The sequence below is a fragment of the Antedon bifida genome, chromosome 10 (assembly GCF_963402885.1).
Source record: "Antedon bifida chromosome 10, ecAntBifi1.1, whole genome shotgun sequence".
NCBI lineage: Eukaryota > Metazoa > Echinodermata > Crinoidea > Comatulida > Antedonidae > Antedon > Antedon bifida.
The window spans coordinates 16,374,536-16,579,135 of record NC_136235.1 but is presented as its reverse complement, the minus strand read 5'-3'; the positions used below and the strand labels follow the sequence as shown (position 1 = coordinate 16,579,135).

Below are 204,600 nucleotides of genomic sequence, written 5' to 3'. Positions count from 1 at the left end.
TATAGATAGACTTTGACTATAACAAAAATAAGAAATATAAAAAAAATAATTTATAGCCAAAAATAAGATATACCTGAAACTCTATGTTTTCATGAAATCATATTCAGTTGTGTTTCTTTTTTGTAAATAGTTTTTGAATAATAAGTAGGCCTACTGTGAAATGATAACTTTTGTAAATAGTTTTATAAAAAGTAACGGCCTGGTGATTCAAATGTTTATGTTATTTAGAACATAAACAGACGGTCTGAAATATTTTGTTATTTTTTGACCTAATGTTTCTAAAACAGACAATAGAAACATTATGAAAACGTGCACAGTAGTTTGTCGTGAAACAATGGCGGTAAATTACTAATCTGTATAACCACATCAGACAGTTTTCCATTATTGCATCTTCCTTTCATGATTATTATCTGTCTATTGGTTCAAATACATCCGATGTCAGTAAGTTCATGCAAGGCAATCTAACAACAGGACACTGAGCTCGCATTGCCAAGATAGAAACTCGTAACAGTCCTGATCTTATGTCTGCCTTTAATTAAAAAAAAAATATATATATATAGGGTTCTAGGACACCTACCCCCTAGACAGTTACCCCCCGGATGTTTACCACCCGGACAACTACCCCCTAAGGGGGTAGTTGTCCGGGGGGTATTTGTCCGGGGGGTATTTGTCCGGGGGGTAGTTGTCCTAAAGGGGTAGTTGTCCTAAGGGGGTAGTTGTCCAGGTGGTGGTTGTCCGGGGGGTAGTTTTCCGGGGGGTAAATGTCCAGGGGGTGAATATCCGGATACGATATATAGGCATACACATTATAAATTAGGCAATTTCACTGATTGTTATTTGTTTATGCACTACTGCATGTGATCACTAGAACCTATTTATTCACTGTGATGAAGAAGTGTTTCTAAAGTTAGGTATTAATTTCTCTATCGCTGTACAAATATGTGTAAATAATATAAAAAAGGTTCAGTTGATTTGTAATAAAATAGGCCTAAAAACATTTGGCCTAAAATAAAAAAAATAAAATAGTAGAGTCCCTCCGGTACCTAAACAATTCCAAATAATTTAAACGCAAATTATTATTCCAAAGCACACAAATATGATTAATTTGTACTTTCTATAAAGATAACATTACATTTTAAATGTTAATTCGTATTAAATCTTAATTTTACAGTCATATTCTACTTAACTGTATATAGCCTATTTACTATAGAATAACTGTACGTTTCCCTACTCGACGTGCGAGGCGCCCTTGAAATTGAGTAAATGATGCCGCGCCCATAATGTCTCGCGTTTATTTGCATTGATCGAAAAAGAAGTGTGATATCTTTACTATATATCTTTGTACAGTTCACAAACATCGTTTATTAAATAGTCATTTTTTGAAATTATGACACGTCTAGATGGTCGGAAATGGCACTCTCACGTTATTATAAATGTATTAACAATTGATATTTTATATGAAAACTGAGGTACTAGCCTATTAAAAGGTGACATATTCCCCCATAGGCCTATTTGAGTAAAGCGTCACAACAGGGCGCGTCGCGCAAGAAGTCAGCGTTTGCACATGGCGGAAAAGAGTGCTTGTCCAGGGCCGTCGACAGGACCGTGGCGAAGCGAATTTTTTTTAATGACGCCCCAGATGGCCGGAAATGGTAGGAGGGCCTACTCTCGCACATAAAATTCATGATAAATAGCACTTCTAATTTGCAGGAAAAGGCACTCCCTCATATTATGTAGCATGCTACTCTACCAATGTGCAAAACGATCATACTTTTTTCCCTCCGGTAAACACACGTGAAAATAATAACAATATAACAGATATTTATTTTTATTTTGTTGATAAAAACAAAATATAGGCCTAATGATATTTTGTTGCCGATATCATCACTCAATATTTTATTTTGATTGCGTTCAAGTTCAATGCGAACGTACGTCTAGCCCCGAAAAAAGCGCAAAATTCAATGCTTAATTGTAGCTCAATATTTATTTACATCAATTTGTTGAGAAAATTAAATATATCAATAGGTATTGATACAGTTGAGTACGTATCGGGTGGTGGCATCCTTTGCTACTCTCATATTTATTTTTTCCATTGTATTTGGCCTAGCTAGGCCTAGGCTAGATAATCAATTAGCCTATCCTTAATAATCTGAATTGTTTACACTCTCCTCTCCGCATAAAAAGTAAACAAAAGTCAATTTAAGGAATAAGCCAATTACAGTACTGTATTTCTACTACGCGCTAGTCATTACGTGGCGTATCCTTGAAAACGGATTTCTGTTTAAAAATCACGTCAGGGAAGCTTTTTACCTCCTCTCTCTCTACTACACGTCGTACCAAAGATTGTATAGCGCCGCATATGAATATGGCTTATGAATATTTATATTTTCAGATTCTACCATGTTTTTAAAGGTAGCTAATACAAATATTTTCATAAACTGCACAGTTTTCTAACAGTGTTTCACGCACTATATTTCATTTTTTGCAACAAAATGAAATCAAGACAAAAAAGGTACTCATTAAAATAACTTATTTACCCCTTTTATAAACTTAATTCACACAAAATGAAACTTGATCTTGATTGTTGAATGGTTGTAGATTCCAAAAAAAGAAAACCCTATTTTCACCAAGGTAGTGATTTTTAACGTAAATAGTACTTCTATATGTCATTACACTGAATAAAGATCAGCGAATTTATGTTTCAGTATGCTAGAGCAGGTCACATATTGTTCAAGGAAATTAACATTCTTTTTAACACCAATATTTTTCGGATAGAATTAACATGTAGCATAATAATAAATGTTAACACATTGGTTCTTAGGCACAAGACAAAATGACACACCAACAACATTGTTCAATTTGTTACGATCGGCTGCTTACAGCAACTGATCGATGGAAATGTAATCAATGTACGTTAGTTGCTCATAAGACTTGCATTGCGCGATGGTGTCAAACCTCGCAAACGTGCCCGCAATGTAGATTACCTATCACAACCCTTCACTCGTGTGGAGACGAAGCGAACTTGTTTACAGAATCGGACAGAATGTGGATCCGAACATTTGATTTCTATGTCTAAGAAAAAGTAGTAAGAGTTACTTTTTTCCGAAAATGTATCGATATCACTATTGAGCAAAATCTTTTCTTTAGCATCTATGCGTAAGGAAATCATATGTTCCTCAGTATTCCTTTCAATTTTGTTTCGTAGGCCTCACATTACATTCACATTACACATCTAGTCACATACCATGTCTATAAAACTGTTAATGACCGAAAATAATTCTTTTGTCTAGTGTGGGCTCGTCCCACTTTTATTATAATTCTCTGTTTTATATGGATATAATATGGTACATTTGTGACAATTACATTTTTGTAAGCATATTTTTTCTTTCGATTGTGTATTACAAAGATTCTTCTAAGTAGAAAATACATGCATATTACATAATAAGATTATTGATTTCAATATAAAATCATATTTGCTTATTTCATTTACAATTTAAAAAAAAGATGTTAATCAAAATTTAATAAAACATAATAACAGTGATTAAAATCGTACTTGATAGCTTGGAATGACATTATTTTAATGAAACCCGTAAGGTTAGAGTCCAAGATGCCATGTTGGCTCTAGTGTGTGAGACGCTTCATACCCATTGTCATGTCATCTTATTATAATACTAGGCCTACTACGGTACTGTATACAATTTGTATTTGAGAGATAAACAAATATTGTAATTAGAAAATATGAAAAAAAAAACCACTTCATACAATTATATTTTCATGCTATCAATTGTAGCAGAGTTTTCTTTTTTTGCACCTCAATTACGTTGTGTCTTAATTAAGTTACACATGTTCATTAACTATTATATTTCTAACTTCAGCAGTGAAAAGATTCCACTCTTTTTTTTTCTTCCAGCATTGGATATTATGTGCACCTTATATACAGAATAAGAGGGAAATCAATTCATTAACAATATTGTTTTTTGTTCCTATAAATTTTAAACCAAGTAATATTATCTTCAGCTGGAAAGCAATTAGCCAACACATCTTTAAATGTATGCCATGTCCATTGAATGACATTGCACGTAAATAATTCTTAACAATCCCATTACAATTAGGCCTATTTTATATAGTTTGTTTATATGAAAAGTCAAACATTGTTTATTAAGGCAGGTGACAGACGTACTATTGATCACAGTCACAACAACATTATGCTGTAGCATAAAGGAAAACACAATGTTAAAGGCCAGGTGCGGGCAAAACATTTCTATTGATCATACATTCCAATAATTATCGATCTATAGTTTCCCCTATGTTTCATAATTTTTGGGATTTTATTTGTGTTACACGAGCTTGTTGAAAATAAGCACTTTCTTATCAGTGGGGGGATAGATAGTTCAAATTACAGAGTAAAATCTCTATTCTTTTGTACACAAATTTTGTAAATAGAGAGGCATTTTAAAAAGCTATGAAAAATAAACGGTGTGGTAAAAAATGTTATCAGATGACTAAATATAGGTAATATAACTTGAATATTACATTTCTGGTATTTTTATTCAACTTCAGATTTTTATTTTCATGCTATAGCAAAAATTATCCACCGTATATCCACCATCTTTTTTCACCTTCTATGGAGTCACCAGACATGTTATTACATTAGGTTAACTACCTAACTACTGAAAAAAAGTCTTCCTGGTTTTTATGGAAGAATTTTGCCAAATTTTGTATTTGACCATATTAAGGAAAATTCATGTTTTTTCATCTTGATTTCTGTTACAAATATTTGATTTATGTACAATTCATGCCTGTACCTGAGCTTTAATGTATTAGCGCATTCCACAAACAATGTCATCTCAATGCGCTGTGCTAATACACAAGTCGCTAGAAAATTGTGAATAGAGCAGTAATAATTACGTGCTATACTTATCCATTGCAATGCGTTAAGCTCTGTCTACACTATCAAACTAGTTTGACAAACAACGTGTGATGTGCCAAAATATGGTAGTGATATGCTCAAATATGGCAGAGATATGACATCATCATGTCCATATATGAGCACATCACATTTTTTTTGTAACATAAAGTTTGATAGTGTAGACATAGCTTTAATAATTTTTGCACTTTGGCATCTTCTTTCTTGTGTTGTTTTATCTTTTCCGTTAAAAAAGTACTTCCTTTATTTAATGATTAAATGCTGTGGGCCCAAAAATTATGTAATAAATGTGTGAAACATCTTTCAAGAAAATGTGTTAAAAAAGTCAGAATTTGTCAAAATGCCAAATGAGGTTAAATTATTCACTTTTGATGTGACAGAAGGCGGCAACCCGGCCGCGGGTGGCAAAATGACTACGGTGTCAAGAGGCATCCCCTATAATTGGATAGCGATAACTGTAAATAGATAGTGATAATGTAGGCCTATGCAAATTTATGACAGTCTTACCTATTTCCTTATTTAACTTAACCCTCTAAATATCTCTCTTTCAAAATAAAACAAAACAATATTCTATTTACAAAAAACCCGTAGAGATTCGAATTCGAACCCAAGCTATATATGATACAAAAACAGCATTACCCGGTTTGAACGCCATAAAGTGTTAAAGCTATGCGAGCTACTGTGTTTGGGGTTCACAGAATTATACGTCCCCCTTTCCACACACATCATGAGGCAGCAACATCAATTCATCTGGTGATGTCTTAGAAATGACCCAAGGGCTGTGGCAGGGTCTTAGTGCTGAGGCAGGGTCCAGGAGAGCACACCATAACATCTTTTTTTTCCCTGTAGCTTCGCCACCTGTATTCGATCTCTTAAATTTTATGTTTAGCGCCCCCTCAATTTTAAGAACCTGTTGTAACGTTTTGAAATTCACGAATGATAGGTGATATCTTAGTGAATCGACATTTAACAACAAATAAATAAAAAAATAATCGTATTTCTGAAAAATTGCAATATATTATTAGTATGTCACGTTGAGATAGCTTCGTTTTAAAACTTTCTGCGTTAAGTACGAACTTTGCTCAGAACGCCCTCTATGTAACAAAAGTAGTTTATTTACGATTGTGCTGTCAGACGACTACCACCAGAGACCACCACACCACCAGTTTGGAGCTTCAGCGGCGCGTACGATCTGTGTGGGAGTCTTGGGTTTTGTGACTACCAGCCTACCCCTCTCTCTTAAGTTCTAACCGATTTTCCGATTACTGTCATTTATGCAATCTTCAACTACCTGGTAGACACGACTGTGTGGCTGGTTAGTGGAAGTAAAAGAAGCCGAAGTTATGGATTTTAAGCTCTTAGTTTTGTTTGTTGGTGCTGTTTTCCCAAGTGTATGTCTAGGCGTAATATGCCCAAGCCGTTGTCTGTGCTTTCGGACCACGGTTCGGTGTATGCATCTGGACCTCAGACTGATTCCCCAGGTTTCGTCTTCAACTACCATTCTGTGAGTATTATGTTTAATTATCAAGCTTTGTTTACTTTATTATACATGTCAGTTGATGTACTATTATTTACAACGAAGTAAGCACATTCTTAGAATACATTTATACTGCACAGCACAGCTTTCTTTTCCAGACAGCAACTTTGTTGGTGTTGATAAAATGTAAATATTGAAATAGAAAATAACAGATAGTCATTTACCTCATATGAACTCTGTTGGTAAAGTAAATTTATACTGTTGTATTGGGGAAAACAATGTAATTCCAAAGTCTAAATAAAATCATTACATTTTAAAGTATATAACTATTTTAACATTGAATGTCATTTGTATTTCTATAACTTTGTAATTACTTCCTAATTTAAAAAAATGTGCTAATATAATAATAATTCTTATAGGTTATAATAATATTATAGTAATTTTATATATAATATATTTTCATTCTGAAATTATTCATCTTCTTATAACCATGGACTTTATAAGTCCATGGTTATACAGTATCTGCTAGTTTAAAAAAGAAATAATTAAAACTTATCTTTCAATTTAACATTCATTTTCATTTCTGAATTCCCTGGTCGAAATTTTATGAACTTTATTGTGAACTCAAAATGCTTGAATGTTATTAGTCAAATACATCTTTGTTTACTGTGTTATATGTTCAAACACTACAACACATTGGTTGGTATTGTACTTTGTCTCAAGTATGATACACTATTGTTAACATTCAGACACACATGAAACAATAACTAGAAATCCTATCTTATAGTATCATAAGAAAAGTGTGATGTTTTAACGCCAAGTGTTTTGTTATCATTGTTTTCTGTAATATTATACCTTAATTGATTATAGTTCAAAGTGACTGATAAAATCTTGAAAAAAGTGATTAAAACAGTCCATTGAAAATGTCATTGGCTTTTAATGTAAAGATAATGGTTGGATTTTGACCTTGCTGTTCACTTCCCTTCACACTTTTTGTTTTGATGTTTTAGATTGTTCTGTGATCTAGTTTCAGTTCAAGGTAAATTGCAATATACTGTTTGTGAAAGTAATAACTACTCTGTACTTTATTGCCCAAAAAATATAAATGTAAGTGGCGTGATTAGAAAAATGTATGACAAAACCCAAACATCTATTTTTTACTTTCGATGTAAACTTATATTTATGTGTATCTAATTGGGTTTATGATGAAGTACAGTAAGAGTTTGGGCTCATGTCTAACTTATAGTAATAACACAGTTTACTGTATGCTTACCGGTAAAACCCTCATTATTATGGATTCAATATATTGATTTTTATTATATCTGTGTATGTCAGCTGAGTATAAGAAGTGACATGATCAGAGTATTGCTAAAATCTGCAAACAACCGTAAACCTAGAAAAATCATAGCAAAGTATTACCCATTGAAACAACTAAATATGTAGTAATAGTATAAGATCAACTCACTTGGTATATCAATTTTTTTAAAGTATAATTTTTTGGTGGTAAAACGTGTTGGCATTAAGAAGTACATATTACACTGTAAACAGATGATACTCAACTTATTTTTTATTGTAATGAAAAGCACAAAATACAAATTAAAGTTAGTTATTTTGAATTCTATTTTTAGATATAATGTACTGTTTTTAAAAAAAGAATATATTTTTAAATAACTTTGTTTTGATATATTTCATCAGCTTTAAAATGTAAAACATAATTGATTATCAGCAATAATTTCCTTCATTTCCCATGGCTATATAATTAGTATCTAAGTATAGCTTTTTGCTATGTTTCATTTCCATAGTTGATAAGGTCGTAGGTTAATACGCTATTGGGAATATAAATGTTGTAACTTGTTGATAGCATTCTCATTGTTATATGTTGGTTACCATAGCAATAATTTAATTCAGTTTTAAGAATTAGGTCCCAAGTTAATGTGAATTAAGAACTCGCTTGAGTATTTAAGTGTGAGCCTTTGGCTTGTGATAGTTTTTAATTATCAGTTTCCAATGACGAACCGACCTACGGAAGGAGTGGAAATTATCGTTAGTTGAGGATAATTTGCCTGCTGCCTAATAAAGGAGTTTAGTTCACCCGTTACTTGTCAGCAGGGCAGGTCTGTTACTACTGGATCTGATAAGTTCATTGTTGATTATAGCTAGGCTGTTTTCAGAGTATTAGCAGATAGCAAAACACTGTCAAGCAGTCTACAGCATGCGAACTCGGCTCTTCCTTATTTTCTTCATTACAATAGCTGGAGTGTCCTTTGCGAAGGAATGTCCGTATCAATGTATTTGTATGAATAGATCAGTTCGATGCGTATATTCAAGCTATAAGACAATTCCTAGAGTGCCAGACAATACGATCAGTCTGTAAGTAAAAAGTTTTTTAAAAAACCTTTTGTTTTGATTTGCTAGTTTCATATCATGTCTAATGTATGTATTTGAAGTTATTTTTTTAATCTTTGTCATTATCTTGGCAAATTTTCAGACAATTTTGATATCTTAGAGCAAAATTTATAATAAAATTCTTAGGTTTTATGTAGTAATCCGTGTGTGTTTCAATTGTCTTTCACTTTGATTTGTCTGAGAGATATTTTATTTTGTTATGATTTAAATGATACAGAGGCGTAACAAAGAAAATGTATTTTTGATAAACACACCTACTGTAGACTGTTGTCATGATGTGTGGGAGGCAACAGGCTGTGAGGCAAGGTTTAAAACTTTTAGAAACATATGTATCTTTATTACTGATTAAGCCATATTGAGCAATTTATGAGGATTCCTATAAAGTTGTACATCTTTACAAATAATTAAAGAACATCCTTATTTCCATATGGATAAAGAAGACTATAACTTGTAAGCTACTGTAACATCCTAAACGTAAATGAATTGTGAACAGAGGGATTAGTGAGGCTTAGCAGCATTATCACCATGGGATGATCATCAGCCAGCCTATACTGGGATGGGTTATAGTACATATGACCCCTTATTACTATCATAATGAAATGAGATTTCCCTTTTCAAGGTGTCCTATTGAACTGTACAGTATTAACAGTATTGCTTACACTTATTCAGATTATTTGCTATATAGTCAATCAGTGAATAATGATAACAATGATCATTGCTCACAGCACTGTCAAAAAGAAAAATCTGAAAAAGTGAGTTTTTAGAAGAGACTAAAGCTCTGTCTACACTATCAAACTTTATGTGACAAAAGAATGTGATGTGCCCATTATGAACATGATGACTTCATATCACTACCATACTGTATTTGGGATATCACCACAGGACACTCATAAAGTAACCCCTTGCTTCATTGGGTATATGATGACCTCAATCATGACCTAATGATGCAGAATAATATCTATAATTGTTTTAATATGTTATACTGTACCGGTCAAACTCATCTTTTGTAGAGGGCGCATCTTTCTAAAAAAAACATTTATAATTTGATTAACAATTGGTAGGGATATTTTACTTTTTGAGAAAGTTGTACTGTACAACATGAGCCTTCTATAAATCGAAAGTCATAGTATTATAGTAAACATTTGTAACGTTAGCAGATATTAAATCAAGTGTACCAAGTCTACAGAATATCCATGTGCATTTAATTTTATTCTTATCTAATAATATCAAGAATTGTCAAATGAATTAATAATTTTGCATTTGAACTAAAGAAATGTAATAATTGTCTGCTATGAGTTAAATAAACAAGTTTAGTGAAAGTAAATGATTGTTTGCAGAAGTCACACAGTAGACAGCAGTAAAGATACATTCCTAATTACTGTAAGTGACTCATTTGGCTATATAAGTTCATTGATCTTAAGTCACACATTTTCTTTAATAAAGAACAATAATTAACAATTAACTATATAATTATATTAATATACTTACCCACATAGGTAGATTTATAATTTGAAGTGACTTATTTTTATATTACATTTAACTGAAATAAAGGTCACATTATCAAATATAATATTTTGATTTCACTACTGACCGTACCCGTTCCGCGCAATGCTTTAGTGACTCGTTTTACAATTGTATATAATTGCGATTGAGTCATAATTGACCATGTCAGCTGTCACATTCAAGCTGGGACTTTTTCCTGTTGCTAGTAGTTACCAAATCAAATCATACGCTTCAGTGAGTTTCAAAGTAAATTTAGAAAAAAAATCTGGAGAAACTGAAGTTCTTGTTAAATTGTTTGTCCTACTTTGATTGATTGTGTTGTAAAGTTAAACATTTATATATTATGCCCATTTAAAAGATAGCATTTGATTTGAGTGAATTTAACAGTGGTTGTCCACACCTTGTCAGTTACAAATTAATAATCCTGTTTAGGATTAAGGTAATTGTGTCACAAACATGTTTGTTTCTTAGGGCCTGTTTATACTGCAAAAATAAATTGATAACCAATAAATAACTACCCCCAGTTTCTTGGCAGCAGAAACAGGCCAAATTAAAAATAACCAGTTAGATTGCGTTCTAAAAATAACGCTTCTTGATTGACCGCCATTGAACTTAAGTCAACTTCTGTAGTGTCTTGAACATTTGACCACCTGATTTTTTGGGTATGTTAATTTTTGTATTGATTTTTACAAACTTAGCAAAAAGGCGATTGATAAAAAATATTGTTTTCAGATAAACGAATGTTCTTCAGTGTTATGCAGTTATCATCAGGTTTTTTTTCTTTCATTTTTAAAAGTGTAAACAAAACTTTATTTGAACTTTCAATTTGTTTCTATTTTTATTTTATACTGTATAATCAAAATTAAAAATATTTATTTTCATGTTTTCCTATATATTTAAGATAGATATGTTTAATTTATGAGTTTGAATATTGGCTGTGTTTCAATATTGAGAGTGTTTGTTATGGTTTACTGAGGAGAGTTTCCTACTCTAGGTGATGTTATGCATTAAGTCAACAACTTTTTCAATTTGTGCTGCGATATTAATCTCATAAGTAAGACTTACTTGTGCACAGATTTAAAATTAATTTCATTAGAATATGTTAGGCACACATTTTTCCAGAGTGTTTACATTAAATTATTTCCCAGTATAAATAATAACAAATAATGTGCAATTTTTTGTTTGTTTTTTTAGTATACCCTGTATATAGCTTTCCTAAATTAGATGAGAAGTTCAAAAAACAACAATACAGTTAACTTTCTGTTAGAACCCATGCGCATGTAATCTGAACTCTAAACTGAACCTGAAACAATTATTAAGTGATGCGGCACGTATTTGATGATATGGTACACTCAGACATTGTATCAATTATAACAATGATTATAACACTAGACGACTCTTGTTGTTATGAAGGTATTAACCAGTATTATAAAGGGCCCACTATCAGTTACAGTTCAATAGTATATTTAAACTAGAACAATATTCCTAGTGTTTCTCTCGGTGATATTGATAACCTCTTTGAATAAAGAAGTTTGTATTCATTGTGTTTTGAACATACATTATTGATATCCTTCTAAAGTACTAATGTTTTTTGTTTATATGATGACAAACCTTGTAAGCTCAATCTTTTTTGTTTGGTTTTATTTGTTGCATCAATGGTAGGGATTTGGCCTTGGCAGTATTAAGCTCTGTCTACACTATAAACTTTATGTGATGTGCCCATATATGGACATGATGATGTCATATTGCTACCATATTTGGGCATATCACTACTACCGTATTTGGGCACATCACACTTTTTTGTCACATAAAGTTTGAAAGTGTAGACAGAGCTTTATTACTGACTCTGCTGTTGAACGTACAATAATATCCATTGAATTGAACAAATACAGAAACTCAGTTTAACCAGAGTGTCTACAGTACTATAAAATACAAGAACAAGATAAAAGTCTACTTTATTGTCAAAATTGTTTTTACAATTTTGAGATGTTTTGTACCATAGTAGATCATTAAATAATACAAAGTGATAAATATATTAATAAAATGAATACACATTACTAAATCTTTTAAAGTTTTGATTAAAAAAATTGCATATGATACCATATCAAACGGTTTGTCGAAATTGTTTTCTGTGTTAGTCTAAGTTTAATAATATAATGCCATCTCTGAAAATAGTGAGGCAAGCAATAATGATTCAATATTTAAAATTGTATTCGTTTAATTTATACACATTTTGATATTTAAATTACAGCATTTGTTGGTTTGTTTTATGTTTTTAAGGGTTTGTCATTCAGTTTTATACCTGATAAAACTGAATGAAACTGACTTACAAACAACAGTAAGAGCATCTGAGTCTGGGAAATTATTTGTTCTTGTACAGTAATAAATATGGATTGTTACCAGGATGATTTGTATAAGATAAGATAACGTTATTTATCCACAAGTGGAAATTATGATGCTCATCTCATACACAAATTATAAAACAGAAACAATAATATCTAGAAAGAAAACAAAAAAAATCTTCCAAAAATGTCATACAGTAAATGTAAGAACATTTATTAATGTTATTAACATCAGTTATTCTAATGTACAGTATTTGCCAAATGGTTACTTCTTAAGCCTCTAATTAAAGATAATTTACCTGTACAGTATAGTTCATAGTTCACAGGTGAAGACCTGTGGATAGTCATACCTAGTGAAATTCCAAAAGAAGGTTATTAACTTAAAGGTAGTTCTTAGTTTATTGATGTTTTGGCTTTCAAAACAAGACTTGAGTAGAGTTAACTTACAGGTACAGTAATTGGAACCTACATACCTTGTTACTGAATGACCAATACTATTTAGACCAACTCAAACACAATGTGTTCAGTCTAAATACAGACACCCACACCTACTGTAGGGGGCCTGACGTAGGTGTAGGCCTGATTAAAATAAACTAATAAAAAAACGTAAAGATGTTCCAATTTGGGAAAATGATTGTGTTTACTTTGGTCCTTTATTTAGTAGTGTTTAAGTAGCCCCCTCTCCATTTGAGTTAAAATCTTTTTGATGTATTTTTGTTAGACTTGATAATATAATGTTATTGTTAGCGCTTCCCTGATTTATACAGTATATTATCCCATGTCTGTTTATTATCCCCCGTTTATTAATTTACCAAGAGGAATAATGTAGGTTACATTTTTCTTATATATAAACTTCTTGGAACTGCGATGGATTTAACCCTTCCCTTTGCACCATGCTGATAACTATTTAAGTATTTATAATTAGTAGTTTAATGAGTTTACCTCAAAAGCCAAAAGCAAACATGGCATTCTAATGTCAAGGTAACAAGATAGATGTTTACTTCTGAGAAGGCCTACTGTATTTTACATTATCCTCTCCAGGTCAGCTTTTAATGGCCAGATACTGTATTATTACATCTCCCTGGTATGACTGTCCACTGTATAGCAGCATATTTGATTATATCCCAAAGTCCTACTATCATTAGTAAATATATTGTACGGTACATAGTACATATAGTAATAATAGTAAAGCAAAGAAAATAAAGTAGGCCTGTGAAACATGATGTTGTGAGTACTGTATCTTGATTGGGACAATAACATAAACAAAATACTTAGGAAAACTAATGTACAGTCATTTCTTAATTTACCAACTACATGTTTAGATTATCCTCCTTTAGAAATGCTGCTTAATTTACTGTATCAAAGTTTATATGTGATTGTTACCAAGTTATAGTTTTAAAAGTCCAAGTTAATTTGATTAAATCTGGGAGTACATATGGGTCCCATATGTAGCCAGTTCAAAAGTTGAAATATGAGAATCAACAAAAGACTCATTTTATAATTGATTAATAATGATATTAAGTCACTACTAAATCTTTTTCTGTCCTTTTTTTATTCTGAACAATTATTAACAAATGTGGAGGGAGGTTTATGCAAAACACATGTGACCCCACATTGACCCAATATGACCTCCTACTTAGAAGATATGAAATTGCTTAGCAACAACAGCCAGATATATTTTAAACTCCTACTAACTAAATTAATTTTATACATGTTTTGTACAAATGTTGTAGATATAGTTTTGAGGTGTTTTAATGTTTATTTTAGCCTGAAAATGACAGTTCAAGACACCAAATTGATTGGGTGTTAGAACGCCATTTTACTGGTTATCGCTGTGCAACTTTCGTCTGAAACGTAAAATAATAGAGTATTTGATTGACTGCCATTGACCTTAAGTCAACTACTGTAGCATCTTCAACATTTGAATGCTTGAGCGCATTGAATGTTTTCGGCGATGACCACCCACTGATTTCAAAAGTTTTTTGAGAGCACAAATTTTTCGCAGAAATATAAGTTTTCTTAATTATTCAGTGCAAAACTTTATGCAGCAAAACAAGCCCTGATTTAGATTCATTGTATTATTTGCATATCAATTGTTAATTCATTAAAGTTGTACTAGGTTGCTAGATAAGATACAGTACTGTCTGCAGTAATATGTAAATATTTAATGTTATCAACTAAATTCAGTTGGGAGGATGTAGATAGGATCAAAAGTCTAGGTCAGAACTAGCAATATGTTGCCACTCCATTCAGAAGTATGTAGTATTAGTATGACTAAAGTCCTCTCAGAGGAACACCACAGATATTCCTAAATCTAGAATGTCGTATTCATGATTTAAATTGAAACCAAAATCATTGGTTGGTCGTGACAAAATGTTAATAACATAATGTATATTTTGGAAAGTGTTAAAAAGTATAAATAGTATAATGCTTTTTTTAAATGTCTCATTTAGTCATACACTGTACAGTAAAGCAGTTTGCCAACATTAAGTTCATGCTAAGTTTTAAATGCTGATACTGGCAAGGAAATTAATTTAAATATAATATTATCAAGGGATGACATTTGCTAATGTGTTGGCAACAGATATGTATGCCCCTCACCTGCTTCTTAAAACAACATGTTGATTTTAAGTATATACTTAATGTAATGTTAATTCTCAAGTAGATACTAAGTTTAGATTTCATATATAAAACATTTAAACACAAACAAAAAGAAACATCAAAAGAGAAAGAATAAACTATTTCACAATTTTTTCTTATAGACAAGATAGAATTATTTACATTGCATAATAATATTGTATTACGAACTGTTACATGTATAACATTTGTCTAGTATTATTTGTATGAAAACATCCTCTTGATATTCCTATTTACTAATACTATCATTTCGTATTCTATTACTATTACTACAGTAGAGCCACTGTTAAGGGGACACCTCCAGGAACCAAGAAGGTGTCCCCTTAACAGTGGCTCTACTTAGTAATCTCCTGAACAGGTATTGGCCATACAATATATATTGCCCCTCATTCATGTCGCATGAAAGTGTCCCTTATTTTATTTTAATTACACCTTATTTATAGAGGGTGAAAACAGCGTATGCTGACAATGAAGGGGCCCTCTTGATGAGTGACAGTGGCTGTGTGTACACCGGGGTAACCCCCTACTCGTCCCGAGAGATGTACGGTTCTTTAAAGTGCACATGAGCCAGATGTGTACACTGGACCTATGGTTTATAGTCCTTATCCGAGAAGTTCTACCACCAGAACTAGTGAGTGTCCACTGAAAAGGGTTGTCTAATGGAGGAGTTCTACATATTATTTCCATCTATTTGGTAAATAAGCATCGTAATACTCACTGCATAAAGTATGTTATAGTATTAGTAAAAAGAAAGTTCTTAAAAAGAAATTGACAACGTCATGTGAAAGCTAACAATATGCAAGAAATAAGTTTACAATCCCTTACCAATTTATGTTTTGGCCAATAGCTTGACATTGATTGTAAGCAGTACAATAGAGATGCTCAAAGAGAAACACACAAGAGATACTGTGCTGTCATGTTTAGCATCAATAAATATACTTTATCTAGGATTTGTTGCATATATTGTGTTAGCAATTTTATCCCTCAACCAGAGCCAACAAAAATGAACTTGTGTAAAATAAGTAGTACCCAACTCCAAACTAAACAAACATTAATTGATTAAAAAAAAACCCATTTTTTCAGCCGTAGTAAACTATAAGCTACTGCATGTTAACTGTTTCCTAATGCTTCCATTCTCTTGAATATAACTGCCATAAAAAGGAACAGCACGAAACAAGGAAAAAATAGCTGCTGTAAACTCATAACTTTAACACTACGGCCATACTGCGTTGAAACACCGGTTCTCGTCAGATCACCGAAGTTAAGCAACGTTGGGCCCGGTTGCGTTCTGGATGGGAGACCGTCTAGAAATCGCGGCGGGTGCTGTATATACTGGAGAGTGATGGTGTAATGGTAATATCGGACTAGCATGTGATAGGCATGGGTTCGAGGTTATCTGTACCATACTAATTGCATCCTTAGGCAAGATGCTTTACTCTCATTGCCTCATCCTTCGGATGGGATGTAAAGCCGTTGGTCCCGTGTACTTAACAGTGCACGTTAAAGAACTTGGTACACTATTCGAAAAGAGTAGGGGATCGTCTCCCGGTGTGCTGATCTGGTAGGCGCTGCACTGCTGGCTGCCGTGGGTCCGTGGAGGGCCTAATCCGAATTTCCTCAGTTTCCAGTTAAGCTTGAGGACAAATATAAATACCTTTACCTTTACTATTTAACATATTTTTGAGAAACTTTGTGATTTTAGTCTTTATTTTGTGTTTTTTTTTTGTATTTGAAATTACTTCAGTAGATTTGCCTTTCAAAAAATATTCTTTCACTTTTATATTTACGTGGTTGCATTGCAGAAAGACAACTCGAGAATTCAGTTATATCCATTGTTTTGGTATTATTTTGTGGATCTTTTGATTATTCCATTATGCCTCCATTGGACTGACACTTTGATAATAGGTACAAGGTTGTATACCTCCATGCACTCATCTTATGGTTGAAGGTATGGAATGCAGTTTGACCTAATTATTTGGAAGTGGCCATGATCAATAATAAAAGTCTGTCACTGTCTTTTCTTCTAAAGATAATAAATGACAGGGGATTTAGTCAATGGATTAGATATAGTAGTCAATGGATTAATATTTAGTGCAGACATGGAGATTATCTACTGTATGCACAGGACATAACCTATGCTGTGATGCTGTACTTACTACTGTATGGTAGGCTTTACTACTGTATGATTGAACTATATTTTTATTTATTAAAAATTATTCCAAAAAACATGAATGTACTGTATTCTTATATAGTAGTCTATTTCATGCCTCTTGCCTGGATCAACTGGCATTGGCTTACTTTTCGCCTAGAAAAGCGCTAAAAATTGAATACATAAATAATTTATTAAACAGACAATGGTACATTCCATGAACCCTGCCCCCAAGTGCGAGCAACCCAACACAACTTTCGAGACATTGTAACAGTAACAGTAACATGTTTTCATGTATACAAAGTAAAAGTATAGCATCCTGTCTGTAACATTTTTCATTGTGTGCCACCTGCCTTGTCGTGTATTCTGTATCATCCAGTGTAACCATTACCATCAATGCATTTTTGCATTTATTATTTGAAATATAAAATTGAATTTGACATTTTGTCAGAACTTATAGAATTCCAAAACAAATCAAATTATGAATGTTCATTGGGGGTTATGGCATCAAGAAGGAATACCACCCATTATAACATATTTATAACATTTTGTAGATCACATAAACTGTAAAAACTTTAATAATACAATCAGTTTTAATATAAACAATTGTATCTAAGAAACACTTATTATGGCTTTGGCTATGCATTTATATGCTGCTTTGAGGTATAATACTGTATATAGCTGAAATTAGCTGTGATAGGATATAGAGAATAGATTTAGATTAAAGTCTGTACATTCTGAAAACGAAAATTTGACATTTTAAGCTGCCAGCCAAAGGGTGTTCAGTTATGATAGTTGACTGCAGGGTTTAATGTTTTGTTAGTTAAAGTTAAACAAAGTTAATAAGTTTTTTTTCCCATGGATTTACCATATATTATTAATTATTAGCTTATGGGTTGGTGATGCACTTTTTTAATACAAACACACTCTTTATAAAAACTTCCGGTCTGAGATTTTTATATTGAACAAAAAGAGAACATGTTGAGGCTTAAATGAGACCATCCGAATATGAGAAAACATTTGAAACAAAAGTACAGGGGACAGACACCCCTATTAAGGGGATGCTTTTCTTCAAAATGAATGGAGGGTGCAATATATGTTGTATACTATAATAGCCACTTACTAAAAAGACAGCCCTATACAGTCAACTCGAACCAAAACATTTACTGTACTTCAACTGATTGATTTTCTGGAGACCCAATCTTCAGAATACAGAATACTTGTTTGTGTCTTTTTGGAATGCCTTTTTCTGATGAGTTGATTGTACTGTGGTTTCCTTGCTTTAGTTATTTTTGGTAAGCGGAAGCAAATATTGAAAAGGTATTCTGTCAAAATTATATTCGACTGAATATTTCACAGCACTGTACTAAAATAACTGACCAAATATTGAGCTGCCAAATATTATCTTTATCTTTATTAATAGGAAGTGCTTCTAAGATTTTCCTTTAACCTAATTTAGGTCATCAGTATAAGCTAAACAAAAACATAGGAAATATCACTCTAAACTGTCATTGCTTCTCCAGAGCTAAAGCGTCCTTAGTTATAGAATTTTGACTGATAACTTTCTTCAAACAAGGGAAGTTGAAATGAAAACTAATAATATCAGAAAACAAACAAGAATAAAATTAATTTCCCAATGCCTAAAATTATATCAAAGCATTTTGAGCTATATAGAAGAAAGTAATGGTAAAAATGTCTGACTTTTTGCTCACTTTGACATGTATATATTTAAATACACCATGGGAAATGGATCACCACTCTGTGTGCATTTTATGAACCTCCTTAAATTTTAAGTTCAAGATCATATAATAAAGGAACAGTATCTTGTAACCTTATAACCTTAACTTATAACCTCATAGTCTCTTTAGATGACTCTACTGAATTGGTTCTGACATGAATGAGGGACAACCAATACTTGTACTGTATCATGTCTAGCGATAATAAACATCCTGTAGTATCGTGTCTGCTGACTGCAACAGCCCCATACCATAGCATCTACAGTAGGGACAAAGATTGATGTCAAAAGATGCAATACTGCTGCAGGATGTTTATTGTCGCTATGATAGGATATCGCTCATGTAGGCCTACAGTATGTGTTAACAATGTGGGGTAAGGAAAATATGTACAGTATGTCCTTATTCATTGAACATACAGTAGTTCCAATGTTGTAAGGTAGTAGTTGATGAGTGAGGGGTTCTGTTTACCTCAGGCTGTCCACTACAAAACAACAGCATCCTTTCTCATATGGCATGTTTCCATTGCAAAATCCCAAATTTATGAAAAAGCATACAAGTTAAAACCTATAACATACTGTACTTCAAACTCATCATAAATTTTGTATTTTTAACATTAGCTCATTTGCTTTTAAAATGTGGTCATAATTTACTAGATAAACATACAGCAATAAAATGATAAGATCAATCATGGCTGTGAACCCCAAGGGTGCTGGAAAGAAATTTGAGAAATCTTTGCTAATGATGATAATTTTATCAGGGGACCAATGCAGTGGTAGATTGATGTATAGTGAACTGCTTATCCTATAGCATGTGCTACATTAATATAATCATCATCATTAATGTTTTATTGCAAATCAACTGATAAGCAATTGAATTTTATGACACAGGCCTAGTTTCTGGTACAACATAATACACTACTGTATGTGTTTTTATGCACTAGATTTAACTCCATTCTGTGCACACTTAGGCTGATCCGAATCATATCCAACCAAGTTATATTGACGGAAAGTGCTTGTGTGATCAGTCTTTTTACTATCGTTATTATTCATTAATAAAGTATGTATCCATCTGCCGCATGTTTGGAAAAACCTAGAACCTATAGTGTACTCTAGCTATACACCATGCTAATATTCCGAGCGCTGTTGTAAGTCGTACTGTGCTTAAGACGCACACCTTTCAATGGTAGGTGCATTATACTGTTGAACATAAATAATTCAATTACAGTATTATTAAACCTGGCTCAGCCTCATTCAATAGATCAGTCCAGCTTTCATGAAAATATTCTCTCCATTCCACTCATAAATATTCATGTATAATACAATAAATACTGTAGGCTCTAGAAATTTTGTCAAGACCACAGAACCATTTGTAGGATAGATGTTGTTGAACATGACATCCTACCTTGTGCTCACATCTGCTATTCACATCCGTTAGTTGGTGTGTGGTGATTTCAAAATGTCATAAACAGGAACACTTCATAATTACGTTCTTTATATGGTTTTCCAACAATGATCTCAGGTAGAAAACCAGTGTGTTTAGGCCAAAAGTCAGGTTTTTTTCTCTTGTTTATTAGAATACCGTCTGTTTTCTAACAAAGCAATATTCTGAGTATTAAATACTTAAATCATTTTCAAATAATTTAACAGATTTTGTTTGGCAGTTCGGACAAAAGAAGGTGCCTCTCAGTTAAGTTTTTTGATCACGGGTATGAACCTTTTGAATCTAAATAATTTTCTGTTGAGTGAAGTAAAGTACAGTTATACATACGTGTATAAACAAAGTACAGGCATATTCTATTGTTTACTTGTAAGCAGGTAGTAGTGGTATGAGAATGTCTCCACCATCCCCAGTGGCGAATCTAGGATTTTGAAATAGAGGCCCAAGGCCTAAAAATGGTGAAATGAAGGGCTTAGTTTAATTTGATGTCATATCATATCTTTTGCATTAAAATTTGCAAAATTGAGGTGGCCTGGGCCAGCTGCCCACTGCCCCCCACCCCCCTCTTCCAAGCACACACTAAATACTGTAGTAATACTATGTTTTCATATTTTTAAACTCATAATTTAATTAATCAGATTTTATAAAGGGTTGACTTGATATTACTTTGTATATTTAATCAGTATCAGTATTGATGATTTAGCTAAGACGTTCATGATATAATTTGTGACTTCAATAAAACTGACACTTATAAACTTATGTTTCAGCTTTCCTTGCAATAATAAAATGTATATATTACTAAGGCAAAATTATTTATAAAGATTATCCACGATATCATCATTTCATATTGGAAATAAAGGTGTTAACCAAATATATAATTTTAGGTGATCTATTCAATTATAGCATATCAGGTGTTGATATCAGGTGTGTTTAACCAAATACAGAAATTTGATCCTATTTAAAATATATCAATGGAAATTGTTACTTGTTGAATAATTATAGAATTTGTAACAAGATATGCTCCAGATGACTTTATATTTGGTCCTCTAGGGTGATTTATTTGTAACTTTAGTGTGTATTGTATTAGCATGCCTATTGAGACAACCCTGGGAAGATACTTGGCTATTAACTGGACAGGTTTGTTCATTTTTAGGTCATGATATTCAACAATACTGTACTATACTATATTATTGGTTTGATGTGTCTGAACTTTTCAAGGGAATGTTAAACACTGTACTGTACAGTACTGTATGACATATTCTGTATATTCACAAGCTTTTATTACGTTCATGGAATTCAATGAGAATGATGTAGATTTTCTCTCTTTTGTGAAGTAAACTTTATTTTAGGCTTGTTTCGTGTCTTTATAATGATAATTAAGAGCTAAACATCAATGAATACTGTATTATTGTTTAACCTTGCGTTATTTATTGCACGTAATTAGCTTCTTTTATTTGGTTTTATAGTAAATCTTGAAGAGTACTTTACTGTATATTCACATTCTCCATAGTCTGTATAAAGCAGGGAGATGTATTTTACATCTCCCTGATATGACCTTGCATTATGCTTTCTAAACTACAAGATAGGTTATGATGATTGTTGAAAGGGTTACGGTACATTGTTGTGTTTACTTTCCAATCAAGAAAAGAGTGATCAAATCAGGGAGGGAGAATTCTTTGCAATTGCGTGCAGGGATTTTGTAGAAAATGATTAGGGGATCGTTTCTCGATGCATTGATTTGGTAGGCACTGCACTGCTGGCCGCCATGTGTCCATAGAGGGCCCATAGTTCCTGATCCGAATTTCCTCAGTTTCCAGTTAATCTTGGATGATAATAAATACCTTTATTTAGACATGAGGTGTTGACAATGAACTTTTCACAAGGTTGGATTAACATTTAGGTATTATAATTTGTATAAAAACGGACTCTGTATTTTAGTTCAATTTAGTGCTATTGTACTCTAGACCTTGAGCTGTCCATTTGAAATACTTTTATTCTTTATATTTTTACCACACTATTTTTGCATAGACTACTATAGTACCTTTTGCATTTTGTTTGTAGTATTTTTAGGTGGTTTTGGTGATTAGAATCAAAATTTTCATTTTTTCAATTCTTTAAATTGTACATATATAGACAGTCAATTTAATTAACACAATTTCTGTTTAATTTGTAAATTCTACATACCATTATTTTAAGGACAACTTGATGCACTGAAAGTCGAGGTTATTACTTGGTTATTGTCAAGGTGGGTTAACTAATGAAGCCTGACAAGGCACTAATTACAATATAACAAGGGAGGGCAACTCATCTGCTAGCCTAAACTACTGCTAACCTACTAACCCCAACCAGTGGAAGATCAGCATGTATAAACAACATGTGGATGCAGCTGTCCGTAAAAATGACATTGTATAGTTAGTTTGTTACATCAGGAAAGGCTATAAATGAACTTAATGAATTAATGTTACTTTTTATATTAGTGGGTGGTGGGTGTACAGCAGTATGACAAAATACCAATTTTGATTTATGATTATGCGTATTAGGGAATTGCATAGTACAGAATCAAGTTTAGTTAGATAACTTCAATTGATTATAAAAGTGAAATTGAAATGAAGCAATGTAATGTAAAGTAATGTAAGAATCTGAATACAGTACAACATAAATGTAAGTTTTGTATTTACGAGCAACATAGTCTAGAAGAAGAAAGACTGTCAATATGTAGCTAGGTGTAGCAGACGCCAGCTGGACTTCATTTCTAAGTAATTTCCATCTTGAACTGATCTTAATTATCAAAATAAGTCTATGCTTAAAGATAAGTGGCGGAATCGGGCTTCCTTTGTACCCGTTCTGATGGTATTGTTGAGTTCTAATGGTTCCTGTATTGAATAGATTCTTGTTTATCAAATCTTATTCTAATCCCAATGAAAATAGATGAGCGGAAGTAGCTTGTCAATTTTGAAAAGGTTAAAAGGTTGTATCTTTCAGCTTTAGTGTGTAAGGTAGATGAACTATATGTATATAGTGACCCACCACAACCCTCCTAATAAATCTGATTTTTATTATTTTTCTTCTGATTTTATATTCTCCCAGTTTTTTACTTGTTATGAAATAATAAACAAATGTACTTGGTTCATTTTGGTTCATATGTAAAGATAATTTATTTTTCTGTAAAGCCCATATATGGACATGATGATGTCATATAACTACCATATTTGGGCATATCACTACCATATTTGGGCACATCACACTTTTTTTGTTTGATAGTTTGATAGTGTAGACAGAGCTTAAAAGTTTTAGTTAACATCAATGTTGTGTCATGCAATTATTAAAAGTTTCTTTTAAACTTGTACAATGATCCAATAGAAAGTAATTGAATTTTGAAGGTTAAAATTAATGAGAAATTAAAATCATCATCCAAAATAATGTGTTATTCTTGATATTCAATGTCCATGGCCCATATTTTGTAGAATTTGCATTATTCATCATAACACAGTAACCTTATCTTTCAAACTGTACTAGTCAATCCTTTATCTTTAGACTAATATCAAAAATGTATCTAGACCATCAGTCCTTTTGGAACTATAGTTGTTGAAATGAAAAAGTTAGAAGTTTAGCCTACAGTAGAAATGTAGTGGGTTTTAAACATTGTTTCCTTTTGCATACAAAGTGCACTTCATTTCTTCAATATAAAAGACTTGTTAACACAAATTGTGTATATAAAGATGTATAGGAAATTGTGTTAAATGTAGCATAGAAAAACATTGTCCATCTACTGTTGATCTCAAACAGTTATTCGTTAAGAGTTACTAAGCTCGGATAAACTTTTAACGCCACTTGATTTTTCGTTATTCAACCACGTCAGGACTCTACAATATACTATTCTTACTTGATCAAACACTTTTATCAATGTTATACCAACTAAAAATATTCAATAATATTGTAATTAATTTAGTGTTTCTTTATCGTTGAGCATATCCTTATATTTTATATTCTTGATTGTTTTGAAATTGTTGTTAAAGTATTTTGGTTGAGTTGTCAGGCATATTTGGAAATGCAAACTGTAGGTGTCCAGGAAGTTTGAATGAATGGGATCTGTTTTCGTTTTGAGACAATTTACTATACTCTAGGCCCAATACAAGATTACTATGTGATAGAATGCAGGATATTAGTTAAGCATGTGAAGTAGAATTTGTTATAAAATTGTGCTTAAGTTTATTAATGAATTGAAGATAACAAGTCTATTTCATGCTTTATATAACCAAGAATAGCCATTTCCCCCTTCTGTACCATAGAAAGGATTATGAAACTTCATTGTAGACAAAACTATTTGAAGTCTAATGTTGTGTACAAAAACAGTAATTTTTGTATTTTTATAACTTTCAACCTACAAAAAAACTTGGCACTTGAAAGAGAAGGAAATGGGAATAAAATATATGCATTGAGGAATAGAGAGCCATGAGTTGATGCAAGGCAGTGACCAAAATGGACCTCTAATCTGTCAGTTGTCTCATGATACATTAAGAAAATTAAAAATTCTAAATGTTGTCATTATATTTTATCTTTCATATCTACCTGTTGTTGCTGATTGTATTTAATATTTCTAATCTGATGTGGTTTACTTCTGTTCTACCAGGTAAGTTATTTTACATTCATTTATAAATTAAATTAAAATGGTTTTCTATTACACAATTATAGTACAGTGCTGTAGCCAATGCATAGTAAACGGGTAATTCTCTGGAAGCATCTTGACCAATGATATTGGCGACACTGTTGAGTGGTGGCCAAAGGGTTAAGGCATACAATGTATTTATGGTGGTAAAAGTCTTTTTAGATAAATGACTTAAAACTGTACAGATCTTGCTTTAATGCAGATTAAAGAACCCACTGCATCTTTTGGATGGTTACTCTGGTGTACTGGTCTATCTTAATCCTTGCCATTGTAGATGACAAATGAGCGCTATTTGGTGACATGAAGGAACATTTTAACAAAGATAAAGGTTGTTGATTGGTAGCATCTAGTCCACTGCACTTTGAGACAATGTTACTGTAAAAAAGCACATGATATAAATAATTATACAAATCTCTCTAGCACTTTCCTGTTAACATGTAACCATTGTTCTCAGAACGTGGTATGATTTGATACCTTTCTTTATGAACAGTGGTTTACAGACTACAGTTGTTTTAGTGTCACTAAAGTTAACTAGGTAGCTGACAGACAATGACAAAGTAAATTTATGTATATCCCAAGTCCCCATTCACTTAAAACTGGTAATTTATTTACCCCATGTCTTATGGCCTCATCAATTTCTGACAAAGAGTTGAATGTGTAGTGTATACAGTGGTTCCATTTACTGAATATAAGTGGCCGAAACAGGTAAATCTATCAGACCTGCTGGAGAAATAGTTTCAAGTATTGTACCCCAGGAAACAAAAACAATCAATGTGCTTGTAAACAAAAAAGTGTGGTAGATGACATCATCAGATGGCAATGTAACAAACAGCTATTAATTTTACAAACTGGTTGTTAAAGCTGTATTATCAACACACTTAAATTTGATTTATGAATACATTTAAAAACATTATTTAATTGAGTTTACACCTGTCAGGGTGATTTAACAAAGCATGATAATGGAAGTACAGTAGATGAAATAATTTCTAATACCTGGTGGGAACAAAGAACAAGAAAGTAAGAAATTGATTAAATTAAAATAAACAATAAAAAAAAATCAAACATTTTAATCCAATTAAATTATATGCACATTCATATGGTTATTCAATTTTATTTGGTTTTCCCCTTTACTTTTCTTTATTTTTGTCAGCCAATTGGTTTTTCTGCATTATCTTTGATTTCATAGTTTATTTTAGGATATTTCAATAAAGGACTTATTATTATTTTTTTTGTTTAAGCGTTTAGAGACATTTGTATTAGCTAATCTATAATAAGACTTTTAATAATAAGACCATTAATATTATAATATTTTATTGATCCATTTTGCACATAAATGTTAATCCTTTTTTTGTATTGAAGATCAGCCCTTTATTTGAACCGATCTTTGTTTATATAGAGTAGGTAAGAGTTCATTAAAATATTCATATTGAATATCCATTAAAACATTAGTTGGAAGTCACATAGATTAAATAATTATTTTTATGACTTATTCAGGTATAAATATTTAGATTCTAATACATAAACTAGGTGGTTGAGAAGTTCAAGTGTTGTTGCATGTGTATTTATAAACTAAAAGAAGTAAAGGTTAGTGGTTCTTGTATTGCTTTTTAAAGTTTTGTCCACACAGTTCTCAAGAGGTGGTTGGCTCGACAATGAGGACAAATTCAGGACTCCCAATGAAAACAAGGCCAACAGCCATAAGTCACGTGCTAAAACGCATAGTGATACCAGACCGACCGACATAGTGAACTATAGAGTCGCGTCCACACGACTAAAAAGTATTCAGCAGACATCTGAAAGTACCTAATCTAAAAAATGTCTTCTACCAAGACATCTATTCATTACAGTGTAAAAAAGTCTGTTATTTCTTGTTACTGCTTTTTTCCCCTTGTTTCTCTTCTTTCTTTTTGGTTCTATTCTTGTTGGTTTCCTTCTTTCTTGTTGGTTCCCTTTTCCTTGTTTCTCTCCGTCTTGTTACTCTCCTTGTTTCCTCCTTCTTTCTTGTTGGTTTCCTTCTTTCCTGTTGCTCTCCTTCTTGTTTTCCCCTTCTTTCTTGTTTTCCCCTTCTTTCTTGTTGTTTCCCTTCTTTCTTGTTTCTATCCGTCTTGTTTTTCTACTTCTTGTTGGTTCCCTTATATTTCTTGTTGCTTTCCTTCTTTCTTGTTGCTCCCTTCTTTCTTGTTGCTTTCCTTCTCTCTTGTTGGTTCTCTTCCTGTTTCTTGTTAGTTCCCTTAGATTTCTTGTTGCTTTCCCTTTTCCTTGTTGTTTTTCCTTTCTTGTTGATTCCCTTCTTTCTTGTTGCTCTCCTTGTTTCTCTACGTATTTCTTATTTGGTTCCCTTAGATTTCTTGTTGCTTTCCTTCTTCATTGTTGCTCCCTTCTTTCCTGTTGCTTTACTTCTTTCTTGTTGGTTCCCGTCTTTCTTGTTGGTTTCCTTCTTCCTTGTTGCTTTCTTTCTTGTTGGTTCCCTTCTTTCTTGTTGCTTTCCTTCTTCATTGTTGCTCCCTTCTTTCCTGTTGCTTTACTTCTTTCTTGTTGGTTCCCGTCTTTCTTGTTGGTTTCCTTCTTCCTTGTTGCTTTCTTTCTTGTTGGTTCCCTTCTTTCTTGTTAATATTGGTTCCCTTCTTGTTGCTCTCCTTCTTTCTTTTTGGTTCCATTCTTGTTGGTTTCCTTCTTTCTTGTTGTTTCCCTTTTTCCTTGTTTCTCTCCTTCTTGTTACTCTCCTTGTCTCCTCCTTCTTTCTTGTTGGTTCCCTTCTTTCTTGTTGGTTTCCTTCTTCATTGTTGCTCCCTTCTTTTTTGTTTGTTCCCTTCTTTCTTGTTGGTTCCCTTCTTTCTTGTTGGTTTCCTTCTTCCTTGTTGCTTTCTTTCTTGTTGGTTCCCTTCTTGTTAATATTGTTTCCCTTCTTGTTGCTCTCCTTCTTTCTTTTTGGTTCCATTCTTGTTGGTTTCCTTCTTTCTTGTTGTTTCCCTTTTTCCTTGTTGTTACTCTCCTTCTTGTTACTCTCCTTGTCTCCTCCTTCTTTCTTGTTGGTTCCCTTCTTTCCTGTTGCTCTCCTTCTTGTTTTCCCCTTCTTTCTTGTTGGTTCCCTTCTTTCTTGTTTCTCTCCTACTTGTGTCCCCCTTCTTTCTTGTTCCTCTCCTTCTTTCTTATTGGTTCTTCTCTTCTTTCTTGTTGTAACAACAATGAATATTATAGGGTACTTGAGATAGAATTATATACTCTGAACACTTATTTCCAAGGTGAGACATATTACAATAAACACCAACGTATCTCTGGATTCTGTTTCACACAGGCGTCAACTATTAAATTCAATATATTATACAGACAATAAAAGAATTGAAAACATAGATTGTTAAGTAAATACCGTGACCAGTCAACCAAGGATGTAAAACCACTAAGGCAAATTTATTAAAAAGATAGATGTCTCCTTTATAAACCACATGTTAATCTGTACTTATTACTCACTAAATTTTAAGTGCACTTTACAAAGGAAAGAGTTTTAAACCTTATTTTTGAAAACAGTATTTTCTTGGCATAGAAATGGGAACTTCATTCCGGTCTTGATTGGCAAAACCATTTTAAACTGGTTTTACGTGGAATAATTTTTACTGTATTGCACAATCGCGATCTCAATTTGTACTTCAAATGTCCAAATATTTTAAAGGCTGGTTGTATGTCAAATTGGATAAACAATTTGCAAATACCCATTTGCATTTCCTTATAACTGTATTTTATTTTGGTAAAACATATGGGTGCAATTTAGGAGGCAGAACTAACAAGTTGTTGGTTGCTAATATGCATATTAAATTTACATATCACATTGAAGCAGGTTCACACAGAAAGTATATATCATGTGACCAAGTTAATTATGTTCAAAATAATATTAGTGTTGACTGGGAAAACAACCTTTTACAACCTTTGACAAAAAAGCCATGAAACCCAATAGTTTAATGTTCTCTCTGGACGCTAATAGATTTGTTCACCTGACGTTTATGATTCTCTATGAGGTTAAATTTCAAGAAAATATATTGTAGGATGGAATTTCATTTCAATTTTTTTCCTTTGGGATATTCTTGATTGAAATTCCTCTACTAGAATTTGGTAGTTTAGACATATTCTGATGTGTAGTCAGCAATAATAATGTTTCAAACTATTTATTGACATTTTATGTTCAGTATATCATACAGTTTTTAATGGCTAAACTTGGTTTGGAACTGGAATGTGAAAAAAAAAATGATTTGTACAGACTAAAAGTTTTTAACTAAACATGACAGTATTCCTACCATTCATAGGCAAACCCACATTTTGAAAATTACAATGGACAAACATTAAGTTAAGTTACCTTCTTTTTCTTAGGCAAACATAGGAGAATATACTATACATTTTGCAAATAAATGGTGTACTGTACTTCAACACAAACAACGTTCGGTATCAGACAACATAGCTTCACAACAAAGAACAATGTGTACCCAAACAATCTTCCAAATCCTGTTCATTTGTAAATGTTTGTTGTTTGTCTCACTTTTGGTGATGATGGCCTTCCATAGTTTCTACCTTTATCTGCTACAGGGTAATATCCTTAATTGATAAAGATTGCTATAGGCTGATTAGATAATGATAATAATATTTATTTAGTCACCAATAATAAATAAATATAGGAGTGAGATTGGGCTGAAATCAGAATATGTAGGTACCCATACCATGATGTTGTATGGAATACAATATCATACCATTTGTTCTAAAGAATAATATTTCAGGATTTTTTTTTTCAAAGAGTATAAATGTACAACAAAACAATCACATCTATTGTGTGTTTGAAAGTCTTTATGGCAGAAAATTTTCATAGCATTATATTTAGTAGGATATATATGGAATATTAGTAACTGTATAGCATTCAATGCAAAAATAGTTTATTAAGGTTATGTAAAACAAAAAAATTAATATAATTGGTCAAAGATGCTAGTTGTCATTACCTATTTAAATACTTTGCTGGCTATGGGTTATTTATCAAGTGTATTTTCTTACTTTATATCATCTGATCTTTGTTTGTTTAAATCAGCAGTTTAGGGTTTTCTATTCAACCCAACTTTACTGAGTGAGAATACATCAATGCCTGTCTGTCAAAGGGTGAACAATTTACCTGATAGTAAATACTAAACTGTAAGATATTGTATGATGAAGGTAAATAATTCAATGATAATCTGCTGTTCCTAGTGTGTAAAGGATAATTAAGATTCATAATAGTTGAAAAGAATTTTGGATTTGTTGATTGAAGGAGATGAGATACTATAGATGATTGACGTTGTTGATTGACACTTTCTAATCCTTGTTAATATTGCCTCTATTCTTATAGACAAGCACATATTTTGTGGTATTTTTGTTAAAAGTATTTTGTGACTTACTGTAATTGAAATTAATAACAAACAATTCTCAGTAATAATAACATGGAGGGTATTATGATTATACAGTAGTATTCATTCATTCACTATCCTTAAAGATGGCAATCCTGTTCGTATACAAGATGCTCTACAAAGTCTTTAATTACAAGTCTTTGGGAGTGGAGTTGTTCTGTCATTAGACAAACTCCTGACATATGACAGGATTTGAACCCAGGACCCTTGGATTGGTAGCCGAGCATCATAACCACCAAGCAGTGTGGCCAGTAACCAGGGTTCATCTCTCAACCAAGACCACTTGGGATTTCTCATGTGTAATAAAGTATTGAATTTGGTGCAATGTATACCTAGATTCTTAGAATTTGATAGAGATATTCATTGATTGAACTCCACCAATCGATATAAAAACCTGTGACTGTGAGTCACTGTATTTCCATTAGCCTAGTGTGAATGTTGAATATGGCCACTGAACTATACATATGAATCAATATTTCAATCATGATTTATTGATACAAGTTTTATGACTAGTTACTTGTTTTTATTCCATTGTCTTTGGTAGCTACAATATACAGGTATCTGCCAATGTTGTTAGTTGAAATAAATTCCTGTATCCTTAGCAATAACTCAGTAATCTCATATTGTAAGGTATCTCACACAACAGGTGGCAGAAGTGAGTCAGGAACTGTGGGCTACCACTATGCGGGTTGCCTAGCAACAGTACCCCAAGTGTGACCTATGTATCTTGTTGTTTATTTGTTTTGTGGTTTTGGGATACAATGATTAGGGCAAATAAATTAATTAGCTATTTAATTGACTGTCCAAGGTTTCAGAAACATTGATCTGATCTTTGAAGCCACTCCAATGTTGGATGCTGTTTTCAAAGTGCTTTGCTGTTTGACAGTAAACTATCTGTGATCATGTTTCTTTTTCCTCTTCTACTGAAGGCATTCGTGGACCCATTTTGTTTCTCTACAGTACTATAGTGCTTTTGTTTCTTAAATGCTGTTTTTATATCAGCAGCCTAAAGATCTGTGGCCAAAAATTAGGTGGTCTATTTTGTGCCTAGCTTACCTGGATAGACCGGCATAGGCACAAAATTACGTTGTCTATTTTGTGCCTAGATTACGTTGTCTATTTTGTGCCTAGGTTACCTATAACCAACATACTGTAAGCACAAAAATTAGGTGGTCTATTTTGTGCCAGCTTACCTGGATCGACCAACATTCAAAATAAAACTGCTTATTTGCCGCTGTGCATCAGAAACAGACCCACGTACATGACTACTGGTGTAAGGTTTTAGTTAAAGCTCTAGGCCAGATACTGTAAATGTAACCTCCATGGTGTAACACTGGTAGAAAACAATAATAAACTAGATATGACCGTTGGGCTATAAGATTAATAAGTTGGAGCAGGGTTACTGGCTGAAATATTAAATAGATATGACCTATAGGCATATGCATTCATATTATGGTTGTAGAAAATTAACAATATTGGACAACAATCAGGTATTAAATTTGGGCATTACATTGTGATCCTATTCAATTTCAGTCTTATAAATTGATTTAATATCAAGTTTGTTTTTATTAAATTATCTTGCTAATAATATTGTATACTACTTTTCTATGTTAATACAATCAGCAAAGTAGGCCAACTTTACATTTATTTTGTATTTCATGTCCCTTTTCAAACTCGGTGGGGTTATTCAAAATATTCTTTAATTTGTCAAACACAATTGCCCTATGCAACAGTTACAACATATGACACCTAGTTTAGGTTATTCTTTGTTGTTTTTGGTAAATTTTTTTGCTTCTGGCTAAATATTTTCTTTCCTGTATCAACTCAGCTGTGTATTCAGTCATTGAACAATTTTACATACAGCTAGTTTGCCGAAATATTATCTGCAGGAAATTGTTTTAATGAAATAAATCCGTGTGTGCGGTGGTATGTTACATATCTTTTCCTGTCCTCAAACTTGAATCATTTTAATCAATTTTCTTAGTGGAAAGCTCGCAATTTCAGTGATATTTGAAAAATATTTTGAAAACCATCCAGGGCCATAGCCAGCATGAGGCAAACAAGGTGCTTGCCTAGTCTAAAATTTTCAATTTTCACCACCCACCCCAATTCCCTAGCACAGATTGTCATATTTTATATTAATAATTATATTTAAAGCATCTTTGCCTCGTCTACGGCCCTGCCAACTGTAAAATCCCATACTAAACCATGACAAGTTGAAAATGTAATGTACATACTTTAGTATATAATATATTATATATAAATATATTTAATAACGAATAACGAAGTGTTTTTCCCAGATCATACTGTACGTTCGTTTTGATGATGCACCCATCAACTACAACACTGTCATAGTCGGAAAATCATTCTGCACATGCTCAGAAACATGTGCGCATGTGCAGAAAGACTGTTTGACAAGATGCACAAATACTACTGCAATTTTCTATTTACTACAGAAATTAATTTATACCAAGCTGAGGACTAGACTGTAATTACCACCTTAGTGTTCACAACTTTCATTCATACATGCTGAAAAGATAAGTGAATGTGGCAAACCTCTTCACCCCTGCAAACAATCGGATCGTGTTCTTGATCATATATTCTAATAATTCGCAATAATTTGAATTAATAATTTCCGGCTGTAGTACTTGAATAACAGTGCCGAAGGGTGTAAGGACCCTGGGTGGTCCTGTAGGGCATTGAATTATGTCATTATTCCAGGGGAAGTTAAGATTATGAACAAATGTGGAATAGACACATTGTTACTAGTGTTATAGTTTAAAGCAATATGCTAACAATTATTTTTATATCTAATTAGCTTCAGACAAATTACATTGTAATTATTTGTTCTTAGTTTTTTATCCATTTATATCCAGAATTATATTTAAACTAAAAAACATGAAAAATTACATGAGTCGACATACAAAATTGCACCATACAATACAATTACAAACTTTTGAAGTACAAATTTTCCATCACTAAAATTTGAAATTATATTTATTAACAAAAGTGTCCAAGGAAGATCCTTCTAGGACATGTTTTCTTTGATCTTATTTTTTTATTAACCCTAGTTTCCATCCAACATACAAATACCTTTCACTCTTTCAAACATTCTCACAGTACACGCTACCTTGTAGTAGACAAATTGTACTACATATTGTATCTGCCAAAACATGATATCAATTTAGTTTGTCTAACAGTGTCACTCCTAAGATCTAGTCCATAAAACTATGATATGATATGATATTACTATATTAGTATCAGTTCTTGTAATAGATGTAATGATGAGGTAACAAAGTGGAGTAACAAGGTGTTGGATGAAAGATGAGACAAAAATAAAATTGTCATAATCAGCTTTACAGGTGGTCATATGATCAACATAACAGGTGCATGTTATTTTTGTCTGTGGTTTCTTGTTGACTGTGGTTTGTACCTTACTGCCTGAATCATATTCTCAAAATAACTTTCTTCCTTTGTTATGAACAGGACAATTGTTATTTGATCTAAATTATGTCCAATCCGAACACTGTGCTCAATTCTCAATGACCGCTCCCTACCTGGATAGAACTTACTGTGCTAACCATGCCATTAAAAGATTTAATGCCCCAGCGTTAAATTTTGATAAAACTAACAGCGCGAATAATCCAAGTGTGAACAGTCAAAATGGTAAAATTAATGGGGTGAAATTTACCATTTTTAAAACTCCAATGTGAACAAGGCTTAGATTAAGACTTCCAAAGTATGTTCAATTATGTATACAGTTCAGGTTTTGGAAAACTGAAAATGGTGATATCTAAACATCATTCTCATTTGTTAGTGTTTGATGAGGGAATGAAACTGGAGATTCTTTTATTTGCCTAATGATCCAATACATTGTTATAAGAATATAACTGAAGTGTTACAGTACCTACCTGTACAACACTTCATGCACTACTTCAAAAGTTTTTCAGGATCAAGTAACTGTAATTGAAGTAGATATTCCCCAGGGAAGCTTTAGGTGCCTACAAGCATTCTAATCTTTGACACAATGTAAGTTTATTGAATAGGTTGTTAATATTAAATATATATGACCTGTTATTCACTTGGATTTATTTGTATCAACACAGACATGCTTCCTTTAGGCAAGAGTTAACAATTAAACACAATGTAGCAATCTGTTGTATGCTTTGCCTATATTCAAGGCCGAGTCTACAGACATTTTGTTTTTTGATACCTGCAATTATGAGTTTTCTGTAATATAGCTCTAGGGAACAGATAATAATTTGGCAAGAATGAGTTAAGGTGATCCATATGTTTGCATACTGAATAGGGAATTGTATTTTGTGTTTAAATCAAGTTTATTATTTTAATAGACTAGGCCTACTTGCAACTTCAAAACCGTAACAGTGAGAAATACTGTTAAAACGCAAGATTCTCGACTGTATTTAACTCTGATAGAGAAATGAGTGTATAAACATAGCTATATACATTGTATACACACATTGTATATGACATTTGTTTCATATACCTCTGTAATTTGCATACTGACAAATGCATGAATGATGTATATTGAAATATGGATGACAGATGTGTTTGGCTTCAAGATCTAGGTCACATATTTCAATGCTATTAATTTTAAACTTTGGATTTTGTCTTAATTTGTGATGCATTGTTTTATCAGTTCTAGTAATTAAGGATATACTGTTTTAATTTCCCTTTATTGAGAAAAGTATTAACAGGTACCAAGTACTACTCTATTAATACAATTAGATAAATCTATTGATTAATCAACTGAAATTACATTGAAATATTAAATATTGTTGCCATACAATCTTTCTTAATCCGTCCATACTAGAATTATATGGAAGGTAGAATAAGAATAAATCTTGTACAGTGTACCATCTGTGTGTTTTTTTTAACAGACATTCTAAAGCTCTGTCTACACTTTCAAATTTTATGTGACAACAAAATGTTGCCAATATATAAGCATATCAGTACCATATTTGGGTATACTTTTTATTGTCAAACTAGTTTAATAGTCCAGACAGAGCTTTAGACATGTAATTTTAAACCAAAAATAATGTTCCTATTTAGGTAAAACAGTGGTGGCGCTATTTACATTTTCCCCATATTTTGTGTGAGGACACAACTATTACTTTGTTATATAAAAAGTTCATTTCTTTAGTCAATTTAATTCCATGTAATTATGTTTTATATTAATATATTTTTTTTGTTTTTTTCAGTGATTTACGTTTTAATAGAATAGATGCAATTCCACCAGGATCGTTCAGTAATCTACGAGATCTCAACACACTTTTACTAAGTAATAATGACATTCGTAAAATAAAAAATGGGGCATTTGACGGGTTGCACCAGTTACGTTACCTGTAAGTTATGTTACGATTTCTTTTATGATCTATAAAACTATAAATTTTTTTAATGACTTATATTTTATTTATTTGATTTATAATTTACAACTTATAATTAATTCAAACATACTGTTATTTAGATAGCCTACTAATAAATGAAAAAAAAACAGGGCCAGCTAGAAAGTTACATTTTTATCCTAGCAAAATTAGCAACTTACCGTAATTTGCAAGCAAATGTTTTCTTAAATTAATGTTACACAAATTGGCACATCAAACCTTAAGTACCTTTGCTACACTAAAACTTTTTTTTTTCAAAAATTACAACCAGTAGACATAAGCTAGTTTTGACATTTTCAACTATCCATTATGAAAAAGCTAATAGCAAAATGTTTGTGTGAATTTCAAGCCTTGTACAATATTCTCTTGTACATATGAACCTGTTATCCTCTGTATATATCCATGTTTCATATAATTACAATATTGATATTATTGATTATTAAACCAAAAAACATATTTCTTTAAATATTTTGCACTTAGTTATTTATATAAGAATCGAATCTCGGAGGTGGAGAGTAAAGCATTTTCTGGTCTGCGGAACCTGGAGCAGCTTTATCTTTATTCTAACATGTTGGCCACAATGCATACAAATACGTTCAATGATTTACCCGCTCTTGAAAGATTGTAAGTATATTTTTTATTTAGATTTTCTAACCATAATTAAAGCCCATATTTGAACTGGAAAACCTCGGCCACCACAGGGGTCGGGTTTACTTCAGTACAGTATGTTCTTTTTTCCAAATAAATTGAAGACAATTGAAATATTTGTTTTTAAATTTAATTGTTTCTACTTGGCAACCAAAAAATAAAGTTATTAGAAACAAATAAATCACATCAAAAAGTCGAGCAGCGTTTTTTTAAAGAATTATTTCTTGTTTAATCTCAAATTCAAATCCATATTTTACTAGAAAATTGAAATAGGAACCGTCAGTATGCTCTTTTTTTTTTCAAACAAATTAAAGAAAATTGTATGGAAAAAAAACAGTACTGTTGCTAAAAGTAAATATATTTCAATGTAATTTTTCTACTTGGTGACCAAAAAAATTGGAAACAAAAAAATCAATAATGGTAATTATAAAATATTGAATAATAGTTAAATGATTATCTTTAAATTGTGTTTTCTGATGAATTAATTTTTCATTACATTTTCTTAATGTTTAACTTAACATAATTAATTTTCATTTATAGTTTTTAGCTTTCCCAGTTTGTTCCCAGTTTGTTGTGTATAATAACATTTGCTTGGGTGCTTAAAATTTGTTTTTTTATTTGGTTTAAGAAATGCTTTTATAATTTGCTATTAAATCTCACCAAAATCCATAGAGTTAGTTGTATATCTTAAATCCACAAACAACACATAGAGCTAATCTTGCTGATTCTCTAGAGAGTTTGAAGAAACTTTTTTGTTCATTGCTGAAAATCCTCAGCAACAAACAAATTAAACTATGGAACATAAAGTTCTTGGTTTCAGAGAAGTTACCATTTTGGTTCTGCAAACTTAACTACTGACATGGAAACCACTATGGCCATAATGCGTTGAAACACTGATTATCGTCAGACCATCGAAGTTAAGAAACGTTGGGTCTGGTTGTGTCCTGGATGGGAGACTGCCTGGGAATTGCGTCGGGTGCTGTATATACCAGAGAGTGATAGTGTAATGATAATATCGGACATGTGATAGTGGGTTTGATCTGTACCATACTGATTGCATCCTTACTGTAGGCAAGATGGATTACTCTCATTGCTTCGTTCTTCGGATGGGATATAAATCCATTTGTCCCATGTATATATAGCGCATGTAGAAGAACTTGGTACACTATTTGAAAAGAGTAGGAGAATGTCTCCAGTGTGCTATCTGGTAGATAAGACGTTGAACTGCTGGCTGGCTGGGGAGGGCCTAATCTAAATTTCCTCAGTTTCCAGTTAAGTTTTTAATCTCACTTCGTCAAGGTGATAGCTTGGTCTAAAATTTCTTTTACCACCGCTACAGTTGATTTCACCACCGCTACAGTTGAGTTCACCATGCCAATAGCATGCTTCACCATGGCAACAGTATTCTCGCTTCACAGCACTTGCTTTACTTGTTTTTATAACAACAATGTATTAGTACCTATACATAGATAAGTTAAACTAACAGAACTTTTTAACACTTTTTTAAGAATAAACTCTACAACTACATAAATTGAAGGTAATGGTTTTGTAGGCCTATACTGTAGTATACACAGAAGTCAACTAATGCAATTAAGTTACGGGAATAGATCTATAGATGTCTACAGCTCCTACTACATTAGGTTTTTAAACTACCGTACAGAAACCTTTATCAAACTATAAGTACATGATCAAAACAAAGAGGCTCTATAACAATGATTTTTGCTAAAAGTGTCAGATTATTGGGTGCTATTTTGTGTCATGGGAAAATGTAAATAATTAGGAAATGGGTACTGTAGATGAATGGAAATTGCACATAAAGTCATAATACATTACCAACAATGGGGTCCGTAATCTTAGAATGTCGTGCCATATTTCCTTTCCGCCGCTGTACACAAAAATATCAATTTAAATCAATTTGATATCTATCCAAAACAAAATTAAGGTTTATGTGAATAGAACGCTCTTCAAGGATTCTTCATGGATGTTTTCCAATGTTTTGGCATTATTGGTGTGATCTTTCTAGAACTATACAGAACGTATACTAGTTCTGCACTTAACATTTAACTAATATTCTCAAATAACCTTTTTGTTTTGTATAATCTACAGTATCTAGTCCTTTGAAGGTATTTCCACATTGTCTTGTGATAAAATCAACCATCCGTGCCAAAAATAAAATTATATTAATAATAATAAATTTATATTTATTATTACAATTGTCTGCTTCAAAAATTCAGTATCAACAATCCATGGCAATATGCCTAAAATAAAATTATATTAATAATAAATAAATGATATTAAGAAATGATGATTATATTCTGACTACAAAACACTAACAACTGTTATCGTGTACAATTTGGTTAACTTGCTAATTATTCTCTTAGTAAAGTTACCAGGGGCAGATTCAGCCTGAGTATTAGAATTACACTGAAGAGTATAATGTAAATTATTGTATTGTAATGTGATTACTCCAAGATTCAGTGGACATTTTAGACTTTTAATTCTATTTTAAGCTCATATAGCATGTCATTCTATTAATCGACTTTGTGACAATAATCTTGGTTATGGATACAGGCATATGGATATTTAGGGCAGCCTAAGTGGACTAATAAATGGTTTACCAATGCTAGAATAATATTTTGGATGGATTTTAGAAACAAATGTTACCTAACTTTATTAAAATTGTCTTATTTTGTTTAACCACTGTTTTTAATGTTTAATTTAATTTCTAATTTTAAAAAAAGCTAAAAATTACAGATAATGGCAAATAATTTGACAGTTGCTAATTATCATAATAATATAATATAATATTTTGAAGAATTCACTTTTGGAAATTGTAATTTGTTGGCATTAATTAACATTAAACAATAAAGAAAACATTTGAAAGCTTTATTTTCTGTTATCATGATCAGGTTAATTTAAACATTATCATCTTATTCATGTCATGATTCTAATTCTATTGTAACCATATAAATCAGTGTTTGGTATCGTGAGTTTGATCTTTTTCTCCTCCTCGCTTTTAAAAAGGTTTCTTAATAACAACAACATTTCCCATATTCCACTTGGTACATTCACGGAACTTCGGAATCTTAAACGATTGTAAGTTTTCATTCATTTTTATTTAAATCATTGTTTATTTCATAATTTCATTTTTCGTTTTTGCCCGATTCATCATGTTTACGCATGTACATCCTCATTTATGCATGTTAAAAATAACATCAACTTTTTGAAGGATTTTAATTTTTGATATTATTTATTATGATAGTGAGTTAATTATGATATAGGCTTATTATGTGATTATGTATATAACTTTAACATTTTCAGTGATATGATATTTTAAAGCAACTCTAGGCAATTTAAGTGTTAAAACACCAACATTGTATTTTATTTTTTATTAAAAGAGTCTAAAGCTCTGTCTACACTATCAAACTTTATGTGACAAAAAATGTGATGTGCCCATGGACATGATGATGTCATATCACTACCATATTTGGGCACATAACACTTTTTTTTGTGTCAACCTTTGAATTTGATAGTGTAGACAGTTAAGAACATATATTTATTTTATCAAATGAAAAGTAATTAATATTATATAATTACCATTTACAGTTAGGCCTACTGTATTTCAGACAATTTTAAAGAAATGTTTATCGATTTTGGGCACAAGTACAGTACCTTCTAGTAACCCACCATATAACCATTACTTGGGCATCTACTGTACATGAATTTTTAGCTGATACCATTTTAGTTTAATTATTTTATGTAATACAAAATAACAAACCTATCTGTGAATAAATCCATTGTTTTGTTTAAAAATGTATACAATAAAAAAACAATATCTTTGAATACCATTAAAGTACTCTTTAGTAAGTACCATTAGTACTTCAAAGCACACTCTATAAAGATTTATTTTATTAAGTACACTCAACAAGTACCATAATTGTGCAATAAGCTCACAATTCTCAATAAAGCACTTTTGTCAATATCACTTTGCTCAAATAGCACTTCTTGCTAAAAGTACTTATTTCAACAAGTTTACTTTAAATAAACTAAAAAAGTACTCACAAAATAACTGTTACTATTTCTGCATACATTATTTAATTTAAAAAAAATGATTTTGTTGCCTTGCCTGCTTGTATTATCTTTTGTCAAATTATGCTTTTAGCCACTTGTTCTAAGTAAATGTATCTAGATAATTATTGCACCTGTTACTCTATGTAGACTATGTGAATTATACAATTATGTTTTTGTTGTTGATGATGCAATTGCATGTTGATAAATTATTATATATTTAAATGAAATGCATCATGTTTTAATTCAGAACCTTTTATAGCTTGTTTTCTGTTTTGTATTTTTCCGTGCTGTTTAAAAATATAAATATAGCATCTTGAAATTAACTATACATATTAAATTATTTGCATATTATTTTAATTTTAATTAAATGTATTCTCTTTTATATGAATGTATAATAAATATAGCTACAGTTTATTACTTTTTTAATTCTATTAAAATTAGCATTAATGTATTATACTGATGTACAATCAGGAATGTAGTGGCATTACTTATGGAAATGGTTGTTATACTGATTTTTACATCCTATAATTTTTGTTTTTAATTATTCAGTGTAAAATATAAATGATATTATAAATGTGTGAACAGGAAGGTATAAAAATATATTATTTTAAGACCTAGTTCCATCATATTATATAAAGATATAGAATTAATTATAGGATATTAGTAGTGACAATGGTTTGGGGGTTTCAAATGGTTTTTAAAAAAATAGATCATTATTTATTTTACAAATTCTTTTTTAATTATTTAATATATTTTATATTACATATTTTTGTTTTGCCATACTCTACCTTAAAGAACCAATTACATCAGAAAGTAAACATTTGACCAACCAACTTAGCTCCCTGATGCAAAGCTACTGCACACATAGTACTATGAGTTACAGTATGAAATTCAAATCTATATCATCCTGTTTATTTTATTCTGTACAGTAACATATACAGTATATCTATCTTTATAATTTATTTTTTCTGTAGGCCTACAAGATATTTCATATATTCTGGAACTCACTTAACCCATTTGCACTTTGTAATTAGTGATTCACTTTTCTTTTTAATTCTATTAGACGTTTGGATTCCAACCGATTAGTTTGCGATTGTAAAATGATGTGGTTAGTTCAGATGTTACAAGAAGCTGGTCGGTATGGGCACACACAATCGGCGGCGGCATGCGAATATCCTAAAGAATTACGAGGCAAAAACCTCATCTCGCTGACTCCGACACAAATGAATTGCCGTAAGTCCTGTTATAACATGTAATCCTTATAGACAAGTGTATACCTAAATATTTAAAGTAGGATAATTTTAGATGATAATTTGATAATCATGTCTGCAAATGGTGGTTTATCGACTTCGACTAAGACTCTTTGACTCCAAACATTGATATTAGTCTAGAAAAGTTCAGTTTAATTTTTATAGCTTTATAAAATGTTGTTGAAAGGTTTGTATGGTAAATGATCAATAGTACAGTTAGGTTTGCTGTGTGATGCCAATAGGAAATAAAGTATGGTTTAAATGTTTTGATTTGGTTTCGATTGTTAAGCTCTGTCTACACTATCAAACAACTGTGATGTTCCCAAATAGTAGTGATATGACATCATCATGTCCATATATGGGCACACCACATTTGTTTGTCACATAAAGTTTGATAGTGTAGACAGAGCTTACTGCTACAACTGTCTTTGAAGAATTCAGTATGTAAAGATGAGTCTAATATAGTAGCACAATCTAGGGTCACACATAGAATAGACTGGTAAGGCGTAAACCAAATGCTTATTAGTTCACACAGAAGCTCTGTCTACACTATCAAACTAGTTTGGCAAAAAAGTGTGCCCAAATATGGTAGTGATATGCCCAAATATGGCAGTGATATGACATCATCATCATGGACACATCAAATTCTTTTGTCACATGAAGTGCGATATTGTAGACAGAGCTTAAAGACAAAGCAAGTACAGCCGAAAAAATGTTCTCAATTCTTTGAGATGTTACTCAAAATAAGCACAGGAAAATCAATGTTTATATTCTAAAAGCCATATTTGTTATTACTTTGTATAATACTTTAAACTCAATAGAAACAGCAAAACAAGTTCTAATTCTTATTTATTTGAAATTGAAAGTTATTTAATGTATAAAGATATGCAACAAGTATTGTTTTAAAACATACATACAGTAGAGTGAGACAGGTTTTAGTTCTTTTGTCTACAAACAAACCTCATGGGTTGTATGTTATTAAATTGAAATATGACAGTGTTCTATTTTCATCAGGTTTCAATTTAATAGCAACACTGGGATTTAATTTGTATTAAAGATTTTATGAGTTGTCAATGAAACACAGCTAATCTTCCCTTTCTTAATTTTAATGTATAATATTATTTTTTCTATTGTTATGAAAATGTCAATATCAAGATATTTGTATTTCTTCAAATACTGTGTCCTGTATTATTCTACCAAAACTTTATTTCACAGTCAGTACTGTATCAAAATTTGTACAATATCGTAGGTAAATTTTGAGATTCAGCATCTCATGTGAACCTTGATTTTTTTTTAATAGCCAGATGCACTACTGAACATATTATCCACACATTTACAATATAGTCGCTATCCCTGTTTTATAAAGTAGACCCCTACAATGTTTCCCATGTAAGTCTACAGATGGGCACAACCTGTGTCCACTCTGGATAGATAAGAGAACTGAACATTGGGTCAACTTACTGGACACTACTTTAGAAAAAACATTGGACATTTTGGTAACATGTGTCATTTAATACACAAGGTCTGGAAACCGAGTTTAAAATACACTTTTATTTTTTTAAGAAAGTAGGACACTTTTTGTATAGTAGGTAGAATTGCTAAATGAAAATAAATGAGAAAGGCATGCTTTGTTGTTAGTGTTACTGCAGTGTAGCTGTTATTCTGTAAACAAAATTAATTGGATACTTGAAAATTATGGAAGAAATCATGCAAAAAAACATACATACTTTGCTGCTTTATTTTGCTGTTTGATTAATATTTTATTTGTATCTTAATTGAGATCCTGCCACTGATACCCACAACATTGTCTTTTTTTCTATCTTTGTATATAGTATATACATACAAAACAATAACATAGTTCGTAAATACGTATTAAAAGAATTTCAGAAAATAAACGAAGAGGGTTTTTTTTTTTGATCAAATGATGCACATGTACAAACAGGAATGAAACTCTTATCATTTTAATCTTTATTTCTAAAGAATAAAGAACAATTTGATTTGAAATCAAATCATAAAAAGCTTCTTTTGAAAAACAACTGGGACATTGTTAGGTCTTAAGTGTATTGACAATTATCTGTACATAACTTCAATCCTCCATGACAATTAGGGTACGTTGGCCGCTTTTCAGATTTCAATCAGCAGTAAATAATGGCACTTTGCAGTGAATAGATTATGGACACAGTACTACTTTTTATACATATGTTAAACATTGCATATAAATGTACTGTTTTAACTTTCATGGAACATACTTTTATGTTTTCTCTCCCAAGATAATGTTAATATGGTGACCTTAAATATAATCATTGATGATATCAACTTATGAGATTAAAAACATTCCTTTTTACCAATGGGAGGATAACATAGTAGTTCAATTTAAGTTTATACTTTGACAGTTAGGCCTAGGCCTATTGATTGCTGAACATTAGAAAGGTGTGAGAGTGAACATTTAACCCTTAGATTAAAAACTCTATGGTGTTGGAATAGTCATCTAGTTTCTTACATCTTTGGACTTTATCCCAACTCTTGTGTCTAAAGTTATGACAGTGTTGCATATAATAGATACAGTATACTGTATCTTCTGACAGTGTCTTGTAGGGCCTGTTTCTACTGTGCAAGAAAGAGAATACAGATTTAAATACCGTATTTTTCCAACAGCAACAGTTCCACATAAAAATAATAATAATCTTCAAATACTGGTTTAAAAGAATCAACAGCAATTTTTAGGAGAACACGATTATACAGATGTGTCTAAAGTTCTGTCTACACTATCAAACTGGTTTTACCAAAAACGTGTGATATGCCCAAATATGATAAGTGATATGTTTAAATATGGCAGTAATATGACATCATCATGTCCATATATGGGCACATTTTTTTGTGACATAAAGTTTTATAGTGTAGACAGGACTTTAAGTTATGACAGTGTCTACTACTATAATGAATAGAATAACTAATAATAATATTGTTGTGATTTTGCTTTTCTTTTCTCTTCCAGAGAGACCTCATTTTGTGTTAGAACCTACGGATGTTGAAGTTTCTCAGGGAAAAAGTGTTTACTTCACTTGTCGTGCTACAGGTGATCCTGAGCCCAGTATTACATGGCTTAGAAACAAGTAAGTAATAATAATATTATGATAATAACTTAAAAAATTTAATAAAAACTAAATTACTTAATTGCAAATATGTTAAGATAAACTATATTATTCTTTAAATAATTTGGTTTAAAATACTTAATAATATGAAATATACTTAAAAAATAATGAATAATATGGTAATTTAATATTACAATTATTCATTTAAAGGATGTTTTATGAAATTAAAAGTTTACATAGAATTTATTTTATATATATTTATTTATTCAACTTCTCACTAAGATCTTCATTATTGAAGGATTGGACCAACAGGTGGTAAACACAGGTCTATAAAACGGTCCAGTCCAAATTTCACAAAAAGCCCAGTTATGAACAGTGGCTGTGTGTGTACTATTTAGTCTATTGAATATTTTTATCAGATACAATTCATGAACTACGGTACAAAAATGAACACCACAATGTTTTATGAATATTCATTAAATTATGTGTTGCTTTTGTAATTGTAGCAACAGTATAAATTGTAAAAACTGTATTTCTATCAAGGGAGATTTACGCACTAGTTTCATTCTATCAATCATCTTTGATAAACCTCTATAATAGTTTGATCTCCCAATCTGAAGCCTGTCTTATAGCAATTATCATATTTAGTCTTTGGTAAGGCTTATAATCTTGCTCTAATACATTGTACTTAGTCTATAATATCTAGTATGTTAAGGACGTTTTAATTGCTACTACACATTCCAAAAAATAGTCTATAATTTAGTCTTCTGTTTCTTGTTTTCATTAACCAAACAAAAATAACCGGCTCAGCTACAGTGATTCAGTTCACTTAGGTTGACCCTGGTCTCCCCAATTTCAGTTTTTTTTTTGTTATGTATATACTCAAATAGACCAAATAAATAATGAAATGAAATGAAATGAAATACAACTATGTTTTTGTTTATTATATTTGGGTAATTTACCTACAATATAGGCCCATTTTTAGAACATTTTAGAATGAAAAAAAAGTGATTTTAACTCTTTGCTGTTTACACATAATTTTAAGATTCATAAACAAATCAACGTGTAATGTAAAAAATTAAAATCCAATTTAGCTGTCGTGTTGTTTTCTGAACTTGCATCCTTTTGGTTCAGTTAACAACTTCAGTTCGAGTAATTTACTGTTAAGTGTTATGTTTACTTTTGTTGTTAAAGAAAACTTATTTACGTTCATTCTTTATAATTAGATTTAAATTTTTTAAATAATTTAACTTTATATCTTTTTAATTCTCATAACAGTCAATTCCTGATTCTGAAAATTAATTTTGTTTTTTAATATTGTGAACAAAATTAGTATTTAAATTAACGTCTATAGAGATAGCAAGCTGAACCGCCTCTTTAAAACACATTCATGTCTCATGCTTGAAATGTTGCACTAAACAACCGTGACCTCTGACGACCTTTACAGCTGTGTCATTTTGTAACACAGGAAATAAAGCCTAATAACTACATTATTTCACAGTTGAGCGAAGGTGCCTTTAGAGTGTCTGCATCCAGATATTTTATTAGAACTGAAACATTCGTGTTAATTTACAAGTTTATTTTCACCGAAAGCAATTGATTTGTTGTTCACTGTCAAGGTTGTACTTCAAATGGTGTCATCTTTAATTTAGCGATCCCTTGAAATTCTATTTTCAATGATATGTTTTCAATGCCTCTTCTTCCATGCCCATGTTAAATCTTACCATTATAACAAATTGGTCTGTGAAGAAGAGTATGATTAAGATTGCCTTTCAGTTAAATGATTTAAAAATAAGTATAACTTTTATTTATTTATTAAAAACACATTGTTGCTTCCTTAAAATATCTAAATTAAAAAATAATAAATCTATCAGTTTTGTGTCGTCAAAAAAGTTATAAGAAGTTAATGCAGCATACTTAAATAAACAAGCTTTAAGCAAATAGCTGTCATTTTGCATTGCCAACATAAAAGTTGTTGAGTGATAATTTGTTAAAATTCACAACGTTATTTTGAAAAATCTTTAACCAGCTGAATCATTCTCGCAGTTGAATCAGCACTAAATTTTGTTTTACCAAATTCTGAAGCTTTGTCTACACTATCAAACTTTATGTGACAAAAAATGCTTTAAAAAAAATTCACATAGAAATTTCTGAAATCATTGTTGTGTTTAAAAACATTTATGTGTTTCCAACTAAAGTAGTTAACCAGCAGTGATTTATTGCAACATTAAAGCTCTCTTTAACAGCTGACATGAAAGAATGTTGTTGCTACTGGTAACATGATCGACGAGACACATTAGGAACATAAGTGCAGAATTAAACTTGATTAAAATGATTAACATTGGACTGATGTATTAAGAAATATTAGTCTAATTTCATTATTTATTTGGTCTTTTTCAATATTTACATAACAAAAAAAAATGAATTGGGGAGACCAGGGTCAACCTAAGTGAACTAAATCACTGTGGCAGAGCCGGTTGACCCAGCCCAAATTCAGTTTACACCTTAAAACAAAACAAACTAATGAAAGTTATTTTAATCAAAAGGAAGAAAATAAATTCTTTTGCTTTGTATAAACCAATGTTATGTTTTAAAATAATTAATTAAATAATGGTTATTTAATTTATCTGTTATAATGTTAAAACAATTTATTAGACTATTGGGTTTATTTATTTTGTTGTGGCGTTGTGACATTCTTGTGTACAAATCCCAAGATCTTTGGTTCAAATCTTGTTAAGCTCTGTCTACACTATCAAACTATCAAAAGTGTGATGTGCACATTTGGGCACATCACACTTTTGATAGTTTGATAGTGTAAACCTCTGAGCTTTACAGCTTCATGACTATCACGGTTTGTTGGGATTAAGTAAACGTTTATATTGTCTTTCTTTTCAATTTTGGGTTTATAAACCATATTATAATAAATTTAAAGTAGTAAAGAAACTGAAAGTAAAATTACATTGTTTTGAAGAGTTGAGATTGAAACGTCAATTGAGCAACAGCCAGATGCCAAGTACACAATCCTGACTGATGGGACGTTGATGATCTTGGATGCATCGGGAGAAGATGAAGGCGATTATGAATGTATGGCACGCAACGCTGTCGGAGAAGCTGTCACAAGAACTGCAAGTCTCAGCTATTTTGGAGAACCAAGTATGTAGGCATAAAAGCTTAAATAAAGGTGTACAATTACTATGTGCCAGTATCAATTGACACTCAGTTTCATAGGCCTTATATGTCCATGACTGTCAGAGAAAATTGCGCCTACCTTTGTCAACATAACAGGAAATATTTCTCTGTAGATTATTTAATGCGCCAGAATTGAATGCCATTTGAAAAAAAATCAATTGATTTTTCTATCAATTTGAGTATCTGTTTTTATGTTATTTTCAGAAGCCCCACAGTTTGTAAAGGAACCAGACAATATCGATATACGAGCTGGAGACAATGTCGAAATACAGTGTGCCGTCAGTGGTCATCCACGGCCAATCATTACATGGACAAAGAACGATAAACAAGTGGTAGAGGATAACCATGTTAGACTCCTGTCATCCGGATCTCTACACATATCAGAAGTTCAATTTGATGACCGTGGCATCTATGAGTGCTCTGCCACTAACCAAGAGGGTATTATTTCAACTACTGCAGTACTCACTGTTTTCGGTAAGGATATGGATAGGAACGATTATTTGATAGGCCTAAAGCTCTGTCTACACTATCAAACTTTATGTGACAAACAAATATGATGTGCCCATGGACATGATGATGTCATATCACTACCATATTTAAGCACATCACGACCATATTTGGGCACATCACACTTTTTTTGTCAAACTAGTTTGATAGTGTGGGCAGATCTTTAGCAACAAAGTCAAATTTAGTGGAGTTATTATGTTCAATATTTACCGTGCATTTTCTATATTTATTTCAGTTCCACCCTCTTTCATTCAACGACCAGAATTTCAAGCAACGATAGAGGGCAGTACAGTAGAGTTTCATTGCACCGCTGAGGGGAATCCATCTCCTGTTATTGCATGGAAGAAGAAAGGTAACCGGTTCAAAACAAATAATTTGAAAATATGTTTTTGATATTAAATATATAAATATTTAAGCTCTGTTTACATTATCAAACTTTATGTGACAAAAAAATCTGATGTGCCCATATGAACATGATGATGTCAAAGCAATTCCATTTTTGGACATATCACTTCCATATTTGGGCACATAACATTTTGTTGTCACATAAAGTTTGATAGTGTAGACAGATCTAGTCAAAGTATACACACATTAAAGAATAAATATATATGATTGTTTAGGATTACAGTTACCTGATGATCGCCGACATGTTGTTCTATCGTCTGGAACTCTAAGGATTGTTCGGGCAACTAGAGCAGATGAGGGCAACTATGAATGCCAAGCATTCAATAGTGCTGGTTCTAGCCAAGCTACGGCTCAACTCGAAGTGAGGCCTAGAAGTGAGTAACTTTATTTTCCTTAAGATCTGTCTACACTATCAAACTTTATGTGACAACAAAATGTTATGTGCCCATATATAGACATGATGATGTTATATTACTACCATATTTGGACACATCACACTATTTTTGTCAAACTAGTTTGATAGTATAGACAAAGCTTTATCCTTGGTGTTTTTCAATACAACATAGTATACAGTACAATTCCTCTTTTGTAACTTACCTATTCACAGTACATTCAACCCTATTAGGGGACACATTCATATAAAATAAAACATGAGAGAGCAATGAACAAATATTTTTGTTGTTGAATGTGCTATTTTGATGTTCCATAATAGTCATTCACCTTTTAGAAAATTAAATTGAAAAAAATGATTTACCTGAAAACTGTAAGTTAAAGCAAACAAATAGTCAAATTGGCTGCCAGCCAATGGGTTTTTGGTTGAATTTAACTGTTTGGTTTGTTTTGGTTTTCTTTTCTTTTCTGCGGAAGTGTTTAACTTTATTTTAAAAAATCATTCCATATGTTTTAAATGCAGGTTATTTTCACTATACAAATTATTTTATCCTTTGTTTAGTCCCACCAACATTTGAGGTAACGCCCTCTGACCTCACAATCGTCACCGGGGGAACTGTTGAATTACTGTGCAGCGCCCAAGGGGAGCCTACCCCAGTGATTACATGGAGTAAAGATGGCGTACAGATCACTCCGTCAGCCAAGTTTTTGATTAGCAACAATCGCAAGCTTGTTATAACCGATGTTGGTAGAGTTGATGAAGGCAGGTATGATTGTGCTGCTAGGAACAGTATTGGGTATGCATCAACGTCAATGGAGCTTAAAGTGGCAGGTAAGGTTGGCGATATCTATGCCTACCAGGCTTTTACCATAAATTTAAATATAAATTTACAAAAGCTGTGTATTTCGGAGTTGAATTAACATGAAATGATAAAATAGAGTGAAATGTTTAAATTTTTATAAAGAATACTGTATGTACTAATTGGCTTCCCAAATATTTTGATCAGATACCATTCATGAACTATGGTACAAAATGCTTTATGAAAACTCATTAAATTATGATGGCTAAAAAAGTTTAAATTCAATTCTTCAGAGTTAATTCTTGTGACTACCAAAATCATGCATTGTGTTATAAGTTATCTATCCTCTCCATATGCATCATGTGCAGACATTTTCAAGTCTTCATTTAGCTGAATAAATAAATTATTTTTAAATGAAAAATTTGTATAGATATCCAAGTCTACTTAACATTGATTCATTACTTGCATTTTTGTTTTTACTTATTTTCACATATAATAATTATATGTTGTGTGTTTAAATCTGCCTATTCATTTTGATTATGTATTGTTCATAGGAGTAAACCATTCAATAAGCTTTGTCTACACTAGTTTGACAAAAAAGGTGTGATGTGCCCAAATATGGAGGTGGTGCCTAAATGTAGCAGTGATATGACATCATTGTGTCTATATATGGGCACATCACATTTGTTGTCACATAAAGTTTGATAGTGTGGACAGAGCTTTAAAGATTTGTTTGCTTTGTAGATTTTGAAGGTCCTCGAGAAGGCAATCAGTATGTTGATCAGTCCATTGACGAAGCGGTTAAAATTGTTGACAAACGTATAAATGAAACGATTAGTATTCTCTTTGATACATCCAAGCCACGTTCTCCAAGCGATCTTTTGACGTTGTTCAGATTTCCTTCTGATGAAGCCGTCAATATTGCGAGGGCAGCAGAGATTTACGAGCAGACACTGCTTCTAATTCATGAGAGTGTTGAACGAGGAATTCTGGTTAATATGACCGGCATTGGTAGGTTTGTTTATTTTTCTCTGTGAAAATGCAATATTGTCTTAATATAAACAGATCTTTAAAGTGAAATTTATTTCTGAATATATTATATTTCTAATAAATAAAATTGTTTTTATTTTCCAGATTACAATTACAATGAGTTGCTTTCTCCATCATTTCTAAATGTAATTGCTAATAAATCTGGTTGTATAATGCATAGAAACAACATAAACTGTTCTGACATGTGCTTTCACAAAAAATACAGAAATTACGATGGTACATGCAATAATCTACGCAATCCTGAATGGGGTGCATCGTTGACACGTTTTAATCGTATTTTAAAACCAATTTATGAAAATGGATTCAATACTCCGGTTGGTTGGAATGTCTCGCACTTATACAATGGTTTTCAAAAACCAAGTGCACGAAAAGTTTCACTGGAAGTTATAAGTACGCACTCGGTTACGCCTAATGAGAAGTACTCGCATATGGTCATGCAATGGGGACAATTTTTAGATCACGACATGGACTTTACCGTAACTAGTTTAAGTAAAGCTCGTTTTACTGATGGAGTTGAATGCAAAGACACTTGTGAAAATGCACCTCCATGCTTTCCGATCCGTATTCCCGAGGGTGATCCACGTATACGAAGGTCACATTGCATGGAATTTACGCGTTCTAGTGCCATATGCGGTAGTGGAATGACTTCGGTATTTTTCGAATCACCAATGCCGCGTGAGCAAATTAACCAGATTACATCTTATATAGATGCATCTAACGTTTATGGTAGCATTCAAGTGGAAGCGGTAAAGTTAAGAGATTTCACAAACGATAGAGGACTTTTAAAGGAAGGACGTCTTGTTGAATCTTCAGGTAAACGATTATTACCCTTCAATCACGATTCACCGATTGATTGCGAACGAGATCTTACCGAAAGCACAATTCCATGCTTTTTGGCGGGTGATTTTAGAGCGAATGAACAACTTGGTTTATTGTCAATGCACACAATATGGATGCGTGAACATAATCGTATTGCACAAGAGCTTCTAAAGATTAACCCGCATTGGTCCGGTGAGCAAATTTATCAGGAAACACGTAAAATAAATGGAGCACAAATGCAGCATATCTCATACAATCACTGGTTACCGAAGGTTCTAGGACCTGAAGGCATGAAACAGTTAGGAGAATACGCAGGATATGATCCATCCATAGATGCTTCTATTATTAATGTGTTTGCGACTGCTGCCTTTAGATTCGGACATAGTTTGATAAACCCATTTATACAAAGGCTAAACTCATCATTCTTAGAAGCGGAACATGGACATATACCTTTGCACAAAGCATTTTTCTCTCCATTTAGGATTGTGGAAGAGGGTGGAATTGATCCAATCCTTCGTGGTTTATATGGCACTCCGGCAAAGGAGATAAACCCAGGAGAATTGGTGAATCGTGAGTTGACAGAGCATCTTTTCCAAATGGCACACTCAATAGCTCTTGATCTAGCTGCGCTTAACATTCAGCGTGGTAGAGATCACGCTATTCCCAGCTACAATGACTGGCGGGTCAAATGTAATCTGTCCGCCGCTGAAACGTTTGATGATATAACAAATGAAATTTCTGATCACCGTTTACGAAGAAAATTGGAAGATTTGTACAAACATCCTGGCAACATTGATTTATGGGTTGCTGGATTAGCGGAAGACCCTCTAGATGGTGGGCTATTAGGACCCACATTTACATGTATTATTGCAGAGCAGTTTAAAAGGACACGACAAGGAGATAGGTAAATATATACTAATGTTTTTATCCCTTCAAGAACGTCAAATCTTTAACTGCACTTAAAGGCTTATGACATCCCAAATATTAGCATCCTATTTGAATAAAAATGATTTAATTTTTATTTAAAAAAATTGTTTTTAATGTGGAAATATGCAATACATACTTTTGCTTTTGCATTACTTGTTACTGTAATACGTGTTAATTAATTACATTTTGCTTAAATTTCAGACTGTGGTATGAGAACCCATCCGTATTTGAGCCAGCACAGCTACAAGAAATCAAACAAACCTCATTGAGTGCTGTTATTTGCAACAATGCAGATGACATCAAAGAAATTCAGAGAGATGCATTCTTGAGGGCAGACTATCCTCATGGATATCTAAAATGTGACTCCATCCCTAAAATTGATTTAAGAATGTGGACTGACTGTGAAGCTGGTAAGTAATCGGCGCAATGATGGTTGTCATGCAATCATCATCATCATCTTAAATGATAATCGTCATTAGACATTGCACATCTCACTTGTGTTCGCCACTCAGTACGTTTTTGAGCAAGCATGTGTATAGGTCCGCATGTTGCTGTTTCCTTTTTTATGTTTGCCTTCCATGTTGTTTTTGGTCTGAGCCTCTCCGAGTGCGATCTTAGCTGGTGTGTTTTCATTTAAACGGTGACCATACCATGTCAGCCTTCTTTTCTTTACGTTCTTTCTCCTGTTTTTTTGTACAAATCTTCATTTTTTATTTTCTCCGGCCACCTTATACCTATTATTCTCTAACATTAGAGACTCTATTCTAACATTACTAAGTGTTTATTTGCTATACAAACCTTAAACCATCATCAGTGTCATTATCACTATCCTTGTGTTCATAACACCATCCACATCATATCCTGTCTATTTTCATCGTCATAACACCAACAGCATCATAAAACAACAAAATATAACGATAATTGTTTTTGTTCTTGACAGATGGACCTGCAACCGTAACAAATATTTTTAGACGAAAACGATCAGCTTCTGAATCAGCCAATAAACAAATTGCAACTGGGAATAAAATAAACAGTGAAATCTCAATGGAAATACGAGGTGCAGAGTTGGCAGAAACAGTTAATGAAATGCAATCAACAATTAAAATATTACAGGAAAATGTAGACTCACTAACACAAGAAGTATGTATAATAGGTGCATGTCAATCAGTGGTAGATCTAGGATTTTTAAATAGAGGTTGGGTGGAAGGAGGGCACTAAAAGTATAAACTAGGCAGAGCCATATATTGAAATAGTTGCGGCATTCCGTTCACGGATTTTAGTCACATGGTATACTTACCGGCCATCTTTGTGTGCAACTATTCCTATGTATGGAGTTGAATCCTTTGTTATAAAATATGTATACCATTCACATCAAATTTATTATCAAAACAATTGATTTGTTTAATAAAGATTTTGGTTAAAATAATTATGAAATAAAAAAAAATTTACTGTGAACATGATTTTAAACAAAATGTAAAAACAATGCATAACTATAGGGTATCGCAATGCGTAGAGCATGTAAGATTTTGAACACATATGAATTATAATCCATTCAATGTTGTAACTCTTTCAATACATGGTCCTGAAACTAGGTTAACCCAGTCTATCTTTTAGATTGTATTCCTAGGTCGGGTTGGTCCTCATACCTCACTCCACTTATGTAATTTGCAATGTCTGTAAATTTGTTTTTACTTACATCCTTTTAAACAGACGAAAATTGAAATTGATAATATATAATTATTGGAATTTGGTTAATTTTAAGTGCTAATGTAAAATGATCGGATTATGGGCCTACTGTACTACACAAACCATTTTGTTTCATTGAAATTGAAATAAGAAAATATTATAAGGTTCTAAATAGACAAACAATAAAGTTCTCTGTTGAAATGTCTTGACTGCATGCTTTCAATATTTGCATTTAAGTCAAATAAAACAATTAAATTTCCTATTAGCAGGTTGATTTATTAGGAAATGTCCCATTAAGTATTAAGAGTAATGCAGACAGAATTGTCAGACACATATTGACTTGTTTAACCTATGTATTCTATAATCTTTGTTTTTTCAGGTTAAAAGACTAAAGAGGAAAAAGCGGCATAACTAAAGCATCTATTTGTTGAAAGATTATTTTCATAAACTATATATTAGGCATTGTGATGTCCAATCGGATGACTGAAATGCTGTTGAAATTGTTTTTATGTATTACATGCGAATCATGTATTGTTAATAGGACCTTTTGATATATCAGTGACAACCTGGACTCGGGTGACATACTGCACTCAGTGACAACCTGGACTCAGGTGACATACTGCACTCAGTGTCAACCTGAACTTGGTGTCAACCTGCACTTGGTGACATTACAACCTGTAATCAGTGACAACCTGGACTTTATAGTGACAACCTGTAATCAGTGACAACCTGGACTCACTGTCTACCTGGACTTGGTGACAACCTGTAATCATTGTCAACCTGGACTTGGTGACAACCTGTATTCAGTGACAACCTGGACTTGGTGACAACCTGCACTTGGTGACAACCTGCACTTGGTGACAACCTGCACTTGATGACCACCTGCACTTGGTGACAACCTGCACTTGGTGACAACCTGCACTTGGTGACAACCTGTAATCATTGTCAACCTGGACTTGGTGACAACCTGGATTCACTGTCAACCTGGACTTGGTGACAACCTATAATCAGTGGCAACCTGTAATCAGTGACAACCTGGACTTGGTGTCAATCTGCACTTGGTGACAACATGTAATCTGTGACAACCTGGATTATATGACAACCTGAACTCACTGGCAACCTGAACTCGGCTACAAACTGGAATCAGTGACGACCTAAATTTGGTGACAAAGTAGACTAGGTGACAATTTAATTGATTTATCCTGGAAATGAATTTTTTTTTGGTTAGGGGTGGGGGGATTGAGTCTGCTACGTCCACTTGACAACTTACAAAGGTATACACTGTGTTGTGGTCGTTTACTGTTATACAAATAGTAGGTAAATAATAGGTGCTAATAGTTAATTACCTCATTTGCATAAGACCTTGGTTTTGGTTGTCATGTGACTGAAAGCACCCTAATAAGTGACTGGTGTTGATTTTAATCAAGATTTTTGATAATCGACTTAAACCTGAAATTCATGTAAATTAATTTTAAAGTTTAGTTTATAAATACATATTGTAACATATTATTTTGCTAACTGCCAATATCACATATATTATTTTCAGTGAATAAGTTTTATGTTCAATAATTTTTAAGGCAACATAATTTTAATATTTCATTGGTGAACTAATTTTCAAAGCTTCATTGATCATTACCCACGATTATTAAATTGATTTGTTGCTTGATTGTGTGATGATCAATTTGTTATCAGATTGATAACTTGTATGTAATATTTCCAATCTATTTCAGAAGCATTCAAACTTCAGGAAAAAATGTCAATTATTGTCATGTGTTTATAGCAATTTAAATAACATGTAGAAAAAGACTTAGAAATTTAGGAAAATAAAACAATTATCAATTTTATTTATGCAAATACTTGTAACTATTGTTTAAGCATGTTGACAAGCAAATTGTGCTATGCAAAAAATAGTGTAGACTGTATTTATAGAATTTTAAAAGAACCTTTAGTGTGGCATTGAAAATCATTTAGAACTTATTTATTTAAATTCAAATATAAACTTTTTTTTTACTCTTTTTATAACAAAATATTTTAATACAGAAAAAAAACTATTCAAAAATCTCAGTATTTACATTTCTATGTAAAATAAATGAATTAAGAGGTACAGTAAGAGGGCAGTGTTTGCAATGTCTTTCAGGGAATTCTATTGGTTCAGATAATTAAAAATAAAAATGTTCTAAGGCGCTGTCTACACTATCAAACTTTATGTGATGTGCCCATATATGGACACGATGATGGCACATCACTACCATATTTGGGCATATCACTACCATATTTTGGCACATCACACTTTTTTGTCCTTTAAGTTTGATTGCAGACAGAGCTTAAGAAGACCTACAGTATCCATATCCAAATATATGGTGACACAAACAATTAATTGGTACGGTAGAACCCCTATTATTGGGACACTTACCATATTAGAACTCCTTCAAGGCCTAACAAAATGTCCCTATATAATAGGAGTTAAGTGTCCCCTGAATAGGCATTGACTCTAGTGTTAAAATGTAATATATTGTCCCCTCATTCACTTCAAATAATAGAGGTGTACGAATAGGGGTGTTTCAAAAGAGGAGTTCTAATGCATTATAGTAAATAAATAATATAGCTACTACCTATCTACCTGTACACAAATATATCTAATTTGTTGTCGCATTGATATTATTCTATGACCATGTTTGGTATAGACAGGCAATATAACAATTATAAAACTGAATGTTATTTAATTAGTTTATTTTGAAGGAAAAAAAACAGTAAAAGTATACATTGCCATTTGCTAACTCTACTCTTTATTGAGTCCTAATTTGAATTTCCTGACGAAAATTACAAGCAATAATACATGTACATATGTGAATTGTACAGTAGTAATAAGATTAATGGTTTTGGCTAAACATTAGGAAAAGAAATGTTTTATGCTTAGTTTACTAAAAAGAAAATGTTTGTGTTAGCATGGATGGCATACAGGAGTGGTGTGTAAGGTGTATGTGTTGATTTTTGTGTATACTTAATTGTGCACCAGAGACCACACACAGGATGTACATGTGCTCATCACAAATGCGTCTATTTGCTGTTTTAAGAACCATTGGTGAACAACTTCAATCATTTTACATTGTGTGAGAGAATAATTTTAAGACAAAGAGCCTTCTCATGTTTACGTTATGTCACTTTATGTTAAGAACATTCTTGCATATTAAAATTTTTATTTCAGAATCAAAGGTTTTTTTTTTGTGTCAAATAAGAAATATTTTAATGGTTTGATGATAATGGCAATTGCCCCAAAGGTTGCCAGCATTTATACTTACTGACTAACTTTATAACTTTTGATTTAATTTGAAAACATTAATATATATTTTTTTTATTTTTTTTAACCATATTTAATGAGGGTGATCCATCCAGCTATTGCTGATCATTAGGGACCCTCAGAGGTTCACAAGACAAACATATACACAAGATGCTCTACATAAACAAAATCTTATTACAAGTCTTTGGGAGTGGAGTAATTTGGTCCTTAGAAAAAATCCTGACATGTGACGGGACTTGAACCCAGGACCCTTGGAGTGGTAGCCAAGCATCATAACCACCAAGCCACAACTCCACTCCATGTGTTTTGTGGTTTGTGTAATGCGCTGTATACAGTAAAATCATTTAAAAGCGTAGATTTCTAAGCAAAAACAGTAAACAAACTTACATGGTGAACGTCACATTGTTTCAGCGTAGAGGAATTAGTATATGCAGCTGAGTAGCCCAACAGATAATAAGGAAAAATAAAAACCTAGAAAGTTTGATGGTGTTGTTGGAAAGGTAGGTTTTTATTTTTTGCTTTGAATAATGCATGTTTCATCTCGCATCGCATACTGTATCAGAGAGAAGTGAATTTTTCAATTAAACATCTTTTGTGGAAACAAAACTTCAGATATGAAATTGCTGGTGCTTAATATAATAAATAGAATTCTAAAGTAAAGCTGAATATTTAAAACAATCTATCCAGAAAAAGGGATAAATAAAGTGAAATTTCTCAGATAAAAGCACAGGTTTACATAATATAATGCATTAAAACTACTATAACCATGGAGGTATAACCTCCATGCTATAACTGTTTTTGTGGATGTAGAGATGGTTAGAAATCAAATGCATTGTGATTGGTACCAAATCGGTTTCACAAAATATAATCATTAATCACATTACAACTCGGATTGGGTACCAATTCTGTACCATAAAGATACCTGCGCGAGTTCACCGTTTACGCCACATGGCGAAATTTGACAGTGGTTTAATCCTAATTTACCCACAGAAATTAGTCTGGTATTGTATTTTAAGTTCTTTTAGTATTATAAATAAATATCAAGCTAGGTTAGTATTCTAGGCTGTGTACTGTGTAAGCTAGGCCTAGCTCTTAGTCTGTACTCTAAACTAAGGAAGGCTAGGCCTAGCTAGTACTAGTAGAGGCCTGCGCTGGCAGGGAATTAGTAAGGGACAGTACCAGTGTAGTAGACCTAGCCTCTATAATAGAGAAGAGGCCTAGTACCTAGCTTGGAGGACAGGTCTTGTTAGACCTTATTGTATAATATACTTGAATTGCATTGCGGCCAAAATTTCTGTATTTATTCAGCAGTGTTTAACTCTCCCTGCTAATACTAATCGGCCCTAGCCTAGCCTAGGGCCTATACTGGGTCTGCCAGGGCCAAGGCAGTGTACAGATACTAGATAGTCTGTAATAGGTCATTTGGTATTCCTTACAATGTGCTAAATCATATAACATCGGTTGCTGGTGGTATCTACAATATCTAAGCTAGGCTAGTTGGGGGAAGGGGGTCTCTAGTCGAACTTTAGAGGGGTCTGCCAGAGCCAAGGCAGTGTACAGATAGTCTGTAATAGGTCATTTGGTATTTCTTACAATGTGCTAAATCATATATAACATTGGTTGCTGGTGGTATCTACAATATCTAATCTAGGCCAGTTGGGGGAAGGGGGTTCTCTAGTCAAACTTTAGGGTGTCATGACTATTTTTTTCTTTAAATTACATTTTTTTTCAGGGTAAATTTTTGGTCAATGTGGATACCTAATGTGACATTCAAATAGCATATTCAACAAAAAATGTTTAAAGAATTATTTTTTCAGGGGGACAATGCATCTTTAACAATTGAATAAGTAGGTTTTATGGTGAATTAATTTTGCAGAATTAAGATGAGAAATCTTCAGTTGCAAACATGTCGTCGAACTTCACAAATTACTGAGCTTATTGGAGTTGTATGCTCGACTGTGGACTGCGACACCGGCAGGTTGTACGGCAGTAATTCAAAATCCGTAGTTGGATTAGACCCAGTTACAAACCAGGTTACTTTTGGGTTTTTTTTCAGTTCACCCCACTCTTACCTTACTAATTGATACATCAGAATAATTATGATGATTTGCTTAAGCTGCCCTAGCTCAGCATACCACTTTTTGAAAACCAAAATTTTGGAAATCAAGTTCCCAAGAACCAGGAACCGAACCAGGAACCATACCAATATCATTACTGTTTTTTCATTAATTTTGTTTTCTAAATTTCTTTTAAGGTGTCGCTGAATGTTTCTCTCTCAACGGAGGGATACATCAAACCAAATAGTACAGATCATGTGATTGGTCTACAGCACATACCTGACCAACAGTCAGTGTGTGCTGCCACCAATAAAGGCGATGTACTACTTATAAACACCATCACAAATGAGGTGAGTACTTGTGTGTGCTGTACCATCAATTTTGTTATAGATTCTATGTCTAAAGTGATATTTTTTACGAAAACAGTTGTAGGCTTCCTGAAATTATTATCCAAAGGAGCTGTTGTTAAATCATACAGATAACCATTTTGTCTGCCTAAAAAAAAGGCTTTCAATAGAAGAGGGTACTCCTTAAGTTATTATAATGTAAGTTTATTAAATAGGAATAAATTATGTTTATAATCAATGTTGTTTTGTAGATTGAATGCATTGGTAGTGTTGATCAAGGTTTGAAAGCAGTATCATGGAGCCCAGATCAAGAACTAGTAGTCCTTGCCACAGGTGAATGTACAGTACTTTCCCATCCAATGTCTAGTACAAACCACTACTGGTTAACAAACACCTCCTTAGTACCTTGTAGGCTAGGTAGAATTAGTACTAGTTTCACACCACATAGGGCAATTTCACACAAGCAAATCGACAGATCACAGTTTTGCGTAGAGTAATAGATGAGTAATCAGTAGGCACTCATAGCATTAGGCTGTGGATGGCCTTTTCAGGAATTTGAACTTCACTACCCCTGATCAGCTCCGGGATCCCCTGACCTGAGGGGAGAGTACCCATCAGGGTTACTGGCAGCTTGATTATCTGTACATACATAAATATTTTGATAAATAACGTAGCTCTTATTCTCAATGTTTTCTAAAAAAAATTAAAATAAAGTGTATAGCATGGTATAAACGTAGATCTCGAGTACACCAGCAGTGAACTTAACTGATATTAAGTATCCATCAATGATGGCCATGTGTCTTCAGAAAAAGATGGCTACAAGAACATTATATTAACAGTAACTCAAGAAATGTTCTAGATATTTTATTAGTGTATATGGACAGAAAACATATAGCTACTTAAGCCACTGAACTAGTAAAATAAGGAAAGATGAGGAATATATAACTTATTGAATAAAATAATATAAAACTGATTATAAAGATAAGAATGTTTTTATTTAATGAAAGGTCAAGATACTCTAATTCTAATGACGAAAGACTTTGACCCCATCACGGAGACATCCTTGCATCCAGAAGAATTTGGAGAAGGTAATCAACTCTTGGAGATATTACATTTTCTCCCTGATCCTTTATTAACATTTTTTTCTATGCTATGTTTATCTTCTAAAGCTCTGTCTACACCATCAAACTTTATGTGACAAATATATGTGATGTGCACATATATGGCCATGATGATGTCATATCACTACCATATTTGGGCATATCACTAACATATTTAGGCATATCACTACAATATTTGGGCACAGCCGCACTTCACACTTTTTTGTCAAACTACTTTGATAGTGTAAACAGAGTTCTACCTGAGATTACAGCGCAATGCAATGCATTCTTGACAAATCATTTATTTACAATGCTGCTATGCTCTTAGTGATGTTTTTTTAACTGTATATTGTTCATTACATACTGGTTGTTTTACAGGTAAACCAGTAACAGTAGGCTGGGGTAAGAAAGAGACCCAATTTCACGGCTCCATTGGCAAGCAAGCTGCTACATTAAAACCCGAAACTGTCACTGAGTCTACAGAATTGGATGATGCCAAAATAAGAATAAGCTGGAGAGGAGATGGTCAGTTCTTTGTGGTCAGTTGTATAAGTCCAGTTACTGGTAAGTGGAAATCTGAAGGATTTTAAATGTTCTATAATGATGTGCAATATATTTTCAATGTTGTATTTAAATATTTATATTTTTGAGTAATTCTTAACTTTAGCTTTTATTGTATATTATGTTTGATATTTCAAAATCTACTTTCTTAACTTTAGGTGCCCGGAAATTACGTGTATGGAACCGAGAGTGTATTCTACAGTACACTAGTGAAGATGTCAATGGACTGGAACATTCATTATACTGGAAGTGAGTAGCGTAGTGCCATAGTTTTTAATTACAGATTTATTTCTACACATTCAACCAACCTGGTGGTAGAACGAGTCTTCTCAGATAAGGACTATAAACCATAGGTCCAGTGTACACAAAATGCTCATGTTCCAAAGCCACTGTCACATACAGCCACTACTTTAAAAGTAGGCTTTCTTGTAGGCCTCCTAGTTCGGTAATAATCAATTTGTTGATTGTGGAACTTATGAATATGAATCTCTAATTGCAGGATGTAATCTTATGAGGCATGGATAGTAAAACCTCGAAAACAAGCCCATCTTGAAAATCAAGCCTACTGAACTTGTTTTGAAAAATGTATGGTGTTTAGTTATGATAAAATCTTGGTCAGATGACATAATTATGCCAAAATACATTATACATTTTGAGAATTGTTTTTCTTGGTTCTTGTACAGACCTTCTGGCAGCCTAATAACCTCTAGTCAGCGTCTACCACATCGTCATGATATTGTTTTCTTTGAGAAGAATGGTCTACGACACGGTGAATTTACCCTTCCGTTTGGGAAGCAGGAAGTGAAGGTCAGATATCCGATAGTTATTTAGGTTTTCATCTGAGTTTAATATTAATTTCTGTATACGATTCTTTATGATAAACCAGTTAAAAATACATCCAGTCATTGCAAGATGAAGACTTGTTGACAACAAGTTGAAACATCACACACAATTACTGGTTTTTATCGTAAAGAATTGTATACAGATATTTAAGTTGAAGTTTATATTTTATTGTCAACCTGTCATTTGTGCTTTGCAGTGTTGGTTGCAAGAATAAAGAGTATTTTAACAATAGACATTTAACCAACTAATTTTTTGTAATGTTACAGTTATACTTTTAATTAAAAAATTAATCCTTAGGTCATTGAGGTCCAATGGAACTTAGACTCACATGTGCTTGCTGTTTGGCTCGAAGATATACCAACAACAGACAATGTTATCCCTAAATCATATGGTAAGCTTAGCTATCAGATTGCTAAAAACATTACAGCACATTAATTGTACACAATAGATATATATATATATAGTTCACATCCAATAATGTAAACAGTTAGGACCTAGTTAAATATTTTTCAATGAGAAGGAGTTTTTAATCTGTTTCTGTAGGTGTTGTAAGTCAAAGAAAAAATGTTAATGTTTTAAAGTATATGTTGAAAGTTTTCCAGGGTTTTTCACATACCAACTTCTTACATTTAAATTCACTGAAAAACTATGGAGGTTTTTCATATTTTCTTTCTAATTATTTTTTTAAAATTGTTGTAGTGCAATTGTGGACAGTTAACAACTATCATTGGTATTTGAAACAAAGTCTCAACTTCAAGGGAACTTCAACTGATAGAATAGTAACCATGGAATGGGACCCTGAACAAACATATTGTATGCATATCATAACAAATGGTGGAGATTACTATCAATATACATGGTACTGGGCTACGAATCACAGCAGAGGTATGACACAACAGAACCAGGCTCATGTTGCTGTTATTGATGGAAGTAAGTGTTTTTAATAAGGCCTATAATTGAATGGACATTTGAAAAATTGTTTGCTTACGAGATACTTTTTAGAACGCATACTTTACAGCTGATATTTTACTGTGTTATAAGATTGCCTTGTAATTTATTTATATTTCATTAAATTATTTTAATTAAGTTTGATTAAATTATATGCTTGTCACAAACATTGCAGATGTTTGCTTACAAGCGGTAAATTATAAAAAAAAAATCAAAATTCCACTTATGGGTGTGTTGCTTACTAAACATGCCCAGAGTAAAGTGCATACTGGTATTTATTTACATGTTTGTCATGCTATAGCCAATCTTGCGCCTTAGTGGAGTCATACCCAATGCACTGATTCAGTAGGAATTATACCAAACATTCTTTTGGATGAGTGTCTCTGTGAGGTGTCCATTATGGGAACACTCTGCACAGGAGGTTCAACTATATAGTAGAAGTGATACAACTACATCTTTATTTGAATTAACTGAATTATATAAATAAATTGCTTTGCCTTCAGATCAAGTGTTAGTGACTCCATTTAAGACAATGGTTGTACCACCCCCAATGTCTGCATATACACTCAAGCTACCATCATCTGTCAATCAAATTGTGTTTGCTCCGCCTCCAATGTGCAACCAGGTAGCCTTTGTTCTATCAGATGGTAGACTTGCATTTTATGCAATTGGTAAGGAGATTCATAAAATTGATCTTGCATGTAGGGAATGTTCAGATATAATTCTTAAATTGAAGGTCATTGTAGAAAAGATAAAGGAAAGGGTGTGGTGGAGGCAACAATTTTGCGTTAATAAACATGACATAAGTTTGTACAATCATAGAGATATTATAGTGTAATATCTCTATGGTGCAATTATTAAAACAGCGATAACTTTCTAAATACTTTGATCCACTTTATATATATATTTGATATATATAAAATTGTGTTTGGACATAGATGGTTTAAATGTCTTAATATGCACCAAAAAAATACTACGGTTTAACATAAATAATGGTCATGGCCTTCTAATTGTTTGTATTTGATTGTAGATGCTGATGCATTAGAAGATGAGAAGGTTGATGCTAGTGGGGGAACTGGTTTCAAAGGGATGGCAAGACCACATGTGTTAAAGAATATCCTAAGGTTAGAATTGTATGGTTAGATGATCTTGGATTACATTGCTGGCCATGTCAATTAAAATACAAAATATGGTTGTGGGTAAGGCTAACCTAAACAAAGTGGTTTTAGCATTAAAAGCATTTCTAGATTTGGACATTCGGCTAGGCCTGGTGAGGCAGAACGGAGTTGTAGAGTAGATAAAAACGAAATTTATAGTTCGTGCATTTTTGAAATAATATTTTGCATATAGAGTTTCTTCAAATTAATGTGAATGTTTTCTTCTTCTTCTCCCATCATTGTTTCCACTTATTATATAGTATTAAAAACATAAAATATATGTTAATTATGTTATTGTTTAATTACTAGTATCGAAGATGAAAATGGTGAACCAATACTCGGCAAACATCCTATCAGTTTCAGTCATTTCCATTGGCTAAACCAAGACACGATTCTTGCAGTAACTAAGTCGGATGAAAGCAATGACACGACCTGTGTTGTTCATCTTGGCATAAGTGGTATTGGTACCGAACAATCTTCACTTAAAATCAAGTAAGCAGAGTTTATGTTAAAAAATTTGCATTGTGAATAAACACTAGCAAAGTTAGAGTTGCAATACATTGTTTGTTTCCGTAAGGGAATATAGTAAAGTTGAGAATATCTATTTTGTGCTGTTGTGGTACAAGAAGATCTCTGTCTACACTATCAAACTAGTTTGACAAAAAAAGCGTGATGTGCCTAAATATGGTAGTGATACACCCAAATACGGTAGTGGTATGATGTCATGATGTCCATATATGGGCACATCACATTTTTTTGTCACATTAAGTTTGATAATTATTGTTTTATAGTTATAATGACCAGAGAATTTCATATTAACCACCTGTTCTCATTGGTTTCTTTTCAACAGGTCCAGATCGACCATATTTGGAGATGTATATCACATGACCAGCAACCCTTGCACAGGTACCATAGCTGTGCAGTTATCAGATGGTCAGGTGACTAATCTGGAGAATGATTTCATCACTAAATTACCACAACCTTGTACACAGATGGAACTGTGCAAAATAAATGAGGAAGTAAGTTACTACTGGTATAGTGTGTTTTATCGCATATCGCATCCATCGCTTGTGATCATCAATTAATCACAATCACATGCCTTTATTGTTTGCCTTTAATGTTTGCATGGTACACCACGAGTATATAGTTATAGTGAAAAGAACTGTGGAGTTTCCCGATGTATCGATCAATATACTTCGTCCTAATTCTCGGTCCTGAGGATGATCGCAGTTTATTTGATCGAAACGTTGAGAAACTCAACAGTTCTTTTTAGAACTATATGGTGTACTGCAAACTTTATATCCTCACATGCCTTTGTTGCCGATTGCGTATCATGCCTAACTGTGTTTTCAATAGACCAAAGGATTTTTAATAAACCACCAGTGGTATATTATGATACATGTAACTATGAATGAATCGCTTTTATTTTTTATCGTTGTTTAGGTTAATTTCTGTTATAATAAATCATAATAATAATAATATTTCTACAGGAAGTTGTTCTTGGGCTTACAGAGCGTTACCGTTTTTACATTAATGAACAAGACGTCGCTAATAACTGCACATCCTTCGCCGTTCATGATGAATTTCTCTTGCTAACCACTCACAGTCACACCTGTCGTTGTATTAGTCTACAAAACTCTATCAAAGGTATATTTTGTCAAAAAATAATAATAATTATTTTATGTATAACTAGTATTATTATTTTACGTTTCATTCCTAGACCCCATGATCTAGGACATTTATTCGTAATTTAGACATTTGGCTCCTTTACATAACAAAATAACATTTAGCAAAATATTATTATTTAAAAGAAAATATATTTAAAATTAAATTCAGCTAATACATAAAGCATTTGTTAGGAAGAGCCAAAGTTGAACTCTTTTTTCCCCCTAAAATTATATATAAAGCTTACTTCTCACTTGGATGCAACGCAATGATATAGGCGCAATACAAGTGAGGAATGTTTTTTCCCGAAGAAATCTTATGTAGGAGAATTTTACAGTAGGCGGAGGTATGCACTCTCGGAGTGGCTTTCTAGTTAGTTAAACCTATTATGCTTTTGTTTTTTTTAATGTAGATCTAGCTTTATCGGCAAACTCAAGTCAGTTGGATGAAAATATTCGTCGTGTTGAACGAGGATCCAGGATTGTTGTAGCTGTGCCTGGAGAAACAAAACTTGTTCTTCAGATGCCTCGTGGTAATCTAGAGACAATTCATCCGAGGGCGTTGATCTTATCGACAATTAAGAAGTACCTGGATACGTTGGATTACAAAAAAGCATTTGATGTTGCTCGCAAGCATCGCATTAACTTGAACATACTTTTTGATCATAATGCAAAGGTATCATTGTTTCCTTCATGTATACTTGACTGATGTACTAAATGTATTTTGATCTTTAAATATTGCTGCAGTAAACATAATGGTTAACTAGGAAATATACCCATCCCATAAACCCAATTTAACCACCCCAACATTTTCCCAGTGCAATTTTGGTAATTTTTTTTACCACTTATTTATTATAATATTATTTATACTGGGTGGTCTCTTCGCTGGACTCCCAGAGGGCCCAGTTATGATCAGTGGCTGTGTGCGACAGTGGCTTTGTTTGTACTAGTACACTGGGGTAACCTCCTACTCATCTCGAAAGATGTACTAGGTTCTTCAAAATGCACATGAACTAGGTGTGTACACTGGACCTTTAGAATTTAGACACAAAGGGTGCAGTTATATGGACTATTTAAACAAGTTAAAAAACAGATTGTTACAAACTTGATCAATTTAATTTCTGTTCTGTAAATTCATCATAATATAAAATTAATGCATTATTATTTTTCAGGTTTTTTATGAAAATACAGATGTGTTTGTGAAGAAAATTGAGAATGTAACGCACCTGAACTTATTCCTAACAGAATTAAAGGACGAAGATGTAACAGAGACAATGTACTCCTGGGCTTACAGGTCAAAGGTCAAAGATACTAATAAACCCGGAAGCAAGATTGATGCTGTCTGTGATGTAATACGTGAAAGCTGTATGCGAATTAATCCAGAAAAGTAGGTTTTTATTTTGCCAAATGTTTCTTATATTGCGATGTCTTTCAGTTGTTGCTAAATATTTTATAACCACAAACTTATTCAACTATAGGCAGCAGACAGGTATTTTACACTAAAAGAATAAAAAAAAATGTTATAATATTATATATTTTATAACAATTTCAAAACCTGTGTATACCCCCACATATGAACTGAAACAATCTTTGACGTCCAAATGTTATTACTTTCTGGGTTTTGCCTATTAATTATTTATATTTAAATTGTTATTTTGTTTACTTTGAAAAATAAATAAATAAATAATAAATAAAATAAATGTTATTATGAATGAATGAATAAACGTTTAGGTAGACACACTTTTTTAACATTCTAACAATACTACAACATTTTTTTACTTTAGGTACTTATTGTCCATACTAACAACGCATATAAAAAAGACAACTCCAGAGTTAGAGACTGCCCTCAGATGTGTTCTTGATTTGAGGAGTAATCGATCATCCAACCACGAACAACCAACTCCTGATCAAGCCCTCAAGTACATTTTGTATCTTGTTGACGTAAACAAACTTTTTGATGTCGCTCTTGGAACATATGATTTTGATCTTGTTTTAATGGTAGCTGCAAAATCTCAGAAGGTAAAATTGAGTTTTTAGGAGATTTGTTCAAGCGTAACATGCTTTTGATCAATGTCCTGTACTGTATATCAATTGAATTATTATTACTATACTCATTACGCTTGGAAAAAGAACCCAAATTTTAAAAATAGAACGGTCTTCCTTGTACCTTTTGTTATAACGTACAAATACTTGGATATAAATAAAACGTCCAAATTCAAAGTACATTGTTTGATATGCTGTGCATAGTGCATGATGCAAAGCAAAATATTTTATATAAGTATTTTAAAAATGTCCTTAATTAAAAATATATGTGTTCATACCATATAAATGAACAATTACTAAAGTAAGCTTTTAAAAAATCATTTAATGAAGAAAGAACAATAATTAAAAAGTCGAGCGGCGTTTTTTTTTGTAAGAAATACTTCATGTTTATTTTTTTATTCAAAACCAACCAATTCGCCAATAACAGGAGGGTTAAAACAAATTCAATGGCCTATATAAAATATTATATAGGCCCGGATATAATAACTATTATATTTATTACATTATTACACTTAAATGTTTTATATTAAGTTTTCTGTTGTTTTGTTATCACAGGATCCAAAAGAATATCTCCCATTCCTAAACAACCTTAAGAATTTGGAAGCAAACTACCGAATGTACAGCATTGATAAACATCTTGGCAGGTTCAGCAAAGCGCTAGGCCACATCAGTAAATGCCCTGAGCACTTTGATGAGTGTCTTGCACTGGTCAAGGAACATAAACTACACAGCCTAGCCCTTTCATTGTTTACCTATAATACAGATAAATACAAGGTATGTTATAATATTTTGTTAGAAAATTACAAAGACATAACATAAACAAAGAGTTTAAAATTCAAATTACTAATAGACTATTTTTTAACTGTATTTATTCAGGCAGTTGCAACTTCTTATGCAGAATATCTGACTGAAAAGAATAGACATGAGGAAGCAGGAACACTGTACACTCTTTCTGAGGAATGGTCAGAGGCCTTAGAGGCCTACGTCAAGTGTGGCAATTGGCGACAAGTGTTCTGCCTAACAGCCAGGCTAGGCTACGGGCAAGATAAGGTTTCTATGCTAGCCAGGAAGCTAGCCGGCTACCTGACCCAGCATCGAAGGCATGCCGAGGCTGCTGTTGTGCTAGAAGAGTATGCAGATGATCATGAGGATGCAATCGCTACTCTTATTTGTGGTGCAGTTTGGGAAGAAGCTCTTCGTTTGGTTAGTTTTCATCTATACCTGAATATTATGTTTTTCTAGTCATTTTATACATTGAAGATGGACTGGAATGAACAGTGGGAACATTTGAAACTCTAAAGCTCTGTCTATCAAACTTGCTTGACAAAAAAAGTGTGATGTGCCTAAATATGGTAGTGATATGACATCATCGTGTCCATATATGGGCACATCACATAAAGTTTTTATAGTGTAGACAGACCTTTATATTGATTTCTCAACTAATTTACTTTTAGATGTACAAGCACAAAAGAACAGATATCATTGAAACTAATCTAAAGCCAGCACTTAAAGAAAGTAAGTATATACTAAAGATGAGTTCTTGCCAGGTATGACAAACCCAATTTTAGAATAATTGAATGGTTGTGTACCTCCTGAGAGGTATGCATTTAAAATGTTAATTAAAACCACACATCTCTAAGAATTTTGTGGTACTATGTTATGATTCTTTTTCGTGGTGATTCAAGTAAAAAAAATATTTTAAAAAAACACATTTTGTTTTTAAATTGCAGGATGCCAAGAACACGTAGAATCCATTGTAAGTGTTAGAGAAGAGTTTGAAAACCACAAGGCGCGTCTTGCAGTTGTACGTGAAAACAAAGAACGTGTACAAAATGATTTACTTGATGATGTAGCAGGCAATAACCCAGACGCAGATTTATACTCGGACACAAGCAGCATAACGGGAAGTACATTTGCCGGGAGTACAGGAACACGATCTACATTTACTGCCTATAGTGAGGCGAACTCTAGAATATCTGGGTATTTTTATTTTCTTTTCTTATATGTATATCTTTCATCAACACAATTAGCCTATTTGTTTGATATATATATGACATATATAAATCAACACATTGCTTTACATTTATATAAGAGGAATAGTTATGAAAATATTCTGAAAATCTACACTGTAAAGATTATAGGAGGAGATGCTGATTTGTAACAAAATAGCACTGTGTGACAATTAGCTAAACTTTTTCTATACCGCTACCAAAAACAGAGTGCCTTCCACCAACTGTTTTACTCACAAAATTGTTACATTACAGGACATATAGTAACTTTACAGAGTATAGTGGTGCCTACCGACATAACTAGGCCAGTAGACACAACAAGTTATCTGTTAACAGTACAGTGGATTTAGGCCTAGACTCACTTGTCCTACTGTAGAATAGGATAAACTAAACCTTGTGCCTAATTCCACCATTTGTAGTGATGCATTATGGGTTTAATAATTGTTTAGAAAGTGGAATACCTAACCTACCTTTAACGTTATTTATAATCTATTTGGATAATTAATTGCATTAATTATTAATTGTTTTTAATGTTATTTGATAACCATCAGGAGATCAGCTAAAAACAAGCGGAAGGCAGCGAGTAAAAGGAGAAGTTTAAGGCAAGGTAGCGAAGAAGAAGACTTGGCGTTATTGGAGGCATTGCAACAAATTTATAAGAATATAGATGGACTGAAAGGTTACATGAAATTAATTTTTTTTTTTTTGATCATTGGGATTTTTGATCTGTCACAAGACTGATTATTATTTGCTATAAAGCATGTTTCCCATTAGCGACGCAACGCAGCGACGTACTGACGCAAAGTGCTGTTTTGCATAATCACAAGTGGGAACAACAGTGCTGCAAACATTGCAGGTTTTATTTCATTCAGGCTGGGGCAAGCACAATTATTGAAAGGGAATTTCCTTACGTTGCGTAGGTTACATTGTGTCGCTAGTGGGAACCAAGCTTTAGAAAACAAATTATGTATCACTATTGTAGAATTATGACAATAAAACTTCTGTATTTTGTGTCCAAATTTCTCTAATACACCTGTATGGTAGCCTAGACTGTAGTAGACAGCTTTTAAATCTGTGACTTGTCTCTTTACTTGGACATACACCATTATTTTTATTCCTTATGAATTCCGTTCTAAAATATATAAAGGTCACCACTAAGATTTATATAAAGCAATAGCTCGAAATACCAACATTACCAAAACTGATCAGAGAAAGTTTTTATTTTTTGCTTGCAAACTTACATTGTGTGACTTTAATAATGATTTAAATATTATTTAAACATTTTAGGTGAGATTGGAAGTCTACTAAAAATGCTAGTTTTATTTCATTTTGAAAAAGATGCACAAATACTACAAAGTAGCCTATATGATATGCTCAAACTTCTAGAGAAATCAACTTGCGAAATTTGGCCAAAAACGGATGAAAACCAATCAACGGTATGTATTAAATTGAAGATTGAGAGGATAGATAGGAATGAAGGTTAACAGTGCAGCATTAAGAAATATGACAGAGTACATTAAAACAAATATAAAGCAATTGCACTGTTTTTAATTAGATTTATTACTTATTATAACATGCCTATTCTTTGGTTGGTTGATTTTGTATCACATGTCGTGCATTATTTCATCCTATTTCAATACAGTATATGCACTCTCAGCATTTTGTAAATGCTTATTGCATGACAGGAAACCCACCTGGTGAGTGTAATAACTATCAATAACTACTCTGCTCCCGCATCCAATATCTCTGTTTAGATAGCCTAGCCTTCTAAATTTTATTTAAATGGCCGTGGATGATTATTTGTTTTAAAGTTTGTTTAGCATGTAAATGTAAGAAAGTTTTTTATTTTGTTAAATGCGGAGAATATTTTTACATAAAATAGTAAAAAAAAATATAAAACACTCTGTACTCCAACTCATGCAAATACTCTCTATATTCAACTCAACTCATTCATTATTTGTATACTATTTATTATTATTTGTTTTTTCAATTTCAGCAAAGCTTTGGTCCACAAGCAACTTCAAATACAATTGCTGCAGCACTAATGCAAGGAACTTCACAGACGTCAATAAAACAATCTGATCTTACTTTATTTGTGCCATCAAAGCTGTCAAAAGATGACAAGTGGCGAGTTCATCAACTGGAAACTAAAATTGACAAATAGACAGATTAAAGTGACAAACATTACAATTGTATGTGGTTTTACTGCAAGCATTTAATCACATATTAACATTCTTATGACAATGATTTATAATATGTCACAAACAATATCGTCACTATAAGTGTGCTGATTTTATACATTGTGGTTACAAATATCAACATCCAAAAATATTCCATACATAATCAGGTCTGAAATATTTGTTTTAAATATGATAAATATCCAGCCATACCTGATCATTTCCTAAGTTCTATTTATGTAGATTATAAAAAGGAATGTCCTGTACAACATTGTACTAATTCTATAGTTTATCATTAAAATTGAGGTAAAAAAAAAATGCATTTTAAATATTGATCAATTTGATAACAATCAATACATGTCCACAAAGGAGAACAAAATCTGTGAAACATGGGAAAATAATAAACAGATCAGAAAAACATGTAAGAAAGATTTTAATATTATTTCATAATAGAATTGAACAGGAAGCACTCAACGAGAATATGAAGTTTAGCCAATTGCTACAATATATATTTAAAGGTTTACAATTATGTAGAATGTCTGCGTAACTAGACCATCAATGTAATTAAACACTTTACTACTGTACTTTAGAAGTGTACACTAATTTTACATTTACGCTAGGCTAATAATCTTTGTTTTTACATTTACTATCTAATCGTGGCAGACCACAGGTGCATGACAGATCGCTAATATACCATGCTTGTTGTTGTATATTCTGGAAAAATTACTTCATAACATCGTTTTCTTCCTTATATCTCATAAATGTTAATACTAAAAATATGTTATTGTTAATAGATACCATCATTTTATTGATAATTAATTACAATCTAAATAATTAACCAACACACATTTTATACTAACAAATAGTATTATTTATATATTATAATCTATTTTAGTGATATGTTCATGTTATCACAAACATAATTAAAATGGTAGGCTACTATTAAAAGACATCGTGTAACTATTCTAAAAACAATGTACAGTCATGTCATAGGACCATTCTATTGTCACCACCACCACTTAATGTTACTTGATCAAACTCAGTACCATTTTGATTTTGCGATCAGGTCTACAAATACGAACTCGCTAATATTTAATATACATTATGGGACCCTCACCTAAAGCCTAATGACAAAAAGAATAGAATTTCACAACATTATTTAATGTACAAACATCAGAATTTTTTCTCTCGAACGGATATGCAAAATAATGAAACATGTTCAAAGATGTATTATCCCCCAAAAACATGAAAAATGAAGATTAATTAAATCAGATTTTGAATAGGTTATTTTGTAGTTTTAATAAAGTTAATCACTTCCGTCAAAAAAAACGGAAAAAATAATGTTTTCACTTATAAAAAGACAAAATAAATGGTTAAATTCAACCAAAAATCCATTGGCTGGCAGCCAATTTGACTATTTTTTGCTTTCAATTACAGTTTTTTCAAGTAAATACATTTTTTTTCAATCTAATTTTTGGTCAGTGGATAACTATTATATGACATTAAAATGGAATATTCGAACAAAAAATTTAAATAATTATTTTTTCAGGGGGACAATACATCTTTAAGCATTTGAACATAACTGCGGCAAAGGGAATATTCAGAGCTTTCACGTTTCATTTTTTGTTTTCTTTCCACCTGAAACTGGCTTGGATCCACCTTGAAGTAGCGCTTCTAAAGTGGTATTATTGTATTCCAAAACATTTGGCGCACGCATATCATCAGTTACATTATTTTGCTTTAAAAGTTCATCCATTCTTTTGGAAACGTCAGAACTTGACCTCAGTGCCATAGCATGGTTTGGGCTTTGCATCAGAGTATGTGTAATTCCTCGCAAACTGGAAAATTTAGAAGTAGCCAATTTAGCATCACTAGCACTGTCATCAAGTAACTTCACATTGTGTTGGTAAGTTGATTCAAGATCTTGTAGTTGGTCTCTCTTATAATCTTCAATTCGTTTTTGTAATTTGTCAGCTTCTTCTTTGATTTTAACTTCACGCTTTATGTAATTTGACATCTCCAATTCCTTTTTTCTTTGAAGCTGTTCTGAAATGTCTTGAAAGCCAACTATTCTCTCATCTGCCTCTTTAATCAAGGTTGTTGAAATGGTGGTGAACGCTTCAAACGCAGTTTTTACTTCTACTATGGTGTGGCCATGTTTAGGATGCTCAACCAGTGTACAACTAACACAAACTGGAATCTTGCACGAGTCGCAGTAGAAATGAAGAGGCATACTATTATGTTTGGAACAGTACACAGATTTAGAAGCCAACCGCTCAGCAGGACTGATTGCTGTGTATTCTTCCATCGTAATAATGCAGTGATGTTGTAACACCTTCATTTTTGTATGGTCATTTCTGTGCAATGTACAATATAGTTCATCACAGTCTTGACAGAAGAAGGATGCCGCAGTACTACAAAGGCTACAGGTTGAAGCAGTCTTCTGTTCCAGTGAAGTAACATACTCTAACAAGCCACTGATAAATATGTTGTTCTTCAGGTTTTGAAGCCCTCCTTCTGGAATCTGGCAGACTTCACGACAGGTTGGGCAGCTGAGTACACCATTGCTTGTCTTCACCCATTCCTCAAGACACTCAAGACAGAATGAATGAACACATGTTAGAATCTTTGGGCTTGTAAAGCGGTTCATACATAACGGACACTCAAGTGCTGCGGCTTCAATTCCTTCAATGACTTCTTCAACAAATTCTGAAAAGTAAGATCTTTATATAATTGTTATATATTGTAAAGTGTCACAATAGTGGCTGGCATCATGCATGTTATGTCCTAAGGTACTCCTCCTTTCCAAGCAAAGAAATAGTAACAGTGGTTTAAGTAAATTATTAGATTAAAGTTAATAATAACAGCAGTACTGTAAAGTACAATATATGTTTATTGATGAATGATATGCCACACAAAAATAAAAAAATAAATATAATAATGAGTGAATAATGAATTTGAGTTTTGGTGGGGTGGAATTCTCCAGTGTGATTACAAATTTTACTTTAGGAAAGAAAAGAAAACACTTGATAACTACTTTTTTTTTCTTAATCTCTGAAGTATACCCAATTTCCAAGTATATACCCAAAACGTTTTTTAAAATTTTGTTAGAAGCAAACAATAATATGCTATAAATGTGCTTTGTGATAAGAAAGGAAGGAATTCTTACTTGTATCTGGTCTGGACATTTTTCCTGATTGATAAATCTCGCCTTCATGGTCTACAGATTCTTCTGTAAATAAATTATTGAATTTTGGTCAATAAATAAACTAGTGATTAATAAGAGTGAACAAAAATGGAAAAATAAAATGAACACCCAGATTGTATTATTTTTTATTATTTATTATTTCTTTATTTCATATAAAACATTAAAAAAGGACAAAAAAACCACAACAATGCAACAAGTTACCACTAGTGGCCAAAGGCCAGATTGTGGGTAACTTTTACATGCATGTACCATCAGATCAATAAAAATATACAAAATTTACAACAAACAATATAATAAATTATACAAGATAATGTAGTTCATGCTAAAGTTTTATTGGATGCAATGATTTACAATTTTGTTAAAATAATAGGACCAGCCAATAGGTTCCGTGACCAACTTTATAGAACAAAGGTTTAAAAGTGTCTTTGATCAATACTGAACAAATTTAGCTTGGGCTCACCTCCCAAGAGAGGGGTCAATTAAGGTCACATAGGGGTCAACATTTAAAAATGCTTTAAATATGTCATGTAATATAGAAGCATACAATAAGTAAGTTGCTATAGAATGTGCCTTATGATAAACAAAAAATAGTTCTTGTATCTGGTTTGGATTCTTGTCCTGTTTGAGAAATGCTTTTTATATGGTCTAAACATTCTTCTAAAATAAATAAATTAAAGTTAATTATTGAAAAGAACTAAAACAAGATAATTAATTGATACTTTCAAAATTTAAAACTAGTATTGAATACACACATTTTTAGAATTAAGGTCACATTGGGGTCAACATTTAAAAATGCTTTAAATATGTCATGTAATATAGAAGCATACAATAAGTAAGTTGCTATAGAATGTGCCTTTTGAAAAAAAAAAAGTTCTTACTTGCATCTAGTTTGGATTCTTGTTCTTGTTTAGAAATAAATTGTCTATGGTCTAAACGTTCTTCTGTAAATAAATAAATTGAAGTTAGTTATTGAAAAAACCTAAAACAAGATAATTAATTGACACTTTCAAAATTCAAAACTAGTATTGAATACACACATTTTTACTCAACTGCATGAAAATGCATTTTTGTTTTCTTTTTGGCATCTACAGTATAGCAAGCATGAAATATTCCATTTTAATTACAAATAATATAGGGTGCAGTTTTCTTGAATTGGTATAATTATAATATGATCTTCAAAATACAGTTTCTATTATTATTGTAAACATAAAAACGCTATTTGTCCACTTGAGAAAACCTCTTTTTGATTTGAATCAAAACCACACGCCCCAATTGTGGCTGCAAAACCAAACATTTATAACATACTATTTTTGTTCTATTTGGAATGATCTGTGTTGTATAACTTAGTAGACTACTCCTAGATAAAATCCTACCAGTTAGTAGTTGTTGCAAGGCTTTTATTCTAGTCTTACTACAAATTCAATATTTTGCAAACCTGTTTTATTCAGCGATTTCTTTTTTCTGTTATTCACTATTTCCCACAAACCTAGGATTAAATAAAAGTGAATGGCGAATGTTGAATCAATAAGAAGTTTAAGTATAGTTGCTATAGAATGTGCCTAAAAAAACAAAATAGTTCTTACTTGTATCTGGTTTGGATTCATTTCCTGATTGAGAAATGCTTTTTATAGGGTCTAAACATTCTTCTGTAAATAAATAAAAGTTAATTATTGAAAAGGACACATTTAGTCTTGACTGTACAAATGTTGACTCGACTGGGGGAAAATGCTGCCAATTTTGTTTTCTTTTTTTTATTTACATCTATAGCAAGCACGAAATTATCTATTTCACTTGACTTGGTACATAATAAAAAATGTAATTCTATTAATGTAAAAATAAAAAAACACAAAAATAATGTATCCACTTACTTGAGAAAACCTTTTTCAGAATTGAATCAAAACCATATCTGCTCAATACAGTTAATAACCTTTGTTTCATGTTTTCAGTATGATTTTGCTGTGCTCTCCATGTTAAAATCATTGCTTTTATTTTAGCAAAATTACTTTTATATTTCATGTCAAAATATAGCACATGTGAAGGTTTGAAATCTAGTGCTGTACGCACAATCTCTACGGGTTTCAGATTGGTTGCAAGTTTGTGGATATCCGCATCCTGCAGATCTATAATTGACAACATACTTTGTTACATGCAATTTGAGATTTGCAATTATGCATTGTGTTTTTTGCATCCCCTAGACCCCTATTATTTTATGATTAATTATGTCGATTTATTGTAGTATTGTACAATATATTAAGTGTTAAATAGGCTACCTGCATTCATACAGTGCCACGTGGCATACAGAAGGTAAATCTCTAATATTCGAAAAAAAACATTTGGGAATTTGTTATATATTTTAATCTAATTAGTACATAGTTTGTTTAAATACATAATAGTATAGAAATTGTATGCATCGTACCACCAATCAAGTGTTTGGCTAGGTCATCATAGCCACAGTTTTTCAGAGCCCTTGCAAGTGTACCAAGATTATCCGTCTCTGAAGGCTGTTGTTTTTTCCATGTCACGAATGCTTGGTATGCCTGTTTGGACTCATCAGAAGATGATTTCTTGATTTCTATTATCTCTAATTCTGTCAGGCCGAGCTGCTTTGCAATATCCTGCCATGATTTTGAAAGTTGAACAGAGAGTTGTTCTAGGAGGTTACTATCAAGTCCTGTAAAATAAACAAGCCGACCAAGAGCATGAGATGTTTAAATTATAACCAACTGAGTAACTGAGAGATCTCTTTGAAAATAGTTTACCTTTAATCAGAAATGTTGACACAGTTATTAAATCAATCTGATCAAGAGCAGATGCAAGAAATGAAACTTTGTCCGATGCATGTGATTGGTTTGTTCTCCAAATCATCAATACTTCTAAGCACATTGCTTCCTGACCACCACCTCTTCTTTTAATCTGTTCAATGTTAGATACATTCAGCTTTTCAGCAAGACTCTCCCAACAGTACTTAGATTCTTGTGCTATGAATCTTAAAATGTCATCATCCAAACCTTTGTAAAATTGTAAAATCAAATCAAATTATAAGAAAAGTATCAGTAGCATACGAACAAAGGCCCTTATAGAATTTTTAAACATTTTTTTTACCTAAGTAGATGACAGACCACAATAAAATATTAAAATTGATCAATAATAATATTTTTTCAGTCACCAAAAAATAATAACCAGGAGTGAGAATAAACATATTTTGCACTCACTCCATATAATACACAGTAAACAAACCATTACAATTAAACCTTATATATACGATAGATAGCCACTATAGATTCTAACAATTAGGATGTTAATTAATGCAAAATCATATGGCCATTAATTTTGCTGTATTCTACATAAATCTAAAAATTAATATAATTAATAAACATAATAAACATATACCTTGGAGTATTTCATTACACAGCTTGTCTTTGCCAAACTCCTTATAAATTCGTGCAAGCACTCCAAGCTTGTCTGTCTCATCCAAATTGTCTTCTTGCCAAATGAGAAGCATATGCCTTGATTTGTCCTTACAAGTGCAAGTCTTTCTACTTAATGTATCAAGTGTCCTTTGGGATATTTTCAGCTTTTTTCCAAACTCTAACCAACTTAGAGACACATTACTTGAAATCTTCAACAACAAATCATCTTCTACCCTTGTGACTGAAAAAAACATTTATAACATACTTTTTTTTAATTTCATATGCATCCAAATGCGAGTAACTTGCCAATTACAGGATCGATAAACTGTTTTATAATTAAAATAAACCAAGTCTCATTTTAGGCTTAGGGAGTAGAGTTGAAAGTGGTCAGGATTGAACCCTAGACCTTTGGATTGGAAGGCAAGCAACTTAACCACCAAGCTACAGCTCCATTACAAGCTTTAAATAACTATTGACAATAACTATTGTTATCGTTAGCTATACTCCACAGACAGGCCCCTGATTTGCTCTCTACGACCAAAGTAAATACAGTAGCAGTATTATTATTACCTGTTTGTGGCTTGGTGATTTTTTTCCCTAATGCTGTAAACATGCTGCTGTTTGTTCCCTTAGATACAACTGCAGATTTTTTCCATCAGGTGCTAAGAAATTATCTATTTCCAACAGTGAATGTTTGATTTTTTTTTTCTGAAACAAAGATAGTTGTATACTTCGGTGGATATGTGCGCTTAACAATTATTATTATAAAAACTGATTTGATATGAACGAATTATATCAATATCATCTAGTTTTGTTCTTAATGGGCAATACATACTGGTAAAAAAACATTGTTTTCTATAAAATATTTTTAAAAATACTTAATTTGGCATTATTTACTATAAGTCTACTCTAGATGTGCTCACTTACCCTGTAGTAAGTGTACACAACAACGCTTTTGTATTTTTATTTACTTTTTTCAATTGATCATTCGGATTTTTTTAATCAATTATGCAATAATAAAAAATGTCTTTAGTAACAGAAAACAGATACACTAGATATTATTTGTGGCTCTGTATTGATTTACTCAATTTTTCTGATTTTTACAATGTCTGAAATAATCTCTGTCTTAAAAGTAACTCACAAAATCAACTGCAGTTTTGATGTGCTATGTGCTTCACCGCGCCTTCTTTCCCTTTATCACCTGTCTCAGTTTATTCCTTGAATTTAGATGCTGCTGTACTTACGAAAAAGGAACCACTACAAACAGATGAAGCTCGATGTATCAACAGAGTTTCGGTCAAAAGAAGTCAAACATGGGTTTTGTATTCTAGTACTATAGTATAGTACCAGTCCAAGCGAAAACATACGAAAGCCATTGCAAATATACTAAGAGCTAAATGTTAAACTTTGGACTCATGATTAGGCCTATTACTTCATCAGTTAGAACAAATACGATTATTGTCTACAATCTACATCATATCATTGTTTCAGAGGTTATCACTATGTTACTTTGATAGACGTGTTTATTTATTCCATGAAAAAACATTTATTTGTTAATGTAGCCTGCAACTGCATTGAGGTCCAAAAGTCTACATATATTAATCTAAGAACCAACATATTGAAAAAGGCAATACTGTACAATGTTTAACAAATATTAAATAAAAGTCGAACTTACGAATATATTATAATTTGAACAATTATGTTCACACATTTTTTTCTTGGAAATAATTCGGTAGACATATTTTTTTCTTAGAAGAAATTCTGTTCACAGAATAATTTAAAAGATAAAATCATGTACATCATCATAATGGAACTAATGGTTTATAAACGAAAAAGATTGAAATATGCAATACAATTCAAGGTTTTATTCAATAAAACGAAAATTTACATTGTAGCCAAAGGCTAAATTGAGTAACATTTTACAAAATATTGCACATATAAAGAACATCTATATTAAAATGGAATTAGATAAAGTACATAATATGAAAATGAGAAAAACATTGAGAAATAAAAAAAATTGTTACGAATCATGGCCTAATAAAATATCTGTATTAAAACTTATGTATTATTTGTTTATTATTTCACATTGGTTGATGACGGCAACGTTGGCTTAAAATTGCAAATTGCTTAATTTTACATTTTAAGGTACCTATACTGACATAAAACACGTACACAAAAACGAAGCAAACCATTCACAAGTTCATTAAATGTACAAACACCTGTATTTATTTTGTTGTCTAACAGATTATAAACGATCCAAAATAATGAAATGTTGCACTGCCTTCTATGTCATGAACATTTCAGCATAATTTATTTAAATGATTTCTTCTAAACAGGTCCATTTTAATCACAAGATAGACGGACAATTGTGTGGCGGACAATATATTATCCTCTTCATTTTCCGACTATAGTTTGTTCTCCTTATCTGTGTTCATTTTTTTCTTTTGCCTTTAGAACATGAGGCCTTGGATTCGTATCAACTCCACCTCTGGCTTTAAAAAGCGCTTCTAATATGGTATTATGGTATTCCAAAACATTTGGCGCACGCATATCATCAGTTGCATTGTTTTGCTTTAAAAGTTCATCCATTCGTTTGGAAACGTCAGAACTTGACCTTAGTGCCATAGCATGGTTTGGACTTTGCATCAAAGTGTATGTAATTTCTCGAATACTTGAAATTTTAGAAGAAGCCAATTTAACATCCTTTACATGGGCGTTAAGTAACTTCAGATTACGTTGGTGAGTTGATTGAAGGTCCTGTAATTGGTCTTTCTTGTAACCGTCAATTAGTTTGTGTAAATTATCGGCTTCTTCTTTTATTTTCACTTCACACTTTTTGCAATTAGACGTCTCCAATGCCTTTTTTCTTTGAAGCTGTTCTGCAATGTCTTGAAAGCTAACTAATCTTTCATCTGCTTTTTTAATCAAGGTTGTTGAAAGGACTGTGAACGCTTCAAAAGCATTTTTTATATTTATTATGTCATGACCATCATTTTTAGGATGCTTAACCTGTATGCAGCTTACACAAACTGGAATCTTGCACGAGTCGCAATAGAAATGAAGTGGCATATTATGTTCTAAGCAATACACAGATTTAGAAGCCAAACGCTCAGCAGGACTGATTGCTGTGTATTCTTCCATCGTAATTATGCAATGATGTTTTGACATCTTCATTTTTGTATGATCATTTCTGTGGAATGTACAATATAGTTCATCACAGTCTTGACAGAAGAAGCATGCCGCAGTACTACAGAGACTACAGGTTGAAGCAGTCTTCTCTTCCAATGAAGTAACACAGTCTAATAAGCCACTGATAAATATGTTTTTCTTCAGGTTTTGAAGCCCTCCTTCTGGAATCTGGCAGACTTCACGACAAGTTGGGCAGCTGAGTAACCCGTTGCTGGTTTTCACCCATTCCTCAAGACATCCAAGACAGAATGAATGAACACACGTTAGAATCTTTGGGCTTGTAAATCGATTCATACATAAAGGACACTCGAGTGCTGAAGCTTCAATTCCATCGATCACTTCTTTAAATGCCATAATAGTAAAACTAAAAAAGGAACGGTAGATATAATTTGTGATTGATACTAATTCTATGTTGACCATTGTTTCAGTAGACTTAGTCTTTCACATCTCAATAAAAAACAAAACAGTTACAATTTGCATTCGATTAATACGCTGATACTTACCGAATGTTGTGCGCAGCCACTATAAGCCAATTTATCTCGAAGCGTTACTACCTTTGTACCTTATAATTTGAATGGATATATTTGAACTGGTTCGTCTTACTTCCTTGCTGTTATCAACTAAGATTATGTTAATAAATAACATAATTAATATGTATTGATATCATTGCATTGGTGGCACACTGCAATCAATGCAATGTGCGTCGAAACATAAAGAGAATTAACAGGGTCGAAGTGATAGGCCTATTGATGTATAATGTGGAACAAAGCAATGAGAATTGTTTTCAAAATGTATATTAAAATTTACTCGGATTAAACAAGACACGTTCGTTTGTCGTAATGTTTTATAAATAATCGTCATAGTTGGTGTTATACATTCCAATAATGGTAAATAAACAATAATGCAAGGTTTTCTAGAATAAAACTATGCTTCGTCGTACTTGTCGTAATACAAATGTGTATGTTGCATTTGTGATAAAATGCTGAGTAGTAAGCTCTTTTTGCTAACAGATTCTTCTCTAATACAGTACCTAATGAGTGTTACAATGTGTAAGGTTATTATCGTCCTCAGGCATAGTGAAAACTGAGGATACTGATGTAACGGACCCACAACAGCCAGTGCTGCACCTAATACGGTACCCATAGTAAATCTCATACTCCGACAGACTTCGACAGATAAATAAAAACGAAAATGAAATGTAGCATTCTAAAGTAAACCTATTAAGCCTATTTATAGAATATTTATATAATGAATCTACACTCTTCTCTTTATATCCATTGTTTGAATATATTTAAACACTTGCTCTGACTGATTATAATAATTGTACAACCACAGTATATCCGGCAGGTTGACATCCAATTGGTTCTGTCTATTATACGGTAGATTTTTATTACACTCATACTGTTTACACTGAACCTTCAAAGAAAATAAAAGACAATACACTTTTTCAAACATTCATCGATCGCTATGATTCGTCATTATTTTGACTATCCCGACACCTGTCATGACATAATGAGTCATAACCACTTTAGACTCGGTTACAGACTGCAAACAAGTCCGGCATTTAAATGATCATTGCTTTGGAATCATTGTGAACATCTGGGAGGATAAGCCTAAGAATTACTTTTTTTTAATCATTCGTTGGTATTTATTCATAAAACAAAAAGATTAAAACATGGCAGCAAAAATGCTGAAATGCGTTTCAATTTACAAAAATATGTATAGGCTAAAATTGGTTAAAAATACTTTAAACATTGTAAAAAATCATAAATAACCAAATGGACATCAAAATACATATATGAAGAAACTGTAAAACTACATAAAAGGGCAGGGTTTTTTTTCGGTCAGAAATGTTTAAAATTGATTATCCAATTGCAGTTTAATTATTTCAATGATTATTAATCTGTTTTATATTTAGCTGGTCTTCATCAATGTATTGATTTATATATTAAAAATATTCTGTTTACACTCTCTTTTAATAAGACAGGTTGATGAGATTGAGAGCTGGTGTACCAGTTACCATCATCATGCCTTAAGCTCTGTCTACACTATCAAACTAGTTTGACAAAAAAAGTGTGATGTGCCCAAATATGGTAGTGATATTCTCAAATATGGTAGTGATATGACATCATCATGTCCATATATGGGCACATCACATGTTTTTGTCACATAAAGTTTGAAAGTGTAGACAAGGCTTTACAGTTTTATACCATTTTCCTTATGGTGTTGTGTTTTGTCTGTATAGTTTTCAATTTAAATTTAAATAAAATACTTCACCGGTTGTCCGATTTATGACACGTCACATTATAAATATCAGTAGGCTAATATTATAAGTTCTTTTGTCGTGTAATTAACCGCAATGATTTTGCGTATGAATCGAGTTTTTGGTAGGTTTTACCATAACAAAGAGTAAAGCTTTGATCGCTGGTTTATTTTATTATTAAGTTTATGCTACAATATTATAGCACTTTTGTTTTGTTGTGGCTTTAATATTCCTGTTTGTATACAGGTGAATGGTACGAAGAGTATGCCTTCAACGTTACGTTAGACATATAACAATAATTGACAACCATTTTTGCTGCTGATTGATTCTAAAACTCTATAAAAAAAATATACCTATATCTAATTTACAACTCTAATTTTCTATATTAGATAATCAAATTAATGTAGTTTGTTTCAAATTTCACATGAGAAAATAACCATAATATAACTTTATAAAAACTGCAAAATAGCCTCATACGAAGTTCGATTTTATGCAACTTTATTTGTTCATTTTTTTGGAGATTTAGATTCTTCCTTCGTGATATAATATATTAATGAGCGTATGGGTCCTAATCTCGTTCTCCATGATATTACGTTATAAAGGTATACGTTCGAATCTGCTCAAGCCGAATAACTTACAGTACCGATCATGGACAAAATATTGTTTCTCCATGGTATTACGTTATAAAGGTATACGTTCGAATCTGCTCAAACAGTACAGTAGACCTAATATAGTCGGATGAGATTAGTACAGTACCACGGACAATTACATTACTTCCCCGTGGTATTACGTAATGGTATACGTACTTAATAATTAACTCTCTATGACCAGGTTGATTGACCCGTAATTTAAAATACCACTATTTCCATAAAGACGTCTTTTCCGTAAAGGTATTCAGCCTTTAGGGCTGTGCCAGTCTCCATTGTTATTCTGTTTGCTCCGTCATTGGTCGGTGATTTTCATGATCGAATGGCTTTGAATAGCTGTCAATGGATTCTATTGTTATTCAATTGCTTATTCATCACTGCTTCGGTGGAACACCCTGTTATTATTCAGTTTTAGTTATCACAAATACATTGCAACTACACACATAGATCACAACTCTGTTCCGTTGGCTTGGTACAACAAAATTGGGATCGTGGCAGAAGCATATATAACTACAAAGTGTTATTCCCGTTACATCAACCCTAATTATTGTGGATTTATTTGTGGGTATGTTAAGGATTTGAGTTTGTATACACCTGCTGTGAAATTCGTGTCATTTGTTATATAATGGATACCGTTAGGAAATACACCTTGTTGTTAACAATTGGAGCTATATTTTTTACTGGAAGGGTGAATTGCTATAGTACAGGTGGTCCGATACAGGCTTGTAGTAATATGCTGCCCGGACATTATAATACACCTGAACAAACTGTGCCATCTCCATACACTGTTACTGCAAGTACGACTATGTTTTCGCCTGGAGATATTATTTCAGGTGAGTATTGTGGCTAAGGGTCGTATTTTTAGTTCGGTTAGTTCTGTATGACCCACTGACAGCTGAGGATTTTTTCGACAAAGAAACCCAACTCAGTACTGGTTACATTTATCCCCACTTCTGCTTACATTTTCCTTTTAAAAAGGGTCTTTTCGTGAAATATAGGTTCGTTTGCAACCCTTCCCTCTTTTATTGATAAAATAATGTTTAGTAACTGGTAATGTATGTCTCAATTTTGTAGTTAAAATAATAGTTTATACTATAAAAGAAAAAAAGCAACGCTATGTTTGGAAAATGTAAGGATTTGCCAATTGATATTATTTCGTTATTAAAAAGGGCACTTTCGTGAAAAATAGGTTCGTTTGCAACCCTTTCCTCTTTTATTGATAAGTTAGTAACTGGTAATTTATGTCTTAATTGTGTAGTTAAAATAATAGTTTATACTATAAAAGAAAAAAAAGCAACACTATGTTGGAAAATGTTTACAGTAAAGGATTTGACATTATTTCGTTATTAATATAATATATTAATTTACAGTACCTTTAAAAGCGTCATACTTTGCGTCATTGACTACTGATGCATGTACAGTACTGTACAGTAATGTTTATGTAACAACTTAATACAGGTACGTCAGTATTGCAATTGTATGATGGAAATGCTTATACTTTTTGTTAATAGTGGAAGCATTTTAATCTGTCATCAGGGATTAGTTTCAGTCGTTTGCTTTGTTTGCACTTATATATAAACTTGTAGAAATTGTCGGAATAATTATACAATTCATCAATACATTCTTTAGTTTTACAATTGTCAAATCATATGGTTTTACCGTTGATTTAGCACTTGTCTGTATGCCCTTTGTTAAAGCCTAGAGTGAAGAATCTGGTTAATAAGGTACAATAGAAAAAACCCTGAACAACACTGGCTGTGGCGTGTGCTGTATGAGTCATTTAAGTACCTCACAATGTTACTCCCACATAAAATGTTACTCCCACCGTGTCTACCTACAGTATACAGGCATTTTATATTGTTTATTTTAAAGTAGAACATGGATAATACAAGTTTTTCTACAGGATTTGTTTTTCAATGATATGCAATCGTTACCCATGTGAATATTTGTAATGAAAATACTGAATAATACTTATGTATTATTGATTTGCATTTTTGTTAAGAATAAATAATAATAAGAGTAAATTATGGTTAATTTTCTATCTTTCCCAGAGCAACCTATTCTGAATTTTTAAACGTTACCGATCAATATACTGTACCGTACATTGCCGCAGTTCGCATGAATATTATGTTTAGTACTTTATTGTGTGTTATTATGTAACCGGTTAACTTTTTTTTGTCACAATACCATACATCCCCATTAGTGAATAAACATTACGTTTATGTGGTATAAGTTTGCAAAACATATTATTTGTAGGCCTATGAATAACTGTAGGGGTGGACGCGTGTGGTAGGCTCATGGAACTAAGACCTTATACTATACGTATGATTTTAATTGGAAAATTTCAAGAAGTATAGGTAAACTCACTCACACTTTACAGAGTAGATCCTAACCTTTATTTGTTACTTTAGCCAAATACATGCAGATAGACCATCTTCCATAGATCTTCCTCAATGAAAATGTTTTTAATTAATTGTAAGTGAAGCAATCATGACGCAACAGTTGATGAGCCTTTTTTTTAATCGAGGAAAATAAAAATACTGTATTGGAATGGGGAGATTAAAACTGTCATGCACTCATTAACATAAAAATCATTGTAATAATAAATGTAATATGTTGATTTCGCTATTGTTGATGTATAGTTTGCGTATATATAGTCCTGGAAAGAACTGTTGAGTTTCTCGACGTTTCGATCAAACATACTTTGATCGACGTCCTCGGGTTTGAGAATGCAGAAAGCCAAGGAATCCACTAGAGTTTGCTATTATTTTGTGAAATATTGTACCGCTGTCTTCTTAACTCTCCCAGTAAAGGAATGAAGAAGCAAGAGGTCCTACCATTTTTCTTGTTTAAGGTTTAATTAGTTTAACATTATTATAGACTGGGCTTTCACTAATACAAGTTTATTTTTCTTCAAAATTCCAGTGACTCTTTCTGCTTCTAGCACTCGCCCATTTAAAGGAATGATGGTACAGGCTAGAGAAATAATGGGTTCAGACGCTATAGGTACATTTCAAAACGTTAATCAAGAGAACGAGTACTTTGTCCATTGTAATGGACATTTCAGCGCACTCAGCCATAATAGTAATACGAATAAATATTCCTTAACATATCAGTGGAAATCTCCTACTGATTCTACAACTGATGTTGAATTCTTGTAAGTACTATTTATCTTGGACTATTTATATATTATTATTATTGATGATTATATAGGATTGGAATATGCCATAAATATCCGACAAAGCTGGTTACTGTACTTCTACCCAGTATTGACCTCTGTACTGTATATAACTAGGGGTTACCGTACGTTAATTCATGGAGGTATAATTGAAAATATTATCTTTTTCATCTTTGACTGTAGGGTGTTTGGTCTTATAGATTGTTAAAAAAATAATTCGAATTATAAGCTTGATTGATTTAGAGCCTAGCGCCTGCACATTACAGTATACTATATTTTCTTTTTACTCAGCTCATACTGTACAGCAGACTACTGTAGTGCCATGTAAAGCTCTATCTACACTGTACCCAAATATGGTAATGATATGACATCATCGTGTCCATATATGCGCAGATCACATTTTTGTAGACACAACTTAACATACAGTACTGTCATTTTTAACAAATTTACATGAAATAATATTTATATTTTCAGAGTTACGTTTGTAGAAGATTTTTCTACATTTTGGGTTAAACAACGATCAGCTACAATCAAAATTGGTAAGCAAATACACTACCGATAACGATTCATTTAGTATTTTGTAAATCAGTTTAAACATCATGCTTCACCTCTTACAAACTGGTACTGTACAGTGTAATGAAATGTTTATATTTAAATACCACTAACATGTCACAGTTTTACCATGCTTGTATTGAGTAAAACCAATACAAAATAATAAAATGATCATATGATGAAAACGGATTTGGCTTTAAAAAAATATGGTTTTGTACTGTAGGCCTATATTGTAATAATATAATAACAACATATATTGTAATACAAATTACTTTTAAAGAGCCGTGTACTTCGAGCCCGTGTCAAAATGGTGGAACATGTTTTAACAGTGCCACCTTTGAACAATATTTCTGTAATTGCGGCAATGGATACACAGGCGCTAACTGTGACCAAGTCATTGTTGCTACGACTCCACAACGTAAGTTATTCACTTATTTAATATGTATACATTATATTTGTCTTTCTTTATACAGTAATTATATAAAATCGATACATTTTCCTTTCAGTTCAATATGCTAAACATTTTTCGTTTTTAGAGAATACGGACGGCATTTAGTAAATCAGAATTGTCGTTTTTATATAATTTAAGTATTTCGATTATTGTCTAAATATTGCAACATACTGTAGTACTCGGTGGCGCGTATGTATGCGCGTGAAGCAAGCATCCATTGGCTGGGTTGGGGTTGGGGGTCGGTATTAGATTTTCCGCTCTCGCTACCACTGCATTACATCTGATATAAATACTATATTTTTTATACTGTTATGTACTTTTTTTCACTACATGCCTTCCTTTCTACCAATATTGCATAGCTGACGCATGCGCTGTGTCGCTTTGTTGGAATGGAGGAAGTTGCATTGATCAGAGTACAGGGGACATTTCCAGTTTTATCTGCATTTGTCCCCCAGGTTTCGAAGGACCTTTATGTAAAACAGAAGGTATTTTAACCTTAACCCAAACATTCACTCCAATTTATAATTTGATTCATTGTTTTATCATTGGTTGTATCTTAGAGGTTGTTTTACATTTATAGCTTGTGTTTGCTTGTTTGTATTCATATACTTAGTGAACATTTTGTCATTTGTAGAAATCATTCAAGGGCGGATCCAGGATTATTTTAATGGGGGAATAGTATGTTTAAAAATAGACAGTAGTTTTTAATGTTACTGTCATAGAGGTGGGGGACCGCGTACCCCAGTGACTTCAGGATCCGCCCTGTCATTGCATTGTATGCTATGACATTACTTAGCTATCATACACATTAGTTATTCTATTTTGCTTACAGTATATAAAATAAAATAAAAATCAATTACATTTCATGAAATAATGCATGCAGTCTTTAACAATACATCTGAACTGGTAAGAAACGAAACAAATAAAATGTGAACTCAAATTATTCAAGCTGGTTGAATTTGTTCACCTACAAATAATATATTATTAGAAGTGATATATGCATAAAAAGATGAAAAAACTGACGGTTGTAAGTCACAAAACTTGTTGCGCAAACTTTAAAAAAAAAATTAATTATATTTATTCATTGGAATGAGTATTTGATTTGATAAGGCATTTTTGGCATCTAATTATTGTTCAAAATATCTTATGTAATGCTTGTTCTTCACGGTATGTCATACATTTTTTAGTGAGGTATATCTTCTTCCTAAACACGAATTTCTCTTCTGATTCCTTCACATTTATTCTGAATATTTTTAATAGCAGTTTTGCTTTGATACTTGTTTTATTAGTACTGATCCTCAAACACACATTGTTGTCATTGTTTGCTATTATTTATCCACCACAAGGCACTCTTTGTTGAATGGTATGTTATTACTTATTCATATATACGGATTAAAGCAAATTGGTCAGAAGGAATAGGAAAGTACAGATTGGGTTTAGTTTCTCTTTCAAAGGTTTATTATGTAGAAAGTAAAGTACACTAAAAGTACTGTACACAGTTTACCTTAGACAATCCAGAGCACTTTGTGAACTTTTTTTTAAACGTACAGTAGTAATAAAATAATTCATTCAGGTGTCTTTAAATAATGGTTTTCTCTCACTTTCATTTAAACTTGATGGAAATTACGGAATTTACTCAACATCTCAATACAGTGTAATTGTGATATACTAGAATTTTTGTTATGTGAATAATAATTATAACCCACAGTACCGATATTGCCATGCGATTCGAACCCATGCTTTAATGGTGGTATTTGTGATCATCTCACTGGAAACGAGGGATATCAGTGTTTCTGCCCTGTGGGTTCTGGTGGCTCTCATTGTGAATTTTATTCAGGTAATTTACATCATTCAGGAGTTTTTTTGATGACAATTGGAACTGGACTCCGACTTAAGTAAATATGTATTGGGAAAAATCACTTTGTTTATTATGAAACAGTTTAAACTTTTGAATACTTACACGGGTAAACGATATAAAAAAGAAATGATTAAAAAACATTTTTAAATATAAAAAAAGAAAACTAAAGCATGATTTAAAATGAAATACAGTATGTGATTTGCATAATTGACAGGTGTCAATGTTTGTTAACTCTCTATACAAACTTGCATTGTTTTGGCATAACAGATTATCAAATCAATGTTTTACTTATATTTTAATGTGAATGCTGCTCTGATTTTGTTGACAGCCCCTTGTGATTCTAGTCCATGTGCGAACGGGGGTTATTGTGAAAATACATCAGGGGGAAGTGGATATCAATGCTTGTGTTCAGGAGGTTACTTTGGCCAACTGTGTGAACTCGAACCAGGTGATTATGAAGAAGGATTATGATAAATGTATAACATAGTACCACAGTAGCTATAAAATAATTCTCGCCACAGTGTTTTCGACCGAATTTGGCCTGCCAAAAGTTAATAGTTAATGGTTTTTTTTATTGGAGAAGACGTAAATTGTAAATATTTGCAAAACAAATATCCGGCGCACATAGTGAGAAAAGTTTCGCCAATCAAATAAATATATTCCTAATCCGAGGCACATATAACTCCAATTTCATTCGAAACTCTTACGTCCACTGTCCCACATCCGCGTTATAGATAATCTCCAAAATTGCAATTTCAGGGTATAGGCCTAGTGATTGATTGATACATTATAATGAATATTTTACCATTGCTGGTATTATTAGATATATATGCAGACCCCTGTGCCTCGTACCCCTGCTACAATAATGGTATTTGTGAGGTAATTTACTACAGTACCAGTACTTTCCAGTGTTCCTGTACTTCTGAACATTTTGGTGTTCGTTGTGAATTTCCACAAGGTAAATATTCGTGAGGTAGCTTATGTACAGTATATTCACGCATTTTCTCATAGTAAACGAGGTTTAATGCATGATCTTTCTTAAGATAATTTTGACTTTGAGAATCGAGCAAGCCAATATTTCATAAGAAGAAGACTGCAGTATGTCTGGTCCACTCACCCTGGTCTTTTTTGCATGTATTATGAATATTAGAAGTGTGTGAAGTTTGACTAGAGAAGACCAATTAGAAGTAGGCCTTACGCAAATATGTCCATATTCTAAGTCAACCATTTTAGTATCAATATCTCAATGGCCTGAGTTTGATAACCTCTTAATAATGACCAATCTGAAAAGGTCCATTTTGATTTAATCTACTCTGATTCTTAACAGCCTCTTGTGAATCCAACCCGTGTCTGAACGGGGGTTACTGTGAAAACACAGCAGGTAACAGTGGATACCAATGCTACTGTATAGGCAGTTTCTTTGGCCAACTATGTGAATTAGAACCAGGTACAGTCCTATTTACATTTCATAGGATATCCGGGGACGCAGCACGTTAACAAATTGGTATCAACTAAACTGCATATTGTACTGTAGGCCTATATAATCCTGTAAAATGTGCGGTAAACTAATTGCTGCCGTAGTGTTGTTGCAACAAAGGCCATATAATACAACAGCTATTATTTGATAGAACGTGAAAGCCTAGAAAACTGCTACTATTATTCATATTCATAAAAGAAAAGTATATCGTACAATTATTATACTCTGCTTGATCGTCCATATTGTAATAACTAACATCCTGGTTTCATTAGATAACTTTGCTATGCCTTGCTCTTCTTCACCTTGTGTGAATGGTGGGCACTGTCAACACCTGTACCAGATTGATGCCACTGCTTTTCAGTGTTTCTGTACAGCAGGTTTTTCTGGTACCTTTTGTGAAATTCCACCAGGTAATTAACCTTCTATTATCTTAACCGGAGAGTTTTTAGAGGCTGGTTTCCAAGCATACGTGTAAACTAAAGACATAGTATTATGACAACATTTATAGCACTGCTCAGCTTAATAAAGTTTTAAAAAAACAATGTAGAATTACATTACTACTAATATACAGATAATATCTGTTTATAAGCCATTAATGTTAAATATTAATGTTGGTAATAACGTAATTAGTTGATCAAGTCTTTCTGTAAACCACCAGATTTTTCTAAAATTTGGCACCAAAGCATCGGTTTTGTTAGTGTTGATTCAATTGTCCTTTTAAAAATATTAATGTATTAATCGGTCACATCAGGGAAGAGTTAAATGGCACTCTTCCCTGGTCACATGCACCATATTTGCTACAGTTTTTAGTGTTTGTTTTAAATGTATTTAATAATGATGTATTGAAACACATTCAGTGGATCCATGCGACTCAAACCCATGCCTTGGTGATGCAAGCTGTCAAATGCAGGTTCTAGGCTACACCGTTGGTTACTTGTGTAATTGTTCTGATGGCTACACAGGCTTGAGATGTGAACAGGGTCCGACAGGTACAAATAGTAAATTTGGTTTATATATAAATCTATGTTTGCCTATGCAAACTGTACAAATATGCCCAAGTTCCATGTGGTTATAAAATTAAAATAAATTAAAGGTTTTTTTTAATGATTTATAGACATGCACTACTATGAATTATTTGAAGCATTACATATTGTGTATTTTCATCATCCAATTTAAATTTATAGGCCATGGTTACAAAATAAGATTATTAATAATAAATTTATGAATATGAATGCCCTTTTAACTTGTTGTAATAAATAAACAACACAATACACTATTTAATTGTTGTAATCAATGAATATACTGATTTATTACTTTGGCATTTAATTCCTTTAATTAACATTCAGTGGCCTAAATAGAATAAGCAATTATGAATAATTAATTTATATAAATAAATGTATTAGCTTAAATTTGAAATAATGCTTGTTCCAAACAATAGAATATTATAATTGTTATTAAATACATTTGCGTTATATAATTATTACGATATTCAATGGACAATCATTTTTTTTTATAAATCTTTATAAAAGTACACAATGACTTTCATAGGCCTATATATGAATAATTTAATTCGCTACTTTTCGTTTGATATGAATTTTGGCACAAAACTTAAAGAAAAAAATTAAGTTCCAAGGATTGTTGAAATGAACTTAATGACGGTTAGACCTTCCTATAACAGAAATACAAATTTATATATAATTTTAAATTAATTAATCAAAGAAAAAAACATTCGAATGAATGAAAAAAAATTTACAATTAATACTTAGTTTAAACAGGACAAAGATTTATTAAAAAAAGACAAATATTCAGTCATATATAGTTTATTATTAAATAACCATAAACAGTAAAAAACACAATATATTATAAACAATATATATTACAAGATATATAAATAGATACACTTTATAAGTAACTTTTAACCTTCAACTACTTGCCTATTTCAATCTCAAAAACAGTTATTGTCCTATAGGATTTTAATAATGTGTTTTCAATATTTTGTTGTTATTGAAAGGCTCAACAACAGAACACAGCTTAACTATTGGTATGTGCCAATTATAACACTTTGGGTACGGTATATCTCTGCACCCCACACCAAAAAATGATTTTTGTTTATATGTTACTGTAGGTGTATTTAGCATGACGTTTGCACATTCTATTTAACCAGTTTACAGTATCTTGGATTGGAACAATTTGTGCAACACTAGATTTACAAGCTTTCCCACCTTTGTTTGCTTGATATTCTCTGGAAAATTCTCTGATTAAACATTACATAAATTTACATATTTTGAAATAGAGATATTAATCACAAGTTACTTTGAAATTTGATTTAAACAAATATTAAATTAAAATTTCTACATCTGTCTATTCTATTCTATTGTTATGCGTGGTATGTATACACTGCATATAATAATACGGCATCCAAGGTTATATATAAATTAATACCCACGCATATGTAATACAAGGTGCTATTACTGTTTTGTTATATATTATTAGTGATCTGTATTACTGTACAATTTAGCCTGGTACTGTATTAGCATCATTTATATATACCAGCAGCATCAGGAATGCATAAATATATTATTAGTTTATCGTCATATTCTGAATTCTGAAAGAGGTGTAGAGGAGCATTATTATTTTATTTAAATCATAAGTCAATATGACTAATAATTCTATGCTGTTTAAGCAACATATACGTTGAATTTTAAATGGTTATCATGACTAAAAAGGTATTTATCCACTGGCAAACTGTTACGTATACATAATATAATTGTAATTAGCAAAATAAGCAAACCAAATTTGTGCTGAAAATTGATTAATCAGATATAGCAAGTTAAATTTACAGTAGTAGGCGTACTGTATACCGTACTGTACCTTTGACAACCTGCAAATGTTAATTACAGCATGGAGCTATAAAAGTTATAGCTCCATATTACAGAACCATTATTAAAAATCTACGAAACAATCTACTAAACAATTTTAATTGCTAGGGTGAATTCTAAGTACTGATTATAGTGTTTTCCTTCATCAACTATAATTATAACAATTTTCGAGAACAAAAATCATGTTCTTGTGCTGTAGCCAATAAATTATTGATTTAGTTATTTGCATACTTTGGTATTATTTGTACAAGCATGATTTGCAAACGCATGTCCCTGTGCTGTACACTGTATTTGTTTCAAATGCATTATCGTATTGCAATTTTTTGAATTATATATTTGAATTATGGTTCATCATGGAAATATTAATATGACTATTCGCACAACATTGTCTATATAGGTTTTAAGATATTTAATAATTGGTATAATAGTACTTTTGTTTGAACGATTAGATTTGCTTTGATTTTGCATTTTTGTAGTTTATTTTTCTGGTTTATGGGTTCTTTTTTTATTCATTTTGTTACAGTTTTTTGGTGATTTTGTTTCTATATTTATTTTGTTATGCACTTACTTTGCGAATAAAAATTAGTGGCGTTGTAGGTTGGTCTTGCGAATACTAGCGAACCTGGTGGCAAATTTTGTAGTAGCCCATGAATCAAGAAAAATTGAGCCATGGATTTTATTATCCTATCAATTTAATCTATAATAGTATTTTATTCAGTTATTGCAAGATACTATTTGTATTCATCAAGGCATAACGATGTACTATACATTTTAACTTTATTGTTTCTGGTTGAACGCAATCTCATAAAATTTGTTTTCCTTTCCTATTATCAATATCTAAAAGAATAATATTGTGATAATTATATCTGTATTAAAACGCTCAGTTGAAGTTATCGACGATGGACCTGTAACTTGTGCCTCTTCCCCCTGTTTAAATAATGGAACGTGCCTGAATGTGACCGACAGTGCTACATATGATCCTGGCCGTCTGTATGTTTGTGTGTGTGAACCACAACATATGGGAGAGCATTGTGAAAACTCGACAGGTACATATATATTATGAATTATATTATTACCATATTTGTTTATGATATTGATTTTTCAGTGATTCTTTTTAACTCACGATGATCATATTGCAATCGAATGAATTATGGCCTGTATATTGAAGCAGTTTCATCCGGTTTTAAAATTGTCCAAATTATGAAATAAAATTATCATTCAAATTTTGTTTAATTCCTTTACTTACAATATTCACTCCAACAAATTTTAAAGAATCCTTCCAGTTGTCCATTAGAAATTGGGAGTGTTCAAAAAAGTCCAACATCAACTGGACTGTTCAAACTATCATTCTCATGTTAGTAGACATCCTAATTATAACCAAAGTCAATCATAAAAAAGATCAAAACTATGAATTTCAAGTGTTTCCTAAAGTGCTGGTGAAAGATGATGATGTGAGTGGTGAGTACAGTGTTTTTAGTGGCAATGAAAGAGGACGATGCAGGTTATGTTGGAGGATATTTGTGATAATTATGATTAATGTCATTGGCAATTAAATAATGGTAATTATATAACACCTAAATAAATTCCTGTCATTTGGTTGGACGATTGTGGGTCACATGGCGTGCAATAGTACGCACTAATAATTAATACATATTAATACATATCATCACCGTTTATAGTGAGTGAATGTTCGTGACTAATTATGTTAATGTCATGCTGATGATGATGGTCACAATAAGAAATATTGAACAAAATACAATGTTATGGAGAGAATAATAGAACTACGTAGGCAGCAATGAGGATGATGAAAAGAAAAAGCAGGAAGTTGACGAGAGTGGTGATGGTGGTGAATGGAGAAAGAAAGTGATGTGGAAGATGATTCTGGTGATATGAATGTATTATACGAGTACAATGGAATATTCTATAACTAGAATATGATTATATATCAAATAACATTGTGAAAAATGATACAGTACAGGATATGACATAAATTATGCTGATGATATCTCAAGAAATTATACTCTGATAAATAGCAGTAATAAAAGTTGATGATATGTAGCTTAATTTACTACTGTAGTTCATAAGCGTTTGTAATCAATAAAATAAACATATATTCCGCTGATTCTTGTTTGATAATGGAACATATAAATTAAAGAACAGTTTGGTTTTCAGGTCGATATTAAAGTAGTGAAGATGGCAAATAATACAATTTGTTTTTAACATCTAGGAGGGGAAAATGATTATGTGAACTGCGCATCAGACCCCTGTTACAATAATGGAACGTGCTACAGTGTACACTCTGAGGCGGTTAAAGACCTGCTTTCAGGTCGTTATTTCCTTTGCGTGTGTGAACGAGAGTATAGTGGTATACAATGTGAGATTGCACCAGGTAGATTTACATTATATCATTAAGTCAACTTATACATTTTTTTTTCTTCTTTTGGTAATTCGGTTGAAATTTATATTTGCGTTTGGTGTCTCAGATGTTATACCATTGCTGCTTTGGCAATTTTTTAAAAATTTCTTTCATTTTGGGTTTTTTTTTTCGTTTTGAAAAATCTATTACCACTACAGTATGCACACCATAATTACATCTATATTGTGTAAGAGTTGGTCTACAGTATTTTATCTATTTGGTTGCCTGTACATTTCTAGATAGATTATACAGTATTTTGTTTTTAGCTTTTATTATTCAGTTTCATTTGAAATTGAATAATTGTATTATTGATTATATTATTATACATAATTTAAATAGTTACTGTATGAATGATAAACTGTGAATGACTTCAAGATGTGTAGAATGGAAAAAATATTGGAACTTTTTTGTATATTTTTGCTTGCTTTTAATTTTATTTATGGATTTACTTGACTTTTATTGTAATTAGGGAAAACAAATCTGAATCTCTATTCTTTTTTGCATCCTTTCATAATTCCTCTGGACCATGTATTCCACTTTATTTTAACCTTTTTTTCGCTGGTTGGTGACTTGGTATTTTTTTACATTGGTAATGTACTCCACATATAATTTTAATGAATTATGTTTGTATCCCAGAACGGGAAAATACAGAAGGCATAAATTGTACATCGAATCCTTGTGAAAATAATGGTAAATGCCACGATTTAGTTACCGAAGAAGAGAAAAATCTCTACCCTGGTCGCTCATATATTTGTGAATGTGAAGCCGGTTTTATTGGAAAAAATTGTGAAAACAAAACAGGTATCGAAATTATGATAGTGTTTTTTTCTTTCCTTATTTTTTTTTAGTTTTGGGTGTGTTTTTTTTATCTATATGTTATTCATTCCTTCAAGTTTATTGTGTCTCTAATTGTGGTCCATGTTCTTACATTCATTTACAATCTCTCATGTATATTTAAGGTTATTTGAGATAAAAAACATATCTGCTAAAAAGAAAAATATCTGTAAAGTATATAAAGTACTAATGTTGTGTAAGACATTCCAGAAAAATGAAAAGTTTATTCCTTTTAATTAAGTACTGTGAAAATATTGAAAAACATTTTATTCTACTGTACATTCAGATGCACACTATTTGAATTTTGTTTTCGTAGGATCGCATGTGTACTAATTAATGTTCAAGCTTTATTTTTCTAACTTTACAAGTGGCACATTTCTTACAGATGTTTCTAGCTGCGAAGAGCAACCATGTAGAAATGGTGGGCATTGTGGGCACACCACAGATGGTTATGTCTGCTATTGTACGGGTGGTTATTCTGGCTCGCATTGTGAGGTTGAGCCAGGTAAATTGTTTACAAAATTGTTAATTAGGATTGTACTGTATGAGGCATTTCTACTTTATATTGATACAGTCTAGCCCCTCCTTCGGGTCACCCTTCATTTGTGACACCCTTCTTTTGTGACACCCTTCTTTTGTGACACCCTTCTTTTGTGACACCCTTCCTTTGGGACACCCTTCCTTTGGGACACCCTTCCTTTGGGACACCCTTCCTTTGGGACACTCTCGTTTGGGACACCCTTCCTTTGGGACACTCTCGTTTGTGACACCCTTCTTTTGTGACACCCTTCCTTTGGGACACCCTTCCTTTGGGACACCCTTCCTTTGGGACACCCTTCCTTTGGGACACTCTCGTTTGGGACACCCTTCCTTTGGGACACTCTCGTTTGTGACACCCTTCTTTTGTGACACCCTTCCTTTGGGACACCCTTCCTTTGGGACACCCTTCCTTTGGGACACTCTCGTTTGGGACACCCTTCCTTTGGGACACTCTCGTTTGTGACACCCTTCTTTGGGACACCCTTCCTTTGGGACACCCTTCCTTTGGGACACCCTTCCTTTGGGACACCCTTCCTTTGGGACACTCTCGTTTGGGACACCCTTCTTTTGTGACACCCTTCCTTTGGGACACTCTCGTTTGGGACACTCTCGTTTGGGACACCCTTCCTTTGGGACACCCTTCCTTTGGGACACCCTTCCTTTGGGACACCCTTCCTTTGGGACACTCTCGTTTGGGACACCCTTCCTTTGGGACACTCTCGTTTGTGACACCCTTCTTTTGTGACACCCTTCCTTTGGGACACCCTTCCTTTGGGACACCCTTCCTTTGGGACACTCTCGTTTGGGACACCCTTCCTTTGGGACACTCTCGTTTGTGACACCCTTCTTTGGGACACCCTTCCTTTGGGACACCCTTCCTTTGGGACACCCTTCCTTTGGGACACCCTTCCTTTGGGACACTCTCGTTTGGGACACCCTTCTTTTGTGACACCCTTCCTTTGGGACACCCTTCCTTTGGGACACCCTTCCTTTGGGACACCCTTCCTTTGGGACACTCTCGTTTGGGACACCCTTCCTTTGTGACACCCTTCCTTTGGGACACTCTCGTTTGGGACACCCTTCCTTTGGGACACCCTTCCTTTGGGACACCCTTCCTTTGGGACACCCTTCCTTTGGGACACTCTCGTTTGGGACACTCTCGTTTGGGACACTCTACTTAGGACACCCTTATTAAGAACACACTCCTATATAATGAAGACACTTGTTTGAAGGTGTCCACTTAAAAAATGTAAAAGCATTGCCATGTAACTAAAAGAAAAAATTAGGATTGAACATATCAAAAGTACCAATTTATCAATTCCCTTCTATATAACAATTTAATCCAAAAGTACTGTACAGCACCTAAATTAATTTAGCTTACAATTATATTTACATATACAACAGATCCTATCCAGGATCCCTGCTTGTCTGACCCTTGTCAAAATGGTGGTCATTGTGATAGCCAGTACTACTATTTCCGATGTGTTTGTCCAATTGGGTATGAAGGCGACTTTTGTCAGACACCAGGTATTGTACAAATGGAATGAATTTATCCGTTTGCACTTTTTTATTCTACACTTTAATGTATAAGTTGGTATTACTTATACTTCCAAGGGACCTAATAGTTTAAATAGGGGTGCATGACATCAAATGGAATGGATTAGATTTCAAACGATCCCTTAGCACTTGCCCTATACTTGCAGATTGTATACTATAAGGAATCTTACAGTACTGTATTGTTTCTAATTCTAATGAACGAGATATTTACAGAAGGATGCATGGCACAAAATGGAATGGTTGGATTTATTTTTAAATCGTTGATACCTCTGCACTTTTTTATCCTACATTTGCAGAGTTGTATCAGTACTGCATTTTTCTATTTTTAGTGAACCAGGTATTTTACAGAGGGGTGTAGACTATGCACCAAATGGAACGGATTCAAACGATTCCTCTGCACTTTTGTTATCATACACTTGTATCCTACTATTTTACAGTAGGCCTACTGTATTGTTTTTAATTATATGAACCAGACATCATAAAATGAAATGGATAGAATGATTTTTAAATCCCTGTAAACTTGCTTTTAAACATGTACTTTGTAGGCCTTACTGTAATTCCAATGAAATGTCAGATACCACTTTAGTAGCAAGAGCACACAATATGGTTTGTAGAGCCTTAGGCCTACATTTGCGTTTCATTTGGAATTTATCAAGGTGGTCAATTGTAATTTCCTGCATCTTCGTGATGGCCCACTCTCCATTAAAAGTGCTTATGAAGGTGGATGCATGGCCTACAATTGAATGAATGATGCACCCAATGATTTCGACTAATTTATTTATATTAATATTAAAGTTCAGTTTGGTGATTAATGTACAGTATTTATTTACAAAGATAATTTAGTTGATTTAAAAAAGGTTTGTTGTATAAAAATAACTGTTCTTCTTCTAAACCATACTCCACCCATTCTAGCCTATACATATTTTTTGCTAACAATGTGTTCTCTAAATTCCATTTAACAATGTCGATGACTCAAGTGATAATAATACTACGGTATACATTGACAAAACTATCACTTCTTTTCATTACACTTACACAAACAAAGTTCAGTTTTACACAAATACTTTTTAAAAATTGCACCTACACAGAGTTTTACAATAAGCGTTAAACCACATTACATTCCTGTTCAACATATAGCATTGTTATACTTTTACACAAACAAAAATCTTCATTCCATTCCATTATTGTTACACATTTTATTGGCATGTCATTATTTTGTATTACTAAACTAGTACAATTTACATTCAAGTAGTACACTCTGTCATACCAGTCCATGGCAACCAACAATACGCACATGCAATCTAGGTTATTTGCTGTCAAATCATACCAGAAAATTAATTTTCTTCGAATTGAACTGTTAATAATGAAGATAGCATTCGTAGAATAAACATAAATATAATCGTAAAGAGAGGATGCTTTTCCATATATGGACATGATGATGTCATACCACTACCATCACACTTTATTTGTCAAACTAGTTTGATAGTTAGAAATCTCTTACTTGTAACCATAGAGACAATGTATAATCAAGGAGGTTTATCGTGCACGTTTCCAAATAAATATTATAGATCTTAGGCAATCCATGGAAGACACTTGCAAAGAAAATCAATATTACATTTCCTGTTATAAATAGACTTGTTGCTTTTTTAGTACGCTGCGTTTGCACATAATTAATGTACATCATAACAAAAATATAATCTTGATATTGTATTTACTTTAACCTTTGACCTTCCTTATATTTTATGTATTACCGTCTGCACTCTATTAATGTATATAATTACAATAAAAATCACTGTATTTTATTATAGATTTTTAGACTTTTTAATATATAAATTGAATTGCTATTTTTAGTGTGATATAGTTTTTATTATTTACTGCATTTGCATATCAATCTGCTACTTGGTATTCATAACAATGTACATGTACTGTTGCTCTTAAAACACGGATTTTATTTATGCATGGCTGACAATCTGGTTTCACTTTATTTGTATACCAGAGTTATTATAAAAGTCATTATCGACGTTGTTATGTGTTTGGACAACATAATAACTGGTTTTATTTTTCCTATCCTTTTCTTTTCTGTATTATATGTAAAAAGATTGTCTTCAGTTTCACAATACAAATTAATGTTTACTTTATGTAAGATATGATTGTGATAGCTTTGGGTTTTTTGGAAATCATTTTTCTTCCTGAACTGGTAATAAACCGTACCTCAAAACTTATGCAATTGTCCCTCCAATTAGAATATCTTTGATAACGAATATTAATGTTGATCAGGTTTGGTCTCTTTGGTAGTGATGGTAGTCTGTCACATTATCTCGATTTTTATTTTTCAAAGATCATGTAATTTGCAGTTTTTTGGTAAAAACAGAATCAATAAAGTTATAAACCATGACAAAACAGCCATCAATAATGGCCGACATCACATCGCCCAAATCGACACCAGTTCACTTTTGCAAAGTTGACTTTCATGCGATCTCAAATTAGAGAGTTTAAAGACCATTAATTGGAGGCGAGAACAGCGTTTCACCAACTCTTTTTATATGGAATGTAGGCCTACATCAAGTTTGTTTTACTGTTCATACTTTGGTGTGTTTGTTTGTACCAGAAAAGGTGAATTTATAAAATAATTATTGAATAATTGCTTCCTCCATTTTAGCGGTAAGTCCATGTGAATCAAACCCATGTATAAACCAAGGCGTTTGTAGTTCAACGTCTACAGGATACCAGTGTTACTGCAGATCAGGGTTTACTGGCACACACTGTGAAGGTACCAATACCGTGTTCCAGTCTTTTTCTAATATTCCTTTCACACTGAGAACATTTTGTTTAGTGTAGTTCTCACTGGTGTGAATGGAACTACACTAAAGCATTATGCACTGTCACTGCATTGTGGTAAAATCCGAACTTATGTTAATTTTGAATATACATTTAACATCACTTCAAAATTTTTTATCAGCAAATATTTGGAGGTTTATATCTCTGAATGTTCAACTTAAAAAAAATGGAATCATAAATACACTGGAACTCAATGACTTGTGACAAACTTGTGTGAAAGGTTATTAGTGAAAATTGATGTTGTTTAGTAACATTGTTATGTTTGATTGTGTTCTTATGGTGATTTTGTTTGCTTTTTTTTGGTTCGTATATATAGTTCAGCTTATTGTAAATAATGACCATTACAGTTATGCATGTTGTTATCATTTTAACAGTTCCATTTTGTTTTTTAGTAATTGTATAAGTAGAATCGATAAATTGCATGTATTAATTTTTATGTTTCATTGTTTTTGTGTTTCCTAATCATAAAAGAAATGATTGTTATCAGACACTGTAACCACAAACATTTTCATTTGTTCATTTTTTAAATTTGTGTCAGAAATACAGTCTATTTCAATATGCCTATCTTACCTGGATAAACCAACAATACTAACCTGTTCTGAAAAATTCACTGACAGGCTTAGTGAACTGTACCATGAGAGGATGTCTATGAATGTGTTTAATGTTACGGTATTCTATGTCGTTCCTTGAGTAGAATATACAGTACTACTGTTGGTTATCCAGGCCTCGGTAAAGTTGGCTTGATATGTGCTAACTACTGTATGGGTAGGAACCAATTTTATCCCCTGTTGGCTTCTGTATTGCATGAAAAAATAGCAATACTTACAGTAGGTTTGCGACCCTGTAATGCATACAATTATACTGTATTGTATTTAAAAAGAATACAAAATGCGACAGGCCCTGTACTTGGTTGTATGTTGCTATTCATTTAAAAAGTTGTTTTTAGAAATAATATTAGCTATACTATTATATTGTCTGTATACTTTCTATAGTGTTACTTATTTTTCTGTTTGAATGTGGAATCATTATCAGTACTAATTATTTTCATATTTTCTACTTTGCTGCATGTATTTATTATTAATATGTGTGAAATACAAGCAGAATTTTCATAACACTTTTTGTCATTATATAATACATGACATCTAATTATTTATTGCCATTTAATTGCACTACATACAATAACACTGAAAATGGAAAGAATCTTTCAAGAAGACACAATTAGTTTCAAACTCATGCTTAAATCTTTTAATTCTTTCTGTATGAGGGGTCTTGTTTGATAAGGTAGCAATAGGTTGGAGTAATTGTTGTTTTTTTTTTCCTTCAGAAACTGTGCTGCCGGAAAATCCATGCAACTCCAACCCTTGTATAAATGGAGGAACCTGCCTTAGCACAACTGATCATGATTTCTACACTTGTTCATGTCCGCCTAACTACGGTTTGCCAAATTGTGTTGCAATAGGTAAGGAGTGTATGATTGATTCACAATAGATTGGCTATTACTTCAGCCGATTCTCGGTACTGTATCTACTTTCGAAGTATCATAGGAATATTTGGTAATACATCACATGTGTTTGTCATGTATAATAGCAACCTAATTCTTAACGTAACCTTGAACATGATACAGGCACCACATGTGATGCAAATATTCCTAGATACCTCGGAAATAGATATTATGCACTGGGAGTCGGGTGATTACTTGTCACACTCACAAAATCAGTTGAAATAGATTTGAAATGCACTACTACACTACTGTAATTTTATTCTTAATGAATACGAATGTTCTTCATGTATAGATAACTGTTCTCCTTCTCCGTGTAAGAATGGAGGTATCTGCACTAGCACTGCAAGTGGTTATGAATGTGCTTGCGTGCCACCTTATATAGGAACTACTTGTTCCGTTTATGGTAAGTGCACAGCATCGACTAACTACCTCTAAGACTCTCCTCATATATTCACTACTAACAGCTTAAATAGTTAACCATTAAGTTTCAACGTCCTAGCAGTGAAAACATCCGGTCAGATTTTTGATTTCGTAGATATCATAAAACTCTAAGGCCGTGTTTCCGCAGCCAAAACAAAATTATCGGTTAATTGTTGGCTGCCAAAACACGGCCTTAAAGACCAGATATTAAATGATTAAATATTAATTTGATTTCCCATTAGATGTCTGCCTTATGGTGATGCCTTGTAAGAATGGAGGGACATGCCAGATCATTGGTGAAGTATATCTCTGTACATGCGCCACTGGTTTCTCTGGATCAACATGTGAAACTATAATTTCAGGTATTTGTAATTTTTTTATTTTATTTTCTTTTTCTGAATATCTATATTCTAACATATAGTTACATGGAGCTACTCACTAGTTACCTAGAGTTACTGAAGCATGTAGTTACATAGAATTGCTAAAGTATGGAATGAAGTTATTCAAGCAAGGAAGCATGTTACATGTAGTTACTCAAACATGGAGTTTCATAGAGTGTCCAAGCATGTAGTTACATATGTACTCAAACACAGAGTTGCTTAAACTAATGTATTATTATTTTTACAGATCCGTGTCAAAACTACTGCTCGAATGGAGGAACATGTACTGTTGATGCCACAAGTGGACTAGCATCATGTCAGTGTCCATCTGCTTTTAGTGGTGACCGGTGTACTACGTTTGGTATGTGACAATCAATGTTTAGGTTGTTGTGGTTGTTATGTCATGATTTGAAGTTCTTTTTTCAATTTACAAGATGTTGAATTAGGATTTTGTTAAATAAACTCACTAAAGAATGATTGTTACAACATCGTTAATGTTGTTGGTAATTATTTTTATAGAGGCATGTTCCAGTTCACCATGTCAAAACGGAGGTGTATGTAAAATATCGGGCCAAACCTATGAATGTGAATGTCATCCATCTTTTTCTGGCAATCAATGTCAAGATTATACACCAGGTACCAATCGTTTTTCTTTTACGTAATATTTAGTTCCCACTAAGAAGCTACGCAAGATGTAAGCGCAACGCAAGTAATTTGACCAATCACAAGTGATGGATTATTTTATATCTTTTCATTCGTCATTGGTCACCTCATTTATTGGGCAATACAATTTTCTTATTAAATTCACTGCATTATTTTCTATCCTATTTTTCCCTGCTTGTTTATATTTGTCTATAAGCCACGTCCATTTTGTGTGCTTTTAAGCAACTATCACTGTTGTTCATTTCAGACCCATGTTCAAACCACGCATGCGTTAATGGTGGTACTTGTGCAGTAAATGGCAATAGCTATACATGTCAATGCCCTCCGGGATATGATGGATTTTATTGCCAAACACGTAAGTTTTGTTTATGTTTTTTATATAAATAATTAGATTTATTTTGTTTGTTATGAGCAAAGCATTGTAAGTGAATTTATGAAACTAAACATAAAGTTACAGATTAATATTATTTATAATGGTGGAATGCAGAAATTATTATTATTTATTGGAATGTGTAAAGATGGCCATTGCTAAGTATTGCATGTCACAAACACGAAAGAAGCTTTACATCAACATTTTATAGCAAATCCTTGGGTGTGGATTTGTCATAAAGCCTAAATCAGGAAGTGGTTTAGCATCTTCATTACTAAGCTAAATACAAGATTTGAAAAAAGGAATATATTTCTCCAATGAATAAATTGTACTAGTATTGATTTTGTTATGAATAAATGTAATTGTTATTTTTAGATCCATGCTCGTTGCATTCCTGTATGAATGGTGCAACATGTGTACCAATTGGAAATAATTACATTTGTCAATGTCCTGCAATGTACTCTGGAACAAATTGCGAAACATTACAAAGTAGGTTTTTATCGTTATAAGAAACAAGTTTTCCTTTACGAACAAAGTATTCAATGTCAGTTCCTGCAACAGATTCATTGTCATTTATTTATAATTGCTTCCGGTGAGGTTGAGGTTTCTGACTAGAGACCAGCAGTGAAAATCATGCTACTGAATTGACCTAGCTCATGACATTTTTTTGCCTAATCTACCTAGACAATATAGGCAAATTTAATTTTCTAGGCTGTCTAAAATAATTTCTTCAGTAGGCCTATACTTCTTCCCAGTCCTCTAGTCTATGAAAAAACTCCTTATTTTTCGTATGTTATGATCAAACTGCTTACGTATTGATTCTATTCATTTCTAGCTCCGTGTGATAGCAACCCATGCTTAAATGAAGGTACCTGTTTGTTGGTTACGGATTCAACCTACGATTGCAAATGTGCTATTGGTTATATTGGAACAACCTGTGAAATAGTTGGTAGGTTATGTTATTTTTACTCCTATAATGCCGTAGTCTAGTGCAATAAATTAAAAGAAAGACCGATCAGTTTATGTGAACCATACTGTCAACTTAGTAATCCGTACCTTCACAAGTATAATAATTCCTTATACCAATATCAGAAGTAACTTATAATGATCACACACATATAATGTATATCGAAATCTAGACATTCAAACTATGTACCAACATTGCAATGATCGTCTCATCTTACAAATGAATAATCATTTGTGCTTCTGTTTTTAACAGATTCAGTATGCACTATAAATCCAGATTTGTGCAACACAGGAACATGTGTTCTACTTGGAGGGGCTACTAAAGAATGTAATTGCCTCCCATTTTATAGTGGTGAATACTGTGAAACTTTTACAAGTAAGTATAATAGGACACAGAATAAAACATATGCAAACAATCTCATAGTCTTGTGGTAGGAATCAATCCTGTATATCTATAGACCATACAGTACCCGATTCGATTCGAGTCCAAACATAGCTGTCGTACTGCGAAGAATAAATAGTTTAATTTTTGCATCAATCACAAGCTTAGCGGACTGTGAATTTGATTCCAGGGCAGTGATATTTGACCTGTTTTTGTTGTTGTTTTTAACGTACAATAGAAAAAAAAGAGTTTATAGAGTGTTGCAGTAACCGGTGAATGCATCATTACTTGCTTAGTAGAACTTTTCCCAATAAAAGATAAGACAAGAAGTCAGATTTATAAATTTAAACGGATTATAGATCCCAGTTACATTATATTATTATATTATAATTAATACCATTATGTCATTTGTATAGGTCCTTGTACAGATGGCTTATGTCAAAATGGTGGAACATGCATGTTAACATCAGAAAGTTATGTGTGCATGTGCGCCTCTCTTTACACTGGTACTCACTGTGAGAACCTTGTCGGTAAGTGATATATTTGTATATATTAGAAAATGCAATAAAAACGATACATAATACCACTGTAGTAATAAAGGTAATTTCCATTATGCTATTTTTCAAAGATGCTTCCTCTATAGCTTCTAATAATAATGCTCGTATTTCATTCATTTATTCTTTTACTTGGATATTTATAATAAATTAGTTTCAATTTTACGTCATTGAATTTATAATAGCCACAATGCCTGAATTTGTGGTGAAATTTTCTCTTGACTATAAAATTATACTGGGTGCCTATGTACAGTAGAACCATTCCTTTAGGACACCCCTATTAAAGGGACACTTTCCCGTCAAAAGAATGAGAGAAAATATATTTTAATTCTATGGCCAACCTCCCTAAGAGGACACATTGTTGAGTCCCTAAGTTGTCACCTTATCATTTTGTTTTTATAATCAATATTTTATCTTCTGCAGATTCTTGTGTAGATATTCCCTGCAAAAATGGTGGTACCTGTACTAGTACACCACAGGGCTACTCATGCGAATGTACATCTGCATACACAGGTGATAACTGTGACAATGGTAAGTTGATTGCCTCTATTGCAGTTGGTGTAATTTTATGTATATCAGCAGTGTATAAACTGTGACAATGGTATGTACATTATTGGTGCTAGTGTATTGTCTTAACCACAGCATTATACTGTATTACTGGTAATGTGGACTGTGACATAGCAAGTCAATTGTCACAGTATTGCTTATCTCTTTATATAAAATTACAACTTCACTTCAAATAAACAAGTAAGCAGAATAATGTTTATTATCAACACCGTACTCCTTATTTGTTACAGGCTTTGTACCTACCTTCCAAAATTGTCCCTTGTACCCACTCAATTTTACCCTTGCCACTGGACAGTCCTACGCCATTGTAGAAGTTACTCTTGAAGCAGTTGACAATGATGGTATCAATATTAATCCTTTGATTATTGAACCTGCTGGAGCTGTTCTGAATGGAAATCCAGTTGAGTTTACAGAGGAGTTTAGAAATGGAAAACCTTACACTTTTAGAGCAATTGATCCACATGATAGTTTGTTGTATGCAGATTGTATTGTTACAGTCAGATTTATAGGTATGTATCCAGTTGAAAGTTATATTTTTTATTCATGCACACTATTGTCAATTGAAATAGCTCTTTGTAGTCTATCTGTCTAGTTTCAGTCTGTAAATTCCAAGATTAGATATTGTAGTACACCACAAAAGTCCTAGCTAGTGGATTGGTTAACTTGCTTGCCTCCAAATCACAAGATTTAGTGTTTCTACTCCGCTACCAAAGTAGCCTGAAATGAGACTAGGTGAGGTATTTGATAAGCGTGACGGGTCATCCTGTGATTTGCATGTTACTTGTTGTTGGATATGTATGTCAACATAAAGGAAGGATCTACAGTACGCTAGGGTTGCTGACAGATCATTAGTAAATAATATTTTGAAATAATAATGCATGTTTTTATATCTAATTTCAGATGAAGAGGATCCTGTGGTGTTGTGTTCTAAAGATATCACAGAAATAACAACTGAAAATAATGTTCGAATTTCATGGCCAGTACCAACCATCACTGATAACTTAGCACCAAGTGAAAGCAAAAGCTTTATTTATAGTCATCAAAATAACTCATTATTTACTGCTGATACTACGGTTACTGTTGTCATAAAGGGCTTTGATTCATTTGACAACTCTGACACCTGTACTTTTTCAGTTGAAGTTATTCAAGCTGGTAAATTTATTAATATTTTTAATATATTAGAAACCCTCTTTTGGGAAATTAAGGACAACATTTTCGAGCGAGAGACTTGTTTTAAGACTATGGTTAACCCCTATTCAGGGGAGCATACGGAGTCAATTTATTGGGTCCCGAAAAGGTCCACTTACTTATTAATCATCACCATTGACTTAGCATCAAGGTCTTTTTTGCTCTTCTTTCATTGCAATAGTTTTTGTACATCATGTTCGAATTAGGTGTCCCATTGTGCAGGCAATTTCTCCAGGTGAAGTAGTTCGTTTTATTCCCAGTAAGTGATGGAAAGAAAAGAATCTTACTGTATCAAATATTAATTAAGATGATCTATATTTTTATTTCAAATTCATTTTAGATACGGACTGTGCTCCATTTCCGGAAGTTTTTAATGGTCAGTTATCTTGCAACATTATCAAAGCTCCTCTTGAAAGAAGATGCAATCTCTTTTGTAACGATGGATATGCAATTGTTCCAATCAATGGCAACTCAGATGACACTTACCGCTGTATAATTGATGGCAGAGATCAAGCTGTGTGGGAACCAACAGCAAATCCATATAGATGTGCAGGTTTGTAGTACTTTTTTATGGTTTTACTGCCACTTCAGAAACAGAGAAACCAGTACCTTCCAGTCAAAGAAATGTGTTAGTTTTGAAATTAGTTGTGAATGAGTATCTTTCTGATTTATGATAATATATTAAATCCAAGATGTAGTGTATCAATATATTGTTATTCAAGATATCCAAGATATGTTATATTCCTATTCACAAGTCTGATACTGGTCATTTACGGATAATTTAGTCTTTTCCGTACCTGCCACTAAATATATTTTTGAAGTATGTGCGTTGTCTTTCTATGGTCATAAATTATGGAATACTGTCACTAATTCACCAAGCTCTTATATCTATTACTTAACAGTTTTGTATTTAAGTTACTACCTTATTCTGGTTTAAAGATTGACATTTGACGAGTAGATCTACAGTAATCTTTACAGAATTATACAAGTAATTGTGTTATTAGATTACCATGTCTCAAGATATATAACAATATTTAAGTACTAAATTTCATTTTATAGAGTTGGTTGAACCTACGTTATACATACAATCTGTGTCAGTTGAATTCACCTTGCCGTCGGATGTATGCATGAACGGTGAAGAAGACGTGGTTACTGACATCAAACAAACACTGGAAACCCAGAAACTTTGTGAAGTCGGAGAGGCTGATGTTTGTGAGGATGTTTCTCTTAACTGTGGCCAAAATCAATTACGGAAACGTAGAACTACCACTGATGACTTTGATGTTGACATAACCGTTACTAGTCCTGGGAGTGAAGATGTTGATGATGCACGGAATGACGTCACAAGTGCTACAGAAAGTATCTCGAATCTGGTTGTTCAAGATGGACTTTCTGTAAATCTTGATGGTGAAGCCTACACAGCAACTGGAGCTCAAACTAGTGAATTTGCTATTTTGTGTCCTTCTGGGCATATTACCATATCATCTATGTGTGGTAAGTTTTTTTTCAGGTTTTTCCAACAAATCTTTTTTTTTTAAACAAATCTAGTAACTTTGTTTTTAAATTGAAAATAATGATTTTTTTTTTGTATTTAGTGAGCTCGTCCAACTTTTATAATATTAAAGTTTTATATAATATTCTCTTGTTCTTGTTTAGCTGCCTGTCCTGCAGGAACTTCGTATTCAAATAATGAGTGTTCCTATTGTGACGCCAACTACTACCAAGATTCGTCGGCTCAAACTGAATGCCAAGCATGTACCAGTGGTGCAATTAGTGATGAAGGCAGTTATAGAGCTGATCAATGTGAGTATCTACAGTGGTATTTTAAAACATTATTTCAGCGATGCAGATGATAATTTTACTTCAATTTATTATAAAATGTATACGCTGTACAAAAAATATCTCAAAATTGTTGAAAAGTATGTTTTGCTACAGATACTATTACAAAGTAGCAAGTATTGCATTATTAAATGATCTCTTTCATTGTAGGTGTCAAAGCAGAGAAACTTGAAGATAATTCATGGTCTACAGAACTGATTGTAGTAGTTGCTGTCGCATGTTCCCTCGTATTCCTCTTCTTGGTCCTCGTACCAATCGCATGCTGTTGCTGTTACAGTTGTTGTGAAGAGCGCGATTATGAGAAAAGTCTGCCACATTCTAGCAGATCTCATTTAAATCGTGCGTACGATGATGAGTTAGATGTGATTGACGCCAACCTGTTTGATAGCACTGAACACTACAATGATATGGATCATCCAAGTTATCAAAGCTTACATACGAATGGACGGATGATACGCATTCCAACAATTTCAAAAGGAACTGACAAATCGGATTATGAAATGAACATTTCTAACGGTAACGGTCATGCGTATATAAATTCTGATGATATACCTCCAACACCAACAGCAGTTCCTCCACCACCACCTGTGGAGTTAGGGAACGGTTTTGGACCACACACACCACCCCCGCCCCCACCACCACCACCTCCGGCACTGAACATCAATGGAAATAATTCAAATGTATATTCCCATGAACCGGTTAGAGTGAGAGCGACTTTAAAGAGCAGTGTGAAAACTAACGGATCCCTAACCCGGGTTTAATACAATTCAATTCGGAATTTTGTAATCAAGACTTTTGGATGTTATGAACCACCAGATGATTTTTTTAATAATATATAATGAATTGATAAAAAAGTAAAGGTAACGATGTACAGCTATGATTTTCATAGCTTATTAATGTAAAAACGTTCTGTTTCCTTTCAAAATATCTTTATTGTTTAAAAATTGTTTTAACAATTATTTTCAGTGTTGTTACTTTTATTATATATTTTGTAGTGTCATTAATTTAAAAAATATTTTCATTTCAATTTTACTATGAACATATTTTAAAAATTTTCCTTACCTTTTTACTATAAACAATTAAGCGTCTTTTGTTTGTTGGTGCTTTTTATAAGAAAACTTTTAAAGACAAAATTTAAGTTCAATGATTTGCAAATATCAGTTTTAAAAACATAAAATACCATTTTTTTAAAATAAAATTGTGAATTGAAGCAATCTTAAAATTAATTTAATTAAATTGTTATTGAACCTACGAAATTGCAATTGATTAAAACCAAACTATATTTGGAAGGGAACCGTTTATATTTTACTTTGATTGCATTTGTTTGTGAAAGTGGAGACAAGGGTTGGTATGAACGTTTTAAGCAGCTCTTCTTTGTACTGATCCCATGGTTCTAAAACCTTGTTTTCAGTCTCTGCATGCCATACTGCCCACAGAGCTATTACTAAAGAAAAAAAAGGTTAAATTCCTTAAAACATACGCTTTCGAGTCTTTGTCCCATGAGCCCGCTCAAGTATTGGGCACTTTGACCACACCCATGATGCTACTCTCTGGTCGCAGGAAAGTTTATCTAAATCATTTTCTATGCATGTCATTTGTTATATTTTAATACTAATATCGAAACATTGTCACCTATTCAGTTGTTATATAATTATTATTTTAGTTATTATTATTATTTATATTCATTGGTTATATCTTGTTATTTTCAATTGAGTGTAGTCGTTTCTGTAATTTCAAATTATTGTTTACTTTTCTTTGCCAGCAATAGAAAATGTTCGATTGAGATGTTACTTCATTTTAATTCAAGCGCAAATATTTTTAAACAACTCACCGATTTAACAAATTAGTTTTTTAGTAACTTTTGATCACAACATATAAATCGAAAAGAATGTTTATGTTTACACAGATGAGTGTTCACGCTGAATCACCGATTTTTGCTGTGATGATAGTAGACTATGCATTTTGATACATTAATTTAAGAAAATAAAAAAAAGTTTTAAGTCAAGCCATTAATGAACAATAATAATAATAGATTATTTAATGTAAATTAGTAATTATTTATACCTAGGAGAAATAAGTTATTTCTCCATGTTTATACATATACCGCCTTGTATTGCCCACTCCAGAATTATATCGTGGATATAGCCGCATAATGATTATTTTCAAGAGGAGTGTAGCTGTTGTCTTTTTCATTATGTAACGAAATATAAATTAATATCCGCTGGTCGGTATAATGTTATAATAATAATAATCATTTTAAAAATTATATAGGTAATTTTAAATGAATTTTCTACCGTAAATGATACACTAATTATATACAGAAATGATGTACCTGTAATTTAGTGTTGGTGAACACTGTTTCTGAGACAACTGATTTAATTCTGCTACACCTTTATATTTTGTTTTATCAGAAGAGGCTATCGGCATGGTCAACCATGATCAAATGCAGTACACTTATCATGTACTATAGTTGTGTATGAATAACGCCTTTTTTTACTGACAATGTTATTCTGTTTATCGGCACAGAGAACTAGGCGTACTGTTAAGTGTGCCGATAAAAAACCTTTACATTAGATATACGGTCAACTGTGCTGATAGATAAATATCGAGCTGGTAAACTCAAATAAGTGGCGGAAACGTGCATTTCATTTGATCATTTACGGTAGTCTAATTAAATATTATGATTTATATAATATCATGTCTTACCAGTTTAGAGAGAATATTGTTGTACAAACTTGCATATTGCTTTTAAACTATTTTTATGCTTTGTACATACATATTATGAATAGTTAAATTAAGTTATTTTGTACATTTTGTTTTCTTTTATAATAAAATAACTTAATAATGTAATGTATGCTAATAATAAACTGTTTAAAGATGTATTGTCCAAAAAAATTGTAAAAAAAATATTTCGAAAAAAAGAGGGGGGGATAATAGTTATTAACTTTCACCAAAAATTAGTACAAAAAAATTATTTAACCGAAATACAGACATTTTTTTGTTCAAAAATTAACTTTGACTTCCAGTCAAAGTTTTCGATCAATACATATCTCATAATGCAACGCGCTTGTTTGGCTACTCTGTATGCATAATCATAAAACTTCCTCGCGATCTGTATGAAAACATCTTCTCAACCGTGACGAGTTGTAAACAATCCTAATTAGCATCACGCATAATGCATACTCGTGGTTTTAAATCTTTGTTTACTTTCGCTCGTGACGAAATTTAATCAAATTAATTTACCTGTTAATTACGTAAACTTGTTGTTTTTGGCTCGAATTTTCGACTTAAAGTGAATAACTTTAATATTACTTTGATATGGCCAATTTAAATTTAGAATATTTTTTTTTTCATTTTTTGTGTTTCAAGGGACAATACATCTTTAATATACTGTATGTATTGATACAACGTGCGCAGAACACAATATGTGATTCTCCGCTATACTAGTATAGGGATTTAACGACCTTTATTTTTTCGATTATAACTGGATACTTATATTATAATTGACATGTACAGAACGCGTTATATGATTACGCGCATGTCAATTATGATATACAAAACCAGTTATGTCAAAAAATAAATTGGTCAAAAATCGACCATTTTTTCAAAAAATGGCAAAATTTATTTTATTTACTATAGATATAAATTTCCCTGTACTATAGTACAAGGATTTTTTCGAAAAAAGGGTCGAAAATTGGCCATTTTTCGAAAAAAGGGCAAAATATGCACTTTTCAAAATTCAATTATTATGCAATAATAGTGCTATATATGCGTATATATTGCATTATTATCATCTTATAGACGTATAGTAAGCAGTTTTGTCAAAAAATAAAAGGGACGAAAATTGGCCACTTTTCGTAAATTTCCCTGTACTATAGTACAGGGATTTTTTCGAAAAAAGGGCAAAATATGCACTTTTCAAAATTCAATTATTATGCAATAATAGTGCTATATATGCGTATATATTGCATTATCATCATCTTATAGACGTATAGCAAGCAATTTTATCAAAAAATAAAAGGGTCGAAAATTGGCCATTTTTCGAAAAATTTCCTGTACTATATAGTACAGGGATTTTTTCTAAAAAAGGGCAAAAAATGCACTTTTCGAAATTCAATTATTATGCAATAATAGTGCTATATATGCGTCTATATTGCATTATTATCATCCTATAGACGTATAGTAAGCAGTTTTGTCAAAAAATAAAAGGGACGAAAATTGGCCATTTTTCGAAAAATTCCCTGTACTATAGTACAGGGATTTTTTCGAAAAAAGGGCAAAAAATGCACTTTTCGAAATTCAATTAGTATGCAATAATAGTGCTATATATGCGTATATATTGCATTATTATCATTCTATAGACGTATAGTAAGCAGTTTTGTCCAAAAAAAAGGGGTCGAAAATTGGCCATTTTTCGAAATTTTCCCTGTACTATAGTACAGGGATTTTTTCGAAAAAAGGGCAAAATATGCACTTTTCAAAATTCAATTATTATGCAATAATAGTGCTATATATGCGTCTATATTGCATTATTATCATCCTATAGACGTATAGTAAGCAGTTTTGTCAAAAAATAAAAGGGTCGAAAATTGGCAATTTTTCGAAAATTTCCTGTACTATAGTACAGGGATTTTTTCTAAAAAAAGGGCAAAAAATGCACTTTTCAAAATTCAATTATTATGCAATAATAGTGCTATATATGCGTATATATTGCATTATTATCATCTTATAGACGTATAGTACGCAGTTTTGTCAAAAAATAAAAGGGTCGAAAATTGGCCATTTTTCGAAAATTTCCCTGTACTATAGTACAGGGATTTTTTCGAAAATTGGGCAAAAAATGCACTTTTCGAAATTCAATTATTATGCAATAATAGTGCTATATATGCGTATATATTGCATTATTATCATCCTATAGACGTATAGTAAGCAGTTTTATCAAAAAATAAAAGGGTCGAAAATTGGCCATTTTTCGAAAATTTCCTGTACTATAGTACAGGGATTTTTTCGAAAAATGGGCAAAAAATGCACTTTTCAAAATTCAATTATTATGCAATAATAGTGCTATATATGCGTATATATTGCATTATCATCATCCTATAGACGTATAGTAAGCAGTTTTGTCAAAAAAATAAAAGGGACGAAAATTGGCCATTTTTCGAAAATTTCCTGTACTATAGTACAGGGATTTTTTCGAAAAATGGGCAAAAAATGCACTTTTCAAAATTCAATTATTATGCAATAATAGTGCTATATATGCGTATATATTGCATTATCATCATCCTATAGACGTATAGTAAGCAGTTTTGTCAAAAAAATAAAAGGGACGAAAATTGGCCATTTTTCGAAAATTTCCCTGTACTATAGTACAGGGATTTTTTCGAAAAAAGGGCAAAATATGCACTTTTCAAAATTCAATTATTATGCAATAATAGTGCTATATATGCGTATATATTGCATTATTATCATCTTATAGACGTATAGCAAGCAGTTTTGTCCAAAAAAAAGGGGTCGAAAATTGGCCATTTTTCGAAATTTTCCCTGTACTATAGTACAGGGATTTTTTCGAAAAAAGGGCAAAATATGCACTTTTCAAAATTCAATTATTATGCAATAATAGTGCTATATATGCGTCTATATTGCATTATTATCATCCTATAGACGTATAGTAAGCAGTTTTGTCAAAAAATAAAAGGGTCGAAAATTGGCCATTTTTCGAAAATTTCCTGTACTATAGTACAGGGATTTTTTCTAAAAAAAGGGCAAAAAATGCACTTTTCAAAATTCAATTATTATGCAATAATAGTGCTATATATGCGTATATATTGCATTATTATCATCTTATAGACGTATAGTACGCAGTTTTGTCAAAAAATAAAAGGGTCGAAAATTGGCCATTTTTCGAAAATTTCCCTGTACTATAGTACAGGGATTTTTTCGAAGAAAGGGCAAAAAATGCACTTTTCAAAATTCAATTATTATGCAATAATAGTGCTATATATGCGTATATATTGCATTATCATCATCCTATAGACGTATAGTAAGCAGTTTTGTCAAAAAAATAAAAGGGACGAAAATTGGCCATTTTTCGAAAATTTCCCTGTACTATAGTACAGGGATTTTTTCGAAAAAAGGGCAAAATATGCACTTTTCAAAATTCAATTATTATGCAATAATAGTGCTATATATGCGTATATATTGCATTATTATCATCTTATAGACGTATAGCAAGCAGTTTTATCAAAAAATTAAAGGGTCGAAAATTGGCCATTTTTCAAAAAATTTCCTGTACTATAGTACAGGGATTTTTTCGAAAAATGGGCAAAAAATGCACTTTTCGAAATTCAATTATTATGCAATAATAGTGCTATATATGCGTATATATTGCATTATTATCATTCTATAGACGTATAGTAAGCTGTTTTATCAAAAAATAAAAGGGTAAAAAATTGGCCATTTTTCGAAAATTTCCTGTACAGGGATTTTTTCGAAAAATGGGCAAAAAATGCACTTTTCAAAATTGAATTATTATGCAATAATAGTGCTATATATGCGTATATATTGCATTATTATCATTTTATAGACGTATAGTAAGCAGTTTCGTCAAAAATAAAAGGGACAAAAATTGGCCATTTTTCGTAAATTTCCCTGTACTATAGCACAGGGATTTTGCATTATCATCATCCTATAGACAAGTTTTGTTAAAAAATAAAAGGGTCGAAAATTGGCCATTTTTCGAAAATTTTCCCAAATTTCGACCTTTTATTCTTATATATTGGTTACTAACTGGTTACTATAGCATAATTAACATACGCAGAACACATTATTCGACTCTGCGCATGTTATTTATGATTATAGTAAGCAGTTATGTCCAAAAATAGAAGTTTCTAAAATTGGCCATTTTTTTAAAAACCATGTACTATAATATAGTACAGGGGTTTTTTCCAAAAATGGCCTAATTTAGACATTTTTATTTTTCGATATAACCGGTTACTATATAGCATAAATGACATGCACAGAACACATTATTTGACTCTGCGCTTGGGAAATCTACTAATCTTTAAGAATTTAGCTGCAATGCCACTTTAGGTATTCTACTCCTCTAATTGTTTTCTAAGTGAGGCAATACCCTTTTGTAGTTGACAAGCTTGTTCATTCCACTGTCTGTTGTAAGTCTGTGCTTCAATGACTTGCTTCTTCAGTCTGGTTAGCTGTGCAACATTTCTTTTCTGTAAGAAATGTCAAAAGTGCTGTTTATTGGTCAAAATGATTAGAGCTAAAGTAGTGTGCTTTCACCAAATTTGTATATCAATATTTTCATGAGGTAGGCTAATCACTAAGTAGGCCTATAACACTTTTGCTGCTTGTTTCCATTTAGAGGATGGGAAACCCATGCTTTCTAAAACAAGTATCAAATCAGGCTTAGATAGTGGTGTATATTAATGGCTGTCATAAAAACCTGGAACAGTAACAGGATTTGAACCAAGAGACCTGGGGTTGGTAAGCCAAAAAACACTGTGCCACTATTATTTACATTAAATGGACAATAACATTACTCCTATTACTGGACTCTACACAACTGGAACTGATAACATTGAATTTTACGTACATGCCAAACTACTATGTCCTGATTAAGCTTTCTCTTCCTTTCCTTTGAACTTTCAACCTGAAAAAAAAGTATTATTTGTTTGTGCTATGGAGCAAATTTCACTAAAAGTGTACAACGCACTAAAGGAACAAAGAAAATAGCAGCCTACAAACTAATATTAATAAATATGTATTGTAAATTGTAGAAAGTAAGGGATTATGTTATGATAAATTGATTGGAATAAATATGGAAATTCAAAATAAAGATATATTGCATCAAAATTATATTTACCTTTTTAGCAACCTGATCTATATTTGACTTGAGGTTAATCTTCTTTATTACTAATTCTTGGATGTCATCTTGAATATTTTGCTCACATACACCTTCTAATAAGAGTTGTGTACCTTCAGGATTAGATTCTAGAATCTGTCCTAAGGAAAACCAAACATTGTAAACCTTATTTCAACATTGCTTTGAAATCAGTGACATTTTTATAATTCTCACATTTACAATAAAAATGAAAAAAAAAAACATTTTAATTAAATTTCATTTCGGTACCAAAGACAATTTCCCTTTAGCAGGAGTGTTTCCCCTCCACCAAATAGGGGTTTGTTTGTGTAAAAAGTGTATTTCCACTTAATAGGGGTGTCTTCTGAATAGGGGTGTATTTGATGTATTGCGATTCTTAAATCTAACTTTTGGAAAGAAAATAGTACTTTTTTTAGAAGTGAAATAAGGTTAAAGTTTAACTTACTCTCATCTAAGAGCTTTTGAATAATGTTCTTTTGTACTTGTATTGCCTGGTGTGTTGCAGACACTTTCTCAAGATCAGTACATTGCTGAATGTGTGCCTCCATCTTGGATCTGTACTCCTTCCGCATCCTGTTTGCAAAAAGAAGATGCAAACAGTGTTTTCATCATTTTATTGGACTAGAACATATGACTTAAGTAGAATTTAAATTTTACTAAATCTTTTATATAATTGTATTTAAAAAGTTGTTTCTGCTTTTCATCATTTTCCCTGAATATTGGCTTTTTAGTCGGTCGGTAAACACTAACTCAAATTTGAGCACCTGACTGCAGCCATGTATATAGCCTTGTTTTGTCTTGTGTCAAGGTTGCCAACAAAAAGCTTACTAAAATTGTGCAGGTAGCTGACTAAAACATGTTATTCTGATGATTTTTTATTACATATATTTTTAAACAATTTAGAAACAAATGTAATATTACTTTTCATTTAGAATGTCTTCTTCCTCACAAACTTTCTTTTCTTGATGTAATTGAACATTCTGTGTAGAAACTTTAACAATTTCTAAACAAAAAATACAAGCATCATTATATAAACATAGAAATAACATTTATTTAATGCTTTGTATGTTAATGTATACATTCTATTTACATTTTGATCAGTAGGTTGACCCTGTGCAATTTTTTCCATTTATTACTGTTTTAAACTATAACTAACCTAGTTGTATTTGTTTATTGAGATGCTTTTGTTGTTTATGTTCAATCCTGTAATGCTATGTTTTATGAATAAAGGATGAATAATAATTAAAGCCCCCTTCCCTACGTTTTTTAGATCTAATTTAAGATCACAAACTATATTTAATGTAAAAATAATACTATATAGTCCTATTGCGATAACTTTTTTCGTCTTTAAACGGTTAAAAATGTGAAAAATAAGTCGATTCTAATAATTATAGCGGCCCGCTATAAATCCCAAAATGCATTGCGCGCGGATTGATATTTTTGTTTTTCACCTGTAATTCGCCCACTTTTCGATCGATCGTGAGGCCAAAACAAATGGAAGACTCCTAACTTTTCAGCGAAAATACCGGGTTTTCCCCAATTTGTATCAACGGAGTCTGGCAAAAATAGAAAAACAATTAATGCAGCAACTATACAACGTCAGGCTAGGTATATAGCTAGCGTACGATGTTCGTACGTTACCGATGTTTACCAGCTAGGCCTACAAAACTAAGCCTAGCTAGGCTAGGCCTAAGACCGTCCACGAGAGGTCGATCGCCGCGAGCTACTTAGGTAGTGCATTGTTTCTCACTTTTTATCATAATTTACCATAAAACGTACATTTAAGACAAGGAATGACATGGTTTAATGTTTTTAAAGTGATATATATGTATTATTTTCCAAAAAACGTCCAAAATTGCAGGGAAGGGGTCTTTAACAAATCTGTAAAAAATGCAATTTATGTATTGATATTATAATTATATGGTATTTACTCAATTGAGTAAGTGTAATACTCCCAACCACAGGTTTGATTTAGTCTAGGTTCATAAAAAGAAAATATTTTGGTGTACATGCTGCCCCCAGTGTTCACCCAAAACAATAAATAACATCCAGTAAAGACACAAACCTTTTTCTAACTGTATACAAGTAGTAGATAAATTACTACATTTATCTTCCAGTTGAAGAATCCTTCTGATGCACAACTCATTTTCATCAATTAATTTTGAGACATTTTCTAATTCTAAAATAATATAAACAATAATAATATTAGTTAATTGTTATATTATGGTGCATATACGGAGGTTATATTGTACATAGTAGACAATTATCACCACATCGTTGTTGTTTCAGTTGAAAATATAAATATACATAAAAATACACCAGTAAAATCATTAAAAATAGGCTATATAAGATATAAAAATTGCTTACAATTTTAAAATTGAGAAAACTAGATGGTACGCTCGCGTACCATCTAGGTCGTGCCCACAGATGGTTCTCGAATACATAATAATTTCAGCGTTAAAAAACTGGCGATTTAAAATGTACGTACCGCAGGACAATAATACATGTCGTTTACAGGAACGAATAAATAGACACTGTGATTTATGTACTCAACTAAAATTAGCACCCTGGGAATTACTTCCGAAAGAGAAACTGAGACCAATTGTTTAAGTCAAATTTAAACAAACTTAATTTGTGTTTTGTATGTAACATTAGGGTTGATGGATGGGAAAGAGGATGGGTGCAAAGAGGAACAATTTTTAAATATATTCTTTATCCATTTAGTAACGAAATATTAATTGTTTTCATATTTTACAAATAATATTTTAAAATTGAGAAAATACATATTAAATATATTATTTTATACAAAGCTGTTATTTAAATATATTAAAAACAGTAAATGTCAAAAAAATTAAATTAACAAAATGATCAATTGAATTATAAGATGTTCAATAATATTATTGAAAATGTAATTAATTTAAATCTAAATGTTTGAAACGAATCCGGAATTACAAGCGCTTCCGTGGTAGTCTCTTCTTCTAAACTCCCTGATGCCATCTCGCTAGCTTTTATCCTCTTCTGTTTCTTCTATGCGAGTAAGGTGCGCAGTCTGTAACTCTCGTTTTCTATCTGTTGCCTTCTCTTCAAAGTATGTGGTGGTATGTTTTTGATCCACATTAATGCTATGCTGGTTACAAACTCAATTCATAAGTTTGGCACTTACCTCTTGCAAGCTCATCCTAAATATAAATTTAAAAAAATTATGATCAAATAAAAGACATCAATATAAACAAAATATAAAAATGTACATATAATAACTTCAGTATTGATAAAATAAGTGGAATATAATAATTAATGGTTCAGTTAGTTGTTCGAACAACTAAACTGTTTTAATGTTGAGTCTATTGCTTGGCAATCCTAGAAATTCTATGAATATTTTTGTGATTTGTGTTAGGGTAATGCATACCTGTACAATTTTAAGTTTTTTCTGATGATTTGCTATTTCATTTGCCTGTGTTATCTGGGCATCAGAGACACTTTTGATAACTTCAGGTAGACTACTCTCCTCCTGAAAATCCATCCTATATAGGTAAGGCCTACATTAAAATTGTGAATGTCTGAAATGCAACAATTTGTATTTATTATTTATTTTTATAAAATCATGGAGTAAAACTTCATGATAAAATGAAGTTAGTGTTTAAAAAACAAACAGGGGTCCATAGGAGGGTAGTGCTCCCCTTTTTGACAGCTAAAATGAAATTAGGATCAGACTACTACTATGTAGCCTTGCTAGACTTAGCCTACTAGCCTAATCTAGGCCTAGACTGCAGTTTCATTAGGGTAAGGTGGAGCAGTCCCGGCTTGCTCCTCCTCTACCCTACTAGCCTAGTCCTCTCTTTAGCCTTGCTTCATGGGCCTAGGCTAGGCCTCTAGCTAGGCTAGCTGGCTAGCTAGCTAGGGCCTCTCTCTACTCTAGCCTCTCTCTCTGTCTGGGCCTACGTCTAGGGCCTATACAGGCTAGGCCTACAACTAGACCCTAGCCCTAATTGTTGTACTTATTTATTGCAAAATAAATTACAGCTAGGGCTTACGCAACCTACATACAGTTTACTCCGCCGCCACCGCCGCCGACCGCCGACGAATGATACACTGGCTCTTCTCTGTCGCTCTCGACTCGCGTGCGACTCGAGCTCTCCCCCTCTGCTGGCTGACCGGCGGCTGCTGCTGTGTGTCATGTGATTAAAAGTATAAATTTTGACCAATTACTGCATCTCTCATGTAAATTACTTCAAACTTTTAACCAATCATAGTCAGGACACAGTTATTATACAAATACTTTTTAGGCAATAGGCAACAGAATCTGTCAGGCGCTATTTTATCTAATTCTAAGGAATTAAACAATAAGTTAACAGAAAATAAAAAATATTTATTAGTTTTAGTTATTTTTTAGTCTTTTATGACCCACTTTTATGGAATAAATTCAGTGAAGGTACTTTGAACTCAATAATATACTTTATAATGGGTTACATAAGTTAAGGCCCTAGTATGACAGTTTGTCATTGCACACTATGATTATCATATAATCTAATTTCATCAGCGTTGGTGGTGCAAGTTAATATTTTAGGTTGTGATGTTCTTATAATTCTATGGTTGATTTTTTTCTTCGTTTTGTATGTTTTGTTATATGGATGTACTATCCGAAAGAAAAATAACAGAATGAATAATTATCTTTGGGAAAAAATAACTGGAATACGTTTTGAAGACATTCAGAAAACAAAATATATGGTGAGTTATTAAAACTATTGTATTATCATTCATTGTAAATTTGATATTATTTTATTTTGTTTTCATCAAATTTAGACATTTCTATTCTATTTGAGGAGGTTTCATTTTACAAAAATGACAAGGTTTTAGTTAAATAGATGGCCAGCAAGATACTAAATGTTTCGGACTATTGTGTAGGCTAATACGGTAATTGCCTTCCAGCCTCGGACGCTCATTGGCTACATGGTCATTTATTTACAACTGAAACCTAGGCTGGAAGGCAATTACCGTATTAGCCTACACAATAGTCCGAAACGAAACGACCTAACATTGCCGAATACCGTAGTCGCTTGGTCTGGTAAACAGTATTTTAGCACATCGGTATCGTTTTAAAGACAACTATGACTACATTATCTGTAACATACCAATTCGAAAATGATATCAATTCCACTGTATGGTCTACAGCTGATCCTGGAGACGAAGGACCTTCTGCCAGGGTAGAAGCCATGAAACTGGCCAACCGAGTTATATTGACTGCTCTACTAGCTTTTATCATGCTAGCTATGGGGTGTGTCGTTACCGTTAACGACTTTAAAATTGCGTTAAAAAGACCTGTTGGACTTGCTATTGGATTCGTATGCCAGTTTGGGATAATGCCGCTTGTAGCATTTACATTGGCACACATTTTCAATGTTGAAGCACCATATGCAATAGGAATGCTGGTTGTTGGCTGTTCACCTGGTGGAGTGACGTCACAGTTATTTACTTTTTGGAGTAACGGTGATGTTTGCTTGAGGCAAGTAACTTTATATTCAATAAGTTGCAAATAATATTTAGTTTTAAATGTTCAGATCCGAAAAAATACCCAGGGTATTTGTCACACCATGTCAATGTCAATAGGATTTGAGTCAAAGCAAGGTCGTTCATTCAAGCGTAAGATCAGCATCTCGATTTCCTGTAAAATCGAGAAACAATAATGTTTTATTATATGTAGTAGTAAAATATAATTGAGCAGGCTGACGATCTGAAACCTCGGACTGTACTTTCGTTAATAAATTTGTTTTATCAGTGTTGTTATAGTTAAAGTATGGAGTTATAATTAATTAAGTTAAGAACTCCCTAGTTAAAGCATACTGTACATGGCCCTAATCTTCAGCATGTTGTTACACAACTGTAATACAAAAGTGCATACAAAATATATTCCTCTATTCTGCTCACACAAAGAAATGACAACAATACTTCCTTATTCAATATGTGCAAAGGTGTGGAAAGAAAGAATAGCCGGTTTCCCACCTTTCTTGGTCAACCTTTGTAGGCTATTTACTAAAAGCGTAATCATATAGGCCTGAAGTAAATAAGTCGTGTATAGAGAATAAGAATACTATATTATTCAATAAGGACAGAAATGTATTACTACGTCTGTATGGTATTTACTAGAAGTAAATTATTAGTTAGAAAAATATCAACATTTATTATAATAAAATACAGTATGTAGGCTACATGAGTAGAACTCTTCCTTTGGCACACCCTTGTTCGCGAAACGCGGGGCCAGCCCTTAGTATTACTTTGTTTACAATTACTGATCAAAAAGATACTTTATGATGTAACAATTACGATATATCATTTTTGCATCACATTTGTTTACTAAAACGGTTGTTAAATAATGTTAAAATGATAATGATAGAATTCTGTAAAACTTTAAAATAAGCCGTGATACATGAAGTATAAACTAATATAAAATCATAGGAGTTTAAGATCATGGTCATTTTCCCAAGTACCTTGGATTGTAAGGGCCAGATCATTGTAAGAAGCCGTTTTGAACACCATAGCTTCTGTTGACGATGAGACCCTGAAAATATTGGTACGTTCATATTAGTTTAGTTGTATAGGCTCACAATGCCAAGACAGTTATAGCCTAATATTTATTAATTTGTTAAACTTTGTCATTACTGGTAGATAGTTAAATTTGATTATTACAGTAATGATTGTTACGTCGTGCCGGCAAACTACATCCATATAATATTTGCCCTTAGATAAATGTTGATATTTTGCCAATTAAACTCAGTACAGTATTAAATGATGGGACATACATAGAGCACGCAGTGAACATCTGCCACTGTATACACGAGTACACTATTATATCTGTTGACACCAAAGGCACACGGTACCGTGTTAAAGACAACTATGACTACATTATCTGTAACATACCAATTCGATGATGATATCAATTCCACTGTATGGACTACAGCTGATCCTGGAGACGAAGGACCTTCTGCCAGGGTAGAAGCCATGAAACTGGCCAACCGAGTTATATTGACTGCTCTACTCGCTTTTATCATGCTAGCTATGGGGTGTGTCGTTACCGTTGACGACTTTAAAATTGCGTTAAAAAGACCTGTTGGACTGGCTATTGGATTCGTATGCCAGTTTGGGATAATGCCGCTTGTAGCATTTACATTGGCACACATTTTCAATGTTGATGCACCATATGCTATAGGAATGCTGGTTGTTGGCTGTTCACCTGGTGGAGTGACTTCACAGTTATTTACTTTTTGGAGTAACGGTGATGTTTGCTTAAGGCAAGTGACTTTATATTTAACAAATTTAAAACATTTGTTAATGAGATTGCGGTCAAAGTAAGGTAATGTGAATACTTAGTGTTACCCATGCATACAAAATAGATTCCTTTATCTGCGCATACAAAATAGATTACTCTATCTGCACACACACGGGATAAAAAATAAAGGTACTCTATAACAAAGCTTTTTTATTATTTCTTTAAAGAAGGTAACCGTTCCAGTTTAGCCCAGTGGGTTAACTGATATTCAGGGGCCCTCTTTAATACAATTAAACAACATTTCAACAATTACAATAGCAAGCAAGCTCTTCTTCTTTCAATATGCGCAAACGTGTAGAAAGAAAGAATAGCCGGTTTCCCACCTTTCTTGACCAACCTTTGTATGCTATATACTAGAAAAGTACCTACAGTAAATAAGTCATTTATATGACTATATTTAATAAGGACAGAAATGTATACGTCTGTATAGTATTTACTGGAAGTAAATTATTAGTTAGAAAATTATCAACATGTATTATCAATAAAATACAGTATATTCATAGAACCCTTCCGTTGGCACATATCTATTCAGAGGACACCCGGTTAACTTTCCCGTGAAACGAGGGGCCAACCCCTATAGTATTACTTTGTTTAATTTAGTACCCTATTTTCAATACAGTATTTGCATGACGACATTCTCGACACTTGCTGCCATAGGAATGATGCCGCTATGTCTGTGGATTTATAGTGGCAGTTGGACAGATGAAACTGCCGTAATCCCCTACAAGAGTATTGTCACAGCACTGGCTCTTATTCTAATTCCTGTATTCATTGGAATGCTTATACGACATTACAAACAAGAGTGGACAAGAGTTATTACACTGGTTAGTCAGACATTAAGATTTGTTTTTTCTTGAAAAAGAAAAAACTATTTAAAAAAATTTATTTCTAGAATAATTACCAGATAAAGTCGTAAAAAGTAAACCGGCAACCCTTTGTCTTAACGGCAGTGGGCCGGGTTTTGATTAAATTTAACTGTTTATTGTGTCTTTTTGTGTCGAAATCATAGTAAAAGGGAATAAGCTGATTAAAAAGGTTAACGTTTAAGAAACAGAATTCGAAACGCATTTCAAAAAGTCAAGAACGTAGCCCTTCAAGCTACCATAGATATCCAGAGGCCTCTTCAAAACAAACTTACAATTTCAAACCTCTACCACAACCATCTTTCCATGGGTCGTTTTCTTACTGTTCCCTTATACCGAGCTAAAACTTTTAGTATTCAACCCTGAACTGTGTTTTTAAATATTCTTATTTTATAATTTTATGGTGTTTAATTGATTAAATAATATGTTCTTTACCTTTTTCAGGTCGGTAGTATCACGGGAATGCTTGCAATTGCTGTTAACATTATTCTGAATGGATTAATCAATCCTGATATGTTCCTAGCACCTTGGTACATTTATTTTTCAACAATTATTACACCACCGATTGCGTTTGTGTTGGGTTACATCATCGCTTACGTATTGCGACAGTCAAGGAAGAAATGCCGAACCATCGCCATAGAAACAGGCAGTCAAAATATAGCTTTGGCCATTACCATTATTGCTATATCGTATGCAGACAACGATGACTTCTTTCAAATACTGATATATCCCTCTCTATTTGGACCGTTTTTGCTCATTGATTCAGCAATATGTGTACTGGTTTTCAAAATGATTGAGAAAAGAATGAACCCAGAAAATGACAACGAAGAGGCTCAGCAACCACCAATAGATGATGCTGATAGAAAAGATGTTAGTTTTAAACAACTCAATCAAGAACCGTGAAAACAAAACTAATAATTTTCTTTTTGGTTGGTTTATATATCCTTCAAAATTAAATTCATTTCGAGAGCTATTCAAAGAAAATAAACATTATTAATAAAGGTAATAATATAATACCGACTGGGTAATGATAACATTACAGTTCTACAGTTAGAAAACAACTAAACAAACGTCAGTCATATACAAAAGAAATGTAATTAAGATTTAATAAATACAAATTTGCTGATGTTTGTATGTGAACTACTCAAACTTCTTTAATGCACACAAACCATATAATATATTATTTCCACCAACATTTGACGAAGAGAGCCTCGAATATAACATTTTATTATTGTAATAATCCGTTGAAGTTTGTAATAAGTAAAATTATATAATAATAAATCTGGTTTTTTTTTGTATTGAAGATGTTATTTAGTTCTATATAATGGGCAGAATTCTGTAATTCTAAAAATAAATTATTGTTTTAATAATATTTGAATATGATCAGAAAGTGATTGAATTAAAATTATCAAGGTTTATAAATAATTAAGTGTGGGATTTGCTTTTTGTTTCACTGTGTTGATCAAATGAGATGCGGTTAGGTGTGAAACCTGGTGAAACGTGCTTAAACATGCTATTGACCACACCTGTTAAAGACAATTGATGATAATGATGTTATCATTCGCAAGATTCATATAGCATCTGTGGACGATGAGACAATGAAGATATTAATTAATACTTTTATATTAGTTTGGATTTCGTAAAGTGGAGCTTTTGAAGTTTAATCACTCATGCATTGGGTACTCTGCCACCTGTCATATCATTAAATATAGGCCTACAATGGCAAGACAGCATAATATTTATTTATTATTTAAATTTTGTCATTACTGGTAGATAGTTACAGTTTATTATTACAATAATGCAAACTACATCCATAAAATAGTTGACCTTATAGAAAAAATTGATATCTTACCAACTCAGTTTATTTAATATGTAATTATTGCCTCACAAATGACAATTTAGTACCAATAGTCAATATTTAATTTAATCTTAATTGTAAAATAAAAATTTAATTACATTGTTAACTGAAATTAATTGAATATAAACTGTACATATTTAAAATATTTTTCTATGAAATGTCGTTTTTATACACAAAACCTAATTTACAAATTTACATTTTCTCTAAAACCTTATATTTAAAATATCTGTATAATATCTAAATTATTGTTATAATATTTTATATTTGTAATTTTATGTAAATATTATTTGTTTTATGTTGAGGGCCCCTTCTGAAACAAGCTTTCGAGCTTAAAGGGTTATCCTCTGCTATTCCATATTTTGTAACTTATTTTTCTTGTATTACTGTTGTGCAAATTGTTTGATCTGTCATTTTTTATATTTTTTATATGGATGGCAATAAATATTACAACAACAACATAGGATATACGCGAGAGAGCAAGCAGTGAACATCTTCCGCTAGGCCTACTTATATCAAAAGTTGAAAAATGGAAGAACTTTACGAAAACCAAAGTAATGTAGAAGTATCAATGAATACCTCAGACGTTTCATCGTCCACAGAAGCTATGAAAAAAGCGAATAAAATAATGATGACTGCATTGATGGTGCTTGCTATGGGATGTATTGTTACTCTTGAGGATTTCAAGAAGGAATTAAGGCGACCCACTGGAGTGGCTATTGGCTTTGCTTCTCAATTTGGAATTTTACCGCTAGTAGCCTTTACGCTAGCATATAATTATTCTAAGATTGGATCCTCCATATGCTATAGGGATGTTGATTATTGCTTGTTGCCCTGGTGGAACTACCTATCAGCTATTCACATACTGGAGTGATGGTGACATTTGCCTAAGGTAGGCCTACTTCTTTATTCCTAAACATTAATTAATAGCTAGCCAGGATTTTTTCTGTTCTTTTTTCAAAATATTGGAAAAATCGACATTTACAAAGCTAGTTAGTATTTAACAGTAATTGAATGATTCTATGGAATCACGCATATTGTTCGAAAGTGTGAGGTCTTTTATAGTATAGAGATAAAACAAAAGTTTTTAGTAAGCCTAGTAATGTTTAGATTGGTTAGCTAGGTCACTAGGACATCTGCGCAACGTAAGTAATTTAACCAATCACAATCGATAGATTATTCAATTATTATTACCTTGTGCTTACATCTTTGCATTGCGTCCTAGTGTATACCAAGCTTAATAATTATAATAACACCTCAATATTTCAGTATTTGCATGACGACATTCTCAACCATTGCATCAATAGGCATGATGCCATTATGTCTATGGGTCTACGGCAGAAGATGGACAGATGAGAACACTGTTATCCCTTACACGAGCATAGTAACCTCCCTGGCGATTATCCTGGTTCCTGTTGCCATTGGAATGCTTATAAGGCGCTACAAACCAAAATGGACACGCTTTATTACAATTGTTAGTAGAACATTCAAATTATCATTTTATTTATGTAAATTTTAACTCTTGCTAATTACAGCACAGGTGGTACTGTATATGTAACTTTAGATGTATAGGTATTGTTCTCTAACTGGATTGAGTGACTTTAAGCTTGGTTCCCACTAGGACACAACGCAACGTTGACCAATGGCAAGCGACAGTTCGAATAATTCATCGCTTGTGATTGGTTAATTTCCTTACGTTGAGTTACGTCGAGTTGTGTTGCGTCTCTAGTGAGAACTACGCATTGTGCACATGCGTTTCATGTACACGGAACAAATAGATTTAAGTTTCTGACAGACAATGCAATGGGACTAAGTCATCTTGCATATGCAAACAAGCATTCGGACAGATTGAACCCTTGTCTGTCATATGCTAGTGACATGCTTTACCATTACTCCATAGCGTGGGGTGGTAATCATGTTATTCCATAAAATGTCGTTTATCTCGATACACAATTTGTTATAACGGATCGGTACAGCATTGTAACGGCAGTATGTGTAGACTAGCAAACAATTACGTAATTGTTGTATCTGGGTTAATTTGCATAAATGCCAGACCAGGCGACGTATAAAAGAATCTCACTGGCTAGTGTGGCTAGTTGAGATGATGCCAGCGTATAGACCGGAGGTCTTAGTTATTAGTATAAAGAAGTTACACTATATGAAGTACACAATAAAATATTTCGATTGTTGCATGATACAAGCCTTCCGTGTTCTTTATTACGTATTATTCTCAACTCAAAGAAGTGGCCAGTGAGGCCGCAGTTACAAGCATTATAAAACTATATGATATGATTTTTGTACACAGACTGGTAGTATTATGGGATGTCTAGCAATATTGCAACGTGTATTGTTCTGAACGGCTTTATAAACCATAAAATGTTTTTTGCTCCGTGGACAGTGTGGTTTGCTAGTATCATCCTTACACCTATAGCGTTTTTTCTCGGATACGTTCTTGCGTACGTGTTACGTCAGTCACGAAAGAAATGTCGTACCATCTCTTTGGAGACTGGAGTACAAAACGTCGCTCTTGCGTTAACTATCGTATTCAGACATCGTCCACTTCTAATATTCCTATCTCTGTTTGGTATAACATTTTTATTACACAGTTTCTTGTATGTGTTTGTCTTCAGGCTGATTGAGAAGTGGTTTCCGAAAGAGAGAGAGAAGATCACATTTCAGTTTCTAACCAAACAGAAAACGTAACCAAAGAATTAACTTAACTCATGTATAAAATAATACAATATTAATTAAAAGTTAAGATTCTTATACACAATTATTGTCTAATTTATTATATCGCCTATACTTCCTGATACCATTACAGCCGTGATATTTATTTCAATGCATGTGAGTATGACTATAGGAAACAAGTAGTTATAGTAATCATGTATTATTATTAGCAGGTCAACCTTAACTGAACAATAATAAAAGCAGTCTGTTCACAATTATGGCTTCAACCTCTATGTCAGTTTTTATTTTTAAAACGAGAAGTTTATTGTTCGGTTTAAATCACTATAAACCTGGTAGTTCATTTTAGTTGATTTCTTTGTAGTTTTTCTCCTTACAATATAAATGTTGAAAGTACTGTGGAAGTTCACATAATGGTGGACGTAACATTGTATACGCTTGTAATGCTAGCTACGCAGATGCAACTGGTATGTTTACAAAGCCCTCACATTTCTCCGCGTTTGATCTTTGTTCACGCTGGTTGCGATGTCAGTCTTGAGTGTTCATATGCAACTGCAGAAATATCGACCTTTAAATGGTTTATAGAAGATATTACAAATGGGACACAAGCTGATCCGATAATGGACAATACTAGAATATCTATAATGAATACATATGAAACGCAAAGCGTGAGTATTTTGACTATTAGAAATGTTACAGAATTGGACTTGGGAAAATATCATTGTTCGTTTGATGGATTTTCATCATCAGCAGCAAATATTACTGTAGTTACACATACTAATTCTGTTTGCACCGACGATCCAAACGTTATATGTACACAAGGTAATACCGATGCAGTAACTATTAACTGTACTACAATTTTCAGTGGTGTTACTCTCTTCTCTACATATTTTTACGACCAATGTCGAAGTTCAAATGTACGACCGTTCATTGATGACTCGAGCTGTGTGGTAAAGGATACAAATATTGATGATGGTACCAAATGTATAACATGTTCAACTGTACTATCAGACGTGGATGAATATCTCAATAGTACTAGGCCTACAACAGATATACAAACAGTAATACAGAATGATACAAGTAGGCCTATGTTACCGAGTGAAACTAGTGACATCATGTTATCAACACAGAGAGATGATAAGATGGAAACTGATGAAATGTTGATAAATGTTGACAATTCTAAAGTTTCATTTTACATACCTATATTCGTTCTATTGGGAGGAGTCTTCCTTTTGGTAATTTTTATTGGTATTTGTATAAAGTTAAAAGCAGAAGATACAAGTAAGAAAGATCCTTTGACAGTTACACAAGCACCAGGCAGAATAAAAAGAACCGTTGAATTACCAGAATTTTATTCAAGAAATACAGAATTCTGACTGTACATGTTCAAATAAACATTAATCAGGAGAGAAAAATGATTTATGTCACATTTAATATTTAAATATATTCTACAATTGTGATTGTACCTAATATTTCCAAGTACATACAAATTCCATCATTCCGTAATTTTAAAATCATCATAATAGGTCTAACAACTTTTCAATTTAACGATACTAAAGACTAAACACACAAACTGCACACATATTACGTCTAACACACATTATGTATATGCTCATCAAACCAAGGATTAGAATAATTGATCATTGAAATATATCCTGAAATATTATACGGTACTATTATATTTCTTCTTTTATATCCATAGTACAACCAAGCCTAGGCATTATTATGACACAATGTGGTAGAATTGTATGTTTAAGTTGTTAATAAGAGTTTCCATAAAAGGGAAAGTCCCAATTTAAAACCCCTTTTAAATTGATTTTTTTAGCATAATTGCTTATGTATGATTGGTGAATTAGGGTCAATTACACTAACCAATACATTTGTTTTGTTTCTGCGTTTGTAAATTTTCGGATGGGTGGCCATGAAGGTGATAAATAATATTGTATACTATAAAGTGAAATAAACACTTTTCTTTAAAGTCAGTTGAAACTGTGGTGAAGCTTTTGTAAAATAGAAATAAAATGATTAGCTTTATAAATATAAATGTTGATTTTCAGGTATATGTTTCATTAACCAACATCAAAACAAAAGAAAAATAAAAAAATCCAATTGTATTTGTGTATATTATGTTTAACTTGTGAACGTATTGTTGTAGTCAATCCTTGACAATTTTCACATTAACATTGTTAATGTATAAAATATATAACACCCTCAGCCTATCTCAAGCTTTTGCTTTTTCGAAGGATTTTGCCCTCTTAATTTGGCTGAGAAAAATACCGAGAAACAAGAAATAAACGCTAATTTGATTGACAATTAAAAATGATTCTTTATTAGAGATGTTCACACATTGTCAGAATGCTATGCATCCATGAACACCTTCAAAGTATTGTATTTTGATAAAGCAACAGGAAATAAGTATATTTTATACATCAAGTAAACATGGTCAGGCCTATATATTATGTATATGCTGAGATCAGTGAAAATCAGAGATTACACAGCCTGAATATGAATAGTTGGTAACAAATCAACCATACTATTTAACTTAAGGTAAACAAATAAAAAGGTATTCATTTTGTGATTGTCAAACATGTCCAATAATCGACAACAAATAACTATCAATTCGTAAGAAGTTAAAAACAGTACTATACGATGATAAGTGTAAGGTTTTCAGTGTTGTTCATAATATTGTTCACCAGGCAGTTGGAACTCGGTTGGACTATTGAATGTAATAACGGTACGGCAGGGCCGAAACCAGAACTCACTCCAAATGATAATATGTCTGTACCCGCTGGTCGTGATGTTTACCTGAACTGTTCACTGTCACTAGAAACAATGTGTTTTAAATGGTATAACACTGTCTTTTCAGCAAAGCAATTGACTAACACTAGTACAATGTTTATTACTGCAAGTACTGATCGTCTGGTAATTAGGAATGTTTCAGAAAATGACATCGGAAAATATCATTGCGAGTATTGCGGCGTTTCATCAGAAGGATTATACATTACTGTTACTCCAATTAATGAGACGTTTCCACCAACAGAATTTACCGGTACAAATTTGAGACCAACTGCAACTTCTCAACTACCAATCTATATACCTGTATTTGCTACTTTGGGTGGAGTGTTTCTGCTAGTATCTTTCATTGGTGTGTGTATGTTATATAATGAAGATACGATTGAAGAACCAAACATTGACAACAGTACAGTTAACCTCCCTGGTAGAATTAAGAGGAAAGATGAATTGCCAGATTTTTACGTGGCACATTTTAACAGGAATGACACATTTGAACAGGAATGATTTGTTTTCTGTTTTTACCAATAGCATTAAATTCAATAGACCTACTACTGCAAATGTAAAACATATAGATGATACATAGATGTTATGTTACAATTTAAATAGATAAAGTAAAACCAAATAAATGTGAATAACCAAAATGAATTTAAATGAGGAATTATTTTGGTATCAGCATAGCAAATATAACCTTTTATAGAACTTAATTTGTTTGCTGCCAGAGGCGCTTGACAGTGTTACTCCCATTCTGCTTTTAAAATCTTGCTTTTTGGGTTTTAAGTACACATTTTGAGAGTGATTTTACTACCAATATTGTTATCAGCACTTGCAACTATTGTATTGTATATTCTTTTTTCTTATTTTTATCAGCTAAACTGGATTTAGAAAAGATTTTTTATAGCTTATAGCTAGGCCCTATCTAGCTGTGTGCATGCTATTGTCTTAGCAGTGTTCAGTGAAGCAAAGCCTATTGTTGCCTAAGAACTTTGGGACAGCATAGCACAGAAGATTTGTTTACAGGGCCTAGAGTCGGTGTATGTGAGATATTATTATTATAATCTACCATTGCTGCGAGTAAACTATGTTGACCTATAACTATAGCTACTCAAAGCTACTTAACCTGAGACAATATGCTGGAAAAATTACTACTGCGGTTGGAAGTGTTTTGAAAGACTTGGGAATTTTCCATTATAGAGGTACCCGTGGTGGACGCAAGTCAAAATTTCACACAAAGAGTAATAAAGATATAGATTCTAAAAACCTTTCAAACATAAACAAGAAAGTACAAGAAGCAGTTAGGAAACAAAAGCCTGCAAAATATTTTCATTGGCGAGCAGGACAGATTAATGTTAATACCTGCTCAGATGACTTCTTACTACATGAAACCCTCATTCAAATTAAAGCAGCAAACCTTGACATCGTGTGTATGCAGGAAGTGAGACGGATTGGTACCGGTGCAATCTCACATGAGGGCTACAATGTATACTGGACTGGACTGAAAATCAAAAAGATGTATGGAGTTGCTATTGCCATCAAACAGTCACCCCATATCAAAGTGTCTAATGTTTATAATGTATATGAACGTCTAATGGCAATAGACGTCACAATAAAAAATTGTAAATTAAGAATTGTGTCTGCGTACTCTCCTACGGAATCCGGTTCAGAATCATCAAAGGATATTTTCTATGCAAAACTCTCCAAAGTAACAAGAGTCGAGAACAACACAAAACTCTTACTGATGGGAGACTTTAATGCAACATCAACAATAACAACCAGAAAATCACTCTTTGATGGAAACCTACATAGATTTCAAGACACAGATGACATTAGTAACGACAATGGCACAAGACTCATCAACTACTGCTCTGACTTCAAGCTATGCATACTGAACACCTGGTTTGACCATTCAAACGTTCATCGGATCACTTGGCATAGCAACGATGGTGTTACAAAGAAAACACTAGATTACAACATATGTGATCACTGGTTGAGGAAGTATGTTACTGACACAAGAGTCTATAACAACTATTATCTTTCGTCTGATCATAGAATCCTTGTGAGTAATATGACAACACCAGCCAACAAAGCAGCCAGGTGGAAGAAGCATAAAAAGAAAAAACAGAGCAAAAGAGCCAACATGAGTAAACTTAAAGATCGAGAAGTAAGAAATAATGTTAAAACAAAGATAGAAGAAGAAATTAATAAAATTAATAAAATTACTTCTCCTGAAAAGACAACAACCACTACATCAACTGAGCGCTATACAACACTTATGACAGTGCTAAATAAGGCAGTTGAAGAAGTCCCGAAGAAAACAAGAAACCAAAATGCTCATCCCTGGGATGGTGATGAAAGACTACAACAGCTTATAAAAGAAAGAAAGAATATTAACAAAAGCACAGTTACCTACAAAGAAGAGGAGATCAAGGCTATGCAGAAAGCAATTAAGATAAGGGTTAAGGAACTACGGAATGAATATTTGTATGAAGAAGCAAGCAAGTTAAATGAAGCCCACCAAAATAGAAAAATATTTGATTTATGGAGAAAAGCTAAGGAGCACGGTGATGTTATAAGAAAAGCACCAAAGCCTATAAAATGTCCTGGATTACGTGAACACTTTAAAGATCACTTTAATCCAGACCAATCTAGCCTTAAAATCCCAGATGAAATTAGCACACCTCCAGAATATATTATCAACCTGAGACAACCAGAATTTGAGATAGACAATGAACCTCCGTCCAAGAAAGAAATTATTGATGCAATCGGACATCTAAAAGGTCGCAAAGCTACCCTAGATGTCGCTTCTGAAATGTTGCAAGTCGCCACAGAGAACCCAGTATTCGTCGACCATGTACATAGACTGTTTGAGGAAATTTGGAGAACGAAAGAAGTACCAAGTGATTGGGGACTGTCCAAATTAACAACCATTTGGAAAAAAAAAGGCAGTCCACTTGATCCATCAATGTATAGAGGAATATCGATTGGGTCTACATTTTCAAAGATACTTATGGTTATCATTCTTTCACGTTTTTCCATCTTTTATGAAAGTCAACTTCTACGCACACAGTTTGGATTCAGGTCCAACAGAGGGTGCAATGATGCTATATATGTAATCAAGCAGATCCAGGAAATTGCGTATCGCTCAAATCGCAAACTCTATACATGCTTCATTGATTTAACAGCAGCATTCGACCATGTGAATCGTAATCTTCTTTTCCTAAGCGTTCGTAATAGGTTTCACTTAAACCAGTCTACTACTATGATTGACATTATACAATCACTGTACAGCTCAACGAAAGCATACCTTGCTGACGACGATCCGAGTGATGATAAGTTCGAAACATCTTCTGGGGTGCGACAGGGTGGTATTGAGAGTACCAGCATGTTTAACCAATATTTTGATTACGTTATTAGAGTGTTCAAACAACGCTGTAAAGATGCTAGTTTGGATGGCCTAATGATACAATACCTAATTCCTATTGAAGCTACAAATCGTGCTCAAAGACGTAAAGCACCATCAAGGGGCATCTATGACGACTTTGAAAGTGGCTATGCTGATGACTTTGCTGTAAGCTCCTGGTCACAAGAAGAACTGCAAACCATTGTGAACATCTTGAATAAAGTTTGTCTGGAATTTGGTCTAAGAATTAGTGCCCCCAAAACAGAAACCATTATATGGAACTGGAAAGAGGAAGTTGAAGAATACCCAAGATGCATCATACAAATTGGCGGCGTACACATTAACAACGTAACACACTTTAGATACCTTGGTGTATGGGCTACCTACAATGATGTTCATATTGGAGATCAAGAAGTAAAATACAGAATCAATTCAGCCAAAGGAGCATTTGCAGAGAATAGAGCATTGCTTACCAACAGAACGATCCACTTACAAACAAGAATGATGTTTCTTAATGGTCTAGTTAGGAGTAGACTCACCTATGGTTGCCATGCTTGGAGGGCAACAGGAAGTGAAATGTCCAAACTTAGCACAACATACAAAACCTTCCTAAGAAGAATGCTAGTGAATGGCTTTCAAAGAGTCTGCCCACCAAACCATGTAGACATATCCTCAGATGAAGAAACAGATGAAAACTATATAGACTGGCGTTACGTTATTGATAATGACGATCTCTACAAAATTACTGGCTGTCAACCGCTAGAAGAATATGTCTACAAGCAACAATTCAACTGGATCGGACATGTAATTAGAAAAGAAAATGAAGATCCTACAAAAATTCTTACTTTTCACACAACCCAAAGTAAACGAAGAGGTCGGAAGATACCATCAATACTTGATAGAGTTGTACAACAAAGTCAACTTACTAGATGCAACTTCATTAGAGCCTGCTTCAACAGAAATTTATAATTCCCAGCAATGTTTTAACTGTATATATGAACTGTTTATAAGTTGTTTTGTGACTGTGTAATTTGGTAGTAGTCACTCTCATACTGTAGGCCTACATTTAAAAGTAACACATCCAAATGCCAACTTTAAGTCAATGGCTACCAGATGTCTCTGTGAGACGGTTATTTGAACCAGTACCAGTACCAGTACCAGACCTTTTTTCATAAAGATGATGGAATAGGTTATGCGGTATAGAATTTAAAGAATGAACGGTATACACCATGGCCTAATCAATTGTTATTAAAGAAGATCCGAGCCAAATACGCATTATAGTTTATATCACTAGGTTCATACATAACGGTAGTAACTAGAAGAATTAAAAAACAAGATTTTGTTGCAATTATTAAATATAGATATATTATATCAAAACATTGTATTGCTTCAGTGGTTTACATATATACACCTTTTGAATACTCTATACAATTGTTGAAATAAAGAAAGGGGTCTAAGAACTGTGCAGCACAATTGAGAATCATCAATATTGTTCAGCGCCGTTTGAATACCGATGATGTAATATAAACGAGGATCATCCATATCATGTGATGTTTAAAACGGGGTTTTTTTGGTAGTTGGTGTTGGTATTTTCCAACTCCAAGAACTATTAACACTATAAACAATACGTTATAGAATAGTTTATGTTTGGTAAAATATTAAAACGAATGAGGACGTCCAACCAATCCAATTTAGGACAATTCATTTAGACCTATATACAAAAAAAATTAACACATAAAAAAACCAGGCTTTACGGAAATCAATGAACATTGTCATATTAAAAAAAAAACCCGTTAAAGTCCACTTTTTAGTTATTAAAAAAAGTGACGTGTCATTTAAGAAATGGAAATAAATGGAAATTGTGGATAAATAAAACTTAATGGATAAATTTTAAGTGTTGACAAAAAATGAGGAAGTGTTTCATTTTAGGAAGTTTTAAGGAAATCAATGGAAACTTAAATGTTAAATTGTTTGTATTGTTAACAACAATTCAACCTTTTAGTAAAGTATAACAGTAGGCCTACAGCTAGTGGACTGAACCGTATTATGAATTACGGAATCAACAACAGTACAGACAGTTGTATTGGCGGTATTAAAAAAGTATTTTTTTTGATAAGAAGAAGATTTAAGCTATCAAATTGGTAATAGTTCTGCAATGACGAGTTTCCTAATTGCCTTTTTCTTATTATTTGCTGTGGAGTACAATTTGGCACAGTCTGAAGGAATGACTGAAGTTGTTCCATATTATGTGTTTGCGTTTGTTGGATGTAGTGTCAACCTTACATGTACTTCATATCCGACAAGTGCTTCAACGGTTGAATGGTTCAGAGATGGAAATCTCAACGAGGCATTGACTGAAAATGGCCGCTTTTTGCAACATTTCCTAAATAGTGAAAGGCAAGCTGTGAGTATTTTGACAATTTACAATATTTCGGAAAAGGATAATGGTACAACATACCAATGTAAGATTGGTTTACAACATTCGACTCAAAACGCTTTCATACATGTCGTCACTGGTGTTTGCAATGAAAATTACTCCAACAATCAATTATCTTGTATTGACGGTACTAATAACTGGAAATACATTAACTGCACCACGAAATTAGATGAAATTAGAACTCTGTTTCTTACCAGTGTATACGATACATGTCAGAAAAAGTTTTTCCAAACAACTTGTTCTTGCCAAGGAACAAACTGTCCAAATACTAACTACAAGAATAAAACTGAATGTCAACCATGTTCAAATTCCATTTTCAATGATTCCCAAATAACTGATGATATGGTGACTACAATTTATGGACAGGAAACAACTCAACGTTGGCCTATACCATTTCACTACCTTCTTTTTGGTCCATTGGGTGGAATTTTTATCTTAGTCATTTTAATTGGTATATGTATAATGATAAAACAAGAAGACACGATTAAGGAACCCAGTATTGAATATGATTCTACCGCACCCGGAAGAGTAAAAAGACATGTTGAACTACCAGACTTTTACGTTAAACGGTGATTATTGAAACATTCTTGAATCGTCTAATATTAATGAGTTTTGTTAATCAGTTTATTAAGTTTAATTTGTTGTTTTAATATAATTTTTGTAAATGTTTTATTGTCGTATTGCAATCGTGAGAACACATCCATCGTCTTTTCAGGATATATGTGCGTTCAAATATAGTTTACAGTTTTATTTATGATTATGAATAAAAATGAAATTATGCACGCAGTTGTATCCACGGTATATCCAAATACCACCATTGTATACGCTTCAAGATTCCATTGTGACGTACGTGTGTTCTGTCTATTCTGTTTTTTCCAGTTGTTTACTTTATCTTCATTGTATCTAAAAATACGAAGTCTGTAATTTTTCATTTTCTATGGTAATACATTTTTGTTTCCTGATCCTGTATCAAACTATATTAGATTTACCGGAGCATTTTTGTTATTGATATTGAAGAATAAAACTTTACCATTTACAGTATACCAATATGCTGTAATGCAAAGCTGCTGTTCAACGACATATGATAACAAATTAACTTAATTAATAGTTAATATCAATACACACATTGTACTGACGTAGAAGAGGACATCTTCAGGGCCCAAACAAAGTGTAGCCTTCACATGGGTGTTTTCTGAATAGGGGTTGGTCGTAATGTTAAAAAAGAATTGCCCCTCGTTCGTTTAAAAAAAAAATCCCGTTTGAAATGGACGTTCCAAATGTGGATTTCTACAATACTTCTGAAAAAAAAAGACGTTAGCTTGTAATTTGATTTTACCAACAAAGTCAAGCTGTTCATTCCAACCAATTTAAAAATTATTTTGCATCATCAATCAAATTGAAGATTGCTTTCGGATGCGACTTTTTGTCATTTTGTTGGGATACTAATTCATTGCCTCCGTGTCAATATAAATAAATATTATGTGCAGAAAAATGGGGTAATTTCCTAGTCTACTGAGGAAATAGTCAAGTTCGTCATCTACAAATTAGTCAACCAAACTGTAGTCACGTGTATACGAACTTGTCAATTGTTTGTTTAAACCGTCAAACACTACACAAGAACTAAAGTATAAGTATTATTAGAAGCAAGTGAACCTTAGTAAAAGGTATGAATAGCAATAATTATTATGAAAATAATATTCTTCTTGTGTGTTGTATTTCCTGAATATAACCCCATAAAAGCACTACGGTAGTAGGATTGTTTTGGTAAAGTGACAAGGTAATTATACACTATCAATACATTTTGATGATGACGAGTTTAACAATCTTCATTCTAATGTTCACTACACTTGTGGAATATGGTGGATTGACCATACAAACCTCAGAAAGGCCTGACATCTCTCCGCGTTTAGTGTTTGTATTCGAAGGATGTGATGTCAATATTACATGTTCCTATTCGACAGAATCCAATTATATCAACTGGTACAAAAAAAATCAATCAGAGTCAGGCGTATCAAACGATAATTTGGTAACCAATAATAATGATGGAACACATACTATATTGACAATTATGAACGTTACGCAGATAGACAGCGGACTGTATTATTGTGAGTTTAATCTTGATGACGGTTCTAGGAAAGTATCGATTTTCAATAGCATTGTAAGAGTCATTCCGACTAGCATCGATACCTGCAATCTTGATGATATTGATACCATGTGCACAGAATCTGGAAAAGATCAAATAACTGTTAACTGTAGTTCTACAATATATCAAGGTACTCTTTCCTTTTACCATATGTATGGATGCAATAATTCTAATTTAAAAACGAATTGTGTTGTTGATACAGATTACATTGTTCCCGAGAAAAATTCTATAAAGAAATGCCAAACATGCTCAGATTCAGTTTGTGATGTTTGTAGTGTCAGAGAAACAACAACAACCACTGGAAATATATTGACAACTTCTGACGTTAAATCAACATTAATTGATAATGATACGACAACAACAGAAACTGATAAAACTGTGATAATTACCACCACGATGGAAACATCTGAACGTATACCATTTCACTATATTCTATTTGGTGCATTAGGTGGAATTGTTGTTTTAGTAATTTTGATGGGTATGTGCATAATGATAAAAACAGAAGACACGACTCAGGAACCCAGTATTGAATGTGATACTATAACCACCCCTGGTAGAATTAAGAGGCAAGTTGAACTACCAGAAATGTATGTAAGGCAGTAATGATCTGATTTATATAACAAACCAACTTATAAAACGTATAAACAAGTAAAACAGGTTCCTAAAGGAATGACTCGACAAAAACTTTGTAACGCCTGTAACATTGAGTCTGATTATCTATTCTATTTACTATGGATTTTGTACATTTATATATTTCGGATTATCCAATTCGTATCCTGAGGCTTACTAGTAATAATTGTAACACCTTGATTGACTATCATCTTAGACATCTTTATAATCTCACGTTAACATTATCAAAATAAATATTAACTAGATGTAATATTTGAATACTGTAATATTATAGTTCTTCATATAAATATTGGTGCAGTAATACAATAAACATACCGGGTAATATGATTGGTTATCATGTTTTACTTTTAAGTATATCAGTAGCAGTTGTTACAATAATAAAGTAATAACATAAATTGAAGTAACAATATTATTATCATAACTTCTGAAAGGACCCATTTTGGTATATAGTGATATGCTCTTCCTGTTTTTGTCATCTAGACCATTCTGTGTTTTCCAAGTAAACTATTATAATCTAAATGGGAATCTAGGAAAATGGGTACCGTTATCGAAAAATCCTATATTCACGTGCAGCGTAAATAAAATATGTCAAAGAGTGGAAGAATCGTATTATTAAATAAGTCATCAAAAGCTGGCACATGATTATTAATGACAAAGGTATACATCCTGGTAATGTAGTAGGTCTTATTGCAATTAGTTACTATTTTCACAATACAAATTCACACAAAACAAAAGAAATATATTACATGGCAATAGGAAGCCATAGTAACTAAATTATGTTTCATACGACACTAGGCTGCTGATATGTGGGGGTTTACATTTGTATAGCATGCCACTTATTGTAAGGACCATCTAGGTCGAGGAGCAAGGTTACAAGTATTGTTTCTGATTTCAAAGGTTAAAAATCTCAACCAAAATAGGGAACAGTGATGCATGACAACAATTCAATAAAACCCCAAATATAAGATCAAGATATACAATGGGTGATATTATTCTATCCTGGTATGAGGAATAGACAATGGACGATCTGCCAAAATACGAGGATTTGTGGTTTTAAATACTGTATACGAGCATACTGTTTGTGGGTGAATTCTAGGCCTACAATTTGTTGACAAGCAACTGGCAAAATAGACACATACTACGGCAATTAGTTAAAGGACTTTTTATTATTTGACGTCAATATCAGAAATACAAACTTAGGGTGGCTTACAATTTCTATTTTCCTGGCAAGATGGATATAGGCAAAACAAGCATGGCGAATCTCATTTACTTGATGTTTATTTTGATAATTGTAAGTAGTTACTGTACCTGTTCAGTCACTGCTTTGATTTCTATTCAACCACTGAGCCCAAGTGTATTTGCCGGTGACAGTGCTACATTTGAATGTAAAACTGACGGTACAAAATATGAACAACCTTGGCAATGGTTTAAAATCAAAGATACAATAGTGCAGAACGTAGCGCTTGAAGATACGTTTACTTTGGCTGAATATGAAATGGTCGTTTTCGATGGAAGGAGTAAACTGACTATATTAAATGTTTCAATGGCGGATGACCAGAATGTGTTTTATTGTCAGTGTGGTGTTGTATCAAAGATGGCGACTCTTACGGTAATTTCATCGGCTGATTTGGAATCATTGTATCTACAATGCGACGTTGATTCAACTTTTTCTAACACAGAGAAATTAGCTACATTCACATGTAGCGTAGATGATGTACGGTCGTCATTTGACCTACAGTGGTATGATGGTGACCAGCCACTAGAAGATCACGAGTTCATATGCTACGATAATAAATCACAATGTGCACAATATCAACACGTTTTATCTGTCGATGACGAAGAAAAAACATTAAATTGTAAACTAGAAGGACCGGGTGTCAACAACATCCAAAGTTGTTCTGCAAACCTTAATATTCCACCAACTGTCTTTGTCTCAACTAAAAGTACAACATTCTACGACGGGGACTCCATGGAAGTAATCTGCACAGCAGAAACACCCTGGCGAGTGGTTGGCTATGAGTGGTACGTCAATGGAGAAAACTTATCGTCAACTCAATTACATTATAGCTTAGAAAATAAAAAAAGTGTTTTATTGTTATCGGATTTGGATACAAATCATGAAGGAATCGATATCAGGTGCAACGTCACCACATCATCTGGAATGGTAGCTGGTGATAGACTACATATTGATGTCAATAGTAGATTTGATGTATTAGTTATCATCTGTTTTAGCGTTGGCATCGTGGTAGCATTTGTTGTTGGTCTGTGTCTTGGTAAAGTGATAAAATCAAGGAAACCACTTTATACTGATAATTCACTTGCTGTAGGCAAGATAACGAAACTAAATGATGATAACTATTCGAATTGTTCGCATGAATATGAAACTGTCTTTACTGGTGAAAAACCTACAATTCAAAATAAAACTATAATATCTAGTGGATACTCTGTATTGAAAAAGACTGATGCCCCAAAATACAAGGAAATCAATCCTAATCCAATCAACCTAGAACATTCGGAATATATGTCACCTGAAACACATGCTTAGCTTTACCAGTGTTCAGGATGACAGAGATTCTTATGACATCAAGATAATTACATTTCAACCAGTTTTCATTTGTAATAATAACGATGTATTCATCTGATAAAACGGCATTAGAGTAGGCGAAAAAAATTTAAATTAAATGGATATGCCTATGTAAAGAGACACTCTACTCTAGTATATAGGTGTCATAATGGCCATTAATGAATATGCATAGGTTATTCTCTAAAGTAAACCAAAAATTGTATAATTAATATAAACTAGGCCTAATAGTAAGAGTAAAAAAACAAGGTATCGTTGTAAATATAATATTGTATGGTGGGAATTATAATTTCAATTTATAAGTGTATGTAAAGCCAAATATCTGTTCTGATAACTGCTGTGAGTTAGTTGAAGGGCAATGTCTTGCGCAGTATAGGTCATTGCAGATGTTTCCCCTTGTATATATGTTATAATGTTACAAGGCATTATTAAAACATTTTATGACATAAAATAAATATTATAATTTAGTTTAGTAGCCCCAAGGATGAGTAAGTTTAGCTAAATAAATTATTTTATTTTACTTTATTGTAAGATCTTTTTTAAATAATAAAACAATTTGTTACAAAATATATAAATGTTTCAGTTCCAATACTTAGAATAATTGAATCGTTTATTCGTGTGCTTACGATTCCAAACGGTGCCTTCACCAAATACGTGACAGTTTTAGTTAGTGTACTACATAACCCCATTTGATTGATCGATTAAAAGATTCAGTAAAACAATGAATGACGTTTTTATAACAATTAATAACTTTCTTTCAACTGGTACGGAAGCCCTCCCTGATGTCTATTACGTCATATATTGCGTCAGCAATCACATCACAGACATCTAATAACAATGGAAGTGATCGAACTAATAATAGCCCTAGCGAAAGAATTGTATCTTACATTTATATTTTCATTGTATTGTAACACTTTTCATTCATTTATTCATTCATTTGATCAAAATCACATACAAGTAAATAAACGGTTCATGAATATAACAGCATTACAAACAACATATTATAAAACAATTGTAACAATATTTTAAGATATTTAAAACCGTATAAAACTAAATGTTTAAAAAATTAGATGGAATTGAATATTGGATGGAAAATTTCCCTCTCCCAAAATCATACATTTCAGAAATACTTCTTCTATAATCTTTTCCCTATTTCAAAAAACCGAATCCGTCTAAAAATTGACTGGAACGAAACTTTTTAAAAGATAGAAAATAATAAAAAATGAATTGATTGTTTATTTTGGAAAGAAACTGAAGTCCTACTACAGGTGGTATATTAATTGTAGCATGAATTTATAAGTATATAAAACAGTTTCGACTATATACACGTTTAATAACTTCCGATATGCAGACCTAGAATTTTTGGAGGTACCTTAAGCCTTACGCTGACGTAAATCTTCAACTACCGATTAATACCACTGTGACCTTTTAATTTGTCGGTAAGCCTATATAAAGCCACCTCAGAAAAGCCATCACCTGTTGATTGGTATACAGGATCCCGGTCAAAGATGACTAGTTATCGCAAACTTATCCTTTTAATATGCATTTTACACGGCTTCTTTGAGGTACATTCAAATAATGATACTGAAGTAATACCATCTAGAGACACCGAAGCAAGACCTGCATACACTGATGCACCGCCTATAGAAACTGACAGAACCCCTATAGACACTCACGGAACCCCTATAGACAATGACGGAACCACTATAAACACTGTAGCAACATCTAGGCCCACTGAAGCAACACCTACAGACACTGAATCAACAGGTACTGATGAGGATGGAAAGACAAGTGATGTCAGTTCAAGTGACTACTCTAGCATCACAGACATCGACTACAGTATACCAATTAGCATTAGCGATTCATCTGATTATCCATACTCAAGTGATACATCAAGCGAAGTTAAAAAAACGGCTTTTAATGACGAACATGCCGAGTAAGTAATCATTGTTTAGTTTTATATTTTAATACCAAAGTACAGTCGGTCATCGAACGTATACAGTAGGCCTATTACATATGAACGTGCCTAATTAAAGATAACCAATATATAAACTAGAAATGATAATTGAGTAATTTCATTTCGAATGCTGTTTTATTACAGACAAGCGTACAAACGCTTTCATATACTTTTATATATTGCATGATCATTAAATTGCTAGGCCTATACATTCAATATAGATATTGGTGTTTTCTATGATTTTTAGAGAATATCTTATAACTACATCGCAACTATGGATATCAGACAGTATAGAAATCATATGTGTTGGATATCTTAAAAAACCAACAAAGGTTGAAATCAGAGTAGCGAACACGTACAGTTGGAATCCTAGATTTTCCATGTATCATTCACAAACATTCCATGAAGGCGGGAGCGATTGTTTCGAAGTTAAGGTAAAAGGAAACATATTCTTATTCTTTATACTTTCTTTATGTTTTAAACGGATATGGAAATTGTGTAGGCTTCATTACCAACACTAACAAAGGCTACGACATGGTGATTTAGCGGTGGGGTGATGTTATAAAGGAAGTAATCAACGCACAGAGTACACAATGCCCACCTCCAAGCAGCAATCGTATACATGCATGCTCTCGAGGCTACTAATTAAGCTAATAGCCTGTTATTTTAGATAGATGTTGTTATTTAGATTAGTTGATCATTGAATACTATGATAATGCTATTTATTAACTAACATAATGTAGGTTCCTGAAATATCAGCAGAGCACAGTTTGTCGGTGACATTGAGTGCACGTATAACGACTGCTGACACAGAGATTGAACGGCAGATGAAAATCCGCATTCGAAATGAACAAGTGGAAACATACATACAGACTGACAAACCAAAATACAGTGGTGGACAAGAAGGTAATTATGTAACAGGATTGATAATTTCAAATGTTACTCTACATAGGGGCCTACTAGCAATCCATTCCGAAAACAAACGTACACATTATTCAACACACATTAAAGACACGGTAATCTCATGGTTATTTTTTTCTTCATCTTCAGTTAAATTTCGAATGTTGTCCATCAAATCACCGTCATTAAAGGTTGTGAAGAACAATGTAAGTATACGATAAATGTGATATCATTGTGTGAGTGGTTGATGTAATAATAAGTTGGCTATGTAATTTAATTGTGAAGCAGTATACCTATTATTTTCAAGACAAGGCCAAGGTTTAAATTAAATAAGTGGAGTAGAACTTTTAAGGGTATACATTCGAATCTCAATAAAATGTCCACTTTGTCCAAAAGATGTGTCCAAAAGGAGAGGTTCTATTTTGACTTTTCTTCAGAAAACATTTGACAATTAAAAACATTTTTGCGAAAAGTGTTACGAACCGGCATGTTTATAAAAAAAAACGCCCACATCCTCTACAACATCGTAAATCTACAAAGCGTCGGGCCATAGTTAGTTACTTTTTATCACTAACAATTCAGTTGGATGTTTGATTGCATTTTTTTGCATTGAAGATACCAAGCATCTGGATTGAAGCTCCGAATGACATTCGAGTTAGGCAGTGGGTAGATGTGAAAGCAGACGAGGGTCTTGTTGATCTACAGATGATATTGTCTGATGAACCAATACTAGGAACGTGGACAATAAAAGCAATGATTGACGACAAGACAGTCACACAAACATTCGTTGTAGAGGAATACGGTACGTCCATTAGTTGGAAACATAAGTCTAAAGTAGACATTAATAAATTAATCTGCCGCTTCCATCCATCTTCCATCCATCCAAGCCAAGCAAAAAGGGTTTCCACACTCTACATATTAGAGGGGCGTCGTCATAAACCATAACTTGGGTGAGACGAAAATTGTGTCTTTGTTGTTCCATATGATTTATAAAAGAGTTTTTTTTTTCAGTTTTACCAAAGTTTGAAATTCTAATTGATACACCCTCATCTATTTACGTCCGTGATGAAACTTTTAAAGTCAACGTTTGCGGAATGTAAGTATAAACACATTTATTTGTCATATGTCAGAACTCCAGTCCCAAAGACTTGTAGCCTAATAAGACTTTGTTTATGTAGAGCATCTTGTGTATAAGTGTATCTTTGTGAACGGATTGCCACCTTTAAGAAGGATAGGGAATGAATTCGCGTATGGTTATTCGTGACAATTTGCCTAAATATATAAAAACAAAACAATACAAAAACAAGAATGCCATATTACATATTACTATTTTTCAAGAATGTGGTATTATTATTAATTAAAATATTAATACTTATTGTAGGTATACATACGGACAACCAGTCAGAGGATCTGTAAATGTTACCATTTGTTTTAGACATTCATATGACGAGTGTAACCCAGAAACTACTGTAGTAAGATATGCTAAAGTAAGTGAAATATTGTGTGTTAAAAGACTATGCATGAAGCTCGAGTTATTTGTATCGTCAATATAAACTAAAAGAATAATTAGCGCTCCCTCTGTCGCTCTCTGTGAACAGTTTCATCTCAGTTTCAGTACGTAATTTATGATTTATTTTTAGGATACTGGTTCAGCTGGATGTAGTGAATTTGATTTGACTTCAGAAGAACTTAAATGGGACAAAACAGACTATTATTATGAGAGTCAACAATTATCTATCAATGCGAATTTTACTGAGATTGGAACCGGTACGTAATAACACTCTCATGCCATTATTTGTACCATTACACTCATAAACATTCATTATTTGTATAATATTACTCTGCAATATTGGAACGTTTCTGTTGTAAAAAAAACATGTTAAATTATTGATACATTAACATTTTCAGACATCACTTTGACCAGCTCATCGCTGTCAACAACTATTAAAACGACGGCAGTACAAATAGAGATAACAGGTCTAAGCTATTACAAGCCCGGCATTGAATACAATGGAAAGGTAAAAGACAATTGAGAAGAATTGTTCACACTCCATTATTATTAAAGTTGCATAGACAGTTCAGGAAACTTGGTTAAATTTGAAAAATCCAAGCTATTGTTACTTAGAAGGTTAAATAATGTTTAATATTCGTTGTACCTATTTTGACCTAAAATAAAAAATAGTGGAAATACAGTTCAAGGATTCCAATCAAAGTAAGAACATTATCGCTGTATACATACACACATGTCATCATCATCATTCACAGGTGGTGAAGCATCAAAGGCGTCAAATTATGACTACGTTACTTGCGTTGCACATGCGTATTTTAGAGTGGGAACTTCAACACCTGAATTGGATGAATTTTGAACATTTAAAATACGCCATTTAAAAAGTGTATTTGATGTTTCACATAGGCCCTATCTATTTAAAATGGTTTCTACTTTAAAAAATATTAAAACCGTTTTCAAATCAAAGTTAAGTGAAATCCAGTTGATTATGATCGTTACCAGTAGGCTTTCATATTTTTTTTTTCAAGTTTGATCTTGAAAATATTTTGTTTGATTTCACAGGTCTTTATAAAGAATGTGGATGGGAGTCCAGCCAATGGTATTAATACAACGATACATATACAGGAAGAACGCGAATCTGACGTAATCCATGTATTCAACAGCTTCTCGAATAAAGGAGTTGTAACATTTAGATTTGACGCGCCTATTAATACGGCTATTGCTTCTCTACTTATTACGGTAAATTTACCATTATTCGCTGTGATATTATCAGCTTGTTATTCAATATAAGATTATATATATTTTCTTTGAATAATGCCTGTTACGATGCTTGGGAAATAGCAGTTTGTCGTATAGGCTTGTTAGACAGAAGATGTGTCATCTTGGTATGACCACTTGATTAAATATACATAATTTATTTACTACACATAACCCCTTTTTAAAGAAGTACTAATGTTATATTTGTAGGTAACAGCGGAAGGATATCAAACAGAAACGTATGACGATTTCTATGGTTATTACAGAATTAGAAACAATCCATCTAATACAAAGACAATTTCTGCCTTCTATTCGCCTAGTGGAAGTTTTTTGAACATCAAGCCTGTACCAAATGAAGTCAACTTCGGAGGTGTTTATACTTTTGATGTTGATTACACCATTCCGACCGGGGATAGTAAAACAATAAATTTACACTACATGGTAAGTGTTAATATTAGTATATAGGTTGTTTGAAGTTAACATCTAGTCACATGGAGAGATCATATCTCTTTCTATGAAACTATGAAACTGGACATAATCTATTTTTATTAAATATATTAGGTCATAGCTAGATCTGCTGTAGCAAAGTTTGGCAGTCTGGCGGTGGAGACGCCTTCTTGTTCTCGTGAAGAGAAACGAGAAACGCCATGGTCAGAGTATTCAGACTATTATATTACGGGATCAGAAGATGAATCAGGTAAGCCTAGATTGTGTTACTCATTTCATTATTCTGAGTATTTTCAACATATTATTATTATATTGTTTAAAAGGTACTTTCTAAAATGATAATTCAGGCCTCAGTTTGATTGTTTATTGTGTTTCGCTTCAATCTGCACACTTTCTAGATGCTATATCCTACCGATTCCTTTTCTATTTCAGACATTATTTTGAAAAGTTTGACGAATATGTCAATTTTCTTGTGTATATATTGTAGATTTATTTAACTTGTAAAACTATTGGTAAGTGTAAATGTTTTTTTGCTCATTTCGAACACGACGCTCAAACGTATTATGGTAATGTTCTTTTTTTCAAGTTGTAGGATTGGAACCATTGCCACCAACATGTCAATTCTCGTTTAAGTTATCTATTGATATTACCTCCAAAATGTCACCGGATGCCAAACTTCTAATTCACTACGCTCGTGAAGATGGAGAAATTGTTGCGGATTCAATTGAACTTAAAATTGTCAGAGGCTTACCTAATGAGGTAAACTATCATCACTTGTGTTAGTTGGGCTGACATTTACTTGACCAGAATTTTTAACCTAAAGGGACTCGGGCTTAAAATAGTAAAGAAAGAATTAGGCTATACATTTCTATCTGGCGTTTTTGAGTCTTCATTTTGGCAACCCGATATTTGAATTACACGGGGATTCGGTTTAACAATAATTGACCTATGAGAGTGGGAGAAATATTATTTGTAATTGTTTTCACCAATTTTAGTTATGGAATCTTAAAGTAAAGATATTAATGCAATATATACTAAGTAAGATTATTACAAAAATACGATGTGGCTATTATTCATAGTGCTACATAATTACTGAAAGTCACTAGGCCTATCTAAATACATTTTGAATTCGTATCAACAATTTTAAAAATCAATTACTCTAATAGGTCATTTTGGAATTTGAAGAAGATATGACAAGGCCTGGAGACAAAACAACACTTCTGGTTCAGGCAGCAGCCAATTCACTGTGTGCTGTTGGAATTGTAGATAAAAGTGTCCAACTCCTTGGAACAACTAACCAACTTACCGACGATAAGGTAGGTGATATTCTATTTTTTATTTATTTTGTACCATAACCAGAAACCATAATTCCATGCCTTTATTAAAGCATATGTGTGCTGAGCCTGCTATATATTGTATTATCAGAGCCTAGCACCTGATGACTTGTATCACTTTCATAAAGCAGACTGTAGGCCCAGTGTGCAAATAAAATGTTGAATGTTTGAGTAATTATCTATTTTGCCCAACTTTTGTAACGAACATTTTTGTTAATGCCTTGCATCAAGTTCAATTACACGCAGGTTATATTTTTTTTTATTATTAAGGAAGATTGTTTCATTCTTCCATGGTATTATATAAAACAATTGTATCTGGTTAACTAAAGGCACACACTTTACTAAATGTTTTAAATCAACAGAAATTGCCAAATGCAAATTCGAGTTTGGAACTATCATGTTTAAACTGTTGCCAGCCTTATTTTTTTTATTCCACACAGGTGTTTACCTCATTAACAACATATTCATTTGGTGTTTTCAACTACCCTTTGAATAAATGTAGACGTAGCTTGTTTAAAAATGAACAACAACATGACACTCCTCCTCCAAAAAAAGAGCGACGTTATTCAAATACGTACGTCAAAACGAAACACATGGATAGTGCAACTGTTTTTATGGTATGTATACTACGTATATCAAATAAACTAGAGTTTTAACTAGAGAAAGCAAAATGTGGTAATAAAGAGATAAAAAAACTTACAGTAGAAAATACAACAATACATATTTTATTTATGATTACTTTGATTGATGTTTTATGCATTTTTTCAGAATGCTGGCGTTGCGTTTACGACAAGTTTAGATGTAGAAACAAGACCTTGTTATGAAATCACAGGTATGATGAGATGGGTGTAATATAGTCTGGGAGTTTTTAACACTTGTTTATTATTTCAAAGACTGGAACCAGAAGTGGTCTATTTAGAAATATTAATAGTGAGAATGGGTAGGATGGTAATAATATGTGGTGATGTTGAAGGTCTACCAGGATTTCTAAATTGGACCATTTCGTATAGGCTAATCACTATTTATTGTAATAATAATGCTGTAATTATACTGTTAAAATACAATTATTTATGTCATGTTCGATTGGCATTCTACAGAATACCAAGTCGGGAGCGGCGATATGCTATCGTATACTTACAAAACAGTTGGTGAAATGATTTACGATGACGAAATAGCAGAAAACGAAGAAGATATATCATACCAATTCGTTGTCGAAACAAAGGAAGAACCTCCTGTTAAAATAAGAACATATTTTCCAGAAACACTCTTGTGGCAAATTAAAAGAACACGGTAGATACAAACGCGTACTAACATAATGAATAGTAATGAGTTATGGATAGACGAACGGCGGGTGCCGTTTGGAGGCAGCACTCGACACGAAGGGACCCATAGGGGAGAAGGAAGTTGTGATATGTGTCGTCCACACCTGTGCGCAATTCAGGCATGTAGGCATAGGCTGCAAGTCGCGGGTTATTCCCCCACTTACATTTAGGCTAAAACTAATAATATTTCGATATAGACGTCTGCTACAATAGCTCCAACCCTTCCCACATTAAACATGCAAAACAGGTCGACGCCCTTACCAAGTTACGTGTAATCATCCTTTCACTTATAGTAGTTTTTATATTTAGCATTTTCGGCAATCCTAAACTAAAAGTCTTCATTACAGTTGTTGTCTGTTTCCAGTTTCCGTGTTGTCCTGTTTTCATTTTTAGTTTATGGGCAGTCTCACACAAGCGTTGCTTTGTTGGAATTGTTCTCTCTTATCATTGTTAATTTATTATTATGAACTAAATGTTGCTTTGATTAATTGATTGAATACAATTTAATTTTTGAAAGCTATAGTAATATGTAAGCGCAACTGGTGGATACAATTTGCTGACTATCTTATTTTGATCTATAGTGACGAAGATGGCACGGCTAAGTTTGATCTGAAAGTTCCTGATACGATCACCGATTGGAAAGCAAATGGATTCTGTATATCACCAGACAGCGACATTGGTATTGGAGAAACTACAACATTACGTGCATTTAAACCGTTTTTCGTTTCGTTAACGCTTCCTTACTCGGTAATTCGCAACGAAAGTGTTCCATTGAAAGTAACGGTGTTTAACTACCTTGCTGACCAATGTCTTATGGTAAGATGATCCATAATATATCTGTCTTACCTTTTAAATCAATTCCTGTGTATATCAGTGTAAAAGACAATTATAAATACGTGGTAATTACAACAAAATACTAACTTACCAAGTGATGGAGTACTTTAGTATGCTCTTGGAACTTGTCGGGCAAATATCTGTAATGAAAAGTTAAGCATAATTTTAGCTTAATAACAAAAATGATTTGCATGCAATGTTCTTTTTTAAAAATTGATTTTCCGCCTTGTTTTTGACTGATATTTTTAAAGGAATTTTGGTTTTCTTAGGTCAAACTTGAGCTTAAGGAAAGTAGTAACTTTACAACATTGGGTAATGACTTTACACGTAAAGTGTGCGTTTGTGGAGGTGGGTCAAAGACTGTCCAGTACAGAATAGTACCACATACACTTGGAAATGTTCCCATTACAGGTAATTTTCTTTTGTATACTACACCAAAAAAATTGCGCAAAACATGAAATCAATATTATACTATGAAATGGTTTAAATTATTGTAGTGAAATATTGAACTAATTGTAATTAATTTAGAGTATTATATAAATTTATTTAAACAATTTAATATTTAATATTTTCTGCTATGGTTCATTTAAATTTAGTTTCTGCCGTGACCAAGGGTTTCAGTAAAGCAATTGGTCGTAGAATGTGTGACGGTGAACCTGATCGCCCAAACAAACAATACATTGGCTTGACCGATGGAGTACAGCGTGATTTGCTTGTTGAGGTAAGCGAAAACTAAACATACAAACAATTGCGTATACTATGACAACCTGCACACGACAATCGGTGCATGCTAGAATCGGCGTATAACTGCACATACCCAAATGCCCATACCATAAATTGTGCTTACCACTAACTGCGCATACACCAACTGCGCATTTCACTAACTGCGCATAACATAATGCATTTTCCTATCTCAATGTTTCTTTCTAACCTTCATTCATTACTATATGCTATTGTATTTCAGTTTGTTACACACTGTACTAATATATCTAGCATTGAAACACATCCAATTCAAACTTATCTAGAAATTAAGACAGTTTGTATTTTTTGTTTTGTTTTTTGTTTGTTAGCCTGAAGGGATAGAAAAGGACGAAACGCAGTCATCAATTATATGTTTAAGCAGCAATGAAACGAACGAAAAGGCAAGCTATAAAGTAAACTTCCCTGAAAACATTGTACCTGGATCGGACAGAGTGACATTACAATTAATTGGTAGGCCTATGTTCGTGTGTGTTTGAAACAAAACGAAATTGTATGAGAACGATTGCGATCATTATCTCAATATAATGTAAAACGTTGGTGTAGGCTATATACATAAATTCATTATAATGTATTCGATTTGAAAATGCTAATACGTTTCCGTGATACATATATTGTTTGTAGGAGATATAATGGGGCCAGCTCTCAACAACATCAATCACCTAATCCGGTTACCAACTGGTTGTGGAGAACAGAATATTGTAAAGATGGCGCCAAACGTTTACGTCTTAAAATACCTTATAAACACAGGTCAAATCGAGGCTCGGCTAAAACAAACTATAGTTAACAACATAAGAGCAGGTGAGTTAATTAATTTCACAACCTACTGTGTGTTTGTTTCCTAAATGAGATTTACAGCTACTTGAATACAATTATTCTGCAGCCCAATTGAAACATTATCCTAAGCCACAACCTAAATGCCTGCACAAAATCGCGATTTCCAAGCCTCCGAGAACCAGTATAACGTGTGGGAAATCTGCATAACTGTGTTGAGCAATGTGGTCTATTAATAAGATATGCTTCTCTAATTTAAAGGTGTATCTTATTGAATTGAAATGAGAGAGGTAGACAGAAAACAATTTAAAAATAATTTAATTTTAGGCTATCAACGAGAGCTGAATTATCGCAGACGAGATGGATCATATAGTGCTTTTGGCCAATCCGACTACGACGGTAGTACCTGGTAAGTTGTTGGAGAGCTGATTGACAACTTTAAGTTACATAAAGATGAAAACAAAAAAATTAAATAATTAAATAAATGTGTTCTTCTATTACTACAATCATTGCATATATTTGTAATCAAATATTTAAAAAATTAGTTAGAGTAAATAGATAAAAATGTTGAATTCTCAATATACATGTTTCTTCATTGGATTTTTCTTTAAAAACAACAATAATCATTATATCTATAGGTTAACAGCGTTCGTATTAAGAACGTTTGCAGAATCTGATGAATTCATTGAAATAGACAGCAAACTAATGAGAGAGAGTCTTTCGTGGTTGATAAACCAACAAAACAAGAAAACAGGTTGTATCATGTCAAGAGGAACTCTATTTAACAAGGCTATGAAGGTATGCCTATTTGACTAAGCGAATAATATTAACATCATGCATCAGCTAGTTGCTCAGAATATTTGGTAGCATTTTGAACAACTTTAAGCATAGCACATGTAACTCGTGCTCAATGTAATGACATGGGCTTTAATATCTATGCCTACTTAGGGCGAATGATATTCAGTATAATTCTCACTTTTTCTCATTTGTGCAAATGTTCCTGTCGTTTGTCGATAGGGTGGTGTTTCAGATGAAATAACGTTGACAGCATATACATTGATAACAATGACTGAAGCTGTTGGTCAGAATTTGGTAAGTATTTTAAGAAATTATTTTGAAAATAAATGTATTGTTTAAACAAATGACAAAATAATATAATCCAAAGCATCAAAATAGGTAATAATCAATATAGGTAATTTTTTATATATTCTTTCATTCTTATTTCTCAGAACAGAGGTGTTGATCTGGCCAGTAAATGTCTTGTTAATCGATGGGATGACGTTGATTCGGGTATTCGGAATGACCCTTATTCGGTTGCATTGCTGGCGTACGCATTCAAACTCTCCAAAAACATCCGTTATAAAGAAGTGCTTAGCCAATTAAATGAACTTGCAATTGAAGAAAGTAAGATTCAATATAATTATAATCTACAATTATTGCTTTGTCAATTTCAAAATAAATATAATAGTTAAACATTTACATTATTTTTACAGATGGATTGAAACACTGGGAACGTCCTGAAGGCCTAAGACCTAAGAACACATGTTATTACTGCCGAGCATCTTCAGCGGAGGTAGAAATGACTGCTTACGCTCTTCTGGCGCTTGATTTAGAAGTTGGCGCCGACCAAATAGAAGCATTAAAGATCTCTAAATGGCTTATTAAACAACAAAATGCCAATGGTGGATATTCGTCTACCCAGGTTTGTACAGCCATCACGTTATTGTTACTTAATTGTTTCGTACCATTGCTACAAATTAACTCAATAACTTTCTTTTACAATGTATTTAATCTAACAGGACACAGTGATTGCGTTAAAAGCACTGTCATATTTTTCCGAGGCACTTTACACAGGGGAAACGACCCAGATGAGTATCACAGCGACCTCGTCGGCTGGAGGTGAAACCGAAACATTTGAATTAGACTCCTCTAATCGCCTGTTACTTCAGAGAATGGACATAGAAAAAGCGCCAACAACTGTTGATATTGAGGCTTCCGGGACTGGGTGTGCTCTTATACAGGTATAATATTAAATGTATAATATTAAATGTATATTATAAAAGAAAAAACGAAAATAGAGAAACTCTGAACACTCTAAAATTAAAATGAAAAGTGAAAATAAGTCATCTAAAAAGTTTCTAGAATTATAGTGTATACTGTTTATTTATATCCTAGGTTCAATCACTCTACAACATCTATGAAAAACCAGAAGTGGAAGTAGAACCATTCAGTATCAGTGTAGAATCAATCCCAGATGAAAAGCTTGGGTGCCAGAAACAGACTGTGCGAATTACTGTATCGTAAGTTTATGATTTTATAAATTTACACAAAAAAGACACAACAGTAACGCCAGATCACATACACTAAATTAAAAAAAAATATTCGCTGCGCCTCAGGATGCAGATAAAGCAATGATTATAGGGTTGGTACACCTGGATACGCCACAAACAGCAAATACTACTGTAGCATAAGTAGATTGGACACACAATAAAACAATGATTCTCTATAAGATAATCTTGTTTTTTATTGTTGATATATAAATAATTCGACGTGCAGGTACAATGGTGAAGACCAAGTATCCAGTATGTCTATTGTAGAGGTTAAGCTTGTTTCTGGATATTATGCGGATAAAGATTCACTCAAAAGTCAGGACACACTATCGATAAGTCAGGAAGCAGTGCTTATTAAAACACTTGGATTCAAGAGATATGAAGCTAATGGTAACATGCTCGAGTTTTATTTTGATGAGGTAAGTCGTATTCAAATCTAATTAATATACTGTATATTGTTTTAAATGCTGTGTGATTTCTATGCCATAAATTACTTAATAACGCACATACACTTTTATACATCTTCTGTATTATAGACTACTAGTTATTATTATTCCTCCTAAAGCTTGGTTCCCACTAGCGACGAAACGTAACGCAATCTACGCAACGTAAGCAAATGCCCTTCTAAAGCGTGGTTCCCACTAGAGACGCAACGCAAGGACGTAACGCAACGCAAGTGAATTGACCAATCACAAGCGATGGCTTATTCGCTTGTGATTGCTAACTGTCTATAACTTCGCTTGTCATTGGTTAACACGCTTGCGTTGCGTTTAAGTCCTTGCGTTACGTTCTAGTGGGAACCAAGCTTAATTATTTGCCCCGCCTGCGTGAAATCAAACCTGCGATATTTGCAGCCCTATTGCGTCGTCGGTTACCACTTGTGATTACGCAATATATCACTTTGCGTTGCGTTCTAGTGGGATTCACGCTTTTTAGGCATACAAATTGCCGATATATGAAATAATTTTTGATTTGTAGGCCTACTCAGTTATGTAGAAAAAATAAAATTCATATTCGTTTCAATTTCAGTTCACCTCTGAACCATTCAGCTTCGAATTTGATGTGGTACAAGAATTAAAAGTAAAGAATTCTAAGCCTGGAATAGTAACCGTGTATGACTATTATGAAGCAGGTAGGACACCATTGTAACAATATTGTACTAAAAAAAATATGTATATACATTCAACAAAAATGTATATTGTTGATCCATGTCATACATTCTTGTTATTCTCTCTATTTTTTTATTTTTTATTCTCGCCAACTGTTTTCTCTGTTTTAAGGAATCAATTTTGAAAACATATTTGAAAAACGTAAATAGTCTCCTTCCATATGATTTAATTTATTTATATGTTTCATATTCTGTTTTGATGTGTGTGAGTTGTGCGGATTTTGCACTTTAAAATCTAGCAACTTATCCTGCTTACATACCATAGTAGGCGGAAATATAAAAATAAGAAAGATGCTGAATTTGATGTTGAGAAGAATGAGGAAAAAAAGAAGAAGATCGTGATGATTTTGTCTTTAAATTTAATGGTATTTTGTTTACTTTGTCTTTTTACAGAATTGAAGTCTGTTAAATCCTACAAGTTTTGTCGGTAGTCACTTTACCACCAGGCAGTATATGAAAGATGCTACCTAACCATCAGATTAGTTAAAACATAATAATTGTTCAATAAAGTTTTCTATGATTAAATTTACAGTTAATCTTTGATGAGACTACTATCTTCATCTTTTTTTTAATATTGTTAATTGTACTATTAAAACATTAAAGAGGTATTGTCCCCTGAAAAAATAATTCTTAAAAACATTTTTGTTGAATATTCCATTTTTAATGTAACATAATAGTTATCCACTTTGACCAAAAATTGGATCGAAAAAAAATGTATTTACCTGGAAAAAATGTAATTTAAACCAAAAAAATGGTCAAATTGGCTGCCAGCCAATGGATTTTTGGTTGAATTTAACCATATATTTTGTCATTTTACAAGTATAAACATTATTTTATTTTCGTTTTTTTTTCTATGGAAGTGATTAACTTTATTAAAACTACAAAACAACATATTCAAAGTGTGATTTAATTAATCTTCATTTTTCATGTTTTTGAGGGACAATACATCTTTAACTATTCATTAAAAATTACTCTAGAATATTCATATTGCATTTTACAAGTTTCTATTGACTATAGTAACTATTAATAATCTGTTAAATAAATATTTCCTGAAAAATATGTTGAAGTACCTGTTATTTGACTCAATTAACATTTATAATAGGTCTACAAATAATGGTGCTGCGGAATTTGTTAAAAGCTATTTATAGGTCGACATGGCATGCTAAATTTAATGTTTTGAATCAATTATTTCAAAGCATAAGACAAGATGTTTTGAGTAGAACTTAAACTGAATACCGATTGACGTTAAGTAAACATTATTTAGAACGAATAACTCACGCGATCAAAAGAAAACCATCGAGGAATAAGCAACCCACGGTTATTATATTAGTTTCTATACTTTCTCGTATTACTACATTAAACATCACTTTGATGAAGTAAACCAATATGGTAAATGTTTAAGTTGTTCGAATGTTGGTTAATGTTGATGTATTACAGTTCGGTTGTTAATACTCAATGCCTACAATACATCCTACTGAAATTCAAGTGTGGGTGGGAGATACCGTAAATCTTCTAATAGTAACCCACACTCTAATAGTACCCCCCACCCCCTTCCAATAGTAACCCACCTTATAAGCCAATCTATGATATTAACCCACAAAAACTTATGATGCAGCCGTATTTTGAAAATAAGGAGATAATGCATGTTGATCTCGGGCGTAGGGGAGGATTTAGTGTTTTTGAGTTTATAAAATAAAGTTAAGAGTTCAACCAAATTTGTTTATTTGTACTGTTTTATTATTTTGCTATGAGTTGCTGACCGGAAAAGTTTGGGATGGGTTACTATTTTCAGGTGCCTAATTTAAGATTAGTAATAGTAACCCACTACTCTAATAGTAATCCCGCTTCTAATAGTAACCCACCCTAAAAAAACAATAAAAGAATAATAACCCAGGGTAACAATTAGAAGATTTACAGTAATGCAACTTTAGAATGTACCATGAGGGTGACACCTTCTGAGATGAAAATGATTTAAAACGTATATGGGCGCTACTACATTCATAGTGATTGAGGAGGAAAGAGTTATCGATGCCAGATATGAATTAAACATTGACGACGATAGAAGGAAGAGTACACTGACAATATTAAATATTACAGAGGAGGATGGTGAAGCTCAATATTACTGTCAATATGGAAATAGATCAATGAATGCAATACTCCTAGTTCTTATGGGAAGTAAGTTAGACATAAAATATCCAGAGTTTCAATCTGATATCAGTACAGTAAATACATAGAAAACACTTACGCTAACATGCAGTGCAAGTAGTGGCAATCTCGAGCCATTATTGCAATGGTACAGAAACAGTAAAACGGTTATAGAACAAGATAGTGGTAGATCCGATGACAACAAATCTTATCTAGCTGGTTTAAAATAATTGCTGACTGCTGAAGATGAGATGTCAATATGTAGAGCAGAAGGCATGTCATCAACTGTTAACCAAAGTTGTTCTGTAAAGCCCACCATTCCACCAAAGGTCACTCTCATTACAACCCTGACATCCTTTGCTGTTATGGACTCGTTAGAATTTACATGTAAAGTGATGAGTCCGTGGAATGTTACCCCTTATATCTGGAAGTACGATAATAAACCGATTGATATGACAAGTACACAATTCAAACTCAACAGTGACAACACTGAGTTAACTATATCAAATTTACAATGCCAAGATGAAGACAATGTAGTAGAATGTACAGCTGTGACGTCATCTGGATTAAGTGGTAGTGATTCGGTAATTATGTCAATGTATGATTCGAATGAGAAACAGGAAAATAGCACACTTTTAATAATGTTAATGGTAGTGGTTGGATCTGTAGTTTTGACACTGTTGGTATGTTTTTCTCTGTTCATATTCTTCCAAGATCAAAGATAGAGACGACAAAAAGATAACCAAAAACAAGAAGAAATTCTGACAATAAAAACCAGTCTAATACAAATGGGAATTAGCACGATGCCCTCTAAACAGTATGTCATTGTCAGAGAATATTTCTCACGAAACTAGTGTTTTCATCCCCTGAACTAACCACTTCAAGATATTCTTGTGAAAGGCATACCGGTATAACTGATAGAAATGAGACTGAAGGAAGAAATAGCTCCGAAACATCGTCATTGGAAGACAATGAAAGCAATGGTAAAGTTAACAAGACTAAAATCGGACACGAATTAATGAATATTCTATATTTGGTATTAAACAATATATAAATTATTTACACACCAGGTATCGTTTGAAGTTATACGGTATGTAGCATAAATTATATGTAGCATAAAATTAGTATTTCGAAATTTTAAATTTAAGCAATTAAATTGAAAATTTTCCAATCGTTCTAATTTTATTCCTCGACATTTCTTGGGATTTTAAAGCAATGCTTTAGTTATAATATAGATAGAAAATCCGAATTAAAAAAAAACTTATTGTTTGTTAAATTGTTAGAATCTACATTAATATTTATAATATGTCTACAATAATGGTGGTAGGAAAGCTATTTTTAGGTGACACTTAAATGACATGTTTTGAAAAAGAAATTCAATACCGGTACCGTTGTTAACGGTAAGTAAATATTATTTACACACATTGAATACAATGTGCCATTGCGTGTGATACACAACAAAACATGGATTGAAATACAGTATAATAGATGCGTTTAACCGAGACCAACAGACAACCATCGATAACACTAATCAATCGTTTCAGTTTCTGTAAATCTTATTAAATACATTTGGATCAGATAAGTTCTCGTTTTTTTTTATATTAAACATCATTTTGGAAATTAAAGCAAGATGGTATATTTGTATTTTATTCGATGTTGGTTAATGTTGACTTATTGCAGATCGTTGGTTTATGCTCAGATTACCACAATACATCCTACTGAAATACAAGTGTTTGTTGGAGATAATGCTACTTTTGAATGCAGCACTAGTGATACTCCTTCAAGCATGACGAAATGGATGTGGTTTAAAACATTCAATAAAGTGGCTACACAAATAGCGATTGAGGAAGGATTTATCGATGTAAGATATAGATTAAACATTGATGACGATGGAAGGAAGAGTATATTGACAATATTAAATATCACCGTGGAGGATGGTAAATATAAATATGTATGTCATTATGGTTCTTTATCATCAATGGATGCTATACTCAAAATCATTGATGGAACTAAGTTAGACACAAAATATCCAGAGTGCCAATCTGATAACAGTGTAGTCAATACCGAGAAAACACTTGCATTAACATGCAGTGCAAGTGGTGGTGATCCAAGGCCATTATTACTATGGTATAGAAATGGCGATAAGTTTACAGAACAGGTTCAATACCAAAGTTATGAAAATAAAATGTATTATATTGCTGTGTTGAAGCATTTGTTGACTGCTGAAGATGAGACGGCAATATTTACATGTAGAGCAGAAGGTATCGCAGCAACTGTCAATCAAAGTTGTTCCATAAGGCCAGCAATTCTACCGACGGTCACTATCATTACAAACAAAACAACTGTTGCTGTTGGCGACTCATTAGAATGTACATGTAAAGTGATGAGTCCGTGGAATATTACTACTTATACCTGGAAGTACGATAATAAACCGATTGATCTGACAAGTAAAACGTTCAAACTCAACAGTGACAGTACTGAATTAACTATTTCAAATTTACAATCAGCAGATGCTGAGAAAGTAGTAGAATGCATAGCGAATACGTCATTTGGATTGAGTGGTAGTGATTCTGTAAGAATTACAATATATAATCCAAATGAGCAGGAAAATCGTACATTTTTATTAATATTTGTAGTAGTTGGAGCTGTGGTGTTTATACTTTTGGTATGTATTGCAATTTTCATACTATGTCAAAATCGAAAACGGCAAAAAGAAAACCGGATAAAAAAGGAAAATTTAACCGACTACGATATCGTTTTTAAAACAAATGACAACATGCGTGGTGTACCTCAAAACAATCTAAATATTACGGAAGATATAGCTAAAACTTGTGAACTAGCAACTTATTCACATGAGAAGTGTATAACTGCTAAAAATGAGACTAAAGGAACATATCGTTTCGAAACTTATGGACGTTCATCAGACCAGAATGGAAATACGACAAACGAAGATGATATTGATGCTTTGTATGCACAACCGGTAAAACCTAGAAAATCGGATATTCAAGCAAACGCTGTGGGCCTGCCACCAGATTTGAGAGAATTATATGCAAAACCAATGAAGGAAACAAACGGAACAGTTAGAAACACTAATGAGGAAGTAGCTGATTTTGGAGAACTTTACGCAAAACCAAATAAACGGGACAAAGGTCACGTGGAACACGTCAATAACGAGGAAGTAGCTGATGTTGAAGAGCTTTACGCAAAACCAAATAAAGGGGACAAAGGTCACGTGAAACACGTCACTAACGAGGAAGTAGCTGATGTTGAAGAGCTTTACACAAAACCAAACATAAGGAACAAAGGTCACGGGAAACACGTCTATAACGAGGAAGTAGCTGATGTTGGAGAGCTTTATGCAAAACCAAATAAAAGGGACAAAGGTCACGTGAAAAACAATAATGGGGAAGTACCGAATTTGGAAGACTTTTATGCCCAAATTTGAGAAATAGAAAGCAGCAGGCTTCTTCTACCGATAACATACTTTTACATTAAAGGGGACCACTCTCGGTATAAAACGTGTTTCTTATAAATACAATATGTTGTACCCACATTGAAAATCTCACTAGTTTCATACTCATTTGCATAAATGAGAGCTAATGCTCTAATTAGTAGTTGCAATGTATATTTTTCAGATCACTTGATCATCTGGCCGCATAAAATAATCAGTAGGCCTAGACCTAATCGTTTAATCTATCACCTGTCAATTAGTTCATACATAAAGTTATAGCACACAGATATAATTTAGAAGTTAGCCTCATATCACGTGGTGCGACATTATTGAATTTACTCTACTTCAGACATACAATAAACCTCCTCTTTATAACTATATACAAATCCAATTATTCCATGCTAAATTGGATTAATTATTACAAAGCATAACAAAAATGTTCCGAAAAGAAACTCAACTCAATACCGTTGATAATATTATGTAAGTAATGTAAAGTAAACATTATATAACCCACAATGAATAAGATATCAAAATAAACAAAACATGAATTCATTTGTAACCGAGACCAACAAACAACCATCGAAGAAACACTAACCAATAGTTTCAGTTTCTGTGAATCATAAATAGATCAGATAAGTTCTCGTTTTTCTGATATGTTATTATGTCTGTTATTATTTATTTGTATTATGTAAATTGATAACATTATCATGATATCCTTGATAATTAATTGTTTTTGAAAACTAGTACAGTACAGTTATTTAATAACGGTATAGCAGTCATTATTTTATTTTGTATTAAATTATTTTATTGGTTAATTAATATAATCGGTTAAAATTGATTGTTTTAATGCCATGCCATAGAACTACAACTGATTTCCAACAGAGACGATTGAAATTATTTTGATGGTAATAATAATAATTGTAGTCTAGCGCCTAATATAATGTTTCTAAGTGCTTATCACACAAATATGATGACCATTGTGCTTGATGTATAAATATATTGAATCCTGACACATATACTTGAGATTTATCTGTTTGGTTTTATAAAAGGTCTATTTTTTTTAAATACTAATAACTACAACATAATAATACATAATAAAATACATTAGATGAGAAATATGTATTACTTTTGTTTACTATTTGAGACGCCCTCTCCCAAGGTATTCATAAAGCTAGAATTTGTGTTCCTATGAGAATAGTAACTTCATGAAAAACATGTTTAAATACTACTGTACTGGTATCGATATTTCTTATCGTACATGAGTTGGAGATCCCTCATGAAAAGTCACAAAATAAACATGAATATTTATTATTCACATCTATAAGAATTGACCTAACTACAATTAGCTAATGCAAACGATTTCCGTCGAGAATATGGACTTTTCATGCAGATGTATGGGGTTCGAATCCCATTAAAAACTTCTTTTACTTTATAGTGAAAGGAAGATTATTCAGAGGGTTAGGTTAAGTTATATTTCTTACACATAAGGAATGTTTCACTTATGACGAAAAAAAAAACCGTCCTAGTATAGCTATCGTTAGCTATATATTTTTATTGGAGTCAATATTATTTATTTATATTTTATTAAATTATTATTATTGGTTCTACACAAGTATTAGTGCTATGGGATTTTTTAAGCAATTTATAGGTAAAACTTAGTTGACATTGTCATGCTAATTTAAAGGTTTTGGATCAATTATATTACGAAGCATGAATAAAACAACATGTTTTTGAAAAGAAATTCAACTCAATACCATTGTTAACGTTATGTAAATATTATTTTTCGACCCACATTGAATAAAATGTGCCATTGCGTGTCATGCACAACAAAACAAACTCGTTTAACCGAGACCAACAGACAACCATCGAAGAAACGTTTTAGTTTCTGTGAATCAGAAATACAAATAACTTCTCGTATTACTGATAAAACCTCATTTTGAAGAAGTAAACAATATGGTATTTGTTTATGTTGTTTTGGCTTATTGCAGCTCGTTGGTTGATGCTCATACCACTATACATCCTACTGAAATACAAGTGTTTGTTGGAAATAATGGTACTTTTGAATGCAGTACTCGTGAGACACCTTCTGATACGGAATGGTTGTGGTTTCAAATGTATAGATGCGCCATTGCACCCATAGCAAATGAAGGTGGTGTTTTCTATGCCAGATATAAATTAACAATCGATGAAGATAGAAGAAAGAGTACATTGACAATATTAAATATTACAGCAGAAGATGATCAATCGCAATATTACTGTCAATATGGATCTACTTCAATGATTGCCACACTCATCGTTTTTACAGGAACAAAGTTAGACACAAAATATCCAGAGTGTCAATCTGATAACAGTGTCGTCAATACGGAGAAAACACTTACACTAACATGCAGTGCAATTGGTGGCGATCCAAGACCATTATTACAGTGGTATACAGATGGCGAAAGGATTACAGAACACAGTTATTGCGACTGTGATGGTATATCTTATATTTCTATGTTGAGGCATGTGTTGACTGCTAAAGATGAGAAGGCAATATTTACCTGTAAAGCAGAAGGTATAGTAGCAATTCTCAACCAAAGTTGTTCCATAACACCAGCAATTCCACCAGCAGTCACTATCATTACAAACACAATAACATTTGTAGATGGCGACTCTTTAGAATTCACATGTACGGTAATGACCCCTTGGAACATTACACATTATATTTGGACGATTGATAACCAGTTAGTCGCTTTGAGTAGATTCAGGTATAGTATAACAAATGACGGGAGTGTTCTTACAATATTTGATCTAGATCAAGCTCATTACATTGTTAGATGTAACGTAACCACTGCATCTGGATTAGTTGGTAGTGACGATGTTGAAATTAACTATGGCCTAGATGAAATGGATAATGACTCAACAACAACCAATTTAACACTGACTCTATGTATTTCACTTGCTACGTTTTTTGTTGGATTTATCATGGGTAGTCTGGTTACATTTCGAAAAACCCTTAAATCTTTCTGTTTAAATGAACCTCGGCCTGAATCAAAACAACCTGCTAAAAATAGAAATCTAGCCTTAAATTCTTCTGTTGATAAATCTTACTATCAGGAGACAATCATTTCGTCTACACAGATTGTTTCCTCAGAAACTGATTATTCAGAACTAACTCCAACGACTCCTTCAATATACAGCGAATTAAACGAACCGAAGGCACAGAAGAAGTGAATATATGATTGTCATAAGATTTATCTCTGGAATGTGTATTTTTCATACAGGAAGGCTCGTTTGAACTAATTTTATTTATTTGTGCATATGATACCAAATTCACAATTTAGGTTTTGATTATGTTTAAAAAACTTAAATTAGAGTAACTTTTTTTACATAATTATATGCTTCAAACATTTTACATGTACATTTTTTGAATTTTAAAATATTTAACATGAACATTGTATTGTGCAAAAACACACCGATTATTTATAAAATATGCACGTTCTCAAAGAATTTTGGAATAAGCGCCGTAATATGTATATAAACATTTTTTTTTTGTATTATGTAAATTAGTAACATTATTTTGATATCCGGGCTAATTATTTGTTTTTAAAAAAGTAGTACAGTACGGTTATTTATTAACGGTGTACAAGTCACTATTTTATTTTATATTACATGATCTAATCGGTTAATTAATGTATCGGTTAAAAGTAGTGGACATTTGGTTCTGTTTTTTTTTAAATAAGCTCCGCCATAGCACTACATCTGATTTCCAATAGAGATGATTGATTTATCAATACATGTGTTACAGAAATGTTAGCTTCAACTTAGCCTTTGATGATAATACTAATAGCGCATAATACAATGTTAAGCGCTACACACAAATTATCAAAACAATGTTATGCTTGATGTATAAATACATTGAATCCTGACACAATAGTGTGTATGTTTATACATGATTTATCTGTTTGGTTTCAAATCGCTCGTGTTTTATATTGCCAAGATAAAGTACCGGTAAGCTTGTACGTCAGTAATACCTCTTATGGTTATATTTTTTTAAATACTAATCTACAACAAAATAATAGGTAATCAAATTCATTAGAAAATGTTGTATATTTTTGTAAAATTACTTACAATTTGTTTTTATGTGGATTATAATAAAGTGAATATAAAATAAGTATGTATTGCAGTACTTTTCTTTACAATTTAAAACCAAAATTACTATCACTACAATACTCAATACTTTTCGGCGGTAAAGTTTCCACCCAATGTTTAAAAGCAGCTATGAAAGCAATGAATCACCAACGCATTATTAGAAGAACCTTTGAATTCATTGATTGCGAAAAATTTCACATTTTATTTAGATCCTATATTAGACCTCATTTGGAATATTGTGTGCAGGCATGGTGCCGATTACTATTAGAAAGATATCCAAACGTTGGAAATGGTATCAAAGATCTACCATATGAATTGAGGCTTCAACAATTAATTTTCTACCCACTAGCAGTCAGCAGGTTAAGAGGACACCTAATTAAAATTCTTACAGGCAGGAAAAGTCGATATAAGTTCTTCAATATTTTTTACCTTACATACGGATAGCATTACCCGTGGACATCTGAAATTATATAAGCCTATAATGAAGAAGGGTTTGGAACTGAGAAAACACTTTTTTAGCTTGAGAATAATAAATCACTGGAACGCATTGCCATATGACTTAGTAAACGCACCATCTGTAAACGTTTTTGAAGGAAAATTGGACAAATATTGGTAAAAAAAGGACCTTAGTACCATTCTGGGCTTCTAAACATAACTGACTGTGGATCACAAGTGGCAAATTAGCCTATATAATTTATACCCAAACACAATAAGTTTCAAGTTTTAAAGCTTGGTTCCCATTAGGACGTAACGCAACGACTTAAGCGCAACGTAAGCAATTTAACCAATCACAGTAGATGGATTATCCAAACTGCGCTTACGTCCTTGCGTTTCGTTATAGTGAGAACCAATCGTTAGGCTCCATGCGTACGATGCGCCCTCTAAAGGTATTTATAAAGGTATATTATATTATTTATAATGGTTCTACACAAATAATAGTGCTTTGGGATTTTTGAGGTGAAACTTAGTTGACATAGTCATGCTAAAGTAAGGGTTTTGGATCTATTATACGAAGCATAAAGGAGACAAGATGTTTTGAAAAGAAACTAAACTTAATACCGTTGTTAAGTAAATATTATTTATGACCCACATTGAATCAAATGTGCCATTGCGTGTCATGCACAACAAAACAGACTCGTTTAACCGAGACCAACAGACAACCATCGAAGACACACTCGTTTCAGTTTCTGTTAATCAGGAATACAAATAACTCGTTTTACTGATAGAACATCATTTTGAAGAAGTAAAGCAATATGGTATTTTCTTACGTATTTCGATGGTTTTTAATGTTGGCTTATTGCAGCTCGTTGGTTGATGCTCGTACCACTATACATCCTACTGAAATACAAGTGTTTGTTGGAGATAATGCTACATTTGAATGCAGCACTAGTGATATTCCTTCAAATATGACGAAATGGTGGTGGTTTAAAACATTCAATAATCTGGCTACACAAATAGCGTTTGAGGAAGGATTTATCAATGTCAGATACACATTAAACATTGACGATGATAGAAGGAAGAGTACACTGACAAAAATAAATGTTACAGAGGAGGATGGTCAATGTGAATATTCCTGTCAATATGGTTATGTAGGATCAGCGAATGCTATACTCATAATTATTAATGGAACTAAGTTAGACTCAAAATATCCAGAGTGTCAATCTATTAACAGTGTCGTCAATACAGAGAAAACACTTACACTGATATGCAGTGCAAGTGGTGGCGATCCAAGACCATTATTACAATGGTACAGAAATGGTAAAAAAGTTACAGAACAATATCAATATCAAAGTTATGAAGATAAATTATCTTATTTTGCTGTTTTGAGCCGTGTGTTGACAGTTGATGATGAGACGGTAAAATACACATGTAGAGCAGAAGGAGTAGCAGCAACTGTTAACCAACGTTGTTTTATAACACCAGCAATTCCACCGACGGTCAATATCATTGCAAACACAACAACTTTTGCTGTTGGCGACTTTATAGAATTTACATGTAAGGTAATGACCCCTTGGAACATTACACATTATATTTGGACGATTGATAACCAGTTACTCACTTCGAGTACATTCAGGTATTGCATTAAAAACGACGGGAGTGTTCTGACAATATTTGATCTAAATCAAACTCATTACAATATCAGATGTAATGTAACCACTGCATCTGGATTAATTGGTAGTGGCGATGTTGAAATTAACTATGTAGGCCTAGATAAAATGGATGATGACTCAACAACCAATTTAACACTGACTCTATGTCTTTCAGTTGGTATGTTTTTTGTTGGATTTATCATGGGTAGTCTGGTTACATTTCGTAAAACCCTTAAATCTTTATGTTTAAATGAACCTCGGCCTGAATCAAAACAACCTGCTGAAAATAGAAATCTAGCCTTAAGTTCTTCTGTTGACAAATCTTACTATCAGGAGACAATCATTTCGTCTACACAGATTGTTTCCTCAGAAACTGATTATTCAGAACTAACTCCAACGACTCCTTCAATATACAGCGAATTAAACGAACCGAAGGTACAGAAGAAGTGAATATACGATTGTCATTAGATTCATCTCTGGAATGTGTATTTTTCATACAGGAAGGCTCGTTTAAACTAATTTTATTTATTTGTGCATATGATACCAAATTCACAATTTAGGTTTTGATTATGTTTAAAAAACTTAAAGTAGAGTAACTTTTTTTACATAATTATATGCTTTAAACATTTTACATGTACATTTTTTGAATTTAAAAAAATTTAACATGAACATTGTATTGTGCAAAAACACACCGATTATTTATAAAGTATGCACGTTCTCAAAGAATTTTGGAATAAGCGCCGTAATATGTATATAAACATTTTTTTTTTGTATTATGTAAATTAGTAACATTATTTTGATATCCGGGCTAATTATTTGTTTTTAAAAAAGTAGTACAGTACGGTTATTTATTAACGGTGTACAAGTCACTATTTTATTTTATATTACATGATCTAATCGGTTAATTAATGTATCGGTTAAAAGTAGTGGACATTTGGTTCTGTTTTTTTTAAATAAGCTCCGCCATAGCACTACATCTGATTTCCAATAGAGATGATTGATTTATCAATACATGTGTTACAGAAATGTTAGCTTCAACTTAGCCTTTGATGATAATACTAATAGCGCCTAATACAATGTTAAGCGCTACACACAAATTATCAAAACAATGTTATGCTTGATGTATAAATACGTTGAATCCTGACACAATAGTGTGTATGTTTATACATGATTTATCTGTTTGGTTTCAAATCGCTCGTGTTTTATATTGCCAAGATACAGTACCGGTAAGCTTGTACGTCAGTAATACCTCTTATGGTTATATTTTTTTAAATACTAATCTACAACATAATAATAGGTAATCAAATTCATTAGAAAATGTTGTATATTTTTGTAAAATTACTTACAATTTGTTTTTATGTGGATTATAATAAAGTGAATATAACATAAGTATGTATTGCAGTACTTTTCTTTACAATTTAAGACCAAAATTACTATCACTACAATACTCAATACTTTTCGGCGGTAAAGTTTCCACCCAATGTTTAAAAGCAGCTATGAAAGCAATGAATCACCAACGCATTATTAGAAGAACCTTTGAATTCATTGATTGCGAAAAATTTCACATTTTATTTAGATCCTATATTAGACCTCATTTGCAATATTGTGTGCAGGCATGGTGCTCATTACTATAAGAAGGATATCCAAACGTTGGAAATGGTACATAGTATCAAAGATCTACCATATGAATTGAGGCTTCAACAATTAATTTTCTACCCACTAGCAGTCAGCAGGTTAAGAGAACACCTAATTAAAATTCTTACAGGCAGGAAAAGTCTTCAATATTTTTTACCTTACATACGGATAGCATTACCCGTGGACATCTGAAATTATATAAGCCTATAATGAAGAAGGGTTTGGAACTGAGAAAACACTTTTTTAGCTTGAGAATAATAAATCACTGGAACGCATTGCCATATGACTTAGTAAACGCACCATCTGTAAACGTTTTTGAAGGAAAATTGGACAAATATTGGTCAAAAAAGGACCTTAGTACCATTCTGGGCTTCTAAACATAACTGACTGTGGATCACAAGTGTCAAATTAGCCTATATAATTTATACCCAAACACAATAAGTTTCAAGTTTTAAAGCTTGGTTCCCATTAGGACGTAACGCAACGACTTAAGCGCAACGTAAGCAATTTAACCAATCACAGTAGATGGATTATCCAAACTGCGCTTACGTCCTTGCGTTTCGTTATAGTGAGAACCAATCGTTAGGCTCCATGCGTACGATGCGCCCTCTAAAGGTATTTATAAAGGTATATTATATTATTTATAATGGTTCTACACAAATAATAGTGCTTTGGGATTTTTGAGGTGAAACTTAGTTTACATAGTTATGCTAAAGTAAGGGTTTTGGATCTATTATACGAAGCATAAAGGAGACAAGATGTTTTGAAAAGAAACTAAACTTAATACCGTTGTTAAGTAAATATTATTTATGACCCACATTGAATCAAATGTGCCATTGCGTGTCATGCACAACAAAACAGACTCGTTTAACCGAGACCAACAGACAACGATCGAAGACACACTCGTTTCAGTTTCTGTGAATCAGGAATACAAATAACTCGTTTTACTGATAGAACATCATTTTGAAGAAGTAAAGCAATATGGTATTTTCTTACGTATTTCGATGGTTGTTAATGTTGGTTTATTGTAGCTCGTTGGTTTATGCTCAGGTTACCACAATACATCCTACTGAAATACAAGTGTTTGTTGGAGATAATGCTACTTTTGAATGCAGCACTACTGATATTTCTTCAAATATGACGAAATGGGTGTGGTTTAAAACAGTCAATAATCGTGCTACACAAATAGCTGTTGAGGAAGGATTTATCAATGTCAGATACACATTAAACATTGACGACGATGGAAGGAAGAGTACATTGACAATATTAAATATTACAGCGGAGGATGGTCAACCTCCATATTCCTGTCATTATTGTTCTGTATCATCAGTGAAGGCTATACTCATAATCATTAATGGAACTAAGTTAGACTCAAAATATCCAGCGTGTAAATCTAATACCAGTGTAGTCAATACAGAGAAAACACTTACAATAACGTGCAGTGCAAGTGGTGGCGATCCAAGGCCATCGTTACAATGGTATAGAAACGGTAAACAAGTTACAGAACAAGAGCAATATCAAAATTCTGAAGATAAATATATTGCTGTGCTGAGGCGTTTGTTGACTGCTGATGATGAGACTGCAATTTTTACCTGCAAAGCAGTTGGTGTAGCAGCAACTGTTGACCAAAGTTGTTCCATAAAGTTAGAAATTCCACCGATGGTCACTATTATTACACACACAACAACTTTTGTTGCTGGGAGCTCATTAGAATTTACATGTAAAGTAATGACTCCGTGGAATATTACCACTTACATATGGAAGTATGGTGATCAACTAGTTGTTCCTAGTACAAAGTTCAAACTAAACAGTGGCAATACTGAATTAACTATATCAAATTTACAATCAGAAGATGATGAGAAAATAGTAGGATGTACAGCGATGACGTCATCTGGATTGAGTGGTAATGATTCTGTAATAATTTTAATATATGATTCGAATAATCTGAATGAGGAGCAGGAAAATAGCACACTGTTAAAAATACTGGTAGTAGCTGGAGCTGTAGTTTTGATACTGTTAGTATGCTTTGTGATTGCCATCTTACTATGTCAAAATCGAAAACGGAAAGGGCAAACAGAAAATCGAAATCAAAACGTTGATAAACCTTACTATCAGGAGACAATAATTTCGTCTGAACAGATTGTTTCCTCGGAAACGGGTTATTCAGAACTAACTCCAACGACTCCTTCAATATACAGCGAATTAAACGAACCGAAGGTGCAGAAGAAGTGAATATACGATTGTTATAAGTAGTTCTTTGATAGTAAACCAATTATGTAAACTTACGTTTGCAAGACAGTTTCGTCTAGCTGTCAGCTTGACTTCTTCAGTTGCTCTACGTTATGACGCCGATTGGTCTCCTTTCCAGCCACTGGATGTTTTTGGTGTGTAGCCTAGGGGACCAGTCGTCGTCAGTAGCTGATGCGCGCCTTCGTCTCTATTCATCTTTTTATTTTGCTTTCTTATGCTGATGCTTTCTTTAATTTTACGTTTAAGGCAAACTTGTTCTTTATGTAGTACATCTATATTATCCCAGTTAGGTATGTGATTATGTGTGGTCATATGGTCCGTGATCGCTGATTTATGTAAAATGGAGGACGAAACTTTCCGCGATGCACGTGTCTGTATGTTCTGTGTGTTGTCCTCAACATCTTTCTTGTGTTCTTTTATTCTGTTTTTAAGTGCCCTACCCGTTTCCCCAATGTAAACCATCTCACAGTTGGTGCAACCCACTTTGTAACAACACCACAGGAATCCTCTTTGCATGCTTTATCTTTCGATCGGACGATTAAGTTTTTAATTTTGTGAGATGGTTTAAAGTATGTTCGTATGTTATATTTTTTAAATGTTCTCTTGATTTTCTCTGAAAGGCCTTCAACATATGGGATGGATATCGACCCTCTTATGTCTTCTGTTATTCATTAAGCATGCATGTTCATATAGCATTTTGGAATAAGCGTCGTAATATGAACATTTGTTTTTGTGTTATGTGAATTGGTAAAATTATTATGGTATCCCTTTTTTTAAAGTAGTACAGTACAGTTATTTATAAACGGAATACCAGTCACTATTTCATTTTGTATCAAAATAATGTATCTAAATGAATGTATCGGTTAAAAAATGGTCAATGTGTTACAGAAATGTAAGCTTCAACTTTGATGGATGTTTTTTTTTATTGTGTCGGAACACTATTTTGATAATAAAAATAGTCTTATATAGCGCCTAATACAATGTTTCTAAGGGCTTTACACACACAACTTTGATGGCTCTTATGCTTGATGTATAAGGCACTTATATTTGTTATATTTTGTATCACATTCCATTATCATTCATTCATTCATTTTCTTTGTATCATGTTTTTATTTTGATTTCGGAATAAAAATGTCGATGATTGATTGATAAAAATATATTGAATCCTGACAAAATAGTGTGCATGTTTTTACTTGAGATTTATCTGTTTGGTGTCGCTCGTGTTGTATATTGGCAAGATACAGTACCGGTAAGCTTGTACACTCTTAGGAGGCACACTTGCTACAAACTCTGTCATAACGGAGTAAAAACTATTACGGATCTATTTTTTTAAATACTAATATTCTACAACAAAATGATACGTAATAAAATACATTTGGAAACAAAATATGTATTAGTACTTTTGTTTCAATTTAAGACCAAAATTGCTATCACAACAATACTTTTCGGCATTGTTTATTAAAGCTTGGTTCCCACTAGGACGTAACGCAACCTAGCGGCAAATTAACCAATCACAAGCGATGGATTATTCAAACGATCGGTTGTGATGAGTCAACTCGCTTGCGTTGCGCTCACTACGTTATAGTGAGAACCAAGCGTCATTCTTCATGCGTCCGATGCCCCCTCTACCAAGGTATTTATAAAGCCAGTTATTTACAAAAATAATACCGTAGTGTTATGGGATTTCTTTTAAAGCAATTTATGGGTGAAACTTTGTTGACATAGTCATGCTAAATTTAAGGTTTTGGATCAATTATACGAAGCATAAAGGAGATAAGATGTTGTGAAAATAAACTCAATACTTGTTTATGGTAAGTAAATATTATTTATTTACAGTGAATAAAAATAATGTGCCATTGCGTGTCATGCACAACAAAACACACTCGTTTAACTGAGACCAACAGACATCGATCGAAGAAACACGTATTTCAGTTTCTGTGAATCAGGAATACAAATAACTCGTTTTACTGATAAAACCTCATTTTGAAGAAGAAAAGCAATATGGTATTTTTTTACGTTGTATGGTTGTTAATGTTGGCTTATTGCAGCTCGTTGGTTGATGCTCGTACCACTATACATCCTACTGAAATACACGTGTTAGTGGGAGATAATGTTACCTTTGAATGCAGTACTAGTGATACGCCGTCAGAAACGACGTTCTGGTGGTGGTTTAAAAAATTTGAAGTAATAGCGATTGAGGAAGGATTTATCGATGCCAAATATGAATTAAACATTAACGATGATAGAAGGAAGAGTACATTGACAATATTAAATATTACAACAGAGGATGATCAATCGCAATATCGGTGTCAATATGGAACAAGATCGATGTATGCCACACTCATCGTTATCACAGTAACAAAGTTAGACTCAGAATATCCAGAGTGTAAATCTAATAACAGTGTCGTAAATACGGAGAGAACACTTACACTGACATGCAGTGCAAGAGGTGGTGATCCATTACAATGGTACAGAAACGGTAAACAAGTTACAGAACAAGATCAATATAACAGTTCTGTAGAAGACTTATCCTACGTTGCTGTGCTGAAACATTTGTTGACCAGTGAAGATGAGACGGCAACATACACATGTAGAGCAGAAGGTATAGCAGCAACTGTCAATCAACGTTGTTCCATAACGCTCACCATTCCACCAACGGTAACTATCATTACAAACACAACAACTTTTGCAGCTGGCGACTCTTTAACATTCACATGTAAGGTAATGACCCCTTGGAACATCACAAATTATATTTGGACGATTGATAACCAGTCACTCACTTTGAGCACATCAAGGTATTGCATTAAAAACGACGGGAGTGTTCTTACAATATTTGATCTCGATATAACTTCTAACATTATTAGATGTACCGTAACCACTGCATCTGGATTAATTGGTAGTGGCGATGTTGAAATTAACTATGTAGGCCTAGATAAAATGAATGATGACTCAACAACCAATTTAACACTGACTCTATGTCTTTCAGTTGGTTTGTTTTTTATTGGATTTATCATGGGTAGTCTGGTTACATTTCGGAAAACCCTTAAATCTTCCTGTGTAAATGAACCAAAACAACCTGCTGAAAATAGAAATCTAGCCTTAAGTTCTTCTGTTGATAAACCTTACTACCAAGAGACAATTATTTCGTCTGAACAGATTGTTTGCTCAGAAACTGATTATTCAGAACTAACTCCAACGACTCCTTCAATATACAGCGAATTAAACGAACCGAAGGTACAGAAGAAGTGAATATACGATTGTCATAGGATTCATCTCTAGAATGTGTATTTTTTATACAGGAAGGCATTCATTTAAACTAATAGTTGTATTTTATTATTTGTACATATACCAAATTCAAGTTTAAATTTTCATCATATTTAAAACACTTTAAGTAGAGAAATTTTACATTTTTTAAAAATATTTAATATGAACATTGTCTGTATTGTGCAAAAACATCATAACGTTTTACAGTTCAGATGTACAGATTATTTATTAAGCATGCACGTTCATAAAAGGATTTTTTAATAACTTCGTAATGTGAACATTACTTTGTATGCAAATTTGGTGACATTTAAAAAAAGTACTATACGGTATACCAGTCACTATTTAATTTTGTATTAAATGATTGTATCGATTAATTAATGTAGCGGTAAAAAGTGGTTGACTTTTGGTTTTGTTTTTTTCTAATAAATTGAGTCGGAATAATATTATTCTATGATGATGATGGATGTTATATTATTGTTTTAAATGCAATATATTGAATCCTGGCATAATAACGTGTATTCATTTTACGTGTGATTTATCCGTTTGGTTTCAAATTGCGCGTGTTAGGATGACCTCCTATTCGACATGTACATATACGGGTTGTCACTTTATAATGCGCACACACCTCGATTAATATTCACACATCAAATATTCACATAGCGTCTTTTATTTTCATAAAGTTCGAACACAATAACGTTCCATATCCAGTATTGCTTTCATTTTTTTAGCTTCTATTTCAAAGTGAAGAAATACTCAGTGTATAGCAAAATACATGGCCGCAAATAGTTCCTAATTTTATTCTTGATACAATTAGTTTTTTTTTTTATTTGTCAGTACTTTTATCAGGGAAAAGTGCGCTTTTATTATACTTACTCCTCCAATGCGATTTAGTATATAACCACATATTTAGGCAAAAAAAAGACCGTGCGGAGCACGGGTAACTACTAGTAATGACAATTTATATAGCGTAGGCCTACATATCCACTGAAAGTGCTTGAAAGCGTTGACCTATATTTGCAAGATGCAGTAAACTCGTACGTTCTTGCCAGAAACTCTATTAAAACCTCTTATGGATCTATTTTTTAAAATATTAATAATCTACAAAATATAATATATAATAAAATCTAATAGAAAAAAAATATGCATTATTTTTGTTTACAATTTGAGACCAAAATTACTATCACTACAATACTTTTTCGGCATTGTTAATTTATACGGTGCGCCCTCTACCAATGTATTTATAAAGCAAGAATTAAATGTGTTCCTATGAGAATAGTAACTTACTACTAAAAATACTACTGTCCTTTATTTATTTATTACTATTTATATTTTTATCTTGAATGGTTCTACACAAATAATAGTGTTATGGGATTTTTTTTTAAAGCAATTTATAGGTGAAACTTAGTTGACATAGTCATGCTAAATTAAAGGTTTTGGATCAATTATACGAAGCATAAAGGAAACAAGATGTTGTGAAAATAAACTAATCACAATATTGTTGTTTACGGTAAGTAAATATTATTAATGACCCACAGTGAATAAAAATAATGTGCCATTGCGTGTCATGCACAGCAAAGCTCGTTTAACCGAGACCAACAGACAACCATCGAAGAAACGTTTCAGTTTCTTGAATCAGGAATACAAGTAACTCGTTTTACTGATAAAACCTCATTTTGACGAAGGAAAGCAATATGGTATTTTTTTACGTTGTTCAATGGTTGTTAATGTTGGCTTATTGTAGCTCGTTTGTTGATGCTCTTACCGCTATACATCCCACTGAAATCGAAGTGTTGGTTGGAGATAATGCTACATTTGAATGCAGCACTAGTGATACTCCTTCAAGTATGACGAAATGGATGTGGTTTAAAACATTCAATAAAGTGGCTACACAAATAGCGATTGAGGAAGGATTTATCAATGTAAGATATAGATTAAACATTGATGACGATGGAAGGAAGAGTACATTGACAATATTAAATATCACCGTGGAGAATGGTAAATATAAATATGTATGTCATTATGGTTCTTTATCATCAATGGATGCTATACTCAAAATCATTGATGGAACTAAGTTAGACACAAAATATCCAGAGTGCCAATCTGATAACAGTGTAGTCAATACCGAGAAAACACTTGCATTAACATGCAGTGCAAGTGGTGGTGATCCAAGGCCATTATTACTGTGGTATAGAAATGGCGAAAATTTTACAGAACAGGTTCAATACCAAAGTTATGAAAATAAAATGTATTATATTGCTGTGTTGAAGCATTTGTTGACTGCTGAAGATGAAACGGCAATATTTACATGTAGAGCAGAAGGTATAGCAGCAACTGTCAATCAAAGTTGTTCCATAAGGCCAGCAATTCTACCGACGGTCACTATCATTACAAACAAAACAACTGTTGCTGTTGGCGACTCATTAGAATGTACATGTAAAGTGATGAGTCCGTGGAATATTACCACTTATACCTGGAAGTATGATGATCAACCGATTGATCTGACAAGTAAAACGTTCAAACTCAACAGTGACAGTACTGAATTAACTATTTCAAATTTACAATCAGCAGATGCTGAGAAAGTAGTAGAATGCATAGCGAATACGTCATTTGGATTGAGTGGTAGTGATTCTGTAAGAATTACAATATATAATCCAAATGAGCAGGAAAATCGTACATGTTTATTAATATTTGTAGTAGTTGGAGCTGTGGTGTTTATACTTTTGGTATGTATTGCAATTTTCATACTATGTCAAAATCGAAAACGGCAAAAAGAAAACCGGATAAAAAAGGAAAATTCAACCGACTACGATATCGTTTTTAAAACAAATGACAACATGCGTGGTGTACCTCAAAACAATCTAAATATTACGGAAGATATAGCTAAAACTTGTGAACTAGCAACTTATTCACATGAGAAGTGTATAACTGCTAAAAATGAGACTAAAGGAACATATCGTTTCGAAACTTATGGACGTTCATCAGACCAGAATGGAAATACGACAAACGAAGATGATATTGATGCTTTGTATGCACAACCGGTAAAACCTAGAAAATCGGATATACAAGCAAACGTTGTGGGCCTACCACCAGATTTTAGAGAATTATATGCAAAACCAATGAAGGAAACAAAAGGAACAGAACAGAAACACTAATGAGGAAGTAGCTGATTTTGGAGAACTTTACGCAAAACCAAACAAAGGGGACAAAGGTCACGCGAAACACGTCACTATAACGAGAAAGTAGCTGATGTTGGAGAGCTTTATGCAAAACCGAATAAAAGGGACAAAGGTCACGTGAAAAACAATAATGGGGGAGTACCGGATTTGGAAGACCTTTACGCCCAAATTTAAGAAATAGAAAGCAGCATGCTTCTTCTACCGATAACATACTTTTACATTGAAGGGAACCACATGGTTTAAAACGTGTTTTTTGTAAAATACAATATTTTGTATTTACATTGAAAATCTCACTAGTTTCATAATCATTTGCATAAATGAGAGCTAATGTCTATTTGGTATTAAACAATATAATTATTTAAACCGGGAAGTGTGAAATCTAATGGAATAAGGAAAAGAAAGTAGCCTATATTTACTTAGTATCATCCTAATATTAAATTTGTATATAATGTTTAGCCTGTAGCTATATAATTGGTCTTCACTGAAAAGATGTGCTTGATATTTTTAGCACGTTAAATAGCATTATTAAATATACGCAGGGGTAAATGTATTTATGAAGTGTAAGCAAAATGCATTTGTATAAAACTGTTGTAATACACCAAATTATTAGTAGTTGATCATCTGGCCACATATAGATTACCAGTAGGCCTAGACAAGACATAAAGTTATAGCACACAGGAATAATTAAGTTAATCTCATATCACGTGGTGTGCGACTGTCACAAGTGACATAAAGTTGTATATATATTTTGCTAGTTCATTTCTTACTTTCCCTTTGTTTTCACTATTTGAACCTTTCTTTTGTTTTAGGAAGCTATTGTGTGAAGCCAGTGGAGCAGAGTATTTATGTTGCAGAGAAGGATTGTGTGGAGTTTGCTGATTGGAGGAGAGGTATAAGAGTTAAGTTAGTGTGTGAGTGGCTGATTGGTGGAGAAGGATAAGGTGGTGGTATGTGTATAATTGAGGGAATTTTGAAGGAGATGAAAATTGAGAGGAGACAGAGAAGGAGGGCTGTGTTATGTTAAGCCAGAAAGGGATAGGTGAATATGGATATGAGAAACTAAGACGTACAGGAAAAGAAGTAATTGAATTATGGTGATATAGAGCTGAAGCAGAAAGGAAATAAAGTGATATACATGAAGTTAATAAATTGTGAGTTGGAAATATTTATGGTGATATAGAGCTGAAGCAGAAAGGAAATAAAGTGATATACATGAAGTTAATAAATTATGAGTTGGAAGTAATACTATAAGGCTGTACTTAAATGTAAAACTGTTAATTGTTGAGATTACTGAGGATTAATTGAAATTGTGAATGTAAATTGACGGAAGAAATAACTGTTGGAAACAGCAGAAGTAGTTGCATTTAAAGAATTGTTTGAAAATATTGAAGAGTAACTTTACGTAGAAAAGGAGAAAGAAATAATTGGTCGGGAAGCGGATTGCAGTACAGAACGACATCAAGAAACATTTTAACTTTGTATTTAATTTATTTATATGTCAGAAAATAGTTGCAGTTTGAGAAGAATTATAATTGGGAGTACCAGCAGAACGGGAGCAGAGGCGTGGGAGTTGTTTGTTGCAGAATCGTTTTAACTTTTATCTTTCTAATTTGTTTTCGGGTCAGCGTAGGAGAGAAGGCAAGAAGGAACAATATTGTGGACATTTATTATTGTTTAATTATTCATCTTGTGATATTATTGTATTTGAAAGAGGGGGTTTCGGGGATTTATTTGACAATAAGAAGATTGTTGATATTTTGTCTGGAAGGATTGGGAAATTTGGGAAATTGTATAAAGTGTGTGGGGAATAGGGATACTGTATCATTGTTTGAGAATTGGTTGGGTTTTTTTTTGGGGGGGGGGGGGGGGTTTGGATTACAAAAGAAAGAATTGTTTGTCAAAGATTATTATTAAATTTACTTTTTACATTTATATGTGTACAGTTGTGGCTATTTACCGTTGTTTGTGGTTACCAGAAATTACATGTCCGAAAGAGCCGTAGTTGCGGCTGTGTGACAGCGACATTATTGAATTTACCCTACTTCAGACTTACAGCAAACCTCCTCTTTATAACTATATACAAAGTACGCACCCCACCAAATTGCAAAAGGTCCACATTTTATAGGGTCTTAAAATAAATAAGTACTCAATATTATGAAAAAGGTCCAAAATATATTAATCCGCACCCACCCAAATAAAATCCTGCGTACGGCCCTGCACACACAAATTATCAAAACAATTGATTATTATACCGTATGCTCTATGTATACATTAAAATATTTAATCCTAAATCAATAGTGTGTATGTTTTTACTTGTAAAGATACAGTAAGCTTGTACAGGCACACTAGAAACTGTCAAAACGGAGTCATACAGTTTGACCAAACCTCTTATAGATCTATTCTTTTAAATACTATATTCCACAACATAATAATACGTAATAAAATACATTAGAAACTAAATATGTATTACTGTTGTTTTTAATTTGACACCAAAGTTACTGTCACTACGATACTTTTCGGCATTGTTTATTAAAGCTTGGTTCCCACTAGGACGTAACGCAACGTAAGAAATTTAACAAATCACATGTTTTTAATAAATTTAATTCATTTTTAATATGCACAATGTTAGATGTTAAAAAATGTTTAAAAAAATTCACAAACAACATAAGAAATTTGCTTTAATTTCGATCTTGAGTGTTTTTTTGCATTCAGCAGCATTTCCAGCGTGACGAGAGATCAACATTTTCGATTACCGCGTGGGAACTATATTTCTGTTTTTCCGTCACATGAATATTCATGTGCGGATGCACGCCCTCTATGCACGCCCTCTAATATTGTTATTAGAGCCACATTATTAATTTATAATAGTTCTACACAAATAATAGTGCTATGGGATTTTAAAAAGCAATTTATAGGGGAAACTGACATAGTCATGTTAAATTAAAGGTTTTGGATTAATTATATGAAGGAGATAAGATGTTTTAAATAGAAACTAAACTCAATACCGTTGTTAACATTATTTAGGACCCACATCGAATAAAATGTGACACTGCGTGTGGTGCACAACAAAAGACGAATTGAAATATAACAGACGCGTTTAATCATCGAAGAAACACTAACCAATCGTTTCCGTTTCTGTGAATAAGGAATACATTTAGATCAAATAAGTTCCCGTTTTTTAATTATTAAACATCAATTTGAAAAAGGAAAGCAATATGGTATATTTTTACGTTGTTCGATGGTGGTTAATGTTGATTTACTACAGTTCGTACGTTAATACTAATACGCCTACAATACATCCTACTGAAATTCGCGTGTTGGTTGGAGATAAGGCTACTTTTGAATGCAGTATTAGTTCGCCGTCAGATACGAGGAGATGGCAGTGGTTTAAAATATTTCGAAGCGTTATAGTTTTAGCGCATGAGGGAGAGATTTCCAATTCCAGATATGAATTCGACATTGACGACGATAGAAAGAAGAGTACACTAACATTATTAAATAGCACAGTGGAAGATGGTCAATTTAAATATTACTGTCAACAGGGATCGGTATCGATGAATGGCACACTCATCGTTATCACAGGAACAAAGTTAGATTCAAAATATCCAGCGTGTCAATCTGATAACAGTGTCGTCAATACCGAGAGAACACTTACACTAACATGCAGTGCAAGTGGTGGCGATCCAAGACCAGTATTGCAATGGTACAAAAACGGTAAAAAGGTTACAGAACAGGATCAAAGTTCTGAAAATGAATTATCTTATTTTGCTGTTTTAAGCCGTGTGTTGACTGTTGATGATGAGACGGCAAAATACACATGTAGAGCAGAAGGAGTAGCAGCAATTGTTAACCAAAGCTGTTCCATAACACCAGCAATTCCACCAACGGTTATAATCATTACAGCATATTTTGCTGTTGGCGAATCTTTAGAATTCACATGTAAGGTAATGACCCCTTGGAACATCACAAATTATATTTGGACGATTGATAACCAGTTAGTCACTTTGAATAGATTTAGGTATAGCATGAACAACGACGGGAGTGTTCTGACAATATTTTATTTAGATCAAACTCATTACAACATCAGATGTAACGTAACCACTGCATCTGGATTAGTTGGTAGTGACGATGTTGAAATTAACTATGTAGGCCTAGATGAAATGGATAATGATTCAAACAATTTAACACTGACTCTATGTCTTTCACTTGCGACGTTTTTTGTTGGATTTATCATGGGTATTCTGGTTACATTTCGGAAAACCCTTAAATCTTTCTGTTTAAATGAACCTCGGCCAGAATCAAAACAACCTGCTGAAAATACAAATCTAGGCTTAAGTTCTTCTGTTGATAAACCTTACTATCAGGAGACAATCATTTCGTCTGAGCAGACTGTTTCCTCAGAAACTGGTTATTCAGAATTAACTCCAACGACTCCTTCAATATACAGCGAATTAAACGAACCCAAGGTGCAGAAGAAGTGAGTATACGATTGTCATTAGATTCATCTATGGATTGTGTATTTTTTATACAGGATGGCTCATTTGAACTAATTTTATTTATTTGTGCATATGATACCAAATTCACAGTTCAAGTTTTGATCATGTTAAAAAAACTTTAGGTAGAGAAATGTTATATTATTTTTTACATACTTATATGCTTTGAACATTTACATGTACAGTATATTTTTTTGAATTTTAAAATATTTAACATTGCCCGTATTGTGCAAAAACTCATCGTAGAACATCATACGGTATACCAGTCACTATTTTATTTTGTATTAAATTAATGTATCGTTTAATTAATGTATCAGTTATCACAGAAAGAAAGTTTAGCTTCAACTTAGCCTGGATGTTTTTCTTATTGTGTCGGAATATTATTTTAATAATAATAATAATAGCGCCTAATACAATGTTTCTAAGCGCTACACACAAACATTATCAAACAGTATGATGGCCTTATTCTTGATGTATAAATACATTGAATCCTGACACAATAGTGTGTATGTTTTTACTTGAGATTTATATGTTTGGTTTCAAATCGCTCGTGTTGTATATTGCCAAGATAACAATACCGGTAACTTGTACGTCAGTAATACCTCTTATGGTTATATCTTTTTTAAATACTAATCTACAACATAATAATACGTAATAAAATTCATTAGAAAATGTTGTATATTTTTGTAAAATTACTTACAATTTATTTTTATGTGGATTATAATAAAGTGAATATAAATAAATATGTATTGCAGCACTTTTGTTTACAATTTGAGACCAAAATTACTATCACTACACTACTTTTCAGCGGTAAAGTTTCCACCAAATGTACAAATAATAATACGTAAAAGAATACATTAGAAACTAAATAATTATGTATTACTGTTATTTACAATTTGAGACCAAAATGACTATCACTACAATACCCTTCGGCATTTTTTTATTAAAGCTTGGTTCCCACTAGGACGTAACGCAACGACTTAAGCGCAACGTAAGCAATTTAACCAATCACAATGGATTATCCAAACTGTCGTTTGTGATTTGTCAACTCGCTTGCGCTTACGTGATTGCGTTGCGTTATAGTGAGAACCAATCGTTAGGCTTCATGCGTACGATGCGCCCTACCGAGGTATTTATAAAGCTAGTTGTGATTTTACACAAATAATAGTGCTATGGGATTTTTTGAAAGCAATTTATAGGGTGAAACTGACATAGTCATGCTAAATTAAAGGTTTTGGATCAATATACAAAGCATAAAGGAAATAAGATGTTTTGAAAATAAACTAAACTCAATATCATTGTTAACGTTATGTAAATATTATTTATTACCCACATTGAATAAAATGTGCCATTGCGTGTCATGCACAACAAAAACAAACTCGTTTAACCGAGACCAACAGCCAACCATCGAAGAAACACTAGTTTCAGTTTTTCTGTGAAGGAATACAAATTAATAACTTCTCGTTCTACTGATAGAAGCAATATGGGGGTTTTTAAGTGATTTTTAAAGCTTTTTATAGATGAAAATAGTTGACATAGTCATGCTAAATTTAAGATTTCGGATCAATTACTTCGAACCATAAAGACGATGTTTTGAAAAGAAACTCAGCTCAATGCCGTTGTTAAGGCTAAACAAATATTATTTAGGGCTTACAGTGAATTGGGCCACTGCGTGCCATGAATATAAAACTTGACATGTAACAGACGCTCAAGATTGATATTCTGAATCATGCTCGCAACTACATTTACTTCAGATTCAGCGGATAAGTTCCCGTTTTTATGATTTAGGAAATTAAAGCAAGATGGTATATTTGTATGTTATTCGATGTTGGTTAATGTTGTCTTTTGTTGATGCTCTTACCACTATACATCCTAATGAAATACAAGTGGTGGTAGGACATAATGCTACTTTTGAATGCACTATTACTCAAACACCTTTACCTTTAAATGAAATATGGATTTGGTATAAAGCTAGTGGAACAGAAGGAACTATTACAAACATAGCGCAAGATCAGTTTACTAATTCCAGATACCAATTAGTTATCTATAACGACAGAAGTAAGAGTACACTTACAATATTAACTGTGACAGTGGAGGATGGCCAATATGAATATTACTGTCGATTTGGAAATCAATCGACATCAATGAAAGCCATACTCATAATTACCAATGGTAAAAACTTAGCGTCAGGTTATCCTCAGTGCCAATCTGAAAATAGTATTGTAAATACTAATAAAACACTTAAATTGACATGCAGTGGAAGTGGTGGAAATCCAAAACCAGTATTACAGTGGTATAGAAACGACAGAAAAGTTACAGAACAAGAATACGTTCAGAGATCTCTCAATGAATCTTATCTTGTTGAGTTGAGTTATTTATTAACTGCTGAAGATGAAACGGCAAAGCAGAAGGTATAGCAACAACTGTTAACCACAGTTGCTCCATAACACTCGAAGTTCCTCCAATGGTCACTATTATTGCAAACACTACATTTTTTGCATTTGGTGACTCTTTACAATTTAAATGTACGGCCATGAGCCCGTGGAATATAACTTCGTATATCTGGAAGTATGACGATCAACCGATGGATCTGACAAGTAACACGTTCAAACTAAACAGTGACAGTACTGAATTAACTATCTCAGATGCTGAGAAAGTAGTAGAATGCATAGCGATGACGTCATCTGGATTGAGTGGTAGTGATTCTGTGATCATTCCGATATATGATTCGAATGATCCGAATGAGGATCAGGAAAAAAGCACACTTTTAATAATACTGGTAGTAGCTGGATCTGTAGTTTTGATTCTGTTAGTATGGTTTGCGATTTACATACTATGTCAAAATCGAAAAAGGAAAGGGCAAAAAGAAAATCGAAAACAAGATGTTACTTCAAGCTACAATGAAACTGTACATGATGTCCCACTAAACCATCAACATATTAGCATTTCAGATGTTTCTGGTCAAATTGGTGTTAAAGATTCAGAATTAGCAACTTCAATTCACTCCTATGAAAGACGTATAGATATAACTGCTAGAGATGAAAATAAAGGAACAGTGAGCTACGTAAATACATCAACATTGAACAATTTGGGAAGCAGGCCTAGTGGTACGTCCATTGGCTTTGATAAAGACCAGGAGGGAAATGCGACAAATGAAGATGATATTGATGCTTTGTATGCACAACCGGTAAAGTCAAAAGCAAACAGATTTTGGAGAATTATATGCAAAACCAATGAAGGAAACAAAAGGCAAAGTTAAAAACACTAATGAGGAAAAAGCTGACTTTGGAGAACTTTACGCAAAGCCAAATAAAGGGGACAAAGGTAACATGAAACACGTCAATAACGAGGAAGTAGCTGATGTTGGAGAGCTTTATGCAAAACCAAATAAAAAGGACAAAGGTCACGCGAAACACGTCAATAACGAGGAAGTAGCTGATGTTGGAGAGCTTTATGCAAAACCGAATAAAAGGGACAAAGGTCACGCGAAACACGTCAATAACGAGGAAGTAGCTGATGTTGGAGAGCTTTATGCAAAACCAAATAAAGGGGACAAAGGTCACGTGAAAAACAATAATGGGGAAGTACCGGATTTGGAAGACCTTTATGCCCAAATTTGAGAAATAGAAAGCAGATTGCTTCTTCTACCGATAACATACTTTTACATTAAAGGGGACCACTCAGTATAAATCGTGTTTCTTCTAAAATACAATATTTTGTATCCACATTAAAAATCTCACTAGTTAAGTTTCATACTCATTTGCATAAATGAATTTAAACCTGGAAGTGTGAAATCTAATGGAATAAGGAAAACAAAATATATTTACTTAGTATCATCCTGATATTTGTATATAATGTTTAGCATGTAGCTACATAATTGGTCAATCTTCACTGACGTAAAGATATTTTTGATATTTTTAGCAAGTTAAATTGCATTATTAAATATACGCAGGGTTAAATGTATTCATAAAGTGTAAGCAAAATGCATTTGTATAAAACTGTTTGTAATACACCAAATAATGATTAGCAGTTGCAATGTATATTTTTCAGATCACTTGATCATCTGGCAGCATATAGATAATCAGTAGGCTTAGACTAGACATAAAGTTTAAAGTTATAGCACACATGTAGGATTAATTAAGTTAGCCTCATATCACGTGGTGCGACATCATTGGATTTACTCCACTTCAGACTTACAAAAAACCTCCTCTTTATAATTATATGCAAATCCAAATAATCAATCCCAAACTGGATCAATTATTACAAAGCATAAAAAAAATGTTCCGAAAAGAAACTCAACTCAATACCGTTGTATATATTATGTAAGTAATGTAAAGTAAATGTTATATAACCTACAGTGAATAAGATATTAAAACAAACAAAACATGAATTCATTTTTAACCGATACCAACAGACAACCATCGAAGATACACTAACCAAGTTTCAGTTTCTGTGAATCATAAATAGATCAGATAAGTTCTCGTTTTTCTGATATGTTATTATGTCTTGGAAAAATTTCATTTAGCTTCGATTTTAAATAGATGACAAAATTTCGTTTTTGTAAAAGCGTCGTACGCCTCCGGATAAAGTGGGAACCATGGTAAGCGACACTAATGTTTACGAACTGCTAAAACGTAATCCAACACAAAAATTTAAACGAAAAGTGGTTAACATCATAGGCAGGTTGTTCAAAGAAAAGAAAATCAACTACAGAGAGAAAGAATGGCTATTTCCCACGGCTGAAATCGTACCTAGGTTGTATTGTCTTCCGAAGATACATAAACCAAATTGGCCATTAAGACCTATAGTAGATAACATCAACACCGTTTTTTACACCGTTGCACAATTCCTCGCCAAAATCCTGGGTCCGCTTGTCGGAAACACAGAACATCATGTAACTTACTCAGGAGAGTTGGCGAGTGAACTAAAAGAAATAATAGTCAAACCAAGTGAAACATTTGTCTCGTTTGACGTAGTATCTCTGTTTACAAAAACACCAGTAGAAGAGGCCCTCAAAGTTGTCGAAAATCGCCTAACAACAGATCCGACACTTCCGGATAGAACTAAACTACACGTGACAGACATAATGGAGCTCCTCGGTTTAATTGTGAACAAAACCTATTTCTCGTTCAATGGTAACATTTATAGGCAAATACAAGGCATTGCTATGGGAAGCCCAATAAGTCCTATATTGGCGAATTTGTATCTAGAGTGGCTCGAACATCAAGCCATAAACACGGCACCCACCAACATCAAGCCTGTGTATTGGAAACGATACGTTGACGATGTATTAGCTATCATCCCCACAGGTACAGTAAATACATTTAACACACATCTTAACAACATCGATATAACGGACAACATCAAATTCACCACAGAATCCATGACAAACAACACAATACCTTTCCTAGACATGCTCATCACACTCAATGACAACGGAACAGTTACCACCTCAGTCTATCGGAAGCCCACCCACACAGACCAATATTTACATTTCAACTCACATCATCCTCTCGAACACAAACTGGGGCTTATAAACACGCTTGTGGACAGAGCTGAGAAGGTAGTGGGAGATATGGATTTGAGGAAAGTTGAGATGGATAACATCAAGAAAGCGTTACATAACTGCCAGTATCCAGAGTGGTCCTTCCAGAGAGTTATGGAAAACCGAAAAAGAAAAAAGAACAAAGGACACGAACCACAGAAGGAAAAGATCAAGATGAGAGGTAGCATAGGAATCCCCTATGTAAAAGGAATGGCAGAAAGAATACGACGCACTCTCTCCTGTCACAATGTCGGAACCTATTTCCTACCACAAAATAAAATCAAGAATAGCCTCGTCCACCCAAAAGATAAAATCGAGAAGATGGATACATGTGGAGTAATCTACGAAGTCACCTGCCACAACTGTCCACAAGTTTACATTGGGGAAACAGGGAGGGCATTACAAACAAGAATTAATGATCACAAAAAAGATGTTACAACAAACACGGGGGGAGTAATGACTAGGGCTTCCAAAACATCCACATCATCGATCATACACAAATCTGCCATTACAGAACATGTCATAAAACACAATCATGTACCGAACTGGGAGGCTACCATCTTAACCAAAGAGCCTAAACGAAAAGACAGACAGATTAGAGAATCATTACATATAAGGAGAAATAAAGAGAAGACCAGGACACTGGAGCCAACGAACTCTCGCATTTGTACAATGATTTGATAGACACATCACCTGGCCGAGCCCCGCACAACCTCCAACCTACAACCGGAGGCGTACGACGTCATCAACAGATAACGTCAAACATGACCAAGCTGCATTAGCACTCCGCAGTCAGTTGAGAATGATCTCTGATAAAAATCGAAACGTCAGAGTAAGTACTCCGTTTTAGCTTTTACAAAAACGAAATTTTGTCATCTGTTATTATGTCTGTTATAATTTATTTATTTTATGTAAATTGATAACATTATTATGATATCCGTGACAATTATTTTAAAACTATTACAGTACAGTTATTTAATAACGGTATACCAGTCACTATATTATTATTATTGTTTAATTAAATGATTCTATCGGTTAATTAATGTATCGGTTAAAAATAGTGGACTTTTTTTAAAAATAAGTTCCTCCATAGCACTACATCTGATTTCCAACAGAGATGATTGATTGATCAATACATGTGTTACAGTAATGTTAGCTTCAACTTAACATGGATGTGTTTTTTATTGTTTAGGAATATTATTTTGTTAGTAATAATAATGGTATTCTTATATAGCGCTTAATACAATATTTCTAAGTGCTTATCACACACATATGATGGCCAGTGTGCTTGGTGTATAAATATATTGAATCCTTACACATATACTTGAAATTGATCTGTTTTGTTTTATAAAAGATCTATTTTTTTTAAATACTAATATTCAACAAAATAATAATACGTAATAAAAGACATTAGAAGAGAAATATTATGTATTTCTTTTGTTTAAATTTAAGACCAACATTAATAATAACTACCATACTTGTTGGCATCGTTAACTTAGGCTTCATGCGCCCTCTACCAAGGTATTCATAAAGCTATAATTTGTGTTCCTATGAGAATAGTAACTTCATGAAAAACATGTTCAAATACTACTTTTCTGGTAGCGATATTTCTTATCGTACATGAGTTGAAGACCCCTCATTGACAGTCACAAAATAAACATAAATATTCATTAGTCACATTCATAAGGTATGGCGTAAGAGCTAATGCAAACGATTTCCGTTGAGACTATGGACTTTGCATGCCGATGTATGGGGTTCAAATCTTCTTTTTACTTTATAGTGAGAGAGATTATTCAGAGGGTTAGGTTAAGTTATATTTGAAAGTAGTTCAGGTATCTTACACATAAAGAATTTTTCATTGTTCACTTATGACGAAACATTATATATATTTTTATTGGAGCTAATATTATTTATTTATATATTATTAAATTATTATTATATTTGGTTCTACACAAGTATTAGTGCTATGGGATTTTTTGACAGCAATTTATAGGTGAAACTTAGTTGACATAACATGCTAATTTAAAGGTTTTGGATCAACTATACGAAGCATAAAGGAAACAAGATGTTTTTGAAAAGAAATTAAACTCATAAGGCGTACCATTGTTAACGTTATGTAAATATTGCCATTGCGTGTCATGTACAACAAAAACGAATTGAAATATAACAGACGCGCTTAACCGAGACCAACAGACAACCATCGATAACACTAACCAATCGCTCCAGTTTCTGTGAATCAGGAATACATTTAAATCAGATAAGTTCTCGTATTTCTGATAGTAAACATCATTTTGGAAAGTAAAGCAAGATGGTATACTCTTACGTTGTTCGATGTTGGTTAATGTTGATTTATTACAGTTTGTTTGTTAATACTGAAATGCCTACAATACATCCTACTGAAATCAAAGTGTTGGTGGGAGATAAGGCTACCTTTGAATGCAGTATTAGTTCGCCGTCAGATACGAGGAGATGGCAGTGGTTTAAAATATTCAGAAGCGTTATAGTTTTAGCGCATGAGGGAGAGACTACCAATTCCAGATATGAATTCAACATTTACAACGATAGAAAGAAGAGTACACTGACAATATTAAATAGCACAGTGGAAGATGGTCAATTTAAATATTACTGTCAACATGGATCGGTATCGATGAATGTCACACTCATCGTTATCATAGGAACAAAGTTAGATTCAAAATATCCAGCGTGTCAATCTGATAACAGTATTGTCAATACGGAGAAAACACTTACAATGACATGCAGTGCAAATGGTGGCGATCCAAGACCAGTATTACAATGGTACAGAAACGGTAAAGAGGTTACAGAATATCAAAGTTCTGTAAATAACTTATCTTATGTTGCTGTGCTGAACCATTTGTTGACCAGTGAAGATGAGACGTCAATATTTACATGCAAAGCAGAGGGTGTAGCAGCAACTGCTAACCAAAGTTGTTTTATAAAGACAGCAATTCCACCAACGGTCACCATGATTGCAAATACTACATCTTTTGCTGTTGGTAACTCATTAGAATTTACATGTATGGTAATGAGCCCGTGGAATATAACTTCCTATTCCTGGAAATATGGTGATGAACCAGTTAATCAAAATACAAAGTTCAAACTAAACAGTGAAAATACTGAATTAACTATATCAAATTTACAATCAGAAGATAACGAGAAAGTAGTAGAATGTACAGCTATGACGTCGTCTGGATTGAGTGGTAATGATTCTGTGAAAATATCAATAAATGATTCGAATGATTCGAAGGAGGAGAAGAAAAATAGCACACTGTTAATAATACTGATAGTAGCTGGAGCTGTAGTTTTGATACTATTAGTATGTCTTGCGATGTGCATTCTATGTCAAAATCGAAAACGGAAAGGGCAAAGAGAGAATCGAAGTCAAAAAGTTACTTCAAGCTACTATGATAATGTGCTAAAAACAAATGAAACTGGTGATTCGGAACAAGCAGCTTCCATTCACTCCATTCCATATGATAGGCGTATAGATATAACTGCTAGAGATGAGAATGAAGGAACAGTGAGGTACGTAAATACATTGGACACTTTTAGAAGTAGGCCTAGTGGTACGTCTGTTGGCTTTGACCAGGAGGGAAATGTGACAGATGAAGATGATATTGATGCTTTGTATGCACAACCGGTAAAATCAAAAGCAAGCGTTGTAGGCCTACCAACAGATTTTGGAGAATTATATGCAAAACCAATGAAAAGAGTAAAAAGTGAAGTTAGTAACCCTAATGACGAAGTAGATGATTTTGGAGAACTTTACGCCAAACCAAATAAAAGCAAATCAGTTCACGCGAAAAACAATAATGATGAAATACAGGATTTTGGGGAACTTTACGCAAAATCAAATAAAGGCAGAACAGTTCACGCGAAACACAATGACGAGGAAGTAACCGATTTTGGAGACCTTTATGCAAAACCAAATAAAGGTGGAAAGGATCACATACAACACAATACTGATGAAGTACAGGATATGGAAGACCTATATGCAAAACCAATAAAACTTTAAAAATAGAAATATATATTTATGCTTCCTTTTCAGATAATATATTTTAGCTGGTTGATTTTTTTCTCTTCTTTTATTTATTTTTTTAGTTTCATATAGAATATAATCATGTTTAACCACATTGATAATAATTCAATGGTTCCAATTTTCAAATAAACCTCTTCTCTTATCATGAAAAATAGGTGTTACAGGTATTTTGAAATGTACCGTATTATTCTAGTATTAAAAAAGTGTTTTTCGATAAATGTAGGCCTAGAGTTTATAGGCCTAATTCTTTGTATATATCAGACGAAATATAATTTAATTTGAAATCACATCATAAAGTTATTAATTTAAGCGATGCAATTAAGGGAAGAATCAGCTTAATATATTTGAATTTGTCAAATAACCTCAAGATAATGAAAGATATGCTAGGCTATATAGGCTATATATAGTTTATTAAGCATTTATGAACGCAAGGGCATAAGTATACAAACATCACATTTCTATGAATGTTTCCATTTCTAAATATCATCCATGTATGTTTACACACAATATCATCATAAAAGTCTGGTAGCCTACTAAAAGAAAGCTATAAATATTCCATACCTTTTGTATATACGAAACTGAAACGAGGAAGTTACAGTGTACATTTTTCAGTTCGATTCACTTGATTATCACTATACTTTATTTAAGCTTGTAATCTATAACCTATTAAAGATGTATTGTCCCCCTGAAATTAAATTCTTTACCTGAAAAACTGTAATTTAAAGCAAAAAATAGTAAAATTGGCTGCCAGTCAATGGGTTTGAATTTAACCATTTATTTTGTCTTTTTCTAAGTGAAAACATTATTTTTGTTTAGGTTTTTTTTCTACGGAAGTGATTAACTTGATTAAAACTACAAAATTACCTATTAAAAGTCTGATTTAATTAATCTTAATTTTTCATGTTTTTGGGGGACAATACATCTTTAATTAATTAATTAGTCAATACTAAGAAAATCAAATTATAACACACATAACATAATGCATTATTGAATTCAGAGTTACAGCCAACCTCCATTGTAATTATATTCAAATCCAAAGAAATGAATTATAAAAGGCTGGTAGACTACTGAAAGAAAGCTATAAATAGTCCATAACTTTTGTATATACGAAACTGAAACGAGGAAGTTACACTGTACATTTTTCAGTTCAATTCACTTCATTATCACTATACTTTAAGCTTGTAATCTATAACCTATTAATTAATTAGTTAATACTAAGAAAATCAAATTATAGCACATATAAAGTAAAATGCATTATTGAATTCAGACTTACAACCAACCTCCATTACAATTATATTCAAATTCAAAGAAATGAAGAAAGTTAATCATACAAGTAAAGTATCTGATTTGAGAAATTTATTCGAAAAAAAGGTCAAATGAAAAGAACATAGCCGATTTTACATAAAGGTTCTCGACGGTAATGTTACTTTGATATTTGATAGCGAACAATGTAATTAAAGTGAGGGCTGCGTTTCAGCTGAGCACGTGTCTAATCAGGATCACATTATAAAAAGGTATTTCAAATATATTTAAGCATTATTATTAATAATCATGGGTTCACTTTGACTTATAAATGAACTATTATTCTTTTCATTATGTAAACGCAAACGGTGTCAGGTTAATAAATCCTTATAATATTTACTTTACTTACTGTTTTATGTGTTGTTTTTTGTTACTTTTTGTTATTTTTTTTCTTCGAAAAAATACATCACGAGAATCTGAAAAATAATTTAATCGCAACATTTAATTTTTAACGTTGTGTTGTTGAATAATATAAACGAGAACATCAAATAATGAAAATGTTGGCCCAATCAAGAATCGAATTTGCTCGACATTAAGATATACAGTATGCTGTTGATAATATTATTTGTGTTGATTTTTATTGGTTAACAATACTCGGAAATTGACCTTTAAAAATCGTCTGTACTTTAAACCTAAGTGACTAATTACCGGTAAGACAAGGAAGCTACACAAATTAGAAAAATGCACGTTTAGATGTTTCTACAAGCAAAACGGATACAGTATAATCACAATAAATAACACTTGATAAATAAAATGTGGGAAAATGTTACAAATAATTTTACTACTAAGAAAACTGCGGCTAGAGGAATATTCTTGTAGCTTGTTACGACTTGCTCCTACCGTACTACACTCTTTATCGTGTACCACGAAAATGGAAAGTTATTGCTGGTGTGGGAAAATTAGATACTTGTTGCTTTGTATTCTCATACAATCCTGTTGCTTTTCTCTAGGATTCAGTAAAATTATAATACATCCAGCAGAACAATATGTTTTTGTCGGAGAAAATGCGATAGTTGAATGCAATAATCATCACGACGAGAAACAGTATTTTTGGAAATGGTATCGCGTGACCGAAAACAATCTCAACGCGAACTTAATATGGAACGGACGTTCGAATGTTATTAAACAAAGTAGGTTTAACTTTGAAGTTTATGAGCAAAGGAAAAGTAGTTCCAGTAGACTGACGATAATGAATGTTACAGTTGCTGATCAGGCTAAATACATCTGTTCTTATGGAACTTTTTCAGCAATTGCTAACATTTCAGTGACCATTGGGAAACGATTGGACTCAAAGTATCCAGAGTGTCAAGCAGATTTCTCAGAAGTCAACACAAAGAACATAGTAAAGATGAATTGCACTGCAAATGGCGGCGATCCCACACCAACATTAAAATGGTACAGAAACGGTGACAAATTAAAAGAATTTGATAACTTTCTTTTTTCCAATGGGACTTACACGAATACTATTGAATATTTATTGACACCTGATGACGAATGGGCAGTGTTCACATGTAGAGCAGAAGGCGTAGCAGCAGATAATAACCATAGTTGTTCCATTTATTTAGAAACTCTTCCGACGGTCAACATTATTGCAACTGAAACATCCCTCACTGTTGGTGACTCAATGGGGTTCACATGTATGGCAATGAGTCCGTGGACCGTCACAAGCTACATGTGGATGTTTGATAATCAGGTGGTGCAGTTGTCGAATCCAGAATTTAGACATGATATTAATAATACTATGTTAATAAAATTGAAGTTAGAAGAAGAAGATGATAGAAAAAAGATTGAATGCATTGCGATAACGACCTCTGGGTTAAATGCTAGCGATTGTTTGCAAATTTCACTTGCTCATAAAAGTCGCAAAATTGTTTTAAAAGCGGTTGCAGGAATAGTAACTCTGTTATGGGCATGTATTATCATATTGATTATAATAAAGAGAAATCCAATTAAATCTTTAGTTAGTAATTGTAATGCATCTACAAGGGATAAACCTACTGTTATAAATGATGTATCATCACCGTCCAAAACAAGCAGCAACTCTATACATAACGATAGAAACTCACAATCAGAAGAGTCAAATAGTTTCCCTATTAGAAGCAATAATGATGAACAAGAAAGTGTTTCATTCGATACAAATGCGGACTCTTTCGACACTTATGGAAGTATTAGTAATTTACAAGATTTGGATTCACAGGAACGCGAACATGTTTGTAACAAGCAAACCGTTAGAGGAAGTGACGATGTTCTTGGCTCTCACGATACGTATGTATCGATGTTAGCCCGACCTCACAAACCACACAGAAGAACTTATTTCGTTGATTTAAATAAAAAACCAATAAAAGAAACCCACGGAACACCGTCAGTTAGTAAGTTAGTCGATTCTAGAACTATATATGCAAAACCACTGAATATGACACAACACCGGCGTTCACGATCGTCTGGGACACTGGCCGATTTTAGATATCTTTATGCAAAACCAAATAAAGAAACTAAACGACATGATGAACCACACTTACATAGAACACATGGTTATAAAACTATCTATGCAACGCCTACTATACGTCCCAAATCAATACATCAATCTCTTGAAGATATTTCAAAAGTAAATAAAAATTACTCGTTTAAAAACCGGTTGGGATCAATTGATAAGTTGTACGCCCAGCTTAACAGTAATTCCTTAGGAAATAATTCAGGAATGTATACAGGTTCTGATAAAGGCTTAAATGCACATGATGCAATGTTTCTTTTCTCCAGAATGTGAATGATATCTCTAACATTATGTATTCAATTAATGCCTAGACATTGATGATACAGATGTTTGATGATACAAACGCCCAATTATCGTTGATCATGAAGATCAGAGATGAACGGTTTAGGTCATTGTGCTATAAATAGTATAACATTCTATATCTCTAGAATCTATATTATTTGACACGAGTGATATTGGGAAGACGATTTACACTACAAACGATAATGTTTCAATATAATTGTTGAAATTTGTAATGTTCAATTATACTGAACTACTGAGTAAATCATTAATTAAGAAAATGCATGATTCTAAAAATATTATAACAATCCTCTTTAGAATGTTTAAGCACTATTCACTAACTGTAAGTACCGCACACATGAAAGATAGAAGTAGTATATTGCGATATATTGTACCTCTTGCTATCATGCTTGAGCATTTTTAGAGATATGTACGGAAATTGTTGAGATACCAAGAAAACAATGTCTATTTTTCCTAACAATTAAACAACTGCTTTCGGAAGCTATTCACAGAATAGGAAAGCATACTTTGATAGCGTAATATGTCACAAGACAATCTATATTTATAAATTGGAAGTAAAACGGGTATTACGTTTAGAGTAGAAAATCTGTTGCTCAATAAACAACATATTACATGCTTTATACTTTACTGTATCATATGATGATGTTCACTGGACGTTGCATGTTTATTTTTATTTGTAACATATTTTATGTTCTGTTCAATTACTGTTTAATTCCTGAAGCTGTAACAATACAACCGTTGAATCTAGATGTATTTGCTGGAGAAAATGCTGTATTTGAGTGCAATACTGATACACTAAGTTCTATATCCAAATGGATTTGGCTTAAAGGTGCTACTGATTTAATAGCCAAGGAAGATGTGTTTGTAGGCAATGGATATGAAGTAATGATCAGCAAAAATAGAACTACTAGCGTATTGACAATACTTAATTGTACCATTGAGGATGAAAGTATATATCATTGTCAACTTAGCTCATCATCGCCACAAGCCACTCTAACAGTTTTGGAGGGAGTGAAATTAAACTCACTGTATCCGCAGTGTGAATCGGACACCTCGTTACTAAACACAGAAAATAAAGTCCAAATAACATGTTTTGCAGAAGGAGGCAAACCAAGACCTGAATTACAATGGTACAGAAACGGAATCAAGCTAACAGAACAGGTAGATCTCTTCGATGGTATGTCTTCATACTTTGACGAGTTAACACGTGTACTGACTATCGATGACGAAGATGCTGTTTTTATGTGTAAAGCAGAAGGACAAGCTGCAGATGAGAAACAGTCATGCCAGGTACAGTTAAGAGTTTCCCCAGACGTTCATATAATCTCTAACAGAACAACTTTTACCTCTGGAGGATCTCTGTTTTTGACTTGTATAACAGTAAGTCCATGGAAAATAACAGACTATATTTGGAAAATTGATAATGAGTTATTAATTTCGAGTAAATTAATGTATTCCATAAATAACGATGGGAGAAACATTGCAATATTTGATCTCAATCATCATTATAATATCGTAATTCGTTGTGACGTAACGACGTCTTCTGGATTGGTTGGTAGCGATACTATTGAGCTAAAGTATGAAGATAAAACCTCTAATGATCACAATTATGTAATCCTAATTTTGTGTCTTTCAATTGGTATGTTTTTTGTTGGATTATTGATTGGTAGTTTGGTTAAATTCAGAAAATTGTTTAAATCATATAAATGTGTTTGTATCATTAATGATAAATGTAATCAGAAACAAAGTATAGTCACATCCTGCCCAAAAACAACTACGTCATCTGATCAGATTTTAGGTGAAATAGTGTATTCA

General features: G+C 32.8%; 16 protein-coding genes and 1 pseudogene across 28 annotated transcripts; 15 read left to right on the top strand and 2 right to left on the bottom strand.

Annotated features, from left to right (window-relative positions):
• The first annotated feature begins 6,072 nt into the window (after nt 1–6,072).
• On the top strand, nt 6,073–58,145 carry LOC144854847 (peroxidasin homolog). Of its 4 annotated transcripts, none has more exons than XR_013614706.1 (17): nt 6,073–6,431; nt 35,917–36,060; nt 36,580–36,723; nt 39,772–39,843; nt 41,882–42,051; nt 45,064–45,181; nt 48,132–48,313; nt 48,554–48,823; nt 49,092–49,208; nt 49,477–49,635; nt 50,214–50,483; nt 51,196–51,462; nt 51,586–53,224; nt 53,449–53,657; nt 54,188–54,387; nt 55,313–55,544; nt 55,656–58,145. XR_013614706.1 is itself a non-coding variant. In XM_078712838.1 (16 exons), the coding sequence occupies exons 1-16, from the start codon at nt 6,271–6,273 to the stop codon at nt 55,346–55,348; spliced, it is 4,158 nt and encodes a 1,385-aa protein (XP_078568964.1). In that variant the 5' UTR covers nt 6,073–6,270; the 3' UTR covers nt 55,349–58,145. The 4 variants fall into 4 exon arrangements, 2 of the variants coding, with proteins under 2 accessions (XP_078568964.1, XP_078568965.1); XR_013614708.1 differs by lacking the exon at nt 55,656–58,145 and adding an exon at nt 55,619–55,631; XM_078712838.1 differs by having other exon boundaries at nt 55,313–58,145.
• A 1,011-nt stretch (nt 58,146–59,156) lies between these two features.
• LOC144853927 (elongator complex protein 1-like) lies at nt 59,157–74,285 on the top strand. The gene is made up of 25 exons (XM_078711794.1): nt 59,157–59,232; nt 60,108–60,264; nt 60,486–60,638; nt 60,887–60,968; nt 61,643–61,723; nt 62,114–62,299; nt 62,455–62,545; nt 62,980–63,103; nt 63,437–63,530; nt 63,839–64,069; nt 64,591–64,758; nt 65,118–65,211; nt 65,554–65,736; nt 66,095–66,263; nt 66,735–66,891; nt 67,322–67,584; nt 68,081–68,295; nt 68,693–68,927; nt 69,507–69,725; nt 69,828–70,154; nt 70,406–70,466; nt 70,682–70,931; nt 71,512–71,639; nt 72,248–72,396; nt 72,957–74,285. Exons 2-25 carry the CDS (start codon nt 60,115–60,117, stop codon nt 73,122–73,124), a joined length of 3,978 nt encoding a protein of 1,325 aa, XP_078567920.1. The 5' UTR covers nt 59,157–59,232; nt 60,108–60,114; the 3' UTR covers nt 73,125–74,285.
• Nucleotides 74,286–74,709: 424 nt separating this feature from the next.
• Nucleotides 74,710–83,298, bottom strand: LOC144853509 (uncharacterized). The gene is made up of 9 exons (XM_078711203.1): nt 82,179–83,298; nt 79,736–79,996; nt 79,105–79,353; nt 78,762–79,016; nt 78,349–78,465; nt 77,929–77,991; nt 77,224–77,286; nt 76,307–76,369; nt 74,710–75,846 (listed from the first exon to the last, which is right to left on the bottom strand). The coding sequence occupies exons 1-9, from the start codon at nt 83,296–83,298 to the stop codon at nt 74,747–74,749; spliced, it is 3,291 nt and encodes a 1,096-aa protein (XP_078567329.1). The 3' UTR covers nt 74,710–74,746.
• A 3,047-nt stretch (nt 83,299–86,345) lies between these two features.
• On the top strand, nt 86,346–116,722 carry LOC144854848 (uncharacterized). Of its 7 annotated transcripts, none has more exons than XM_078712842.1 (23): nt 86,346–86,687; nt 88,780–89,011; nt 89,507–89,571; nt 89,865–90,002; nt 104,256–104,366; nt 105,759–105,893; nt 106,228–106,338; nt 106,598–106,717; nt 106,983–107,096; nt 107,255–107,371; nt 107,646–107,753; nt 108,144–108,257; nt 108,604–108,717; nt 108,988–109,110; nt 109,533–109,646; nt 110,094–110,201; nt 110,468–110,746; nt 111,138–111,389; nt 111,766–111,978; nt 112,485–112,919; nt 113,082–113,228; nt 113,415–116,110; nt 116,634–116,722. In XM_078712842.1, the coding sequence occupies exons 1-22, from the start codon at nt 86,480–86,482 to the stop codon at nt 114,023–114,025; spliced, it is 3,969 nt and encodes a 1,322-aa protein (XP_078568968.1). In that variant the 5' UTR covers nt 86,346–86,479; the 3' UTR covers nt 114,026–116,110; nt 116,634–116,722. The 7 variants fall into 7 exon arrangements, with proteins under 7 accessions (XP_078568968.1, XP_078568966.1, XP_078568970.1 ...); XM_078712840.1 differs by lacking the exon at nt 104,256–104,366 and adding an exon at nt 90,395–90,520; XM_078712844.1 differs by lacking the exon at nt 104,256–104,366.
• LOC144854519 (uncharacterized) lies at nt 91,780–94,546 on the top strand. Its single transcript, XM_078712470.1, has 7 exons — nt 91,780–91,872; nt 92,161–92,341; nt 92,717–92,851; nt 93,221–93,340; nt 93,643–93,780; nt 94,228–94,359; nt 94,485–94,546. Exons 1-7 carry the CDS (start codon nt 91,780–91,782, stop codon nt 94,544–94,546), a joined length of 861 nt encoding a protein of 286 aa, XP_078568596.1.
• Nucleotides 116,723–120,015: 3,293 nt separating the features above from the next.
• On the bottom strand, nt 120,016–157,548 carry LOC144854870 (uncharacterized). 3 transcript variants are annotated; one of them, XM_078712872.1, is made up of 9 exons: nt 157,516–157,548; nt 124,568–124,718; nt 124,325–124,340; nt 123,227–123,340; nt 122,083–122,164; nt 121,607–121,734; nt 121,144–121,283; nt 120,874–120,930; nt 120,016–120,493 (listed from the first exon to the last, which is right to left on the bottom strand). In XM_078712872.1, exons 2-9 carry the CDS (start codon nt 124,679–124,681, stop codon nt 120,359–120,361), a joined length of 786 nt encoding a protein of 261 aa, XP_078568998.1. In that variant the 5' UTR covers nt 124,682–124,718; nt 157,516–157,548; the 3' UTR covers nt 120,016–120,358. The 3 variants fall into 3 exon arrangements, with proteins under 3 accessions (XP_078568998.1, XP_078568996.1, XP_078568997.1); XM_078712870.1 differs by lacking the exon at nt 157,516–157,548 and adding an exon at nt 125,202–125,313; XM_078712871.1 differs by lacking the exon at nt 157,516–157,548 and adding an exon at nt 125,165–125,195.
• On the top strand, nt 126,168–130,761 carry LOC144853939 (ileal sodium/bile acid cotransporter-like). Of its 2 annotated transcripts, none has more exons than XM_078711809.1 (3): nt 126,168–126,661; nt 129,102–129,306; nt 129,790–130,761. In XM_078711809.1, the coding sequence occupies exons 1-3, from the start codon at nt 126,267–126,269 to the stop codon at nt 130,246–130,248; spliced, it is 1,059 nt and encodes a 352-aa protein (XP_078567935.1). In that variant the 5' UTR covers nt 126,168–126,266; the 3' UTR covers nt 130,249–130,761. The 2 variants fall into 2 exon arrangements, with proteins under 2 accessions (XP_078567935.1, XP_078567934.1); XM_078711808.1 differs by lacking the exon at nt 126,168–126,661 and adding an exon at nt 127,953–128,444.
• Nucleotides 131,730–133,903, top strand: LOC144853508 (ileal sodium/bile acid cotransporter-like; annotated as a pseudogene).
• On the top strand, nt 137,402–141,612 carry LOC144854062 (uncharacterized). The gene is made up of 2 exons (XM_078711944.1): nt 137,402–137,758; nt 138,196–141,612. The coding sequence occupies exon 2, from the start codon at nt 138,264–138,266 to the stop codon at nt 141,042–141,044; it is 2,781 nt and encodes a 926-aa protein (XP_078568070.1). The 5' UTR covers nt 137,402–137,758; nt 138,196–138,263; the 3' UTR covers nt 141,045–141,612.
• On the top strand, nt 149,375–164,102 carry LOC144853507 (pregnancy zone protein-like). The gene is made up of 32 exons (XM_078711201.1): nt 149,375–149,802; nt 150,071–150,257; nt 150,567–150,729; nt 150,874–150,929; nt 151,339–151,525; nt 151,735–151,819; nt 152,105–152,210; nt 152,364–152,490; nt 152,632–152,741; nt 153,293–153,469; nt 153,698–153,928; nt 154,049–154,184; nt 154,521–154,693; nt 155,101–155,250; nt 155,709–155,885; nt 156,037–156,100; nt 156,366–156,558; nt 157,172–157,406; nt 157,694–157,835; nt 158,021–158,145; nt 158,495–158,636; nt 158,808–158,984; nt 159,285–159,366; nt 159,596–159,755; nt 159,975–160,049; nt 160,187–160,361; nt 160,451–160,659; nt 160,757–160,978; nt 161,133–161,257; nt 161,514–161,706; nt 162,317–162,419; nt 162,849–164,102. The coding sequence occupies exons 1-32, from the start codon at nt 149,375–149,377 to the stop codon at nt 162,884–162,886; spliced, it is 4,953 nt and encodes a 1,650-aa protein (XP_078567327.1). The 3' UTR covers nt 162,887–164,102.
• A 1,755-nt stretch (nt 164,103–165,857) lies between these two features.
• LOC144854059 (uncharacterized) lies at nt 165,858–169,098 on the top strand. The gene has a single exon (XM_078711942.1). The coding sequence runs from the start codon at nt 166,231–166,233 to the stop codon at nt 168,043–168,045; it is 1,815 nt and encodes a 604-aa protein (XP_078568068.1). The 5' UTR covers nt 165,858–166,230; the 3' UTR covers nt 168,046–169,098.
• A 906-nt stretch (nt 169,099–170,004) lies between these two features.
• Nucleotides 170,005–172,150, top strand: LOC144853506 (uncharacterized). The gene is made up of 2 exons (XM_078711200.1): nt 170,005–171,113; nt 171,153–172,150. The coding sequence occupies exons 1-2, from the start codon at nt 170,005–170,007 to the stop codon at nt 171,262–171,264; spliced, it is 1,221 nt and encodes a 406-aa protein (XP_078567326.1). The 3' UTR covers nt 171,265–172,150.
• A 1,106-nt stretch (nt 172,151–173,256) lies between these two features.
• Nucleotides 173,257–189,829, top strand: LOC144854864 (synaptogenesis protein syg-2-like). The gene is made up of 2 exons (XM_078712863.1): nt 173,257–175,299; nt 189,425–189,829. Exon 1 carries the CDS (start codon nt 173,436–173,438, stop codon nt 174,720–174,722), a length of 1,287 nt encoding a protein of 428 aa, XP_078568989.1. The 5' UTR covers nt 173,257–173,435; the 3' UTR covers nt 174,723–175,299; nt 189,425–189,829.
• LOC144854863 (peroxidasin homolog) lies at nt 183,088–193,468 on the top strand. The gene is made up of 2 exons (XM_078712862.1): nt 183,088–184,969; nt 192,878–193,468. Exon 1 carries the CDS (start codon nt 183,113–183,115, stop codon nt 184,571–184,573), a length of 1,461 nt encoding a protein of 486 aa, XP_078568988.1. The 5' UTR covers nt 183,088–183,112; the 3' UTR covers nt 184,574–184,969; nt 192,878–193,468.
• Nucleotides 188,028–189,142, top strand: LOC144854869 (hemicentin-1-like). Its single transcript, XM_078712869.1, has 2 exons — nt 188,028–188,927; nt 188,967–189,142. Exons 1-2 carry the CDS (start codon nt 188,152–188,154, stop codon nt 189,076–189,078), a joined length of 888 nt encoding a protein of 295 aa, XP_078568995.1. The 5' UTR covers nt 188,028–188,151; the 3' UTR covers nt 189,079–189,142.
• Nucleotides 193,469–193,687: 219 nt separating the features above from the next.
• Nucleotides 193,688–195,316, top strand: LOC144853504 (uncharacterized). Its single transcript, XM_078711199.1, has one exon. The coding sequence runs from the start codon at nt 193,688–193,690 to the stop codon at nt 195,314–195,316; it is 1,629 nt and encodes a 542-aa protein (XP_078567325.1).
• Nucleotides 195,317–196,832: 1,516 nt separating this feature from the next.
• Nucleotides 196,833–199,667, top strand: LOC144854862 (uncharacterized). The gene has a single exon (XM_078712861.1). It carries the CDS (start codon nt 196,944–196,946, stop codon nt 198,666–198,668), a length of 1,725 nt encoding a protein of 574 aa, XP_078568987.1. The 5' UTR covers nt 196,833–196,943; the 3' UTR covers nt 198,669–199,667.
• The last annotated feature ends 4,933 nt before the right edge of the window (nt 199,668–204,600 follow it).

What these genes read in the sequence shown, in the direction of transcription:
- LOC144854870 (XM_078712872.1), bottom strand. Translation starts at nt 124,681, where the DNA reads ATGGATTTTCAGGAGGAGAGTAGTCTACCTGAAGTTATCAAAAGTGTC. An exon ending in TCAAAAGCTCTTAGATGAGA is followed by an intron (nt 121,284 to 121,606) that starts GTAAGTTAAACT and finishes GGTTTTCCTTAG; the next exon opens with GACAGATTCTAGAATCTAAT. An exon ending in TAGATCAGGTTGCTAAAAAG is followed by an intron (nt 120,931 to 121,143) that starts GTAAATATAATT and finishes CTTTTTTTTCAG; the next exon opens with GTTGAAAGTTCAAAGGAAAG.
- LOC144854059 (XM_078711942.1), top strand. Translation starts at nt 166,231, where the DNA reads ATGGTATATTTGTATTTTATTCGATGTTGGTTAATGTTGACTTATTGC.
- LOC144853506 (XM_078711200.1), top strand. Translation starts at nt 170,005, where the DNA reads ATGGTATTTGTTTATGTTGTTTTGGCTTATTGCAGCTCGTTGGTTGAT. An exon ending in GCTAAAAATAGAAATCTAGC is followed by an intron (nt 171,114 to 171,152) that starts CTTAAATTCTTC and finishes CTATCAGGAGAC; the next exon opens with AATCATTTCGTCTACACAGA.
- LOC144854519 (XM_078712470.1), top strand. Translation starts at nt 91,780, where the DNA reads ATGGTGGTATTTGTGATCATCTCACTGGAAACGAGGGATATCAGTGTT. An exon ending in TCATTGTGAATTTTATTCAG is followed by an intron (nt 91,873 to 92,160) that starts GTAATTTACATC and finishes TTGGCATAACAG; the next exon opens with ATTATCAAATCAATGTTTTA. An exon ending in ATGTGAACAGGGTCCGACAG is followed by an intron (nt 94,360 to 94,484) that starts GTACAAATAGTA and finishes AATGATTTATAG; the next exon opens with ACATGCACTACTATGAATTA.
- LOC144853509 (XM_078711203.1), bottom strand. Translation starts at nt 83,298, where the DNA reads ATGGCATTTAAAGAAGTGATCGATGGAATTGAAGCTTCAGCACTCGAG. An exon ending in AGAAAAAAATGAACACAGAT is followed by an intron (nt 79,997 to 82,178) that starts AAGGAGAACAAA and finishes TGTTTTTTTCAG; the next exon opens with TCACAAGGGTAGAAGATGAT. An exon ending in GTCAACATTTCTGATTAAAG is followed by an intron (nt 79,017 to 79,104) that starts GTAAACTATTTT and finishes TTTATTTTACAG; the next exon opens with GACTTGATAGTAACCTCCTA.
- LOC144854869 (XM_078712869.1), top strand. Translation starts at nt 188,152, where the DNA reads ATGAATGGCACACTCATCGTTATCACAGGAACAAAGTTAGATTCAAAA. An exon ending in GCTGAAAATACAAATCTAGG is followed by an intron (nt 188,928 to 188,966) that starts CTTAAGTTCTTC and finishes CTATCAGGAGAC; the next exon opens with AATCATTTCGTCTGAGCAGA.
- LOC144854847 (XM_078712838.1), top strand. Translation starts at nt 6,271, where the DNA reads ATGGATTTTAAGCTCTTAGTTTTGTTTGTTGGTGCTGTTTTCCCAAGT. An exon ending in TCGTCTTCAACTACCATTCT is followed by an intron (nt 6,432 to 35,916) that starts GTGAGTATTATG and finishes TGTTTTTTTCAG; the next exon opens with TGATTTACGTTTTAATAGAA. An exon ending in ACTCGAAGTGAGGCCTAGAA is followed by an intron (nt 49,636 to 50,213) that starts GTGAGTAACTTT and finishes TCCTTTGTTTAG; the next exon opens with TCCCACCAACATTTGAGGTA.
- LOC144853927 (XM_078711794.1), top strand. Translation starts at nt 60,115, where the DNA reads ATGAGAAATCTTCAGTTGCAAACATGTCGTCGAACTTCACAAATTACT. An exon ending in CAATCTTCACTTAAAATCAA is followed by an intron (nt 65,737 to 66,094) that starts GTAAGCAGAGTT and finishes TCTTTTCAACAG; the next exon opens with GTCCAGATCGACCATATTTG. An exon ending in AAAGCCAGCACTTAAAGAAA is followed by an intron (nt 70,467 to 70,681) that starts GTAAGTATATAC and finishes TTTAAATTGCAG; the next exon opens with GATGCCAAGAACACGTAGAA.
- LOC144854848 (XM_078712840.1), top strand. Translation starts at nt 86,480, where the DNA reads ATGGATACCGTTAGGAAATACACCTTGTTGTTAACAATTGGAGCTATA. An exon ending in ACCTTTATGTAAAACAGAAG is followed by an intron (nt 90,521 to 105,758) that starts GTATTTTAACCT and finishes TTTTTCCTTCAG; the next exon opens with AAACTGTGCTGCCGGAAAAT. An exon ending in TCACTGTGAGAACCTTGTCG is followed by an intron (nt 109,647 to 110,093) that starts GTAAGTGATATA and finishes TATCTTCTGCAG; the next exon opens with ATTCTTGTGTAGATATTCCC.
- LOC144853939 (XM_078711809.1), top strand. Translation starts at nt 126,267, where the DNA reads ATGACTACATTATCTGTAACATACCAATTCGAAAATGATATCAATTCC. An exon ending in AACGGTGATGTTTGCTTGAG is followed by an intron (nt 126,662 to 129,101) that starts GCAAGTAACTTT and finishes TTTTCAATACAG; the next exon opens with TATTTGCATGACGACATTCT. An exon ending in GGACAAGAGTTATTACACTG is followed by an intron (nt 129,307 to 129,789) that starts GTTAGTCAGACA and finishes TACCTTTTTCAG; the next exon opens with GTCGGTAGTATCACGGGAAT.
- LOC144854863 (XM_078712862.1), top strand. Translation starts at nt 183,113, where the DNA reads ATGGTATTTTTTTACGTTGTTCAATGGTTGTTAATGTTGGCTTATTGT.
- LOC144854062 (XM_078711944.1), top strand. Translation starts at nt 138,264, where the DNA reads ATGGCAATAGACGTCACAATAAAAAATTGTAAATTAAGAATTGTGTCT.
- LOC144853504 (XM_078711199.1), top strand. Translation starts at nt 193,688, where the DNA reads ATGGTAAGCGACACTAATGTTTACGAACTGCTAAAACGTAATCCAACA.
- LOC144854862 (XM_078712861.1), top strand. Translation starts at nt 196,944, where the DNA reads ATGGTATACTCTTACGTTGTTCGATGTTGGTTAATGTTGATTTATTAC.
- LOC144854864 (XM_078712863.1), top strand. Translation starts at nt 173,436, where the DNA reads ATGGTATTTTCTTACGTATTTCGATGGTTTTTAATGTTGGCTTATTGC.
- LOC144853507 (XM_078711201.1), top strand. Translation starts at nt 149,375, where the DNA reads ATGACTAGTTATCGCAAACTTATCCTTTTAATATGCATTTTACACGGC. An exon ending in TCAGAGGCTTACCTAATGAG is followed by an intron (nt 154,694 to 155,100) that starts GTAAACTATCAT and finishes TTACTCTAATAG; the next exon opens with GTCATTTTGGAATTTGAAGA. An exon ending in GTGGATATTCGTCTACCCAG is followed by an intron (nt 160,660 to 160,756) that starts GTTTGTACAGCC and finishes TTAATCTAACAG; the next exon opens with GACACAGTGATTGCGTTAAA.